The following is a 253,317-nucleotide window of genomic DNA, read 5'->3' on the forward strand; positions in this document are numbered from 1 at the left end:
GCAGGTGACCAGCGTTTCCACAAGAGACGGCTGAGTGACGCTGCCATCAGGGAAATCTGCTGCTGCCTGTCTGCCATCCCTTAATTTTCACCTTCGACTGGCTTCGCACCAGAAAGCTTGGGGAGCCTCCTGAATGGGGTTTGTATTCATTAAACAGCTTTTTGCCTTGCTGTGTGAGACTGAGCTGTGATGTGCCACTTTGGGGTGTCTGATGAAAATACGAGCTAAAGGGAGGTGAAGTTTAAGTTTAATGTTTGACACCTGAGCAGCTGAATGACCCTATAATACATCCTCATTTTGCTTAGCTGGTATTCCTTCAATAGTATAGGAAAAGCTAGGCCCTGATTTCCTTACTTTTGGAGGAAAAAACCCACTGCACCATCACGGGGGGGGGGCTGTGTAAAAGCAGTGTCGTGGATGAGGTCCCTGAGCAGGAGCAGGCTCACTCCCCCTGTGACGTATGTAACTGGTGATGGGGCTGAACTTAGATAAAATTCAACATTACTCTGTCCCACGCACTCCAAACGCTTTTAATATTCCCCACTTTTCATCTAAAGACATGTCTACACCAACAAGGGAAGAAAAGAGGATGTGTTAATTATATATTATTCTCTTAACTGTCTCCCCATTTCCTGGGAGACTTGAGCATTTATGCACAAATGCACTGATCCATACAGAAACGTGCGTACATTTCCTTTTATATCTTTTTCTGTCCCAAGAAGTATTCAAAAGCTTGTAAATAATTTGAATGATTTACAACATTAAATATCCTTTACATGATCAGCATTGCCAACCAGAGCAGAACAGCAGCACCAGGAAGCCTAATGCATAACAGGTTAACCTTCTCCTGTGAACAGCTGAAATGTGCCTGTTAGATATGGAAATACAGCAGGAGCAGCCGAGAAAGCAAAGCCAGGCAATGAACGTAGCTCGGACTCTGACCTGCTGTGATGGTGCAGCTGTGCTTCGGCCACTGAACTGACTGGACCAAAGTCCAACCACCCTTCAAAAGAGGAAAAAAAATACCCTACCAGGTTTCATTTCAGTGAACAACACTAAAAGTGGCCATCTAAAGACTCGTAGAGCAGCTCTGCAAAGGCCATGCCCATGATCTGTGACACGACTTTCCGTTTTATCATTTAACACGCGTAAGGGTCGCGCCACCACGAAGCCATCCCAGGCTGGGAAGGTCTGAGACCTGGGGAATTGTAATGACTTGGTAACCTTCACCAGGTGAACACTTCCGATCTCCCTGCAGTAATGCATTGCTGGGAACGTCCAACAGCTCATCACATACTGAACTCAGACCTCTGCTTGTGAACTTCTCTAAGATGGATCTTTGTGCTCTGAAATTCCCTTTGGAGCTTAACAGTTCCCTTTAAAATCGAATATACTTCAACAACTTTTCAGAACTGCTAGATCTCCACAGAAGCACTGTCTGAATGATCCCTAGATGGAAAACTGTGGACTTGTATTTGGGTTGAAAAGAAGACATTTTTGTGTGCTAATATAGGGCCCAGCCTCTGGCTTTAAGGCTGGTATCCCAAGCGCACAGGCACGGCAGTCAGAAACATTTCCCTGACTTGATCCTGCTTGAGCAGAGCTTTGAGGACCTACTGTTCTCCACCATAAAATGCAGCTCTTCATAAATTCGTATGTCCCTGTGTTGGTCTGCAGCAGTGGTTTGGATCCAGGATCCCAGAGCTAAACCCCATGCAGCTTTCCGGGAACCGTGCTTCCACGCGTGGCTGGCTGCTGCAGTCTGAGTGAGGGCTTAAATACCCTGAAAAACATTCCTTGACAACAGTTTGTGTTTAATTATTCAAATTTATGAGCTGTTACATCTATTGGTACATGAAGCACGTTGAGTATTTTTGTTTTCCTTTCATGTCCTCTCCATTCATTAGCACTGGCAGTCTGTGAAAAGAAATCCATGGCTGCTGTAATCAAGAGAGATTGAGCTCTTGCTTTTCTCCCGACTTTCCATCATCAAATATGATTTGTTGCATATGCCCTGGATTGTGCTTAATGTATGCTGGCTGGAGGGAATTCAGACATTTGGGGAATTATAAATAATACCAGCACAGGCAACCTTTTTGCATTATCATGTCACGCTGAAGTGTATCAGTTTTCAAAGCTATTCTCTTTTAGGCTTTTGCCATTTATTTCATTGCTACCATTAGCCAGGGCTTTCATTTTCCTGTGGATGCAGGTTTGCACTGTTCATTAGCCCGGAGATGAATGATGCAAAATGAGATCCCAGAGTTCTCTGAAGAGCAAAGGACCCAGGAAAGAAACAAGTATTTATGTCTTTCGAATCCCACTTATCTATAGCAGTGTTGGGTGCATTTATAGAGATAATCCCTGGCTCTGAAACCTGAGAAATTGTAGTGATTCACTTTCTCCTTATGCTGCAGAGGTCCCGTGGTCATGGTCACAATCATTTCAGTGGGAGGGGAATGGCTTTAGGACAGGGATGAGAGAGACACACAAATGCTCTAAAAAAAACAGGAAGGAAAAGAAGTGCGGATGCGTTGCACTGCAGCCCAGCTCTTCTAACTCATGGGGTTTAACATTGGGTATGCCTTACTGGTTCAGATAGAAGACAGCCGGGTCTGTATCCTGGTGACTCCGTAAGGTGAGCTGCAGCATCCATCGTCAATCCACAGCTTCAGCTTCTCTATTTTTCTCTGGGTAATGGAGATAGAAGGTGACCTGCAGAGGGTTTTGAACAAACTCTGGACAATTTTCTTCAGATATGGTTGCTGTAACAGCTTTGATTTTTTATATACTTTCTGGATAAATCAACATTGCTGATCACAGTTAGCCTTACTTTAGAAAAGAACGGTAAAGACATGGCTAGGCTGTTCCTGATGTACAACTCCTTGTTTCTGCGTGTGATAAATAAATATAAAAGCCCACACTCGCACTGATGGCAGTGTGCAAACAGGGACTGAGAAGCACGATATTTCAGCAAATTAATTTGGACTTCCCTTGTCTTGCAGACCAGCTTGTTTTGTGCAAAATATGGCGCAGCACTGGCATGCCTCATCCCGAACTTCCTTAGGGTCGCTCCAGGTGATACGGCTCAGCAGACCTGTATTGAGGGAAACCAGTGCTTGTCTCTGGACGCCTGCTTCACCTCTGGTCCGGATGTCGCCCGGCTTATTACAATCACACAGACAACTGCAGCACTGCTGGGCTGCATAGCAGTGGGGAACACAGCTGCTGCTGGCAGGAAGCTGGTCTGCAGAGCCAGCCCCATTTCTGCCACCGGGTACAGCACGGGGAGACGCTGCCCTTTGGGGAGCAGGCAGCTGCCTGGTGTGCAGGCAGAGCCTCTGGTGAGCGACGCCGGCAGAGTCACTGGCACGGACTGTGCCTCCCCAGCACGCAGTGTTCAGCACGGCAGGCAAAACGCGCTTCTGCTTCACTGCTCGGCATGCCTGCACCCTCCTGCACCCTTTTCAGTATTTTTATTCTGAAATAGCGGGCTGGCTGGCTGGGGAGACAGCCGACGGAGCAGAGCTCTCTGTGTAGGCTGGGGGAAGCGTAGGCACTTGATCCTATTTCTCCGTCCCCTCTGCCTCGCAGGAAGAGGCCGTGAGAAGGGCGGTGACTCACTGGCTGATGAACAGTGACTCGCACACGTCCCAGGAGTGGGACAGATTCATTTTGTCACCCCCAGCGTCTGCACTGCCTACTGCCGTGGAGCCAAGACACATGGATACTGGGCTGATGGTATTGGAGCGGCCGGCCCTTCCACCCTTCTGGGTGAGCAGAAGACTGAACTCGGGGACACAGTGGAGGCTGCCACTAGCGCTCGGAGAAATATCTTTTGGTCTGCAAAGACACACGGCACAGCGTTTAGACCGGAGCCTTGGGCAGGAGGGGAGCTGCGAATGGCTTATTGACACTAGGAGGAATTAACTGACTCTTTCAAGTGGGGTAAACCCAGTATCCCAGTCGGATACCGAGTTCTTTCCCCAGGCTTCTCACCCTCTGGCTGCTAGCAGGGCAGTTGCTGCAGGCCAGCGGGTGCCTGTGCTCCGTTTCCATCAGGAAACCTTTGCTCAGACCCAGTGGGAAATGAGTAATTGTAGTTTTGCTAAATATATATTCTGAGCAGTTTGCGGCTCATTCTTACTGCTAGAGCAATGGCCTGCTAAAGATGGCTTGTTTTACAAAGCATTTTCACAAGTAGCTGAGCTGTTAATGGTGGTGCTACTTGAGCACATTTAATTGTGCTGCTTCTTGCTTTCAGCTTAGCATGACACACAGAGAATGAAAATCACATACCTTTTCACCAGGAAAAAAAAAAAAAGCCATGTTCTGGAGCTGTTTCGAGTGTGTGCCCCCCCCAGGGATTCATCCACATATTGCTCTAAGCTGCTTTTGCTGCCAGGCTTTGCTGTGGCATTTATTAAAAGATGCCTTCAATATCATCGCCACGGGTTTAATTGAAACTATGTGTCCCTCTTTCCTACCAATATCACATTATTATGGTGTGTAGTGCACAGATGTGCTCTTGGATGGAAACAGGAAGCTTTGGAATTAAAACCACATTCTTCAAGTGAAGGCATATGTAATCTCAAATCTCATTTTCTCAAAAAATGTATGCTCTTATCTATCGACCTGTTCTTTGTAAAGGAAGACTGAAAAAAAGAAGCATTTCCCATCTTTTTGTTAGGCTTAATGAACACCTTCACACTGATCCTCTTTGTCCCTCTTGCTCCTGGTGTCCCGGTGTACATGTGCAGCTTTTTTTTTTTATTTTAAGGGATCAAAGAAGGGAGAAAAGAAGGGAGCAAAGAAGGGAGCAGAAGTGATCAAAGGCAGGATGGCGGGCGATGACCTGCAAAACTTCCCAGGCACCACGTCAAACTCAGGCATGTTCGATAGTTCCCACAGTCCCAGAGGGTTTCTGTGGCCTCTCGGACAGGAAAGGCAGCAGGAGGCCAGAGGTGCATGTCGCTAGATGTCTGTACATAGAACTCCCAGCAGTTCCCAAGCACTGGTGGTAAGAACCAGGCATCCCCCAGCCCCGGGCATGTTCCCCGTCCCTTGTGCAAACAGCAATAACTTCATGACCAGCAGATGAGGGTGAGGTGTCTCCTGTTGCTGAGAAGCCCGTAGGCGAGGACAGGCTGTGTCTGATATCATGTAAACCAGCATCAATTTCCAAATAGTATTAGATTAATTCAGAGAGGGGCTTCGAACATGCCTGAGTGAAGTGATGTACTTGCTCGAGCCTCACCAAGATCAGAGTCCGGATCACTTCAGCTTGTTCACACTCAGACTTGATTTTCTTGATGCAACACCATTTTGCAGGCAAACAAAGTCAGTTCCAGCTTGTGAGTCGGCCCTGTGCACTGAACTAGGGGGCTAGATATGGAGGAGCTTCATAAATCCTGAAAAGTGGCACATAGACGGAAATGCTGACAAATCCACAGCTGCACTGGCATCACCAGCTGCGGCCGCGGAGCTCCGAGCACTGGGTAACGCTGCTGCAACGCTTCTCTCGCTGTGATCAAAGCGCTGGGATTTCAAAGGGAAATTCTTTGAGTCAGACCGAGTCATCTTTGAATACATTAACTTTAAACCTCCCTAAAAATACTGGCAGCTGCTGTCTGGACTATCCACATCTAGTTAGAGAGATCACAAGCCCCAGCAATACCCATTTATAGAAATTGATCTCTTCGCCTCATTACCGGGCTTCCCAGCAAATCTGAGCATTATTAACCCTTTAAATCCAGACAACTGTATTTTTTTCAGTTTAAACAAATCAATTTGTGCAGCTGGATGGTCAGGGCAGACTTATCCTATCGAGGGATTCATCTACTAGCCCAGAGTGAGACACTTTAAGGGTATTAAATGTCAAAAAGCTGTCACAGCAGTTTTGAAGGTTAATATTAATCCAGTCCAGTAGAGCTGGACATCACAGAGCCAACTCGCCACTCCAATTTCTCCCATTTTGCCCATCAGCCCTTGCACGTTGCCAAAAGCGTGTGGCACCAGCAGCTGTGCCCAACCTGCCAGAGCATGCCGAGGTGGGAAGGCACCTGCTGAAGACTGAGCTCAAATCCAGATTAAGGTCTCTCTCCTCTTCATGCTTGCAGGTGGCTTCTCTTGAGTGCCCCATCAACCTGAGATATCAGCCTCAGGTCACTGGTGCCCGTTCCTACCCACCATTCCCTCTGCAGTCCGGTGCCAGCAGCGCAGGAAGAGTCATGGTCACGGAGAGCCAGAAGAAAAATCTGAGGGTGATTCAGTAAAGTGAATGGCACTGTGGCTGTGCAGGGGCTGCTCTGCCTCCTGGGAATCCTATTCCCATCAGGGCTCATCTCTACCGAATAGCATCCTTCAAGTTTTGGTGGTGAACCAAGTGGCAAGGATGTTTGATAGAGGTGAGAGCTTCCACACCAACTAGAAAATTGCTGCAGCACGTTTTTCACAGAGCTGGCCTGTTGGCCATACTGCAAATGAAGTAAAACAGGTGGGTTCAGATGGCTTCAGAGTGGGCTTTTAAGGACGTTTTTCAACCTGGGATGCAAAAAGCTCTGTTGAACACCCGAGATCAGCCCCTAGCTGAGCTCATACGGTCTCTCCTGGGTAAAATTGCTGCTGTTAAACACAAAAAAGCTGTAAGAGTTGTCGGAGAAATTGCGACTCACTTTTCTCTGCACACTTCAAACTACTGCATTTACCTTGCCAGCACAGCAGCTGAGAATTCAACCATAGCAATAAAACAGCAAAACACCTGGACTCCGAGGTGCCCTTTGGACTCCTCCAGCTCCCCTCTGCAGACGCCATGTCAGAAGCCTTGAGTAAGAACTGACCTGTGCTGCTGTCGCTGCCGCTTTTGTCTTTGTTTGGTTTGATGGTAGTGGACAAAAACAAAATGTGGAACAAAAGGTGGTTTTTTTCCTGACTTCCAAACAGCAGTAGGTGCTGAAACAGTAAAAAAATGAACCCCCAGCTGCCGCTTCTTGCATGAAAACTATTGCATACATATTTACTGTGCTGATTAAACTGCTACTCTACAGTAAAACAGGGAATTAAAGCACCGTATTTGCAATTCTGTTACCAAATTACAATTCATAAATATTTGAGAAAATAAGGGCATTTACATATATGGTTAGCGAGAGAGCACAGCTGCTGTATGGCAGCCACTTGCTATTAAAAACCAGAGTACCACAGCATAGCGCTTACTTCACAGCATCCTAAAATGAGAGCACTCTGAACCCGTTTCTTCTGTCAGGATATATTTTTATTAAGAGTCAGTACAAATTCCAAAAGAAACTTTGAATCATTTTTTTCCCTATTAACCCAAAATAGAAACAGCCCCTAAATTGAACATAGCTGAATTTTTAAACAGTCAGATTCCAGGCACAACGCAAATATCTGTCATTTATAAGGCTATCAGGTAATTTAAATTCATGACAGTAGCTATAAACATATATTGATGTTCTCAGCGGAGAAATGCAGCTCTGTACTACAGGGATAGATCCCAGAAAATACTATACACAATATTTTGGCTCTTCCTTTCATGCCAACAGTTCATTGTAAATGTAGATGTACAAAAAATGTTTAGCATCTAAAAATCCTGTAATTTAAGCTTCCAGCTAAAAAGTAAACTTTTCAGTAATTACTACAGTAGTGTTTATTTCAAACTTGACAGTAATTTTTCCAATCAGCATTACCAAGCCCATTCATAAGTGCACACTTTATAAGATAATGATAAATGGAGTAGCCATGTAGTTAGCTAAGAGTGAGTAGACAAGTAAAATGTTGAAGAAATTCCTGGACAATGGAGGTAGGAATGAGAGGTTCCAGATTACGTTTTCTAGTCCGCCTCTATCATCATCAATTCGGTTCTACTTTTATCTAACAAAATAGACTTTCAGTTAGTGTTTCATTCTTTAAACTGTGTTGTGATAGCATTACCTACTGTGTCATAACAACCTAAACAATGTATATTTCAATCCAGCATTTTAGCTGTCTTCAGACACAGCGAAAATTCCACATGCTTGAGCCAGAAATACCTATAAATGCAAACACATTTTGGAGTATGATTTCTCATGCAAAAATAATGATTTGCAGCTCCCGTAGAAAATCAATAGGATTCTTTCACTTCACAAGACATTTTGGACTGTGAGAAGAACACACACAATCTTGCTGTTCTTTCATTTTGAAAGTGACAGTCTTCTACAAGGTGCAAAATGAGACACACGTCTGTTCCAGTCAGTAAGTCTGTTACTCTGCATTGGTTAGCTGTCCCATTCTCCGTTAATCTGATCATTGTTTTCCTCTTCTTCAGAATCAGCAGACACTTTCTTAATTCTCTGGATGACTGCCTTAATGCTTCTCTCTAGCTCATTAGTGGATCCTTTACTGACATCTTTCTCAGTATCTCGATTCACTTTTCTTAGTTTAACTCCTTGCCTTATGGCAGAGAGGATGTTATCTTTTACGGAGGCATACGGATTTGGCTGTTCCACTTTGCGAAGATGAACTTCACCGCGTTTTAAAGAAGCCAAAACCTCATCCATGGAACCTGCAACAGACAATCTATTGTTACCAGAAGACAGTACAAGACAATCACACTTGGAGGTATAAGACCCTACCCAAGTCGTCGGGGCTCTTCCTTTCATCTTTGCTAGAGACAGGAAAAGGAATGGTCTGTTCTGGCACAAACTCTTTCAAGCTTCTGCAACACCAGGCTCTGGAACTGCTTTTAAAAAGCAGTTAAAAGTTTTTATATCTTGAATTGAGAATCCAATGCCTCTTCAACATTATACAAGGTTGTGCTCTAAGGAAGAAATTATACACAAAGGAGGATGCTTCTTTTTCATTACAACTTTATGGGCTTTCAAAAAAATGTCACTGAACCAAAAAATCCCTTGTATTCTGTATTAGAAACAATCTACCATTCCTCCTAGCTTGCTCAGATGCCCGCTGAGACTGTCAATTGCATTTTTGCTCAGCCAAGAGAAAAATGAAAGGATTTGAGTAGAAGGGCTTGAAACTGCACCACTGAAGTCAGTGGGAGCCAGATCAGGCCCTAAGCGGGCAGCTCTTTTCTGTACAGACTTACAAAATAATTCCCATTTCACAACATGATTTAAATCTCAGGCGTATGTTTCTGAACTTCTGACCATAAAGGACACCATACTGAGAGAGCTTCCACTAGTTCTCTTGATACACACTGTAATTTGTGTTTCACTCCTCCTGTTGGATTCTTTGTCACTAGCAGGTCCCCTGGGCAGCAGTCGGCCCCTACAGCCATGGGTTCAGACCATCTGTGCCTCACAGCCAGCAGGATTTTTGCCATGCACTGGGCACAGAGGGTTATGTGATCAACATCAAGCACTTGAAATGTAAAATTCTGCTAAATCCTGTGGTACCTTCAGAGACTGAGATGCCAGAAAAGGATCGAGCAAAGATGCACCAACTCGTCTTACAGAGCCTTCAAAAGTAAGAAAGTCTTAAGTCTATTAATGAAATGGGCTGCCTGGGAAAAGACTAGTCAGACTAACAAATTATAGAAGTTCCCCTTGGAAAGCATCTTAACACATTACAGACAATGTTTTGAACACCAGAATATGAACCCCTTCTGGCTTTTCATGTGCAAAGACATGAATAGTCCATGTGTAACTAAAATGAACCCGTTTATGAAGCTGTTTCAGTAAGTTCCTGTGGCAGCACGTTATTCATTACTGTTGCAGCAAGGAACAAGCTGGTTTTCTTCAGGAAAAGGTGTGAACAACCAATTGGATGTCTCCAATAAGCAAACAAGGATAATGAAAGGACACCAATGTTAGGCTGTGAATGGTAGTAAATACTAGCTACTAGGAAGGCTGTTCCAGTAGCAGATTAATCTGGTGCACAACTCCTGCTGCTAATCAAAGAGTATCTGTGGTAGAGTTATCCCATGGGCCTCCCTGACTGAAGTCCACACACTCATCCACTGGATGCACAGTAATTCGTCACGGTAACTCGACTGCATCTCAGCCCTTCCACTGCTTGTACTTCCCCGCATCTTGGAAGAACTGAAAATGCTGAACTTTCCTTGGTATTCCTGCCTGTGGTTTGCCTCTTAACTGAGGGGCTACGAAGGCTGCTTAGATGTATTGTGAATAGTCTGAAAAGGAAAAGGAATGTACATTTAAAGACATGCTTCATTCTAGCATAAGCTCCACCGTGAAAAATTACAATAGAAAATTGCTGCCTTCCAACTTAGATCAATCTCCCTGACATAGTCAAAATATCTGCTTGCTTTAGAGATAAAAATAAGCCTGTTAGCAGGATGCAACCAGTGCAGCCTTCGAAGGCTGCTGAGCTCTATTCTCATTCAAACTACTGTTTCAACTGCCAAGCTGAGCCTTCAATTAGACCTGCATGATCTTTCTAACAAAGCAGAGGTGTAACAGCAGAATTTTTGCCCCAGGAATGTTAGTGCACCGAAGCTATCCATCTGCCTTTCAAATCCTGGTTGAATTCTGCATGAATTCTGTTAAGAAACCTTTATTTAGAAACCAAGCAAATTGTAAGCGGACACAGGCTGTGCATACTTTAGAAATGCAAGCCACCCAACTGCTAGCTCTGTAGCACATAAAACACAAACACTAAAGTGTAGCCTTAGTACAACCACAAATTTACCCACAGCAGTCTTCTGACTGGACAGGTGATTAATCCTCAATCAAAATACCACATTCAGTTCAAAAGTTCCAAAACTGTGGCAAGAACAAACCTGGTAATAAAGATTGCTTCTCACCAAACATGAATAAACCTCCTCTCCTTGAAATTTCTTCTGACACCTTCCTATCTATTACAGCAGTGGGATTTTCAGTGTCATGAGAAATGCAGGTCCTGAATTAAGGTCTCCACAGAAGTAGTGGTGCTGTGGTTAAGACTGGTTTAAACTAACTTGTAAGGCTGTACTAGTAAAGGTAGGATTACAGAAGAGATTCAAGTTCAAACGTTCTAAAAGATTGACCTGTTCAATTTGACAGCACTTCCCCAAAAACACCGAGTCACACACTCTGAGCATCAGGACCCTGCGAAGCATATCAAACAAGACACACAAATCATTGCTACTCATTTCACACCCTGAGTTTCGGTCACTGTGGTTTCTTAGACTAAGCTTTCCAAGAGCAAGACTGCACACTATTCCTGTCCAGAACCAGAAAGAGGGAGAAAAAAAAAATACAGAAAACAAAAAAAAATACCAGTCAATGTGAGCTGCCTTACCTATGTAATTATTTATAGACCTCCTGGATGAGTCATCCCATTTGTGCAGCACCGGGCGGTCTGTGGGGCCATCGGAGCTAAGGGGAAATGGCTTATCCTCTATTGCTGATGGTGTCTTTAACTGGAGAGGTAAGGGAGGAGGTGGGGGAGGAGGGGGTAAAGGAGGAGGAGGCGGAGGAGGTGGTGGTGGTGGAGGGGAGGATGGAGGGACCATCAATCCCTCACTGTGCTTTTGTTGCTCTGAATCACCAGCAGTAACAAAAATCTGGACAGGTTTATCTGCTGCAGTATTCTGATGTGAAGCTTTTGATTCTTTGGCTTCTACTAGTAGTATACTCTTTGGCTGCTCTGGAGCAGCCCTTGCTTTCGACAAAGGTGGAGGGGACAGTACTCCAGACTGCTGAGCAATGTTTTGTGGCAACTTGGGACGGAGAGGCTGAGGACGAGAAGTTTTCAGAACAACATGAGCTGGACACTTCTGAAAAACAAAGTGTAAGGCAGGAGGTCACATCTCCATCGGACTAGCCAAAACATCAACCCCAAAGAGACAAAAAGCCAGAGAGTACATACCTGTCCCACTCACCCATTCAACCCTGAACAGATTTAAATTAATATCAAGGTATTTCTTTCAAAGCCATTTCCTCACTTGCATTCTTTGCAACAGGTTCTGTGTCTGGAAACTGTATCATTAGTGGATTTAATCCTCTTGACTCATTACACACAACCCTATTTTAGGCTATCCAAATGGTTGTCTCAGATTTGGACTGTCCTCCCATGTGAGCTATGGCTACTTTCTGACATTGTGTTTTGAAGCCATTTAGGACTACTGTGGTTCACAGTACTTGCCTCCCTGAATGTTTTCAGCCTCTCCAGTGTTTTCTGACGTTCCTGGCTTATCCAAGCTTTTTTCTTTTTCTCCTCCTCTTTTTGCTTGTCTCTCTTCTGCAATAAAACACAAGTAAGTGAGCATTAGTGTGTGAAAACAAGCAGGTGCCAGATTCTCCAAGGCTGGAATTCAGTACTCACTATCTGTATGCTGTGATGCTGCTGGAAGCGTTTTTTGCTCTCTTCTGCCTGTTGCAGTCTCTGCTGATGACTTGCTTCACACTGATCCTAGTAGGACAGCAAAATTCATGCAACCCTTGGTTAGTTCACATTTACTGTGCACCATCTGTGCTATTAACTCCTGTGCACAAGCCACTAAACAGCGACCGAGGCCGAGTGTTTAGCTGTGCCAAGAAGGACAGCTAAGCTCAATCAGTGGCAGATATGAGACCCTGAAGGTGAAATCAGTGGGACTCCTTCATGGCTAAAGCCAATGGGATCTTTTGTTCTCCTAATTAGTGATAGGGTTATTCATGCTGCAGAGGGAACGTACTCAGATCTGAATCGATCTCTCCATATTACATTAAGGTTAAAAAAACAGAGGAGAAAGTAGAAAAAAAAAAAAAAGGCAGCAACAAGCTCTGAAGAAATTTCACTCAGGTATCAGCTGGAGGGAAGGTGTACAAAGACATGAAGAAGGCAAGAGGGAAGCTAGCAGGGCATTACAAAAACATAAGGCTACTTTCCCCCTGTCCCTTATTTGCCAGAGCTCCCAAGTACAAAAGCCAGGGAAGCAAAGGCATGGGAAGCAGAGTGAACGCCTAACGGAGGGTACCTTCTGTTAGTAACAAAGTGCTGCAGAGAAGCTGCAGGCTTCAGTATTTTCTCTGGGAGTCGCTATTTGTCACTGTACAGAGGGGGGTTATCCACATGGCTGGGCGAGCACTTACAAATCATTTGGCACTTGCCTTCACTGTTATATAACCAACAGACAGCAATTAAGTGAATGAAAACAGAAGCAAAGGAAGTGTCTGCTGAGGAAGCAGTTGCAAGCAAGAGACAATGATGGCTCACAAAACATTTCCAATGTCATTCCCATTTTTTCCAGGCTACTGAGGGGGTCAAAGGCCAGACAGACTGGAGTTTAAACTCTGCTCTCTGCCCCAGCAGGCCTATGCAGGTAGAAGGTAAGCTCAGCTCACTGGGAAGGTTCATGTGAGTCAACAGTGATCTCACTGTGTCTTCCCAGTGTTCTGCTCTGAATGGGAAACAAAGGAAAAAAATGTGCTTTGCACAGAACTGAGAGGCTGGAGAGAGAATTGCAGCAGCCAAATTTTCCCCTCCCTCCCATTCAAAGGTAAGGTAAAGTATCACTGTGTGGGTTGTTCTGTCACTGCAGGTTCCTTCATTGCAGGCCAGGTTTCCTTCTGTCCTGCAGCTGCTTTGTAAAAGGCTGCCAGGGCAAAGGTCCAGCTGGCCACAGCAGGGCTCTGGTAAGGTTTAGCTGGCCAGGGAACATCTCCTGGGTCACCCAGGTAAGTTTGTGCTCTCTTAATACACTAGAGAGGCACTTGCACCATACAGTGGAGTGTAAAGCTGGCTTAAAATCACACTGTCCCTCTTTCTGTTCGGAGGCCTTGGCACTGAGTCACGTATCATCTTGTACGTTCCACCCAACACTTCCCTAGTTATTTCCTGTCCATCCCTCCTGAGTCAAGACATCAGCTAAAGAAAATGCACATCGCCAGGACTGCATTTACTTTTTTGTTCCTGAGGTAGGCTCTCCTCGCACAGACAGTCCCACGCTTTGTCTCCAACTGCTTAGTCTTCTGCCTCAGCATCGTCATTTCTGACAAGTTAGCGTAATGTTGTCCCATGTTCTGTTCAATGACCTTGAGCTCCTCAGGATTTTCACATGTATCATAGTAAACAACTTCATCCTGTTTCTCTAAAAAGGCATTTGGCATTTTTTTAAAAACCCCAAGATTGCCACAGTTGTTTAAACATTTAAAGAACTAATGACATTTTAAAAGCCATTGAAAGCAGTGAGTTAGTTATTAGAAAGTGTAATGCTCCAGAGCCAAGCTTGGTTCTTCAAAATCTTATGCAAACATGTCATGTTACTCACAGGGGTGCTTTGCAGGAGCAAATTTATGCTGTTAGCAGTTGTTGTTATTTAGCTTCCTCTTTCAAATGTCTCTCTGTGCTTTAACTCCTACCTTCACTGACTGGAGTCTTCCTGGAAAACTGAAGACTGTTCTGATCAACACTGGGTAACTTATTTTACTATTTATCAGGTTTTAATTACGCAACAAGCAGGAGCAATGTTTAGTTCATGGTGTACACAGTAATAGAGAATTCATAAGCACAAAAAAACATAAATGAGACCGGTGCCTAATTTCATTGTAAATATGTTTCGGAGACATTTAAACTGGAATATAGCAGTACTCAAGTACCATTTAGCTATAATCACCTCTTTTTGCCATTACAGGACGCATTTTGCAACTTCTACATGTTCAATTACAACAGATTTGTGATGAATTTCAGGACCCGTTTCAGTAGGTCATGATATCCAGAATTTCTATGCACAGATCCTGAAACTAGGAGACCAGTTAAATATTTTCAATATAAGTTATTCTATATGCTAATCTAGTGCATGCACATATCACAGCTGCTGTCAAGATAAGCTACCAGTGTGACTTTTTTTAAAAACTTGTGTTATCAAATTAGTGTCTAATTAGTCAGAAGACAAAACATCAGATGGTGCCACAGAATCACTGTTTTCCAGTGATCCTTTCTACTATCGAGACCTAAGCAGTGATAATAATCCTTTTTAAGTGAAAACGGAGCAGGCAATATCACTGTGTTTTAGATATGTGCTTAAATATGTTCATTCTCACCTTTAATCTGTCTCCTTAAAGTGTCCAACTGTACAATAAGCAGCATCTCTTCATGTTTCAATACTTCAAGCTGTACATTATACAATTCCAGCTGTGTTTCATAATAAAGTATTTCCAGCTCCTCCACTTCAGTTAGGTTCTCTTCTTGTTCACTGAGATTCTCCACCTGAATAGCCCAAATAGAAAATAAAAAGCATTAATAAGAAAACATACACACATGAAACATGCACGGATGCAAAAATGCCAGTACAGACCCTGGCCTAACAGGCAGGTGCTTAGGTGCTTTGGTGTGGAAACAATAGAACACTGGAAATGGCCTAGACCAGAAACTCAGAGGAGCACAAAGCCTTATTAACCTAAAGTATAATTTTACCTCAAGTCTACCAGGAAACACTTCATTATAATTTGTACAAATAATATTGCTCCTGAAAACAGTTATATATGCTGCAGCACACTACTCTTGGAAAATAAATATCTACTCCCAGCAGCAGTTAGATGGCATCAAATCAAGAAGATCAGAAGATTAAAATTAAATAAGTATCTTTCTTTTGTAGTGTCCTCTGAATATAATATCTGGTCTTTTTCTCCCTAAACCAAATAATTTTAAAGGTTAATATCACAAATGCTAACATGACCCTTGAACTGTAAAAACAGGTATCTTAACCTTTGCTAAGTGTCCTCACACATGCAGGAGCAATTTTTAAAAACTGGAGACATGCATTTTTCCACAACTTAAAACCATGCTGGAAATCTAAGCTGTTTCACAGACACACTTTGAAAGTCCATTCCCATAACCACTTTGCTAGGTTTTGATCAGTCCTTCACAGAACAGTGACAGAAAAGGAGACTTTGCAAGGTCTTACATTTTTCTGAATGCCAGCTCTCTTCTGTTTCAGGCACAACTCTCTTGCCCTCAGATGCTGAAGGGTTTCTTTAGCTAACATGCATTTTAGGTTTTCTAGTCGTGGCAAAGCTGATGTCCAGGTGGTTTTACCAAATCTTTCCTGATCATGTTCCATCTGTTTGTGCATTGCTGCAGATTAAAACATTGCAATAAGATATGAGAAATGCAGTGTACTAAATAGTGCTTGTGTGTTTCTACTATAGCTGCAGTACTAAAAATGCTGATGCTATTAAATAATTTCTGAAGCTTCTTTAGAAATTACAAGACTAAAAGGCTGAATTTATGACTTTATACATGTAAGTAAAATACTCCATTGTACCATGGACACATGCCTTAACAGTTAGACAGCAATCTCCCCAGTTAACATGCTGAAATCCTTGAGGCTTGCCTACCAAGCGTTAAAAGCGTGCATGGCTGCTGTCCAGAGTTTTGCAGCCGTAACGTTTCTGCAAGCCAAATGGAAGTTGTAAACCAGGGGGAATGGAACTAGATGATCTTTAAGGTCCCTTCCAACCCAAACCATTCTATCAAAATATTTCTTTCTTTAGCTGGACACTCATCCTAACCTCAGGGTCTGCAGAGAGAGACCAGCAAAGCTGGTAAGAAGAGCTTTGGGTCCCTTAAGGCAAGTATTTACACAACCTTTTGTGTAAATCGTTTAGATTACCTGCCAGAGCCTTTACAGTTTCTTTGAAGTAGTTCACAGTGATATCCTGAATGGAGCACACAGCATTCTCAGCTCGCTTAGTCCATTCTTCAGCATCTTTCTGCAAAGCTGCTACTCTTCTAGGCCCCAAATTATCATACTGCAAAGATTTCTGCAAGGAGACAAAATTCTCGGTTACCAACTGGCTACCACAGTGGTGCAGCCCGTGTTACACTATACTTGGAAACATTTCAAGCAAGGCAGAGCACGGTGGCAAACATGATCTTCCCCTCACCTGTCACAAAGTGAATCACTGCTCATGTCTACGTACTGCCTAGTTCCTCATTCTCTGGGCTAACTCAGAACCTTTGTTTCCCAATCATGACTTCTTGCTTAACTTTGGATTAATTTATTTCTTAAAATATTTTTAAACTATCACCTTAAAAATCATGTCCCACACAAGTGTTTTTAGTTGTTACTAAAAGCAACTCAAAACCACTCTTCTACATGCAATGTTCTCTTCTATTTTTCCCCACGTGTTGACAGCCCATTGCACTGTCAGGTTCTCCAGTTTGGCAGTTCTTTCACACAGGAAGAGAGATATAAAAAAGAAATGTAAGAAAGTGTTTTCAAGTCTACAAACTGTACCTGGGTACAAGACTAGTATTCAAGTATTTTTTTTAAAGAATTAGATTTCAAAGGAGCTTAAATATCCTTTTTTTTTTTAATACAGAAACAAACTTTCTGTTTCATCAATTCCAATTTTCACTTTTATTTTCAGTACAGCATACTGGATATTTGATCACAGATTTACACCTTCAGTATCCAAAAACCTTAGTCTAAACTTAAAACTGTTCTCCTCTTCTCCAGAACAGCTCACTTCAATTTTAACAGACTATTCAAGGAAAAATCAAAATAGTAGATAGCTGTCTTTTCCAGGGGCATCGTAACTTTCAGTATGTGCTTCCAGTTTAAGATGCACATAAAATTAAATGAATGAAGTGACAAATGACATGTTTTAATCTGTACTTCTAGCAGGTTGTGGCAGCAATAGAAAACTATGTTGTGTAGTAAGTCTTCTGCCGTCTGTTCTACCACAACTGAGTTGATAGTGCATCAGCATTGCATTCTCAATGTCACAAACTAGTCCCACAGAAGGTGGCACAATGAAGGCCACTTAGATCTCTGCAAATTGAGCCTAAATTCAGAGTAAACCACAGAAAGGTGGATCTTGAGAATGTTTTCCTTTTAATCCCTCAAAAGAGAGGGAAGTGGGACACTGATGGGAAGACAGCTGCAGTTCTATTCAAGCCAATACCATGGATTCCGAGATCCTCTGAGAGTGGTTCTGCACTAACTCTGAGTTTCTCAGTCACGTTTGGTGACTTGGCAGGGGAAAACAAAGTCAATGAAGACAGAAGTAGGGAATGTTTAGTGATCAGAGTCTAAACTGCTCCAAGAGCAGCTGATGCCCTAGTATGTAACGTGGCCTTTCACTGTGTAAAGGCAGACCTACCAGGATTTCCAGTTTATACAGTGTCGCCAGCTCTCGCATATCTCTAAAGGGCTGCAGTAAATACTGGTAGAATTGTGTTGCCATGGTGACCAAATCCTGATAAGCTTCGTCTTCTTCTTCATAAACCTTCATCAAAGCCACCATTGTGTCAGCATCTTTATGCTGCTGAAGAACCTGGTGGAATAAAACGTAAATCAGGTTTGGCTGCTTTGCATCCGTGTGTGCTGACTGCTGCCAAGCTTTGCTGGAAAGGACCTGCCCTTTGTCACTCAATGCACAGGTAAAACCTCCCACTACATGGAAGGTGTACACCAGGCACACAGCAGCCACCCCCAGCTGGAAATGTCGTTAACGCCACACTGTTAAAGCACTAATTGCTGCACATTGCATTGGGAGCCTGCAAGGAGAATCACGCTTAGGGCTTCCACCGCAGAAATTCTAATAGCGATGTGCAGATGACTTGGTCGCTGCTATTTATAATCACAAATGGGAAACAGGGGAAGTCTGTGTACTGGAACAAGTAAGGTATTCTTAAACTAGCTCTTGCGTTGCTTCCACTATTACTAAATGCCTGCTAATATGAAATGAGTTTTTGGATCCAGAATTCCTGACTTCAGGGCATGGAAAAATCTGATTGCCATTTAAAAACAAGAACTCAGAAACAGATTTCTACTCGTGATATACCCTGCAGTTAAATTCATTTAACATTTGTATGATTTACAACAGTTTATTCTAGTATCAGTTCCAGTGATATTACACTTTGTAACTCGTAATTCTTTCATGGAACAACCGCCTTTTTGATACACTAGTCCTTATTTAAGGTCTTTATTTGCTTCTGTGACAAAATACAAAGTTCGAAACTTCCCCTCAATTGCACGTTTACTGGCGCCAATCAAAGCTTCAAAGATTTTTTTTCTTTGACAGCAGCTAGCGGAGACCACGGTGCGCTCTATGTGCCAGGATAGAGTGAGCCTGCTGAGAGAACACAGCTAAGTTCCATCGAGAAACACAGACCTTCCTGGAAGGACAGTGGTTGCTCTACAGCTCTGTAAGAAGACGGATAGAGGATATTTAGTGCTACAACAATAAGAAAAAGCATTACAAACATAAGCTTGATCGTGTTGCAACTGAAAAGCACTGAAATTAGACCATCACCTTTGCTCTTGCCAGCTGAGTCTGGGTAAAACAGCAGGAGCAAAGTTCCCAGATGTGGAGGCATTTCCCCAGGGAAAAAATCTGTGGAAGTCAACTCAAGGGCATTTCCCACCCATACTTCCTCCAGGCCTGGCACAGGCAGGACAGGGGAACAAAAGGATCTGAACTGCAACATTTCTGATAATCCCAAAAGTCCTGTGGCCCCTTAGGCTTGCCCAGCAGCTTGTGGTGGCTCAGACACAGTCCAAGGGCCCACCTGCAGCAATTTAACAGCCTGCTTTCTCCCCACTATCAAAACCAAAACGAAACACAACAGTTCACTTTCTGGTTCCCATACTCAAAGCAAGTAGTGAAGGTTATACTGCTCCTGGAGGATGCTAATAGTGAGTAGAGAGGAAGCATTAATGAAATTTTAAAGTCAACACATGAGGGAATTATGCATTACAAGGGTTTGGGAGGGTTTGTTTTGGTGGTTGGTTTTGTGTTTGGGTTTTTTTGTTTGTTTTTCTTTTTAGGAAGAAATGTCTGTTTTAAATTAAAATCCTTGCTTTTTACACAATCTGATATTCTTTTCATAGAATTCTGGTTCACCATTAGCCCAACTGACTCCTCTGGTTGTCGTAACAGTACTGCTCTTTGGTTTTTTCCTTTGTCTTTGAACACACATAAAAAAATAGTAGTATTTACACAATACTACTCTTCTCCATCTTGTACCGTTATCTTCTCAAAATTGACTTCCTGGCCCAGAGGATGAAGTGTTTGAGGACACGGACATAAAAAGGGAAGAAGGACGCTCTTATACTTAAGGCTAGTTTAGTGCCAGAAGTGGCAGGTTTTATTTCTTAAATCTTGCGTAACTTGGTCTAGACTGCAACCTAATGAATTTATGTCCCTGTTAGGCCTGCAAATACAACATTCTATAGCATGTTTAGCCGTATCTAAAATACAGTTGGAAACAGAAGAATAACTGGCACTGATTTATACTTAACCACCAAACCCCAAACTGCCATATTGCTGTACACACTTGTGCTGCTTGCAGAAGAGCATGGTGGCTAGAATGTATTTCTAACTGGGCCATGAAATGTTATAGTGTGTTATGGAAACCGTAGCCTTTGTATATAACACTGTACATGACCTTCACGGAAACTACAGTTGTCTTTCTAACAACAGTGTCTTTCTGAAACGGTAGTCTTGTTACAGCTGGTAAACACTGAAATAGGAACAAAAGGCTAAAGCCAACTGTCTTAACTTGCCCCAAAGCACGATCATTTTCATAAAACACCTTTCAGCTTACTTTGCCAGGAAATAGACTGCAAACAGATACTTCAAGAAAGGCACAGCAGCAACACACTGGCCATCCTGAAGTATGTGCAACCCTTGTTTTAACATATCAATGTCCTAATTGCAACCCTGTTACTAGATACCATCATTTAAAGTCATGCTTACTACAAAAGGAAAAAAAAAAATCCAGGAACACATCTACAGCAAGAAGAAACTTATGGTACTAAAGGGAGAAAGGGCTGTCATCATCACCAGTTCATACAATTACTAGGCCAGAATTTGACACTTTAAAAAAAACATAACACAATTTCTCTGACTACAAAACACCTATTTGGAATATGTCCACGGCTTACTTAGGTTTTAATGAAAAACTTGAGAATCCCACAGTTAGAGGCATCCCTGCAAACAGACAGTCTGAGACCTTCTTAGGGAGGTTCGAAAACTAAACCATGACCGTACTCTGAGTTCACTCACCATTCCACTCATTGCACAACACTGCTGGATATTTTTAGCAATGCGTTTTTGTAGGAGTGCTTGCAGTTAAGTAAGCGCCCCGATGCCTTACACTGACTGCCCACCCAGAGCTGGCTTATTCCCCACTTCATAAGGCAGCACTTAAAAACTCCGATGACGGTACTTGAGAAAGTTGACTCAGTGGTTTCCAGATAATCACAAAAGTGTTTGTGCAAGCACTAATCTGAACACTGGACAATACTATGAACAAGATGGTGTTAGTGACTCGGTCACCCCTTCCCACATTACCCAAACGCGGGTCCGATCTGAGCGACTGAAGCTCCCGCTGCAGAGGCTGCCCGCCTCGTGTGTGCGACTGCCGGGTGACCAGCAGGTGCCAAGGCAGAGGCTCAGACAGGCGCACCTGCGAGCCGGTGTGCCGCACGGAGCAGCCACGGCGGCCCTACACCGAGGGGAACCTTCTGCCCGCAGGAGAGCAGGGGCGGCCCTGCAGCACGCCCACCGCTCGGGGCCAGCCCGGGCCTGCCGCACTCGCTCAGCACGGCCGGCCCCGGCCCCCTCGGGCCCACCGGCGCTGCAGGACGGCCCCTCCGCCCTCCCGCCCGGCCCCGAGGCCCGTACCCGCCGCAGGGCCTCCTTGGCCCGGGACAGGTGGCCGCGCAGGGCCCTCCCGCGGAGCTCGTGGAGGCTCTCGAAGTACTCGTCGTCGCGGCAGCAGTCGTCGGCGAAGAGGGCGTCCAGCACCACGCGGCCGCCGCAGAGCTCCAGGGCCCAGCCCAGGTAGCGCTCCAGCTCCCGGCACAGCTCCTGCACCTCGGCCTCCCCCGGCGCCGCGCCTGCGGGGAACAGCACGGCCCAGAGCCCGCCGGCGGCGGCGGCGCCGGGCAGCGAGGGCGGCAGCGCGGGGAAGGCGAGCTCCAGGCGCGGGCAGATGTCCGCCAGCTGCCGGTGGATGCCGCGCAGGGCCGGCACCGAGTAGAGGCCGGCCCAGCTCTGCGGGGCCTGCGCCGCCGCCTCCGCCCGGCCGTGGCAGGTCACGGCGAACGCGCCCTCCACGCCGTTCCAGCCCACGAGGAAACGGAGCCGCGGCGGCTGAGCCTCGGCGAAGGCGGTGTCGCGCACGGCCACCCACCCCTCCAGGCTGTCCGGCTGCGGCTCCATGGCGGCGGCGGCCGCACAGGCCCCGCGCCCGCGGAGCGAAACAGAAACCGGGAAGCCTTAAAGGCGCCGCGCGCTCCCGGCGCGGGGGCGGGGCCCTCGCGGCGCGTCACCGGCAGCGCGCGGATCCATTGGCGGGCGCCACCGGGGGGCGGGGAAAGGGCGTGGCCGCCGGGAGGGGGCGGGGCGGGCGAGCCTCGCGCAGCGGGCAGGAAAATAAACAAAAACCGGCCTTGAATCGGGCGGGAGGTGGGAATGGCGGCGGTGCCGGCTGCGTGCCGCCTCCGAGGGAAGCGGGGAGCAGCGGGCGCGTTACGCAGCACGTATCTGCTGCGCAGGCCCGTGCGCGAGGCGGGGTTTAATTCACGGTAAACACAATGTTGCATTCCAGTCTTTGGAAGCAAAGCCGGCGCTATTTTTTCGATAAATTAAGGCCTGCGGGATAGTGTAGCTTAACAGTAGAAGGGCAAAAATAAGTCCTCGTTTGAAAAATTAATAAAAATCTATCTGACAGCATAAATGCGAACATCTCGGCACAGGCTACACAGCGTTTACGTGAAAACATTTCTGCTCCGATCTCACAGATTATGGTAGAGGCGCTGCCAGAGGTAATGGGATCAGGACCACATGGGTAATTAACTTGCAATTCCTTACTGAAACAGCAAAAAATCGCACTGCTAGGAATGTGAGGAAATGACACCAAGTTTAATTGGAAAAGCAGGGGGAAAAAAAAGAGCTGTGTCAAAATCCAACAGAGATTTCCTCTTGCACTGCCACCTGAGCTCAAGATGTAGACAATGCAACGTTCTCAAACGTGCTCAAAAACCTCTTGCCAGCAAGGCTGGCTCGGTGGCATATTCACAAGCAGAAGATTGTGTATGCTGGACGACTGTGGGTTTGAGTGGATACACAGAGCTCAAGTGCTCCAGTAATCACAATGATCAGTGGAAATATGCAGCCCCTTTTTCATCAGGTGAACCACTACTGAGCGCAAACTAAGGGGATATGTTCCCGTGAAAACCCTTCCTTGCTGAGCCATTGGCCACTTTCTTCACTCTAATTAGCTTTCCAGCAGTCCAGCGTGCACATACAGGGTGGGGATGTATGTATATGTACAAGTGCATGCAACATCATGATTTCTGATTTGTTCTGAGTTCTGATTTTTAATATTTTTTTCTAGAATCTCATCTTGATTCCAACTCAACCTCATAGTAAAGCTTCTGCTAATCTAGTAGAGAGAAGGACTTTGCAGTTTTGCAGTGAACGGAGCAGATACATTCCATGCAGCAATGCCATAAGTACGCGTCTGGCCGTTTGAGTTGGTTTGTGCAGAGTGCACGTTTCATGAATCCCGCACACGACATTCTGCCTAACACCACAGCCTTGGAAATCACGCCTAGAGTCAATGACTACACTCTGCTTGGTTTATTAATACCAGCTCAGAAAGTGAGAGGGGGCTCTGGCATTCGCAAGTGGTCTGTCTAATTGTTCCAGGTACTTCAGATCCAGGAATCAACCTTCAGAGCCTTTTCTCTGCGTATGACATTCATCCTGGTGACAGTCAAGTAGCACGTTGCTGAAGGACAGCTGGGGCACATCTATATTTGTTCCATTGCTCATTGCTGGCACGTCCCTTGAGCAAAGAGGCGGTCTAGGGTTACAGTAATAAGTCTTCCAACTGCAGTCACAGGAAAGTGGCAGGGAATTGCTTTCGTGTGAATTAATTTTTGCTAGGGGAAATAAATGTGAAGTTTGATGCCATCTGAGCTATCAGAAGAATTTATGACGTCTTAGGACAGAAGGCAAGTTTTTAGGTAGTAACATTCTTTGTTATATATTTTCGGTAATTGATGGTCACGGACTTAAACATTCTTCACTGTAATTGTATCTGTGCCTGTAAACTGAGCAAACACTGAGCAATCATCTGAAAATCTTATTTAGGCAGCAGGGTTCCAGACGAGCTTAATTATGCTCATATTAATTTATGTAATTTAATTTCATTTTGGTAGGAAATATACTTGTTAATTCACTTTTCTAGTTAGTAGTAGCTTCTAAAGCAAGCCTTATTGATACAATTATGGGGAAAAAAGCCTTTGCAGGAGTCAGACAACATTTTCTGGTATGTGTCAAGACCTTTTCTCTGTTTAATATGTTAAAATTTGCATGATTTATTTTATCACCTTTAGCATAAATAGTATTTCTGCCTAACTTCAGTGTTTTTGTCTATAGTGAGATATTGCCAGCTGTAGAATCCATGCCCATGTCTGCAGTGCCAGAAGACAGTGAATTTCTGTGTGCGTTTTCTTGCAGATCTGGTAGGCTGGACTGTTTTCAGTCACTGATATAAAACTGGAGAGCTGGCACTTTCTTAGCATTTTTCACTGGTTCGAGAAGATGTTTTCTAGTATGTCACTGACTGTATTGACTTTGTTAGCTAAGTAATCCTCAGGAATATTAGTAAAATAGTGATTAAATAAATTTCAAGTGATAGCAAGTATTTGAAACTATGAAGACCATAAAAAGCAGTTTGAAAGCAAAGCTTTTGTGAAAGCTTCTTCAGAAGTTCTGATAACCTCGATGTCTCACTGACCTTTTGGCTTTTTTTCTGCAAGAACGTGGTTTTAAATCTTTTATATGCTTCACTGAGCTAGGACTAGATGTAACTATAGGTTCATTAATATTCAGCTGAAATCTTTCCATGAACTCTTTCAATCGTAGTAGTAAACTGCTGAGAAAATGGACCTGAGTAGTTTTGTAGCTGTGATTTTGTTAGTGCTGGTGAACAGTGGAGGGGCTGCAGGGACGCTGCAGCTCTGTCAGAGCACTGTGTGGTCTCTCTGTACTAGCATGATTTCATGTGCTGTTGTTAATAGGGGCTGGCTGGAAAGAGTGGGCTTGGGCAGGCAGCACTAAGATTGCCCTTGCACCTTTAAGGTTGTCCCACATGCATCTGCTTTATCATACAGCTTTGCGTTTCACATCCACATGTTCTTTTCACACCTCCCACATTGCACAGAATGGACAAAATATGCAAGCTCCAAGTCAGAGCAGATTTCTCTCAATTCAGGGGTCAATGACCTGCCTTGCTTCCTAGTTACTGTATGCTTTATCATGGGGATCATCATCAATCTTTTTTCTGAGATTCATTTATGTTAAAATATATATTATCACAGCACCTGAGACCCCCCAAAGGGCAGTATTTTCCCCTGTTTTATAGAAAGGACCTGAGATCTGGATGAGAATAATATTAAAAGAAACCTCAAGTTTCAGTATAAAGAATGGCAACAACAACAAAAAAACAGATCAGGATTTTTTAGCGCATTTACTAGTGTGTTATATGGCATCAGTGGTCACAAGAGAGGACATCCTACAGTATGCCTGACTGATGGTTCAGAAAGAGCACTTGACAGCTGCTGAAGGGGGAGCAGACTTCAAACCAGGCCATCTCCAATCACACAGAACAGCACAAAGTGTGCCTGAAGCACAGCTGCAGTGTTAGCAAGCTGAGGACAAGACTGCTCTACAGTTTGGAAATCAGACATCATGGTCACAGATGAGCCACTCAGAAAACATAGGATGCACACCAGAGACAGCTCTCTGCTGTGCTTTGCACAGAGGTGAGAAAAAACAAGCTTCATGTGGCTTCACTTCGGAAGCTTCACTTCCTACTGGCTTTGGTCTTTCCCGTGCCTACCTCCAGGCCCTGAGCAGTCCTCAGCCAAACCTATTCCATCTATATATTTTTAAGCAAGAAAACCTCATGCTTGATATCTAAGTATGTAGCTAAGGATCTTTCTTCTCTTCTACAGGTTTGAGATTCATCATCTCAAAAGCCTCACTGAGGATACCGATGTCATCCAGATCTGGCAGCGTAAGGGAGTATGAAACTAGTGACCCGTCACCCTATCGTTCAGCTTCCCCTCCAGTCCCAGAGTCTAGTGATACTGAGGCTGAAGGCTTGATATTTTATCACATGGATCTTTATGGATCAAAGGAGAGGTTTGATATCTTTCCCAAAGAGTCATCTGGTCAAGGAGACAGATCTCTTGGGGATACCAGAAGGGAATCTACATTAAGTAGTGAAAAATTTCAGTGCTCACAAGAAGCTGGATATGACTTGGAAAAGGAGGTTGCAGAGTTGGCTAAAATGTATGGACTTGATGAGGATAGGGAAAAAGAGCTTGAGCTTCTTGGAGGACATCTGGAGATGGTGGAGAGCAGATGGCCCCCTGCTTGCACAGAAAAGACAGGATCACAAGGCTCTGTATATAATGCATCGAAAAGCAGCTCTCCAGTGAAAGATCAAAGCAAAAGCACAAAGCAACAGGGACTTCCTGACGAGGCTTCTCAAGATGAAGATCAGACCAAAGCCAGAGCAGAGGATGAGGCTGAATGCCACACATGGTCCAGAGAGGGGCTCAGCAGTGGTGGCATGTCGGATGAGTGGAGCAGTCAGGCTGTCAGTGAGGAGGAGGAAGCAGCAGATGTTTTTTGCTGTACCTGCAAGATGCCAATCCGAGCTTTTGACAAACTGTTTGGTGAGCACAAGGATCATGAGGTGGCTCAGCTCCCCAGTGCTGTGGAAAGTGAAAAGGTAAGAGTAACACAAGTGTACTGTGGTTCCTCAAAACCAGTGTTCAGACATACTAAGAATCACACTGGGTGTTTTGATAGGAGGAGATTCACAAAAATATGTGCAAGTTGGAAGAGCAAATTGCTCAGATGGAAAACTTTGCCAGTCACTTGGAGGAGATCTTCATCACCGTAGAGGTAGGGCATTTTTTCTTGGGCTAACTTTGTGGTACTGGGGTTAGAAGAGTTTTGACAGTCATAGTGTTCAGTTGTTAATGAGGCAAGTAATTATGGTAACAGAGCACAGAGTTATCTTGGGGTTTGCCTAGATTGAGGCGTTCAGGAAAATCCATCCTAATGAATTTTTTAAGTGGGCTAGTAAAACCACGTTAAGCATTTGCACAGACAGTTGCATTCAGAAGTAAAGTGATGCCCACTCAGGTTATCTTAGTTTTAAGTGGCCAAAGACCCGTGATTTAACTAGTCCATCTGGAGCATACTCCTTGTGCTCTCTTGGTTTTATTCATGGAAATGCCAAATGCAGGCAAACCCTTGGACCAGCTGCATCGAGCTACAGCACTTCAAGGGTTGTGCTCCTGCTTGCCTGATGTCAAGTTGGCCCTGGGAGGAATGGGTCCAGCTGGCAGCAAGTCAAACTGAAGCACCAACTCAAAGCGCCTACTGCCCTTTCTCCGCTGCATGTGGCACAGAAGGACGTCACTGCCTGAGCAGTGGGCAGCTGCTGGCAATAAAGCCTTGCCTGGTCCTTAAATCTTCCTTCCTAATGCTTTCTCCAGCAGTGAACGAGGATACCAGCATGAACTGCTCAGCTCCCCCAGCATGAATCCATGGATCCTGCTGGGTTGCCATGGTTTCCCTTATGGAAAGATGTGCTTGACTGTGTTGGTGGAAACACTTGTGAGATTATGGCTAGAATGGGTCCCTAGTTGTGCTCTCTGGGCTTAGGTTGGAGACAGTTGACTTGCATCATTGTTTTTATTATAATTTCTGGTGCTCTTATTATGCCTGGAGCCGAATTCAGCACTCTTTCATGCCTCAGAGGGGGTGAATGATTGGAATAAATCCTTTAAAAACACAAATTAGTCAAATTACAGCTTCTGTGTACTGGCATTGCCTCCCTGGAAAGGAGAATTTTAGGCAGACCTGAGTAAGATTTTTCTCTGGCTGAGTTGTGGATCAGGCCTGACACCAAACAACAAACGCTCAAATGCCTTGCAGGAAAACTTTGGGAGGCAGGAGCAGAACTTCGAGGTGCATTACAACGATGCAGTGCAAGTGCTTGCTCAGAAGTATGAAGAACAGTTGGAAGCACTAGGAGAAGAGAAGAGGCAAAAGCTGGAAGCTTTATATGGGCAGCTGGTCAGTTGTGGGGAACATCTTGACACCTGCAAGGAGCTGACAGACACAACCCAGGAGCTTTACCTGGAAAATGACAAAGCCGATTTTATGAAGGTAAAGAGCTTTAACTGGCAAGGTCCCTTCTAAATGCTCTTTGCTGCTTGCAAGTAGTCCCCAGCTGTGAAGTCCCAAGTGGCTTTATTTCTAGAGAGTGTTTGGGGTGCTTGGTCCATGTTGCTGTCACTGCTCCAGGTGCTTGGCATGGTGGCATTGACTTGGGGCAACACAATGGGGCCAAAATGTGCAAGAAGCAGCAGCAGAGGTTTGTAACTTGGATGCTCAATGAGTCTTATTGGCGTTCAGAGAGAAGATATCTCTCCAAAAAGCTTATCTCAGGAAACTCTGGAAGCACTTAGTGTTCATTGCCTCATGCAGGCTCAGCTCTCTTGCTCTATTCTGGGCTCACAGCAGGCAGGCTGATGCAGACACTTTGGAAGATGTTTCTTTTTCTTGCTCATTTTGTTGGAAAGTTCAGTTGAACAGGAAGCTCCAAACTAAACACATCTGGAGCTCCTGCAAAGTGATGGATGAATCCCGAAGTTGAGGAGGTGTCAAGAAATTATTTTTCTTTAGCAGGTAGAAAAATAATGGGGAAAAAATGAGAATTTTCACTGCTGATGAGTGATTGCTCTAATCTGAGCTGTCCCGTGACTCAGGTGGGTGGGAGCATTTCTGTAGCACAGCCACAGTAACTTCTAAACTGGACAGTAAACAAATCTCCCAACACCTCCAGTCAGCTCCAATGGATGGGCTTGCCATGTCACTCCGACCTCCTGAATTATTCACAAAGCTGACTTTTCCTGTTCTTCTGCATCTCTGGAATAACCTTGTTTTCTCCTTAGCTGGTGAACAGTTTTACATCTCCCCTAGGAACCATTGTTCACCAAGAAGTGAATAGCTTCTGGTCATAAGCTCTCAGCTGCTTAGGTTTCTCCAGGGACAGTACATCTGTGTTCCAGTAACATGCACTGCTTGGACTCCCTCCAATGCAGATAATTTCACTAAGTTATTTTCTCCAGCTGTCGTTGGTTTTTGTTTGTGAACGATCTGTTGGCACTTTGGACACTTGAGGAAGGATACAGTCTCGAGTCTAGATGGGTAGACACTGGTCACTGCCTGATATTGCATGTTATATTACTGTAAATTCAGCCAAGATTTGTCCATTTGAATGGACAGTTAGGCACAGCTTTTTTCTTGGAGCTGAGTGAGAGCCAATTAGCTCACTCTCATGGTTCATTTGGGACAATTCATGTAAGAGAGGTCAACAGCATGATGTAGACTAATGCAAGAAATGTATCTTTTCTGTCTTTAACGCTCTCTCTTTTTTCCCTACAGGCAGCAGTAACCATGGTTGACAGGTAGTACCACAGTCTGGGATTTTGTGTCACGTTCCTTGCTGTTAATTGGGCCTGTTATTGGAGACAATTGCATGTTCTGGACTCTGTTCAGGCATGCAAATGTTATCTAAGCTACTAGAGCTGTTGAAATCTGTGGTATTTCTGGTCCGAACTGCAGCAGAAAAAGTTACTCTAAGAAGTTTAACGCTCAAAATGAGTTTTGACCCAATTTTAAAAAAATATTTAATCAAAGGGAGAGTCAGAGCATGAATAAGCCACTGTTTTCAGCTTAGTCATAAAGAACTAATTTCAGTGACTGAGAAACAGGATTGCTAAAGATCTTGAAAGAAATGCTCTGGATAAAAATCTGCCTAAAACTGAGCTTCCTAAATAGATTAGTAACAGGCTTATTTATGCATTAGTATAGAGAAATAGAAAGTCAAGCTGTGGGAGCTCGAAACACATACTGAAAGATCTCGGAGCAGTTGGAAGAAATCTTAAGGCACACTAAATCCATTGCAAAAAAAATACACATTTAAATTGACTGTCATCATTTATGAAAACACAGAGAAAAGATACCCCTTTGTTTCAAATTTACAACACCCAGAACCACGAGGTCCTGAATTACTAATAGTGTCATAAATTCTAAATAAAGAAAGTCATGGAGCTAATAGCTTGCTTCCCACAGAGGGGTGCTGGGGAAATGTCACTCACCTGCTCAGCGGGAGCGCAGTGTGCGGCAGCCAGCTCACTGCGTGAGTAGGGCACACAACGCGTGGTCCCTCAGTCTCACCAGCATCCAGTTCCGTTTGGCATCTGGGAGCACTGGTCTGATGTGTGGCCGTGTATCTCAAAGCAAAGGGCATGGGGAGGCTGAGCTTCGTGCCACTACGAAAACACCATTTTAAGGGAATAGCTGTTATTTTAGAGTTTGATGTTCTTTTCCTCTTAGCAATGGTATCACAGAAAGGTATGTCCAACACTGGTACTTTCAATTAGGCTTTTTTTACCTCTACAATTACAGGCTGGAAGAATTCTTAAAGAAAGAAGTGGATTTAGAACTTTCAACACTGCCAGACTTTGAAGAGCGGGTCATAGATTTTTCTGAAGTTGAACAACAAATGAACTCCATTAATACTATTCTAGGTACTCCTCCTATCTGATCATTATTTCAGACCTATTATTTATATTTAATTAAGGATATGTATTAAACAGAAGTCTATTACTTCTTTTAAAGGAGAACTGTAAAGGCAGAATTAGCTTCTCCCTAGTTTTCCCTCTAGATTTTTTTGTTTGCCTATATATACAGAGACACTGGAAGCTATTTTTGGATTTTTTTTTTTTTTTCTCAGTATAAAATTACTAGAACTGCCAATTTTGGTCTTTCCTGATTTTGCTGGGTGATTTCCTAGAAGACTCACAAAAATTACTCCTTCTGTTGAGGGGTCAGGCATGCTTAGCTGGTGATAACTTGTCTTACCTTGTAGTTGCTTGAATAAAGTAAAGAGAGACAGCAGCCTGCTTTAAACAACCTGCACAGCTTCTCTCGATAACCGGATTCCAGTGGTTTGTTCCTCTATTTATCAAATGTTTTTCCTGTTATCCACAGGAAACAGAGCAAAACCCAAACAAATTTCTAATAATTAAGAAAATAAAAATATGAAATATTTTAAATCTTTTCTGGCACAACACAAACAGTCAGAAAGAACAATACATATTTTGTGTGCCCATTCATTGTGTTTTCTTAAAGTAATACAGCATTTGCTACTTGTTTGCTTGTGCTGCTGACCCCACGTTGGACAGCTTTTCTCTCATCTTTCCTCCAGAGGCTCCTTGGGCACAGCGCATGCCAGATGTTGCTCCTGCAGGGCTGTACTAGCTCACTGCAGAAGAACAGCCTTCAGAGGCAGGAGAGGTCAAGTTTACAGAGAAGGGTTAGGCTGAGGCTTATGTATTTTATTGTTTAGATTTTGATTTGAGGCAAGACCAGTTCATGCACCAGTGACCTTATTATTATCTGCAGCCCTTTACAGGGTCAGCTCCTAACTTTTCTCCACGTGGGAGGAATATGACTCTATTCAATGCTAGGCTTTGTGCAAACACCTTTGTGAGAGGGGAGGTGTTTGCCTGCAAACAACATACCATGCTTATACATTCAAAAACTGTCCTGTTTTCCCCTCTGCAGCTCCTTGTGCCCCTGTGATCAATCCTCAGGCTCCCAATGCAGCAACTGGCACCTCACTGAGAGTTTGCTGGAGCCTCTTCTCAGATGACACTGTCGAGTGCTACCAGCTGTGCTATAAACCAGTGAGCAACGGGACGCACAGTGATGAACAAGCAGGTAAGGAGGTCTGGACCTAAGGGGACACCTTAACCCCACACTGGCAAAACCAGCTGGTTCCCAAGTGCCTCTGGACTTGCGGTGGCAACCAGCGCACCTTCTGTGCATTCTCTCTGCCACCAAAACTGTTGTATCTGCCACATTTCCTGCATCTGGCTTTGTCGCTCTTCCCCTGCCGGATCTGCCATGCTCCTGGCTGCAGCAGGACCCATCACAGGAGCAAAGACAGGTCCAGGGAGCAGCTGGGATTGCAGGAGTGGGAAGGGAACAGTGGATGGAGTCAGGTCTCAACAGCAGCATTTCATTTCCTGGGGAGCAAGGACTGTATTAGACACACATGTGCTGCATCCACTGCAAAGCACAGTATTTTTAGAGAGCAAATCATCATATTATCGGCACGCCCGCTGAAACCCCTGCAGTCCTTTTACAGTTTATCTCAGTGCTAATAATAGGCTGTAACTCCCCATCACCCACATGCACAAAAAAAGAACAGAACCATCTTAAAATGTCCCAGCCTTGTGACAAAACTGCCTTTGCTAATAATAGAATCATAGAATGATTAGGGTTGGAAGGGACTTCAAAGATCATCTAGTTCCAACTCCACTACCCTCCACTACACCAGGTTGCCCAAAGCCTCATCCAGCCTGGCCTTGAACACTTCCAGGGATGGGGCATCCACAACTTCTCTAGGCAACCTGTTCCAGTGCCTCACCACCCTCAGAGTGAAAAATTTCTTTCTTATATCCAATCTAAAGCTCCGCTCTTTCAGTTTAAAGCCATTGCCCCTTGTCCTATCACTACATGCCCTTGTAAAAAGTCCCTCTCCAGCTCTACTGTAGGCCCCCTTTAAGTACTATTAAGTAATATTATTGCAGAACCTCTCACTGAAAATACCCAGTCACTTCTCCAGCAAAAGTGGAAGCCAGAAGGGTGCCAAATAGACAATTCAGAAAGAAAAACAGAACCTGTCCAAATTTTATAAGATGAAGAATGATAAATGAGTAGTGAAATAGCTTCAGCTCTTGTCCCACTTCCCAGAGTGGAAACGTGCAGGGTCTTTTTAGAAAAAAATTCAGGGACAAGGGGGTGACCTTTCTTCCTGGTTTTTGGTGTGGGTTGTTTTTTTTTTTTTCCCTGAGTGATGTGGCTCCTTCAGAAGTTGATGCATTATCTGATTTATGCCTCCTTAGAGGAAGGCATGGTGAAGCAGCCTGACAGTTGTATGAGCTGACAGAGTATGGAGCACAAGGAGCTCTCTTGAATTCAGCACACAAAACAATGTGCCTCAGCTCCATTATTTGAGGCAGCTTTGGGGAAGAGTGGGTAACTGTGTAAAGGCACTGCAAATGCTTTGTTGTTTTCATTTCAGAGATTACGCTAAAAGTCAAAGAAACATACTGCACCATTACTAATCTGTTGCCGAATACACAGTATGAATTTTGGGTCAGTGCTTTAAATGCCTCTGGTATCAGTCCACCAAGTGAAAGAGCAGTTTATGTAACAGGTAAAAATATTTATATGACTATGTGACCTTCATAGTGAAATTCACAGTCATCTCTGAATTTTATGCCAGTAATGCTTTCTGGGCACTTTGTTTCTTCTGATGCAAGTCTACTGTCTGCGTGGGAATTTCCTACTCTTATTTGGAGAGCCTATCAGGCCAATTGTCCCTGTTTTAGAGTTGAAGAAACAGGAGCACAGAGACAACTTATTTAAATGCAAGCATGTAGAAGAGCTGGGAATAAGGCTCAAGTCTCACAGTTCTGCCAGGTGGATCCTAGCCCTCCTTTTCTTGGCTTGTATATATTTTGTGGGTTCACCTGCTATGCTGCCCTTTGTTACTGCAGTTCAGTCAAGCGTGTTTTGATTAGTGTGGCTTGTCTTCAGGAATTCTTCCTGATAGCTGAACTGCAACAAGATTAATGGCAGACCCAGGTTCTCTTCTGTGAAATCCTGACATAAGATTGAGCAAGTCAGAGTGAGACCTTCAAGTGCTCATTGCAGTGGTCTTTGACATCTTAGAGCAGAGGTGCACCTTTATGACAAAGATAAAATCAATGATAGAAAGAAAACAGTTGTGTAATCAGTATCTATGTTACTTCTCTGATTAATTCTCTTGGGACCTTTTTAGTCCAAATTAAGTCTTTGAATAGTACTGTTAATCACCCTGTCTGCTGTTTATTTTCCATTGGGGAAGCAGATTTCTTTAACTATATAGTATTAGTAAATATCTTTATTAGATTTTTTAAGTCTTCAAAGTATGTTTGTTGCAAACACCTTCAAGCAAAAGCTTAGAATTGTTATTTTGCCTACTTTTTAGCTCCTTCACCACCTACCATAAAGAGTAAAAAGATCCAAAGCTGTGAAAATGCAGCACTGGTGTGCTGGGAATCTGGAGACATTAACCCTGTTGATTCCTACATGGTTGAATTGTCCAAGCTGACGGATGAAGAAAATGGCGATACTGTTACTGAGTGAGTCACTATGCTATCAAGTCCGTGCCTGCAGAGATGAAACCATTTCAAGTCATGTGGCATCAGATAGCACTAAGAAAGGACCTATGACCTTGTGGTGAATTCACCCTTATAAACATTCCTGTTAGTAGAATTAATTGTATAAATGTTAATCAAAAATATGGGAAAAAGGCAGAAGCAAATGTAAAAATATGCATAGGCCATGGCAGACTATCTCTTACCACCACTACTGACAACTGTGCAAGGAAAAGTGTTGTTGATGGGTTACAAGAGAAGCTGATCATGTAATTTCTTCTTTGTTGTTCAGAAAAATAATCTCAAAGGCCTACCTTTGTTCTCTACCTTATCATTTTCCATGGATTTATTTTCTGTAGATCTATCGTTGGGATTCCTAACTGTGAAGTCCTAATTCACCTCCAGCCAACACAAAGCTATCGCATCTGTGTTAGAGCCCTAAACCTGGGTGGTTCCAGTGAAAGAAGTGAACCTGTCTTGATACACACCACAGGTACTGTACAGCATGGAACAACTCCAGCGGACTCTATTATCTCAACAGAAAGATTCCTGCTGGTTTCAATGGCCTCTGGATCAGGTCCTAATCTCTTACATCTAATTACACACCTGGTAACCTTTTAGGAATTAAAAAAATGCTTTTTATAACAATAAGTGCATTGCTTTAGCTCTGTAATTCCAGATTATTTCTGTCCAGTACATTTGATACTTGAAAGTGACTCATTTCTAAACATTTTAAAAGTCTAGATCAGCCCAACGCCCCCAGATGTTGCCAGCTTGCCAAGTACTGACACACCAATGAAGAAAGTTGTAGTGTGATTTTACTTTACTTTAGAGATTACCTTATAATGCTGCTGCTGCTGGAAAGCATGGCTGAGACCATCAGTCAGCACTTTCTAGAGTCGTTTGGATACGTGAAATCTTTCTGCGTCTATATTAGAACATCACCAGCTTGGCTGAAGAAGTTCTGATGGCTGGTCCCCTTCATTCATCAGGAAAAGGCAGGCCAGCTTTCAGCTAACAGCATTATCATCTCTGCTCTCAGTGCCACGCTGGGCAAGGATTAACCTTCTCCTCCAAAGGGAAGTTCGTAAACCCTTTCCCCTCCCAACCATCTAATCAAAGCTTGTTTTAATGATTTATAGGTAGACACCTGTTTTTAATCTTCACCACTGCTGTAATGATGCTGCAGCTTCACTGGGGTGTCTCAGACCTCCCACATCACTCACAGAGGCAGTCACACCATGCCTGTGTCTCCTCTGCCCTTACCTTCTGCGAGAGATTTGCAAATCCTGCTTACTGAGCAAGCTGACCACACACTCATTAATCTGTGAAAGGCTACGTTTCAGTAAGAAACCTGTCTGCTACACGTCAGTGACACCACAGAAAAGAAATGGTCATTCTTAAATCCCTGGAGAGGAAGACTGTCATTGTGTTACCATTGTTCGTGTGTATTTCAACTATTTAAATCAAACTCAGTATTTGAAATTGCCAATTCTGCTTGCACAGCGTGTGTTTGTTTTCAGCAGCACATGCCTGTAATTGCCCTGTCATTGTTTGTATTGTATTTGCATTGAAGTAACTTGCAGTTTGATGATAATGATTTCATTTGGGATTAGCATGGAGAAATTTGTCTTCTCCGAGTCTACATTATGCAAACAGCTGATGCAAATTGATCTGTCAGCTGCAAGCTCTTACCTCCAACACTGGGAATGACCTCCGATTCTTACTTACTGGGGTGGATACACAAACACCAACTACAAACAGCAGCTGTGACGCACGTGGCTGCTCATCAGAGCGCAGTGCGTCAGATCTGCTTTGTGAAGTCTCCGAAGGGAGAAAAGCAGAAGTGCTTTCATCCTGGACTGGCTTAGCTGACTTACCTCTCTGAGGGCTGGTCTCATGAGGACGTGCTGAAGCATGAAGGATGCCCATGTGGCACCTTTGTAGAGATCCCTTCTCTTCAAAGCGTTCCTGGCACTTATGTGGAAGAGTGAGGCCATGGAGAGGCCTTTACGTCCCCCTTCTCCTTTCAGTGATTAAAAATAGATCACTTCAGCTCCGAGGAAGGTGACTTGAAACCAGACAATGCATTGCAGGGAGGACCCCTCGTCTTCAAATAGCTACTTCCTGCACAATGCCTCCAGCTTTGAGCCCTGGCTGGGTTCAAAACCAGGTTAAGGTCCCTTTTCTGCTTTTCACGAGGCTGTAATTAAATAACATTAAGCTGTAAATTAATGTCCTATAATACCCATTTATTTGAAAAACTCCAAATGGACAACCTTGTCCTCTTAGTGTCAGCCACAGATTCCTTCCAGAGCACTGGTTAATCTTTTTGTGGATCCAAATACTTCACCACACCCTTGCTGCAAACCCTAATGCCGTAAGGAGTTGCTGGCGCTATCCTCAGGCAGTCTCCTCTCTTGCAGGCACTTTCTTCTGCCTTAATGAGGACACAGCCCATCCTTTACTGGCGATTCTAGATGATGGATTTACAATTGCATGCGATGAACTGGAAAACCCGGAGTGTGATCTGCCTGTCTATGATAACAGCTTTACAAGGTACGCAGAAGAATTTCAGCTGCAACTAATGCATGTGGTTTGTGGCTGTTTTGCCCATGACACACCCCTGCCTTGAATTTAAATCCACTAAAAAGGTTTACTGGTATTGCAGCTCTCCTCACCTTCCAGCCAGGCACTGACCAAGTGAAACTTCCAGACTGTATGTGTGTGTATAATGTGTGGTGTTTTTTTCCATCTTGGTTTTTGCATAAGTGACTATGGTTGTCTTCAGTCTTTGTTGGTCCTTTTAAAATATGGATTACTCACTCATCTTCAGAAGATCAGATTTATTTAAGGTATTTCAAGTTGGGCTCTTAAGATAACTGTCCAGTTTGAAATGGTAGGCTTTCCTCACAGTACCTTGGAGAGTAAAACTCCGTATCCATTTATCCAGGCGCCACAGTTTCACTGGGATTATCATTCCTAAGCACCATTACTGAACTCCCTGTGGTTTGCTGCTCTTTTCTGAGAATTTCTAGGGTGACTAGTACATGTTATCAACAACACCTCCCTTTGCATGATGTGTGCACCAACTTCTATTAAATTCCCAAGATTTCTTCCCATTTAATTATTTAAAGCCCCCAAAACCCCAGAAAAACGTCACAAAAAAACCCCAAACACAACAACAAAACAAACCCCATAGACTCAATACAGCACTAGTGGGATTTTTTTTTTTTTTAGAAAAAAGGCATAATTATTAGGTTCTCTTTTAATTACAGTGATCCAGCACTTGCATGCTTCCAAGACTTGAGGAGCTGCTCCTCTCTGCTGGCTGTTGCTCCCTCTCTCCTGCCCTTTCGTCTGCAAGCTGCCGAGGTGATACAGCCTTGTGCACAATGTGCAGGAGGCTCTGCCCATCCTTCCTGGGTCTCGTTTTCACACGTGGAGATTGGGGGGCTGTTTTTATATAGCTCCGTCCAATGGAAACCACCAAATACTCATCTTATGTAAAACTTGTTCACTATAGAAAATACTACAGAATGGGCAAATAAACTTATTGATGCCTTGGGCACCTGACCCTTGTCTTTGAGAGAGGCTTGTGCAGTTCAAATCACAGTTGGTCTGTTTGGGTTTTTTTAAATAGATGCTAGGAAGCATCTAATGGGGCTTTCAGCAGGTCTCATTGATTTGGTGAGTTTAAATCTCTCTAGCTGCGCTTTGGATCTGAAGCATCATTTGGAAGTTAATGCAAGTTTATAAAGAGGATTACAGATGCAGCCAGCCACAACTATCTACAAACCTGCTTACACATGTTGGGAACCTTGAGCTAAATTTGAACAGGCATTTACGTGCCAAAGCAAACGATAAGGAAAGGAGAGGGATCCGAATACTTACCTCTTGCTGAAAGATTTAGCTGATGCTATTTGGGCTTACAGATTTTACTTTCAAAACAGAATTAGGGCCCTTTGCCATTGAAATGAGAGACTTAGCTTGCCAAAATGCACGTTTCCAGTCAGAAACCATGAAAATAACATATAACCTGGACAGGCATCTGCAGACACAGATTAAATACAAGCCCACAACTTAGTCCTTCTATGGAAATGCAACATACTAGATGGCTTAGTAGAAAAGAGCCAGGAGATAGAAGGTTCTCTTCATTAAAGTCATCATGGTAAGCCTAAATGGGATTTCATCCCACTTCCACAGGGTGCTTTTATGTTTCACATAAACAGCCAGAGCTGGCACTCATCTCATTCTGCACTCTGAGCTGAGTTTTTAATGCCTCTGTGAACTCTCAGAAGCCTCTTTTCATGCCAAGATACTGGGGGGGGGGGGGGGGGGGGGGGGGGGGGAGGAAGCTCCCAAGCTGAAATAACTAACGCTCTACTACAAGGAAATTACATCACAAACCCTTCTTTCTGAAGTTTGTGTGATCTCTGAAAGGCTAATGTGTTTCCTAACCACAGCAGCTCCCACGGTCTGACACGTTGCCTTGGTGGCTTTGCAGCTCTTATTACTATGGTAATATTTTGTTCACAGATGTTTACCCATCCATTTTGCATCATTCCTTTTCCTTCTCAAGCTGTAGCAACACAGCCTCTCTGAGTCCCAATTTTAGCAGCCTTTAAGCTATTCCCAAGACATCTACATGCACTTGCAATGAACTGCACACTTGCCTTAAGTGATTGCTGCTGAGGTGGCACAGAGAACAGCTGCCTTGCTGTGCATGCCCATCCTTACACGTCAGGCCCTCTGAATGCTGAGCACAGCTCTTTCTCAGCATTACCTAGAGGTAGACCAGCTCAGTGTCTACCAGCAACATCCTTTGCCTTTGTAATTTACAACTTTAGATGACCCTACCACAGAAACATACAGGTTGTGTGTGACTCTCCATCCAAAACTGAAAGTGTGTTTTGAAACCTATCCTCTGTGATGCAGCAATGACAGCCAATACACCATGTACTTTTCCTGAGGAAAAGCTGGAGTATAGTCTTACAGGATTCATGTTGCCCTCTTAAATTGAGTCAGAGTGTTACAGAAGCATTTGGCATGGGTTATTTTGCCCAGATTTCTTGCCTCAAAACCTGTTTTTGCAGACTTGCACCTTCAAAGCGCCCAGCTCCTTTGACTCTGAGACTGTGCCTGTAAATCAAGCTGAAAGGTCTCTCTTACATGTCCTTTTTTTAAAAGAGTTATCTTCTACATGGTTCCACTCATTTATACAAAACTACCCACAGGTAAAAACAGGGTAGGTGTCATAAAGAAAGCTGCAGGTTCTGTGTCAGATCTTCAGCATGTGGATTTCACTGTAGTCAAAAAATCCATGCTGCGCTGCTAAGGAGATAGCAAAAGTGGCTTTTGTGTATTGGTATGTAATGCCCAAGTACTTTACATGCCTAAACATTGTAAGTAGCATCACAGAGTGATGCTCTGCCAAAGCACATATTCCTGTCTGTCTCCCACAGGTGTATTGGGATCCTGGGCAGTCTGATCCCATTTCCAGGAAAGCATTATTGGGAGGTGGAAGTTGAGGAAGATACAGAGTACAGAATCGGCGTGGCTTTTGAAAACACTCCAAGACATGGTTATCTGGGGGCAAACAAACTCATCCTGGTGCATGAGGCATATCATCACACCATCGAGGTAAGGGCTGTGGAGGCTACAGGTCTCCTATAGGAACACCTCCTACACGAACACCTGCAGGCAGAGCAGCAGACAGCTCCTACTTGCAGAGGGCAGCCAGAGCTCACTGCTCAGCCTGCGAGAGTTGCCAGGGTGCTGCTGGGCCCCCTTGGACAGGGAGCCTGGACACCACCTGAGTGTCCCCAGCATGCAGAATCAGTAAATGGTAAGGATGGCATAGCACGGGCCCAATCTGCCTGTGCTCTGCCTGCTGGTATGCAGGGAGGTTTCAGCTGCAGCTCAGTTGGCTGGAGCACACGCTCCTCCCCAGGCGCCTGCAGCTCTTGGCTCCCCAGCAGCTGGCCTGCCGCACAGCCCGAGTCCTGAGCAGCGCTGGCCGTCGCCTCCCACACAGCCAGAAATGCTGCTTAATGAGGGACACCAAACCCACTAAAGTTAATGACTCTCCCATACACTGCAGCAGGCTAATTTGATTTCCCTGCTACACTGAGCTAAGAGGTACATTGAGGTTTGTTCTCATTCCTCTGGAGCAATGAGCATGGACTTCAGAAAGAAAAGGGAATGGAGACATTGCTTAGTTTGAGTCACTGTCATACCCGTTTCTGCAGGGAAATTTTCTCAGGTTGGAGTGGTGTGGGTGGAGGAGGTGGTTAGTGAAGAAGCTGGCCCTTATGAAATGCCAGATAACCCACTTCAGCTGAATCCATCTTCTCATTTCTGCTCAGAAAGGCCCATGTTCCCATGGAAGTCTCATATTTTTGGTTGCAGCGTGCCACACAAGCGAGAGCTGTTTGAGTAACTGTTAAAGAAAGGACCTCAGCATTACTTGAACAGTGACTAGATTGGGAAGTCGAGGGCTACCCTCACAACAAAGCTGCTTACATACAGAGCACCTTCCTGGCCTCCAATGATCCACAGTCCAGGAACGACAATTAAAAGATGTCACCTTCTAGTAAAAAAGCACGAAGGCTGGAACTTCCCCATCAACACTGCCCTGGCTGAGCAGAGAGGTCTTGTAAGAAAAGCAGCCAGAAATGTCATCTACAAAGTGGGGTTTCAAAAATGATGTCCCATAGTCTGGAGGATGCCCAGCCACAGCGAGTCAGGCAGCCTCTCCTCACGGGATCATGCTCCCTTGCTGCTGCTGTGAAGGTGGGCGTCAGCAGTTCCCGTAACTTTGGCAGGAAAGAGGGCTCAGTACCACAGGCCCTCAGGGAGCAAGTGGGCAGCATGGCAGGGCCGGGAAGGATGGGACCGAGTCATCTCGCCAGCGCTCTCCTTGGCAGTGCCTATGGCCATCTAGGGGCAAGGCTGGGGGGGTGACCGGTGTTCTGGGGCAAGTCGAACTGGCTGATAGAGCACCTTCATGGAGGAAGGGCCAACTTCAGGCTAAACCTAGTGGCAAGGGTGCACCCTCCGATTTACAGGACACTCACACTGCCCTCTGAGACACAAAAAAAATGGGAAGTCCCATGTTGTGCTCTGACCTTGTCCATGTCTAAGGGTCTCCACCCATCCATTCGCGGCCAGTCTGGGACATGAAACAGGCCTGTTACAGGGGTAACAGGCAGGTCTGAGCACCGCGGGGTGGGGCTGTGCGGATGCAAGAGCACGCCGTTTCTCGGCAAACACAGCCAACGCCTCCGCAAAGTGGATGGGATGGGGCAGTAACCACAGGGCGCACAGGAGGGATGGGACCATGAAGCAGGAAGCATACCTTGGAACACACCTGTGTGCACACAGCGCTTCCCTTCGAGAGCGGCCAGGGTGCCCTCAGCTTATTCGTCTGTTCCTTGCCTACAGGCACAAGTACGAATTCCTGCACAGTGGGATGACGCCAGACATCAGAATTACTATCCCCCCCAGAAAGATTGGCATCCTGCTGGACTATGGGAACCGCAGACTCTCATTTTTCAATGCAGATATTGCCCAGCACCTTTACACATTCAACTCACACTTCCAGCATTACGTCCACCCCTGCTTTGCTTTGGAAACACCTGGTATCCTACGGATACATACTGGAATTGCAATACCCCCGTGGACTGCCCTCCCATAACCTGTGTTCTGCAGCTGCCATATCTACATGTAACCTGCACTGAGCAATGCCCTCCTCCAGCATGAACTGCTCCATCACACTCCCTATAAACCAGCTGTCTACCAAGAGAGAGAGCAAAGGAACCCTGACCCAAACCAGTTGCCAGGCCTGGATCTTGGCAGAAAACCATTATGGTCACAGGATCCATCAGCATCTCAGAATTCTCCAGTTAGAAATGGATACCATCCTTCCCAGAGGTGACAGTCACCAAGCAGCAGTGGCAGCTGGATCACTGTTTCCCCCAGTACACATTTGATGCCTAGGGAACTCCTGTTCCAGAGCAATCATCAATTCCACTCCTGTATCTGCTGAAGAGCTAAAAATTCAAAGAAAAACAAAAATAGCAAAAGACAATCATTGTACAGCTGCTAGACAGAGCTGAAAACACTCCAACCATGAAGCTGATCTCACAATCAAGTATTCTTGTCACTACGTGAAGTCTGTGACACAAGATAAACAAATACGCCTTCCTTGTGTGTGAACCGTTAGCACCTACCACACACTTTTTGAAATACCCAAGCATTCACTACAGTCTCAAATATTAAAAGACATTTTTACAGAATGCCCATGCTTCTCCTTCATTCATCGGGGGGTGGGGGGGGGGGGGGGCGGGGAAGAAGTCAGTGGCCTTTTGCAGTACTTGATTGCCTCTATAGAGAAATCTTAAGCATTTTTACCTTGTTCTTTTTGGCCATGCTCAACTCCACCTGGGTATATCCTCCACACTTACAGATTTGTTCTACCTCTCTGAGCTGAGGACTTCTCACCCCTGATGTTGTGACCTTGAAGCTTTGCATTTCCAGTGGGGGCTGTTCCGGCACTCACCTGAAATGTCCTTGTTCAGGCTTCAATTCCAGACACCAGACAATCAGACAGGTGCTGCCCGTCAACCGGGCTTCTCTAGCTCTGTGAACAGCCTCATTCATGTATGTCAAAACTACCAGAATTCAGTCAAGAGTCATTAACAGAGAAGCTTTTTCACAGATTTATTGCACATTCATTACAAAAATCATTGGTTCAAGGGATGGTCAGGAACAGGCAGCGAACTCTACAATACACAGGGTCCCTATAAATAAACAGAGGCCTGCCAAAAACTCAAGAGATTTCACATAGAACCACGTGCCAAAAGCTTGTCTGTTCTTCCCCAAATAGCTTAAAAAAAAGACTCCCCAAAACAGGCTTTGCAGAAACCGTTAAGAACAGGAGCTGAGTATGTCATTATGGTAGTGGCAAGTACCGTCTTCTCTTGGATATCTGTTTTGCAAGCCTCGAAAGAAGATGAGTTCAGAGGCTCTCAGCTGTGCAAGTACAGTGTCATTTCTTACCATTCCATGAATTCAGAGATTTCTAGGGCAGAAAGAGCTGTTATGGTCACTCTGTCAGACGTCCTGTAAGGCAAGCCAGAGACTTTCAGTTGCTCTCTTGCAAAGAGCACAAATGATGTCCACCACAAACAGGTGACTCAGCCAGCAACCACTGCCAATGCAGAGGGCAGGAGGTGGCCGTGTGAGCCCTGCTGGCACTGGCAAGGCCATACCAGTGAACAGCAGTGAAAGCGTACAGCTCCTCTGCCAGGGAATGAAGTGGTGAGATAGCACCACCCAAGCTGTTTTAACACTTTTTTTTTTTTTCCCTTTGCTTAAAAATGTGTGCCTTGGTTCAGGGTCCAACTTCCACCCATTGGAATGTGTTTTACCTTTATCTGCCAAAAATCAAGGGCCACATTCTTCTCTTCAAGTAGATATCTGACAGAGTAAAACACACAAGTATCAGAGCAGAGGTACAAGGATGTCTGAACCTCCCAACAAAGCCTTTAGTGCAGAAGGGCTGCTGGTGACCCCAACAGTTCTGATGAAAGCAGATCATAGAATCATAGAATCATCTGGTTGGAAGAGACCTTCAAGATCATCAAGTCCAACCATTCACCCTGCACTGTCAGGGTCCCTAAACCATGTTCCTCAACACCAAATCCACAGTTTTTAAACACCTCCAGGGATGGGGACTCCACCACCTCCCTGGGCAGCCTGTTCCAACACTTCACAACCCTCTCTGTAAAGAAATCTTTCCTGATATCTAACCTAAATTTCCCCTGGCATAAGTTGAGGCCATTCCCTCTCGTCCTGTCATTCATAACAGGGGAGAACAGACCGACCCCCATCTCCCTAAAACTTCCCTTCAGGTAATTGTAGAGAGCAATAAGGTCCCCCCTGAGCCTCCTCTTCTCCAGACTAAACAATCCCAGTTCCCTCAGCCGCTCCTCATAGGACAAGTTCTCTAAACCCTTCACTAGTTTTGTTGCTCTAACAGATGTTCTGTTGTGAACAGCCCCACCAACAGCTTTCACCTCAAGTCTTTAAACCATACCTGTATCCTGGTGCCAGGGTTAGCTGTTCACCTCAGATGATACAAGATCCCAATCCAAATATTTTTCAGCTGGTGAATTGCCCCAGGAGTCACTGGGACTTCACAACCCTCCTGCAGGACTGCTGCAGGGACAGATTTTCTGAGCCAAACGCAAAGTGCTTGGGCACCCTTGGAGTGGGACTCTCTGGGTACCAAGCAGCTCCGTCATTACCTTGCTGGATTCATGAATCTGTTGGAGAATGCAGGCCTGATGACTGAGTACGGAGCAGCCTGCTCTGTAGAATACGACTCAGTGGTCATCACCAGGCATGGTACAGGACAGTAAAGGCAGCAACGGAACTATCTGAAAAAAAGAACAAACAAGCAATAATTGCACTAGATTAAAAACCATACAGGAAATGAGTTTGCATATTTCTGTTTAAAAAAAGCTTACCTATCAGCAGTAAACCAAGCATTTCCTCCCTTAGGAATCCCAACCCTGTCACTTAAAATATTCATACAGCAAAGGAAAAGGCATGAACAACCTCAGTTTTTTAAAACCAGCTGTCACTGTGAATTGCCTTTATATAAATCCTTTACAGGGAGGCCACCACTTCCACTACAAAGTCTACTTATCAGACCAGTATGGCGCCCAAGCTGGAAGTTCACATCAACCTGATCTTTCTCTGTCAGTCCACCAGACAGGGGAAGTGCAGTTCATCCATAGGACTGGGACTATGGGCCAAACCCTGTACAGAACTGGAAGCTGTATTTGACAGCAAAAGAACAGTCCCCTACTGAAGCTGAAGGGCATTAACAGGTCCAGCATGGTACCCCAGAGCAAACTAGCACCAAGTGTATTCGGTTTATCTGGAATCCTGCGTATAGCACTCATCCTGGAGAACTGTGTTGAGCTGTTGATCTGAGAGCTATTTCTCTGCATTGAAAGGTGTCTCAGATGAGGCAAAACCAGTTCTAATCTCTGGCCTGTCTACAAGAACTCTGGCTCACTGCTGAACTAGATCATGTGAAAGGACAACAGTCAGTTAAAAACAAGTTGTCCTTGTCTCTGACAGTGAGTTACATGCTGCAAGATGCATTTTTCCTGGTACCCGTTGGCGGTTTTCTTCCTGTTCCTTTTCACTATGTGCATTTACTGGGCACACAGCAAAACTAATCTTCTGTGAAGGACAGGAACTCATGCCTAAAGCTCTGGTATTTTGCACCTGAACCCCACAGGCTGCCCTGACTTGCAGCAGCAATCTAAGCATCCCTGCATCCTGCTTGCAGCAGCAGGAATTGCCAAAGGATGGGATACCTCCAACCACGCCTCACCCAACAGTTAACTGAAGACTTTGGCAGGGCTGCCCAAAGGCTCTTGGGCTTTGGAGTTACCCTCAAACTCCTTTAGGCTGGGCAAAAAGGATCACTTTGTCCTATTCCCTTTTGTTCCCTCTTGATTTAAAATATCAGTACACGTTGTGGCCACTGGAGGGCATCAGACGAAGCCCTTTCACACGGCTGCACGGGTTATCGGACAGGTTTACACGAACCCTCTATAGCTAAAGGGACAGTTGGTTTCCAAACTGATTACCGTATCCTTCCACAGGTCCAGCGTCCCTCTTCACCCAGTCCTGGAGCCGGGCACAAAGAGACCCACGGGCCTGTGAGCAAAACCACACAGGTGAGACAATGTCAAAAGCATAAATACAGCAACAGGCAACGCAACAGCCCTGAAATACAGTTCAGCGTGTTTGATTCAAACCAAACACACCCACCATTTTCTACAGAAACACCTGACTTTTAACTTGCTCTCTCTAAATGCCATTAAAATCTTGTAGGTAGAGGAAGTAGGTCCTGACTTTATCTCATAGGCAGGCCTTGTTCTTCCACCATTTAATTTAGGAGGATAGTATCAGTAGAGTCAATATAATGCCACTGGCTCCACTTTCTTAGTCCTCCAGATTCATCTCTGTGAGAAACTGCTGGGAAATCTCAGGAACTGACTGTGCTCTCCTAAAGGTGACTGCAGAGCCTAACCACCCAGCCTGCCCTTCTGGCCTGGACAGCAATTCCCTATTCCTGATGTCAAACTCAGATGAATCTTTGCAACTGCCCACCTCTGTTTTCCACAGTAACCAAAGTTACTCATCAGCAACGCACAGCAAAGCAGCCAGGGACCATGCACAGGTGAGGCTCTGCTTCCTGTCGGGCTCAGCACCTGCACTCCACTGACCTGCTGCAGTCTTGGGACAGCCCAAGACACAATGCTGACTTTTTGTTTAATTTTCTCTCCGTTGCATTTATGCTGGTGCGCTCAATTATCAGTATATATTAGCATTCAGCCATCCTGACCCCAGCTTACTTAAGTTTTTTGCAAGCAGCCTTATGTTTTAAGCTTTACATATGCAAGCAATACTGAGGCTGCAAACGGCTTCATAAAATGGTGCACGGGGCTGCACTCTGCCAAAAGGGCGCTCATCCCACAGCTCGAGCTGAGTAAAAGCGTTTCTCTGCACACGCAAAGCTGTGGCTTAAACACGGCGCCAGAAAAGCTGCAGCAGCCAAGAGCAGGGGCTGAAGCTGCTTCATCAAACCGAACGCTGCCCCAGCCCCGTCCGGCGGGCACCACCGGGCGCACGGGGCCGCGCAGCGCTCCCCTGCCGCCCCGGGGAACGGGCTGCGGGCAGACGCGCCTCTTCGCCAGCCCCGGCACGGCGGGGCCCGCGGAGGCTTCCACGCGAGATGCACATCACGGCGACACACGCATCCTCGCAGCCTGCAAAGCGACACACGAATGATGGAGACGGCCGCGGCAGGAGGCACCGCGGGCGGCTCCTGCGCTGGCAGCGGGGCGGCCGGACGCCTTAAGCTCACCCTCCCCGCGCCGCCGGGTCCCTCCGCGAAGCCCTTACGTGACCTACGAGCGGAGCGACGGCGAAAACCGCCATCCCTCACCGGAGGCCGTTCCCGGGCGCCGCACGGGCACACCGCCACTCTCCCGCCGCCGGCCGGCCAGCCTTGGGCGCCTAAACCCGCCGCAGGCGGCGGAGCAGACTCACGGGCACCCCCCACCCCGCCGCCATGAAGGCTCCTCTCCCGCCTCACCTCGTGCCGCCGCCATTTCTTGCGGACGGAGGGGCAGTGCCGAGCGGAGCCCCCGCCCCGCGCCGCTTCCTGCCCGGGCGCGGCGGGCGGGCCCTTGCCGCCGGGCGGGGTCGGCTCTCTTCGCTTGAACAACCGTGACCTGGCGGCGGGCGGGGCTGCCTTCCCTTCGCTGCCGGCCCGCGTGTGCAGAGGCAGCAGCTCCGGGCGGGCACAGGCGGGTCGCGTTTCGCTGTGGGTCGGTGCTCCGCCGGGCGCTGGGCACGCGTGGCGCGGGGCAGCGCGGTGGCGGCCGCCAGGCCTCCTGCCGCCTGTCCCGGGGGAGTGGCGGCTGCGGAGGCGCCCAGCGGTCGGCGGGAGCTGCCGGCGGGAGCTGCCGGGACTGCGCCCGCGGGTTCGGGACGCTACAGAAACTCCACCGAGCCGAGCCGGCCGTAGGGCGCGCCTTAGCTCCCGTAACGCGGCGTTTTTCCGAGAAGAACCTGACCAGGCCCGAGTCCGCCACGCAGTGCACCATCCCTGACCGGCAGCCGGGCAGGGGGAGGTTTTTTTCCAGCGATGGCTTAGTCTATAGCTCATTTGTTGTCTCGAGGAGCCCTCACCCAAATGCCACCATCTTGTGCAACACCTCCTTGTCTTGAATGTCTCCTCTCCTTCCGCTAACAAGTGCTTGATCCTGCAGATTTAAGCATGGGAATAATACCCTGCTCCCACGTCAGGCAAGCGATTGCCATTCCCGCTGGGCCCTGCTCCGGGCACCACTGAACGAGAGCCACCAGCTCACAGTGGAGTCTCCACCAGTGGTGCTGGGGCCCCCAGAAAGCCGCTGAGTTACCTCAAGTGTTGGGGCAAGTGGTCCACAGCTTGCGAATCAGCCTGCATGGACACCCACCGCCCAGGCTAGGCTGGCCCAAAAGTAGCACGTAAAGTCTCTCTATTTGGAAGTATTTTGCAGCCAGTTGGATACACTCAAGTTTTCTCTCAATCTCTAAACAAAATTCCTGATGTTCCATCTACAGTGTTGGAAAGCACATGGTCAGGAAATGCCTGGGGCCACCCCAACACCTCCTGCCCTGCCTTACTCCCATGCTGACCTGACAGCTACAGCTGGGCTGCTGGAGTAAACCTGGTTATCGTGCCTGTGCAGTGAGAGAGAGATTCCACAGCCTGTGTAATAAAATGCTTGCTGAAAGGAACATCGGATAGCCTCGCCATATATGATAATAATATATAATCTGAGTCTGTAAAGCCACCTTGTAGCAAGAGTCAGTAGCAGCCCTGCTTGCCTTCACTCTCTTGGCGTGGCTTTTCCTGCCTCCAGGAAAGCACTTGCTGCATTTAGTATGGGCCTAGGCTTTGGGAGAGCTTCGGTATCCTCAGACTAAATCTTTTTATGTCTTACAGGTTGTCCCAGCACCAGTCAGGCTGGCCAGCCCAACCCGAAGCCTTATGTGCGCAGTGCACGGTTTAGGAGGGTGCAGCTATTCATGAGGCTGCAGCTTGCTCTCTCCTCTGGGCCAGCTGCACTCTTGGGTTTCACTGCACTCCTAATTCCTCAGGGCCTCCCAGGACAGCCAAAAGCAGGAAAAACAGCCATGGGAGGAAAGGCTGGGGAGTGGATGGTTGCTAAGGCTCAGCACAGAGGCAGCTGCCACAGGTAGGGACAGGCTGCTGGGCTTCATGCTTACCTTTTTATTATTGTACAAGAAAAAGAAATAGCCAGAGTTAAAAGACCAGTAGCCGTAAACCACCTCTGCAGTCTCTGGATTCTGGAGGTAACAAAGCTCTGCTTGGCCTCAGCAAAAGAAAGGCAAATTGCTCATCAGACTTCTCTTCCAAGCAAAGTAAACACTTTGCCTCCTGCCCTTGAAATGGCTTATCAAAGAGCAGTATCTCATCAAAGCCTCCTTCAAACCTGGGCTAACTACTGTGCCTATTATTAACTGGAGGCAATTTGGGAAGGGGAGGTAGGGGGCTTTGATTCCTCTGACATGAAAGCTTTAAAGAAGAGAAAGAAGTCATAGTATCGACCTGTGATGCCATGGCATACAGATAAAAGCCTACCTGCCATTTTTGCCTGCAGAGCCTCACCGTGACTTCAATGGCCTGACTTTGGGGTACCTCAAGCCTGATTTATGAGCTGCAGTTTTCTCCCTTGGGTCCCACAGAGTATGACCTTTCCTCCTCTCCAACTCCCCACAAAGGCAGGGAGAAAAAGTCACATCGCTTCCCATACATGGAAGCACATGGTCTGCAGTGATGATTTATTAAGCCCAAAATTTCTGAGCATGCCCTAAGAGATGACTTCATAGAATCACAGAATCATAGAATGGTTTGAGTTGGAAGGGACTTTAAGATCATCTAGTTCCCACCTGCCTGCCATGGGCAGGGAAACCTTCCGCTAGTAATGACATGCAGAAAAGGACACTCGGGAAGCAGTCTAACTTCCTCACAGCCCATCAGATGTAAAAGAAAACTTTTGTTCCTGGTGGAGAACCTCGAATTCAGCATCATCATTGTTATAACCTGTTCTCTTGCTTTTCATTCCTCTGTCTGTCCATTAACCCTAGAGTTAATATCTGGCTCTTAAAAGAGTTAAATAATCCAAAAGGTCAAAGGATAGGCAGACAAAAATACAAATACACATACAAAGATCTGTTTAAATTAGAAATTGATATTACTTTTTTTCTTTTGGAGCACATGGAAAAGCAACCATCAGCTTTTAGGCTGCGTGGTGCCCTGTTGGTCCCTCAGTGGCTTTCTGCATATTGCTGGTGTACCTTGGCTGGCACTGGGTCAGCTCAGTTGGGAAGCAATGAAGAGCAGGCCAGCACGGGGGCTCTGTGTGCTCACAGCACTCGTACCAAACAGAAGAAAATCTAAGCTCAGAGATCAGCTGATCAGAAGAGGTGGAAATGGGTCTGAACTTTGCTCAGCCACGGCAGCATGGCACTTCAAGTACAGACTACGGTAACCATGTATTTGCAACCAGTCTCAGGGCAGACTACCTTCAGAAAGCCAAAATCATCTAGGAGGTAGATCCATGGGTAAAAAATAACACCCAAGAGGCAGATTATGAACTGAACTAACCAATGAAAGTGAAGTATAACTTCAGCAAAATCAGTGTGTTGGGAAGGTTTTTACTTGAAAGTCCTGAGGTGGGGCTACTGGTAGGCAGATGTTTCTCTGTGGGATGCTAAGTAGGAAAAAACCTCCAAAAATCCCTTTTTTCCAGACCACCTTCTAGAAACACTATTGACTCTTGTTGCAACAAAAGCAACACAAATACCACTTTGCTAATACATACTGAGCCAGACTTAAAACATGTCACTGATATTTACTTAACAAATATTGTTAGGTATGTACTCTGATGTGGTTCAAAGAACACTTGTTTATTTAAAGCAGCTTATTTTAAAACAAGGCTTTTTGTTTTCCTTTTTTTTTTTTTTTTGTTCCTGGCATGATAGAGCAGCTAAAACTTTCTGCTTTCTGACCTTGGCTTGTCAGAGATTTGTCATAACAGGGGACAGCATATTTGCAGAGTCTGCCAGCATGGATTTTTCAGGGGCTGGGAGAAGCTGCTCACTTTCAGGGCTTGGTTGTATGGTGAGGAGAATTTCATTCTGCTCTCACGAGTCCTGAAAACTGTCTGTTCATGCAGATGGGAGTCCTTCTCCCTAACTTTGCCCAAAAGCTCTGTCTGATGTTATGCATGCCATTCCCAGCCCAGTCTCAGTGGAGTGGCTGGGCATCTTGCCTGTTTCTTAGCACTTAGATTCATGCTATATCATTGCAGTCTGTCTTACGGTAAAGAGTGTCTGAAATAGCTGGCACCACCCACTGCTGGGGACAGGCGCTGGGACTCCGTGTGCACACGCTGAAGGCATTCGGCACTCCCACCAGTCTCACTGAGGTCAGGACAAAGTGGGGAGGGAGGGTGGATTTCTGGCTTCTCAGGAGCTCTGACCAGCACCTCTGTAAAGCGGCAGTGACAAACCATTACGAAAGCACCTGCTTTCCCAATGTCTCTTCCCACTTTTTCTGCAAGTCAGCATGGTTCAACCCAGAGCCCTCAGCAGCAGCCCCCAGGTCCAGGCCAGGGTTTCCCACGGGGTGCACACCGACAAGCCACTGTGCTGCCCTGCAACTTGTTTTACCCACCTGCGAAAGGGCTCAGTTGGTCTTCTTGTAAAGCACTTAGGGATCTGTAAAGGAAAAAATTCATTTTCTGTAAAGAAACATATTACAAGCAAAGTAACATTTATTTTTTTTTTTTTTTTAGGCAAAAAGAGGCATTTCTTGCTGGAGGTGCAAAGCAATATTCCTCAACATTCCACACTGCAAATACCAAGGGAATCTCATCAACATATTCCATTTCATCTTCAGGCTGAAGACAAAGCCCTGCCTCCTCCCAAGCAGGTAGGGAGCTGCAGGATCACTAGGATGAGGTCATTCTCCTTGGTTATAAAATGTGCTGCACACAGAACTTGGCACTCAGTGTGCTCAGGTTGAGCTAAGAGCTAATGTAATGAACTCTGGGGAAGGATTTACATCAAATACCACTTTGGAATATTAAAGACAGACAGGCCAACTTCTCACTTGAATAATTACACACTGGCTAAACTCCTCCATTTCAAAACCAGACAATCACTTTTTCACTTCCTCTCTAGAAACTGTGTTCGTTGCTGTGCTATTTCACTACCTCAGGAGAAATACATGTGATTAAAGGATCAAGTAACTTCTGTTAATTACCATGGCTGAACTAAGATTAGTCTCAGCTCTAGCAATTACTCTTGCCACTCGAGGGGGGGAGCAAGCAAACCAAGAAAAGAGAAATTCAAATTTCAACAAGTGTCCACACCTGCTTGTATCTGCAAATGTAACCTCAAAGGCAGAGGTACCTGCGAATGCTCCTGAACTTCAATTTGCATGTGGAGTACAATACAAAAGACCTTGCATACATATTTACACTGCATGCAGTAGCGATGCAGTGCTCACAAGCTGTTTTCGTTAATTATGTTTGTATTCTTTTTCCTCTCTGTGGATTCTGGTGTAAGGCTTTCAGCTGTTACAGGGTATTTATCTAGGCTCACTTTAACTTGAATCAGAAAATATTTTCTTGTGGAAAAAGTTGTCGTAAGCAGCAAGAGTCAGTTTGAAAGGCAGAATTTAGTCCTAGCATTATGGATGTGTGTTTGAGGGAGATCCACAGTCAGCAGAAGTTAAGGGAAGGGCTACTAGGAAATGCAATCAGAAGAAAATGGAAGACAGAGAAGCTGAGAGGGAAAAAATGGAACATGAGAAGACTATTTCCTGGATGAGAAAGACTTACTGTTAAACTACTGTCAGGGCTTGAAGGTCCAGGACTTCAAAGGTGTCCAGAAGCTTCAACAGGAGGGCCTCTCGTGATAGGACAAGGGGTAATGGTTTTAAAATAGAGGGAGGTAGATTTAGATTGGATATTAGGAAAAATTTTTTACTATGAGAGTTGTAGAAACACTGGAACAGGTTGCCCAGAGAGGTGGTGGATGCTCCATCCCTGGAGACGTTCAAGGCCAGGTTGGACGAGGCCTGGCAAACCTGATCTAGTTGGAGATATCCCTGTTCCTTGCAGGGGGGTTGGACTAGATGACCTTTGAAGGTCCCTTCCAGCCCTAACCATTCTATGATTCTATGAAACCCATTTTGCTTAGTGGCTCTGTGTCCTCTGGCCCTTCCTAACTCAATTGCCTTGCTTGTTGAAGAGGATGCTAACACATAACTTCACAGGGTTTGCAAAGCTAATTTCACTGAGGTTAGTGTGGGAAGTGTGGGAGGAAATTCTTAAATATGTTAAACAAGGGAAAAAAGGAAAACATGAGACACTTTGCCCTAGTAACATTCAAAGCAGTCACCAAGAGAAAGCATTCGCTGGAGTTACAACACAGAAGTCCTTTGCCCGCAAAGCCATAGCTTCAGCAGAAACAAAAACAGCTGAAGCACCTGGACATCCCCTTTGTTCTGCACAGGGACATGGCAGTAATTTAAAAGCTCGTTTTCTGCATCCAAGCATCATGTCAGGATGAAATGCAATCCATCCTGCTATCGTTTAACAAGCACCCCTGGGACCACTGTTCCTTGGAGGCATGATGTCACACGTCAGCAGAGAGATTATTTGTTTTGAAGCTGTGAATAGCTCTGAGACTTCATTTCAAAGTGCTCCATGCAGAGTCATGACTCAAACCCTTCTGGTCTCACAGAAGGGCACAACTGACTACAGTTTCCCTGTGCTGTTTCTGAGCATCCTGTGAGAGATTAGTAGATATTTATTATCCTTTCTTATCTTTTATGTAGGAATGGCTTTGTCATTGCTTCTGTTCCTTCATGTTCATGACATTTTCTTAAGTGAAATATCAATGATGTCTCTACTGAGACAAGCAGAGCAAAAAGCACTGCAACAAAACCCAAGGCATTCATTCCATTTCAGGTGATTTTTAATTTATATATAGCCATTGGGAAAATCATAGTATGAAAGCCATCTTCAGAGCCGTGACAAGGGTAGCTGTGCACAATGCCTGTCTGGTTTCTCCTTTTGTAAGAATAAGCAATATTACACAGAATTTTATACCTATCCCTTGAAGGAATCAAGATATTAATCTAGGGCAATTTGCTGAGGAGCCAGCATTTTTTTTTACCAGATCATAATAGTTCATACTCTGGAAGCAACTAAAGTGATACGCAGCTTTAGCAGCAGTATTACCTGATTGCAAATATGCAGCATGGAAAATAGAACCAATCATTCCGAATGGGTCATTTAATGCTGAATTGCCTGAACCTTATTCAGTTTTAAAACACAAAGCTTTAAGATTAAAATGCCAGAGGTCCATAAAGGACCTCTCCTTCATCATGTCTACATTGAAATTTACTCTTGTATTAGCATTAAAGCAAGAACAAATGAAAAGTGTAGACACTGTATAAGACTGTCAAGCCTGTCTGAAATGGGGAAGAATCATAGAATGGTTAGGGTTGGAAGGGACCTTAAAGATCATCTAGTTCCAACCCCCCTGCCATGGGCAGGGAAACCCTCCACTACACCAGGTTGCCCAAAGTCTCATCCAACCTGGTCTTGAACACTTCCAGGGATGGGGCATCCACAGCTTCTCTTGGCAACCTGTTCCAATGCCTCACCACCCTCAATGTAAAAAATTTCTTCCTTATATCTAATCTAAATCTCCCCTCTTTCAGTTTAAAGCCATTGCCCCGTGTCCTGTCACTATAGGTCCTTGTCCAAACCCCTCTCCAGCTTTCCTGTAGGCCCTTTAGGTACTGGAAGGTGCTGGAAGGTCTCCCCAGAGCCTTCTCTTCTCCAGGCTGAACAGCCCCAACTCTCTCAGCCTGTCTTCAGGTACAGACTACGGTAACCATGTATTTGCAACCAGTCTCAGGGCAGACTTCCTTCAGAAAGCGAAAATGATCTAGGAGGTAGATCCATGAGTAAAAATAACACCTAAGAGGCAGTAATTTCACTCTTACTCTTTCAGTTTGTTTCAGTGCTTTCCCTTTCATGGTGAAGGACCATCAGTAAAGCCATGGTTTCTGTCCCAAGCAGAGCTCCATCACTGAGTGACAGTTCAAAAAGCATGGGAAGAGATACTAAACTGGAAAGGATTCAGAGCACAGGGCATGTGATGTTGCTATCTAATCTGGAGAAGAAAGGAAGGGGATCTGGAATGGCTGAAGAATTTGCAGTGGGATCCAAAGATGTTTGAATACTGGAGCGATGAATATCCCATTAGAGCCATTACTGCTCTGCATGGGCAGCAGCCTGGAATCGGCCCACTGAAGCTGCACAGCAGGCTTAAGGGCTGTTGCTTGTAGAGGGAAGCTCAGTGGGAAGAGATCTTAGGTGAGGATCAGGCATGGCGGTTCCAGACTTTAATTACAATCTGTCCCTGGCAACAGCAAAATTTAAATGGACAACAGAATCAATAGAGCTGCATTCAGTGGCTGCAAATCAGTGGTTTATGTTAAATGAAATTATTGTACACCAATATGGACATAAATCTGGCTGATGCAGTGGGTTGATTAGCACAACTCTACACTCCCAATAATGGCATTAAAGATGCGGTGTGAATTTCAGGGAATTAATCCTATCGATCACAGCTTTTCAATGATGATGCATCAGGCATTTTAATAGAAGATTAAATTAACTGCTTTTACCATTCATTAATATAACCCAGAATATTAACCATGCTTATGAAGAAATATTTTTACCCCCTTTCTGCAGACATTTTCTGGACCCATATGCTGTTACTTTTCCTCTCTTACCCTTTTTGCAGCAGGTAAGTGGAGGAGGTATTGACTGTGTGATGCAGCTTCCCTCTAACGGAACCAAAGCAGCTTTTCCTTGAACTAGGCACAGGAACCTGCATGTGATAGAAGAGATTAATGCCAGGTGGCAAATTACAGCCAATTACAATAGGTGCATGTATACAGAAACACTATGTAACATTGCAAGGAAAACAACATATCTGGCAGCCAACTCCCCCTCTCCTTGCATGTTCCCTTTGAAAATAGGATACTTGATTCTTTCAGCCTTCAATGAAAATGTATCTGCTCCTTCAGATGGATTGTAGAACCCCTGGAAGGTCAACAAGGACTTCATGCCCTCTGTCCTACTGTTATCACTGAGACAGCGGCATGGCCTGGGTGCTCCCAGGCAGGGTCTGCGCCCACTGGGTTAGGCAATATACACGCATCAATAAACTAAAGGAACTTACAAAAGGGAATTCCCTGCCCTGACAGCATATAACCCAAACTCTACGTAGAAAGGGAGAGCACACAAGCAGGGTAAGGGCAGCACTGGCAAAAGGCATGACGCAAACACGAAGCGTGGTGAGCTACAAATGGTGGGGGCCATGAGTCTCATCGGCTTGGAGACGAAGGAGGAACACAGAAAGAGGTAACAACTGGAGAGGTCACCTGCTCCTTTCTTACCTGCTTTAAGGCTCCTACTGCAGTCCCTGAACGGCTCCATCATCCACCTTTCCCCTGCTTGTGTTTCTTCAGGAATGGTTCAAAACGTCTCTAGAGACAATTGCCTCTGCATTGACAACAGTCAGCAATTCTTTCAGTGCTTTTGGAGTGCCCTTCTGCCTACCGGGAAGGCTGACAGGATACTCTTCTAGTTCTTCAGTGGAATAAGCGTGGCACTGCTTTGAGCTGTGAAGAGACTTGTCCAAGGGCACACAAGGGTTTGATGGGCTTGCCAAGGTCAGGCCACAAACACAGGGGCTTGCCAGCCATATACCAGCTTTCATCACTCTTACGCCAGTCCAGTCCCCTCAACTCTTCCCTCCCCCAGACATCAAGTATCTTAGTTATTTAAAAAAAAAATTAATGTATCTGTTAGTCTGCAAACTACAAAGTAAATCTACATTTCAAATGAAATGGCTAGGACTTTGACACTTCTTAAAATATACATTTTATTATTTTCTGGTGTTTGCTATGAAGGTTTCATTCAAATTGTGAAGGTACACAGCCTTTACAAACTTCTTCAGTTAAAGGTTTTTGTGGTGGTTTTATGTTCTGTTTCTTTCACGGCAGAGGAAAATACATAGGCTATAAAATGCTGAAATTCATTAGATGTTTAGTATTACCTCTTCATATATGCTGTGGAATGCTTTGTAGAAATACTATATAAAATAAGGCAGACTTTGACAGGGAATTCAGTCATAAAATTTCGTGGGAGAAAACAAAAAGTTCCAACATTTAATTTTTGTAGCCAAGGGAAGATCAGGTGGTTGTCACTGGTTTGTGGGAGAACTACTGCAGTTCTGGTGCTCAGACAGTATACACCTCTTGTTTATTCTACTATTCTCAAGTGAGACCTTTTCAATAAAACTTATTTTAATTAACATAAATCAGACAATATTTAAACATACACATCTATCCTTACAGTGCAATAAAAATGTATCATTGTATAGTATTTTGTATTTGCATTATGAAAATAAAAGGTCTGTACATCAATTAAATGTATATTAATGAGTATGAATCATGAAAATTTGTAATGCATCTAAAGTTGGCTTTGGCTTTTAAGTATTTATAAATTCATAGAAAATATTGAACATCTAACAAAATAAATAAAACATATCATTTTAATCATAGATGCTAACGATCAACCTCAAAAATTCTTGTGTTATTTTTTACATTTGCTACTAAATTTCTTAAAGAGAACTCACTTTCAGTAGTGCTCAGAAGTGAATGATTGCACCTTCTGTGATGTGAAAAAATAGAATACATCTATTTTTCATAGATCAAAAATTCCTTCATAGAGAGTTGCATTTTAAATGTCTGATTGTTCTACGTAACTGTCTTAAGTGCTTATAAAAAGCATTTAGCTTTCTCGTAAAAGCTGTGAGTCTCTATTAATAGATATTTCTTTTTCACTTGCAGGATTAAGGATTAAGCAAAATCTTCTAGTGAATGTCCTTTTATGAGGATTCTTCAAGGTCTTGCAGCTTCACATACTGGTATGAAGATATCGCAAAAATATGTTCACTAATAAACCCTCTTCAGTACAAGCACTCTAGCAATCCAGTGTAATTCCACTTGATAGGTTTATTTCTTTGGAGTCCACACATGGTAGTTTGTGGAAGTCAACTGCTGACCTCATGTTCTCTTGAATTTGAAAGCTCCCCAAGCGCGTGGGCTAGCCTTACTGTAATACTGAAGAGACCAAAACAAATCTGAAATCACATGAATAAAAGTGAGCTTGAATAAATATGCATCTGGTTAGTAAATTACACACCATGGTCTAATTGCTATTCTGGTGGTGGTCGAAGGCTCCGCAGCTTCCTTTCATCTAGTCCTTTCCAGTATTTAAAGTTATTATCCAGATGCTGCATCAAATTTGGCAGGTCTGCAAATGCTAGGGAAGAAATGGCAGAGAATATTTAGTTTGCAAAACTGAAACAGTCACGTGATTGTGTCTGCTTAAACATCACTTGAAATGTCTGGGCAACTGTGTTAAATAGGAAAGCTTAAACCTGTCATACTGATACTTGAAATGGTTTTGGCTGTAGAGCTCTCATCGCTCATGTATCACTCAGGTCGCTGAGAACAGTCTGTAAGTCTACTTAATAATGGTATTGCAAGTCCCAACGAAGGGACCCAGTTTTGCAGGAGGAGCATAGCTAATTATGCTTGTAATTATATCCTGCTTCATCAAATCTCACTCATATGTCATGATCCAGCATTCAGGAAAGTCACATTTCTGACCACTTTTACCAGCACTTGGAAGAAAACAGCTGCTCTCCCAAGCAGTTTCCAGACTGTAGAAATTTGTCTTGAAGAATAACTGATGTTACCATGGACAAAAGGACTGTGCCCAAAGTGCTATCAAGAAGAATACGTTCTGTTCTTCATTTACAGAAAAGCAAGTTTAAATGAAGAAAGTTAAGCATTGCCTGAATGTTAATACATTAAAGAGAAGCCATGAGAGTGACTTGTAGCAGTATCAAAATATGTCTGAGCAAAATGAAGTTATTAAGCTTACTTGAACTGCAGAAATCTTCCCAATTCTCCTTTCTTTAGGAGCCACAAGAAAGCAATTTTATATCACAGTAGTTTCAATGTTCACAAAATACTTATTGTCAGGAAATATAGCAGTTTTGCTTACCGTCCCAGGCATCAAACATATCAGTGATGAAGTAATCAATGAACGATATTTGGGATTTGGGGATGCTGCAAGTATTTCTGTCAAAAACTGGCATCACAACAGGTAAACCTTGCCTCTTTTCTTCATCAGTCTGCAAAAATAAACACTCTTGTGATTATTCATCTAAGACACATTCTGTTATGGGCTTCTTTTAGCAGCAGATTGTTTGGCACTGACTAGAGCATGCAACTGCTAAACAAACAGAGGAACCTCAATAAATCTGGAGCAGCAGCAATTTAACCTTAAGCACCTAGTCATCCAGGTTTCAGCCAAACAGCAGACGAATAGTGCCTTCCGGTGTTTCCCACAAAGTGATACACATTTACCTTCTGCATCTACACCCAAAGCTGACACTAAGTAACTTCACACGTTACTGATAAAGTTATGACTGCTTCAGAGCTAAAAGATGCTCAACCATTCTCAACCTCTGATGGAAGTGACACTGTACAACTGGGAGACGGCAAAATATCCTTTTATCCTCTTTTTTCCCCCCTTAAGGTACCAAGTCCCAATTGCAGTATTTGGTCTATTATCTATAATAATGACTCTGCTCTTTCTTTTTCCTCATCTTACTAAAACCTTTCTTCAGCACAGCGTGCTGAAGTCTTACAGCATTTCTTGAAGTGAGTGCTGTTCTCATGCTAACACTAGGACCTGATGATGCTATTCTTGAGGCATAGCCAGCATGTCGGTACACAGAAGGCACCCTTCCTCTGCCTCTTGTGATGGGAATGCATTTGCAGGCAAAACTCAGAAAGCTCAGCTCCAAATCGAACAACTTGAAAGCTTAAATTTTTCAAAAACTGCACTGTAGAAGTTGTCAACTTTCATCTGTCTGAAGGCATCTAGCCTTCTATCAGCATAAGTAATATCCCGTCATTTAAAGTAAAAAAGTTGTTACTTTTCACACCACATAATGCAGCCTTAGATGTTCTGGGACGCTGGCAGTGTGTGCACTTTTCTCTTCCCTTAAAGAGATGCTCACCTGGAATTTCAGCAGCCCATTTTAGCTGCCTTACCTGTGCAAAGTACTCCTCAGAGATGCGTCCGGCCCACTCTATACACTGCTCTATGGGTCTGCATGGATTGGAAATGTCAGCACACTTTATCAACATGCGTTTGATAAGGATGCGGTTTTCAGGAGACATGAGAACAGTTTTGATTGACTCTCCATCACCATTATTCTGTAACATTTAGGAATTAAAAACAATCCATTAGCAAGGCCTCTGTGCACTTACTCAAAAGCTTTGCACCATAAGAATGCTTTCAGCAGATCCTACAGGGATCAGTCTTTCAATTGGCTACCGTATGTGATGTCCAACCAAATTTATAGGCGGATTATGAATGTTAGCCACAGCTCTGAACTAGCACTGAACTCCATTTTCTGGATTTGGTCACTGTCTTTGTGACAGATCTCTTGGGCATCTTTGGGCAAGTTGTCTAATCCCTCTATGCCTTACCTGCCTGCTTAAAAGTGTGGAGAGGATCCATTCATCACTACACACGAGCGCTCTGTAGGCAGAAAAATGTAATTCTCTGCTCAAATCCAAGGATTAATGGACTTGCACATTAAGAGTGGAATAGCTGGTTTAAAAAACAAAGGACTGAACTGAGATGCACGGTCATCCTCTGCATGCAAACCTCATCAGCCATCAATCATTCCGACAGCACTGCTGCTATTAGGACAGTCAGATCCCACATTGCCTCCCAGGCATGCTCCTCATTCCCTTCCACTGGAGCCATGTTAGTCCATCAGTCTCTGACCTGACTGGGAATTTTGCTTTCTGAGAGTTTATTGGTATTAAAGCGATACATTAGGAACACGCTTCCGAACAGCCTCATCTTTCCTCTGCAAGTCTAGGAAAGTTTTCAGCCCACACATGGCTTATATTTGGTTCCCAGGCTGCACATATAAGCACGTCAACAGCACTCTATATTTGGAGCCAGCATACAGCCAATAGGAGTAAAGGCTCGATGATCCAGATTAGAAGCTATTTTCTGTGGAGCCGTGATGAAGTAAGTTTCCAAAGGACAGAGATTCAGGATTAAAATCTCTTTAAAAATTACCTGCAAGTACAACATTTAACAATGTTGACTTGACTCTTTAGGGGTGAGTAGGTATAGAAATTTACAACACTGTCTACTCAGACTAGAAACTCTTTGAAGCAAGAAATATACTGCAGTCTTCTGGCACCTAACAAGGTCTTGGACTACAGTCAGAGCAGTGAAGAAGTAACAGTAATAATAATGATAATGATAATAATAATAATAATGTGCCACCAGTTCCTGCAGTATGAAGAAGGAGATATAAAGCAGCAGAAAAATTATGATCTTTTATTAGGACATATTTTTTCAGAAGAAAGTTCTTGTGAGGAAGAAACTGACAGTAATAAACCCCCTATTATTTGGTAGTATACTGGCTCAGAAACACCAGCTCCACAGTTCCTTCCAAAATGAGACTCCAAACCAATTGTTTTCCCTCATTTTTAGATATGTGGAAGGGAAAATACAGAGGAAACAAAAGTGAGGTGCGTACATCTCCAAATGCATGGCAAAATTACTAAGAGAAAGCCAAATAAGTGATGGAAGCTCCAGAAACATGAGCAGTGTGTAAAAATTAAGCGTGGAGAATTACTAGAGATCATTCAGTAAGGCTAACACAGAATATCCTAGTAGGTAAACCACGAGGAATCTTGAAAGGATGTTCACTTCCGTGATCTGTTCAAACCAAGGGCACAGTTCTACTTGCTGGATGCGGATGTCTTGGGAATAAAATGTGCTAACTGTGCTTAGTCCCAGCATCCTGCTCAGAGTGCAGAGGTGTCTCTGCATGTCAGATGTTGGCTTCCTGTCATAGGCTTAGGTGACATCATGAAGGGAAATGGGAGGATAAAGGATGCTGGAGCTGGAAAGGATTTTTTTTCAGTTTATGAAACAAAAGAAGAAAGGAAACAAACAGAGCAGCTTCTCAGCATGGCTCTTTGAACAATATGTATAAAAATAATAAATAAAAAAACTAAGTGGAACTGTCCCATTTGGAACACACGGTTGCCAGCTCAGCCTGCAAACGCTACACTGAGTCACCACCATGACTGGAAACCAGGCCAGGAAACACACGCTGCCGCTGCAACCAGATATACAACCAGACTTGAAAGAGGATCTGCCAGCGTTGTTCTGCTAGTAAGGAGCACAGCAAATGACTGGGTTCACCCTCTCACACATTACAGGCCCTTTAATAGGAACCTGCTGAACTGAGAAACTCCCAACCAAAACAAGAGAAGCATTTTGCTTCTTGTTTTCAATAAAATTATATAGTCTTTGTCTTTCTTCCCATCTGTGGGCAGGATTTGCTGTGAATCACAAATGCCTTGTGGGGCAGATTATTTCCTTGCAGGCTCTGGGACTCAAGGGCAGAATTAAACTTTTGTTTAATTTCTGTATGTCACTGTATTTGTTTTTACTGTCTGACTGTACAGGTCCAAGCCCTGTTCTTCAGCAGCAACAGCTACTCAGCTCTCCATAACAGGCAAGAAGGAGAGTTTGGCTCCTTGGATGGATGCTGCCACTCAGAAAACTGCTGCATCCCAATTCTTGAGGCTGTGAGGAGGGGCTCTGCACACCGAGCCAGGCCAGTACAGAGCCCTCCAGCAGGGCCAGGTCTATCAGGCATTCAAATAAATGTAGTAGCATGTTACTTCTTAAAATTGTTCTAAGCAAAATTGGTTCTGTGGAAAATTCCACGATCATAAATTAATACATATGTAAGTTTTAAAAAAAAAAGTCTACAATGAAACAGCTTGATCATCTACAGCTATGGTTGTAGGCTAGCCTGCAGGCTGACACCTTACATTAAAACATTTTGTTTAATGCTGTTCATAACTGCCAATTTAACTTGTTTGGTTGAAGTTTCCCCACCAGGTGTCTGCCTCAGCAAAGATTTTTCTTCCCCCCTGAAAAGTGCAGTTAAAGTGTTTTGTCGGCTTCTAAATATGAGGTTGGGGGAAATCAGCTCTTCACGCTGATGTTAAAAATTATTGCTGTTTTTCTCTTTTTTAATACCCTCACATCTTTATGACTGAAGACCTGGAATTTAGTTGGAGGGATGGTTTTGGGGTAAACCAGTCACCACCCCTGTGAAAATCTTCTGGACGAGTTACAAACTTTGTCGAAAAAAGTTGTGGTTTGTGTGGACTCAATAGGAATTGCTGGAGCCTGGGACTGAACAGGACTCTCCCTGCAACCGTAGTTCTTGGCTGTGCTGGACCAGGCACTGTCCAGGCTCTGGTTTTGTAGCTAAGAACAGGGAGCCTGTCTTTCCTGTACTTGCAATAAACAAAACCTGCAAGTTTTGAAAACAGCAGCAAGGAAGAAGAGGTATGTTGCCTGATTTGAATGCAAAAGGTGAAGAGAGGAGTAGAGTGGCACAAAGTCCCGGGAACTGTGAAAGAGAGAGGAGACAAAGGTCTGGCAAGCAAACAGAACTGAAAGAGGGGAGAAAGGCTGTAAAAGGAAGGACTTGTTGAGTGAGGAAGCTAGTGCTGAAAATGGAGGTGGAAGAGAGGCAGAGCTAGTGACAAGCCAAGGAGCACTACAGTGAGTGACAAGTGAAAACAGCACAACAAGGCAGTGGGCAGTGATGGGGTTTGATATCAGAGCACAGTCAGTGAAAAACAGAATCTGATGATATAATTAAGGGCTGACTGCATCATAACACGTGCATATAAATGGAGTCATTAGCCTGTAGAGATGGTAGTAGTCCTGTTGCTTGGTAACCTTTGACAACTTTACAGTTTAAGCCTGTTTTTTCACCATCCTTCTGTTATTTGTGATAGGTAGGAGACCAACTATGCTAAGCCTTTGCTATGGCTTAGCTATTAAATGATGAATCTAAGGACACACGTGTGCACAAACTACTTCTGGTCTTCTCTAGGTTCTGGTAGCAGTGAACAGACACTTGTAACAAAGTGTAGATATGTCCTGGGCAGCAGACTTCACAATTACACAAGGTCTAATATAGCACCCACAAAAATCGACAGTATTTGTCTGTGACTTTAAGCCGTATTCTGCATCATGAGGCTGCCTGGGAAAACTACTTCACAGCCACAGACTCAGCAGCCTTTCTCCTAGTTTAGTCAGGAAAACCAGTATCCTACTGGGACTTTGGCTTCACATTCACATAGTTCTCATTAGCGTTGCTGGGTGCCAAGAACAAAGCTAACTCTAGCATATGCTCTTGTGAACAAAAGTAGTCTTCTCCAATCAGAAGCTCCAATCTGCTTCTGATGGGTGAAGGAACAAGCCTTGTTTCTCTCTCACCTTCAGAAAATAAAAAGACTTCCCATTACACACAACAGTCATAAATGCGGCCTTCTAACGAATATGATAAGAAAACACAGAACACCATTACAGCTCCTGCAGGACATTGCCACCAATGCAAACTTTACTATAACCATTTCTAAAAATCTTTTCCTTGCAAAAACCATTCCAACAAAATTATACACTGCTCCTACTGGCAACAAAACTGCTGGTTGAAGCTGTTATTGAAACTGGTGTGGTTTTTCAGAATGAGTTCTTAACAGGCAATTTCATTGTGTCCATGGGGTTCCAGATGGCTATTGATTATGTCTATATGATACATAATGCCACCATCATCTATTTTAAAGATTAAAAAAGAAAGCAGACAGAAAACCCACGAACGGTGCCAGGCAGCGCTGAAGGCTGAGGGCCCTCAGTTCGAGAATGCACCATATGGCCACCAATATCCCTGCTCTAAGCTGCACCACCAGTGGTCCCCATTGTGAGTGAGGGAGTAATTCAGCTTCTGTTCTGAGGGCAAATCATCTGCCTCTTTGCAGAAACAGCCAAAACCAATGACTTGCCACTAGCACTCTCTCTCCAAGTGAGTGATTGGGTTCATCAAACTGGCATTTTTAACAGGAAAATATACAACCCAAGCTTCAACGTCACAGCACTGCAATATTAATAGGATCCAAGTGAGTTCCACTCATCCTCAAAATGTGTGACATCCATGTTAAGCAGGAGGGCATTCAAACCCAGAGGTGAAAGATACATTTCTAGTCTCTTTCTCCACATTTGTGATGAGCTTTCTCAGAATACCTCGTGGGGATTTCCTACTGCCAAGGTTTCCCAGTCCCTGCCTAGTCATTCTAAGGAGGACTTGCAGTGTTGCTTACCCCGTTTTCTTCTAGTGCTGCCAATGGTTTATTAATGCTGTTGACAAACTTGTTGACATGCTCAAAGTGCTTTGTCATTTCTGTTGCTAAGACCATGTCGATAATGGCTTGGCGAAGGGTTCGATATTCATTCCTGTTTAAAGAAGGAAACAATTAAGAATGCTGGCTAGTACACAAAGGGCTGCTTGCTAAAACAAGTCTAACAAAAATGCTACAGACCATTTCCATTGAAGAGAGGTGCTGGGGGAAGAAAGAACAGTAATAAAGGCTTGGGCAGCTGCATCTATACTGGATGAAGTACCCATTGGTGCGCAGAAACATATGTGCTAGAGGCATGACTGGATCTCTACAAGAAACAGTGCAAGAACTGGTCAGGGCTGCCAGGACATGCCATACTGGCATGTTCCCAAGACTTTTAGCACAGACACTTGGCAGTACTCCAGACAAGTTTTCAGCAGTACTTTTCTGCCGTATCTTGAGAGGGTTAAGGCAATGGTCACACCCTCACCCTAAACACCTTTCTAGGGCTGGAAGAAGAACAACAGGTCCTTCACTATCCTTCCCATTAAAACAAGGCATTTAATCTTTGGACTGATGCTCTGTGACTCTTTCTATCCTTGTTCTATGCAGCAAACATCTACTGACTCAGCCATAGCTTATCATCTACGTCCAATGACACAAAATTATTCTTCTAGACTTGCTAACATTAAGATTTACACTAAGTTTCTTAGATAGGGTCCACCTTTTTATCCACAGGAGAAGTTAAAACCATGGGATTACTCCTAAGTTTGTGCAGGACAGGCAGAAGCACTCTATTGTTTTAGAAGCAAACCTCCACAAGGACTATAGACAGTTATCCACGAGGCACTGTCCTCCTCTAGGATGCTCGTTTGCATTATCTTATGTTACACAGCAGAAAGTGAGAGATGTTAGTGGGCGGACAAGGACCCTAGGTTCTAAGCTTACCTCTCCATGTTTTTAAATATATTGCATTTGTCATCCCGGGTGGTGAGCTGGAAAGCCAGGGCAGCATGATGGCTCTCCAGCACTGCGGTGTCATTGTAGAGAATTGCTAGCTCACTGCCAGCATTGCACAGGAAAGAATTTGTTCTTCCTGGGTGATCCACGTCATGGACTGTGGCAGCAATGAGTGCAGCAACCTCATCGATCGGATCCAAAGTTTGCTGAAAATAGAAGGATGCTTAGTTTTCCTGGCAGACTCATTAGAAACCCTACTCTGTCCATAAGATTAAGCCAAGTTGCTGAGGAATAAAAGCCAGAACTCTGCAGATCAGTAAGGGTCAGATGTTTTAGACAGAGCAATGGAAAATTCATTATAAGCTTCACTGAACACTGCATGACTTTTTTGGCCATTTTGTGACTCTTGAATTTTGCCTTAGCCACACCTTTGACAAAGCACATCAAATTAAACAAACACAAAGTAATAAATTAATTTGTGTTTTCTAACAACACAGAAACCACTGTCACTTGGAGTTAGGGTATTTGACTTGGAAAAAAGACCAATACTGCTAAAAAAATACTCTATTTCCACTAGACCCCTTCATTTCTTTTGGAAACTTAATGTGTCCTAATCACATTCCACTTACGTGCTGGATAGGTTTACAATTTGTAAGGAATGTTTCTCATAAATCTAGTTCTATAATAACAGTGTCCTGAGGCTACAGCTAGTATGAATTCTATGAAGAATACTTGATGGTTTACATCCATGGAAAAATTACATGATCCTGTTGTATACTTTCTGTATCAGATTCCGATTCGCTTAGCATGCTGCACTCCATCCTTTATGTCGACTTACATTGGTCATTGCTCTATGTCTAATTATACCTACTCTATAAAGAAATACAGAACTATTTGAGTCTTAAAGTTTTAATACTGCATTAATAACATAAAGGAGAAAAAGAACCAAGCATCGCAGAATACATTTGTAAACAAGCCTTTATGCTCTGTTTATGCTGGGCTTTTTGTGAAGGATCACAAATACAGAACAATTATGTTAAAAATTTTAATAAAATGAAAAAGACACAAGAGCAGAAATGTTCCCAGTTGAATCTAGAAGCAGGGCAGATAATTTCCATTCCAATTACCCTGAATGTAAGGTCCAAATTCTCTACTGGCTTTGACAGTACCATTCAGAATGATTAGACTTGGTAGGTGAAAAGACAATTCCTACCCTACATTACACCTCCTGAAATTAATGCAGTGACTTGGCCTTGATGGAGCTAGGATATTATTCATTGAGGACTGTCAAGAGGGCCTTGTGGGCAACAAGAAAAGGCAAAGAAGTATTTCTACTCTAGGTTCATAGTTTGCATTGTCTGAAATACTATCTGCTGTGTGTTAGCTGCTTCCTTCTTTCAGCTGCTGCTCATAGGGTTCTATTTTTGTGGTATGAAGTTAGGAGACAGAGATTTTTAGAACAGGCTCTCCTCAGAGGGACACACTGACCAGTCCTCGGTCTGGCTGAGAAAGACCTAGGCAGATGGGAAGTGGCCAAAAACTGGAGAATACTTGACCTGTAGGACCACAGCAGCGTATCTCGCACTTATTTCCTGAGCCTGACACAACAAACTTCACAGGGATTTACAGCACCTTTACCCTTGACTTCGGGTTGAGGATTTTTAACTCCTGTGGCACAGAAGTGGAAACGATTCTGAGAACACTGCTTCAATTTGGGAGCCAGAAATTTTTTCCAGGCAAGAAGCGAGTCAAATTTACTGAAAAAAATCTCCTTAGTGTGAATTTGAGTGGCAGAATCTGGCCTTCTGTGTTTAGGTTAAGTTGAACTCTGGACAACACAAAAGCAGCTGGGCTGTAACTTCGAAATGATAAAGAGAGAATTTTGAACTTTGATTCTGCTCTTGCTGCTGCTGCAACTTTTTTTTTCTCTTCCTATGCCTACAGAGGCATGGAAACAACATTCTGGAAAAGGAGGAGCCATTCATGCTTCTGTGGCATTGAAACGAGTCCAGATCTTGTCTGTTTTTCATAGATATTCTTGGGAAGACCAGCTAAACCTCTGGCAAATCAGGGGCTGAAAATATCCAGTGAAGTTCTAGTCCCACTTGGCATATAGTATTTGTAAGTTAACCTCTGGAGAGCACACTAATGAGCTGCAGCTCCAGGTTAAGGGACTTACTACAGTTTTAATGAGCTGTCAGAAGCTTGTTTACAGTCGCGAATGTCTCCAGCCAGGTTCCTATCACTAGCACTATCCTCAGGCAGGCCAATTCAGGGTAGGAATTTCTATTGAAAAATGCAACTCGGAAATGTGTACTGCTGCTCCACTGCACACACATGCAAACACTGTTTTAATTCCCCTTCTCCCGTCTGCCCTCTGGGCATGTGACAACAAAGTTGCTCTGATTTATTCTGGTGTCAGTGGCTCTAATATGCCAGTGGGTGTTATGGTACAAAGAACTTCAACAAGTAATATTTTTCAATACTCTCCTCCAAAGCAGTCTCTAAACCTCAGGGCATCTCCTCCAGTGGGTGATATAGCTTTGGAAGCACTAAACCTATTTTATGGCCTATATTGTCCTGGGAGTCTTCTGCAAAATTACCATCACAAGGCATAAGAGATGGTGATTTATTACATTAAATCTGTATGTGGCATGTACTGTCACAAAAATAACTGTGTCATTAGCTCACCTATCTGAGAAACTTTAACTATACAAATAAGTCTTGTTTTAAAAGGAGGTTTTCTTATTCTTCCATCAAGAATAACACAATTCCTGTAATATCAGTATCCTTCCACATACGCTATAAGAGAGATCCTAGAATGCATGTAAAGCAGCTCAGTTCTTTGACCTCAGATTTACTAAACTGGTTGGCACTAGGCAGACATTTGGCTCTTGGCATCTTTTTTTGAGAGAACTTCCTTTGATCGCACCTGTGCTTCCCACATGCACTGTTTCTTATAAATGTGGACTCACCTTTACTCTTTCTTTAGACAAGAAATAAGCAGTGGCATGTAGTACATCTGCTGAATGAGTAGAATTATGGTAGGAGTTGGAGGAATGGTAGTTAGCTTCAATGACTTGTAACCATGACCTCAGAGTTGATTCTGAGCAGTTTAGGAATTCACAGATTCCAAAGCGAGCAATATTTTGAGACCGAGATAAACCAAAGGCCTGAGGAGAAAATAAACACAAGTTTTGAAACAAATGAGGTTGAAAGAATACTACATAGCATATATAGTATTAATCTACACAGCATTTTTAACTAACAACATGTCAGATTAGGTATAAGGACTTGTTAGAGAATTAAAATCCAGATCTGCAGAAATGTTCTGCCTGCCCATCACACAGGCACTCTCAGAATCATGCCAGTTCCTGACGCTTCCAGGAATATTAACAAGGCTCTGTATTGCTGCTGTACTACATGTAGCAGTATTTTGGGGCTTGGGAGCCTATGTGGGGTAAATGTAGACTGCAGTAAAAATGAGGTAAATTAGCAAGTACTAAACTCTGCACATGAGAGGAGGGAGGTAACCTTGTTGCTGCCATAGATACCTAAACTAGCTTGTTTACAGTTAGATTGAGTATATCTATACTATACAACACTGCAATCACTATTCTTTCTGCAGATCTGCTCCATTTCTTTTATGCCCACCTTTGCAGGCTTCCATTGCTCAGTGACTTGGCATGCAACAGAGGATGAGAGATGGAGGTATTCTGGAAGCAAATGACCAGGACAGAGTATGCCATTTCTAGAAGACTACAAGGGCCAGATGAACCTTAGGCTAACCCAGTCAGAGACCTGTCTCCAAAAATAGCCAACATCACTGTATTCCAGTACTCTTGCTTCTCCCAGGTCAAACTGCACAATTTAAACCCAGATGACTGGCAGCCGAATGAAGATCAGAACAGCAGTACAGAATATTTCTAATCTGAAAGCTGTGAAAGTGAAATACATTTAATAGAACAAATGAAAAAATATCAAGTTTCAGTCCACTAGCCTTTTTTTGAATCCAATTAATACTGCTTTTTTCTTGTCCAATACATTTTTTGCTTAAGAACAGATATAGTGGCAAATATTTCTTAAACCCTTATTTTGACATCTCACTTTGCTGCTTGATTCCAGACGCATCAAGCACTCTGAATTCTAGCTGCACCTGATGAGTGAGGTAAGGTCATTTAGAGTTGGATGTACATCTTTTGGCAGAAACACACCACAATACTGTGCTCTATGCTATCATAATAGACTAAAGTTAAATCCCCCCTCATGTAGCACTGTCAGACAAAGGTCTCTCCAGGTTTCCGTGTCAGGGAAGTGCAATGCACTAAAGCTTAGATCTAATGAATTCTCTTTCTACTATATGTCTGCTTGGACTTGAAGACAATACTAATAAAGTATTCATAGTTGTGATTCATTGAAGATCACTTTAATTCTCTTAATAAATGAATTGCCTTTATTTAAACGCAGCAGGAAGCAATCATAATTAGAATACCTTTAATAAGAGGACAGGCAACAAAATAACTCCTTTGTCCCTCTGTTGTCTCTCCAAATCAGTAAGAACAGAGAAACTTACCTAGTGATCTCATGCATGTTGGCTGGGATAATTAATTCTTAAGTTACTGCAATGTGCATATTAAATGTTGTAAATCACACAGACCGACTACATTTTGACTTTTTTTTTTTTTAATTACTGTATCTATGGCACTTCATTAGATATTGAAATGTAGCAGAGCAAAAAAACACACCCTAAAGTAACTGGATGCAAATTCTTCACTTTAAAGAAGAATAAAAACCTAACTTTTTTTTTCCCCACTTTTTTTGGCTCATAAAACCATAGTCTAAAAATGAAGTGCATATATGTTAACTAAATGCCTGGTATCTTCTTAGACATTGTTTTTTAACAGCTTTCAAAGCTCTTACAGATCTGGGATTTTGATGAGGGCTTAAGATAGTCAATTAATTGCAGGATCTAGCTTCCAAATTAGTGTCTCAGAAGCTTTAAGCTAAGACAAAGCACGATACATGCAACTAGACCCAAAGGAGAACTTTTGATAGGCATCAGCAGATAAAAACAAGGATTTAAACAGAAAGGTCAATTTACAGGCTTAGTGGGACTGAAGTACAGTCTATCAGAACTGCTGATCTGCCTTTGAAAACTTCTGTGATGGAAATTGGTATGCCCTACTTTGTATCAGTAAATATTCCTCAGTTAATCTTATACATAAAATGTAGCCTGCCAAGATTTAGAATAATGACCTTCCTCTAATCCCAGAGAAAGGCAATGGGAATTCTGCTGAAAAGCTGTATTTGAACTGTTTAGGAATAAAATTACTCAATTACAGGGAGAGAAAATAAAACACGATCTGTATCAACTGATGAAATTAAGACCAGCATGTTGACTCTGTGTGTAGCTGGCCATAATTTGAATTTGAATTCCCAACAATTTGATTTGTAGAACTTTATTATTGAGAACAGAAAAGGAAGGCTTTTAAAATGATGTTGTTTTGTTATTATATCATATCAAAGATATATAATCTTCACTTACATCCACTGGGAATCTGCAGGAAATAGTGTATGATGAAATAGAATATATTTAATGGGTTCATACACAACTAGAAATGACAATGAGAAAATTTCAAACATTTGACTTTGAAAATAAAAGTAATTCCATTTTAAAAGCACAAGTAGAGAATTAAAGAGCTGATTACAGGATGACATTTAAGTCAGTTTTCAGAAACTTCAATTTATGAGCTCTTGAGTTTACTGACCTTTTATGGGTAGCAGCCTCAAGTTCAAAGATATCAAAATCCCAGTGTTCTTCATTTTCCATTGCCTGTGTTATCCGTGGGGGTATATCATTGAGGGAGATTGGAGAGATCAAACTGCCAGCTACCTGATGAGTTTCTGTTAAGGAATATATTTGCAGATCACTATTAATAACCCTGAGATACAATTTTACTCAACATTCATGTTTTCTTTTCTGTAGTAATGTCTGGCAACTCTCGTTTCTATAAAGCTCAGTAATGCTGCAGAACAATTCTTGTAAATAAAAATAAACCAAACCCAAACAATGCTTATGAAAAAGAACATTTGATCACATTTCCTCTTTTCTTAAATTTCTTAACATGTTTTAATATATCAGTAACTGACAAATTAAAACTTACGTTTTGCTGACAATATGTATTCATTCCCCGATAACCTTCGTAAACCATCCTGTTCAATAAAAGTTGAGAGTTAAATTCAAGGTATTGTACAAAAGGTCTATAAGGTGATTACACCAAGTAGCAGCGCAATGACTTTAGAGAAGCCTGACCACAACCTGTCACAGTCATCAAAGCTGCCTCTCCCTTTTTGGTGTGTACTCTTAAGATTTGCCTGTTTTACATATCGTTCATAATGGATGAGAAACTGCAAGAGATACAATATGAACCCAGATAGGTGGAAACTCAAATTTCTCAGGTGCAGATGAAGGTCTGGAATTACAGCCTGACAACCACCTTTGTCTAGACAACACAGACACAGGTTCTGGATGTGTGCCACAAACCAGACACAGTATGTCCACATACTTCCCATCAACAAGCAAAGGTGGGTGGAGACATGGATGGAGACATGCTTCTGCTCTCCTCCCCATGGTATGGGCAGACCAGGTCACCTCAGTAGCATAAGTATCTCATGATTTGTTGCTGGGATTGCACAGCAATGAATTACCCTGAGGCTTCCCTTCTATTAAAGAAAGTATGCTTGCTTATTGTCCAACTCAGTGCCTCCTAGGCTTTATTCTGGCATGATGCCTAGGTGTGCAAACTAAGACAAAGGATTCAAACAGAACGATATATTTAACATTGACTTATAAGCTCACAATTCTAAATGCTGTGGCCCAAAACCTGCTTGTTCTTTTGATGTATACAGCTGTTAGTCACTGCACATTAATCTTTAGCCCATGATGTAAACCAACAGTTATTAAAAAAAAATAATCTTTCTGAATGCACTTTACTAACAAAGTATAGCAAAAGTAAATGTGGACGCTATGTCTGAAGAAGCAATGTCTGCACTTAAAAGAATTGTTCCATCTCATTTTCACATTTTAAGTAAATTAGTCTGGAGTTTTGTGATTTAAAGGAAAGAGAGTACGACTCCTATAACTAGCCAGTGACTCTTCAACAGCACTGCTACGACACAAATATTTAGGACACCAGATGCTGTGTATCATTTAGTATCAAAGATTACTTTTTTAAGAATTGAAATAGCAGGTGTAATTGTATCTGGCAAATCCATCTTTGAACTCCAAATGCCCTTCCCATCACAAATTCTGCTTGAGAGTTCAAATCCAATAATCTACTACTTGTTCCCCTACTCAGACATAACTGCTGAACATGAAATGGAATAATACGATTCTGTTTTCAATAGACCCTTTGCTGGAAAAATGTTACTCCCAGATCCCTTTAAAACTCGTAATATACCATATACCATCATGCTCTGAAATGTATTTTTTCAGCTTTTCTATTGCTCCATAAAATAGCCTTTGTTCTGTTTTTAGTAAGGATTTTGTGTTTAGCAGTATTGTTACCTATATGGGACCATGGACTGAATACAGTCTGAATACAAATGTATGTAAGAATCAACAATTGACAAAAAGGAGAAAACAGCTGAGTTTATGGACAGTTCAGCAGGAGAAAAGATTCACCAATATTCTTCCTATATTTTTAAAGTTCAGGTAACAATATGTTTTGTCTACTGAGTTAGTAAATTCAACCCTGTATGAACCATTCAGGTCTCCTCCTGGAATTCTTCAAGTCTCTCGTATGTTTCTCCTGATTAGATATTTGCTGCGGTAATTTAAAAGGCAAAAATAGATGTAAACTGTTTAAACATTCTGATGGATGCTGCAAAGGTATCTCGATAGTTACAGCATGAAATGATACTAGCCCAGAAACATCTTTGAAAAGCTCACATTACATCTTGTGAGCCTTTTTGCATCCAACATACTGCCAAATTTTTTCCTGAGGTAGCCTTTTATATGTAACCTACAGACTAATGGGAACACATATCCTTAAGGCACAGGTAATATTCATCCAGGTTCATCTAGTTATTATCAGGAGAGTCAGACTCCAGGCTCTGAAAGTTTGGGTTCAATTCTTGCTTTGCTATGCGCCCTTTGTTCAACATTTGGTACAACGCTTCTTTTTCCAATGCCCCCATTCCTCTTTTGATGACATAACAACATAATACATGCCTTCTTCAGTCTTTTTCTTGCCTTATTTATTTAAATTATGAGTTCTGTGGAGTGTGATTGTGTTTTAATACATGAACGTTCATGTTTCTAGCTCAAAGCACTCTGATCTTTCTGTGAGTCTCTACGGGCACAAATATAATCCTAGAAATAGCAACAAAATACATATTTTGCATCCTTTTGAAAACACATTCTTTCTATACACTGTAAAGCTGCCAAAACATGCCATTCTAATCCTAATTAAGAAATACAAGTATCTAGCTATCTTTCTTTCTTCCTCTCCCATCTATACCTTTCTAAAATGAATGACATTGAAAGAGAGAATTGGTTTTCCCTTCCAATTTCTAGCAAAACTAATGCTTCAAAGGGACTGGTCAATTTTCTTCCCGTTTTCAGAGTGACATTATTAATGTAGGGGGAAAAAAAAGCCACCAAAAGAGGTGTGCAGTTTTTCCTGAAAATTTGGCATCGTAGAGGCAAAACACATGCCAAATGATAAACATCAGGTAACTGAGAAAATCAGGAGGTGGAACATTAATCAACAGCTGTTTGTGGCAGTATGTACTTACTGTCATTAACCCTCCAACAAGGTCACTTGTATGTGGATCCTCATCTTTTGTCCCCAGTTGTGGAGAGTACAATTCAGTGGTTCTTAAAATCTCCAAAACCCGGTCTAAAGCTTCTGCAACTGGCATGGGACTGCTTTCTTGTGCAGCATTGATGATGTTTATTACCTAGTTAAGCATTAGACATGTTTGAATTTAGAAGTGATTTAAGAAAGAACAGAGACATTCATCAATTACTATGGAACACAGCAAATAAATGAGACCTACGACTTTAATCCACATGTGGGAGAATCAAAATGAAAGGGATGTTAATAAAACACTGATGTTTGCTACTGACTCTGGGAACAAGATTGTGGCCTTAAAGACAGCAGTCGTCTTAATGACTTTCCCATTCAAGGCACAGCTTCAAAATATCTCTGAATGGATTTAATATAACCTTCTCCCATTTGCCTGTGTCAGTTTATTAAAGAGCTGATTTTTGCCAAATCCTTGAATGGTTTCAGAAAGCAGTTTACAATGCTTAAGTAAGAAGGAAGAACTCTACTCCCTCCTTCACACAGGCAAAGTCCTTTGAAAGGGTCATGCAATGGCTGACCACATGGAGGGCACTCTACTAAGCAGGCTTGGGAGAACTTTCTTCAGAACATCTGGCTTTTTTTTCCACCAGTGGTCAGGTGGAATAAGGGAAGAAGTTGCACCAGAAGCCAGTGCTGCCTTGCTCCTCAATCTGGATGCTGTACTGGAGCCTTGTGCCCCAGTATGCCAGTACAGTGCATCTGACAACAGCTAGCAACAGTGCACATTACCTTGGTGATGGGTGCTTCAATAGTCATGGAATGTATCCTAGCCATAGAAGAGTGCCGCCTTTGTGAGCTGCCTGTGTGGAAAACAAAGCAGAATTTGTATCCTGATTTCAGCGACAAAGCATGACAGGAAGATTCAGCCAAGAAATCTTGATTCATTTTCTGAACTGCTTACCCTGCTGTGCCCTTTAGAGGCAATCTATTGCAAAATGCATACACATGCTTGTTATGCTGGGGACACACAGGTGCAAAGAGATGCTTGCTGAACCACTGATATCCCTGATTAGAGATAAGAAGCTGTAACTGCCTGGCAAAATCAAGGCTCTGGGTTTTATTATTTCAACTAATTAAAATATTCAATTAAAAACTCAGTTAAAAGACTATACAGATGTGTGTGTGTATAAACTGGCAGGCACAGGTAGGTAACTATTGCACTTAGGTTATTATAGGACATACCTGCTTTTGCTGCCTGATGCAACGCAACAAGTCATAATGAGTCAGCTTCCAAGCTGAGGTAAACCAGTGAAGCTCCTCTGAAGTAAAGATAGCTATGCCAAATTAAAACAGCAGAGGTTCTGTCCTATTATTCATGGGAAATTGAAAACCAAATGTTTTATATCAGTTAGAAATTTTGGATTTGTAGAGAAAAGGCCAAGATGGGATTTTTGTGGATAATTATGTTGTGCTACCTGTAAAACGCAGACGCATCTCTGTTACTCTGCATGCTGAGCAGCACTTAAGGGGAATCAATGCTATTTTTGCTATACTGGAGTATGATTGTATTCTCACTGCCACAGACCCAACTTCCATGTTTCACTAGTGTATGCTGCCTAGACTGTAATGATGTGTGCCTTAACAAAATCATTAAGTATCAGCAAAAGTTCTGAATATGTGACTCATCTATCAAGTTTGGGGTGATCTAATGGAGCAAACACAACACAGAGAAAAGAAAACAAATTCGTAAGAAATTATCATCATATTTTTATCAAGAGGTAAGAAATGTAATAATTTGTTAGGTTCAGAGTTTGCCATTTGTACTTGAAAGTATCTGTTGAATCTCATGAGGTTTTTCTGTGCAGAGGGTAGACGATAGCCTTCCATTCTCCACTGGTTCAAAAAAGACTCAAAGTAGTTCAAGAGAAGAAAATGAGGCTATTTGACAAATGCAAAGTTGTTCATGAATTGATGACTTGATATTTTATTCATGTATTTGTATGCGTATACATACACATACATACTTACCTATATTCGTATGTGTACATATGCATGCACATAAAATCTGAATATATGTAGAAATCAGAAAAATCTACTTTTTTAACATACCATCACTCCCTCGTGATGTTGTGGATCTGACATCCAGTGATCCTTCCTCCTGTCTTTGTGTCTGCTAGTCTGAATATCTGTGGAGAAAATGGTATTTTACAATGACATTAAATTGTGCCTAAGACGTATATTAAAGGAATCGAAACGCAGAGAAAGCCTGATAGCAGCTGAGCGACATTCACCACAATGCTTCGGCAGAGGAGAGCCAAAGAAAGGTCCTTTTTAAACTCTTGCCCAATTACACTGTCATCAACCCAGTTCATGCTCTCTGGCAGGACATGTCTAAGTGTTTTTGCAGAAAGGATCTAACAGTGTGGCGGGAAAAGTTCCTCTCTTGACACAGTGACACAATTGTAGTTGTGAATACAACTTGTGCAACACACCTGAGTTCACTCAAGTAACAACTGCCACAAAGAACCGGTAGACCAAAGTAGACTTCACACTAGCAATGTATCCCAGGTTCCTTACGGACTCCAACAGATGCAACCTGTGCTACCAAGGCTACAATTAACAAGTACCTGCAGCACAGATGCCAAGGACGCTTTAATTGAAGTGTTGATATGTGGGATGAGGGTGAATGGTAGTGTTGGTCATCCTCATTTCCACCCACATGCAAATACCCCACAATACAGTTAGAAGCAATGCAAACATACATGCCACTAGCTATAGACCAGCCACAGCAACACGACAACTAGACGGCATCCTTCTTATTTCTAATTTTGTCACAGGGATCCACTACTTACAACTGAAACATGACACTGAACCCAGCAATACCAAAACACAAACTTGGGGCCCTATTACCATGTTTTCAAAGGCGGGTTGCTTTACATCACTTCTTAAACAAATAAGGCAGGTAGAGAGGGTTTATATTTATTTTTATGCCTTTTCAGCTGGATTTCCAGCTTATCCCTAGCTAAACAGTACTCTTCAGACTGGCCTGTGCAACTGTGGTTTTTAGCCAAATCACTAACAACAAGCTTTACTCTTTCCCCAGGTACATTCTCCACTTATTAGGACAGAAGAAGAGGTGTGTCATACCTGTCTGAGATTCAGCCTGAACACGTTCACATGTCTTCTCTGCCTACAAATCAGTATGAGAAATCCAGTTAATTAGAACTTTCCCATTATTTCGTAATATTTAGGGCTCAAACTAAAGCAAGCATAGCACTATTTTCACTTACCTTATTGTTGTCATTGCACAGTCTACTAATTGACACATAGTGTCTAATCTTTCTGTAGGCAAAAAACAATGTGTTAATTCCCATCCAAACCTCAGCTCTAATTCAGTGCTGATACACAAAATTAGTATAGGACAAATCCTGTTCTGGCAGGAAGGCTCAACTGGGAATGGAAAAAACCCCACAGTTCTGCACGTGATGGGAATATAAAATAGAAGCATTTTGTGGAAAGATTGTCTCCTCTTTCTCTCTGCAACCCCTCAGCTTCTTCTGGGCTACTGTAGGATGTTTCAGCTATGATATAAACGTGAAACATAGAGCAGTGCAGTCCAACAATCAAAACCTACTATAGGATTTAGGGATCGAGCAATCGAACTGTAAACTACCCCCTTGATCACCAGGAAACTTTCTAAGCCAGCTTGAAATGGACTTAGGCTGTTGAATAAGTAGCAACGTATGTAATACATACTGGTCTTAGGAGTTTGCCATCTTAGGCTGAAAATATGTTTTCACTCTATTGACGGAGGGTAAAGAACATGAATTATTTCCAGGGATGAAATCAACTCAAACCACTTTTTTTAGGAAGTAACTGCATGACGAAGCTGCATTTGGCCTTTTCTTCATGAAGAAACACCTTTCTAAATGATTGTCTCAGTCAAGTCTGGAAAATAATGTGCCATGCTTTTAATTAATGTTCGTGTTGCCTTAGAGGCTTTGAAACTACTACTGTATGCAATCTGATCCACTTTCTTTTCCAATATAGTACAGAAGGACTCCTCATAAATGTACCAATAACATATACTTGTGTGCTCCAAATGCTCTATTTGGGGACCAAGTGGAAGTTGCACAAGAATGAAGACATGCTTCAATTTTGACCAGGATCAAAACACACAGTGACCTCATCACATAAAGACACTCAGCAACACCCATTATTAGTAGATGAGCATGGAGGGACATAGTACAGGTGCACAGTGGAAAAGGACATAGGTCCTGGTGGTTCCAACACAATGCACAGAAAGAGAGGAGGGTGCACTTGCACTTCAGGGAGTGTTAGAAGAGTAAAGTCACAAGTGAGCACATCTGGATCTTTGGCTCCTTTTTGGGGAAAATTAGGATAATTTCACTTTCCCTGCACACAGCATGTAAAGTTGACTTTGCCCCAAGGAATTAAATCTAGAGGTCTAAGGCTTCCTTCCTTGCATAAATTTCCTTTATACTCAGTAACAGGATAATCCGATGTCTGATGAAAGCAACTGAACTCTAAACTGAGCCTTGATTCAGAGCTAAATCATGGTTTTAGCTTTCATACTCACCCTCCCTGTCCAATGACAGGTAGTATCTTCACATTTTGTTGTATGCTATCTCCATTTTTCTTTTTCGCATAGTACATTCCTTGCCATTCCTGAAAAAGGAATTCAAGCAGAAGGAAGTTCAGATAAAACAGGAAGAGAAGCTGTAGCTTCTATACTTTTTTTCATTGAAAGCTGTCTTAAAATACAAAACCAGTCAGGACTGGTTAAACTGTTCTTATCTTCAAATTTCTCCCCTGCAACTAACCTGTAGGTCACTGTATTGCTGCCAATGCACAGAGAACTTCCAGAGGGGCAGCCTGTGAGTGCCGCAAAGGCAACAGCTGAACTTCAGGTACTGTGGGAATCAGAACCATGTATTTCTCTTCCCAGTCCTACCTCAATGATGTTGGGGTTCACTGGAGGAGACCTGGCAAAGACCTCTGCAAGAGCAAGAGCTTAGACCAGCCCTGCCTGGAGGAGAGTCTCCCAGAGGCTCCAGGAGTGCCTGCAGGCTCTGACAGTGCAGGGCAGCCCCCTGCCCTGCCCCAGGACCAGGCACCACACAGCTGGGACTGCCACGTTGACCTGCCCGACTTTTTCCCAGACTGCACTGACTCCTTCCAGGACAGGAAGGTTGGTGAAAAAACATTATGCCAACCCGACCTGTCTGCCTTCACTTCTGGACTGCACCATCTCTCCTGCAGAGTTGGGAATTCTTACCATTGGTCAACACTGAATATCTCTGTGACTAAATGTTTTTTATTGTCTTAGCACATTTACTTTCCACACTGTCCGTTCAGTCTCGAAAAGCATCAGAGATTTATCCTGGCTTTTTAAAGCAAAAGAGAGCCTAATGGAATAGCTACTGGATTCTGCCTCCCATCTGCTGACCTCCCCTCAAAGTGCACTCTGGTTTCAGGATCACATTTAAGTAGGCAATTTTTCAAGTATCAGATTGTCACTGCCAGTATCGTTGCTTTTTGATAGAATTCATAAATGGCAAAAAAAAGACAAGGTAGAAAGAAATTTTTCATTTTGCAGTGAGAAGTCTTTTTTTTTTCCTCTAGAAATGAGACATTTCTTTCTAGCGCAGAGCCTCATTTTCTCTTCAACAACACTCAGGAAATGTCTCTTCTCCCTTATTTAAGACATGCTTTTAAATGAAATACTGTTACAACAAACACTTTTGTTATTTGGGGATTTAAATCCAGAAGCACCACCAACGGTTTAACACTCAGCCCCAAACCACCTCCCTGCAGTGGAGCCCACAGCCCCGCTGGGAAGGAGGAGAGCTCTCACGCTGACGCACGCAGACACGGCTAATCGTGGCTCCGGCAGACACTGGGGCACAGCCCTTACCTGTTCCCCCCAGTCCCCTCACCACGCTGCTGCTGCTGCTTCCCAAACTGTGCTACAGATACCACAGCAAAGACATACACCACAATGCTGACAGACCTCGGGTCTCCCCTGTGTGTGGTATCTGGACTAGAGTTGCCCTCTCCCAGGGCTATTTAGGAAAAGTCAGGGAAAGCAAAATTTGGGAACCCTGGCTCTCCCCCTTTCATTTCTGGCAGCAGCACAGAGGCCAGGAACCTTCCAACAGAGCCAGTCTTTTGTAACCTGGCAGCTGACAAGATTTACAATCTTGCCTACACATTTCCATCCCTGGAGTAGTTGTTGTTGGTCTTTTTTAAGAGATGTGTATTTTGAGCTGGGCGTTTAATAAATACCAAGTGATTAATAATTAATTGATTCCATATTGCATATTCACTTAATACAAGCTACCCATGCCAATCGCTCTCTTTCAGCTGAGTTCAACAGGCTTTAGATCAGATCTTACAAACATATGTGAAAATACCTTCATGAGGCACAATGATACATATTTATTTACGTTAGACTGACAGATCTCGCAGTCAAGCAGGCCAAAGCACAGGTACAGAGAGAAGAGTTTTGCATTTATTTTGATGGAGCCAGCAAACAAAGACTCCAGCCCACAGAGAGCTGCACGGTGACAGGCTGTGTAGAAGAAAATATGAAAGGCTTTTCCAAGGATCTGTCGGAGAAAGGAACTGTGCATAACGATTTGGGAAGCAAGCATAGTATCTTCTCCTGTAAGCTGCATGAGGAATACAAATGAAGATAAAGCAAACACCACAAAATTCAATGCTTTTATAATTAAAAGTATGCATATCAATTGTTTCCTGACAACCAGGATGAGGCAGAGATGAGTAATCGATCTCTAACCCAGGTAATAAACCTGAAATATGCACAAAGGAGTGAAGGCAGAAGGTACAGATTGATAATTCTTCCATTGAAAGTACATCCGTTTCAAGATAGGTTATTCACTAATGTGGTGTTCTTAGTCAACAGATCGATTTTTCAACTTGTGAATTTCTAAAACCTGTGAAACTGTGGCAGGAAATATGCGAGGGAAAAGGTCAGCAGAATTCTGAGAAATAGGAGGTCCAAGCCAAACTCCTGCTGGTAGGTAAAGTTCTCCCAGGAACGTTACTTAAACATATTTTAAGAACACCATATGCTCTCACAGAGCCTCTGTCAGCAATCCAACAGAGAAGAGCTACTTCACAGGATGTGCTGTCAGTCAAGCTCATGGTTATGTCTACATTACAGCCACACAAGTACAGCGATCAGTCCTTTCTGCGTGGCTGGGCGTGCTGGGATTGAATGCAGAGTAAAAACCATACGCAGTAAAAAAAACGGTTTCACCCTTTATAGAGCGAATCAATGCTGAGCTTCCAAATCTCATTACGGCAGCCATGGAATGCATCTATCCACTGAGCACTCACACATGCAGAGCAAGTAATCCCCCAGTTCAGCCTTCCTTTTAGACTGGGGCTTCTTGCACTAGACAGTAAAATTCAGCAAGCTACTTGTAGAAAACAGAGCAAACCAAAACGAACACAAGATGTCATGAAAACAATCTCACAGAAAGTGAGGCTGAGTTAGGAAGGAGTTGCCATAGATCTTTATCATAGTGCTTGATCGCTCTCCCACCCCTCTGTCAAGATAGCTGTCTTGCAAATAACTCCCAAGGAGTGAGAGGAATTGCATGTCTTGTCTGATTTATAGATAGCTATCAATCTCAATTCAGAAAAAGCAAAACTAAGACAGCGAGCTTTGTGTCAAACTGCAGAGATCAGAGGCAGCAGGAATTCTAGTCAGAATTGCACGTGTCATCTTAATGGATGTAATTTGAATTATGAAACAGAAGAAGGAAGAAACTACAACTTGTTTTTTAACTCCTCAAGTATGGTTGGGTGAAAACGTCTTTCAATAACGCTGGCTTCTTGCAAATTACAGCCAGCTGTAGTAACGAAAAAAATGAACTTCCACAGATTTTTTTTTACTAAGAGAAACAGCATCCTAACATAAGAATCCCTATGTACCATGCAACTAGCTATTTTTGTGTATAATGCCTATGAACTTTTGTTTGGACATATTGAACTTGCTCACAGCACTATGTTTCTCAGCACAAGAGAAGAAATGCTGCAAGAGTTCATCTTCCTAAATTCCATTTAAAGACTAGAGGGAGATTTTATACAGCTTACATTTTTCTAAAGACCAGAAAATCTTGCTTTCTATTACTTTTGTTATATTACCATGTTTGTTCAAAACAGAAAAGCCAAACCTGTTAACAGGAGAGTATCACAGCAGCAGATAGCTGGCTTTTTCAGCATGCTGTAACCTACAGTAGACAATATATAGCCTATTGTAATGGGAAGCAGTCTTTTAAATTTAGGCTATAAAGAAATCACAACCTGAAAACAACACACAGACCATGTCAGAATGATCCAGACACAAGTTAGGCACCTCTGAAAATGCTGTAACATCCTGACATAAATTACTTCAAACTAAAGCACCTTCAATGGGCTGCAGTATTTCAAAGGTTGTTCCACACAGTCTACCTCTACTCGCAAATACTTCCTGTAAGAATTTAATTTGCAATTCATTTTTCTATTAATATAAAAGGCTACATAGATTGCATACTATAAAATGTTCCAAAGGGAAACAGAAAAAACATGTAAACAGAACACATCTACCTAAAACAGCTTAAGTTGTTCCAGACAGACGGGTTTAAGTAAGTAGTATTTCATTAGCCCTCACAGTTGGAAGTCCTAGAGCCAGGAGTAAAGTAAGTGCAAAGAAAGAGATGCATTAGGGTTAGATTTCTATCATCCACAGATTAAAACATACTTCTGTTATTAAAGACATTTTTATCAGCGTACTAAAATACTATAAATTTGGTCATTTCATATCTTGAGAATTGATGTTGTCAATTTAAGCTTGACATGTCTAATGCATTTGAATTATAACTTAATAAATACTCCCTCATAACATCAGTTTTGTATTACACACATTTACTGAAATAATTTTCATCAGGTAATAGAGGTGTGAAGCACCATGATCCAAGCTATTGTCTACTGCTGGGATCTCTTCCAAAAGGCCAATGCACATAGAAATGAGTGACATGTTCTTGTTGAAATGCACGTGCGACCTGCACGCAGCTAGAGTGCAGCTTTTGTTGATGGATGCTTGGGTTAGTACCCCGATTTACACAGTACGACTCAGCACAGCTTTGCATCAGTGCTTTCGCATCACTGCCCAGATACACAGAGTGCCATGATTCATTTTAGCATCTCTCTGCTTCTTGTCAATAACACGGTGCTTCCCTGCTGACAGTCAGTATGACCCAACTAGCTATCCTGACTCAGGCCTGAGCATGGGCCATGACGCATCTACAAATACACCAATTCCCAAATCTCTTTGTGTTACCTCCATGATCTTCTTCCTATAAGGTACTATGACGTGTTCAATGACATCAGAAGCATTTATACCTCATTGTCAAGATGCAAATGAAAGCTCCTAGATGGATCCTCACACTACAGCCACAATAGCCCCAAAGGAACATCATGGAGCTATCAGGCAAACAGTAACATCTCTCTGTAATGACCTCCCCTCGAAGCCAGCTGCACTTCCTCATGCACTTTCTTGGTGCAACAAACATTTCTAATGGAAGTCCATTAGACAGCTCCAATGTCATTAGAGAATAAAAGATACTGGCAGCTGGCAGCTGACACTGCCTATCATTCTCAAGTGATATTGCAAATGTCTCTTTGGATATTTTTACATTCTGAACTTGCAAATTAGCTTCCACATTTTATGCTGAAATATTTCAACATGGTTCTTTTCTCATTTACATCACACTGGATAACATGTGCATCCATCCCATTTCTCTTTGGTATTCCCACACTTTTTGCTACATACAGTGTATATGATAGAGAAACACAGCACGCCACTTATTTTCAAAAAGCATGTACCTCTTTCAAGCAAGAAAAGAGAAAGAAGCCCTTAAAAATGAGCATTTTTAACTTTTTCTTCTTATTTGAGTAAGAAAGCTGCAAATGCTATGTGTCTGTGAAGCTGCAAGCTACATCATGTCTCATCCCTGGACAATAGTAACTTTTACAAGTAGAAAATTATAAGTGACACAATGCCATTACTCACCTTTCCTATCTTTATGCAGGAATTAATAGTATCTAGGAAATCAGCTTTTTTTTCATTTATAGGCACTTCTGTTAATTCCTTTCCTATTAGTTCACCTATTTGATAGCCCATCACTGTTTCAAAAGCAGGATTGACGTACTGCGAAATAAAAACAAACAAACAAAAAACATTCAACAGAACACTTAAAGCACAACAGAATCCATTTTTTTCTACTTGATAAGCAAGGGATCTCTTTCCCAGCCTGAAATAAATCTCTGTATGTACTGCTCCTGAAAGAGATGCCTACATTTTTACTTTGTGAAGCAAAACAGGAATGTCTGTGCTAGAAGAGTTGTGCAGAGTGTGTGCATGTGAGCAGAGAGGGGGAAATTATGGAAACAGCTGAATATTACCTATCCACAGACTTTAGACAGACAACATAAATTCCTGAAAAATGGTCTCTGTCAGTTCTCACACCTATAAACCTCAAACCTACCTCAGTGTTCCTAAAAATCACAAAATAGATGGCGAGATACCATAGGAATATTAACCCTATCTATTGATAAATTCATCATCTTGTGTGTAAGGGCCAACCATCACTATTCCCCTGTCCAGGCAAAGCCCAGCCAAGCAGGCTGGAAGAAGTGGAATCTAATAAAGCAACTTTCTCTCTGAACTGAGTGTTGTATTTTGCTGCAATTCTGTGGCCCTTGCCCAACAAAACTGAAGACTGGTACCCATAGCCTGCACCTTCATGACCCTTTTGCTAGCTGAGTTATGGACATAGGTCCCATAATAACAGCATCTGAATGCCTCACAACTTACAATGTTTCAATATGAGAGGAAGGAAAAGGGTGCCACTGGCTGCCCTCTGCCCCTAAAGGTTCCCCCCTAAAGGTTCCTCCCTAGAAGATCCCCTGCTATGTTGGAAAGCCCTGCCTGCTGGAGCTTCAGGACTCTTGCACATGTCGGTTCTCTCGCACTCTGGGGCTGTATGCAGAGGGACAAAATTTGAACTGAAAAAAAACCCACATTTAAAACAACTTCAGAATGTGTTTTGTTCTTTTTGCAAAAGGGATGAAGAAGGCACATCCTTCAATGAAATTGCCATTGTCAAGATTTGGGTCAAGAGGGTACAATTTATATGCATGTTATAACTCCCAGAGGCTTAGACTCAAGCTCTTTACTGATAATAAAATCACTCCTCACAGCCTTCATAGCTAGGGATGGAACTAACTCCTTTACAAAGATGACGTTTTTCAGGACTGCAAACCTAAGCACAATTTCTTTTCCCTTTTTTTAAAGGAATTTTTAAGTGAAGATTACATTCAGAAATTGTTGGGTGAAGAATCCCAATGCATCAAATAGTATCAGATTTATGCAAAAAAAAAGTGTACTATCTTTATTTAAATAGAACATCAATTAGATTTGCTTTTCAGGAGCATCAAATTAACACACAATATTTTGCAAAAGAATGCAGACAAGCAAGTGGCTGCATTCATTCATGAGAGATAAGAATCATTACGAAAAATAAAAACAGAGTAAATACTTATTCATTCAGAAACAACGATCTCTGCAAGATATTTTAAATGGAAAAAATCCTCCTGCACAGCTAAATTCACTCCAATCTTTTTAGAATCATTAAGCTAGGTTAGATTCTTGTACTATACAAGGACGAATAAATGTAATCAATGGATGAAATAAAATACAGTCAAGTCCACAGAGCGCTCTTCTGTACTTATCACTGGAACAAACCTGTATTACATGGTCTTCACTTGTGATCTCAATGGCTTCTTGACTTTTTTCCAATGCTGTAAATAATGAATTACACGCCCTGAAGACAGAAAAACAAAAAAAGCATCTGATTAAATTTAATCCCTGTAATTCTTATTATATATGACAATGAGGTATTACAACTCCATACTGAATAAAGTAGTACTTTGATGACTAACGTATTTTCTTCCTGTAACTAACATTCTATAATTAACTACAGTATAGCAAAATAAATACTCTTTTAAGGATGTGGCTGAATTGGTATTTTTTTGTTAATAATGTTTTTGGTAAAATTACCTTAGTTTGAATTGTGCCCGCACCTCTCCAAATTCCAGTTGAATTAACTCATTGTAACAGGCCATTATATTCGAATTTTCTACATATCTCTGCAAATAGAAGGTTAGAAATATTTAATTAATACACATTTCCGTACTCAAGGGTATGAAGCTCGGTTTTCTTTTGCTTGATAAAGAACTAAAGAGGTTGCTTGCTAACACAAGCAACATGAGACAATTATTTTTTGAGACTAGGAAAATTCTTCAGGTTACTGCATTTTAAAAAGGTGACAGATCAATCAATCTGTTTATTCTCTGCGACTGTCAGCATGATCAACATGTAAAATAATTTTCTTTTAATGAAGTTATATGCTTTCATGGTACTTATTGAAAATAACAGTGGAAAAAATTATGTTGCGTCTCAAGTCATAGGAATTTGAGATTATTATGAGTTTGCAATAACTAATATTCCAAATTGTATACATATAAGAAAGCAAAACTTCGTGACAAACCTCACTGCCATTGGATACAATTATTCATTTTGGGGCTGGTATAGCAATAACCTCAGCATCTTTCATGTTTTTTTAAAACCTCTCATATTTATCATGTATGACCCTGAATGTTAAATCTTTGTTCATGCTAAACTGCCACAGACATGGATAGTTTGGGAGGGCGGACTGATTATCAGAGGTGAGCCACCACGACAAGGCTGCTAAACAAAATTTTCTATGCTTTGCCATTAGTCCCATCTCCAAGGCTCTGATCCATAAATAATTCAGAATCTGTGTTAGAATACTCACGTGCCCACTGGAATGATTCTATACATATAAGTATGGTTATTTTCAGGCTCTAGAATTTCCTGTATTAGGATCTTACTACAAATAAGCAAATAGGTGCAAATGGATTGTGATGGGATAGCAAAACATCTAGTGAGCATGCAGCCAAATACTCTGAATCACACCGTCAATCATGCACGTTTTTGTTCCATTGTCAGCTTAATGTAATGAGGAATCCACTTAACTGACACACTAATAAGCACCTTTCCTGCTTAATTGGAATAGTTGCCAAGGAACAGATTCAATGTCATACTTTTCAGGTGCCTCCAAACAATGGATAACAGCACTTGACAGTGTCTGAAGCCTGTTTACAGATGTGAACTGGCATTTGAAAGAAGAGATTTCCCACAGCACATTCTGTTGTTCATTGCAAGGTGCTCTCTGGCTCTGCTACAGTCACTAGTCAATTTTGTCAATGTCAACTTTTCAAGCAGAGCATCATGTACTACTCTGAAACAAATGTATGAAGTAGAAAAGTCTCAGCACCGCTTCTTGTATTCCTGAGAATGTCCACCCACTTAGTCAGCATTATTCTAGTTCTGCTGGTGTATGGCAGTTCAGAATTGTGATATAGGTAAGACTGAGCAGCATGAACAAGATTTACAGGCTGGATTACCAACACAAAAGGTCACTGACAGCCAAATTTCTGGATAGCTTCTTGCATGACAATTTTGAAATGTCAGACCAATCTAGTGGAGTATAAAATATACCTACCCTTGTGAAGCCAGCAGAGATCAGGGGCAATATTGATGACTCTTCACGGTCAGCATGCCTTTTAAAGGAGGATGATAAAGTCAGAGATTATTTCTGTCATCAACTGAGACTCCATTTCACAAGCTATTCACATACCTGTGACCCAGATGTCACACTAAAGGCTAATACAGCTAGATTATACAGGATCTATGAAAAAAAACTACTTTTTGGGGTTCTTACAAGCTTTCATCTTTGGAATGGATAAGCTAAAATGTTATTTTCCTTTTTCCATGTAATGAGCTGCTTACATCACAAAAAACTAATGCTTCAGGAAAACAAATTAACTAACTAACTAGAATGTTGGACTATTCCTTCTTTTTTGATACTGGATTCTTTGTTGTTTATGCCGTCCTTAGCCAAAGATGCACTTGAAAGTCCACACGGCTGAAGTTTTAATAAATTACTTGTTATCTGAGTGTACCAAATCTTAAGTGGGCAACTCAAGATGCCTAAATGAGGACGGATTTTCTAGTGTTGCCTATCCAGTGCCTCCTAGTAGGTCACTTTGGGATTACATACTCCTAAAATGAGATATCTAAATAATTTTGAAAAACTTGGCTATACTAACTGTTAAAAGACATTCCAACATATGTGCATGTATGGCTGGAATTTGGAAGAAAGGCCATTATGTTAAGTTTCTGTAAATGAGCAGATGGAAGCTGGTCAAATTTAGCAGATGGCACAATAGCTTTTATTTATGTGTGAAATTTTGGATCTCATGGCAACTCTTCTTTTTATTTTCCATGGACTTGTTTCACATGCATGAAAAGAATGATGCCTAGTAAAGTACAAGGTTTGCCCAAGATTAAGAAGGGAGAGAAGGGCGGGGGGGGGGGGGGGGAACCACCCCCCAAAAAAACCCCCACACCCCAAAACCAAGGAACTGAACTGCAGGAAAATGAAGGAGAAGACCCTCCATATGTTATTGGCTAAATGTCAGGCTTTTTCACAAATATCCTTCTTGCAGCAAGAAAGGAAATGTGGGAAAGTTCTCTGTCTGTGAAATCCCAAGTGGCAACTCGAGAACTTTTGTGTTTGGCAAATGGGAACTCAACACTGTCAACTCAGTCCCAGTGGAAGGCAAACTCACTTCTGAAGTTTTCAGCAGACAGGGATAACAGACACATCTGAAAAGTCTGAGAACTCAAGCTTCTGAGATATTGTCACCACAGGGGGCTATTATCTTGTCCCAACACACTACGCGAACATTTTGAAAAGACAAAAATGAATTGCAGGGAAAAAGCCCTTTTGAGCAACTTCCTAATTGTGAGTCAGCAAGCCCAGCTTCCAAGCTCTCCTCACTTTTGAAAGGAACTGCTGGCCCACAGAACCACAGGTGTCTTTCTCTCTGATGTACATGAAGCACCTCTTCAGTTACTGTTTGCTCTCTCACTTCATTTTTTCTCTTTTCTTTTGTGTTAGTCTGATGAGAGACAATTCTGACTGTAAAAGCAATGGTTACCATAGTCAGAAGACTTCCTGACATAAAAACATTGAAGATCATATTCACAATCGAATCCCTTGAAATGTTTACTTAGGGTCTTTTGTTTGCTAGAGATGGTGGTGGAAAATAGGATTTTTAATGGGAAGTTTCCACACTTCAGAATTAGTTTTCAGAATAAATATTTTCTGAGAAATGGATATTCCCAGAACTGTACTTTGAGGAAATTATCTTCCAGTTATTTCATTTTAGATTAAATATATTGCCTTTTTGTTACTTTTACATTATTTTATGACATATAAGTTATGTTTTCAGAGGGAGGAGGAAAAAAAACATATCCATTGTCTTACTGAGATGTCATAGTGTAGTCTATTTTACTTTTAAAACTTCCATTTTCAGTTGCTACTTTGTACTATCAAATTGTTCTGTATCTTTTTTAGTAACTCAACAGCTCTCTTGTTTGTGCTGCGATTAATTAGATTGAAAAACAGATCAAGCAAGGTTCAAACTGTCATTTTTATTAATACAAAAATGCAGATCTATGACCAGTTCCACAGTTCTGTACATGATGTTGCAGAGGTGGTTTGAAACATAATCCTAAAGCCTGCAGTGATCAACAGAGGGGAAAAAACCAAACCAAAACCCAAAGTGAGACCTCTTTAGTAAAAACTAGAAATCAAAAATCCTGTTCCAACCTTGTGATCAAAGATGGTGAAAACTGTATAGTATAACACATTATCACTAGCACAGTTAGAAGTTCTAATTGAAGTTTTTTAATGTAGTGTTTACTTTTACAATTATAAGATTTACATTTTGTTGACGACGTGAAAGTAAAGATACGAGTATTTACCTTCGTACTACACCAATAATGACTGTATTTTCTGAGGGTTTTGTTGTTCTGATAGACCTTTAAATAAAAATCAAATCAGTTAACATTTTTTTAAGTTTACATTTCAGAAAATATGACTTTACAGAAACTTCACATGGCACTTTTCTTAAAATGTCTCTTAAATGGTTTAAGAGTAAACCGAAAATCAAATCTCAAGCCTGCTGAACCACTAAGAAAGGAGAATAAATTCAGCAGCGTCTGAGACTCACAAAAAAAAGACACAGAGAATGGAGATTAATCTCCCTTCTGAAACGGCACCTAATGGACTTGTTTGGAAGACTTGGCCTCACTCATTTAAGGAGCCTTTTACTTCATTCTGGGACAGAATGGTAAAAATGTAACAAGGGGAACAGCGCTGGTATCTAGTCTTTGCCTGACAAAGATCTTATCTAGTTACTTTAGTTTAGCAAGGAGAAGAGCCTTTGTTCCGGTGCCCTGAACCCACCACGCTCACCCAGGGTACTTAATCTGACCCCATCACCCCCACCCCACAGACTGGTAACTTAGTCTAGACACATTCCCAAGGGGTATTTCACTGGAAAGTCACTGAAGCAAGGCATCACTGCCTGTCGAAAGACTCAGAAAGGCAAATCCTTTCCCCCTTTTTTCATACTTCATAGCAGTTTGTGAAAGTATTTTTGGAATCTGTTTGCAACTTTGCTCTTCATAAGACATTTTAAAATGTTGTAGGTATGGAAACATGCACACAAAACATTGCCTACTTGCATCTGGAGTTACTCAACAGCAAGTGACATTTCAAAAAATTCAGAACACTAATGAAGTGAATGTATTCATCAAATTGCTTGGTAGCACATGCAATCTTTGCAGTTTACTTAATGTCCAAACAAGGAACCAGATATTTGAAAAAAAAAAAAACCAACCACAAAACAGTTCACTATGGCAAGAAATTTGTACACTGTGGCTTCAAGCCAGATCGAGATTCAGATATCCTAGCACACAACAAAAAATGCTGCTGCTGCTGCTATCAGATGTAAAGCACTGAGGTAACATTATTTGATGCTATCAGTGGACATCTGTCCAAAAAGATATCAATATTTGATAGATTTTTATAAAAGGGTCAAATAAAAGCAAAAAAAAAGTTGATGACATGTTAACTGCATACTTAACCATTAATTACACTGAAATGGTGCTTACCTGCACAATGCTTCTGCATCGAAGTATCTGGAATGTCTATGGTCAATAATGATAATGTCATGGTGTTTATCAAGAAAGCATTCTAGTGCAGACTCAGGTGTCCTGGCAATATTACATCGAAATCCAGCTTTCTCACATGCCCAACAGAACCCGTTACTCTGGTTATCTTCTTTGGCAAACACTAAAAGTACCTGGGTTAAAGACAGACAGTGAATCATGACAAACAAGTCTTACATATACAGCAGATTCTGTGATTTTTGCCTGTTGTTAACATGATTTTTAAAGCCACTTTCAAGGTTTAATCCATTATTTTTAACATAATTGCTTTCTACAGACTATTGCTTGTTATAATTGTCTGTATACAGAGGTGTTTCAAGTGGATAAAATAGTCTGCCAGAGCCATTTATATCCACATGGAATGAACAAGTTTGGGAAGCTCTTGTCATTAGCTACAAAAGAGAGATCAATCAGTTGAGACTAGATGCCTATGTTTCAGATAGCGTACATGAAATAACAGCCAGTTTATTTTTCTTTACTGAAATTGTCTCACATACAACTGTTTTCTTGGGTTTTATTTTTCTTGTCGGAATCATATTCTAGAAAAAAAGAATGACATGGTTCACCACATGTGAATTAATATTTAATGGTCCTTCAATGGCATGATGAAAAACGTGCTTTCCTTTTCATCTCGTTCTAGTTCCCCAAAGCACTGGATACAGACCTGTCTGCAGGGTTTCTGGAAACTACAGACAGGTTGGTCAAGATGAACTCATGCAAGACTGAAATTATAAGCAGTACCTCTGCATATGGAGTACGTCCCCACGTGACTCCTACGCAAAGCTTGCCAGTGGATTTATATCACAGAAGGAGATTACTGTGGTTGAAATCCAAAACTGGAAGTCAGATCTATAAGCCAGTATTTGCTCTGTCCTAACTTGCTGTTTAATTGTCAATAACATTAATCTCTCTGAGTCTTTTTAAAATCAATACAATCCTTACATACTTGAAGTATGATAAAGCCCAATTCCTTCTAAAATGTGCTGCAAATCCTAGGATTGAACACGGTACAGAAGATAAAGCCTGCTGAGGAAGACTCTCACTGATGTGATTGTGCTTTGCATCAGGATAATATTTTGTAGAAGAAAACTTTTGTCTGAAAGAATACTCAGAATGGCAGACTATAGATCTCTGTCAGTGTTGATTTTTTGGATGACTCAGTATATGCAGCTTTTTAGGAAAGATGGATAACTAAACCAGCATTTGGTCTGTTGTCCCAAGACACCAATCTTTCAGTAATTTAATCAAACCACATTTAGATATATGCTTTGGTCGGACAACAATGTGGAGCATGTGCAACTCACACCACATCCCACTGCCGTTTATCTTCTGGGTGATTTTAGGAATGCTAGTGCTGGTTACACTTTGGATCAGGTTGGTGGAATGTCTACCAGTAAATCTTAATATTTCCATGTAGTGCATATTTTTGTAAGAATTAAGGACTTTGTACCCATTTAGTCCAGATTCCTTTTATAGCAACCTCCAATACGGTCTGCAAAAACATGTCATAGTTTGGGACGTATTTAGTGAAGTTCATTTATAACACTCTTAAGAGTGGAAGAATGGTTTTCAGCAATAGCACAGAAAGTCAGCAGATCTGATCTCTTGTCTAACTTCTCCTTCCCTCCTATCTGCTAGCTATATTACCAGGATAAATTCGTAGAATTTTAGAGTGGCCCATGACTGGAGAAAAGCAATACAATTATTAATAACAATAAAGGAGGCAGAAGTGTTTGGGGAATGTTTCTGATTTACATTTGGGGAACAGCTGGATGAAGCTGGCCTAAGATCTGATGTTCAAGGATAACACTGTCTGTTCTGACAATAGCTGAGGAAGATGTTGAACTGCAGCTCTTGAAGACAGACATTCTCAAATTATAGGGTCTGGATGACTTTCACTCTGGAGTTTTCTAATTTCTGACTGAGGAACATCTTGGATTATTAATGGTTCAGTATGCCTTGGTTTACAGGAGAATTTTTAGAGGAAGTCCAAAGGCATCACATGTCTGCAAACCTCACACTCATCCCAGACAAAATAAGGGGAAAACTGACATACGACTAAAGAGATAAAGGAGGATGAACTAATACCAGTCAACAACAAGTAACAAAAAACCATACTTTTCCAAGCTCACTTCATATATTTGTGGTGATACTTGCCATTTTGTGGAAGTTTGGTTGATACTAGCAACAATGCTAGTGTAACAGACATTGACAGGACATTTCGCTTAGTATCATTTTGATGAGATTTGGATTAAGAATTGACTATTGGTAAAATACAAAACAAGGCACACAATAAATTGATTACAAGCTAACTGATAGCAGAAAGAACTACAGCCCGACTTTTATGAGCTGAGAGATGTTTGGAGAAAAGAGTTAGGAAGGATTTTTAGGATATCACATAGAATGCCGTGATAAAAATCTTACAGGTACACGTTATCACTTGACAAAAATGCTCTGTGAAGATCTCTATACTTAAAAAATTCCAGTCATAAATTTTAAGCTAACTTCTGTGATGTTTTAGAAATTAAGACTGCAGTTTGAACTGTTGTATTACCTGAAGTTGATCTTGATGAAGTCTCATAGGGCCAAACTGCACATCTGTTACTGGTGCCTAGAAGAAATAAGAAGGTAATCTTATGAATACATATACACCTAGGGAAGAAGAAAAATTAGCTCTGTTAGAGAAGACATTTCTTGTTTACCACTGACTCACAAATATATTGCTATCATATGAAGCTGCTTCTTCATGAGGGTCTTATTCTACTTTTGTAAATTTATATGCTAAGCTGCATTAACACAGTTAGAAATCAACAAGCTATTCTTCAAGTGATTTTTTTAATTGTAATTTTAAACATAGATAAATGTTGGTGACTGATTTTTATTTTTCCGTATCCTCTGTGTCACTCCAGCTGTTCCGCAAGACACGGAAATGTTTAAAAATTGCTTTTTTTCAAGTGTAAAAAAGCACTAAATCTCCAGGAGAAAGGCAAAAATACCTAACTCTCCTCTTAGAATTTCACATGTAACAGGTGCCCAAGAGTGCTACAAAACCACAGTAATTTCATTTCTCCAAGGGCGTTTTGCTGCATTCCCGCCTTCCCGTCCAGCCCCTCCAGGGCAGGTTTCAGAAGTCAGATATTTGTACTTGATGATGTATGTATTCAGTGTGCAGATTTGCTTTGGAAAACTCTGCGAAAAAGCTGTCATATGTCATGCTTTCTGTATGCCAGCGATTCCCACATTAGATTCTGTTGAAGTAACACAGGCAGACAGTTTAGGTTAGGATGCACCACCTGAGCTGGGATCCTTCCTTCTCATGTGTCACTTCAAGCAATGGAGGTCAATGACCAGAAGTGCTGTTTATCACAACTAGTTCTCTTTGATGCAATTAATCATTAATCAAGCTTCAATATGAATGACTCTTCAATTGGTATGGGATGGACTTTCTAAAGTAGTTAAACACACAAACACAGAGGGAGACTCTGATGGAATTACACAGGTTAGGTTCTTTGGGAATTCCCGCAAGGCAAGTATCTGCACTTCATGTGCTTAAATGTTTTTCACCTCTTCTCTCAGAAATTAAAACTAAAAAGCAGGAATAACAATGCTCCTGACTTAAAACGGGAAACAGAGTCCAACCAATGGTCCTTGGAGTTACACAGACTCTTCAAAGGTAACTGGACTAAAAAGGCGGAAGAAAACTATTTTTGGCAATGCAGTAAACGGAAGACGTATCTGGATTCATATGTACAAAGAAAAGATCTGTTGAGCACAAAGGTGGCATTTTTACATTGTTGTTTTTCAAAGTAAAACCACACTTGAATATCAGATTTATTGTTTTGCAGCCTAGAATTTTTCCAATAAGCAATTTTAAAGAATCATCAACACATCCTACAGAAAAATCTTTTAGAATTATATGCTCCATCCTTTCTGTTACCTTACTGCTCCATTGCTCAGCCCTCAGAGTTTCTCATGTGTGATTTCATTTATTTATCAACTTGGAAATCATTACTGCAACATTAAACAAGCAAGAAACATGAGTCAAGGAAAAATGGCAGACACAGTGCCCGCATAAACAAGCCAGGAACCAGTGCTTGCCTGTGTTATTTAAGAGGGCCTCTAAAAGCTCATGTTAAAATGCCATGAAGGGGGTTCAGATTCACTCTCAGTCATTCTGGTCAGATCGGCTTAGTTTAAATACTCTTCAGTCAATTTTTTCTAATTTCAAGACCAAAAATCTCTCTTCGGTTGGAAAAAATCAAGCTGCGTTATTCTCCCTTGTGGCCCATCATCCAATTATTCAAAATCTGCACTAGAAAATAGCAAATACTTTTGCTGATAATGCACACAGCAGGAGGGATTTCAGCTCTTTGCACCAGTGTTACTGGTTTTGCAGCACTGACAGGACTAACTACTCGTCCTGAACCAAGCTCAGTAGAAATGCCTGAAGAATACAAAGGGAGTGCATGTATTGAGCAAGAGATGCCTTTTCACAGTCACTTCTCTGACCATAACCACACATCAAATTTCATTTTGAAACATTTATTTTGTCCACTTCGGCTGCCAGCATAAAGCAAGGAGTGTTTCCAGTTTCATCAAGAGATGGGCCTAAGCTGTGAGGCTCAGACTCAGAGCTGAACTCCACTGGTGTTCGAGGGTATGTAAAACATGTAAAAACCCCATCTATCAGGCCAGCCTACCCTTAGACTATCAGTCCCAGCCCAAGGAGAATTTTAACAAATGATGTAAGCCCAGAATTGCTTAAAATTTGTGAATGAATAGTCATCCAAGCATTTAAAGGATTGAGCCCGAAAACACTTTTCTGCCACAAACCTGTGGCCATTTCTACACTGAAACACCTGTCTACGCACCATTTAAGCTTAAGTTATGAGCATTGCCAAAATGAGATAAACTTTCTGGTTACACGTTAACTTGCTGTCCCGAGTAGAAGAAAAACCCTGGCCGGCACCTCAGCTGGAAAATTTTGGTGAACTCCAGTTAATTCTTAATCCTGTTGAAACCTGTTCAAATAACTTGATTAATTATTTCAACTTTTTGTGTGCTGCTGGTAGCACCGAGAAGTAACATGCTGATTAAGTGCTGTGTCAAAAATCAAGGCTTCAGCAAAGATTAGCAGAAACTCTCAACTATCGGTGAACTAAATGAGCTTCAAAAATATTTCTAATGCTGCAAGCTTATAACAAAACCAAACCCAGCCAAAGCTCAAGTGTATAGTAACTGCACAAACACACGTTTACTTGCTCACATCTTTTGCTACTTCTTCCTTGGAGTTTCTTTCCTACTTGAAAAATGAAAACCCAAGTACATTTTCAGATTGACAGACATGACTTACGCATGTGACAGCCTTCCAGGCAGGCACAAACCTGTAAGAATGCGTATGAGAAGAGAGAGGTAGAACTAGTTGTACGTTCCTGGAATTGATCGTGATACAGCTAGGTCCCTTGCCAAAGAGCCACTGATGCAAACTTCATAAGTACAGCCTATGTGACTGTGGCAAGACCTGAACCCAGAACACTTTGAGCACCCTGACTATAAATGCAAGGCTTTTGAAAATCCCTTCTTGGCCAAACAGTCTTAGAGGCCAGCTTATAACTTGGAGCCAGGGAACAAGTCAAACAAATGGTAGGAAGGGGTCCTGCTGCAGATTTCTGACAGCATGGCCTGCTCTCACCGCAGCCCCACACTTAAACCATCCCAAGAGCACAGGCTGGCACCAGGGCTCAGGGTCTCAAAGACATCTAAAAATGCTAGAATAGTTTGCAATGGTAACTACTCAAGCTTTTGAAAATGCAAACCTTTTTGGCTCATCTGTGTGAGGGCAACTTCCACAACAGCTGCAGCTCAGTCTATGCCTGGGGAGCGAGGGATGCCCGTAATAGCAGGCTGCAGGTCAGCAACTACTAGTTAGCTTTAATTGCAGGCAGCAGCTCAGTTACTGCAGCAGCAAGTGTTTACGCTCTCTGCTTAGAGACACAGCAGATAATCAACTCCAGGCTACTTTAAATGCTTGCACACCGCAATTGCAGCCATTTTACATTCTCTGATCCACTGAACTACTGCTGGCAGTACTTATTTTCCCCAAAATTCGCTTTTCGTATTTGAATACTCTGTCTTCTGTCCTGTCAAACCAGGCCTGGCCCTGGCACAGTGAGATCCATCCAAGGCAATGGCATTAGCCACACATATGATAGCTGTCGATGGGGAGGTCTTCTACCGACCGCTGCGTGCAGCTTAACGCTCCCGAGAAATTATCTGCATGTTGCAGCAGCTAAGTTGCAAACATTGAAATTGCTGATAGGAATACTTCATGTTTCCAATGTCCAAAGAAAAGTGAATGTTTGGTAAATAAAAACAACTGAAATGAGCTTTAAAAAGACAGACCCAAACAACTGTGACTGATCTGATTAAAGTACAACAAACTCAATCCTGACCTGATATAACCTGGTAAAGTACTTCTCACTATGAGTCATTCTTCACATTTTATCAGAACAGAATCTACAGGAATGGTCTGTTCACAGTTGCTGGGTTGTTGTTTTTTTTTTTTTTTTACTTCCTACAGCTAGAAAAACTTTAAATGAATTTGCTCAATGAATAAAGGTAGAAAGGAATTAATGGTGGAAATAAATCCAGCTTGATCCACATGCTCTCTATGGAGATAAATTGCCTGGCTAGCGTGTGGGACACATCAAAGCAGCCCTCAGGTCTCCTATTTGCTAGAGGTCTCGTATCTTGGCTTTCTCCAAAATGCCTCTTTTACCATTACCAATTGGAGAGGAGTACAAACCTCCTAAAAGGGCAGAGTCAGCCCCCAAAAAACCCTTTGGCTATTAACTCCCATGCAATACTCCAGCGATGGAGGGGCAAAACCACATTCCTTCTGAAGGCTGACTTTCTTAAGTCACTCCTTTCATGAAGCTTTTGCGGGATGTATTAAAGCAGAGCGCTGCGAAGCCCAGGGTAACCCTCGTCCGAGCCGGCACCGCGGGCTGCTGCAGCACTACCCACACATAAGAAGAGCTGGCCGGGGAGCTGCAGGCATCCTGGGGAGCAGGAGTGCTCGCCCGAAATCCTCCTCCACAATCCACAACTGCACCGTCACTTCCTTTCTGCCACAGACGGGGCTGTGCGGATGACAGGAATGACTCTTTGGATGGGCACGTAAACGCCACGCACAGCCCTGGCCTCCTGCTAGTATCCCTTCCTAAAGGGCAGCTGGAAGCATTTCTGCTCCTGCTGCTCTTCTCACCTTTTCCACATTACAGTTTGTGGGAGGAGATGCAACAGCTTGTTTTTCCTGCAACTGACTTCAACTAAGAAGTGACATAAACTTTTGCTGAATGGATTGCAGACAGAAACTGCTCCTTTACAGCTAACATCCAGGTTTAGAGAGCAGACAATGAGAAGATAATTTCTGGTAGTAGTTTAACACTAAGTAACTGTCTCTTCAAATAAAGATTTCAACTTCAAGGCTCTGACTCATTATAATATACAACACAGATAACTACAATGATTAGCCATAACACTTTATCGCTGGTCCTAATGGACTACAGCCAGCAAAATTCATCATTTTACTCAGATCAATATTTTAACATATCTCAAAAATGTGTCTTATGTAGTTTTAAAACGTATACTTAAGTTTTCTACATACATTAGGTACATGATATAAATCAGCATGACTTGACTCATTACAGTAAGATTTGACAGTCTTGATCATCAAGATATGCTAGGAGCATTAGGACTGTTAACATCAACTGAATTCTGATAATTCTAAGAAAAACAAAGGGATGCATTTTACAAAGGAAAAAATATCCTTTTTCTTAATCTGCTATTTTAAGCATAGATTTATCACCCCAGAAAATGAAAGCTCAAACGAACTCATAGATTTCTATCATACCTTAAACTTTAACTGAGTCAGGATCTATTAATGGCAGAAATTTGATTTCTACATGATAATATCCTTTCTCAGAAACCTTAGCCACATCCTCTTGGATGATGAAAGCTAGGAAATAACCCATTTGGTATAAACTGGCAAGGCAAAGTCCAGGACCCAGCCCACGCCAGTGTGGTGCTGCTATCTGAACAGAGAGGGGCTTTGTGACTCAGTGTGGCTAACACATCCGGGCAAAAAAGTCTCCATGTTCAGGACTAACTCTAGGTTTTCACTATTCACATTTTTCTTTGTTTATAACAATCTTTATCACTTTCTGAAATACATGAATACTAATCCAATCCATGGTCATTTACCTATTCCTTTCTCAGTGGAAATCTACCCAAGTAGAGAATGTAAGACTTAGCTTCCTATTTTCATGCGCTTTCTGCTAAACACTTAACATCATCGTTCACATCTTCCTTGCAGACCCTGACAGCACTGTTTTGTTACAAACTTAACATCGGTGCAAGTTACATACAATGCTGGCTGAGCAGATCTTCCTAACACATACACAAATGTTGAGAGCATAAAATGAATTTTATAGTCCACAGGCGGAATTCTGCCCTGGTTAGCAACAGTGAAAACTCAGAACGATTCCACCAAATACCAAGAGAATATGCTGAATTTACTTCAGTGTAAATGAAGAGAGAGTCTGGCCTCATGCAGCTATTCCTTTTGCTGTCTGGAGGCCACAACAGCTGGAATAAAGAACAAGAGGGAACAAAGCATGCAAGGTTTCTGCCTTTACTCAACAGATTCAAGGACAAAGATAAGCCTGGCTCTCAAAGACCCTAAGCTGTATGTAGTCAGTTTATTCTTCACTGAAATAAATAGACAAGAGTTCTGAAAAGCAACTAAAATTCACCCAAACTGCTGTTCAACCTAGATGAAACCTGTTAACTCCAGCCCTCGATATTTTTTCCTACTTCTATTTCATAAAAGATGTAGACAAGTGTCACAGACTCTGTAATTTACATAATGGAGCATTCTGACTCAGTGCAATTTGCTTTGATAAAATCTAACATTTACATTAATCTAAATCAGGTTCCCACTGATGCATCTCTGTCCACAAAACAATACAGATTCAAATCTATACTTCAAAGTCTGAAGACCACCTGAGGTTCTGTTCCTGTATCTTTTTCTTTTTATCTGTTTTCTGTTTTAAATTGATTCCTAGAAGAATTATCTGCGATGCTGCCATTAAAACAGACAGTGTGACTGATGGGGCCCCGGGAGGACCCTGACGATTTTTGGCTACGTGTTCACCACACGTGCCAACCCTTATTATATATGCCTGTTTGGCCTAATTCCCCACTGCATTTCTTCAGTGTTATTCCACCACAATAAGTAAAGCTAAATTAGAACAAAACTGGAGTAATACTGTTGTGAAATCAGGCTCACTGCCTTTTAGCACACTTTAGACACAACTGAGAGCTCCCATTTTGTACCGATTATAAATTCTCCTCTTATTCGTTATAGGAAACTTCAGTTATTAAGCTGCAAGCACAACACTAGCAAAAAGTGAATTGTTCAGTTTTGTTGGGAATAATTAACGATGCTGTCCTGAAGTGACTTTTATTATATTTGTAATGCAGTAAGGTTTGGGTGGCCTCTGGCCCAGACAAGCAGCCCGCTGTGCTAACATTGTGCGATGGCAGGACAAAAGGCAGTCAGCAGTCCCTCCATTGTTAAAGGTCAGAATTTTTATGCAGAATATGCTAAAAATTCGTGGGATTTTTTAAGCTCTTGATAGGGTATTTAAGTGATAAAATAAATGTCATTATCACTTAGCGTGCCTACAGCACTATTGCACAGATCTCAAAACTTGCAGAGGGAGAAAATGGTTGCTGTTTCTATTTTACATTCAGAGGAACAGAGGCACCAGGGGAGAGAGCCGGTCCCAGTGCACCTTGTGCCAAGCCCTGGCATCCCTCGGCACGGTGTCAGGTCCCCCTGATTCCTGGTCAATCAACGGCAGGTTGGTTGGCAGGCACTGGTTATATTGGGACCATTTGATAATAGCTGATATCTGGAAAACACCTACTGATTTCTGAAGCTCAAAACTATAGTTTCCAATAATTCAAACACAATTTACGTTACGGCTCGATAACTGCAGTGTTATCGCAGGTTTCTAAGGTAAGCAGATACAACTCCAGCAAATGCAAATCTCACACTATGCACTTCCACAAAAGTCCTCACTGTCAATGAACCATACACCAAAAAGGGACGGAATAAATCACTGATAAGTAGAAAAAGAAAGCCATCTACTCATTAATCCACACTGACTTTTTCTGTCCAAAGTGAACAAAGTTGAATGGAAACTGGTTCTCACATCAAAAGCCATTCAAGTCCAGCAAGTTGTATTTCCTGCAGCATCTACTTGATTCAGAGATCCCTTACAGACCTGTATGGTATGCATAAGTACACAGGGCTTGAAACTTCATCTATTTGTCTGTTTAGAAGAGAAAAAAATATGAATCACGTGCTCCACAACAACCCTGGAGACGTGAATACCCTTAACACTGGTTTGTGCCCCATGGTCATCGTTTTAATAAATGCTTTTATGACCAGCCAGCACTGAATTTAAAATGCCGTAGGCCTTCACCATCTTAAGATTTGAGATGGCTCACTGGAGTCTTCATCAAGGCTCCCACTTTCTAACTGAAAGTTTTTCAAGAACTTCTCCATTCAGGCCACATACGCACAGATCTTTGCCTGGAGGCTGTGAGCTCTCCCCACATCAGATCCCTGGGCTGCTCACTAAACTATAGCCAAATATTTCTGTGTGGTGAGGGCACGCTGTAAAGCATTTGTAGTTATATCCTGTGCTACGAGAAAAACAGCAGCTTAAATGATATGGCTTGTACTTTAGAAGAATTTTTTAAACCCTGTAATAATGGTTTTCTATACATAGGTTGCAGAAATGGATGCCTTTATCAATGCAAAAAAAAAAAAGCAGCATGAACATTTTCAGCTGTCCAAAGTCAAATGCAGGTTTTAAGTGTTTATCTTTTTGGAGACTCCAGCTTAAGGGTAACAGGAATAGAATGTGCAACATGTAGAAACTGAATTGCTTCAGATGAAAAAAAGAGGTCATCTTTAAGGCACTAGCACCTAATTCCATGTTTTGTTTGTTTTTGACAAAATTCACGGGTCAGCTAGGATACTCTGCACTTCAGAGCAAATGTCCTCTGAAGTCAGGCATCCTTGGAATTCTGGGGTTACTTGCAAATAAGGGTTGTGATTGCCTTTGTGAGACGTTACCTTGCAGACAGCTGAACAGCACGTATGTATGGATATTACACCTCTCTGAGCTTCAGCAACTATTTCCTTGTACTCCAACAACTCTGAGCCCGCTCTGTTTTCCCCTTTGCAATCAGAACCAGCCACACTATCTCACAAAAGGCTTTAGAGGTAGCCACATAAAAACAGTGTGTCCAGCGATCCCCAGAAGGCCAAGAGACCTATTTCCTCTCTCCTTTTCCCCTTAACTGACACAAGTCTGGCTACTCCACTGGTTAAGAGAGCTTATAACTGAGCTCTGGAGACCAACTAACTCCTCATATGCCGGAGTCAATATAAAAGTTTCAGTGTGTTATCCCTTCTCTCATCTGTTGGCAGAAATAACCTCTACCCAGATGTAAAAGCTAGCCAAGAAGACAGAGAAGATATTGGTCTTTAAGTCTTGCAGGTCATCAGCCAAGACACATTTGAAAGCAGAGCATTAAGTATGTTGGGGTTTGCATTACTCCAAACAAATAAATCCAGCCTTGGCTTTACCAACCGAAAAGGAACTTTGCCTACTGCTGCCTCAGGTGTATTAATTTTGCAGGCAGGCTGTAGCTGACTTTCCGTCCCCCCACTTGAGCAGACGCTGTAGTACAAATACTACATTCTTCTGGCCCAGAGGGAAATTCTTGCTGCTTGCACTTTAACAGTTGAGCTGCACGGCACTCTGGGAGACTTAAATATGGCACAGTAGTTCTATTGTTTAATATTATTAAAACTGCTCGCTCTCTTGTGATTCTGCAAGATCCTGGAGTGTAGCAATAAGTGCTAATCTGTTTCATAGCTATTGACTCGTTCTCTTCTTTCTAGTGGATGCCACTTGCTAGTTTTATTTTAGAGATGATTACAGATGCACCAGGATACAATAGATCTCCATCACTACTGGTTTTATTTTTTCCTTTACACACATGCATTTCAGCAGCAGTTTTCCTTGAACCACCTGGATTTGAACAGAGTCAGCTGACTAAAAGGAAATTCCAGTCTATCAGGAAGATTTCCAATTACTTTCTTTATGTCAAACAAACTTTTCATGCCTTGATCTACCAACACTGCAATCGCCACAAACAGACCAAGCAAAGCAACAGAGTACAGCACAAAACCAGCATAAACCAGTCAGTGGATTTGCTAGCCATTCTAGAAGGTATCTATTTTGTCCTAACTCTTCCATTTGTCAAGGAACAAACTTGCTTTTTCTGTTGTCTTTAATAACCCATTGTTTGCACTGACACAGTTCAGGCTTTACTGACCATAGTAATTTCTTCTATCTGCTGCCATCCGTTATCATAAAAGCATACATTTCTCAAGCAGTGTGAAATGGCCTGCAGCAAACTGTTGTCAGATCACAGCTGGGCAGGTAGCAAGCTGAGATCACCCCTCCCAGCCAACGGAGAACTGCACATGGGCTCCTGGGACTGCTACTTTCTCCTACACCTCTCCAGCCTTCACATATGTGAGCATCCTGGATGCACCAGTTGATTTTAGTTCTCAGAGACTGGATGGTGACAGTATGGAGCTGCCTCCTTCTAATTCTTCTTCCCCATTCTCCCAGCCATCTGCCACACACACCACATTCACACAGCTTCCTCAGGTATCTGTGAACCTGTTGGACACTGCTGGCCAGTGGTTTTCTGTATGGTCCAACACGTGCTCTGCCCACCTTAAGTAAGCACGAACTCACTTGTGCCCTACCCAGTACCCTGCCTGGGAACTGCTCTCAAAGACAGCAAAGATGCAGTCTCTCAGATGTAATTCCATGGGCAGAATAAATGGTGTCAATGGGACAGAGGCCAGTACAGTGACAGAGAAACATTCAATACTGATAATAAACATATCAGTATTTTTGTTTATTGAATACAGGTTTACCTGGCTAGGTGCAATTGTCTACTGATACTTGAGAAAACGCAGACCTGGAATTCAAGTCTTTTCTCAACAGAGAACTTTGTCTCCAATAAATGGAGGAAGACCTGAGACTGCAGACATATTCAAGATGTCTTTTTAAAAAACATGAGGAAATTCACAGTAGTACATCCTTTTTCCACTTTAAGGTATAGCATTGATTTTGCTAGTTCACACCAATGACCAACCCAACAGGTTAACTCCAGGTTTTACCATAAGCAGGAAAATGGACAAATGGATTTAAGAGCGCTGGGGATCCCTTCTTTCTTTTGACCACTAGGAACTTCACTGGCTGAGGGGATGAGTGACTGATTTCCTCTAATACAGATGCCTCTTCATTTCTGAGGACCTACAGGGTAGTTTGAAACCTGACACTGGTTTTCTGCTTGAGTCTGGTTCAGTAACACACAGTGCTTCTGCCAGCCCACAGGGCTCGTTAAATATTGCACGCTCGGTAGATGGGATCGCTCTTTTTTTTTTCCTTAAGTACAGTAGAACCTTTTTACAGTTATTCTGATCCCCCTAAACTCTGCATCTCTTTAGTAAAGTGAAGTTTTCATTATAATTGGAATTGCATATAAGTAGAATTTGATGCAGCAAGGCAACTTTTAATTCTAGTTCTCTTGTAAAGAGAATTTGACTCTGTGGATTTGTGGTAGGCACACTCTGTTTTATTAAACGTAACTGAAAAAAAATCTGGTTTAAAAAATTAACTATACTGTTCTCTTTGATACAAAGCAATCTTTGCATGTTCTGCCTATGAATAGCATTTCCTTTACAAAAGAACTGCTGGATACACCAAAGACAACACTGCTGGTAAAAAATCAACTGTTGTGGAGCACGATTTTCTCTCTAGAAATGCACAAGCAACCAATGTTAACCACCTCCTACTAAAGTTTCACAGGACCAAAGCTGTGGCAACGGAGGTCTCAGCAGAGCAGTCTCCCACGAGGCATCTCCTTTTTAATAAACAACCATCAGCAAGGAAGCCCATAAAGCACTTGGCCACTGTAGTCGTTAATTGGGAAACAAATTCAGCCAGGTATCAAATATCCACTTAAGACAAAATCCTGCCAACAGTGAAGTTCATTGACATCAGTACTGTCTAGATATGCTCTCTCCAGGTACAATGTTTCTATTTCTCAAAGTACAAGGGCCATAATTATGCAGATAATAATCTACAGATGTTGAATAGCCTCATATAAAGTCTATCTCCATTTAACTTTGAGATTTCCAGGAGAGACATCATCTGGAGATACCTTGCATCAGACACTTTTACCAGTTACCTGACGGCAGTGAAACTTTCACAGAGAGCCTTGCTGCAGCTACAAAGTTTGAAGGCAAGATCTGTAACGTGCAAGAACAAGATCATGGGGTAGGAAAAGAAGATGCAAAAACACTGAACAAATCTATAATGTAAATGCATGTATTCACCTGCAAACTGCATAGGCAGGTAACTGCTGCATAAAATCATGAACACTTATGAGCACACAGCTAGCAGTGTTTAAAAGGTGCGTTTGGCCTAGCAGATGTGGACTTCCCATGTGTCGTTTAGATGGCCATTGTAAAACAGTGCTTGCCTTCCCTATAACACGGGTAGGGTGTCAGGAAGTTTGTTTTTAGAAGCTTCACCAGTCTTCTCAAGTTACAAGTACTCACACCTTACAGTGGACCCTTCAATACAGGCTGCTTGAACACCAGCACCATGCGCGATCTCTGAAATAAGGACTACAAAACATGAGCAGAATCAAGACTAGAGCAGCAAAACAGGTTCTCAAACATTAGAATCACCAGGTACCTATCACCTTCTGCACAATTTTGTTGACGCTGAAATCTGACTCATCTAAAAACGTCTGATGTAGTAGCTGAGTGTTGTGCAATTCTCCTACAATCAGAATCAGTGCTGGAGCTGTGCACACGTAAGGAGCCTGGGCTAGTCTGTCACATGCCACAGAGCTCCATCCTACATCATTTAGTCATTTAGACAGGTAGCGACATCCTCATTTCACTTGGATAACAATTACGAATTAGAAGAAGCAGATATATGAAAGAAAGAGGCTCCACTTAAGTCATTATATAATGAAATGGTGTCAACCTATGCAAAAAAAAACCCCAGCTCTGATTAGTTGAAAGGAAAACTGGCATCCATCCAAAATCAATCTCCCTTGAGATCCAATTTCTGGCATCTAACACCATGGAAGCTCAATCTGTTTCACAACTATTCAAAATATGTTTCCACCCTGAACATTTTTGCTTTCTCACTCTGCTGGTTTTTCTAAGAAAGGATGCAATGGGCCTAGGCCTTCTGTTGTGAGTGTGAAAGCTTTATGCCAAAGAACAAACAAGAGAAAATAGACATTAAAGTCCTGTCTGGCGACACCATTAATAAGTTCACAGTCACCATTTCCTTCTTCCTCCCCTGCACCAAGTGTTTCTTCCCAGACAGTGATCCAGACTGCTGATAGCTCTGGCAGGGAGCTTTTACCAGAAATTTTAGCAGGAAACGTTAATTTGCAAGCCTCAGTGTCCTCCCTCAGGGAAGACGGATGTTATATCTGCATGACCAAACTGTGGAGACTCAGAGCTCCTCAGACCTGCCTGCAACACGCAAAAGAGAAACTCCTCTGTATCTCTAGCAAACTGAGTAAAAAAACAACTGTACTCATTTATTTTTTTTACCTTTTCCCCCCCAGCAATGAAGTACTAGAAGAATGTCCAAAGCAAACAGAAAAATTCTATTAATGAAATATCCAATTTAGTGTAGTTTCATGGCATAACTCTGAGCTCAGCCTGATTTCTAGGACACAAAACATAGCCAGAAAGTTGTAGGACTAGAATAAAACAAAACTATCACTTTGTGTAGAAATTCTACTGCATTTCTATAAAGCAGTTTAACAGTAAAGATAGCCTATGTGAAACAGTAAATATAACACATACATTACAAATAAATTAGGTATCAGGGATAAATAGTTTTCTCGTATAAAGTCCAATGTCTCATGTAAGAGACAAAGGAAAAGTCAGACTCATTTTATGAACAGTTCTAACAAAGCTACAGTAAAACTGCAATTCATTTGGAGAATTAAGATATAAAAATAAACATATAAACTCATTGAAGAATAATGGAGATTGGATTCTTGAAAGATTTTATTACTCAGATAGATCACCTGATTTCTTTTTCTTCCTCTACGAACTTTGAACGTAAGGCTGTAATTACTACAGATGCAGAAGACAACAGTGTTCTTCATTAGAAAAGCTTTTATCAATCATGGGGAAGTTTCCTTTGAATTGGTTTATGTGTTTGCACGTTCCCTTGAGCCAGGACAAATGTTCTTACCACATTCGTGTTTGTGTGGTTAGCAGAATTTTCTGCATCTCTCTTGTCCTTATCCTCCACAGACAAAACAAACGGTGTGCTGCTAAATGTTGAACTTTGCAACTGTAGTACTACGTTATGACAGGAATGTATTTTGACTAACTGTTTGAGCCACTAACACGTACAGTTAGGCGGCTACCACAGAACACCAAAATTCTACTTTTTTTCTTCACTGCTTAATTTGAACCAATATGCCATACTCTGGATGACTTCAGAACATACTACGAGGTGCAAAATTTAATCCAGTTATATTTTGTCATCTAATTTTGCTAAAAACATTCAAAAGTATTTCAACAAAACAAACCTTCTGTGAAACAGGAGGAAAGTATTAGAGGTGGCATCAAACCACTACTCCTTTAGACATAAATTACTCACAGAGTGTTCCCCACAAAACAGAGTAACAAAATTCGCGGGCCACAATATGAGGTTGTACCAGAAATACTTTCCAGATGAAGCAAGCAAGATTTGCAGTGGTTTTGTGACACAATCGACGATTTCCTGCTATTGGAAGAGAGATTGTCCAGAGCATTGGGTGCACGGATTCTGTCTCCTTGCACACCTCCTTTTCCGAGTTCAGTGAACAACTACAGCCAAAAAGGACACTTGTACAAAGGTAAGGTCCATTGCTGCTCTATGTCCTTCCTCCTCTGTGCAGCTGGCCCTGAAGGCTCAGTAGCCGGTCACCTGTGAAGTATTTTGTCAGACAAACCTAACAAATACATCACCTACCAAGCATGTGTGCCTCTTCTTTATTCTTAAATAATACAACCCTGCCACTGCTATCCATGTACTCTCAGAGAAGTAAAGCCTAGCGTGTTTGAACCACAAACTAACACTGCTTAAAGCATTTAAGATTGATTTTACTTATTCATTTATTTTTAACAAGAGAAACATGCCTATGTTGGCAATAACATTTTGCTCATACCATAAACATGGAACTATGGGTGGCTCTATTCCTATTCCACATATTGCATTTCTACTTCAGACAGTTTTAAGACAGAATTTCATAGTGGTTATGACAACTTAATAGCTTAACTGAGGATTTTGCTTTGCAATTCTCCTTCGTATTTTTAGCTTTTTCTATTTTTTTTTTTTAAATCTGCATGGCATATAGAATTACCAGGACTGCCATTTGACCGAATTGACATTTTTTCTAGAGTAAGGAGAATCTGTTGGCTCTGACAGCCAAGAAAAAACATCACTTCCACCAAGTTAGACTTTGAGAATTTAGTTACAGCCTTCAGAAGTAGCAATATGCAAATTAATGTTTCCCACGCAAGAAGCTTTCATAGAGTCTGCAGCAAGAAACACCTTCTATTAAGTATAAACCTATTTTTTTTACATTACATGATAGTGTATTTTCTTCCTGAAATGCTCCATTATTTCCTGTATTTCTGTCACACAAGATTATTTTTATTTTCTTTTTAATCTAGCTATAATTGTTCCATCATTGCAGTGCCTACCAGTTGTTTTCTTGACACAACTCTCCCAGTCTCATCTGGAACTCTCCCAGTTTCATCTGGTTGGAAAAACTGTCTGCCTTTGACTGCAAGCCACCGGCAATGGTGAAAGCATTCATTTCACTCTCTGTTCTGTCATCGAACACAAGACTGAATAACTGGAGCCTCAAGCTGATTATATCAGCATTCCAGGAGTCAGAGGCAAACATCTGGAATTTATTTGTTAGAAATAAAATGAATGACATCTTTCCAGGAGTTTTAGCTTGCACCTGTACTTATAAAGCTCCATGACAGCAAGTTATGAAAAAGTTTAACCAGGAGCAGGAGGCAGATGGCTCTGATTTTGAGCCCTTTGGGCTCAACTCCTATCAAGGGTCCCAGGAAGAAGGTCGGTACTGAGATGCCCCAGAGGCACAATTTGTTCAGAGCTCTTCTCTTCCACTGGAGGATAAGGAATATGCTACATCAGGCCTCCTGGGGCCCACTGTGCTTTCAGTGCACACATCCAGCCAGCTCTGTACAGCAGGCTGGGTGGCAGAGGGTGCTCTCTTGGTCCCCTCTCCCTGACGATGCAGTGCTCTATCCAGCCTTACACCCCACACAGGCAACTGGGAGTTTCGTCCAGTTTTGCCATGGGGAAATGTAGCCCTGAAGGTTATTTTTGTTACCTGTAACACCATGAGTTGTTCAAACTTCAGCATAAGGTGCGAAGGGGAATGGAAAAGTGGACAGGAGGATTTGAAGTGGACAGGACAGGACTGCAAACAGAGTAGTGATGGGGAGCAGAGGTCAAAAGAATCAACCACCACTGCTGTTATCTGATGGGAGGGCACAAGGGTACAGGACGAACCTCTGAAAATACGTAGAGGAGGGAACAGGGAATACACAGAGAGGAAGAAGGACAGGGGAGAAACAAAGAGAAGCCCCTGCCAACTGTTTGGATGAAGCGTTACCTTTGCCTAGGCACTGAACTCATTGTCTGCAGCCGTCTCCTTTCCTGCTTCTTTCCTGAGCCTCCCTCAGCACAGATGGTGCTTGTTCCAAATCGGAAGGTGATTGATGTGGGTCCTGTGCTATGGGTGGGTCTACGCCAAGGACTAGATCAACTTCTTTATTCTTCCTTGTGCAGAGTGCAAAGGTTTCACTGCAAGGGCTTGAATGACTGAAGAGCAAGCTGACCACATCTTACCAAATTTGGCCTGGCAGCCTCTCAGAGAACGTTCATATTTAGTGATTGGTATGATCTTAATGAGACAATCCCATTGCAAACGAAACCAATCACTTGGAAATGCAAAGCAAATTCGCATGGGTACCCACGGCTGGGTACTGCATCCAGTTCATTTCTCTATACATTGACTATGGGCCCCATTAGGGATGCAGGATGCTGGAAGAACAGCAACTCTGTATTGGAGAGGAACAAGTTATATTCCTTTCTGACCATAAAGGAAGATAGTCTGAGGGAAACAGCGTTGTCTGCACAGACCCAAACACGAAGAAGTCAGAAGAGACTAAAAGAACTCAGCGTTGCAATGAGGTGACACAGCCCACATACTCCACACTCAGTACTGCACATGCTCAGACTATTTCCAGTTACTGAAAACATCAGTTAGTGTAGTAAAACTGAATTTAGTAGAGAAAAGCACTAGGCAAAATGTTCTGACTGTACTATAATAAAAACCTTTAAAAAATAAAGGCAAACTCAAACCCTGCAATGGCGTGCCGGTTCCCCTATACCACCTCCAGCACGCCCTGTCGGGCTGTAATCAGATGTACCCTGACTTTTTCACTGTCTGCAGGGCAACTCCAAAGGTTCTGGTGTTTTTGGTTTTTTTTTTCTGTTTTTTTTGTTGTTGTTGTTTTTTGTTTGTTTGTTTTTTCAAATAAAGCACTTCAGAAAATTTCTTACAAGAACTGCTTTCATGAAATGATCAACTGCTCTTTGCCACATACCCAAGCTCTTTGAGGAAAGGATAAATAGGATTTGGAGACAGAGTAACGCTAAGCTGGGGGGAACCATTTGAAGCACAACGGACCTACAGAAGAGATAGAGAAGCATGAGGCTCAAGTACCATAAGGCACATAGTGTCCCCTATTTTTACAGACGTTTATTTTTTGCAATAGGCGCTTCCTCTTGCTATGGATGACGGGAGGCTAATACGATGACGTTGTTAGCATTATCAACTAAAGCTGCCCCAAGCTTTGTCTGGAAGAACTGTTGAACTAAGCTCTGCTCTGCTCATCACTGGTTCTTGTCCAAGGGGAAGTTAATAACCCTGTGGCACTGGCCAAAACCCAAGCAAACCAAAAATGTGAAGGGATCAGACCCCTGGCAGCATTTCAGTACTCCTGATCTCAGCAACAGACTCTGCTGTGCTAGCTAGTACAGAGACTATCAATGAATGCATTGACGACAGTTCCTCTTGTCTACAGAACTACAGCACTAGCAGCTTCACAGTCAGCAGCTTGCAGAACGTTTTGCAATATCTGGATGGAGATGTTTTCACATATACATTTTAGAGCACCACATTATAAACTATTTCAGGCTGCTTCAGGAAGCTACTACCATAATTCTGCTAGAAAACACACTCATGGAAAAAAAAAATCCAAAAGCCATCCAAAAAACCCACAACCTGAAACAAATGTGAGTTTTTAATCACTGCTAGATATTTAAACTGTCAGCTTTATCCTCCTGGTAAGCAGGCAGCTCTAGTTCACAACTGAACACCTACTTTATTTATTTAGCTATGCTGCATTTAACCTTACATCCTGTCTGCTGGGTGCATCCGGCTCCACAGATCTCCATGCAGCAAAGCTTTAGCATAAGGTGGGGGAGCCACTTTCCACAAGCCAAAAAACAGGAAATTTGATGACATTGTTCAGTGAGCAGACGTCAGCAGAGGGTGATACAAAAGAGTAAACAACTTCCTAGCAGCAGCAGACAAATGGGCTGGAACTACTGGAATCCTGTGATGTCTGGTGTGTTTTGCATGAAAATTACTGTCTCAATGAAACAGGGAGAGATCTTGGGCTGATGCAAATTGGAGCTGCTCCCTGGAAATCTAGGAACTACATTAATTTGGTCTGTTTAAGATCTGACTCCAAGTCTTTACCTTTGTGATCCTGAAAACATCATTTTTGAGAATTCATATTGTTCATAGTCTAAATATTTTGTAAATGTTCTCATTGCTTTAAAACACACAAAAAGTCAATTTGAATAAAAAGGGTAAACTTCAGTGAATGTAGGAAAGGCAGTGTCAGAAATCCAGGTGCCATTTCATTACTACCATCAATCTTACACATTATATATATAAAATACATAACGTAATATTTTTATTTAAAATACTTTGATATAAAGGAAGCTCAGCACTCTGCTGGTGGAACCAAACAGTAGGTATGACATCTCCCTTTTGGATTTCAGTGTTTGCTTTGTGGAATCTGCTCTCATATTTTCCAGCTACGGACAAACGTCAAATATGATCTGAAAAAATAACCTCTCAGCTAGGTGTACGATGACTCAAAACTGGGCTATAGCAGGCAGAAAGGAAACGTAGGGGAAGACATTTTTTGCTCTAATTGAATGCCATTCTGCTCATCTCTGTCCAATTTAAAGATCTCTAAACCGCAAGAAGTAATATTTGACCATTGACCACAAATAAGGAGCTTCGCTATTGCATCCTAATGAACTGTATCAAGAAAAATGGTATCCTCTGGATAAACTCTCTTCCCTGTTCACCTACTTGTAAAGAGAGCATGGAGGGATATAATTTTTCAGGTCCTTTGTATTGCTTTTGAGCTACCCCTTTCAAAGGGATGTAGAGAATTAAGTCTGATTCTAAACAAGTTAGTTCTTAAGCTCTTGACAAACAGTTAGACTAGGTCCTTGCTGGGGCTTTATGACCTGGGAAAACCTGAGACTTCACAGAAAATACACTGAGATCTTCTCAGGGGGACACAATACAGTAAGTATAGCCCCAGGACTCTCTTCTCACCCAGGCACCCTCCTAGTCAAAATCTAAGCAGAACAGACTCCTAAGATGAAAGTTAGCAGCTAAATTTAGAGCTATCCATGAGATTGTCCTACTCTCAGTAACAGAGAGAGGGAACAACAGGAAAGAGCCAGATGCTTCTCAGCTACCTTTGCCAAATTCTCCTCTCCTCAGAGACAAAAAATGTAGTGTGTAATCCTGAGGAGGAAGACACACCAATAACCATGTCAACGCTGCAGTCAAATGACAAGACAAACATACTGGGCCAAATCTATCTGCAGTATTAACTCTAGTAATTTGAGCAGACTTTGTTCTTCCTAAATACTGGCAAGTAGCCGTAGGCTAACAAATGGCTAGACAAAAATAAACAAACACACACATCCAAAGAGCAAAAAATGCTGATAAAAACAGGTCTATAAAAACCAAAACTCCTTCTCATTCCTCACTCTACCTACATCAGAATTTTCCTGGTTTCAATTAATTTGTCATTTCAGCAGAGTATGAGTTTGTACCAGTTCTCTCATTCTTCCCTGACTCCTCAGTTTGAATGTAAGAAGTAAGGGCTTAGAAAACAAACTCCTCTCTGAAGCTAATAATTCTCAATCCTCCTCTATCTTTGGTTACATGATGAAATTAAAAATATATACATCCCCAGCAAAAATGTCAAAGAACAAGAAAATCAATTTGGAGGAACTCCAAAGTATTTGTCAGAGAACGACATTCACCTGGGTGTGCCAACAATGTCAAGAAGTTGATCTTGTCAGACAACAGATTTTCTGCAAAACCCACATGGCCTCAGGATGAGAACGTTATTTGACTTCAACCCCCTTTCCACATTTTAATTCCACTAAGGCTTATTGCTAATACATGGATAGGGAAAGAGACCATGCTCTGACCTGCAGCAACAGTGACGATGGTGGCGTGACACGACCTGAGTGGAGATACATGACTATACAAGTCTGTCTTGGTGCACTTATTTAGGGCCTTCCATTGTTAAGTTCTGATTTATATCAATAGAGGTGAATGTGGTGACCAAAGGCAGACAGCACGTGGTTTTAAATATAAATGAAACTATGGAATCCTATTGTGTGCGAGCACAGAAGCGGGGACAGCGTAGGAAGGGTGGGTGGCTGTGCTGAGCACTCTGCTGATAGAAGTTGCTATTTCTTCTTGATAGAGTCCAACAAAAAGGATAGTAACTTCTAAAGGATTTCCCTCCCCTTTTCAATGGCCTGAGGCCCCAGACTAGCAGGTATGACACAAAATGCAAAATGTTTCCCAGTTATCTCTACAGTGCCATACCACTGAGATTGATTTCGCAAGCCAGGTCACCATTTCCTGCTTTTTGCTGTGCAGCTAAACAGAGAACCCCTTTTAACTTTCTGTGAATGGAGTATCTGTCATTATCACCTACAATCAATTGCATTTGATTTTGAAATTTTTGATTTTTGATTTTTGAATTGATTTGCAATTAATTTTGTTTCATGGAAGTGTATTTCGAAATTTTACTTCTGCCGTGCAATGTAAAAGCACCTTCTGATCAGATTAAATAAGTAATAAAAACCTAGCCTAGTTTTATGGGGGAGTTATCCTGGAGACCACTAACTACAGTATTTTCTATATTTTACATGTATTTTGGGTCACTTTACATTACATAAGCAAATGGACTAAACTGAAATGTTTTCTGATATAAAGAGAGTGCTTGTCAGGAAAAACGAGAGTTCCAAGGGCTAGATGCACCTACCATTCGCACATCCACAAAGGGGAATGTGTTTCTTACGGGATCACTGCACAGTGGTAAGCTTTGTTTCTGTGCAGATTTTGACATATGGCTGAAGTTAGACCTTAAATTAGAATATTCCTCTTTGAATTGAGAAATGATCTTTCTGTGCAAATGAATAGTGTATTCAGTGTGAATAAAGCTTCTGCTATTGCACAGTTCATCTTATCTACTGATGTCATTTCCTCTTAGTTGCTTCTGTAATATTAATAATCACCATATAGCCAAAGAGGTCATATACTCGGAATGTATACTTTAGAATTCTTCGACATCGCAGAAGAGTTTGAACAAAAAAAAAATCTGTGTTTCTGGCTAGATGGACACACTGAATGACTCGCAAGGAGATGACATTACGTCATTTAAAGGTGGGGATAAATAAATCCATCTACTTAGGGGAAAAAAAAAAAACCTCCAGATCGCAAAGAGAAATGCAAGAGATGAACATAGAACGAAAAATCACTAATTAACAGTGAACCTAACCTTCCTAAATAAGCAAAAAAGGGTCATAAATGAAGTAATGATGCTGATATAACCAAAGGATCATACAAAAGTACAAAGCAGCTTTCTGAACAAAACATTTCAGCAGTCAATACCTAGCTGCACAGACACCTCCAGGATCCCCGATTACCCACCCAGTTGAAGAAAGAAAAAAACGAAGGTGCAGAAAAATTGATGTTTTTAAGGAGACTGGTACCTTTTAAGGTAACTGCCTGATATGAACTTCTCAGAAAATCTCAGACTAGAAAGCTGGGATATCTTTTTTATGATAAGTGCTCTGCTTGGTGGGACTGTGACTATCTCCAGGTGTTAGGAAGAAGTTCAGCTCTCTGTACATAAATGGGAAGAAAAGGGGAAAATGAACCTCCACCACTTAAATAGAGAGAAATAAAGGCCCAGGTCCACCCTGCCTTGTCTTAGTCACATAACCAAGATGCCAGCATCGAAAAGCTGAAAATCCTAGTCACCTCTCTAACTCATGGACAAATGCAGGAACCTGTGTTTCAGATATAGAGCAGCTTAGGAGACAGAAGAGCTCACAGGGCTGGTTGCCTTACAACAGACCAGAGCTGCACGCAGTGGAGTGGGATTTGGGAGGATCTGCCCCTTCTCAATGACTCAACACTCACCTCTTGAGCTTTAATAGGATACCTGCACTAATGTACTAAGGGAAATTAGTAAGTGTATTTGAAAAATGAATTTGATGTTTAAAAAAGAGAATTAAGACATTCTTTAATAACTTAGATTTATAAAAGCCCTTCATGTCACCATATATAATTATTTTTCTCCTTGGGAAAAAAAAAAAAAAAAATTACTTTCTAGTAAAGAGCAATTGTTTCTACACAGAAAATTTAAAAGTGGATAAAATGCTATGTTAAAAAATGTAAATTTAAGGAGGAGACAAGTTCCAGGGTATATTGTAGCAAAGAGACATTAAGAGCTGAAAAATTAGCTCTCAAGAAATGATGTCAGAGCACAGTAGGGGGGAGCTTTCAAGATAGGCTGATAAAGAAAAACTATGAGTAAGATCTAGTTAAAGATAGCAGTGATTCCTCAGAACATCACAGAAGAGGTAATATCTCACAAACATTCTTTTTAATTTTTTTCTTCAGGGTGAATAAACATCTACGACATAGACACTCTGCTCTTATGTATTGGAAATCATTCTTTTAAGTATTTCAGAGCATGGAAGTACTGTTAGAGACAGATCCAAATACTTACTTGACAAGGTCTTTAAACCAAACAATTTTGGATAGAATTTTCTTCCTCGTAGTACTTTGGCTTTATGTCCTCCCCAGAATGTTTTCTTTTTTCCTTCACTTGTAAGTAGCAGTATTACCAGGTCTAGAGTCACTTTAAGAGATCTCAAAAGAGTTTATCTTTCCCTCAGAGCCAGAGTTCCACTCTTGGGGTAACATGATTGCATGAGGTCCTGGGTCTTCATGGCAAAAAGGTTACTTCTGCCTCTTGCAGTTGCAGAAAAAAGCTTGAATCCTAAACATTCAAACACTAGAACGTTAACAGAGAGAACCAAAATGCGCCATGATTTTTGAGAAATTGAATTTCTCAAGCTTAGTGCATTATTTTTTTTCCTAGAATAGTGATTTGTAATGCCCTGGAGCTGGCAGTACTGCACCCGTGCAGAAGAAACGGGTCACAACTGCTGCAGGACTTTGATTTGAGCAAGAAAGGCATTAAGTGCGAAGCACAATAGGGTGAAAGGGCAAGGATCAGCCTGATTAAGTCTTGTGCCCAAAGTCAGACCCTCGATTAACATTCAGACAGCTGTCTTCAGCACCCAGTTCCCAAATACAGGACTGGCACTTTTCAAAGGAGACATGCAATAGGTAAACCAGCATTAGGATTACACACGTCTAATAGTCCTGGATGGACGAAAGTAACCTGGGCTACCACGTATCACAAATAAAGGCCAAGGGTGGAAAGAGCTGGTTCCGCTGCATGCCCTAGTAGAGCAGCAAACACAAAAACAGGTAAGCAGGAACAAAACGTAGCCAGAGACGACAGATCATCCTGCACAGGGCAAAGTAGTCAGTCAATAATTTACACTACGAGAAAAGCTTATACTTTCACAGGGCAGAATGTCAAATGAGAGCCAGAAGGCACCTGCAGAGGTTATCTAGATCATACTCTATCCCAAGGCAGGATTAATATAATTATGTTACCCTTAACACACATTTGCTGAAGCCTCTCTTAAGCTCCATGACTCTCTCAGCACCATCCTGAATTGCTTCACTGTCTTCTCTGTATGGATGTTTTTCCAACTTAGCAAACTTCAATATTCTCTATAATTAAGGCTGAATATAATATTGCTTGCCCTATTCAGCATGGTAATGAAAAATTTATTATTCTCTCCCGCCCTGTAGCTGCCTTTTCCAGATTTAAAGACTGGTTAGTTTGTAGAAATAAAGGATTTGTTATTTTCCTTTAAGTCAAAGCATTTAAAAAAACAAACAAACAACCCACAAAAAAAAAAAAAAAAGGTTGTAAACACTGTTATGGTAGCTGTGTAAGCTGCAACTCATGAGCAACAGCTCAAAATAGCCTGAACACAACTTACGGGGGAGATTGCAGAGGGATGCAGGCACACACAGCCAGCAGCTGGACACAGTTGGTGTATCTGAGCCTGATGATCCTTACCAGTTGAATCCAAATCTCTAGGAAATGCCTTGAGAGAGTACAGGCACGGACTTCCATGGAAACTATTCTGTTGAAAACCAAGGCCCTGCATCTTCACTAAGAAAAGACCGTGCCCAGGGCAACACACAAAGATATATTATTAAAATCAAAAGAATTTTAAGTTAAACTTGTGCTTAAACGCTTGCTGAATCACAGCTTGGTGGTGTACACAAGGAAGCTTATAATACACATTCATTTTCAATCAGACAACCTAGACATTATAGGAATTACATCTTGCTCTTAGGATTGCACTTGGACTGATTTTGTCAGTACCCAAAAAGAGAATTTTACTGATTATTACAAGAGCTGGGATTAACTATGTTCTCTAGTAAAGACACTAGAAATCCTAGCAGGAGGTAACTATATAATTACATTTCTTATAGATATTTCAGAATGAAATACAAGTTTCGTTACTGCTTACTGACATCAGAGCACATAAACTCATAAAAGAAGTTTTCATAGATTTATAAAATGAAAGAGAAAAGCTTACTGGAAAACAACAGACTGGCCATACTTCCTTAATTTGAATGAGGCTCTGGCAGACCAGAAAGTATAAAGGAAATAGTTGTGTACTGCCTAATGAGTGCTTAGAATGGAAAAATGTTTCTTCTTTTATCTTGGCTTGTTATAAGAGGATGAGGCAGAGTACAACACAGTCTAAATAGGAAATTATGCCTATGATCAACTGAAGTTTTTAAAAGCTGCGCGCACATGTACAGTACCAGGTTAGCTTTGAACCATGTTGAAAAAGAGTAACTTCTATTTGCTAGGAAGTTGTGGGTTTAACTTTATAGCACAAGAACAATAAATTGCCTTTCTTGCAGCTAAACCAAGGAGGACATTCTCATGAAACTACAAAATAAAGGCAGCTACAGCTATTTGATACTGATAAATCCGTATCCCATCTCTTTGTTCTCTGACTCTCCATACATTAACCAACTATTGAAAATTACCAGGAAATTGTCTTTATCATACACTTCCAAAGCTTCCCATTTTCATATATCTCAGCTTCTGAAAGATGCTAGCATTGGAGCACACCATGGAAGCAGCGAACAAGGTCTGTGTTTCACCAAGCGGCATCTAAGCAGGGAATGCTCTGCTCTTCTACAGTCACTTCAGCATCTCCTCCCAAATGAACCAGGTACTTGAGGAGGTTTCTGTTCTGAGCATTGCCTTTGGTCTCGGCCCCGCTTGGGAGATGCAGGCCATGCACCGTTCCTCAGCTCAGCTCTCCCAAGTGTTGCAGTGGATGTGTTCCAACAGATGCAACAGAAGCAAAAAGGTAAATGTAGTCCTGGTATAAGCAGGCACAGCTCTTGCAAGTCCTGTCTCTGAGCTGTCCTAGCGGGATACTATACCATATAAACAGGCTTTGAGGTTTTAGAAACAATATGTTCATTTTCCCATTGTGATATTATACCTTATATTGCATATGCCAAGCATAAAAGTCAAGCTAAGGTATATCAAGATTTTTGCAATTCCATGCCAAGAAAAACACCTCCAGTACCTTTAGTCTTGAACCTTGCATTTCTTGTTCATTTAACTTCAACTTCATGTCTTCTGAGGCAAAAGTACCTTTAGAGCACCAACAGTTTATTGCTGTTACTACCACCCAAAAAGACCTTATTAAGGGGCACTAGAATTTTACATTAACAAATATGAGTACTGGTAGCAGTCAAAATGCCCCAGGTGAAGATCTGACCCTTTTGACTATTATTTAGGAATTTGCACTCTTCACAGCTGCAGTGGTGACTGAAGTACATTTCATTGCCAACAGCTTTCTGGATGTATTCTAAAACTAAAAGCTCAAGACTCTCTTAACAGATCATATTAAAATCACAGTCCTTAAAAACAAGAAAAGCAACAACGGTAATGCACAGGCTTAGCACCAATCTCATCATCTGTTTACACTAGAAATCTATCAAGTCACTGTTCATTATTGCACTGCTTTTGCAATTATTAATCCCAATTAATCCCAGATTTTGATGCTTTAGCTCCCGCTGTGCAGCATCTTACTGCTTGAAAAGCATGGACAAGATAAAAATGTTGGTAATATGATTAAACTTAAATCAAATCTGGGAAGATTCATTTGGAGTGCACTGTAGTAAAAATCCTTCACGCATTAACGCTACACTCCCTCCAGCATATGAATGAGCAGTCAGCAAATAATCTATTTGACGGCCAGATCTTCAGGAAAGTGTGATCAGCTGTCACTGCCGTGGACTCCAGTGAGCTGCATGAATTTACACCAGCGAGAGGCCATGGTTAGAATATAATTTCCAGTAACGAATTGTGCAAATCACAGAAACGAGCTCGTTGTTTTGGTTTTTTTTTTAAAACTTTACACATGACTCAGCAATTACATTTTCTGAAGTGCCCCCAGACCAGCAGGCTGCAGTCCATTGGATTAGGAGTCTGTGCAAACCCATAGCAAAGCCCATGTGGCAAAGCATTCACTCAGCAGGGTCCCTGGGCACTTGTGAGATCTGGGAGTCCCCCGGTAGCATCCAAACTCCCCCCATCTGATTGCAATAAGTCAAGTGATGATACTGCCCTTGCTGCTGGGAGGCACGCAGCAGCTCAGGAGGAGAGCAGGGAGGAGCTGCTGAGAACTGGAATCTCTCAGGGAGGTAAAACAATGTGAGGAGTTAAGTCCAACCAACATTTTACAGATGACAATTAATTCCTACAGAAACAGAATTGTGGGCCAGAACAGCTCAAACTCCATGACAGAATAATAACAACCATGTCTGGGTCTTCATTCCAGCATTTTCTGGACATCTTTTTGGGCCCCAGGGCTTTGCTGCAGGTACCAAAGGTCTAAGGCTACCCTGAGGTTAATGCATCCCTTCCCAATTCAGAATATTCTCCACCTGGATATTGTTCCCGTCACAGATGAAATCCATCCCTTTCTTTTGTTGTTTGTCCTCAGACAACAAAGAAATCTCAACAAAGGGTCAAAATGTATCATCTCTGTTGCCAGCTAACAATTCCTTATCGCCATTACTCATTTATATTGTTTATGTTTTCCTATCGCCATAGTAACAACACAGACAAAAAGAGCTTGTATGAAATAAATCAATGGAGTCTGCAGATCTGAAAGCTGCTCAATTAAACAACAGTTCATATCAAGGGGAGAAGGTGAGGGATAAAACCTGCAACACATAAATATTGGACAGTTTTTTATCACTTGCATGCTAATAATGGGCAAACAGTGTCTGAAGAAAACTAGCTAGTATGAAATCTAACCGGGAATATAATACGAGGAGGAGGACTTGAATGAGATGGTTGTGGTTATTCATCATTGTTGTAACATATTAATTAAGTGTTGATATTACATGCAAACGTCAGGAATTTGGCATCTACCCCAATGACTTTGCAGTCTATGAGACGCAGCTCTCAATTCTTCCTTCTGCTAGCGTCCTTTCTTTCTGTGAACTGCCTCACCGCATGAGATGCAAGACTTCCACAATCAAAACTTCACGAGAGACAACACAAATTCAGAAAAAAATTATATTAAAGGTGGTGCAAAACACTTAAGGGAGAGCATGGAGGGAGACTGTTGTACAAAGGACATCCAGGTAAGTTTCATTCAGTTTCTTTTAGAGTTTTTAACTTGCTCTCCCTGGTTTTCCCCTCTTCCCGAAACAGCAAGCTTTACTACAGTTCTCAAAATATATTTACTGTTGGTCTTTGTACTTTAATTAAGTACATCAGAATGCTGATACACTAACAAAGATGCCTAGGAAAGAGAACTTCTAAGATCCACAAACGTTTTAATCTAAACATAGGTGCTTTGTGCCATTTGAGGTGCCCTGGTATCTCCCACATGGCCTTCTCTGCTGGTCCAGAAAGTTGTTTGTAGGTCGTGTGTTGCGTACACTGTGTAGCAGCTCAGGAGGGTCATCCAAGATGCTGCAGGGCATCACAGTGGGCTTGCACCAGGCACCTGTGTTCATTCAATGGAGTAAGTCCCCAGGTGCCTCCACAGTTATGTAGCATCTAAGCAAGCAGTTTAAAGATCACAGTCTTAAATGAGGAGACCTAAATCAAGTCTCACTTTGCTGGGTTTGGCTCCTTCTAGCAATCTTTACTGCTGTTACTGCAATAGGAAAGCCTCAAGTGCCATTTCAGCTTTGCTCTCCCATCAGCTCCGCTATTCATGTTTATTTGTGCCATCAGTATATCCAAGAGCCCTTTTCACAGACTGAGATGCTGTTGTGCTGTATCAACAAAACAACGATGGGCAACATCTTACAGATCAAGTATATGACATGGAGCAAACGGATGGAGTGTAACACAAGGAAACAACACTGCCATAGTGGCAGGCAGTGCTTTCAACAGACCAGAGACATAGCCATAGTTAACTGAGTCTAGCATGGCTGCTTCTGACACTGCATCTGTCAGCAACACACTTCAGAGCAGTAAAGAAGTCCAAGGAACATCCAGTGACAGAGAGACATGGATTTCTTACGTGAAATGTGTCCTTCATGCTGCCCTTTCCCTACTTTCACAGTGTAAGCCTGGGTACAAACAAATCTGCAAAATGAAGACTGAAGGATACATGACTGTTTCTCTATGAAGATGCTGGACCAGAAAAAGAACAAGCAGAGAAAACAGCTACTGAAGCTAACGGAAAACCTTGGCACAAAAAGAAGTAGGTATCAACTCACCATAAGTTTAGGCTTCAAATAAGGAGGATCAGAAACCCTCAGAAGAAGAAGGATCTGAGGCAACCTTCTAATAGGAACAGGGAAAGGCTGACAAGTAGTGAGCTTTGAGGCAGTACAGGATGCATTTATGAAAGACATTTAATGCTGTGGCTGCCCATAATAGCAGAGGACTGACCTTCATGACCCAGGTCATCCCTCCTACTCCAGGAACTCCCTATGTCCCCAGAACACAGAAAAGGCCCAAACTCTATTTGTTCAAAGCCCCTCTCCCTCTGCCTACATGCTTGTTTTGCACTTAATCCATTGCTATAGTAGCCAGTGGAATAGTGAACAAGTGGTACGGAAAAAAACCTGTTAGTCCAAGAAAATGCATTAAGCAAAAATAGAATAAGTCAGGATATCAAAATGCCAAATGTGTTATATTTGAAATTCAACTTTTTAAATCTTCCATCCCCAACTCCAAAGCAGAAAAATGCAAAAGTGATTGAGGAACTGAATCTCTGGGTTTATGTTTGGCATTAAACAGGTCATAAAAATTATTGACTTTGGCTCTTTACGCCTTTAATGCATTAAAAATAATTACAACCATGCCCCAACTGAAAAGTAATCTCAGAAGTCAGCCTTTGAATTTAGAATTTTGAAGAAAACCAACTGCTCTGCAACACACCGAGCTTATCCCAGAGAAGAGGAGAGGGCAGCCTGCACAGCCATGCAATTGCCAGTGCACCATAAGACACAGGCTTGTGCAGTCCTCTGGTCAGGGCTAAAATCTTTCATCACTACCGTTACCTCCACGGTCAGTTAATCCTAGAAACTACAAGAGAGTTGCTTAAATTCTAAAGGAAAAGGGAAGAAAGGTGTGATTGGTTTTCAGCCAGTGGGAAGAAAAGTGATCCTAGAAACATCACACGTAATGTACAGAAAAGCTGTACATTCCTGTACTACATTCAGGAAGTGCATTTACAGCATGCTGTGAATGTGCCACTCATTCCTGCTCCATATAGATTTCCCAAAAGTACTGAAGGGGAAATGGGACCAAGTCAAGCATTGAGACAAAACTTCAGAAATTACCTCCAGTTCTGGGTGTCTCCCACTTTGGAAATCTCAGGTGACACTCCTACAGCTGGTACTCAAAAGGGCTGCAATTCACTGCTTATTTTCTTACCTGGCCAGGCAGCGTGATTCTCAATTTTGCTGCGTCTCACACATGGCACTGCACATGCAGCGAGAGTCTGTTAGATCTGCTCTGGCAAAGTGAAGCAAAACTCAGAGACCTCAAGCTCCCTTTCTACATGCCCATATAGAAGAAGCTGCCTCGCTTTCTATCTGCTTGACTCGGCTAGCTCTCCTTAACATTGCAATGACTAAAGACAAAATTTATCTTAATGAAAGATTCCACAGAAACCAAAGAATTTGACATCAATGCTCAGCACAAGAAGCTTCATTTTCTTCTGTTCTGTAAAGTCCAGTTGAAAGTCTGCTTCGGAATTCATGTAAAGGCACACAAAATGACATTTCAAAGCTAAAACAGACACACAGTCAGCATGCCCAGTGAGAACAGAATAAATTCAGCACCTATATAAACCTTTAAAGTATTTCTATGTTAAAAAAAAATAAATTAATGTTTAAATCCCTCTTCAAAACCACCTCACCCACCCTGGAGTTAATGCTACATGAAAGTCTTATTTCCTCTTAATATTTCATTCAAACTGCCTAACTGCTGGTTTAGAAGCTGTTCCATCAGCACCTAGTTTTGAAAATTGTAGTAACTACTTTCAACTGAGATTGTATATAGTAATGTGCTTGTTACTTCTTTGTTACAATATCCCACTGTGAACATATCAGCTGCGTGAGGTACTGCAACTCTCCCGTTTCAGGTATATGCAATTTTACCAACTTTTGAAGGAGTTGGGCTGGGTTTTGGCAGTGAAGCAGGAGAGAAACTGCCTTTCAAGGACTCCTAGCATGAAAACATTTGCAACTTTTTGTTGGTAAAAGTCTAGTCAGAGATGTGGCTGTTTAAGGTCTTCAAAAGATGTAGTTATAAAACCTCTCTGTTCACTTTTAGGGTTCTTATGTTCAGACGTTTCAGTACCTGGACCATAAACCACATAAGATACAATCTATTTGGCAAGAAAACCCATCGATGCTATTCCTTTTTGTAAGTACATTGATACGATCATATTAACCTTATCAAACAGTGTTACCAGATCAAAGGTGTACGTACATTCACTCACGGCACAAAACCACCTATGTCTCATTTCACTATGGAACAGAGATGTCAACATACTTCTTCAATTGTCAAGTGAGGTTAAAGGGGGGATTCCCATGGCATTGCACCATGTAGACTGTGGCCAATCTGTTCCTCATCTTCAGTTTCTGGCTGCAGGCACTTTGAGGCTGAAGCCTCTGGGAGGCCGAGAAGCAGCATCCATCTCCACAGGACATGGTGTCTGCCATAGTATCTCTGTGGGCCATTTTCAGCCCTGCAGTTCAGCAGCCCCAGACCCCACTCCACTAGAGCCTTGGCACCTTCTTCTCCCGGTTCTCCTGGACAGATGAAAGTCCCAGTGACGAGCCTGCTCAGGCTCCAACTACACAGATGTGAACTCCTTCCCTTGGCTCTTTAATCCACCTCAACATCCCCCGGTTACTTGCATTGACTCATTCTTTTGTTCTTCTCTGAAAAATGATTGCCTACAGACTCCTGTAACCGGGTCACAACTTCCCATCTGGCAGAAAAGCAAAGCGGCTTTCCGGCACAGGTATAGGTAGTGCTGCTCTTTCTGTCTGCCAGAAAGTTTTGAGCAACCCGGCCTCTCCCGCATCTTTGCTCCAAACAAGCCTGCCCAGTTAGCTTCAGCCCATCCTGTCCTATTGCACAGGAGACTCTCCCCAGCCTAGAGCAGCACGTGCCATCCAAATGGCGAGTCCCTTCAGAGTAAAAAAATCAGGTTTTCAAGTTTAAGGCTGAAAACTAATTTAGAGAAGAACATACAAATTCTTTCTTGGGCAGCATAAGGAACAAACCACAGTCAAGGAAAGGGTGCAAGGAAAGCTTCACAGGGTTCACAACTCTTCTTTTTTGGCCATGAACGTGCATTCAGTTAACGGTCTCTTGCAAAATACAGCTTGAATACCATGATGCAGTTTTACAAAGATTATTATGTTATTGTTCGGCAAAGCTTTTAACTGACTGTTAGATTAGTTTTAATGAGCAGGAAGTAAGGGGGAGTTTGCTACTGAATTTTACTTTGAAAGCCGTTTTTCTTAACACATTGCTATGTTTAATTAGCACACAGCACTCAGTGCAAATGCATGCATGCAGCAACGTTCACCTTTCCCGCTAGCAACTGCAGTTATCCCAGTACATACAGTCATAAATTTCCAGAAAAAAAAGGACACAAGCAGGACAGGAAGGAGACAGTCATAAGACTGTAGGACCCAGCTCTGAGACTAGGCAGCAAGATCTGCAGCCTAGTGAGGTCTGCCAAGAACGGGAAAGCAATAAGTAATGGATCACATATTGGTGCAGAGGGGAGGGAAGAGAGAAAACGCAGAAAAGCTTTGGACTGGTTCCTTTCTAACCCAGTCATAACTGAAGCAAAGTCCACATTGTCAGGCCAGGGGAGCAATGGGAGGAGTCTGACACTATTGCAAGGCAAGTCAGGAGCTCAAACATCCACGGACCTTGGACCTACTTGCAAAGTCCTTCAGTGCTGCGAACCCTAATTACCGTACTGAGAAGCACGGTCTTTGAACCCATTCACACTTTGTCTGGCCTGACTGCAATCAGTGCCAGGACTGACTTGCCATCCTAGGTGTGCGTCCATGCTGGCGGCGTGAAACGGTCCATCTGCTTGCACAGATGTCTCTCCTCCTCCCTGTGCTTTTTCAACTCAACTTTGAATTGTTCACACTGGGAAACAACAAAGACACAAACTCAAACCTCCCCTTGAAGGAGGTGACTTTTCTCTTTCTAAGGAGACACAAGAGTATGAAACAGAAGGAGTCAGTGCTGTGCAGGATCAGTCCTTTCAGAAAGCAGGCAGGAGCAGACACACCTGGAGGGCTCCTGTCCCTGCCCCGGCAGACCTTGTCCTCCGCAGGGCAGGTGAGGGTAAGGCTCTGCTGTAGGACAGAGAAGTCAGGCACTGTGCCCCGGGGTAGGACCGTTCATGGGGAGATGACAAGGAGATGCTTTGGGAGAACTCGGTCAGCAGGGTCAGGGCAGCAGAGGAAGCCAGCGCTCCTCCTGCTCACTCTTTGCCACGCTTTTCTTTCCTCTTTTCCTCACTGCCTGCCTGTTCTCTCCTCACTGCCTCATATTTCATTTTTTCCTCCCTCTCTTTCATCATCTTTCTCCCCCTGCACTTTCAGTCCTATTTATTCATTCCCCTTCCCAAACATCCACTCATCCTCTTGCTTCCATTAAGCAGAGATGGATGGAGGTCCCAGCCAGGCCAGTAACGCCCTCAGCAGCCAGTGGCAGAGGGCTCCAAGCCCATCCCATCCACAGCCTGGTGCCATCCAGGTCCCCACCACGCAGTACAGCCAACTGTGCAGCAGGGAAGCAGCTGCTCTCCCATAAACCTCTAGCATTTCACTATTTCAACATTTTGCATGCTTTTATATCTCATCTCCATCACTAGAGCCAGGGATCACCCTCAGTCACCTCCCCTCTCCTTCCCAGGGATTTTTTGGTACTGCGGACAGGGCCTGGCTGAGCCCAGGAAGGAGGATCTACTACGCAAATCTTCCTCCATGAATGCTTCACAGATCATTATCAAGACCAAGGTTTGCTCTGTGGAAAAGACTATTTTTTACTTATTTTCAGACAACACTAAAATCCTGAAAGATTTGACTCTGAAGGAGTCTCCCTCTGGGAAACACGACCTTTGGATATGGAAGAATACAGACTTCTCCAGTTTCCTTGATATGTAGAAGGCTTCTGCCCCACTGGACATCAAAGAAAGCACCAGGACAATGGGAATCTGTACTTTGGCATAAAATGGCACATAGCATATAAACAACATGCAGACTAAGATGGGAGCCGGCCTGGCTGGGGTTACGTGCACTATTCATGACTCCCATACACAGCTGTGTGACATCTTGATTCTGATTTAGTTACCTTTGCCTCATTTGTGTGTATTTATTTAGAAAATTCTATAAAGCAGTAACTAAACATCTAGGGGACCTGAAGAAAACTGCACACAGAATGCCTCATTTACACCACATATACAGATTCCTGCTGTCTGCCATATATGATTTGTTGTTAAACCATAGAGATTCTGCAAACTTCTGCTCTGATATTTAATTCGTTCAACAGCGCCTGCTTTGCTGACCTCCGGAGCTCCCTGCAAGGCCTGTTCTCCCAGACTCTTAAAGGGGTGGACTGAGCTGGCTAGAACGAGGAGTGTCACATTTACTGTGGGCTGGGAAAAGACGAGGGCTTTGCTTATTGCTGACGTGTCAACTTTAAACCTGTAATAAGTGCGTTTTTAGAAACAGAGTTGTCTGCATGCTTTTGTCTGGAGCTGACTGCGCTGCACAGAGACTGACTCTGTGTCGCCTGGACAGAGGAGGCACAAGAGGATTGTGAAGTCACATAAAACTGGATTATGACAGTGAATCAACGGTGCATTAGGAATAAACTAATTTGAAAGGAAGAATCTGCGTATAGACACACATCTTGCTAATTGGTGATTATGGGAAAGAAAGGATCGAGAAAATACACAGCAGCTAACCAGGATTTTCACATGACAGAGATAGAAAGACACTTCCCTCAAGGACAAGCAAGCATAAAAGTGGCAGATACAGTTCATAAGAGCAGCCCTGTCCCACTCCGATGCACGTGTCCTTCACATGAACAGCACTGTTCGGCTCATCTGAAGTTCAGGAGAGATGATGGACCTCAGTCACCTCAGACCCCAAGAATAGCCACTACCGTGGCAAGAGCCATCAGAAATCTGTGTTATTTCAGATGCAGTTCCCATGAGAGGACACTGCCCCATTGAGCAGATGTGACTTCACGTTCATAAGGGATAGATAACACTTAGAGAGGGCTTGGGATCCATTAAATGCTCCAGAGAGCCACTGGCACTGTGAATTCCTGAGCAGACCACGTCGACACACTAAAGACAAAGAGGAAAAGGATTGTATCTCTGCACAAATATCCCAGCCAGGGAGCTCCACTCAGATTTCCCTATGAGTCTTCCAACATTCATGGTGTTTAAACACTGGTTTTGGCTTTTTCTACGAGGGTACCAAGTTCTCTCCTCAGGTGGACAATGTCTTTGAAGTGGAGTACAATAAACTGTGTAAAATTGTCCTCCTTTTTAATTTTTTAATGAGGGAGGACAACAGATCCTTAAAGCACAGTATTAGACCTTAAAAAAAAAATTGTTTCATGCTACAAAAGGAGGCTTCTTAGTGTGCACAGCAGCTCTAAATGTTCCTGCATAAAAGAAAGCCTGAAGCACAGGTGAAAAACAACAGAGCTAATACACAACTTAACTAAGCAACAGTAAAATTTAGCACTGGTGAAAGCAGTAAAAACTTTTAAATTGACATCTAAGACAAAGCGGCTGAAGTTACCTCCCTAAGCTAGAGTCAAAGTGTACAGTCGCAAGGCTCGTACTGCAATAACAAGAATTGTCCCAAGAGAAGATGCAGACTCCTGGCTTTGCACCATTCACAACCCACTTGTGCAGTGTTCTTATGGTTTACAGCGTCAGCAGAGACCCAGGAGTACACTCACTCCAGGGGCCATCTGTTATCCTCTGCACAGCAACCACTATTAACTTGTCACTGGGAAATCGTTTACTTAATAATACATCGAGTTGCCTGCTCTTCCTGCAGAAGAAAGCTGTTCCATAAACATAAGGACGTATTTCCAAACCTCAGCATTCAACACTTGCTTCCCTGCCTATTTCAGAGTCTTAATTTTTAAAAAATCTTCTTGTGATAAAGACTTATGAAGAAATAGTTTATTCAATAGTTTGCTTGTGGTCTTGAATAGCCCTGATTAATTAAAAGATCAAATTAGTGTTTGCCAAACTACTTCTGAAAGTGCAGGAGGAAAACAAAAACATTGCCATGCTATGCCGTTGACTGGGTAGAACTGCATTCATTTTACTGCCAGAGATATACTCCTCACTCCACTCTCTATAAGGTTACTTACTCATGACATGTTTTTTACACATCGGGACCCTTGCTCCTGCAAGCACTTGTGCACCTAGTAGTACACTTTATCTGGGTAGGACTCATTCAGAGATACCAGCCTGCAGAAACCAGGGCCATAGCTGTATTTTTGAATGCCACTGGAGTATAAAGACTGCAAAAACAAAAAGAGACAGTGTCAACAAAACCTCAAGGTAGAGCTGGCTGTTGACTGAACTGTGTATCTCTAAAGGACTATAAATGATGCAATCGTGACATTTCCATTACTTTACGGTAGCACATGTAACTGGAAGGATATAGCGGCAAAACCAGATTTAACGTAAGCTATGTTCCTCCGCATCCCTCTAAAAACCAAAACAAAGCCAAATAAACAATTTGAGACAAAATAATAATCTGAGCTGACTTTGCAGTATTTGACTTGCTTTCAAAACCATTCTGTGTTTTTAGAAAATACTGTGGGTTCTGTACTCGCTCTGGTATTTCCAGCGGACACAGCTCTTCCTGTGGTATTAGACCTGGCACTGCCACAAGAACTTTGCCCCTGATTGTCTCAATGAAAACACCACAAAAAGAACACTTTCCACAACTGGCTGAAAACATCTAAAATACACATACGTACTGGGGTACATTTACATGTATAATAAGAAGGTAAAAGAGAAGAGAAATATCTGGAAAATAGATTGAAATGCAATGAATGATTTTGCCAAAAGAAGGAAAAAAGACAACAAGGATCTGGAGAAGGATTTTTGTTTGTTTGTTTGTTTTTTGAGAGATTCCAGTGAGGCTCAAAAGCTTTGCTCATTTTCAGCTGGTGGATTTGAGCCAGAGCCTTTCCTTGGCTCTGACTCAACTCTACTCCATAGCTTTGATTCACTGAAATCTCGGCCTCAGCTGGGGGAAGGGAGACGTGTCAGTGCTGCTCCCGCAAAGGGGCAGGCAGGAATCGGAGACGCCGGTTCACCCACCTCCGTCCCTCTCCCTCCGGCACTAGCATAGGGTCCCTTGTTCCTGGAACTCACTCAACTATCCTTCTTTCCAGACAGAGTTACCAGATCATCTAGCCTCACCAGGTCTTTTTTGATGTGTGAAAGCGGAGTCAAAGGGAATGAACTAGATTATATATAGCTTATTACACGGGCTTCAAACTGGTTCCAATAATGTCACACTCCTCTGGGCGCTGGTGAGGATGCCTTGCAGCCACGAGACAGATACCTTCCATGGAAGGAGCAGGGATACCTTTCCTGCTGCCAGGGAGCAGGGTACTCGCACGCATTTCCAGACTAGAAACTGGCTTTTTCTGTCAAGTACCAAACAGTGCTTGGCAGTGCCAGGTCCCCGGCACAGCTCTGGCAAAACGCCCCAATCTTCCCTGAAAGTGGCCAGCTCCGTGGATGAGCGGGGCTTTTCTTCACCACGCGTGTTCACGTATTCAGCTGTGGCCCTCTCTGCTGAAGCTCCCAGCACACAGCCAGCAGGGCAGGGGTGGATAACCTGCCTTCTAGGAACTCCTCCGAGTCCATCGGCTTATTACACGTTACTCTTAATGAGCCAGGAGATGACTGTGACTTTGCAGCACAGTCGGATCTCGACTGATGATCTAAAGTCCTGCAGCTTTCATTCAACCATTTAGTTATCCAAGTCACACGATTCCCTCTGTGAGCTCAGAAAAATACATTACAGAGAAAGAAAAATGTAAAAGGAAGCAGGTCAGGCTTAGACAGACACGTACCCTCTGGGGCACGTGGCAGGGCGGCGAGGAGAGACACACAGCTAATTGCAAATTGCTGCCATTGCTGTATTAGTCATGCAACATAAATGCTGTCAAGTAACAAGCTTTATGGGAACAGACTCTGATTTCTCTAACAATGCCAGAAAGTGGCATTGTGGCTAAAGGCTGTAAATTCAGCCTTGTCAGGGCTAATAGAAATGTGCCAGGATCTGTCAGCCGTACCTAGTAGGGGAAACAGGCTGTATTTAAGATGACCAGGCTAGTTCTGCAAGTATGGCTGACCACCGCTTGGGATGCCATTGAGGAAAGCGAGCAGGAGGCAAAGAGACACAGCTCAGTAGTCAAAGCACACAGGTACAGCCTCAGACTGACTCCACTTGCAGGAGCCCTGGAGAGCTCTTCCTCCAGGTCACAGTAACCAACACGTAACACTGCTCGGCCAAGTATTTTCCTCATTTTGGTGCAAACAGAATCCAGAGTCTTTAACCACATGGAGACTTTTTCTCTACAATGATAGTCTTCATTAAGGAAACTTCTGTTCTTCCCTTATGCCCCAGTGTGGCATAAAAAGGGTAAGGGTACAAGCTGCGGGCAGTAGGCATGCCTTCTTTCCTTCAACGGCAATAATTCAGATATTTTTTCAGATTCATTTCTGACTGCATGAATGGTTGAACTGGCTCCATTTTGCTGTGCTCTGCAGTAGTTAGTATCATGACTCCAAAACAGCAATTTAAACCTTCTTAGTCAAAAAGTCTGGAAGAAGATGGGAGTCAGATATTCTGCTTCCTAGTATTTATCCTCATCCAAAATTAATCTGTCCTGAACACAGAGCCATGTGGTAACGGCAAAGAAATACAGACCCTTTCACCCCAAGCAAGGGATTTCATCAGAGTATTACCCCCTGAACCTACAGTGAACTTGTTTTTACGTTGCTGTAGGGTTCCTGGTGTGAGACCTTTCCCAGACCCCCCAGTCAGGCTCCTTGCTGTAGTTTTAAGCCAGCAGTACGCAGCCATCCCACTCCAGCAGATGAAAAAGTTCCAGAAGTGTCTTTGTAAAACACCAGCCAGTAAAAATAGATTCTAAAAAGCGAAAAAATGCAACTTTGATATTAGAGAGTTGCAAAACAGTGAGAGACCATCACTCCAGAGGGGTAGCTAAGCAACAACTGCTTTGTTTTGTTTTGAAATCTATATGAGGAATAAAAATACTACCAAGCATATAGTCAGCCCAGAGAAAACATTCCCTCCTCTGAAGAAGAGCTGGGGCAGTATCAACTAGCCTAGCTGCACACAATACATGGAAAAGCGTCATCTTTGTTTTAAACGTGCCATCTCAAACCTTCTTTTGACAACCTTGCAACAGACTGTTCAATGTCTCAGATAACGAAGGGATGGCTTTATGAGTTTTTATTGATGGTTTTATATGAAAACAATGTATTTAAGGTAGGCGTGCTAGTCTAGAATAACCTGATAGTAAGTCTGAAAGCCTGGTGTTCATTTGCTAACAGAAACAAAGCTTCCCTTGGAAGCGATATGAGCTATATGCACTGAGTGGCTTAATCAAAGGCAGAGGGTTAATTAACCTAATGAGCACTACATTAAAACTCTATTAAACCAGGAAGTTCCAAACACCTGTCAAAGAGAACATTGTCCTTTCCAAGGCCAAATGTACTCTTAAATTCATGAAAAGCCAAAATAAATCAGTCCCCAGGTAAATTCTGCTGGATTAACTCTAAAACTCAGGCTGAGATAGGATAAGACGCTTACAGTATCATACAACAAAGAAGCAAAAAGTGCTGTATAACTGTTTAAGATAGTACTGAAAACTTTTACCATTTCAAACGACAGACTCTTCCTCAACAGTTAGCAAGTCCAAGACAAGGCATTGGGCACCATTGGAGCAATGCTCCTTGAGCCTTGACTTCTTTAAATGCTGATTAGAATGACAAGGGACACAGGGAGAGTCTGCAGCTCTAAGCAAAAGCATACTAACTCCTCGCCAGTCCAAGTAGGGCTCATTTCTACTATTAAAACCAAACAGCAACAGCTCAAAAGGAGGATGAATCTCAAAGGATGAATATCCTTTATATATCAGAAGAAGAAACAACCAGGCAGCCTGCAAAGGCGGCTGCTGCTGCTGTGCTAGCCCTATGGGACTCCTCTGACATACACCTACTGTCAGGATCTACGGCAGTGAGCAACCTACTGCCTGGAATGGCCACATCACCAGCATATCTGCTGCCACACAGCAGCAAGAGCAAGCTCTCTTACAGAAGACAAAAAACACTCAGCAAAAGATAACACACAGGAGCAAACAGGTTTAGCCTGCCAAACTGAAATTCCCAGATACCTAGTGATGTTGAGTTAGATGACCAATACAGTTGATTTCAAGGTAGCTTCATAATCAAATAATTACTAGGCTGAAGTTTTCTTACTGAACCAATACAGAGACAATCTTTATAGGTGTTTAAGTACATAAAGACAGAGACATGGTTCATAATTTCCCACAGCGTCCAAGCAAATTGCTCCTACATAAGATGAAGATCCTTGAAAATCCTAGTTGGTGCCCAGATGCATTTTGGGAAACTGTCATAAACCTGTCCTTTAATCCTTCAAAGAGTAATGTTTGCTTTCAGGCATTTACTAGAATCCTTTTTATCACTGGAACGTTTTCAATATCCTAATGTGATATAAAGATATCCAAAAGCTCAACGAGCATACTACTTCTCCCACTTTCTTTGCCTTTTACACGAATGTAACTTTATCAGTATCACTGGAAGAAAAGAACCTGTCCCAACATTTATAAATAGTACATTCCCTTTGTCATATGACCAGAAAAATATTATGACATATTCTGTTAACATTTATAAACACATTTTATCCAAATAATGGAATTAGGTTCCAACAGACTGACAAAGAAAACTCCCTTCTATACCAATGCAGCATGCAACGTCATCCTTGTCCTACTGAAGCAGCAGTGAAAGGTCAGAGGTGGGACTCCTCCACGAGTAGGCAGAGGACATGCAGACATTGCAAAGGGTTGCCCAGTTCCTGGTAAATCCTGAGGTGTCCCTGGTGTGACTCCTCACACATCAGGAGAGGTGGAAGTAGAGGACTCTCCAGTGAACAAGCTCTAGGGGCCAGGAGGGACATGTCTCCAAGCAGGAAAATTCTGACATACCAGCTTCTGACCACACCTCTCTCCACACACAAGCCCCTGGTAGGGACGTACAGCGTGTAGTTTGGTTAAAGTAGGACAGAAACTTCTCCTATTTCTAAGGCCCAGATCTGATTCTTGCTGAGGTCAGACAGTGATCCCTCTGATTTCGAAGGGATTTGGACTGGATCCTAAGTGATTTACATCACACTATTTCCAAGTACTTCAGCCTGTCTTTAAGGAAACAGAACCTATGTTTGAGCACCTTAAGAGGTCTTGCCACAATTGTTATTTTCCAGTGAAGACAAACTTTCTGCCCCCATGGCATGACAGACAGTCAAGATGCTGCTGTTGCTAATGTTGGTTAGACTGAAAGTAGTGGAAGAAGATACAGTTAAAACGAAATTACACTTTCATTGTGATGAGTCCAAACAAGCAGCCATTGGGGCTATGCCCTTCTCGTTCCAACAGATGGAGACAGAGACCTTTGGGTTTAAGCACCAAGCCTCAATCTCAAAATCTACAAATTTGGATATTACCCTATTTTATTCATGCATATTCCCAAAAGCTTTAGACTCTCATGTAGCTTTCTACCAGAGGAACAACAACAATAAGGGAAACAGATCAGTTTACAGAACTATGTATAGAAATAAAATCTAAGAGTAAAGTAAAAAAAAAAATTTTAAATCACTTCTTTTCCTCTCCTATATTAGATTACATCCAGTCATAGTCCAAAAAAGCAGTGTTAGGATGAGATGTGATAGGTTTGCTTAAATTGTATTTAACGAACTTAAGTAATAATACTCCCTTGAGTTCTAGAAAACAGTCTGATATTGGAGGAAAAAACACAAGTCAAACACTTTCACTGCTTATTGTACTTTACAGGTTTGGATGCTCTTTGTGCTTCATGAGTGCTGATAAGCAATTGAAGCCAGCAAGGGCTCTGAGGTACTCTGTACTTCAGAAGAGCATGTCACATCCCCAGAATATGCTTGGTTCCCAAGAATAACCCTGGGAAGTTATGTCTTTGAATATCGGTAACCCATGGAAAAGTGGCAGCAGTCAACATTGCCTTCTTAAGGACTCCAAGAAGATCATCTTTCTCAGCAATGCAGAATTCAGAAGAAACTGTTTATCTGGGCTACATGAGGTTTTTGAACTCCAGATACCTTTCAAAATACATTCATCGGATAGATTTGTTTAATACAGCCCTCTCCTTTTTCTGGGAATACATGGTGAATGTACTATCATTTGAGCCATGGTATCTCCCCATCCTATCTCTACTCAAGTCATCTGTCTCAACATTTTCTGAGAAGTTGCAATTCACTGTTCTTTCAACATGTACTTTTTTCCCCCCTAGTACACTCTTCATGCCTCCAAGCCCATGACATTCACTGCAGTAGTTGGCACTCTTTCCTCCCTCCAAGCTCAAGTGCTTCACCTTCAGGAAACGTCCCAGCTTCTCTGGCCAACAGGATAAGAAACTCGAGTTGGTTTCTGTACTTGGTTTTACTGAAACAGCTGACAACACTGCCAAGTTTCTAGGTTGATCATTTGAATCTCAAACCTAGTACTGTACTTACTACATACTTCTGATCTATACAATAATCCGTACCATAAAGAAGCAAACAATAGAGACAGTTCTCCTTTGATACATGTATTACTTTACCTTCTGAACATTTGCTGGATTTCACATGAAAATGGTAGATTCAGTAAAACAAGCAAACAAAAACTTGTTTTGACTATTTAAGGCAGGAGGACTCTGCGTAAAAACTGTTTGCTTTGAAGATAAAACAAAACTTACAGGTGTTTACAGTATCAGTTTTACAAACAACCTGCAAAACTAAACAATAAACTCAGGTCTATGTATGTCCTATCTCTCTTCTCAATAGCTCCAAGCTCTGCACTTTCCTTATTGCTAAAACTCTGCATTACTGCTTCACCATCTTGACTGTCCCAGCATTTCTTTATCCAGCTTTCACACCGCTAGACTCTTCTCCTCCACTCTACCTTAAAGTGAGCTGCTAAAATCTTCTCTGAATTTCTCCAGTGGTTTCCTGTTATTACTGCAAATCTAAAAAGCTTCTTCCTCACTTACAATACTTCATATGTTTTTCACACCACCTACATTTTTGCTGCCCCTCCAGCTCCTCCCGTGCCATTGTCTCCACTATTATTTTCTCAGCCTTCTATCTTTCTCTCACACCCAGAGCAGCTGCTCACTCCTCTTCAGCCACCTTTGCCTCCTAACCTCATTGGCAGGTCAGTTTATGCAAGACCTCTTTTATTTTCTTTTTGTTCTTTACTCATTAACCACCAATACTCTAATTCTCCCCTAAAGTATTTCTTCATAGCTTGATTTTGCCTCTCTCTACGTTAACTTCTAATCTCTTCAACACAAGAATCCTATCTTGCCATTTGCTTCCCAAGCATAATTCCTGAGCATGGGAACAAATAATCCAAATGCTATAGGAGTTCTTTTTAAGACAAACATATTGAATCCAATGGGGAGTTCAAGTTTTACATTAGAACATAAAAGCAGCTCAAATTAAAAAATAGAAGCTACTCTGTAAAGGCAATCACCAACGTAGTTACACAGTTAACAAGAACAAATTGCGTGTGCGGAAGATTTTGTTTAATTGTAAGCAAACCAAAGATGTGTATCTCATATTTGTTAGTTGGCATGACTGTGCTGTGTTTTTTGCTCAGGTGGAAGTAGCACGGCTCTTGATGGGCCCACAAGACTGTTCCACCTCCTGAACAGCTGAGTGCTGCCACACCTTGAAGCTGACTATGTTACTGGGAAAAGAAAGGATATACTTTAATAGATTCAGTGTAAAAGTAGTTCCTTATTTTCCATTTCTAAGACTAAAGCATTGTTTCACTTGGCAAATTTTACCCAATTTGATGCTCCTTTTTCTGAAGTGACCACAGAAACCCAAAGCACTGGAAAACAGCCTGAGCAAGATACACCACTGTCATGAAGAAAGTTACTTAGTCTGGAAGCTCACTCTGTTGTCTTTCTCTGGCAACTGTCTAGTTGTTAACCAGACTATGATTTCACTTGCAAGTCTTGCTTACTTCTGAATGCATGGATGAAAACTGAAGCTGCAGAAGTTATTAAAAGCCAAGCTCTGTGCTTTGCTAGGGACAGCTGCAGCTGGTCTAAACCTGCCCTTGTTCTACTGCAGTCAATGGAGTGATGACAGTTCAGCAAGGCTGAGGCTTTGCCTTCAAAGATGTATACGGGCTTTTTTCTATGCTTTATTTCATCCCAGAGGAAGTGTTGATTTAGGCAAGTCACCCAAAGCACCATTGTCTGCCTTTAAAACTAACATAAACTGCTGATGGGACAGATCCAACAGGAAAACAATCAAAGGTGAGACTAAAATCGTATGGTCAATTCACTGCCGAGCAGAACCAAAGACTACGCACAGCAACACTGTAAAGCATACAAGATAATAAGCATGACGCAGCACACTGAAGAACTAGCTGCAATGCATGAATAGGATGTAACGTGCTAACTTTGAAAACTCCTCTAGAAGAATGAATCATAATCGGTTCCATGCAGACATACATGTACAGAGACTACAGCAATATTAAGCTTTCATAAACCCTTTGAAAATATCTGGAAACCAACTCAGGCAATATTTGAGCAAAGCTACAAAGTGTATAATCAGTAAGTAGTACCAAGCTGTCACACAGGCATAATGCAGATTCTGAAAATACATGCTTACAGACAACTTTCTAAAAAGGTAACAAAGATCAACGTAATCACTTTGTATTTTACTGAAGTGAAGGATAAATAGATGCCAAATTGTATACATTGGAAACACAGATGTCTGAATTTGCCTGCTTTTTTCTAGTCATAAAATACCACGCTGTTTCTGCACATGAGAGAATAGATAGAAACAGCATTACACATGTTCAGAGGCCAAACGCTCTATGTTGAGGCTGAAAAGATGAAAGAGGATCCTCCATCCCTCCATTGCTCACTCAACAGACTATCAGCCCCTGGCTTCCTGACAAACTCCAGAATGACAGCAAAATACAGACACAATCTGTCAACCCATGCTGAAACACATCCTGTCTCCCATGCAGACCACAACGTGGGCACCCTCTAACACAGAAATCATAGAATCATTTAGGTTGGAAAAGACCTTTAAGATTATCGAGTCCAACTGAAAACCTAACACTGCCAAGTCCACCACTAAACCATGTCCCCAAGTGCCACGTCTACATGTTTTCTAAATACCTCCAGGGATAGTGGCTCCATCACTTCCCTGGGCAGCCTGTTCATAGACTCCAAATGCCCCAGAGGCAGGCTAGGGCAGCCCAGACCCCAGGCAGTACCAGACCACTCAGTCCTGAGCCCCGCTGCACCTTCAGCTTCCAAACCGCTGACTGTCATACAAATGTGTCCCACAGACCCCAGGGGTACAGAATATACTCTCACATCTTTGTGTAACACACACCATGCTAATGACTAAGCAAGTAGTGGTGCGCATTTGATTTCTGCAGTAAGAAAAGTGAACTTAAAAAGTAAGAAAAAGAGTAGCTGGGGCGCTGAGGAAGCCAGGGTTCAAGTTCTTGGTCTACCACAAAGTTTCTGTGTGACCCCAGTCGAGTTGTTTATTCCCCGCACGCCTGAGCAATAGCTCCGTGGGTGGCGCAGAGGAGAAATACGTTGAAGACTGGGAGGTATTTGGATACAGGAATACCCAAGAGCTCTAGGACTGGCATATTTATACATACAGAAACTGCTCAGAGACAATAACTCAGAAAGCGGTAAGTTAGAAAATAATAAATGCATTAATCTTGACAGCAGATGTTAAAGTAAGCATAAACAGAGGAAAGTATTACGGGACACAAGAACTGTGATGATTTCCGTCAGCTGATTAGATGGTCCTAGGAACCCAAGAGAGAGTATTTTCTTATAAATGTAACTTTGGGTTTTTTTGTGCGGTATTACATCTGCCCATAAAAAACGATAAGCAGAAACACGCCTGTGTGGTGTGTTCTGTCTGACCTGTAACAACTGGAAGCGGCTGCAGAATTCCAGTGTAAATCACAGTCACTTCTGCAGATGCAGCCAGCTTTGTGCAGACTGTCAAAGCCGCTGTAAAACTACAAAGCACAACTTTAACGCACTTCTTAAAGGAAATTTGAGCTGGCTTGTATAACTTCTGCCCAGCAGTTAACAAGAAATCGTCATTAATTGGAGAGAATACAACTCCCATCCAAGAGCTCACTAGCTTTCCTTGGGACGTTTCGGCTGAAAAGCAAGACAGATATATTTTTACAAACACATACCAAGGGTTTTAACTTTCCACAGCTTTTCTTTTAAATGACAAAAATATTTGTTTGACAATTACTTTTTAAATGTGAGAGAGATTTTGAGTTTAAATGCTGTAACTTGCCATAGCACAAACAAGTCATAAATAACTTGTTTAAGAAGTAAATTCTAATTGAAAAGAGGAACGTTTGTTCTTTGAAGCGCGTTTCCTTTCACTCCTCCTATTAGGCTGACAGGGCAGTTTTATAGGAAAAATCAAAACAGAGAAAAACAGTGAGTGACTAACTTTTGCACCTTGCAAAAAAAGTTAAAAAGATTTTTCTCTGTTAAAACGCATATTGCGATGCTAAAGGAAGGGATATTTTCCTTGGTATCTTCATCTTTGCTCTTAAGTCAGAACATGATGTTAAATTCTGCGCAAACATAGCACAAACCACAGTCTTCTGTGCGTGTTCTTGAACTGTTTCAAGAAGCCCTAGAGTTATCACACATTATCCCATGATTCAAAGCTTTAACCTTGAGGGAAAATACACAAAACAGCTTCAGATTTTTTCCAACTCAACACAGCATTGTAAATACTATAACAGCTATTTGATAAACACAATAGAAGAGCCTTTAAAGTGAATACATTTCGTTTGGCATGTTAGACTGTTTTAAAATGCAAATCATAGTTAACTACTCCAATTTACTGTATCTACTTCTCTGTGTTGTCTGATTTCATCTGCTTTAAGAAAAATCCAGGCATGTCTCCATTTTGAGGAACGCAGTATCATTCTTTTTTACTAAAAAGATGATTGATAACTTCTAAAACCAAATAAACTTTGATCATCTTCACCTCATATAAAAAAATATTTTGAACAAAATACATTTGTCCCAAGTATCTGAAATAATTATAAGGGCCAATAAAGTGGAAAACGTCCTGTAGCACAAGGAAAGTGGGGTGTATGAAAATGCACTCCCTCTGTGCTCATGAGACTTTTACCAGACAGTATGGATTTACATTAGTAGCAAACATTCAGTAACACACAACCCCTTACTAATGTTTAGTTTGCATTTAGCAAAATATTTGATCTAGTAACACAGCTTCCAGTGTAAAACTATACCAACATACGGGCAAATAGAATATTAGAATATTTCATGGTGCTTCACTTTCTACAAATAAGAGTGTCTTAAAAAATTAAAAAGTTCAAATATCTCCCCTCTTACTGCTTTCCAATTCACTCTTACTGGTTAGAAAATACATCTGATTCTTCAGGAATCTTAAGGAACTTAAATTTGTCAATTTTCATTTCATCATCATCATGCACCCACATCAGAAACAGCAAAATTGCAAATTCACTTTTCCTGCCTTATTCTGCAAAGTACCTTTCAAAGAATTACAGAAGTTGTGGTAAAGACACAACCATCATGGATTTGAAAAAATAAAACAGTGGCAGTCTGATATATCATCATTGCTATCATATTTCTATGTGACTACTGACATGGAGAGACACTTTTGCAGAATATTTTTAGACATCTGATATTTCTGTAAATGCTGAAAATCAACTTAAAGTTTTAAGCTCTTTTTTGGCATGAGATATGGGAGCCAAAATATGGTACCATGACAGTAACTTTTAAGAAACTTACTTCTACATTGTTTTTTCACTACACCAAATAAACATCTGCAAGCCACATGAAGACGAGCTGGTGATCTCATAGAAAATGGAAGGCTTCTCTACCAGCCCAAAGCCTGTCACAGACAGTGTGAATTCACAGTGTTTTTAAGGCGTCAGTGCCACAAACCCTCCAGCCATGCATGGCCATGTCCAGGCTGGGACAGCAGCAAACACTTTGGTTTGTTTCCAGTCTTCACCAGGTAAGGACATCCTGCTGTATGGGATACAGACCCTCCACTGGCAAGGAAGGATGGTCGACTACAAAATTGTTTCTCATGCAGTGTGAGTCTCCCACACCAGTGACATTCCAGCAGAACAAGGAAACTGCCAACCTGCGTGTCAGTGCGCTGGTGCGTTCCAGGGGACCACACATGGAACTCAGGAGTAAAGATCTGGTACAATAACTTTGGCTCAACAGGACTAGGGAAGAAGCCTTGCATAATACACTACATTTCAGAGCAAGCCAGACATTGGCAGAACCACTACTGTATTCATTTCCTCCTAGAAGTATTAATAATTTACCATCTTTTTAAAAAACAGCAATGGAACTGCATCATTGCATTCCGAGCAAATACTAGGTATTCGTACAGTGGTGTTTTCCTTTGTCTCTTGGTTCAGTCCTGTGTTTCAGGCCCACTGGCCTTCTGTAAATCCCCAAAGATAGCTAGATGGAATGAAACCAAGATTTTATTAAGCTATAAAAGAAAATAAATTATGCTGAAGCGTATGTGAATATTTAGAAATTTTTCCAAACACGAGGATAAATGTGCAGCTCTCGTGATGAGATACAGGAAAAAACAATTCCATTAAAGGGCCACTTATGCCCAGAAAGGACATTCAGAAAGTGATAACTTAACGTCAGGGCCTTAAATACTCCTTTGCCTGTCCACCAGGGACAGGACAGAGCTTTCCTGGGAAGCGCTGTCACCTTTTGCACAAATTGAAGTATTGCTGTCTTTTGCAGATCCAAGCTATCTCCTTCTGCCTTGTACAAGCTAACACAATCTTCAGGCACAAACAGTAACCAGATGCAGTGCTGGTTTCTAAGCCCGTGAATGAGAAGCCTCACCACCTCCACTGCTGTGAGCTGAGCGTGCAGGGGGCTTCATGCCCTCAGTCTTTGGTGGGCTCTTGTGCAGGCTGCCCAGAATCATCCTCACAGTGGTCCAACTGCTACCTGGAAAGGCTCTTGGCAGCAGGAGAGGCACCTTCCCAGAGACAAGCATGCAGATGCACAGGAGGACGAGAGGCAGAACAGACCCGTCACTGCAAGGAAGCAGAGAGGCAGGCAGCTGGAGCTGGAAAACACTCCCTTCTGTCCCACTGCAACCCAGGAAATGATGATGAGGGAAGGGGAGGGAACAGAGCTTAAAGCATTTTATTGTCCAGGAGTGTTTTTAAAAAAGGTGCTGCTGGAAGAATGCAGTCATCACCTTAGTGGTTATCTAAACAACTTTCTCACATGAAGCAACTACAAAAAAAGAAGCCAGCGAAGGCTCCTCTTGCACCTCACCAAGCTCCTTCTTCATTCACCCCGAGAGGCACTAATACAGCCCTTGTGATTAAAGCCATGAGATCTGGTATGTGGCTTTACAGTCCTGATGTTTCCCCTCCGCTGCTTTAGCAGGAATCCTGACCTTACTGAAGAAAATGGGAAAGCTCCCATTAGGCTTTAATGGGGACAGAACTGGGCTTTTACAGCCTGTTGTGCGAAGGGTCGCAGCTCTGCAAACGGCAAGACGAACACACGCACCTTAGTGCTCCCCTCACTGCTAAATACTGCGATTAACTGGTGTGCACGGGGCTGAGAACATCGCATAAAGTTTCTCCTGTGCAGACAACGATTAAGTCTCAGCCGTGGAGGACAGATTCCTCCAAACAAAGTCTTTCCTGTTGTGAGATTTTTTTTTTTCCTTAGCAGACACCAGAACTATCTCATTTGCAAATACATGTACAAGTCTCCAGAGGGAAGCTTGAACTTATCCTTAAATTACTGAAAGTTTATTATTATTTTTCTCATGGAAAAAAGTCACGAATGTCTTGTAATCCCTCATGTTCCCATCTTCTAAAGTTGAATGCATCTTGACCCAGAGAAAAGCTTGGAAGCCAGCTAAAATAGGAGGTAAAAGACAATTCTGAAACAATTTACAAGATGTTCTTTCCTTCCAGACTCACAACTGGGTGCTGGAAGTCCCTTGAGAGTAGTAAGAAATCTATATATTCACTTCATGAACTTTCTAGAGCAAGAATGGGCTGTTTCTGTGTTTGTAAAGTAATATAAATATTTTGTGTCAACAGAGCTAACCCACCTCATATCTTGGTAGGGCTGCCCAGCCTGGGATACTGACCCTCACAGCACCTTCATATTTCGGGAATCAAAATGCCTCTACATTTTTAGGGGATGGAAAGGGTAGAGGTTGAAGGCTAGCAGTGTGAAAAAAAATTAAGCACGATTTTAGTCTGTTCTGTAAAGTGTCTTGCGTGTTTTCTCGGGGCCTTATCCAAAGCCCATTGAAACCAGTGGGAATCCCTCCAGGCCTAGGCTTTAGCCTTTACAGTACTGTATACATTTTTATGATTAACTGCAATTATATTATCCTAACACCAGTGATGAAAATGGCCGTGAGATGCTCTGATACATAAAATACATCCACAATAGTTCTGCTATAGGACTCTTCCAAGTTTGTTTTCCTGACTTCAACCTGATTGTGTTCAATGTCTTGGTTAAGAAAGCAAAGAAGATTCTTGCTTTCTGTCTCTTAAAATTATTTCAGAGAGAAATTAAGAAACAATGAATGATAGGATTACAGTTAATCACTAAATTTGGTCATGCTAACTATATTCTGTAGCTGGATGGCAAACCATTTCTCACTTTACCATAAAACAGTTCATTAGTCCCATCAGCTGCACTGGTGTCCTGGAGCTATTGTATTGCTCTGGAACGTAAGGGCTGAGTCGGGCATCAGACTGCAGAGAAGGTGTCTCCTGCCTACACGCTTGTGAGATGGCTGGCAGCAGGTATCACAACCAGTTCACAAGACCAGGTGGATCCCTACAGGAAACAGGCAAAGACACCTGAGAATATGGGCTGCTGTTGTACTTCTGTATTCAAAGAACATCCTCCCTCTTGGGGCAATCCACCAACCGGGGTACAAGCTGGAACTTTCACACTAAGAAAGATTACTTCATTCTGTATATTGATTTTAAGAAAATACATTATTTAATTGTTTTGGAAATGCACAGCAGACTCACGTAAGCTGTGTTTTTTGGATCTCACCTGGTACAGCCTGTAGAAAAATGAATATTGGGCTATCACTCATCAGGTTCCAGTGCAGTTCTAGCAACAGAGAGGCAAGCATTACTGCATTTGGTTTGGGTTTGCTGTGGTTAAGGGAGAAGTCTATTTAGAGGCTCAGAATTAGCATCAGAGATTATGGGTACTATGTAGGTGAGATCTTATCTTAGTGATATTACATCTTGTGGAAAATATGTAAATATACTCACGTTACATGTGCATACAAAAGCATTTCACAATTACACTAGATATTTAGACAGTTGATTCCTCATACAACAAACACAAGTGATACAAGCTCTTAAAACTGCATGAAACAAGACTGCTTTTTTTTTTTTTGCCAAATTAGCTGGTAAACTAACTCAACAAGCCTTATCTTGCTCTTATCAGCCCACCTGCCTTTGCTCCTTTAATGTCAGACTTAAAAGAGGAAATAAGTACTTAACTGATAGTGCTTCTTCAAAGGAAAATATTTGCTTCAGTTACCTTGCGTTTAATGAGATTGTTTAGTCACAGCTTGGCATCAGTTCATAGCATGCACCATGTCAAAGCTTTCAGGTTTTCAAAGCACAAAAACACATGAAGTAGTTTGAGCCGGCAAAAGTGAAATTGGTCCTAGCTGGCATAAAATCATGGAGAAGATCTTTACCTCTCTTTCTTGGACAGAGCAGAGATAGGATTAAGAGGAGAAAGTTATTCTTTTAATTGCAATCCCTGTGCCATCTTGGGGACTTGCTCACAGAAAATTCTCTGCAATTCAGATTCAGCTAAGGGAGGAAGCGCCCAACACCTGCAATTTGCTCATGTTTAAAATGAGGGTAGGAGCTGCTGAAGTGGCCTCAGCACACCGATGATGACTAATTTATTATTATGTCATGCTACTAAAAACTTAATAATACTATACCTTGGTGACTGGGTGGCCTCTTTTGTTGAAGGGGGGGATAAGAGACGCTATAGTGCGTTTTTATTGGCTCTTTGTTTTCTTATAGGCCCCAGATCAAGCATTTTAGTTTGCATGGCTGTGACTCCGCACACAGTATATGCATTTTTGACAAGCAGGGCATCTTATCATGCACAAAGACAAAAGCCCCAAGAACCTTACTGACTTAAAACAAAAGTACAGCTCCCACTACCATCTCAAACTCTCTCACAGAACACAAGGTATGCAAGTGACCTGCAGCTAAAATTTGAAGTCTTGTACTCAAACTTTAAAAAAAAAAAAAAATCACTCATGAATATTTTAGATCAATACCCATTTTCAAAATATATTTCTAATTTTTGCCTTCAGTAAACATCAGAATGGTTTTATAAGGCAAATGGCAAAAAATCAGTGGAAGCTGTATAGCATGACAGAAGCCCACCCCTGCCTTTACACCTGGCCATTCAAGGGACCAAAGCTACATCAGCAGCTGGAAGGGGACCCTCCCTAATAACGCACATTTTTGCCTTTTTTTTTGCTCTACCCCCACCTCCACTCTAATCCTTTTTTAAACCCATAGTAGCGAAAATGTTACAGGCAGCACTGAAATTGTCCACTTATAACTGATTTTTTAAAAAAATGAGTGAACCTTAGCTCTGCAGGGTATCCTGCCTTCCAATGCCGTGGCACAGAATTGGATATTTTCTCATTTATATAAACTAACTACCCTTGAGCTTCTCAGGAAGCTGGTCCAAGGCTTGTGTCTTGTGTGCTCCTTCTCAGCAGCTGAAAACATTCAAATGCTGGATGGCACCTTTATGTTTTTACTGCTCATGCAAAACCGAGAGGGGGAAAGAGAAATAGAAGAAAGAGAAAGCAACATCCACGAAGTGCCATTTCTCTTCAGCTTTGATTGATACAGATGTGATGGTGCTACTGCCTGGAAGGACAGCAAACAGGACAAAAATCAATCAAAACCAACCAACTGCAGAAGGAATGAGGAAAGTAAGTTACTGCAATGGGATGCCAGGCACCTCTTTGAGAGCAGCTGGAGGTGCAGTTACGCAGCACCCACCAGAAAGCATCCAGCCACATGCAGAATAAGGCACTTGACAAGAAGAGATTTCTCAAACTCAAAATAGATTTGACCTTAGGATTCTCTTCTGAATGTCCAGAACAAATGAAGTCACCATATATAAATTCTTCTGCCTTGTGAATACCTCTTGAACTCTATACTGGTGCAAGGCTAAGTATCTGGAGCAAAACCTTTGCCTCCCTCATATGCAGCTTTGAAATCAGACCCAAAGACTCCCATCAAAAGACTGGAGCACCATTAAACTCCGACGGCTCCTCGCCACAGGAGCAGAGCCACCCCCATGAACAGCTGGGCAGTGCCTATGCCAGAGGCTCCGTGCTCTGCCTGCTCAGGCCCCCGGCTGGCACCAGCTGCCCGGAGTTCCCGTTCTGCAGCAGGCAAGCCCGTTTATGTTGGGCTGCGCTCCCGGAGCTGCTGAGCAGCAATACTAATGTCGGGAGTGATCACTTCAGTCAGACTTCTTCAGAAAGAGGGAAAAGCTGCAACACAACGAGGCGCTACCACAGGCTTGTATCAGTGCCGTAAGGGAGTACGGTCAAGATGCGCAATGAAACACTTGTGCTATCGAGGAGAATTTATTGGGATTCTTCCAGTAGAATAAAGCATTGGCCCAAGGCTTTCTGTACCAGTGCCTGCTCCCAGGTAGTACATTCTGTCATGATTCAACAACATTGAATTCCACAAACTATCAATCAAAAGCCATAGCACCCTTCCTTTTTTTTAAATTTCTCAAACTGTGTTAATTTTCAGGTAATAAGCCAGTTGTCCTTTTTTCCTTTCCCAAATACTGAAATGTGGCTAATGAAAAAAAAAAAATGTATCTATAAACCCCATCAAAAGCTCCCCTCATATTACTGAGGGATTATTTTTCTTACGTTTTACTCAGGCACCCCATTTTGGAAAATGTGGGAGCAGATTTTGCTTTTCAAGAAAAATAAACTTGTCTAACTTTTGTATACACTTTCTATGGCAAACAAACGCACAGCTCCAAGAACCACCCCAGCCTCAATTCCTCTGGAGCAATACTTAACAATATTCTTCCTCCAGCAATTGAACAGGTTCGTTCATCTGAATGGGCTGTGGATTAAGCAATCCTTACGAGGGAACTGCCAAGGGAGGTTGCAAAGACAAAGTGAGTGTACAGGTAGAAAAGCAAACAAAACTCCTTTAGACACAGAGCTGGAGAAGGAAATTGGAGGTTCTACTGTGCCACGCAAGCTTATGGCAGCCACTGCAGATCTAGGGTGTTTCTGAGAAGCTTCATTTTTTTCACTGCCTCGAGTGCTGAGAAGAAATGTATCCTGTCTTACCCTTTCCTCATAGGGAAGACAATATTCCCAACAACTGATACATTAGAAAGGGTGCAAGAATAAATAATAAATAAACTACTTGCATCCAAATAAGTAATTTGCCTGAAAGAAGCTACATCTAAAAATTCTATATAGCAACCAAACTGCTAAAAGATGACAGAACTGCTAACAAAAATAAGATGTTTCTCAGTAAAAAGCAGCCACAATTTCAAGGGACTAGAGTATAATAATTATGGTAAACATGTATTTTTTTTAATCTATGGGCAATCCAGGAAAATCAGACCAATGAGCTGAGCCCTGCAGTTATGCCTAGCAAAGAGGCTGAAATGGTAAACCAAAATAGCATCAGGCCTGGAAAAAGATTACATTAAAAATAAGAACATGTTCTGCAAAGGACCAGCGTCCCTACCCTATTCAAGTTCTCTGAACAGGTCTGTAAATTAGTGTAAAAAACAAACAAACAACAGCAACAACAAAACAAAACACCCCACCCAAACACCACTGGATACTGTAGCTTAGATTTCCAAACTGACAAGATCCCAAACAAAAAAGATGCACTAGAAATTAACCATGGCCTAAGTGAAGGTACCACCATAGAGCAAAAGGGAAAGAACCAAAAAACAGGGTAAAAAGCACAATATTCATTATCTAAACAAGAATGTACTGCATATCATTTCAGGCCAGTATTTGGTTTCAATATTCTATTTACCAGTGGCACTGTCTGCACCAAGCTGGCTCTAACGGAAGGAGCAGTTTGCCTACATCAGCTGATAGAGCAGTTCCTCTCTCTTCCTCTGCCCACATATAACCAGGCTCATGGGAAAGAAGGATGCAGCAACCTGCAGGTATGACACAGTACAGCCGTTCCCATGTAGATCAAGACACTTTCAGTAGCCTCTCAAAGCTGCATTAGCACTAAACTCCTCAATCTCCTTCAATTTGTTTAATGGCATGCAATGGAAAAACAGGAAAAACAGCAGTCAGGGATTCTCATTAAATACGATATAACTTGACCTGCAGGTGAGTTGTGCTCAGCCATGCGGCTGTGTCTTTATCAGTGGGAACAGGATTTCAAGTTCCTACCTGTTGCATAGCCTCTTTAATTTTATTTTTAAGGCTGAAATAAAGTCAGTCTTATTTTTCACCTTACAAGTTCTGCTAAAAAGCAAAGGCAAATAGCTTTGGGACTTATTTTAGCATGTATTTTTATAATTGCATGAAATTAAAAGTAGTAATGTGTAGACAATCTTTAAGATCCCAGAGAAAAATCAAAATTAAACACAATAAGGTACAGAAGACATTTTGCACTATTTTATAAATCTAGGCTTAGATTTCTAATCAGTTTAATGGTAATCACAGCACTGTTAACTTCCAAAGCCAGCTCTTACAAACAGTCGCTTGTGTGCAGCCTCCGGAGGATCTCACCCTTACATACTGTAAGGAACTGAAGCAGAACTCCTTCAGGCAAACAGAAGTACTTCATTTTGAGGAAAAGAAATTCCAGCATATATGTCCATAAAAGAGGAGTTAAGATCTCCCAGGGCAGCCAACCAATACAACTGCCACTTACTTACTTATTATTCATTACTTGTACTGCAATAGAGCCCAAGGACTCCAATCATATGCCAGAGCTCATTCTCCTAGATGCTGTACAAACACGTAAGAAAGAGTCTTTAGCCCGAGGAGTTCGCAATCTGATCATTAGTAAAAATCACTCGGCCAGAGACACCGCTGTATAATCTTCCTTGACCATAAAGTCACCTTTCATCTCACTAACAGCACCACCCCTGTAACAACCAAAATAAGGGACTTCTGGATGGCAATTTGGAAAAATAGAATCAACAGAAAAATTAAAGCCTTGCCAAGTCACCCATAAACACAAATGTATACCTGTAAGCACTTTCATAAAGTAGTTCTTGCAAAATCCTATTCTTCAGCTGTCCTTGGGCTACTCCCTTTTTTGAAATGCAAATAAATTAGCATCAGTCAGCATGATAGAGAGCAGGAGATAGTAGGCTTTACTCAGGTCTCTAACTCTTGGTGACATTCTTAAAGAATTATCTATCAGATGGCCATAATTCTTAAGACTCTGTTCATATTAAAAAAATCACTCGGCGACTCCAATTTTGCAATGTTACTGCATTTCTAGAAACACAGATTCACGAGCACGATAAACTCACTTCAATCCACTAACCTGGTTAGACTTACCCACTACTATCTAAGCACATTTACTTGAACTTTTTTTAAAAAACCATTTCTCACCACTTATCTCTTCAGCTTAAAAGAATTGTTTTCATCCCTCATCCCTTTTAATCTCTACATTGCAGAGTTTATTCCACTGTTTTTCCATGCAAGCGGATTTAGAACTACACAAAAAAAAAAAAAGCAACCACATTTCCTACAGTTTTGATCTGTTTTGAAATGAATCTCCATAGCTGCCAGTCCACGAAGAGGAAAAAAAGGCTACCCATGGCAAATATTCAAAAAAGTGTGTGTGCTCTGCAGAATTCAAAGGAGACAGAGCTTGAGGTCTCCCCTCAACCAAAGCTGAGAAAGAAATGTTCAGATTTTTTCTTTCAGCAACTGCCAAATCCCTGGTTTGTTATTTTTCATGTGGGGTGTATTGCACAGTCAATACACTCCAGTTTTCTCCCTCCTCTCTATCCACTTTCCTTAGCATTTTTGTTTATTTTCTGGTCTCCATTTTCTCCAGCCTCACTGTCCTGTTTTTGTTTTCCTTTCCCACAGATTCCTTCCCATCTTTCAGAACACTTTGCCTATTTGGGTTTCTTTCCTTTTTATAACCACAGAGTTCTCCCTTCACTGTCCCTGCCCACATTGTCAAGCTCTTCTCTCCATTTATACCCACGTTTTTACCTGGTCAACCTGGCACAGCAGTCATGGGAGATCCAAGCATCTTCCAAAGGGAAGAGATGACAGTGTTTTGGTGGCCGATCTGCTGATGGAACGAGCTTGAGAGTGTCACTCTCCAGACATGAGCTGACTATGCTTGAAGTGCTGGCTTCCCATTTCCACAGCAGGCCAGTTTCCCCTTGCACTGGTCAGCTCCTGCAAAGCTGGAATCTGCATCTTTTAGGGTTGTATAGATTGAAAAACCTCAAACATTTACTGTGGGATAGAGGCCTAACTAAGGGCTCTATTCACCTGAAATGTGATGCCATGGGCTTCCACAAAGCAGCGTGTAGGCAGACTGCACTTGATAAATGTCTGTTTATCATAGCTGCAAAAGTCAGCTCTGCTTTTCCAACCCCTTTCTCCCTTGAGATTAAGAACATAAAGGTCACATTTTAGAAAGACAGGCCTTTGAAACTTTTTTTTTTTTCAAGTGCTAGCAACTATACTCTCTGTGTGAAAATATCTCATCCTTTTCCAGAAAATTAGGCTGTACTAAATCAACATATTCGTCTTTAAAGAGCTGGTACATTACTGACAATGGCTCAAGAACACAAAGGGTAAAAAAAAATCCTCTGCTACTGAGAAAGGAAGCCACGAAATAAAGAACTGCAAATTTCAACATGAGAACGAATTCAGATCATATTCCAACCAAAATTCTTACACTAATTAGAGACTGATTTTTACAAGGCTTCAAACCCTCTGTGCATCAGTGCTAGGTTACAGACTACTAGTTTTATCACTCTTCCTCTTCAGACAAAGATTAATTTTCTGCTCAAATCAGTATGAAGAATCTGTCTCACTTCAGCCACTGAAGTGTATCTCACTACACCCTTCAAAGACACAGTCATGCTCTCTTTCAGCTGAGACACAGAAGTCCTCACCAACACCCATGTTCTCGACAGAGACGGCACTTTGGAGCGGCACAGAGGCAAAGCCATCCTCCACTTCAAGGGATGGAGCAGAATTTGTCCTTTCCCTACTCTGTGCCTAACAGCAGGATCTAGCTTATTTTCACCATCTATGCTGCACCTTTTACTAATATGAAGTGTGTTTCTTCTTAACATTTAAAATACACTCACAGATTTCCTTTATTCTCTACTTATTCCAAAATCTTGAAAGGTAAAAATGCTACTGTTGGGCAAGAGACAAGTTTCTTAAGAGCGTATTTGCACAGTTAAAATGCCATCCTAATCTGCTATCACTGTTTCGCTGTATCTCTCCTGACTTTCCAGGCAAGGAATACACAGCCAATAACTCTATCCTCTGACTACGCCTTGGGCTCTGGCAAAGAGCAGCTGAGCAGAAAGACGTTTTACATATTTATGATTAAAAGATAACCGATAACCAGGATCCAGATGTTGGTCTCTGCTGGCCAGCACACAGTGCAATTATTATTCCATTTATAGAAGGAGATGTTGTCCTGCCTTTTCCAGCCAACCAAAAGGTCTTCCACAAAATGCTCAAATACTCTGAAGAGGGGCATTCAAAACAAGGAACGAAAAGGGAATGAATCGTATTTGCTCCACAATTATTGCATTATACAAATTTAACATGGCCTCAATCCTACAGCATCATCCATTCCCACAAGCTCCGAGGCTGAATCTGTCAGGCTGAGCCTGGAATCTCCCTCTGCGGCTCAGCACTGGCTCCCACTCGGGTGCCTGCGGACAGCGCCGCAGCACCCAAACGGAAAGCAAAACGCGGGCTAGAAGAGAGGTGAGATCAGCCTCTTCACACCCACAGCCCAGGGCGGCTTCTAATGAGGTCAATGGGAACAGGCACAAATTGTTTAAGCCAAATGAAGTCTGATAGTGTTAATAAAGCTCTCCTCTCTCTGAGCTTGATCTTGGAAAAAACTTCTGAATTTGCTTAAAGAACCAAATAGTATTCTAATTCCCTGCATTCCTGGCAAAGAGCGATCCAGCCAAATCGTAGGGTCTCTTTTGGGGTATTTGGTTGGTGAGACTTTGGGCAGGGGGAAAGGGATGGAATAAAAATAAGTAGGGCTGAAAGGCAAGAGGTTTGCAAAATACTGAATGTATAAAAACGATAGTTACCAGGTTGAGGAATAGCCCGCAGCTTTGGCAAACATATTAAGACAATTTTACGCATTCAACATCTGGCATCCAACTACAATATTTTAATGACTCATCTTAATAAATTGTCAGCTTCATAAATCCAGTTGCCATTTATACTAGTAAGTGATATATTTTGGAAAAAAGTATCCACAATCCCACAAGGAAAAATAGGTTAAAAAGGTTAGAAATACTTGGAAAAGATACGACAATCACTACAAATGAAGGTCTGTGAAATGTGTAACTTCACACTGAGTGCTCAGATTCTGCACGCCAATACATTATTAATTCTTTTTTCAGCTGTGGACAGGAAAATGTATAAGCTGTTAATCCATTATATACAGCCATTTCCTTTGGGTATTTCTAAACAATGGAAAAACAGAACTTACTGAAGTTATTTTTAAACTTTCTGTCTACCAACATTTCAGTTTACTTTTAAAATATGCTTCTTGCAGCCTTAGAACCACTATGTATGTAGTTGTCATTTGTTTACTAATTGTCATTAAAAGTAACAAAGATTATGTTACGTGTTTCATATTAACATCACATTTTTATAATTATACTTTGCATGTCATTCTCAAGCATTAGTGGAACTTGACACAAATGTGATTTTTTTTTTTGCATTTTCTCCCTTTTCTCTGAACAGCTTCTTATTTTCTGAAATCTACACTATGTGGTAATTTCTGCCTTGATTAAATAATCTGATTTTAATTTTCTCCTCCCATTGTAAACACTGCTTGTTCCTTTATAACATCAACATCATTTATACGATAGAAAAATATTTACAGTCAGATAATTAAAACAAACAAACAAAACTAATAAAGAGAGCTACCCATCAAGAAGCTGTCCCTCCTCAAAGTTTATTTCTTCCACAAAGCCTCAAATCTGATTCAGTTCTTAAGGACACCACCGATCCACCAAACCCCAGATAATTATCAAGTTCCTGGTCCCAAGCTATTACAGATTTCAAGAGGAAACATTTCCAGGGTTTTAGCATGGCCCAAATACATATTTTTAATGGTACCAAACTCAGAAACAATGGCACTATTTCAGCTGAAGATTTCACACACAATAAAACGCAAACACACATTACCCCTGAGGCAGACCCCTGAGTGACAAATTAAAGCCAATGCTTGAAGTCTGATGAAACAACAATAAAACAAAAAACCAGAGCTTGCTAGCGCACTGCGTCAGGAAACACTTACAGCAAGTGACTCTACAAACCCCACCACAAAATAAATTCCTACAAAGTTACGTCTGCTTTGGCCTCAGTTAATTTAATGCCGTTTCAATTGAACCGTACCGGTTTCAGCTCTGTAAGCTCCATCAGGCTTTCACACAGGGCCGGAAACTGGGTTGACCTGGATGAGCTGCACAGGAGCAATACTGGGAAAACGCTGCTGCTGACCCGTCACCACTTCCATTGTCCCAGCATGCTTCCCACACGCATACTGCATGAGCAAAAGTCCCTCTGTTCAGAGGAAACCCTAAGCCGAGCAGTATGTACTATACAGAAAGATTAGATGAAGAAAAGCAAGGATGTCACTCTTCCACAGTTTTAATTTTAAAAGAATAAAAGGAATAAAAAGCATAAAAGGACAAAAATCATTACCCACATCACAGTTCTCTAACAGAGCAGAAGCTTCTGGTACTGCAAAAATATCTCAGAAATTATAGTTTAAGAAACAAAGCTCACTCATTAACTCATTTCCTAAAGGCAGTATTTTCTGAATATTTCCCTCTTCCCTTTTTTACTAACACCATATTATATAACTATTTTATCACTGTTTTTATTTAAGACCTAGAAAGCAAAGTTCTGGACAGCAATGCAGGCACTGTTAGCTAATGTAATGGCAAAGTGTTCCAAGAATAGTAATTTCCTTTCAGCCGTTTTGCAAATTCACTGCTTTGTTATTGTCTGCATTTGAAGAATTACAGTTTTTAAATTATTTTTCACTTTCACAATACTCATATGGGAAAGATTATGTAATATTCCTTATTTAAAAAATTGGGATTATATTTTTTTAAGTCAGAAGACTCATTCAGATACCCAAGCCATCAAGACTATTATTTTAATCGTGTATTACTGAATCGCTCTAAAGTCTCTACAATAAACAGAATGGTTAAAAACCATCAGAAGGAGAAACTTAATAATGTAAAAATAGGTGCCATAAGCAGCACTATTATTAAAAAAATACAGCTCAGTTGTCTACACAAGACTTCTAAGGTAGTTAAAGAATATCACAAACTACTATAAATCTCACAGCACTGTATATTAAGATGTTACATTGCCACTCTCAAAAATGCTCTGTTAATATTAAAAAGAGAGAAATAAATAGTCTGGAATTTTGTTACAAAGCACCAGCAAATCTGACATTACATACACAACTGGATAGTTGCAATGTTTATAGAAAGCCAGGCATTTAACCTCCACCGAAAGTTTTTAAATCTTTGCTGCTGACAGCTCAGGACACAAGTAAGAAAAACCTTGTGCCAGAATCCACTGTTTTAAGAAAGCAAGACATTCAACAGGTCCAATTTTTGCTAAAACACTGCCTGAGTTTGTGTAGAAATATTTACAATTATACCACACACAACAAAAGAAGATGGGTAATAGAAACACTCAGAAAATTAATTCAGAAACGGCCTTCCCAGTCACCCGCGGGGCTCGGGCAGCGCAGGGGTGGCAGAGGTGCTCACCCACAGCGCGCCCAGCTCTGTCGCCCCACGCGTTGCGCCCACAGCCTCTTCCTCCCTCCCCTGACCCGCTCTGGCGGCTGGTTTTCTGAAGGTTATCTAGAGACTTTTTTTCCCCCAAAACAACCAGTATTTTTCAACTGAAAATTATCAGCAGTGCAGCATAAATCCTTGACAATTGACATGCTGCTCTTCAAAATTCCTTTTTCAGTAAGATGCATTAGCAAACAAATGTATATTCATATAAGGAAATTATGGTCATTCTTATTTTAGACATAAAACCAGTATTTTATCAAAATCAGTTTAATTTAAACCTTACTAATGCTGAATGATTGCAAAAAACCCTATTTCTTTTTTAAGCATAAGAGATTTATATCCTTAAAAAACTGTTTTGCTTTAAAGCTCAGGCCTGACAGAGAATACATTTCTACTCTGCTTGGTTAGAAAAAGTATCAGCTTACTGTTTCTTCTTCTGGGTACAATAATTTCAACACAAAATTTGGTTTATGCTAAGAGCAAGGCTTGAAGAACTTTAAAGACAAGAAAAGGGACACATTTCACAGCCTCATATAATCTTTTTTCCTGTGAGCTAACATTTTTCTTAAACCGGTTTCGTATCAAACAACACACTCTGACATTTTGCATCTCTTCTTTGTGTTTTTAAGAACCTGACCAAACTGAATACACTTGCAAACTGCATTATTTTTCTTAGCAACATTTCTTTAAAGTGATATTTTTTCATGGCATGCTCTTAAAAAGAAAGCTTATTATCTAGAAAACATGCCATATTTGCAAACTCTTTTGCTCCCCTTGCTTTGTGGAAAGGAAAAAAGCCCTATTTTCCACAAATGGCTGTGGTTTTCATGTCACTGAAGGGCACATAGCTTGGCTGCACACCCTACCCACTGAGTCATCCGAAACTGGACTTGGCTGCAGAATGCCATTTTTCGTTAGATCCACATGTGATTGACACAGACCAACAATCTTGCGTAGAGGGCTCATGCTAATCAGCCACATACACAAACAAGAGCACTCAACCCACACAAGTTTATCCAGTTTGCATGGGCCAGAAAATAGCTTTTCATGTCCAGAATGTTAATTTTTAGGACTACTAACTATTCCTTCTTTCTTTTTTTCCAAACAGCTCAAGAGCCATGTTTATGTCCCTGACTAGAAACACCAAAGAAGCTTTCATTTAACAAAACTATCTTCTTTTAATACCTAGACTCTACCAACATTTGATCAAGTGGGGTTTGCTCTCCGAGGCAGCTAAGACATCAGCTCCTTCCTCCACTCTGCTGACCCCAATTCCAACAGAAGAGCAGAAAGTCTATCGCATCTCATTAGCAGTATGTATATGCCTGAAGTTACTGAAGTCTGTACAGTAAAATTTTCAACATTTATCTGTTGTTCATATCCTTAACTGGTCTGTATTTGAAGAACAGTGAAAGCATCAGCGTCAACTGAAAGGTTAATGCTGCAGCAAAAGGAAGAGCTAAAGTGTTCATTCAGAGCATTTGTACGCTGATCTGGATCATCAAAAGTGGCACTTACTGCTGTTTTATCCAGATTTTTTCTTCTCTGAAATCAGCATTGGGTACTCATATTTTATTTTAGTAAGTAAGAAAAAATAAATATTAGGTGATCTTGAATAGAAGAGATACATATCACTATGCACATTAAAAAGTAAGAGAATTTTTCAATACATTAAGTTGTAGGAGCCTGCAGACCTTCTCCAGAAGTATTTTATAATGATTTAGGAAGTGGGGTAAAGAGGTATTCAACCTTGCAGCTACTGAAAAATCTTTCAAATGGCGTTCGTTTTCCAAAGGAAGGCTATCAGTAAATTGAGTGTCATGAAGGAACAGTTTGCACAGAAGCACAAAGTAGTCTGAGCCAGAAAGTTTCACTGAACTCTCAGCTTTAGTTAAACTATGCCAGAAATATATGGGAATAAACAAACAGATTAGGAAAAGAAGGCAGAAGAAAGTAATAATCTTCACTGGGAGGAACAGGGCAAATGTAAACTGAAAGGGCCTCTGTGTGTAACAAACAGACTATAAAAGGAAGACTGTTTAGTGCTAAATCTGTTTTGTGTAGGCTTCTTAAGGAAAAAAAAAACACCCCAAAACTCACACTACCCATCCAAAAACTTTACACCTGGCATGTGAAGACGTTCGGTCCAAGGAAGAGAAAGACAGAAAACCCCTGAACCTCCCCCGAGCTTGGAAACTCAGGCCTTTCGAGTCGGTGACTTTGCAGGAAAACCGGCAAACGCCATCCCTCTGCCAGCCGCAGCAATGGCCATGCCGAGTCTCGGGAACTCAACCTTCGCCGTGGGATAAGGGATCGCTGTGGCAGCACAGTCGCCTCCTTTCACAGCTGGAGCCCAGGAACCGCGAGGGCCCCGCAGAGGGGGAAACCTCAAACTGGCAGTGTCTAATTTGGTGGTGTTTATGTTCCTGTGTTCCCTATTGATCTGCGCAGCCCTTAGAACCGGCAGCAAAGACCAGCGACCTCCCCGGTGCAAACTGCAGAGGCAAAATCGTCTCAGAACGACGCTTCCTGCTCCAAATCAGAAGAGACAGCCGGATCCAGCAGCCGGCAGTTGGGAAGCAGTCCCAAAGCCCACTCGGTATGAGGCCCCTCGCACAGATCAGTGTCTGTTCCAGTTGATCTTGGTGCTGCAAGCTGGGCTTTCTGTTGGACACAGCAGTCTTTGCAATACAGCGGAACGAGCAGTGTCCACAGAGGTAGGACATAAACCCCATAATGAGGTAAAACAGGTTCTCAGTAGAAGAGATGTGATGGGGAGGAGAAAGCACAGAAGAAAAACAACATTGGAAGTAATCCTTTGGGAACAGTTTAACCCTCAGGTGACTATTACCAGAGTCTCTAATTAACAGATACACTGACTCCAAAACAAGACATGAGTGCCTGTCCTCTAACGAGGACAGAGACTGAACAGTTTGGTCACTCCACATGATAAATTCTTGACAGTCAGTGAAACATGTCCCACTGGAGAAGCCTTCACAAGCTTCTCAGGAGACTACAAAGTGCACACCATCTGCATAACAAAACATAGTCCTGCTCTCACCATGAGACATGTTCACCGAATGAACATCTCTTTTTTCCCCACACATCTCAGACTCTTAACTGCTCTCCATAAATTACAATACAGAAGGCACAGCACATCCAACTGTAAGAAAAAATCTCTTTGCACTTGGTTAAAGGGGAAACAAATCAGTTAAGAAAGGCAAATCAAAAGATACTGCTTGCTGATTTTTCCAGAAGATACTCATGGGACTACCCCACATCTATGACCAGGCAGCATGTCCACCAAAAGACACACTACGTTTTGGAAGTTCTTTCCTTCCTAAATAATGATACCACACATTTCAATGCTGTCAGTGTAATTTGAAGGATACAGGTGTTGGTTATTCTTTAACATAAGAGCCCCTCATACCCAGGGCACCCTCTCCATGTTTTAGCCTACAGAGAAACCAGATGAAGAAGTCTCTCTACTGGTATGGATCACAGTGCCTTTATGGGGCCCCTGGAAGGCTGTATTCCTTCTCCTGACATATATGCAGAAATGTATTCATCACTGAACAAAACACTACCATCAAATAACATGCTTTTCAAGCATGTGATATGTGCATTTCCACCTGTAGTGTAAGAAGTGCCAGCACCTACCTTTGCACCAAGGCATGACCATCATTTAACAGATGAATGTCTGGTTTTCACACGTGAACCAGGATACTTCCCACCACAGAATAACAAATGGACTTTATGACCTTCAGAAGAGAGAATAATGAAATACCAAAACAATTGAACTAGTCCATGGTTTGCTGCCTGCAGGCATCTGAGATCCATGAAAGCAGGTGAAGGGCAGCATGCCCTGTGATGGACACGCGATGTTGCAGCCTTGCTCTGGGTCAAGGCCCAGCACTAGTCTGAGTCTGTATACAAAGCTTCTGAAAGTAATTCGCCTCCCCTGGTTCCAAGTTGTGCATTCAGCAGTGCTGATGTACAATATTGTAATCTTTGCTATTTGATCTTTTTTCCATTAAAGTTTGTTCTCGATGCTAACAGCAATTTATTTTCAACAGTAGTGGTAATGTAGGATAGCTTGCACAGGGGGTGCTCTTGCGTGGGTTGGCGTGATCAGTTCCTTGGCACCACCAGGAACAAGGGCCGGGGTTAAGCAGCCAGGAGATACCTCTGTCAGTAGCTGGAAAAACCTGACATGCACAACTGCTCTCAAACAAAACATCAAGGTAACTATCACAGAGGGATCGCATCACTTTACTGCGGCAACAGCCTTTCCCACAATTGATGTTTCTTCCATACCTGCGAAAGACACTTTCTCAAAAGATGGATTTTATTTTACTATAAAATACTTGTCTTGCTCATATCTAAAAGTCTGGAGTGAAAGGAAAGAAGAGAATACGTGCTTGTTACTAGGACTGATGCACCCAAGATTTTGCAATTACATTCTTACTTCAAAGGGGCATTCGTATGTTGATAACAATCTCAGTAACAGCCAGAAAACTGGGAACAGATAATTCTGGTGACAGACTGTGAAGTAAACAAAAATTAAGCAGATATATTTTGCATTTTTCTTTAAAGCATAGATTCATCTTTTCCAGAATGAAGTTGTCATCTCTGTGAAGGATTAATCATAACAGAAATGGTATAATGTCATTGAAGTAAGGAAAAGTAGCAAAGAGAGGACATACGAGAGGAATGGAGCCCATCAGCATTTAGATAGAGCTTTAAAAATTCTATGAGAAAAAAGTTCTAGTTGGTAATATATGGTTTAACTTCAGAGATTCAAATTTTGGTACTAAGAAAGGAGAGGAAACACGTCCTATAAAATGGAATATTTTTGTTGGAATAGTCAGTAATACATAGCAAGTTGCATAAGCCTCATCAATACTTCCAAAATAAGATCTCTTCTCCTTTACCTAGGCAAGGGAATGCACAAAGGTTAATGATGGCAAAACAAGCACTTAGTTGTTTCAGTAGTGTTTGGCCCAATCTAAGTCACCAATAAAAAAAAAAAAGAACACTTTCCTATACATTTCTTGTCTGGGTGACGTTTTCTCAGAGACCTAATCTGCTACCTTTGCGGACAACACAAGCTTTTACAACTGTTAGCTCTGCAAAACCAATATTACCATGGCTGAGCGAGCTGGAATTTTTATTACTGGCAATGAAGTAAGAATCAGACAGAAAACAGCTTGATTGTCAAACCCAAATGTGAGAGTTTGAAATATTGGCTGTTAGAAAAATCACCTTTTGACTTGTAAACTAAGCAAAGTTTTATCTGAAAGTGATTGAGAGAGAACAAGTGCAGAACCTCCTGCTGTCGTTTTTACAGAATTCTGGAAACAATTCTGCTGCAGGGTAATGACCCCCTGCCCTCTTCCCGTTCTGCCAGCCCGCGTGCGCCACTCGCACGTGCAACCATGGGCGCAAACTAAAGAGTGCTACAAAGCTCCAAGTGTCACTGAGGTATGTCAAAATCATACGGGAACAATCAAAGAGGTAAGAGACATGGAAGAAAAGGTACGCAGCTTTCTGGACATCTGAAGCTCTGCTCCAATCTGGGCTCTGCCACTGCCTCACTGTGAGACAGTTTTTCCCATCTTCACAAGACCAAAAAGTGCAAGCACAGAAAAACCCCGTATTGACTTGCTGACCTCCCTACAGGATTCCTGCACACTGGACTCCCCAGTCCTTGGGATTTAGTCTGCTCCTGGCACGAACTGTGCAGGCAGTCCCTATTGCACTGCCAGGGACCTGCTGTCCCACTATGTCCAGAATCCCATGCTCTGCCATGGCCACAGAGCCCTTGGCCAGGCTGTGTTGAACAAAAAGAGCGACTCTGGGCTCCTTTCCCCATCTTGTTAAAGGCTTGATCTCCTCAGCTGTTTGTGAGGGGATCTACATAGCAGGATGCTGGGCAGTGAGTATCAAAGCTACCTCTGACGTAGTTTGTGCAGGGACTGGAACCACTACAGCTGTGTCCCCACAGTGCTCTGCACACATCAGTCCTGACAGTCACGCAGCTCTCCCGCTGATGCTGCCCAGGCTGGCCTGGTCATTCGGAACTAATTCACCTTCCTCTACGTGTTATTACTCTACCTCTGCCCTTTAGATACACCGAGAGATTTCTTTACTGGTTCAGATGAGGAAGCATAAAATTGGAAGAAGCAGATCCCACAAACGAGATCCTCTACACCTGGATGTGAGACACAAGTCTCTCCTGCTTCCCTGCAAACAGAAGAATACTGACACTTGTCCCTTATTAATACTTCTTTCTACATCCCAGGAAACAGGTTATTTAATGCCTGTGCAGCATCAGATTGAGTCAAGAACATGAATTACATGACAGTCTTCTATATATCTGACTTAATCTCAGTTTAATAACTTAAAAACCTAAAAAAAAAATAACATTTTTCCCAGAGCATTAGGCCATTCTAAGGTCAGCTCACCATTCCAGAAGGAGCTGCCAGCCACCATACCCATCCTTTGGGGATCAATTTCTCAGAACATATGTCGACATTGCCCGTTCAGATAGGAGGGGAAAAAATGTGACAAGACACTGAAGTCCCAACTTCAACCATATTGCTCAAGACCATATTTTTGGCTACTTACTATCAAGACCTATTTCCAGCAATTCCGGCACCTCACTTAGGGCCCAAGATCTTATCAAAGAAACCCTAAGTACTTCAATTCTTTTCCAACTATTGTTTATTTTCTAACTACTAGAGCTACCGTGGCAAGTACTGAGGCTGCCCTGGGAAGCAGCCATGCCTGGGCTCCTGTCGCCCATGCACTGGCCAGCAGAGCACCAAGGAGAAGGGCAAAGGCAGAGACGAAGGACGGACAGTGGATTGCTCCTGCCAGCATCAGGCAGGAGCACTGGCAATGCTGTGGTTAACTGGTCCCCTGGTTTTCTTTCTGAAGGAATATTAGCCAGTGAATTTTATCCAGTTCTGGTTTAGTATATTCTCAAGAGACACCCAGTTCAGCAATTACCAAAGAAATGCTTTGGTTTAAAATGTCAGAATACATTTTATTCTGACATATAGACCTGTTAATCTCCCTCAGGCTTAATGTAAAAGTTTAAGAAAATAACCTTCTATGAAGAAATAAATCCATCTGTCTCTTTTCCTTCCAGGGGAGGGCTCCACCTCTGTCCTCCCCATCTGCAACTGGACATCAGCCAAGGCAACCACAGACAGAACACCACCACTTACCAAAGACTGCGGTTGCAAAATCTGACGCAGAATACAACTCAACATAGCAACCTTGGTTTGTCTTGACACTTTCATCTCTTCTTTTACTTTAAGACATCAGGGATTAAAATTCATTCCAAATATATTTAATTATAAAAACATAGCCAGGTAAATATATGGAAATGTGCAATATAGTCTTTTGATATATAAGATTGGTTTTTTCACTTCCGTTGATAAATTCAGCCAGATAGCTTTAGTGTTAATTTTTTTTTTTTTTACTGTAAGTAATTGGGACACTGGATACCAGTGCTATCATTAATTGTGCCAGCAGATGAACAAGTCATCTATTACTGAACCACATCATTTCTAATGGCACATGCAACCCTTGCGCTCTCCTTATGCATAAATAAGAACGAGTTTATGTCTTTTAAAAAAGCTTATGTCATTATAGAGAGTGAATTAACAGACAACTCGGTTCCTCACATCAGCACTGTTCTTATTTTATTTTTACATTTGTACGATGTAAGCACTAACATGTGCAAGTGCCCTATAAACATACAGGAAAATAGGATGCCTGTCCCAGTGAGTTTACATTCTAAGCTGGGATTTCTTGTTAGCCCTAATTCTTTCCACTTTTTCAGACTGATTACCAAAAACAATTACAAAGACCTGTACAAACTATGCAGGCTACTCCTGCCAACACAAATCAGATGGCACTTAGGTGGTATCATTACTTATTTTTTTCCTAAACCCATTTTCAAAGCAGCATGATCCTCTCCTCTCTGCCCTCCCCAGCAACACGCTCACAAGAACCCAAGTTACCCAAGTGAGCCAAATATACAGCCAGTCATTCCTGAACATTAGCAATGAGACCTGAAATCCTCAAGCTATTGGCATGAAAAACAGTTTTCGGATATATATATAATTTCCACCTTTTTTTTTTTTTTTTTTTTTCAAATATCACATCCATTAAGTCTTTGATTAACATGTTGCTTCAGCAGAATTGGGTATTATTTGTATCCAGAAAAAAAAAACCAAACAAAAACACCACAGAAAAATAAATAATCACAGCTCCAGTCACAGAAAAAAAGCTCCTACAATTTAGACAAAGCTAAATGAGAATTTTTAAACTAACAACCACGTGTAGCCCTTGCACCGCAGTTGCTTATCTGTCACAAAGCAGACAAGCTACACAATGGCCTTGACTGACCATTATACATCATTCAAAGTTAACATTTTTCTATTTGACCATCTTATCTTCCTGCCTGAGCAATGAAACCCACCAGTCACTAAGTAAAATATCATTCCAGATCCCAAAAGTCTTTGCCAAGGCACAATGTGATCAATCTCAAGGATTTTTAAGAGGAATCTGGTGGTTGTAAACCAATCACTAAAAATGCTGAAAGCCTTTCCCGGGCATTGGTGCTACATTTGCTGTTGCTCTCTAAGTTTCTTTTGGGTAATTTCTAATTCTATGATGCTAGCCTTTGCTTGGAAAGGAGTTGAAAAGTTTAGAAATACCTACTTATTAGCCCTAAAAAGCTGCTAGTTTACTAAAAGCAATTAGAATCAAACAATCGTGTTCTCTATAAAGAGAAGTATTTTCAAAAAGTGAGGAAATGCTGATCCAAAGATGTACTCCCAAGTGTGAAACAACATCATGTGAGTGACATGAAAATAGGCTGGGGACTCCTGATCCCAGGGCACATGAGGACTGAGCGTCCCAGAGAGACTGAGCTTGCTTAGTTTCTGGTTGGAGGGTGTTTACCCCGCAAATGCCAGCGAACGCACAGTCTATGGAACAACACTGTCATGAGCTTCAAAAATTTAATAGCCTAACGTTTATAGAGGGTCATGCATTTTGGAAAGATGCTATAAAAAAGGCAAAGAAAAATTAAAGAACAAAAAATAAAATATGCACGATAATTAGATTTTAGGTTTACTTTCCATGTACTGAACTGGAGCATCATAAAGTGTAAAAGAAATGACTGCTGAGATTCAATAAATAGATTCCCCACAACATGCAAACCTCTCTCCAGCCTACATAGAAGGTACTGTACCAATACATGCCAGCATGTTTTTATGCTAAGCCTAACTTTACAGACTTTTTAATGGTGACATCATACATTTTTACGCTACTTCATTTTATTATGTATTTTCTGTCATTTCTGCACTCAGCTGTTTGTTGTATTAATGATGACCATTACCATTCTAGCCACCAGCACACAGTTGACTTCAAATAGGCTAGAAAGTTTTGCTCGGCACAGAGTTCTCCAAGTCTGCAGAGTTCACTCACTGGTGCTCTACCATGCTGGAGCTCTAACATGGCACCAAGACTACCCTCCAGTTTTTGATAGTGATGTATCAGACAGGAAAACAGTAGCTAAAACCAGCTAAAAACACAATGTGTTCCACAATGTGGAACAATGTTTTCTTCCACAATGTGGAAGAAAACCAGCCTTTCTGTTAAGTCTATGGGCATCAAGCATCAGCTTGGCTCCAGAATGTGGGTACAAAGACAGAGCAAGAGGCTTTGTCTCCGAGTCCAGCACATTGCTCTTGTTTACTTGAATGATACCCCTTAAATGAAATTTCACCTCAGCCTCAACGCAATCAACATGAGAGTCAGGCTTCTCTCAGTCTATTCACACTACTCTCGAGAAACTAAAGAGGTACAGCTGGTAGCCCAAAACCAGACTGCAGAGCCAGGTGCAGCTCCATAAGCAAGGCAGCACTCATGGACCACTTTTCAGTCACCTCTGTAACAGTCACCAACTCTGCAAGTGCAAAAGAGAATAGGAAGCTCTGGAGGTTATTGAGACATGTGTAATAGCAGTAAATTACATTAGAGACACAATGAACATGACCCTTCAAAAAAAATATTGAAATTATGGCAGTTGTTGGGAGTGTATCTGGAGGAAAAGTAGCCATTTGTTCCACTCTCTCCTCATCAAAAAGAAAGCTGTCTATGAAACTAGCTTGAGCTTCAATACTTTGGAATGTCACTTCAAGACCTCTAGTATGGGGGAGGGCGGAGGGAATCAATTTCCATTTCAGATCAAAGTTCAGTTCAGTCACAACTATTCATGCAGATATTCCCTTTTTACAGCAAGTATCTGAACTGACATGGTTACAAAAATAGATGGAAAATGTCTAATGTTTATTATAAAATTGTGTCAGCACCAGCTGAATCATACAAGACTAGGAGTCCATGCTTAATGTAATTTATGAGTTTCTATTCATATTTAAATAACTCAACTTCATATCCAGAAACTATAATTAAGTAATTTACACATCAACTAATTATTTGTGCTTTGTGCTATGAAAAATAAAACTACTTTTTTCCCCACAATGTAACTTCTTTCCGTTAAGCCACACATGAACATACGTACAATTTTAAATGTCAGTGAGCGAAACATTTCAAGCATAGAACAGCATTGCGATTTTGAAAGCTGACAAAAAATATTTTTCTAGTATGGCAGATCAGAAATAAGTTTACTGCATTTTAGCTGAAGTTAGAGAAAAAATGATTTTTTTTGTATATTTGAGTTTGTGTACACATCTATGAAAATACTCCTCTAATATCAAATTGATTTATAATAATGGCATTTTAAGGGCTATTGACCTTGGTGCGAATGATTAAGAGTTCACTGTGTGTACTAAGTAAAGATTTTCAGGGAGAGATCTGTTTACTAGCTATGCTTCTTTGTAAACAAAAAGACTCTTATCATTTGTAGGAAAGTATTGTATGCCAGTGGGTGGGAAGAAGCCAGACCTTCTTCAGAGACCTTCACCCAACAAAAGCACTTCATTTAAAAAAAAGTACTAAGTGAGAGGAGCTGATGCGAGTTCCATCTGCGAGAGGACATAATGCTATTTGTGACCCCAAAAAACGACAGATACATGCATATATGAGCATTAGAAACATGAAAATGGCAGTTGAAGGTAGAATCCAATGGCAAAAGGAAGAAAAGGGGCTGCAGGAAGGAAACTCCGCTATGTACAACTGAACAAGTTAAAGAAAAACTACAGACCACCATGGATGCCAAAGCAACAAGGTCAAGCAGGAAAGGGCAGTAAAATGGTGGTTCTGGGCAGAAGCAGCTGTGGCGTGACAACACTTGTATCACAAGTCGCCGTTCTGCATTACCATCGTCACCAAATCACACCTGGTAATTCAGTATCTTCCGTACAATAATCACTTGTCCCATACTCAAGCATAAATCTAGAATAATTTCATGAGATAATTATTAACATTAAATCCCTTCTCAACAATGCCATTAGTTAACTGAGAGTTCAACTTTTCCTTAATAACCTTAAGTTGCAGAGCGCAGAGCCACACACAGCCTCTTCTGAAGAGCAGTGTCCTACAGTAAAAGGCACACAAACAGCAAGAGGACAAAGGCCATTAACAATCACTTATTTGTCCTAATTCAAGGACTGTTCCTCTCTGTTTGTTCTACTGCCTGGTCTAGCCTACAAAGCCTTGCTGACAAAAAAAAAAAAAAAAAGCCTTTTCTTACCAAAGGTTTGCAAATATCTACATTATAATTTCATACTTCAGTCAAACTATTTCCTGTTAAATCTACCTGTTTAAAAAAAAAAAAAAAATTTAAAAAGTGCCAGTGGCATGGCAGCATTCAGAGTGCTCGTGGAGTTCCCTGGAGCTCTTCCTGCTACAAATTCTTCCTGCAAAGGCATTATAAAAGCAGGCAAGTGGCTCCTAGACATCAGCTGCCAGAAACTATCACAGTCCAAAGGCTCAACAAGGAGGAAAAGGGCTCCATGTGCTGACTCTGTACCAGGTTCTCACTTCACTTCTATTTCACTTCCACAGTCCTTAAATCCTGGCATAGGTATAACATAAGTGTCCTGGGAAACTTTCTTACTGCAAATGGAGCTAACATTAGCAAAACTGGTTTTGCTGGTGTACTTTATACCAGTTCCTCAAATGAAACAAGCTGTTCTAACAAAATCATCTTCCCCCTCCCCCAATCCACTATCACTACATCCATAACAGAGATTTTTCAAGTATAAAATATTATTAAAAATCCAAATCCCTCACTGACACTTCTAGGCTCAGTAACATTTCTCATACAGTCCTGACTGTATTAAGACTTTGCCTAAATTAGAAATGTGTCCTAAGTATAATCCCACAAATCGAGAAATCCAGGAAAACTTTCTAGTATGGAAGAAGTGATGATATCATTGTATTTGTACGCTGAAATGGCATAAACTATGCTCTCACAAGCACAGCAGTATCAGTATTGCTGCGATTAGAGCAGGGCTTTACCCTAGCCACGTCAGGAAGAGATCACCAATGTAAAGAACAGACCATCACAATATTAACATTCGAGGTGAGAGGAAGATGCCTCATCACCTAAGACCCTAAATGCTTGTTTCTGTAACATATGATGGGATCTTTCAGGGTCATGGGCAGCAGAGGTTTGCAAACTTCTTTGAAACAGTATTTACTCTTTCTGCAAAGCCAAGTAGAAGAAACCCAGCTAGCTAAACTGCAGTCAGCAAGCTCAGTCTCCATGGCCTTCAGCAGGTGTTTTAAGAGCTCTCAGAGGGACTCAATTTTCTATACCATCAGGGGAGAAAGGGGGGAAGGACAAAGCACAAAAATAAACCAGATCAATTAATTTATAAAGAAACAGATAACAATGAACTATTCTCCACTTTTAAGTGAGCCGAGTAACAAAAAACTGCATACGTATGATTGTTTTTTAAAAAGTGAAAAAATTACTGTAGATCTTCAATCAGTATCATACAGGAGCTGCAATCCATGCAACTCAGCCACAGCCACTTGTCCGCACCCCCCCACCACTACCATCTTGGCAGCATATGTAAAACAGCATTGGCTTTGACATGCCAAGTGGCATCTGCAGCCCTACGTAGGGCTATACTACAGACTAAAGTATTTTCAGTATCTGTTAAAGCAGGCCTTAACCGGTTTTAAAAGGAGCAAGACTGCAGTAATAAATCTGATTTCTTGAAGCATGAGTTGGAAGTTGCATCCTCCTGTCAGCAGGTTCACTGTATGATGTATTGTGGTGCTCTGGCTGCAAAGCTGCAGCCTGCAGTTAATAAGCTGTTCAAAATAGCTGTGAAATTGTCAACTTAATTAAACCAAGTTTAGTTAACAGTCATTCTTCAAAATTTGTGTGAAGCAGGCTCTGGAAGCGCCCAGCTATGCACTATGTGAAAGTGCTGTGTGCTTTTCTGAGCTAAGAAATTAAGAGCTCATGTGATAAGAAACAGTGCTATTCTACAAAGTGTTTAAAGAAAGCCCCCCCCGGCTGTCCCAGCATGTCAGGGAGCTTCATAATTTTCTTCTATTTGTAGAGAGTTAAGAAGCATAAGCACTTGAAAACAGTCAGTGATGGTTTCTTAAGATAGCCTGACCTCGAGAAAGACATGTATGACTTGGAAAGAGGAAGGAGAGCCTCCTGAGGAAACCTTCTTGTGAAGGTCCAAGCTCTCGGCACACAGTCCTGAGTTCTGCAGATGGGTGCATTCACACGACAGCCACAATCTGAGAGGTTTGTCCTATTCAGATGAAGTCAGACAACTTCAGAGAGCATCAGGAAGACCAAGCTGCTCTATACTCCCTAAATGTATTTCCATCCTTGTTGTTCATGGCTTTCAATAAACCACTTCAACATGTACCACTGTCTTTCCTGTACCTCAACAAGGTTAGCCACATGTTAAAGACCCTGCCCAAACTAGGCTAAAAACTAAGACCTTAGGGTATACCAAGTCAGGTTAAATTCTATTTAAATAAAACGCAAGCTAAACCCTGTTCGTAACGTATTCCTCTGGACAGCCTGTTCATGTCTGTTCTAGGACAAAAATATCTGTAGCAACCAAACTGAGTTATAGCAATCAAATAATCTGGGTTTAAGCACTTGTGTTTAAACAAACCATTACCACTGCCCTCAGTTCATTGGTCAGTACAGAGGTCGAGGTTCCCCAAACCTAACTTCAGACTCTTAGGTATACAAAGACCTCTTGTAGCACCCAGCAACAGCAGAGGTGCAGTGCTGTTGGCCATAATCCCTCCACCCTGGCCATTCTGTCATGCTTTTCCCTTTACCTGAAACGTTGTGTTGTTTTACCTTAAAAATCATAAAGCTATTTTAGAACAGGTTGGGGAGACCCCTTCTTTAGGGGAATCTCCTGGAAATTCTACCTGCTGGCTTAGGACCTCTCGATGTTGGGAAAGATGATGAAAAAAATTCCAAGCCCTTCACCCACACCCACCTCTCTGCGTAACAGAGAGGGGAAAAACAGAAAGAAACCCAATAATGAGGTACTTTACAGGTCCTTGTAACTCCTACAAAGCAGCATGAAGCTAATAGTAGTGAAGCATTTAAAGATTCCCAGGTAATATTCCATATGTGTATTTACTGTTACTGAGTGTACTGTTACAAGGGAAAGAGGAAACTAGATCCTAAAGTAGTCGAAGTGACCAGTCACAGCCAGGGAAGCACCGCTCCGCCTTCAGACACGCTCAACAAAACACAATTCCTTGGTACCTTTATCCTGAAACAGAATAGCACTGGCACAACAAATCCTAACAAGTGGATGCAACTGGGTACTTCTCTGATCAGTCAGCTGGAATGCCAGTCAGCTGGGAAAAAAAATGTATGGGGCCATTGATCAAAAGTATCAGGTTTCACAAGGAGGGGGTGATAGTTCTTCTTTGCAGGTCATCCGTGGAGAAAGGGCAAGAGACCACATGGCCTCACTGCTAAACACACACTTTAGGAAACAGACTGAGGGAGACAGTTGTCCTTGCTCCAACTGATGTTGGAAAAATTTGGGTTTCCTAACCTTTTAGGACAAATAACCCTTCCATAACTAAGCGAAGATCCCTGTGGAGACAACTGAGACTTCTGCAACCTACAAGCAAGACCATTCTCTACGCACTGGACCCCACCACTTACACTGTACGCCGGCCTCTGGTCTTGACCTCATGGTTAAATTTAGGAGGCAGTGACACAGCAGTCAACATATCAGGGAGGCACCTCCTAACCAACGTAACTCCTGTCCATAGAATAAAGGGTTGAACATCACAGCTGCCTCTTAACACCCACAGCCTACGCTTCCTAGCACAGTTCAAAGGCTCACAGAAGAAATGAAGGAATAGATTTCCATTCCCTGAATCTGCACTAGGTGTATTTCACTTCCGCAGTCCCTAAAATTCTCTAGTTTGCTTAGACTTTGCCTACCAACAAAGCAAGGTTACCTCGCAACGCAAAATTTACCCCACCATGTCCCACAGCCTTAGCAGAGCACAGCAGAAGAGTCTACATTGCCCAAAGAGCACAAGAGAGCCTTGTGAGAGCTCTTCGCAATCAGAACAGCCAAGATAAAATTAGGAGAAAACTTCAGAGCTATGTAGCCTCCAAAAATAAGTCCTTTTAGTTTAACTCACAAAATAAGAGATGGTAATTTCATCTCACTTTTTTGACAGTCCAGCTATGAATTTCACTGTAAGCAATTCATAAGAGAGCTTAGCTTTTTAGAAAATGTGAATGTCAATCATGCTCCTCTGAAAATTTGGTAGCTGGTAATTTTCCCATGGTCACACTGTGACTAGGGGCTAAGTCTGAGGATGAGACAAGCCATTAGACTTCCCATACCTCCTGCCAACCTCTAGCAGGGCTTGCTCCCTCTGCCCCACTCCCACTCGAACTTTGAGGCTTTGCACTCACACAAAAAAAAAAATCCAAACGTTATAACGTATAAACAGTGACAGCAGAATTGTGTTTTTCAGTAAAATATCATAAGCTGATACATCAATATTTAGCTCTAGGAACAAACAGTAAAGAATGCCCACCACAATTCTATCTTTTAATATTTGCTACCAAGATAGCAGGCTAACACTACTGCCTGTCCTTCAGGGACAAATACTGTCTTTGCCCTTTTCACCAAAACCAGGGGTGAGAAGGATAGAACAGATTCCTCACTGAGCAGTTTCATGAATTTTTATTATTATTAAGAAGGATCATAAAAGCTAAATCTCTCTTATCCCCAAGAAGCTGGTTCTAGCTACTCGGTACCACTGCCAGAGGCAGGGCACCGTGAAAAGGCTACGCAAGTTGCTTTTAGAGAAAACTTGGTTCCCAACAAGCCACTGCTCCAATACATTGATTTTAAAGAGCTGTAACTTGCAATAATTTTTCAGAAAACATAAACCTCTCCTAAAAGTAAGCAGCTGCCCCAAAGTGACAGATTCTGTACTTTAGTAAAGGTAAAACATTAGATTATTCACTGAAGGAAAAAGTATTATTGCTAGGCTTAGGGGCTGTGACCGGCAGCACCGCCGCTGAATTTGACCTGACTGCTCCACGGCATTAAATAGCAAGGAACAAGATGCATCATTTCCAGAACTGAGGACATACGATAACATGACTAATTGATGGTATAAGCAGAACAGCCCCTTCATCTGAAATTCTGCAGAAAGCAGACCACTTTCACAGCAAAAGATAAAAAGAAAACAAACACTACATAAATTAAAAGTTACAGCAGAATCAATGGAAGCAAGAAGCAGTGTCTGTGTTCACAGGACTTACTCTTCCTCGCAGCTGTCAACAAAACAAAAGCTGTTTGGGTTTGCAAAACTCTTTGCCTCACTTTGAAATGTTTTGTTCCTCTAAAATACCAATGTCACCCTCAGCTTTTTTTCATTTGCAGAGTACTCTGCCTTATGCATGAAAAAAAGCACTAGCTTCTCTGGTCATGAAGTCCTCTTCAAAATGCAGACCTATATTTAGTTAAATTCATCCCCCTTGCTTTCTTTTTAACACTTTCATCAGTTGTTCTTGGTCCCTGCAATAGTATTTGCACAAACAAACACATTAACCATCCACATGGATGGTGTTTCAGTGCTAAGTATGTCCTAACACTGGTTTGGAAATTAATCCTCCATTCACAAATTCCACTCAAGTACAGTTTTTTTATTGCATTTGTCAACTTAGCAACAAGTTTTAAGGAGCTACAACTAAAATACCATTATTATATTACATGCCAAAATTGCAAAAAAATGAGAAGTAAATCAGTATGTCCAGACTAAAGCCAGAAGAGGAACATGAAAAACTCTTCTCATTTTTGTACCTTTAAATAGATTCTTTGCATCTTTCTCCAAAGCACACTGCTGACTGCTGCTAGAGACAAAGCACTGCGTTCCACGGACACAGTCGGATCTGAGCGCGACTCTTACGGGCATATGATGGCCCTGATCCTGCATGACACGTAATTAGGATCAAGCGTTCAAGTAGAAACACACCATGAGTCGGTCGAAGAGCCACGCACTAACCAGTGGCAGTCTGCTGCTTCTGATTTCAGTGCAGTGTCTCTAGCCTTGGCCACGCCGCGTCATTGCCTACAGCTGCAACCACAAAGCACCACGCAACATAACATCCCAACACACTTTGGATGCAAGTGGAGAACTCCACAGGTACAAACATGTAGAAACAAAAGTCCTCTTTGAATGCCTAGAAATTCAAAGTTTGGAAAGTCACCACTCTCAAGAACAGCAACAGACACGCACAGTGCGTTTATGACTTGAAGCCACAGCAATTTATAACCTCCGTGCAGCTACTGCTTGAGAACAGCCCCTACTGCTATATGAAGATAAGGGGAAGAAAAAAAAAAAAAATTAAATTTCTATCCCATTACTCCCGTCATTAGACAGTTAATAATATCAGTTATTGGTAGTATTTTGCACTAGTTATGGATTAAGCAATTATAAAACATGAGATCCAGCCGTTAGGGCTGATACTCTAGCTGCACTTCAGAGAATCCACATAAATTTTGCTTACAGACCAGAGATGAAATTCTGGCTGTTCTGAAAATTGAAACAACTTTGCCACCAGCTTCAGTACAGCCAGGAACTTGCTCACTGGAGATACACTGATGTCTGCCTGGAATCACAGAAAATAACTTAGCCCGTAATAAAAATATTATTGCCACCGTTTTTATTTTCAAATCATATATTTACCACAATGAGAGGTAAACACAGCAGTCCAAGTTCTGCCCAAGTACACCCCTCAAGCCCACAGATTTTAATGAGGTTGAAGGACTGTCATTTTAGTCAGGATCTGGCCCGCCAATAAACCTCTTCGATATTTGAAAATAATTCTTTGCTTTGTTTTCAGAAATAAAACGCAGATATCTTGCCAGCCATCCCACTGCCACCCACACTTCAGTGTGTGGCAGAGTTCTGGATTTCAGTGCTTGTAGACTTACATCCTGATATTCATCCTGTGCTGAGATATTTATCACTGAGCTACAGCTCATGGAAAAGTGCAATTTTTACCAGGCAGTTAAACTGCAGCAGTGTGCAGGGCAAGCCACTTCTGCTTCCAGTTACCAAAGTAGTAGGTGTGGTTGTCCTCAACCATTTGTGGAATTTCTCACCAAACTTTTATGAAAAAAAAAAAAAAAACCAAACCACCCTTAAAAATTCAAAGAAACAGCAGACAGTATTCCAAAAAGAAGAAACGCGTATCTGCCAACTCAGCCATCTCAGCTGGATGCTGATCTTGTCCTGTCTACCTATCACACAGTATGTTTGTACACTAAAAACTTGGAATTAAAACCACTGTTGTAAAATAGAGTTTTACTCTTCAGTGTCAGAAGTGACACAATCCTGATAATTCAGTATGAATGAGGAATATCAGCCATCTGACAGTGCAGAAGTGTAGACACTCTTAAATACAGGAAGGTTGTATTCAATGCGAGTCGAGGTTCTTTTGTTGTGCTTTAACTAAAACATTAGTATAGTGTCTTCAAATAGGATCCTTACAAAGAAGGTTTACTTTGCTGAGCACTTACTGAGGTTATTTGATTAAATTTTGTTAGAGATAACAGAATCTCAAACTGAAAGACAGAAAACAATGGTAAATGTGTAACTTTAAAACATGTTGTCTTTTACTGGCAAGTAAGATGGGGCCTCATAAAGTTTCCTCCACATGTCAGTAGGGAGCTAAAGGTCATTTCTAACTCCAAGTTAAGAACAATGGGAAGCAGAGGATGTCATTCTTTCATATTTGCCCAGTGATTCTGTGTTTTCTTTGTATGGATTTACTTAGGAAACTGGGAAATCTAAAAAACAATGAAAATATTTCAAGTTTACCATTTTTCCCTTAATATTAGAAATCTGTTCATGTTGGTATGTTAAATGTTTGATTTATAAAGGAAAATACCTTTTACTTAAAAAGGTATGATCTTTCCAAGCATATAAAGTATTTGAAGTTTCCTGTACAACTTTCAAATTAATGGGCAAAACAATTCAGCTTTTGCAAAAAGAGTGAATTCTGATTCCCAATAAAGAAATAGGCACGACTTAAATCTGTTAAAAATATCATTTAACAAACAGATTCATTTCTATCCTGATTTAAAATATATATATATTTTTTCCTTGAAATAGAACCTATTTAGTTCACTCAAGAATGAAAGACCTATCTGGCCAACAAGGAGATTGCCTTTACACCAACCAAAATATGTCATTCTAATTGGTTGGGATCTAATGCTGAAAAATTGTTTATCATTTAATAAAGCAGCAGAACAAAAAGCAGTATTTCCTCCTTCTCCAAGCAAAGACGGGAATTCTAATTTGAGTCCCTCACGCCGGAACCAGAGCCTTTTTCATTAGCAATAGTATTTTATTCCCAAAACTGCTTTTAAATCTTGAATATTCCTGGTTTTATTTCAAGTTCTTTCACTTTGCAAAGACATTAACTCTCTACACACATATGCAGACTACCTTTAAATATTTAAAACACTATCAAAAACCATCTCAAATTATCTTGTCAACCACATTCAAACCTAATATAACTTAATTCATGTCAACACATTTCCATGTCAAAAAGTGGGTTCTAGCCCTCCTCCTTTCTCCTAAAACAAAGCCATACATGTGGGAGCTGGTTTACAGAATGCTAAGCTTTTTACTTTGTGTAGCATGACAGACTTACAGATTTTATTATTTGAGACCAACAGTTCAACCCGTAGTAAAAGAGGATGGTCTGGAAGAACACACAAATTAGAGACTCCACTAGTAAATTTCACAGTGTGTGTACCAACATCATTTATTACATTGGGCCTTAACAAGGATTTTAAGTAAGAACCCAAAAGGGGCTGGATGCCGAAATCTTTTTGAAAAGCAGAGGGCTTTAACAACATCGCTTCCTTGATGCCTTTGAAAACTTGAAAATCTGACTCTGGGCAATAAAGCTATTTAGTATGTCATGCACACTAAAGTTATTCAGTTCATATCTTGTCATCCTGTGCCAATTTAAATTATGGTTAAATGAAGATACCTAATTATTTTACCCAATGGATGGATAGCAATGCACAGAATGTCACACCACCAAGCAAATTCCAAGTGAATCTCCACTGGATGAATGGGTCTGACATACAAAACACTGCAATTCACGTGGAAAACCACTCTTTGGACTTGAGGTCACGCTGTGTGCAATCTCGGAAACATTGCTAACTTTTAATCCCATCCAGGGCTGGTAAAGCCGTTTGCAACGTGGGTATATTATATCCATACACACCACTAAAACAGAACACAATGCTAAATTGTTCTCCTATGTGTGCAGGTGCTTCTGTGGTCCCCTGACAAAAAGACAATTTACATAAAGCTTGTCTTGAAACAATTTCACCTTGTTTCTGAAGTCTGCTTATTACCATATTTGCTTTAGGTTTCCTTCACTTTTTGCTGAGAGCTAATAAGAGCTTTAGCTGTCCATATCTCTAGATATTTATTTCCTCTTTGAGGACTCATTTGAAAGTTGGTTGGCATTCCAAGTGCTCAAAAAGTGGAATATTCTCAGTGTATTGTTACTATTGCTTAAGAAACCAAATTCTGGAGTCCCCTGTCAAGGTGATAGCCAAGAGAGGTGAACAAAAGTTCATATAATAACTAAAGTAAAACAGCAATTTATCATTGTTAGTAGCAGCAACTGTTAGATATAACAATTGCAATGGATGTTAAAAATAATTCTCATTGAAATACCTCTTATTTTCTTGACATGGACATTTACTTGAACATGAGGAACAGATTAAATCATACAATATGGGAAGTAAAACAATTTCTAAACTGTATTTTCTCTAACTTTCAAATGAACTATAAGCAACTTTCTTAATGAGACATTCTTCATATTCACATAGATTGTAAGCATCTTCTAATCCAAAATTCATTGAACGTGAAGTATCTGCAAGCGGTGTAACCACACCTTTAATTTATATTGAGACTTAGCATTTTGGATGTAAAATCAGAATTGTTAGCACCTTAAATAGCAAGGAACCTTGCACTGGAACGTCACACCACATGTACTACTGGGAATGGTAGAACAGGAGGGAGAACTAGTAAGAGTATCACCTCCTGTTCTGTCTTCTAAGTACAACTAGAAAATTTCTACACCAGAAATTTCTACAACTAGAAAATTTCTCACTGTAAATGTACTTAGACTTCAACCTGAGCCATACAATTAAGAATACAAAGGGTACAACACAGTAAGATAAATACTTAGAACTACAGAAATAAAGGCTTGTTTTTAATACTTCCTCTATTGACACATTTAGGTGGCAGAAAAGGAAAAGCTTGGAAATTAACTACCTAAAACAGCCATGGAAGTGATAAAAAGCAAGCTCAGACCAGGGGCAGCAAAGAACAATGCAAAGGGCAGAGAGAACTCAGTGTTTCGTGTCTGGCAGATGAATTCACAGCCGAAAGGAGTTCTGGTGAAGTTTTACCAACAGTAAGTACTCTACAAATTCAAGGTCTAACCTTGCTCAACTCAGTCACACAAAGAGCCCTCAGATGCAGTGACACATTCTGCATGAGCTGGTTACCAGGACCAGGAGAGGTACCAATAATAATGCTTTAAAAATTGAAAACAGCTTATGCTACTTAGTAGCATAGCGATGTATATCACAGAATCACAGAATGTTAGGGATTGGAAGGGACCTCAAAGGATCATCTAGTCCAATCCCCCTGCCGGAGCAGGACCACCTAGATCAGATCACACAAGAACGCATCCACGCGGGTTTTGAACATCTCCAGAGAAGGAGACTCCACAACCTCTCTGGGCAGCCTGTTCCGGTGTTCTGTTACCCTTACTGGGAAGAAGTTCTTCCTCATGTCTAAGCGGAACCTCCTATGTTCCAGCTTATATCCATTTCCCCTTGTCCTATCACTGTATGCCACTGAGAAAAGCCTGGCTCCATCCTCATGACAGTTACCCTTTACATATTTGTGAGTGATTTACAGTTTGTTTGTTTGGGTTTTTTTTCTGGTTTACCTTACAAACAACCGGAAATTAAAAGGTAAAGCTAAAAAATAGACCTAAATATGAACCCAGGTCATGTGTTACTACACCAGTTCACTTCACACCATTTAAAAATTAGACTCCCATCCCCTGGAGAGAAAGGTTCATGCCTTGCAACAACGGCATAAAACGCATCAGTCTGAAAGTCTGGAGCCTTAAAAACTGAGAAAAATTCACATATCTCAGCGTGGGAAGGATCCTCTCAGCGGGAGCAGGGATCTCTGTGCAGGAGGGCTGACGTCAGTGGGAGTGGGAGGGAAACGGTGATGGGAGGTTTGTCAGGAAAACGATTGAGGACAGTTTCAGTGGGAACAGGGAGGAATCAAGAGAGGGTGGATGGCCTCAGTGGAAGCATGGATAGTACGTGTGGGAGTTTCAAAGGGAGGGAGAGCTCGTGTGTTCCCAGGGGAAGGAATTACCAGACAGACAGGAAAAGAGCAGGCGGCTTAACGGACTAAATAACGTGCTGTTAAATGCTGAAATGAGACCCACTTCAGGTACAACATAGCATACAGCCTCCGACATGCAGAATTATGCAACCATTGGTTTGCAGCGACTGCAAAACTCTCACGCAATTTCACAGGGTTTGAATGAAGAAAACTTCCTGGCTGTAGGGCCATGGATTTAAACTGGCTGTCCTGTATCAGCTGATAAATCAAAAGGCTATTTCACATTTAACCCTGCTGACTTAGGACTACTTTTAATTTAAAACAAAGGAAGCCTGGATTTACTCTCTGATCCCCTTGCACCCAAACGCACATATTTCTGTGTTAAATGTACATGACAGGGAGAGTTACACAAGAGGAAGGAAATCTCAAATACGTAAAAGAATGACAGAGCAAAATAAATGTGCAATGTATGTGCTACAGAGTATCTTAATGCACTATAGAAGAGTGACTGACACACACACGTTGTGTTGGGACAGTATATGCTTATGAACAGCCAAGCCAATTTTAAATAAATGCCCATGAAGTGCTTATTCCAGCATTTATTCCACTTATGCTATAGATTAAACATAGGTATTATTCTAAAGGTGTTTAAGCAGGTTTCTATAAAGGCAAGTACCTTTACCACAAATTCAGCAATACAAATGCCTGAAGAAGAAAATCATAACTAATATACATGAAAAAGACAGACTAGCATAATTTTGAATCCACTTTCTTGAGATTTTTAGAGTTTAAAAAAAAAAAAAAACAGTACCGGGTGAGTATCACTTGATATTCTTACTGTAGCACTGGATAATCGAACCCCAGTCACTGTTACTGCATCTAAGTCTTGCTCATCTTTCACTGGGAAAAGTACAGAGTTTAAACTGCACAGTCGATAATTGAAAATTCAGAGAAGCGTTTTCATGGTCGGTCCACTTTTTAGATACAGCACGTACTCCAAGATGTTCATAAATTTTCAAATTAAAGCCAAGTCTGAAATTAGTAATTAAGGCAGGAGATACAGGTGCCATGACCAAATAGAATTTATTAAAAGGGCTCCTCTATTTCTCACATACTATCACCATGCTCATATATACCAGAAATAAGTATTATGGCATTTATCTCTGCACACACACACACTTACTTTCAGGACTGTTCTGCAAATTTGCTATGGATAAACTTTGGGTTTTCCATATTAGGAAAGAACAGGTAACTTCTTTAGCTACACTTTGCAAATTGATGTAAATCACAAAATAGAGTATGCCCACACCACACATGCAGAAAGTTATCCTCTGCTATTTGACCAGAAGAATGATATAATCAGACATAAACATAAAGCCAGAATAAGCCTGGGAGCTAATTAACTATATACATAATGCCGTTTTACAGTTTGCATGGGTTATTTCTTTTTATGACACTTTCCAACTTGAAAAATGTGCACTATAGCTAACAAACTGATGCAATAAAAGTTATTGAACTACCTCTTATACATATTTTAATAAACTTAATGACAGCCAAAGTGAAAATATGAGATTTACACACGGGCCAAGTTTTGTTCTTAGCTCTCACATTGGACTCTCTTGGCTTTAATCTGTGCATATACAACAAAAGAATGTGAATGAATTTCAATTACAGCGTCTCTGAAGTCAAGTGAAAATGCCATTCAGACAGGTTTCTGGCTATTCACACAAATTCTGATGACACCACGATTGGCCAATGCACAGAAGGTTTGTAGTTTCTTGTGTTCCTGTAAGGGTGTCCCAGGGCCCACGAAAGGGGTACTACACACTCTGAAGAACAGCAATAGTTCCTAGTAGCACCCTAATTCTTAACAGTTCTTCCTCAAATCAAAAATCCTTTTAACTCCAAAACAGCACAACGTCCTGCCCGATGCTCCTTTTGGCTTCAGAAACGTCAGGCTCCTGACCATTATCTTCAACGTTCTCACACTTCGTTTCTTTCCAAACAACTTCACTATACTGTGAAAACTGCCCTCCATTGATAGCACAGCCCTCTCCAGCACAAGGCGGTTATCTAGCACACGCAGAACTGTAAATCTGATCATACTACACGCACTAACGATAAAAGCAGAGAATGAAATACCATGCTGCTTTATAGCTCTGAAGAGCATTATAGGATTTTGCAACATGAAAATCATGCTCAAGTGATGTGTCCAACAGATTTTGTATTCAGCTGATGACAAACAGAATTCCATTCTCATTTCTCAAAATCCATCGTTTCACAGCAATGAGCTTAGAGTGATGACAAGGGCAGAAAATATGACTGAGTGATAAAAATCAGAACGACTGCCAATGAGATTACAGTATGCATATGAACCAACATCAACCGCATAGCATCTGGCTGAATTATCCAAACCTAGTAACAGGAATTTTGACAAAGTTCTTGAAATGAAACAAAAAAATTCAACAAAACTAAGACTGCTTTCCATTCATGCTTCTGGAAATAGATTTTGGAGCTGGTTTTTTTCCTCATAAGCAAGCATACAGAAGACAAATTCACAGAATTTAAATTTTAAGAATTTTTTTTTGTTTAGATTTTGTAATGTGCAGTTATAAGCACAATTAAAAATTCAGCTAGCAAAACAATTGTCAGGATTCTGATGACAACTTCAGTTTCCTCTTCTGTGGTTACTGTGTTAAATATGCCATAAGCACGTGTATCGTGTGTGAACAGGGCCGTAAAGTTCAGTTTCCTGTAAAGTGTTATTAACACAAAAATTTGGTTTAGTATAACACCATTCAGCTTCATGTTCTGCCTTAGGTATTGTTAATTCCTCCTCTGACTCACTACTTACAAAGTGTCTTCTCATTTTCTAGACTTCTTTTAAACTCCCGTGAACTGAGATTACTGTATCTGGAGGAAAACAATTGAACAAAATCACGCACAGTACTGAAGAGAATTATTCCAGGTCAATTATTCCAGCCGTCTTAACGAGCACGCAAAAATCCTGAGAAAACTATGAATCATTAGAGTTTGTGCGAGTCTGCAAAATGCTGGACATTCGACTAGTTCTTGCCTGCATCTCAAGCTTGTATCTTATATTTACAGCATGTGTATTGCAGTTCTTATCACGGTAACCCAGAGCACATCAGCCATGTTATATAATATCCCCTGGGCTGCTACAATTTCTTTTTTTTTAATATTTGCAATTACTTATTTTTTTACAAAATATAGTTCCCCCCAAAAAAGCAAAGATACGAAATAATCAAAACCTAGAGCATTAGGAACTAAAGTACAACCCAAAAACAAATGGGCCATCAACAGAAAGCAAACAGACAAGCAAGCACTCCGCACCACTAACTCTCCCACTGTAAAAAAAAATAAATCACAAATTACAATTTTTTTTCAGTACGTGTCTGTCAACTGCATACAGCCTTGTGTTGCATCTCTACACAAAAGTACCCACGCTAACACACATGCAAAAAAACCTCCAAATAATACCGTATTTGCTGCAACAGACAAGGTCAACAAGTTGTTAATGTAAATCAGTACCCAGAGCAAAAACCGCTGTCGCTCTCCTTTCAACTTTCTGAATGGAAGAGGTATGCAAATTGATCAGCCCGGCCAGCAGATCGCTTCAGACTGCGATTTGCCTCTGCGTCCCAACAAGACAAGCACAAACAGAAACACTGGATGACCCGGCACAAACAAACATGTAAAACACAGAGTCGGTGGCAGCGCAGCTCCCATGCACACACGGTCCCACCACAGACGACGGGCCCTCCGCGTCCAGAAGCAAGACCCGTGCCCCTGGCTCTAACGACTGACCACTCTCCTTCCCGGCATTAGGAAAACTCATTTTGTGGAAGGAAGAAAGAAGCTTGGGTACACCCATAAAGTCGTTTCAGGAGACTGATTAGTTTATAGACGAAAGCAATAGCTCAAGCCAGGAAAAGCTCCTCCGCAACGTATCGCTTCGGCAGGGAGACTCCTTGGGTTAAACCGCTACAGCCAACTCCTGTTCTGAGAGAAACAGTGCTCACGTTTAGCACCCTTTTTACCTTAACACTGGATCTGCTGGTCTGGGTCTCTGCCTCCATGCTCTGGCTGTTCTCCCTCTTGTCTTTCTTAGAGGAATTAGTCCTCACCTTATAAGTGGATGTGTTGGAGGATTTAATGAATAATCCTGGGACGGGGTTGCCTTGCTGCTGTTGAGACATGGTTGTGTTGGTCTGGTGAGGGGAATTGCACTCCTCAGACTCTTTGCTACTGTGATAGACCACTCTGCTGTCAGAGATGTGGATGCTTGGAGCACAGCCCATGCTTTGTGGCCACCTGGGGAATACTTCTAAATCGTATATATATATATATATGTGTATATATATATCTCTTTCCTTCCCGTTGGTATTTTCCCCCTGCTTAATTTTTTTGTTAACAGGTTGAATCTCTTTCCTGGGTCTCCGCTACACTCTGAAGCATTGCCATCAGTCCCTTCTACACCACCAGAAACGTGTCTGTTCTCCTCGTCCTCCAGGAAACGGATCCTTTTATCTCAATCTCTGCAGTGGGCTGGGGAGCTGGTGGGAAGGGAAGGGGGGAATCAAGAACCAGTCGACTTCATATTTTCACAGATTATTATTAATTTTTCTAAGCCATCTGAGAATCTTGGTAGGGTTTGCTTTCCTTTCGGGCAAAATTTAAGAAGAAAAAAAAAAGAAAAAGAAAAAGGAGGGGGAGCAAAAGCAAAAATAATAAACCCCCAAGCCCCCCAAGCACACGCACACACACCCCAGCGTCTTCTCGGCTATGCGCTCAGAGCGGCCGGGGGCACTGCACCACCGCCTCCCTCCTAGTCCGGAGTACGGCGCATTTTCCACCTGGCTTTGCACAGCGTTACCGATTAACCCGGGAACGGGCCGGGGCTGGGGGGGCCGCTCCCCACCTCGTCTTCCGCGCTCCCCGCCAAGCAGCGCTTACTCCTCGCGGTCCCGCTCGGCGCTGCGCTGTGCCGTGCCGGGGATGTGCTTTGGGGTGTGCTTTGGGGCCGAGAGAAATAAATTTAAAAATTATAATAATAATCGAAAAGCGCCCCGCCGCCCCGGCTGCGCCCCTCACGCCGCCCTGGGCATGTCCCGCGCCGCCTCCGTCGCGGGCGGCCGCCGCGGGGGTGACATTCAGGTTCCCGTCGTCGGAAGGAAGAGCCCCCCGTCAGGCGGCAGCGGAGCTTTCTGGCCGCCGCAGCGGCATCCCGCCCGGCGGGGCGCGGGCTCCCGGCTCAGCGCCGCGGGACCGGAGCGGGCCGGGCCGCGGGGAGCCCCCCCCTCAGCGCCCGGGCCGGCCCTCGGAAAATCAGGGCACGGCCCGGAGGGCTTCCCAGAGCCGCGGGAGAGCCGGAGGCATCAAAGGGCGTCCATGTTGGGGGGGATTTTTTTTGTCAGAGAAATGATGCGAAACGGCGAGAGGAAAAAAAAATATTAAAAAAAAAAAAAAAAGGAAAAATTAAAAAGAGCGAGAAGTAGCAGGAAAACGATCCTAGCGTCCCATCCCGGCGGAAAGGGTTGCAGCGGCGAGAGCTCTAATTCCCAGGGCCGTGGTGTCCGCGTCCCTTGCAGCAGGGGAAATGCCTCTCTCCTCGCAGCCGCCTTCCCTCGCTCTGCGCCCGCCTTGTTATTATTGATGTTCCTCGGCGGCGGCGGCAGCCCGCCCGCCCCCTCCCTGCCTCCCCCCCTCCCTCCCCGCCCGCCCTGCCCCCGCCGGCGCTGCCCCGGCGCTTGACAGCGGCGGAGCCAATAAAAGCACCCGCCGGCGCTGACCTCCGGCCCGCGCTGGCGTCAATGCAAATGAGCCGCCGAGGGCCAATGGCGCGCCGCGCCGCGGCTCCGCCCGAGCGAGCGAACTTTAAACCGCCGCTCCGCGTGCGCCCGGCGCGGTGGGTGTCGCGCGCGGCTGCCGGTGGTGGCGTCATCTCCTGCGGGAGCGGGCGGGGCCGAGGCGGAGGCTCCTCCCGGGGAGCCCCCGCTCCCCTCGGCGCCCCCCCTCCACCCCCGGCACCCACCTCCCCTTTCCGACCCGCGGCCGCCTGCCCGGGCAGCGGGCGGGGCGGCGTTTCGGCTGCGGCACGCGGAGCCGGAGGCACCTGGACGCGGCTACAACACCCGCGCGGTAGCACGGCTCCGACCGTTTCGGGTCCAGCCAGCTTCTCTCACTCGGTTAGATAAATAAACGCGTACATACAACAAACCAACACCAAAACGCACCAGCTGAATTCTTAACCCAGCACGGCTTGTCAGAATCGAAAGCTCGGCCACCCCGCGGGTGTTGGGCGCAAGGGGTCACCCCAGTAGCCCGTCTAGGAAAGCCGGCGAGCTGCCTTCCTGCGAGGACGCTGGGATCTGTTCTTCAGGAACCAGGGAACGGCCAGAGCCCGGGCTCTTGTCGTTTCACATCGTCTTCCTTTTCAACTCTGGCCATGCCAATTTCTTCAAAAATACTTTTGGAAGCAAAGAGTGAAGAGGAAAGACGGTGCAATATGGGTAGAGTCAGACCCTAGGGCTTGGAAAAGAAACTGCAGGCAGACTTTTTCCTGCAATATGTAAGTAAAATAAAGTTTTTCTGTTTCTATATCATATGGAAGTAACTATACTTCCATATCATATAGATGTGTTGCAAGACTAGAAGTCTGTACATAGAGAAAGAGTGTTTAAAGCCCTTTAAAATGCCATGTCCCGCACAAGACGAGTTACTGCCACAGACAACAGGTGTTCCAGAAGTACCAGCCCAAGTGCAGCTCAGGTTCGACAACAGAAGTGCAGCACCTTAGTCTACTGCAGACCACACACAACCCAATGGGCTCCTAAGAGCCCTGTTGGTGTTCCACATGTGCCTTTCACTTTCCTCACTTGTAGCTCTGCCAACTTTTACCCTCAATGACTCGCAGAGGTGCTTCTCCAAGCTCCTGCCTGTTTTCACTAGCTGAGGAACAACTCAGAGGCAACAGCAGCAGTTTAGAGACGGCCAGATCAAACTCTAGATATAGGAGCACGGAGAAAACGAAGTATCAGAGACATGACTTTTGTCAAAAAGCGCTAGCGTCTGAGGAGACAAAATGATGTACCACAGGAGGAAACTACTTAAATCAGTCCAAATTTGGATCATGAATGCTTTTGTGCTCCCTTGTCAGAATCACACTGTTTCAGAAGAAGGCAATTCAGCATCAGCACTTCTGTGCGTTCAGAGCAGTCAGCCTTTGAGCGGTACCTTAACTACATGACAAATGCCATCAGGTCATAATTAAAAGCAAAATATGCAGAAAAGTTATGACTATGACAGCCAGAATGGCAAAAAGCAGCTCTTCATTCATATATGAAACAGCATCACTTGATGCAGATGAAAGCGCCTTATAAGGTTAGGAAATGCAAAGTCAAAAGTCAGTGCTTTTGAGAAATATGGGTTTTCAGGATAACCACAGTACTTGCACTGTCAAAATGCTTTTATTTACTTCTCATAATTTCTAGTGTTAAAGGCTGAGAAATCAAGTCTTTCCTTCTCCAATCTCTCTGCTACTGTGCAGTTTCAAGTATAAGCAATGTCAAATAAACTTCATCCACTCCATTAATTTAGCTGATCTATATAGCCTGTTAGAACCTGAAGACGACTCTGGCCTCCTGTGCGCTCTCACCACTTTGATACTCACTTAAAATAAGCACTTAACAATAAATGAAGGGAAAGGCTTAACATATCAGCTTTAAACAATGGACGCTGTTCAGAGAGTGATCTTGTCCTCATTCTTTCCTTTATGTTAAACATTATTTATTAGATCCCATTACTAAGAATACATTTCAGTGCAGCTAGAAAGAAGATGCATAAGAAGAGGATGCTGCAATTCCTACTTGTGCCATTAACCACAAGTCATCTGTGCTCTCCTCTTCTTCAGCCTTAATGGATCTGTAAGCAAAACTGCTATTGCTCTTTATTTCTGGTGGCACTGGAGGAGTCAGAGACAGCAAAACTTCGCTTTCAGAGCTCCACATTCGGTTTGCAGTGCTGACACCTAGAGTTAAGCTTTCTACTTTGTAAAATAAATGGGTTTGATTTGCAGCTACGCAAAGATAAAACTTACATTTCATGGTGTCATTTCAAAAAATATCAATATTAAACATATCTCTGCTATCCGTTTTAGAGGCAAACAAGTTCTCATTCAACCAATGCTCTGGTTTATCCAACTGACAGACAAACAAATACTAGGTGAGGAGAAATGCTTAGATCAACCTTATATAACAATAGCATGACAAAACAACAAAGTTTACATGCAGATATGATATGCATGACCTCTTTGGCCTTTTTCAAAAGTTTTTCCACACTAACCATAGGCAGATTATTTCAATCTACAGCATAACTTCGAACAAAAACAAAAAAAAGTTTCCATTTGCAAGTTTTTCAGATGAGAATTCACAGTGCTGTGAATGGGAATGAGGTGAGCATAAAATGCCTGAATAATCCCTTAGTAGTTTAATAAAAGTCATTGAGAAACCACTAGAGTTGTTGCTACACTGATGAAAATCCAACTAAAGACAAAAATTTCTATTTGAACAAGACACTGGCACAGGCATTGACTTGTTTCTCTTCAATTTGAAAACATTAATACTGGTTTTTATTGCCAACAGAAAAATACAGTTGAAAGTATAGATCTACCCATAGCCTAGAATCAGAGAGAAGGGGTGAAAACATCAAAATCATTGCCAATGGTAGTCATTTGTCACTGCACTACACCAACCCTGAGGATAAAGGGGCTTGTTCAAACTTATTTGCTGAAGTGCAACTCAGGAAATGGTGGGCCCTATTATTCAAAAAAATGAAATAGTGCAAAAGAGCAGAGGAAGAATAGGAGTGTAGACACTGGCAGATTCGGGCTGTAGGGGAAGTGCAAGGTCAGTAGAGAGTCAATAAGTGAGAGGTCAGAAGAGAACTAGCTCTAGGAGACAGCTGAGGAATGAGAAAGGTTATTTATGGAGAATAAGGTTGAATTTCATTCAGGACCGCAGAATAAGAAAAGAGGCTAGGAAAGCGCTCGGAATGATTATCGGCTTGATCTGCAGACAAGTGGGTGCTGTAGAAGATCAAAGTATTTAGAGAACCAACAGATAAGCTTAGAATCTTAAAAGGATTGAAAATTACAGTATTCAGCCACTTCCCCACAGATCTCATAGATAAATTATATCGGAGCCTGCATTTTTTGACAAAAGACTGAACAACATACTAACTCCCAGATCTCCCCCACTGCTCCCTGCGACTGCTGTTTCCCTCCAAACTGCCATAAGGAAAAGCACTTCCCCTTGATGTATCAGCACTGCGCATCCATTTCACACAGCCCTTCACCATCTCCCACTGTGCACGAGCACTGGGGCAACACACTCCTGTCCAGTTACACAAAAATGTGTATGAAGGCCTGGAGAAAAAGTTTGGTGCCAAAATCCAATTCTGATAATATTTCAGTGCCCAAGACCCTGACAGACAGGTTCATGCAGAAGAAAAGATGGAACTAGCACCTGCACAAACAACAAATATCAGTGTGCTTTCAAAAACAGTTTGTTCAGCAATGGCAGAGCAAGCGCGCCTACACTCCTGAGAGCACAAGGAAGCAACATTGATATGAGATTACTCTATGTGGTTTGAATTGCTTCTCCCCCCACATCAGCTGTACGTTCCAACTGTGTCTTCTGTCCCTCTCAAAAGTTAGGCAATCCTGCTAGTCTCTAGGCCAGCAAAGGAGGCAGTGGGGAGGAGGAGGTGGTGGAGAAACTGTGGAAAACGTGCCAGGACACAAACAGCTGAATGGACTCTACACTGCTAACTACGGACACACGCGAGCTGTGACAAAGCTTGTCTCTCCAGCCCCAAGGTATTCTAGAAGAGAAAACAGAGGCTATATTCTGCCTTAGCCACAAGTTATCATCAGTGTTACGCTCCACGAGCAGGCCAGGGTACATCTGCTTGTTTGTGTATAAGCAACAGATATCCTGGAACGGGGCATTTTCAGGTGATGCAAGAAAAGCGTAACATTTGTCCTGGGACAGATCATCCCCAGCTCCTAGAACATACAGTGGGTTTGTTTTCTGCATCACTTTCCTGGTGTCCTGAAAAACCCCAAAGCAACGGGCAGAAGCGCTGCTCTGAAGGCCTGGCCGGCCGTCTGGCTTGCTGGTGTTGCATAATTGCGATTGCAGAACTCAGACAGCTGTCTGTACCACTTGGAAATCAGGGCCTTCAAGGCAGTCCTAAGTCAGCAACTTTTTCAACTCTAGCACCAAAGACATTTGAATCTAAAGCTCAGATACTTTATGTATGTACAAGCTTCATCGTCTCAACTGGTGTAAAAATGGGTTTTGCAGCTGTAGCTTACACATCACACTGCTGCGCAGTGATCAGCAGGATAGACACACTATTTCTGGGAGAAAAATGTACCTCCCTTCTCCACTGTACCTCCTTTACACTTTGATTATCCTCTTTTCTGTCCCACGATGTAGAAGTCTCTTTCCTAGCCCCATCCTATCCTCTATTTCTTAGCCTCTCCTGCTTCTTCCTGCCTTTTCCTCAGATCCTTTCATCTCCTCTTCTAAACACCCCTTTTGTCATCTGCTTTCTCTTGCCATTTGCTCCATCAGATCAAAATCCTTCACCCAGACCCAAAGCAATTCTCACCTCTATGATCTCCCAAAAGCTCAGTCAGCCCCCTTAGATGTCCCACAAAAGCCCCTCATTTTTTCTGCTTTCACAATTGTCCATCTGTCCAACATTTCTCAAGTATCCTCTAACATTACCCCTTCTGTACTTTGTTTTTTTTGCCTCTCCCCAAATCACTCAAAAGCAGCACTTGCCTGCATAGGAGATGCAGAGTGAAGGTGACCACATCTATCCATTGCCCAGCGTTAACGACTGGGCACGGGGCTTCTGATGCTGCTGGCTTACAGCAGGCTTAGCTGAAGCCTGACTTCAGTGGAACAAGGCACATGCAGGGAAAAGGGGCAAGAGCACGGTTTCCCTGAATCTCCTCTGCCCCAAAGGAAGCTGACTCTGGATCTGGGGACAGCTGAGACCAACGCCCCCAGCATTGCTGATCTGTCTAGGCACCGTGGGTATAGATCTTTGGACTGATCTGAGGCCAGAGCAGATTACAAAGTCCTTACCACTATTGTAAACTCTCACTGGTCTTCCTCTCCCTCCCAGTCCTCTCTTCCCCAGTGTCTAAGTCCTCATCACCTAGATGAGACCACGACCTAAGCCTGGTCTTCTCAGTCCCTGAGCCTGGGAGCCCTACACAGCCTGAGGAACGCAGCACCCATGGGATGCAGGAGACCGCACTGTGACACCCAGCTGCTCCAGCGGTGCCAGCTCCAGAGCTCCGCGGGAAGGAGTGCTCCGTGAGCTGCTGCCGCTGCCAGAGCAGCCTCCACCAGCTCCCACCGCTCAGCCTTGCCTCCACTCAGCCCAAAGTTTGTGGGGAAGGGAGGAACAAAGCACTGCCATCCCCACCCACTCCCCTATAATTATCCTGTGGTTCACAAGCAGGATTATCTATCTGGATACACAGTACCATGCAGCCAGCTGTGACCATAGCGAATTAGCTGTTCCCCTCTTGGAGAATTTTCCCTTCTCTCTCCCTAAGTATTTTTGAGCTAATTACATTCATTTAGTATGCAACCCTTTCAGTCTGTGATTTACTAAACCCAGGATGAGAACTGGTCTTTCTGCTAGAAAGCTGATCCCACATAGGTGGAGGGGCATACCCAATTCTTACACCCTACGGGCCTTGCTGCCTGTTGTCCCTCTGCTTCCCAAGGGAAAGATCCCATCAGATCCTCCTGCTTTGCTAGCCAGACTCTGGCCCAGCCCAAGAGTGACTCCAGACTCTTCAGACTCATAAAGTGGTTCCTGATGCTGTAACACCCTATATCACATTGTGTCCTGCCTGGATCCAGCAAGAGAAAGCAAAAGAAAATCGGTTAAAGAAACAAACAACTTGGCTCCTCCATCATTAGGCACGTTTTTTTAGTCATCAAAGCTAGAAGGACGAGCTCTTCAGTCCTTGTCATACTGCCCTAGAAGCTAAAAGATCAGTTCAGGCTAATGAGAGAAGCCTCACTCAAGACAGGCTTTTGAAACCACAGACTGCCTCTGCCTGACCCTCTCTCCATTTCCCCCTCGCAGCTCCCCACTGCCTCCTGCCCAGCAGCTACTTTCTCACTTGCTCCTGGTTAAACAGCAGTGCTAGTGGCCAGCAGCCTTCCTTCCTGGGCCAGCATCCTTAACCCTGCCCAGGGACAGGCAGAGAAAGAGTAGCAAAGAGAACAACAAAATACAGAGCTAGAAACTCATCCCTGCAGTATAGCAGCAGCAGTAGCTGAAAAACTCTCTAAAATTACTCTTTAAGACAGGCTGTACACCTGCAAAACAGATGGCTTTCATCGTTGCTGAATTTATTATGTAAGGAACAGATCCATCATCCGTGGTCGTACTGAGAAGTAATTTATTATATATTCACAATAGCAAAAAATCTCGTGTACTGGCTGCAAGATTTATGTTCCTACATCACTCAAACATCTGAAAAAATTCATCCTACAAACACGTCTGATTATAAGACAGAGAATGGACTTCATCTGAATATTTAACAACTGTTAACTGTATTCTCAAGTACATTTCCTTTCTTTGGGCCAAACCAATACCTTTAAATACGCTCAGTGGTACCCAGCTATGTACAATCCTTCACTGATGTTAGGTCTTTCTGTGGAGCAAGGCAATAGCCTTACATATGCAAGAAGCTGAACCCTTAATTAACCAAGGGAAGCACACCCTGTCATCAAACAGACAACCCAGAGATGGTTGTGCAACTTATTACTCTCTCCAAATGCACCCCTTTTTCCAGGAATGCTTCACATCCTGTTCCTACATTGCAATCAGGCTCTGTGAGTAATGTTTTATTCATGATTCACACTATTTTCCCAACTGTATTCTTGTTTCTGTAAGCTCCCATCAGAGAAGTCGCGTTCCCTGCCGCTCGCCTGCACGCACCTCTGCGTGCAGACGGCTGTAAGGAGGAACGCACGAAAACCCGACCTCTGCGGTGCCATGGCACAGCACTCGTAGATCATCAGTCTTGTAAGCTCCATTTCACAGCTGTCTGCACATGCAGCTGAGCAGCAGGAAGAGCAACACCACAAGAATTGCAAGAGGAGGTGACAACTTGAGGGAGGGATAAGGAGAAACCACACAGAATGCAGGTGGAGAAACCAGATCATGTAAGTTTTCTAGGGATAGCTATTTCAAAAAGAGAGAGAGAGAGAGAGAGATTCTCTCAGGATGTGTCAGAGATAAATCTGCCGAGTTTTTGAAAAGGGGAAGGCAGCGCTTGCAGGCTCACTCACCACAGCCCTAACAAACATAAATCTTACCCACATGGGCACCATCCTTCCCAACGTGCTCACGAGGACTGGCCATAGCACAGCTATCACAGAAGGATCTGTCGTATTAAGCAGAACAGCTCTTGGCAGTTTCTGTGAATTATGGTAACGGCCAGCACAGCTGGGTGCTGCAGGGGTTGACAGGCTCCATAACACAGTCACAATACCAAGCACTAAAAAAAAAAAAAACATTCACCAAAATGGTTTGGGACCGGAGCTGAAAAATAGTTTTAAAACATGTCCTTTAAACTCGTGAAAGACTTCCAGACAGATGGGGCAGGGGATGATCTGATGAGCTCGGGGAGGTGGATCTCTTAGTTTATATCCACCTTGGCGAGACCTCCTGGGTCTGTGCTTGCTGTGCCCAAGTGAGTGGGTTCCTCCTGCTCTGTCCAGAGGCTTTTAAACCTCCTCTCACTTGAAATAAGCTGTGATGCCATCTCTTCATCTCCCTGCTATACCTTCAGGGCACAGTTCTCTACTTCCTATCCGCTTGCAGGATGGCCTCACACTTGGGTGGCCACAGGTAACCAGGCACAATGCCGCTCCTTCTCCTACCTCTCACATGGTGAGAGTGCTGACACACCTTTCCCCACAGCCCTAATCTGGCTTACACTTCTGGTTTCAGGGAGTTTCAGAGGAAACCAGTGCACACATCAGCTTTACAAAGAATTAAAATAACCATGTCAGAACAATCACTCTTAAATTCACAACCACAACAAGTATACCAATCTGGACAAAACAATTGAAGATTAGTTCATCTCCTTGCAGTCTTGGAAGTTCGTTAGGCAAGCGTCAGCGTCATTTGAGGAGATCAGGATCATCTCATGCACATGGCATGTCTGCAGACTCCCATACAGACTGCTTCCCTCCTGCTTAGCCGGTATGAACACATCTTCCTTTCGACAGTCTTGAGCACCAAAAGAAATAACCATTTTTTCAAAAACAAAGCCCTGAGTCCTGAGGATCTAAATCTGATCTAAAGTGATTATCCTTTTGAAAAGAAACTAAGTTAGTAACTGTCCATTTCACAGATTCACATGGGAAAAGCTATATGGCCTTTTGAGAGAGAGGGGTGAAGCGAGAAGAAAAAAGAAAGGATGCCTGCTCTGTAAGACACTAAAATGCTTGAAATAACCTCACTACAAAAGCTTTTTCCAAATACAGCCATGCTTATTTTCAGCAGGAACAGCAAATCCCAGCAAAATCAGTTTTCCAATGGGGAGAAATACAGGTATTCAAGAAGAGTACAACAAGAGGTAAGAGTCCAAACGCAGCTTACCCACGGCAGGTCGAGCGTGCGTGCAGCCTGGTGCTCCCAGAGGCAGCGTGGTACTCGGCTGCTGCTCTTTATCCAGAGACTCGTTCATGATTAGCGAGGGGTGTTACTCCCCACTTAACTGCGCCCAGAGTTGCCATCCTACTTGCCCACTTTTCCCTTGGTGCCCTGACTAGCCCAGACATGGCACACAGGTGGGCAAACATTGTTGGGGCCTCTGCCCCAGCTCGCTCTCCCCTATTCAGGGGGGAGAGGGACATCAGGAAATGTTTGCCTTCTCTTGCAGGTTTCCCCCCCCCCCCGAAAAGCAGCAGATTACCCTGAACTCATACCTGCCACTGACCAAGCAAGGCACCGTTCAGCTCTCTACCAAACACCCCATAGAGAGAGGCGAGATGTAACAGGTCTCTTACACCCTCAATTAATTTAGTATCTGGACAGAAGCCCAGTCCAAATTTTCCCCCTACCTTGGATCAGCAGAAATGAGAGAACACAGGACCAGGCCCTATTCCCAAGCAGTATTTCACTTTTGATTTTTGAACTGCTTGCTCATTTACAAAATAAAAAAAAGCTGGAGGCATCTCACAGCTGAAACTGTGTGTCCAGCTGCGAGGTATATCACTGATTACATAACAGCAGATCAAAATCAAAACAAATTAAAGAAGAAAAAGCAATATATCAAATTCCATCCCTCATAGCATTTCCGTTCAACTTTTTATTAATATTATAATATTGTAAGCTAAAGAACAGGAGAAAGTTAGTATAAAAGGGCTGTGTGGAAGTGCTGTGCTTGGAGAGAGACTGTAGGTGTACATGTGAAGCATAATGCATCAACTTCTTTCATGCAGATGCTGTTTTTACAAAACAAACCGGAGAAATGCAAACTTTTCCCACCTGCAGTGCAAGTTGTTGCACATTTGAGAATGGAAAAAAGGCACTAACTTATAGTAATAGTTAGAGATATCCATCACTGTATGAATTACCTGCAACATTAGACAGGCAGAAATCACTGTCACACAGGTTCAGAGAAGAGGGAGCAGATCCTTTAATTGCATGTGCCTTGTAAAACACATCGTTGTTCATTCTGTCGCTGGCCAGCTGTGTTGGCTGTTCTTTAAAGTGCGGAAGAGAGAAATGGAGTATCACAGTATCACCAAAAGGTGACTTTCTGGGACACAAAGGACCCTGTGATACGGCCAGGGCTGTCAGAGCATCCTGGGCAGGGTGGGCAGCTATGCCAGGAGGAGCTCGCAGCTCCTTGTGATCACGGCACGATGGCATCACCTCACTGCAGCCCTTAATAGCTTGTTGATTCAAGCCTTGATCTCCAGCTTTTAGGGCTGGTCAAACAGAAGGAGACATTTTTTCACCACAAGATTGTTTTCCAAGAAGAATTCAGACTTCTTCCTACCTGCCGATTTTGTATCTCCAATGTGGTGAGGTTAGTACCCAGAATCCCTCTTAAAGGTCTCCTTTGTGGTCATGGCGTGGCAATTAGGCAAACTGAGATAATTTTAAATCAGATTTGCTTTTCTTTATTTGGCCGTTTAGTGTAGTTTTGCATTTTCATTAGTACAAAGAACTCCATTAGATAAGCCACCTTCACTTTTGCTCACTGCCTTTAGCTTCAGTTTCTTGTACATTAGTACTATGCTGCGACACTCATTTTAACACAGCATTAGCCACGTTTTCAAAAGCTTCCCGTTAGTCCTAAAAATTTTGCCCATTAGAGGAAGAGATAGACGTGCTAAATGTCCCAGAACTGTTTAGGACAATCTGCTAGGGATATAGTCTTGGAAATTATACTTCAATGTCATGGCAGATGATAGTGTTGTTTAGCTATTTGAAAGCAATCAGGCTGCCTTTAGATGTTGCTCTTTAGGTGTGTGGACATCATTACCATCTCTAGCCCACAGCAGAAGCATTCTTTGAATTCCCCTTCCTCTCTGTCAAACACTAATAATTTCTGCTTTATATTAGCCTTTTTTTGGGTGCTACTAATTCTAATTCAACAGCTGACTACAGCAAGACCCAGTTGGGCTGTAGGGCTGTACCTCTCTGGTACTCAGCAGAATAGTTTGTATGCTGCCAGAGCAACTCGGAGGGTGATGTCTGATCACACCAAACCATCCCAAAGTGTGCTGAGTAACTCCTCACCTCGTGTCTCAGAAGTATTAGGCTATTTATCAAACATATTTTGTAAGTGCTTTCACATATGTACCTAAATACTGGTGTATATGAGAAATATAGGAACACTCAAACGATGAGAGCTGCCGGTTTTCTCCCTTTTGAGGATTTCTGCTTTTATCTAATTTTTTTAAACTTTCCTCACCATTTTGCCACATGACAACATTTTTTATTATCTTACTACGGTGACCTATAGACAACATCAACACATGAAGAATTACAATTATACTTACCCATCTGAGGCATTTATCTGACGCTGCTATTTGAGCTGCCCTAATTAGTGCAGACTGATCCCACATTTATCCCAGCACAGCATTTTGTGTTAGATCCTTGTGTTTGCACAGGGTTGCACTGGCAGCACCTGGGCTCCCCAGGGGCTCTGGGGACAAAGTGTATCAGCCTCACTCACCTTTCCAATTGGATTTTCTGAATTTGCTGTGGCTGCTCCCATGCAATGAACTTAACAGACAAAAAACTGAAGCAGAGATGAAGACTGTGAAAATTATAGGAGGAAAAGAAAGTAAATTAAGAAGGGACCTTGCTAGACAAAGGTTGAAGCAAGAATAAAAATTCTTTGTCGTGCTGTGGATTTGAGACAAAACCTAAATACCCAGACCAGCTTCCTGTCAGAGTGTGAACTGCATGTACTTTGGCCATTTGCTCATCAGTTTAAAGCCAGCATCATATTTGTTACAATGACAGTATATTTACTAATGAAAGCACTCTGAAAGACATTTTGGGAAAAGAAGCAGAATTTTATCCAAATAAATTCACATTGCACAAACACTGGTCTTTAAATACTGTTGTGCCCCCTGCATTATCGAAATACATCTGAGGTAGCTCCCATATTACAACTTTCTTGAAAAAAAAAAAAAAGTCAGGAATTACCCAGCTCATCCTCCACTTGAAGAGAATGTGAACTTCTGATAAAAAGTTTACTTTTGTTGCTCTGCCAAGTGCTAGGCCCAGCACTTGGGAGGATTAATAACAGGAACAGGCTGGAGACACGTGATTCAGTTAGCCTTGTTTGCAGTTCGGCTCTTTAGCGAGGTACAGCCTGACCTTAGGTGACTGTGGCTAAAAGGAACAATTATAAAGCTCAGCAGTGGAAAAAAAAAATAAAACAAAAACAGACAGACGGGAGCCATATAACTAAAAGAATTTAAAGTGTTCAGCTAAATTATGCACATTAGAATACACAGCACCCAAGCTTTGTTAACTGCTTCAGTGAAAAAAGAACTTCAGAAGAGATTACAGAAGCTTTGGATTTCTTCTAGAACTGTTGCTACGCTGCTTTCTTTTATCTCTGAAGCAGCAAATAAAAGTAAACTTTCATTTATCTAAAGTTATATGGCCCTATCACAGACATACTGGAACACATCATAAATATTAGTTGATTTATGATTCTAATTCCTTACAGATGGGAAAATATAAATAAAGTGACTTGCCCTAAGTCACCTAGGAAGTATTTGTCATTGCCTGGAAGTAAGGCTGTAATATGACCCCCTTCGCCACCTTTTGAAAGTTCAGTGGTTTCTGAGAAATCGTATATTTAAGATAGTTAACATAGCCAAGTAAAATTCCACATTTTTAAAGTACTTCCAACATAACCTACAATTCTGCAGTAAAGCTCTGCCTCTTCTAGACTTAGCACACCTGGGACATCACCAATGAAAACTGCTTGGTGTCAGCAATGCATAATGATCATCTTAATGTCTTTAAACACAACTTTCTCATACTTATTTAAGAGTGCGCTTCTCTGAAGGTCAATTTATCATGAAGAGGCTAGTAGCAGTCAAGCGAGATGGCATTTAGTGTAGCAGGTTGGCCCCTGGAAAGGAATATCTCCCAGCTTTGTTACAAACAGGAACCACTGCAGAAAAAGAAGGGGGTGCACTGGGGAGGTGTGTGCAGTGGGTTTACTCAGTATCTGACTTGTGTATGGGGAATAACGTGACACTTTTGAGGAAGCTCAGAAACCCGCAGAGAACCTCCCCGCAAGCTGTACAGGGAAACAGTTCTCATCTCCATTTATTTTCTTAATTCCGCTGGTTTAAAAGACTTCCTAATTCTTGTTTGAGCATGGAACTGTTGGCATTTTCTGCAAAACAGTTGGATTCCTGTTCAAGAAGGACTTCGAGAGCATCACTTCTGGTGAGATGAGCAGCAGGCACAGCGGGGTGCTGGCTTGCTCCCTCCCAGCCCGCTTATGGCTCTGCAGCCAAATCGCCCAGAGAGCTTGGGTGTTGGTACCCAGGCAAGGAGCTCTAGGATCAGAAGCAACTCCACTGAAGCCATTGGAGATGATTTTGGTCCTCTATGTGATGTCTTTCATATGTTGTTTGTGGGCACAGAAAAACACCAGAGGCATGTCTTTGGGATATAGTCACCAAAACGCAGGCGTCTTGGGACGCTCACAAATGCCCGCTGCAAGCCACAGAACACAGGGCTGCCGCCTGCTGATCTGCTTTGGAGAAAATTGCTAGGGTTGAGGGAATTTATTTTGTTCTGTACTTCAAGGGCCTCCAGCGGCCAGACAGATGGGCCAGATGCAGCTGGAGCCCTCCCTCCCCTTCCCGGTGCAGAGCAGAGCTGGGAGGACCAAGCGTGGCTCTCCGACATCCCGGGATGGCTCACTGCACTGCCCTGAACACGGCGTTCAGGGGGACAATCCTCAACCCTTCCACACCCCAGCCAGCCGGTCAGGGAACAGTTGGGTGGCATCCACAGCCATCAGCCCCGCCCTAACTCTTCCCACTTAGAGCAGCTATTTAGTCCTCTTTTAAAGTGTGTTTCATGAGTATAGAGTTATATATGGGTTTAAAATTGGGCTTAGCTAGCCAGGGTGGATGGACCCTGACAAAGAGCTTTTAAGTCTTCCCCGTGTAAGCACCTGGTATTTTAGGGGAGCATGTTAGAACACGACGATAGCTCCTTGCACTGGTACAACAGGTTACTGACTGTAATTCTCAACAAAGACAACAGATTCATGTAACCACAAAATTTAACACATTTATGCAAAGATTCAGTGTTAACTACAAAGACAAGACAACGCTGTGCATTATCTGGGGCTGGGAACCCCATTTCACCGGCGCATGGCTCCCTCCTCACATAACCGCTGCGGTGGAGGTCAGCCCATCCTCTCGGCCACCTGTGCCGTCTCAGTCAGACAAGCGAGTACTGTGACCTGATCCAGCCCATCAAGCACTGATGCCAAACAGGAGATACAAGGCAAAGGGCTTCCATATAAGGGCAGACAGGAGTCAGGAGAGCTTAGAAGAAAAAGGAGGATCAAAAGGAAAATTTCATAGCACAATTCAACACTCATCAACACGGCCTGCACGGTGCCACCTTTGGCCCGTTATCTCATAGTATAAGAACAAAGCTCGATCCAAAAAGACAATTAAAAGGAAACCGTACTATCTGAAAGGACATCTCTTTTGCAGAGCACTTACGATTAACCTTTGGAAACCACAACAATTTATCATTGAACTAAAAAGTACAGTGAAACCCCAAAGAGCATTCACACGAACCAGAAGTAGCCTTCGGCAGACGTACTGGCTACAGGAAAGCATTTGAGCTATGTACAGTAGATGATCAGTGTCTGGATATGTTATTGTTTTTTGAAAGATATGTTGTACCTTAAACAGAAAGTAAAATCCTATGAGATGATGCTTGGATGCCCATTGGAGTATGCCCTGAGACAGCTCTGTGAACCGTGCAATAAAGGAATCACTACAGTTAGTCCGATTTTAGGGAGTCCATTAGTAAATTGGAAAAAGCAAGGTTATGGTGCAGAACAGTCTACAAGCTTGGGATGCCTTTGCAGAAAACACGAGCTCTTTTTTACTGTAAATAGTGTGATTGTTGTCTGAGCAGTGGCTTACTGCAGAGCACTGTCTCGGTAGCTCACCTCTGGGCATAACAGGTAGTTGTCACTTGCATGGAAATGAAAACAGAATTTAATGATCTAATTAATTCACTCAGTGTTTAAAAATCCCTCCTTCCTATGCCCCCCTGCCCATGACTCTTAAGTAAACTGTGTAGAAAGGGGTCTGATTCCCCTGTGTCTCCGACTTCGAGTATATACACAGTGCTCCCTCTTCACATGGTTATCTTTGATGTAAAGCCACTATGTGCTGGCTACTAAGTCAATCTAAATCCATTATAGGCACCCCTTGTATAATATGCACCTTGCTTTAGCGTGCAAGACATTTGGTTCCCAAAAACACGATAGGATGGCTAGAGTAACCACTAACCAGACATGCTGGAATGCCTGAAAGTGTCCAAGATTAGTCATTTGGCAGCATTCCTGGGGAAATGTAGCTTTATGTATCCCACTCCGGACAGAAAGGTTTAGTGCTCGGGGCCTTCTGGCAGGCCTGAACCCGACTCTTTCCCTCGCAGAGCGCAGCGTAGCTCAGATCAGCCGTGACTACGACAGCTAGAGCTGAGATGCAATTGCCACAAAAACCTGGATCATTCACTTTGTCAAATCTGCCTCCAGCATATTCTTTTCTTCACCAAAAAGAAGAAACCCAAAAGAAAACAAACCCTTTCCTATGCTTGCCCTTGATATTTGTTTTTTTCTGGATAATTTCAGCTTCTGTGTTTGTCAACTGAGAGGAAAACGCATATGTCGCATACACATCGATCAGAATCTGGTGGGTGTTTGTATATTATACATGAGATCAAAGGTTGGAGCAAGTTCATTCTCATTTGCGGGCAACAAAACAAGGTTACTGAAGAGCAGCACACGTGCTCGCCAGCTAAACAGACCAAGGCAAATGCAAGATTGCGTTTAGGTGCTACAGAGCTGGCGGGACTGAGAGGCAGCAACACGTCTTTGGTCCCTGAAGCTCGATGCAGGACTTGCATGGATGCATCTTATAAGAAGGGCTGGCACCTGCACCTCACTGCACGTTTTACAAGGGATCCAGTCACCTCCACATAATGTAATGTAGCCTGTTCCCTGTGCCACATCCACAGCAGGCAGGAGAGCACAGTGCAGAGCCTGCACAGTCGCTTTGAGCCAGCCAGCACATCCAAACCTGCAGCCGAGCGGTGCACAAGGACAGCTCAGGAATAACTCACCAGCAGCACAGCTGGAGCAGCATTGGCTCCTGGGCTCGGTATGCCTGACTCTCAAAAGGACCAGTTTGCTCGAGCTTGGTACTGAGCTGAGACAGAATTAGTTCCACCAGTTCAGGAGCTGGCATGCTGACTATGAGACCAGGGATCCGGGCATCACGCTGTTGCGTGGGGCTGCCACGGCCTCAGCAGTTCTGCTCAGAGCTGCAGAAAATAAACCAGTTAAAACATGCAGAAACTGGCAGCCGTCTTCATGTTTTTCACATATTAAGCTGTAGAACTGGTGCCAAGTACTCCCGCACTCAGGACTGCATAGATGATATTGCTCCTTCAATGTATGACATTCATGTAGCATTCCGAGGGGGAAAGAAACCAGCACAACCAAATAGATGAATGGAAAAACGAATTGCTTCAAGTTGATTTAAAGAAGATAATTAGTCATGCATGGGAAGGAAAAAAAAGAGAATAGGTGACCAAAATAGAACGCAGCAATTGGAAACAGCTGATGTTTGATGAAAAGAAAGATATTTTCTGGGGTGAGAAATTTAAAAGCCTTGAGTATTTTGAAAGGGCAAATTATGCATGACTTTTTAATCCTTTAAATGGTGCCAGGTTACCTGGAATCCACTCCAGAAAGGTTTCCGAAACAGTTTATTCTAGAACTAAGCCAAAACCTTCAGCCAACTCTGGAAAATCTGATTTAGAGTCAGACTAACATTTTGTGAGCTCATGTCAATGTTGGAAAATTGCTCCAGCTGAAAGCATGAGGGAATAGTTTTGCAAAGGAACCCCTGAGTTTTAGCCTGGTTTTAGGATTTGCAATAAGAAAAGGCAGAAAAGGAAACTAAAATCCTTGATAGAAGAAAAAAAAAAATAGAAGGGCTGAGTTGCATTTTTTGAAAGAGCCATTATTGTCTTTCCATTTCACAGAGAGTGGACAAGTTTCATGCTGTACTGGAAGCAAGAGTAGGGGTTTCCTTTACATTAGCACACTTAGCATACAGACGTGGAAGACGGTTCCTCAGTCCTGCCCACAGCACATCATGAATACAAATGTGACAAAACCAATTTTATTGCTCCAGCTAGCATCCAAATCACACCAATTAACATTAAATATCTCTGCCAAAATGGCAGCTAAGACTGTGCAGTCACCTCCAACTAGTAGGAATTCAGGTGCCAAACCTCACAGGGCACATGTGTGACACTGTCGGCACCAACAAATTACTTTCCCAATGCAACCTCTTTTTTAGGCTTTGTGTAAACTTTTGGGCACATCCAAGTCTGAGGCATCCTAGTCATTCACGTTTCTGGGTCACCAGCTGGTGACCTTTCTCTTTTTCTTTCAAACCTGGCCAAAAAATTTAGTGGATAAATGATAGGTATTACTTTATCCTTTTATTAAATAATTGGCAGACATGGATCAGCATTTTGAGATGTATGGACATAGGTAGGAAGTCAACCAGACAGTATATTACTACTTTTCATAACAAGTACTGATGTTTTGCTTCCATGAGTATCCACATCTTTTTAAGTCACAAGTAAGAAGTGTGCTGTAATAAGCAAATATAAAGTCAGATGCTCTTGGCTATATAAAGCCATATGGAAGAAGGAAAGAGGAGCTATGTGAAATCCATGACATCTAGGAAACACTTTGTACGTGGAGTCCGAAGACAGGATACATTGCCAGCCTGGCAGAAAGGACACAGATGTTCCAAACAGAAGCCTGAGAAAATAGCAAATCAGTACGTACTAAGTTAACCCGCAAAATACCTTTTGTGGGAACCAGATCCATTTGGAAATTCAAGCCAAATTTGGGAAATGATTGTGAACACAGGCGAAAATTCAAAATAGAAATGTATAGCATATTCAAATATGCTTTGACCAGAGAGGTTGGACTAGATGATCTCCAGAGGTCCCTTCCAACCTCAACTATTCTATGATTCTGTGAAATGTTTTGCTTTGGTATTTTCTAAATGAAATGGTTTGGGTTTGATTTTTTCTTTTCCAAAATGAAAGGGGACAAAAATAAACCGCTTATAAAGCAACACCAGGCATTCTGTTTGGGACTGAATAAAAACATTGTGCAAAATTTAAGAATTTTCTTCCTAAACCCCCTCAATTTTCTCCAACGGAACCTCTGCTTTTAGTTTCATTAGACCTATGTTTATTTTTCATATTGGGGTGGGAGGAGTCAGAGAGCAAACCAAAAAACTCACCATTCTGCTCTGCTCTCAACCTCTATTTTCTAATTCACAGGTGAAAAACTGCAAAGATGATAAACTCTTTCAGATGTACCCATTTCTTCAGGGCTGAAGGTGCAGAGCAGGCGTCTCTGCAGCCAACAATAACAAACACTAACGCCCACCTTGTGCATTTCCACGGCCATGGCGCCCCAGAGACCTCCTCTTTCATTCACATGCTCCTCCCATCCAAAGCCACCTCCATCACCATCTCTCGGAGGTTGGGGAAGGAGACACAGTTCAGACGCACCCATTTCCCAACAGATTTTGTTCCAAGGGGGAAGAAGGAAAAAAAAAAAAAAAGTTTCTGCTCTTTCAGTCTTTTCCTTGGTCTCATCCCCTGTGGTTACTGGTGGAAGAGAAACTCTTTAGGTAAAAAGTGGAGAGAGGTAGCACAGGGAGCACCGTTGCACAACCAGCAGCCACCACGATCAAGCTCATGTGCCCAGGGCTATACGGACAAAGCAGAGCAATATTTTCCTGTAAACACTAAAACCACTTGCGCTTAAGCCTTGCGCTCGGGCTGACGCAGGAGTACATGACACTGGCAGATCACCTACACCAGAGACTGACTCAAGTCCAGTTGGGGTCGATGACAGCTTCAGCCGACCACATCCTCATGGTCAGCACTGCAAAAGGTGCTGCAGAGGTTGGTGAGACTGACAGGAGGTTGGAGAGGCACCCCGGGAACACCCCGGGGGCAGAGGGAAACAGAGTCTGAGTGCCTGCAGGCTGCATGGCAGCCGGGCACGCACCCTTTCCATCCCATGGTGCCCATCTATGTCCCAGGCACGTTCTCTAGTACACAGCCCCTAATTGTGCCTGGGACCCCAGCGGGGGGACCCTGCAACACGCAGTAGACCTGTTTTGCTATAAAACAGCTCTTGCCAAAGTAGGCAGGGCCCAGGGGACCATTTACCAGTTTTAATACTAAGGGTCTCGGAGTCATCAGCTAAACCTCTGGCTTCTCATAGTATTTCAGCCTCTGATAGAGCTGGTCAAAATGTTTCCATCCAGCAAACTCTTTCTGAAGAAAAATTATTATTATGAAGGCTTTTATTACTCTTATTAAGAAAATGCCCAACCTGTCAATTTAAAAAAAAAAAAAAAAGTAACTTTCAAAATCCTGAATTCTTTTCTAATTTTGATTGGTTAGTTGGTTGGTTGAGAGTTTTTATCTTCTCTTAACTCCATGATCTCCTCACCTGTCCTTTCCTACTGCCAGGAACAAAAAGGAAAAGGGAGTGTGCAGAAGGGAAAACAGAGCCCACGAAGTCACCTCTGTACCTAAAACAAGCTGTCCCTGGCACTGCAGCATGCGTGGCCACTAGAGCAAAGCTGTTTTGCTGTGCATTCTGCCAAAGGTCCTTATCGTAGTCGTGTAGGCATTAGCCCATTCAGCTCTAAGGCTACAATCACTAGTTTCCTTCTGACCCATCTAGTCCACAAAGAAAAGCAAGCCAGGGTTTGGCTGTGTGCCCTGAGAAGAGCTACCGGGAGCACTGGTACCACGTGGTCAACTCAAATCCTCCATGTGTCCTATTTATTTTAAGGAATAAACGGTTAGGCCTGTTATCAGTACCTGCTACAAGCTATGGGAGTTGATCTGCTGCCTGATTCTCAGGACAGGGCTTGTGCACGTGTCAGGGGAGAACGTCAAACCCCCATCACACTCAGATAACTGCTGCTGGTAAAATACCGCTGCCATGCATTTGCGCAATACCACTGTTTCACCTCTTTTCTGAAAAAAAAAAAAAAAAATCTCAGATTTCTGCTGCAAACACAAAGGAGCTTCACCACACCTAGGAGGGAGGTCGGGATTGGTACAGCTGGAGGAACAGGCAAGGAGTGAAAAAAATGCCAGCCTTAGGGAGGGGAGGCAGTGAGGCTCAGCTCATCATATTAGCACTTGTTTGCTCACACAGCAACACTTCAGTACAAAGAAAACCAAATCTCCATTATAATCTCACAGTTTTGGACTAGGCTCCTGCGTATTAATTCCTATTGATTGACACGTAGAACAGCACACTTTGATCATCTTGTTAATCAGGTATTCTTGCAGCAATACGTGACGCAGTTTAAATAAGCCGGGTTAAGTCCTTGTGTACATAAGGAAGCTATTACAAGAAAAGGCAACGATGAAACTACTTTTTGCAAGAAGTAACCAGAGATCGGGTGCCTTATACACTTTGGAAATTTTCACTTCATTTATATAATTTTTCATGACCTTCTACTTAGCATGACACGGTGTTGTCCCCTCCAGCCATGACTGGTTTGGCTTGAAAGTCAAGATTTTGCAAACCAGACTAGTGAAACCTCCTGAGGCTCTAAGCTTACAGAGAACTCGGTACCTTCTTTTCAAGAAGGCATCTCCTTTACATACCATGTTTTGGTCCTTCAAAACACTGACCACTCTTGAGGCTATTGCTTAGATGCACAGCAGTCCTTGGCAGACAGGAGTGCTGAGTTCCTGTGGCCCTGTAGGAGGCACCAAAGGAGGTGACCCCAGCACTGCCACGGAGGAAGAGCATCGGTACCATACAAGGCTGCCCAGCCACAGATAGGCACCTCTCTGCACAGCTGGCCCCACTGCCCAACCTCCAGACAGAATTACATTTGCAGAAGCATCTGATTTGCAGAAATAATGATCAGTCCCAGCTCCTACTGGTATCAGCTGGGACTACAAGCACTGGGATACTGAAAAATTGGAGCAGTATCACCAGCCCATGCCACTCTGTCCCCCATTTACAAGCATGGCTCAGCCTCTTAGGGACCATAACTGAGTCTTTATAAAGCCCTTGGATGGGTTTTACTGCAAAACAAAACTAAGAATGAACATGCACGATTACATCAGGACAATAGCCTAAACTTAACAATCGCTTCCTGTAATTGTCCGAGGCAGCCTGTAGAACGCAGAATCATCCCATGATAAATCCTTGTTGGTCATTTACCATTGTTAATCTATACTGTCAGGATGAATTAGGTACAGAGAAGCATGTTAATTACAATGCAGATGACACTCTAGCTTTAATTATCATGACTTCAAAGTAAACAGTGCCAGTTAATTGACCTCAATCACCATAGCTGGTTGTTGGAGGAAAGGGCTATTCAACTGACGGGTACCGATGTCCAGCTTGCAGGGTCTGCAGTTACAAGGCTGGCATTATATCATTACTTTTCCAAATTGCTCTCTATTTCTATCCACGTTAGTCAGGTCTATGGGACACTTTTTCCACTGCCTATGACATGCCTTAAATTAGGGGTGACCGATTTTGTCAATATGTAGAAACCTAGCTTTATTTATAGAACACTTCAGATTAAACAGCAAAAGCTCCCACTGTCCTTTCATGCCTTTTCATTTTGCATTTAACAGCTACTTATTCGTTTGACTTACCAACTAGGGCTATGTTTTTATAGCTTGTGGTTCTCATTTCAATATTATTTTATGCCATTTTCTGGAGGGCTCGGATTATGGAATAAACCTAAACACCTGAACAGTTTGTAAGGCACTGGGACAGCAGCTAGCAGTGTTGCAAAGGCCCCCAAATCCCACCAGACAAATGCAGCCCTTTTGTGGTTGCAGGACCTGAGATAAACACTCTCAAACGCTACCAAATTCCTTCTGAGATTCTCCATGTGAATCCCAGCAGGTAGGTTGACCGCTTAGACTCCTTCGTAGGAGAACAGATAGAGTTGTTCTCCTTATCTCTTGCAGGCAGGACAAGAGGAGGTGGGCTCACACAGCATGGAGACGGCACGGTAGGAAGAAACACTCTAATGCTGAAGCTATCAAAGTGCTGGAGCGGGCTGCCCAGCCAGGCTGCAGGGTCTCCAGTAGCAGAGGCTTTAAGAATCCAGGGTATCCACTGCAGAGCCCAGGGCTGACAGCCTCTGGGGTGCTGGGTGTCGCCCCGGTGTATATCCTGCTGCTTGATGCACCTTGTGAAAAAACACCCTCAATTCTCACCGACACTGGTGTACAAAATGCAAAAGCCTGAGAAGATACAAGTAGCCTGTGAAACGTCCTGCTTTGCTCTCTCAAGGAGAGCAAACCAAGGAAATAAGGAGTTACAGAAATAAACCAATAAAGTAAAATTAAGGTGGGGAATTTAATCACTCAGGAGACGAAAAATTCAAGGCTACGGTACCCATGGCAACTACTATTTGTCCACAGTGTATGGAACATTAACCTTAACTCCATATGCGGAAACAAAAAAATTATGGGACATATCACGTATGAATGCATACTTCATGCAGAGGGTACTTTGCAAGGGCTACTGTGGAAGCAATAATTAAATTTGCTGACTGCAAGGCAGGTGGTTTCATGCACAAGCAGCTCTTCTGAGACACGAGCTAATGTCACCAGACAGAGCTCTCCGCTCATCCCCACAGTTTAGGCAGGGAAGAGTCAAGGTCTCGGTTTGGCCAAAGTATCACGTCCTGCCTTGTAAGCTTCTGGCTGCTGTTCAGATTTTGTTTAGAAAATTGCCATGTGTTGTTTTAGGGAACGTTGTGATGCTTCTTTCTGGTGTTTGGGCCAACAAGAATTCTGCATTTCTCCTATGTTTTCCTTTTAAGCAACTAAAGCAACGCTCATTGTTCAACAAGGCAGAAGTCCAGTTCCTGCTGGGTGATCAGTTTATTTGAATGTGAGAACCGGATTATTGCTGAATTAGACAGCAAACAAGTTATCCCAACCTGAGTTTTGCTGAGTTTTAACCCCAGGCTGGGTGCTGAGGAGTCAGATTACTCACAGAAAGAGCCAAAACCAAAGCCAGATAGACAGTAACCCTGTGGATGGAAAAGTTTTCCTTAAAGTTTCAATTCTTACATGATCTTGGACAATTGCCGACTGGTATATCTATTTTTGCTAGAATCTGGCAGACAGAATTTATGAATACAAAAACCAACAGCAGTAACATAACAGCTGAGTAGACTAATTGCAGTCGGGGTGGAGGGCTATTTAAAGAAGAATCGGTTTAATAAAAATCACTTCTCTCCTTTGTCACCGCCATGAGACATGGAAGCTGGTTATAACCTGCTCAGTTATGACCTCCCCCCAGCCTGACTTTTGGAGGTGCCTCGTGCTGTGTGCTCCCAGGGCCAGAGGCAGAGATCCCTCCTTCCACAGCCCGCCGGGGAAGAAGGTGCCTCTCTGCCGGGCACAGCGCAGCCCTGCCACACACCTTCCCTGGGAGAAAATGCTTGGCTTTAGGCAGAAACGGGCCCAAGCAGGGATCTTGGGCCCTGGTCCTTGGGAAGAACTTGTGCTAGAGGCAGCATGCCGGGTACTCGTGCCTGCAGGCAGCCAGACCCGGCACCCAGCGTCTCCCGCATCAAAGCTTTCAACAGAGACGGGGCCAGACTCTAACCCCGCGCTTCGTAAAGCCATGTCACACCCCACAGCAGTGGCCAGCGTCGCTCTGGTCCAGCCTCTGCCACCATTTCACGGACTGGGAGGACGAGGCCAAAATCCAGCCCCTGCACACGTTGGGGCTGATGGAGCCAACGGAGCAGCAGGATGCTCCCAGGCAGGCTCGGACGCCCACGTGCTGCGGGCGCCTTTGCGGGTCCCTTGCCGCACAGTGGGCTTAGGCATATCCGCGCCGCCACAGCGGCAGCCGTTGGCTCAGACAGGCTCCCTCGGAGGCGGGGAGGGAGTAGCGTGACACGCCATGAAACTCTCCTCCTGAGCAGCAGCGTCCTCGTGCAGGACTGTGCCAGAGGGCTTCCATCCAGTAGTTCTGGACGTATTTTACCGAGTCAAGGCTGCGTTTATCTAGCAGCAACTCAAAGCCAGGTGGTCTCCCGCTGCAGAGAAGATCGGAGTTTTTCTCACCTGCACTTCAAAATAAGAGTGCTGACATGGACTCGTCTTGCCAGAACACCGTCCCAGGGCTGTCCCAGACCACAGCCCAGTGGCAAAGCCGAGGAGGGCTACCAGCCACTCAAACACACACTACTCCACCTCCTGCCCACGCTGCTCCTCCTCACTGAAGTCTCTGAAAACCTCCAAGTCAGCTCCGAAACGGAGGCTGACGGCCTCACACCAGCCAGCTCACAGGCTTGAAACTCCCCATAGGACTGTAAAGGCCAAAAAGATACCGTTTTACATGAAGGAAAACAAGTATAAAGGTAGACTTCTTGCAAATACCCGCTGAGGGTCACACAAGAGGGGTGCCAGGGTCAGACCAGCTGAGTAAGGACCATATTGTGACACCAGCATCCTTCTCACGTTGCCCCACCGCAGGGAGGGGGAGGACTCCCGACTGTGGTGCTGCCCCTTGCCCCTGGAGACACAGGCACGGGCACTCTCCTTCAGCAGGGTTTGCCGTCGCTAGTGCAAACCCCGGACCAAGCTCACGAGGGCTGGGTTGAAACTACCGACCTCGTTTCCAGAGAGCTGTTAGTGACCTTGGACTCTTCTCACTGTAAGCATCTTAAATATGAGCTGTTCCTCACCAGGGAGAAATCAGGATTTGATACTGCACAGCGATGAACGGCTGAACAAGCCAAATCTCGAAAAATGGCTGCATATGTTTTCACAGAAATCATGGCAAGTTCAGGAATTTATCTGGCCAGACACCACTGCAACACCTATATGTTAACCTGAGTTAAGGCAGGTTTGAACACTGCTGAAAAATCCCACCCTCCAAATGATTTCCATTTCTGAGTCTCCAACCTGTTATGGAAAAGGAAAGAAGTGCAGTGATTAGGTAAATGTGTTTATGAATGCATTACTGTTACCTTCCTACTCTAACCGCTTACGGTAATGACTTTACCACCCATATTTATTGCTAATCAAGATCAGCACTGGGGGAGGAGGAGGAATCATTCCTGCCACAAAGTTTGTTCTAAGGCAGAATATTGTTTGTACCTCATCGCATGAAAGCCGTAGCCCAGGCAGACTTATCTGCAGCCCGTTAATGGCTGTAAGTATCCCTTTTTTTCTAGGAGTTTGCTCTCATTTCCTACGAGTGCTCGCATTTTACCTGGCGCCTCTTCTGCAGAGCAGCAAGTGCAACCTGAGCTGCAACAGGGCAGCGAAGCCGAAGGGTCCGACAAGCTTCGCTGAACGCCTGTCCAAAGAGTTTCCTCAAAAGCAGCATGAGCTACTTTGCCAGCTAATCCTTCCAGCCTGCAGCTACGGAGCAAAGCCTGGCTGCGGACCTGTGTCAAAGGTACATTTGTTAACACATTTCCCCCGGAGTGCTAATTAACATTTACATCAAGTACTACGAGAGTGAAAAAGCTTCAAACAAACACAGGGAAACGCAAGGAGCAAATTCTCTCTCCCCCCAGACACAATGTACTGTTTGCCCTTCAGGAGCTGGTGAAAATCCAGTTTGTTTTGTAATCTTCTGTTCTCTAAAATCAGATATTTCTGCAAGTTAATAACTAACCAGCTTCTTTTTATTTAAAAACCTACAAGTGCATTTAAAATCCTGTGAAAGCAAGGCCCTGCTGGCGCTGGTGCGAGCCAGCCCGCGTGCATGTCTCTGCGCTGAGTCACAGCACCAGCGTCCCCACTCTAATTACAGAAAATGACAAGATTTTATGATTTTATAATAAACGGAAATAAAAGAACATCAACACACTTTCGCTCGCATCTTGAAACAGAACTCAACCCTCTTAAACAAAACACTGAGATAGGGAACACAAACACAAACGTTTGTAACTGGATCTTCAGTTTCCACGTTTTGGGACACCTACAAAGAGGCTGTAATGAGTAACATTTGTACCCACTATAAGATGCAGGCAAAGTTATTTGCAAACAAATCTGAGCTTCAAAAAATTTGAAGGCAGTTGCTGAACAGCTGCTTAATGAGCTATTCTTAATATTATTTCTCAATACTTATTGAGAAAAATGTGTTATGGCATTGAAGTAAAATTCCCAAGACTGCAATGTAACTTAAATATGGTTAAAAAAATCCCCTAGGTTTTTACCAGGGGAGGGGGGAGGGAGTTTTTTCCATTTTTTAAAGGAAAAACTATAAAATCCCAGGTTTCCAGAAGGAAAATCATACTCTATAAGCCATGAAACAGTAGTATGTAAAATTTCACCTATTCTGTGAACTTTTAGGGCATGAGAGAGTTTATATTATTATTCAATATATTATCTCCTGCCACAACCATGCATCCTGCCCAGGCTCCCATGAACTCAAATCTCAATGCCTAAAGAAGTGCCAATATTCTTTAAACAAGGCATAGTTGCACATGTAGAAAAATTTGACTGAACAAGGGGTACAGCTGCACGCTACTTCCAGAAATCAACTTCTAACTCTCTGCCTCCACAGAAATCAAGATCCAAGATGAATAATATATAGTATGAAAACACAGACGTTTTGATTACAAACTGGTCTAGAGTTCTGTGAACGTATTTTGTTATTGTTGCCCACGTGCCAAATATTTAGGGTGAATAATTTTCAGCCTCAGTGTTTACAAACTGCTGTTACTGTTTTGTGCCTTTTTTCCTTTTTTTTTTGAGTGTTGCTCGCTTCTGCCTTTTAATTGGACATCCAATTTGTAAACAAGAAAATAAAAATAAAAAACTTAAATGCAAAAGCAAAGCATATTTTGTTGGAAGTACTCAAGTGAAGGACCCTATGCACTAACAAGAACAACGGTCTGGCAGTACCACAGGAGATGAACCGAGTAATCAACACCCAGCAGATGTTCCAAGAGGACAAGGTGATTGTCTTTGTTTCGCTTGACCAGCTCTTGAAAGCAAACATATTTTCATTAGATACACATATTTCTGCATTCACAAAGAACATTTTTTAACGAGTAGCAAGCACTTAGATATTTTGCAGATTGCCAGTTTCCTAAATTCTCGGTCTTAATTTCCAGTAATTCCTATCAAGAAAAGGCAATTTTGAGCTAAAATCTAAACTGGCACATTCCTGACATGATCTCCCAGAGACTCCTTCTCCAAAGCACGAATGCCTGGACTGAAATCCTGGCCTCAGCACAGGCAACAGCAAAACTTCCACCAGTCCCCTCCAAACTTTGTAAAGACAAAAAAATCCAGCATTTTGGGGGAGGCCAAAATGGAGGTAGAATGCCCAGCTCCAAAAACACTAATAATTTAATCTCATGTAACAGGATGAGATTAATATAAACATGCTAACCTGTCCAAATTGGAAATCTTTCAAATTTCAAGCACAGGAAACACAGGCTTTTTTCAGACAGGATGTCAGAGTTACCCCATGGTTATATGTGAGCTGAGGACAATGTTGTTACATGAGATCAAATTACAAACACAAGCAAACAGAAAACAATCTGTGAACGTCACTGTTCAAGATTTGACAAGAAGCACAGCTGACCCATTAGTAAGGTTAAATGCTCTCAAGCGAGCTCTGGGAGAATATGAGGAGTTTGCTGCTGGACAGCAAGTTCCACGCAGTTAAATCGTCAATTTGTTTGCCCAAGTTAATGCTTATCTTACCCTACGCTTGCTGTGGTTTTACTAAACACATTTAACCTGCAAATCTTAAAGCAGTGGCTTTGCTAAAATGGTAAGAAGTTTGTGGATTTTTCAAGCACCTAAGAAAACTATTTTGGTAGTTTCCACAGCACAGAACCCTGTAGTTACTCAGATATTTGAAACTTCCAGTGAGGTGGAAGACAGTCACTTAACCACACACATTACCATTTCATTTCTATTTCTACTGTTTAGCATAACCTTGCTCTAAGGAATTTCTGAAGTTCTTTACAAAGGCTGATGCAGAGGCAGAGGTTGTGTCCAGTTTGGTCCAAGGGCAATGGTTTACTGAAGTCACTTGTAAGCAGCAGAGAGATATTTCCTGTAATCAGGAAAAAGAAAAAAAAAACACTTTCTCACCTTGCACCAAGGACCATTAGAGGCAGGGCTGGTTTCCAAAATATTGGCTCTTTCTTTTTCTTCCATGTCTGATTTGTTGAAAAAGTTTGGTTTCCAATGAAAATCATTAAATCACCTTCTGGGCAAAACCAAACCAAACCATGCAGGCTCTAGTATCCCAGTTTGCGAAAGCCGGGCAGTAAGCCACACGCCAGTTTCATGGTCACTGGTCTAATCCAAGGGCAGATCCTGGTTCCTTGCTGTATTTCACAGATCTGGGCCTTTCTTTTAAGCCTTGGTAGCTGCTCTTGTCAGGCATTTATCTCCCTCCGACCGTCCTTGTGGATCCAGGTTTTCGCATAACAAATGGCAAATGTTTACGGCTTCCCAGGCTCTACAGGAGAACTGACACTGAACCTCTGACCATCTCAGGAGAAGCCTGACAACGGAGCACAATACGTGGCCACACCTCTCTGCTGCCAGAGCTGGCCTAGACCATAAAACCAGAAGCAAGGTCACCCAGCAACCAAGCATTCCACGTCACTACAGTAATAAAGCCAACTTACATTCGACTTATTGCTTGGGCAGATAAATGTTTTTATTAGATGAAAGAAATCCAGAGAAGATGGTGGGGGCTGACTGTTCTGAGCCGAGATACATGCATTTTGATCCATGCAAAGCTCTCAGCATACATTTGTGGGCCACGTACAAAACCACAAAGCTCAGTTGGGGTCAAACCCCTAAGGCTGTCTCCCTAAGGATGGGCAGACCCGTATGCCCCAGCAGGCTGAGTAGGCAATCCCTGCAGGGCTCCCTGCAGCACACACCAGGAGCTTCCATCCAGATGCCGGCAAGACTTCCATCCGCCACATGCTCAGCTTAAAAAAGTTCCACTCTCAACAGCCTACATAAAATAGGGATGAATTTACAAAATAACCCGCAGTTCCCTGCCAGAGCCCATAAAAATCAGGCTGTACCATCAGGCTGCCTAAGGGAGATTTCTTAAGCAAGTGGATTGTTTTTCTTAGGGTGCGGAGCAACGAAGTACCTACAGGAGCACGCTCCATTTAGAAAGTGACATTTCTTTCCAAACACACCGTGTGTGTTATAGAGAAGAGCTACAATAAACATAAATAAAAGCACCTAACAAAAGATCGATCCTCTTTGTTCTGTTTACATTGCGTTATCAGGCAGTGCCATTGCAGATAGCTGGTGCCTTAAAATTTCGAAACCGACGGTGATCTCTGGCGCCTGTTTAAAGACACACATGGCTTCATGTTCAGTGCAGCCACTTGGCCCACTCAGAAAACGACTCTCTTTAAGAATCCCCAAAACACAGCAGTCCAGGGTCACTGGCTACTCTGAAAAAGTAAGACCACTTTTTCTTCTCTCTAATATGCAACAATTCTTGATGAACAATTCTTTATAAATATCTATATGGCAGGAGATAACTTTTTTCTTTTTTTTTTTTTTGTGGCAACTGTGCAGAAAGATTGAAGTTAATTCTGTCAAAATATAAAATATTTTAATCGAATGTTCATATTGGCAGCATCATTAAAAGTTAGCAGTACAGAGATCTGATTTTTAGACCGCTTTCTGGCATTGAAGCACAAAGTGCATAAGTGATTTGTTCAAGATCAGATACTCAATTATATACTCATCTTTTCATTAATCAAATTGGATTTCGTGAGCTATTTCTCAGCAGTTTAATTAAAATTGGTCTTTTAATTAGATTGTTTGAGATTGTATTTTTTTGAGATTTTTGAGATTGTATTTTACAAAACCGTCAGTAACTAGAAGTGTCTATCTAGGCTGTGACATGCACAGTTACAGGCCCTCAAACACTGTGAGTAGCGTATGTGAGCCACGTGTACACATTGTTGATTACATATTTATTTCAAAGAAGTAAAGTCAAATGTGACAAACCAAATAGGCAAGAGGTGTAAGAGCACAGATGTCTTTATGGAGAGACAGCAAAACAAAGGCTAAGAGTGTGGATTTGGAAACCAGCAACCTAGTCTGTCTTTGCCATTGAGTCAGTGATTTTGAGAGGTAAATCAAAAGATCTGTGCCTCAGTTTCCCCACCTGTGCTGCAAGAGTAGCAATACTAGTGCTACTATCTCACAACAACAGCTAGCTGTGCACTGAAGATATTCAATGTCTTGACGAAACTTGCATCTGCATCTACTGACATGTAAACTCCTTCCTCTGTCATTTGCCCACACAAGCCCAAGGATAAGCAAAGCTGACTTATCCACATACAGTGTCAGCACAAGCGTGACACCAGACCAGCCTTCTCACAGTGGCCAACACAAGCCCACGGTTCTCGAGGTCCCCAGCACACGCTCACTCCACTGTTTCAGTGTAGTTGAGCAACTTTTGCCTAGTTTGAAATAATTTGAGGCTCATGTGAACTCACTGTCCAAACCAGCGGATAACCAGCCGAGGTACTCCCATCCCAGCTGGAAGATTCTGCTGCACACAGTCTGCTGCTACAAATACTCACCAGGTTTAAATCTCACTTTCTGTGATTTCATATGCTGCAGGTCATTTTCTGAGAGCCAAAGAGCTTTCACATTGCAGAACCCAACAGTGTCTCAAGAGCCGATCCTGGCTCAGTGTTGCTGCAGGGAGGCTCCATCGGGCACCTTCGGCCAGTCCCCCTGCCCAACTAGGGATAAGCCTAACCTCAGGAGGGGACAGGGAACGGAGGGGGGGGTGGAATTAGGCCAATCTTTGCCTGGTTATTCACAAGGGCTGTTTATTATAGCAGCTTCAAGGACTCAGTTTTCCACCATTCCTTTTATTCTTGAGCAAAAATCTCTGATCGCTAATTGTCTGCTGAATTTTAAGAGAGCAGGCAAGGGGCCTGCCTGAAATATCAAATTGCTTTGCATTTTGTTTTTTAGCTGGTTTCTTTTAACAGGTCATCCATTTAGTGACATATTAGCTATGTCCTAGAGCAGGCAAGACTAGCCTTCCGATGTTTGCTAGCATTAAATAGCAAGCAATAGTGCTGTATCTCATTATCCACGTAGGTGTCCGTGCTACATGTTCTGCTTTGATGACATTCTGTGGCAGTCATTTTCACGCTTTTTCTGGTTTCGTATTGGCCATTTCCTAATGTAAAACAGAGCAATCAAAGGAAACACTTTCCCCATACACAGCATAATAGAAGATAAACCTTCCTATGGTTGCTGTGGAGAAGCAAACTCACAAGGTTTTCAGCTTCAAACTTTGGTGTAAGCCAGACGTCTGTTCCGAGTTGTGTCAGATCACAGGAAGGATAGCCCACAGCTTGGTTTACTCCAGACTAATTTAGGAAATCAGGACTCTCCCCATGGATTAGTCACTAACATCTTGGGCAATGACAGGCCAGACACATTCGTCTCTGCAGCTCAGCGGTTTCTCCCTGTAAGACAAGGGTGACGGCTCTTCCCCACATCAGAAGGTGACTTGTGGCTGGAGGCTCTAGCCCTGAGACCAAGCCAGAATCTAAACTTTTCAGCCCATTTGTACACCTGCAGTCTCAATGTCAAAATCCACCAGGAAAGGAAAGAAGAGGAAAAGGAAAAGGGAAAGTGCAGATGGGTCTAAAGATGGCTTTGAAGTTCAACCCAGGAGTGGAGATGAGGAAGCGAGAGCTGTAATTGAAGCTGGATATCAGCTTCCTTTTTTATTTCAGGAGAGTCCACAGCATGGTGCAGTTTGTCCCTCTCCCTCAGAAAGCAGACAGGAAAAACACCTCTTCAGGAGAACAGAAGGAGCTGTTAAAAGGAAGAGGCCATAGAGACAAAACAACTCTTGGCATTTCTAATGTAGAGGTGAGTAGAAAGGAACGTGAACATGTCTGAAATGATTTTTATTTCTTCTTGACCAGCAGGGAAAGCTAAAAACTATTTCTCATTTCATTTCCTAAGGAAATCGCCCTGTATTAATCGTGATCTCCACCCAAGTTCCTTGCAATATGGCCAGCTTCAAGCAAACTCATTAGAGAAGAGATGTCGGGTTCATGAAAATAGGTGGTCTGGCACAGGGAAGAGGTCCTGCAAATGCCCCCCAGAGCGAAAGGCTCCCAGATGAGCTCACACCATCGAGACTATCCACGTGAGAAGGCGCACCGGAGGAAAGCTGCCAGTGCTACAGAGATGGTGCATTTGCCTTCAGGCTGGGGTTGGGTTCATCCCAAGCTGCCCCAAACCTGGCAAGGCTGGGCCATTAGTGACATCCCGAAGTGTTCGTACCCCACCGAGCCAGATGTTCAGCTGAACACATGGTGGGCACGCGCATAAAACTTGGACCTCAGGTCCTACAGGCCTTTGACCTGAGCCCTGATAAGGCTGCCCGTTACGGAGGCTGCCCTGGCTGGTCCGTAATAAGCTGCTGCCACAAGCAAACGTGCCAGAACAGGTTAATCGACATCCCGCTGTAACTTTAAAGCTATTAGTCAACACTAAACAAAGGTTTAAATTTTTTTCCTTCCTGAGATAAGCTACAAGGCAGGAATCAGGGCTGCTGTGAGAAAACAGAGACTCTTGGTATAGCGAAATAAACCTGTTTGTTCCAGTTAGAAAAGGTTCGTGAGCTGAACTCGGGGACCACGTTATCACAGAAATGACTACAACTTGAAACCCATTGCAAAGGGTTTAGGTTTTGGTATTTGCTAGGCACACCTTGAGTGTTTGGCCATTATAAATCTCTCCTTGTTTAGGAAAGAAATTTCATTTTGCATCATACTATGCTTATCTTTTAGCAAAAGCGGGGGCAGGATCTGAACATGCTGGTGTTTGCAGACAGCAGTGGTGCAGTACAGCCCGTCTCTTAGCTTCACAATGAAGAAAATGAGCTAGAATTGTGAAATCATTGCCTAACAAGTGATAAGGACAACCACTGCAATCCTCTTCCCTGCCTCTTCTTGGCCAGTGTCCCATTTACCACACATTACTGGATATATAGAAAAGAGAACAGCAGTGTGGTTCAAGTACAAGCCACGCACATAGAAGACACACATTATTTATCTCCACGTCTTGTCTGATTTCCCCTTTCACCATGGCCAAGTAACAAACAAACAGCAAATACGTTGAACAAGGCACTGCAGGAGGCTGTTTTAGCAGAAGAACGAGATTTGTCCTTGCCTTGTTTCAAATCCAGACAGCCACTCCCATTTCATCCTTCTTTTCCGGAACCCCATATGGCACCAGAAACACCTTGCAACATGAGATGCCAGCTCCTGATGTCAGCCATCCCAAGGAAAGTCCAGCCCACTGCAAGACCAGGGAAATTTGGTTTAGAATTTCTTGCCCAGAAAGGAAGGGCAGATGTATACAATTCCTCAGTCTTCAAAATTCGTGACTCTGGGGAACAGCAAGCCTACACACCTAGAAAAAGTCACTCTTGCCACTACCATGCTGAAGGATGCAATGAGCATTTTTTCCCCATGAAAGAAAAAGCCTGTAGTAAACCAAATACTTTTATATATTAAGTATTAGATAAATATTGACATAATAGTGTTAAGTAATGGAACTTTCAACAATACTTAAAAAAAAAAACGTTATTACTTCCTATTCTATGTGGATGTCACACACTCAGTGGCAATCACATTGCTCACTAGTCAACTGCAGAAAAAAAACAACAGTTCAGGCATAATTTTTACATGAGCTGTGTAACAGAGCCTGACCCACTGAACTGTAGCTCCCTTGAACATGATTCAGCATTACAGCTAGCTAGGGCCAAACCCTGCCCAACATCCCTATAAACATCAAGCAGGTCTTAACACAGTTATTTCAGTGCCTTGCTGACTCAGAAGTAATACAGAGAAAAAAGTAAAGAGGATAGATTGTGTTTGAATTTGAATTTACTGTTCAAAAGTGCATCACTGATGCACTGCCAAGAGGAGATTTCAATTTGCAGAAGAAATAACATGCAATTCACAAGCAATTGCTGCCTCTGTAGAAACTTCAATTGTATTTTGTCCTAATGACCTGGAATTTCTTAAGAGTAATGTAAATAGCTTCCAGTTCATCTTAACTCCTGCTTTTTCCAAATACATTTTATATTTCTAAGAGCAACCAGTATATTTTCATTAACAAAAGGAAATATTCTGAACAGTAATCTGAGGGAACAGGAACTGCTGAGATAAACCACATCACCCACAGAAATCTCACCTGTCTTACAGCTCAATGAAATCATTGATTTAGATTGATTAAGACCAATACTTGGTCTTAATTTCCTGTAGAGAGGGAGGCAGAACTGAACCCCAGTGAGGGACCTAAAAAAATGGGGAATGACTCCATAAATACATGGCATTGAGGGCATAGTTTTTAAATTAATGGCTATGTCAGTACGTTTTTTGCGGTGTTCGGCACATGTTAAGGAGGTTTCAAAAGGCAGAGATCAATCCTCCTTTGGCCCTAAGGTCATTTCTGACACCCTAAGCAAGAATAAACAATACAACTGGCCCTTAAGGAAACGTCTGACTGTGTCTTTGCGCTTCACAGCACGTGCTTTCACACATATAGATACATACTTGTTGATGCTGAGAAACAGTACTTTACATGTGATCAAACAAATGATACCTACGGGTGAAAAGCGTTTTGAAGTGTTTTCACTGACTTTGATCAAAATGTCAACAGGAACAAGATGAATAAACAAAAATTGCTCTTAAACATGCCTTAGGGTAGATTGGGGGAAAGCTACTGGCGTCACAGCAGCACCCTCTAGTGCTTCTGTCACCGGGGTTGCCAGCACTTCCTAGATTCAATTCAACATTTGGTGTCAGGATGCAACTTCTCTTGTTCTAGAGTGGACAGTCCCTGAGGCTTCCACACTGACCAAAATCTGGCATGCAGGGCTTTGACTGTTGAGAACCTTGTGCTCATCACATTCCACGAGCCGAAGGGTGCCAAGCCCTGGCATGGGTGGAAGCCACCGTGGACCAATGAGTGGGCATTAGTCCCGTTACTCTGTGCAAGCCGCCAAATATGTTTTCAAGCTCATTGCAGGACTGTGGTTTTGGGAAGGGGTTTCCACGAGGTATTCTTTTTCCTACACCTCCCTTACTTCATGGAGATAAGGTTTACTCTGTAAATGCTTGCCTGGCCTTTGAGGGTCTCACACAGGCAGTGCTAAAGGTTATCTGATGGTGACTTCTTTGTAGAGTACATGCCTCAGTGAAGGTTTCATTGACACAGAGCTCACAGTAAGGGCAGAATATCATCACCATCTCGTGGACAAAACGAGACATAGATGACTGAGGAGACAAGTCTGTCAGTACTAATAAATGCTTGAATAAAGAGCTGCAATTACTTAGGATCCTTGTGCTGCGTTAACAGCACCTACAGCACAGCACAATACCTCTCAAATGATGGGAATAAAGAACAGCGCAAAGGCAGAGATTATTTTTTTCATGTTCAGTGGAAAATAAATGAGACTACTCTCACAGTTTTCCAGTAACATAGAGATGCAACCCCAAAAGTAACTACTGTCAATCACAACAAAATAGGTGCACAAGTCCAGGTCCGTAAACCAGTTAAAAATTCATCTGCCACAATGGTGAACACAAAGTAAAAACATGGAGACAAGATGGAGTACGTGAAACAGGATGGGTGAGATACCATACTTTAGAAGGGGAAGGTTAGGTATGACTTAAAACACTTCTTGCTCTCCTGCAGGGCCACCAAGCCACAATGACAACCCTTTCTCCACCTCAGTCTCTGCAGCTGTAGGGAAAGCCTAGGAGGAATTAATGTTGCCTCTAGTTATCCACAGACACACCCATCCAAAGCCATTAACTCAGCCTTCATCTCCTCACACTGCTATGTGTTATCCTTTGTGCCTGGGAAGCATGGACATGAGATCCTACTAAATCAGACAATGGTGAAACGTTTGCATACGAGCCCAGCCATCCTCAGAACCAGCTGGATCTTATGATCAGAGCTGTAGCAGGAGTAGGGCAAGAGATCATCATGCCCATCATGCTGTTTCTGCCATGTTCCCTAGGATGTGGATGTCCTACAAGGACAAGTCCTACAAGGTGCTTCTGTCTATCTTTAAGTGCAGACGTCTCTCTTATTATTTGGCTCAAATAATTCTGAGTGCCTCATATGCAGTTCTCAGAATCTGCTTTTCTCCAAGTGCCTCAAATGTGTCAAGGCCACAGTTATAGTCACATTGGGTTTGTCACTTCAGCATCTGACACCTCAGTCAGATGAGGCAAAGATCCAAAACTCCCTAAAGGTAAGCCCTGGAACTTAAAAAAAAAAAAACAAAACCAAACATAAAAAATTCCTACTTCACCGTAGCCCTGCTCTAAGGCAGTAGGACAGGTATATTACACTTCAAGAAACAACATCAATGAGATGTCAACACAGAAAGACAAAATAGTATTTATACACTTTTTTCTACATGGGAACCCGTGGAAGCATAGTTAAGTCTATCAGGTCCCTAAACTGTCATCCATGTAGATAACAGATAGACCAACGTACCTGAGAGAGTTACCTTAGTCTCTTCCAGTTCCTCCTCCTGCTTATCCCTGCCAGCTGGAATCACCTTCATGTTATCGTATCTTGGGCCTCAGCCAAATAGCTTCTCTCCCATTCTTGTCCTTGAAGATACAGAGGGAGCAGGGAGATGGTATAAACTGTTGCAGAGTATGCATTGGAGTTGCTAGTCTACTTTTTTGTGGGGCTGCCCAATTCATCACACTACCAGGCTTATGAAAATAAGACAGCAGTAAGAAACTGGAAGGTTCTGCTTCTCATTCATACATCTGACTTCATTAACTCATAAATAGTGACAATTTGCTATAAACTAATGAATGAACTGCTAACTTGGGACATCATTCATTATCATAAAGCTATTTCCTGCTTGCTTAATTAAACCCTGAGAATGCTCTAGCAGAAAGAAAGCAGAAGCAGACCCTCTTGGGAAGTGATAAATGCCAGAGGCTGAGGAGCATCGTGGCAGTTTCAGCACAGCTAAGCACACTGGGTTCTCTCTCTAGCAGGAATAAAGAGCCTTGGCCAGTGTGGAAGGCTAGAACAGGAGGCTATCCCTGCCTCAAAGGCTTTACCTTCCTTCCCCATCCTCTCTGGTTTGGTGCTGGTACTTTGAGAATTGTATCTTACCTCAAAAACAGATATGAAGAATCTTCTTACAGGCACCCATGCAAATACACACACCTTCTCGTAACCAGTGAGTTTACTACAGCCCAGTTTCAGCAGCAAAATGGAAGGAAGATCCTAGTTCCCCAGGGCCCCTGCCCAGGGAGTGGTTGGCTAATTCACTGCAGCTGAGCTGAGCCTGCCCTGAAAAACTCTCTGTATGTTACGCAGCTGATTTGGCACCTTTCCTTACGGCTCTAACTGGTGCAGAGTTTTAGGCCTCCCAGTCAGGTCTGTGTTTCTGCTGCTTCTTTCGACGGTGTTGTCTATTTTGAAAGCTGAAGCTGATCTTGTGCCAAGCGATAGCAAGTATTTAAGGCTTTCTCAGCCAGTGAAAAAAAAATTATGGAGAATTCGAGTTCAGCCCACATTTAATTTGCTTTATTTACATATAAACTGCAGCCTGGAACAGAGGCGGTCAAACACCATCATGCCTGCTTCCTCCAGCCAGTAGTATCCTGTTGCCCACATGTACTTTGGCCTCAAAAAATTGCTTGTAATTAGATATCAAAGCAGAAACCAAGCCCTTCTGTATCTCACTGTTGAGTCCTATTTCCAGGGTCTTGTCTAACCAAAACCAACTGTGGCACAGGCTGACCTCCCTCTCAGGAAGAATAAAAATAACTTGGAAGATTATACGTGTCAGTATTATGCGGTGGCATCCACCATAACAATATTATATATCATGTTCCCTTCATCATTCCTCTGAAGGTTTTGCTGTCTCTGTATCACTCCTCTTGAATGGATTACTGGGGAAAATGTTGCTTCTCATCAGCATTTTTCGAGTTCTTCCACTATAAAGAAAGCCCACTAGAGCTTTAAAATTTACCTTTGAACTTTTTTATCATTGCATTGTCCACTTTGTAAATTCTTTTCTGTAGCGGCACAATTGTATCTCCAAATAACACTGATAAGACAGAAATTGTGAGACTGTGGGTAAATTCTCATACTCCCTGCACTGGTGGGAGAATACTGCAGTTCCAGGAGAGATACAAACTTTGTCCTTCCTGGTCTTGTGCTGCAGGAGACTTACACAGGATCCCACAGGGTTCCCAAATAGTCTTCGGCACTTTTGTAGGCTGGAGCAGTTTCCAGGCACTTATTATTTAACCATTGCTATACTTCGAGCACCTAAGTGTGGTTTTCTTTTAACTTACATGGAAATGAATTAGCTAATGGATCAATTTAAGATCAGTGAAGGAGTCAGGTCTGAGAAGGTCTCAAAAACATTTACACCACCAGATGCTCTGTCCCAAAGTAATGGCAGTAATGCTTCCTCATGTCAGTGCATTTCTGTGTGTCTCTCCAGTCTATATTCTGACACTACTACTGAAATTGAACAGAAAGCTTCTGCTCATATGGAACAGCTCCCCTGCCTTCCTTGTTGAAGGAAAGATGACTTAAGAGACAAGTCTATTCCCAAAACGGTTGAAACCTTCAAGGATTAGGTAAAAGAACTCGTATTACTGGCAGAAAAAAACAACTTCAGAAGCATAGTGGTGGTTTCCAGGCTGAAAGACTTGGTAGTGAGTGTGCAGTTTAAGATTAAAAAAAGGAGCATTTGATAGAGGATAAGCAAAAAAGTTGGGAAAAGGCTGAAATGTTTATAAAGTCAGAGTTTTGGCACCTAAATTTGGTGCTGAGTAATGTCCTTTTCTACATGGAATTTCTTTTATCAATGGAAAGGAAAAATTCTGGTCCTTTGAGACTATACCTAGATATTTTTAATCACAATTCAATTTGCCTAAAAGGGTACAGAAAGGGAAGAATTCCAGCTAATCTGTGTATCAACTTCACCTAAGCAAAACAATAGAATTCCTGGTTACGAAAGAAAAGTGATATTAATTCTTGAAGCTGTTCTTCAAGTGAGTATTACAAATAAGAAGGCTAAAGTTAAACTATGGCATTAGAATTTTGAAATCTATTTTTCGCCATGGTCTAAATAGGAAAGCATAGTAAAAACATTGCTTTTCTGTTAAACTAGAAGCCTAAACTTCCTAGTCAGTACTTATGTTTTGGTTGGGTTGGTTCTTTCAGCTTCCTAAAATGAACTGAAGAAAAAAATCGGAGACACATTCACAGGCCTGCTGTAAAGACAGCTTTGTGCCAGCATTAGAACTTATGTATTTGTCATCACAGTAATAATAATAATTGCACTTTCTTTAAAACCCTAGGAAAACACCTAAGTGTTGTGTAGGTTCAGAGAGGAGTCCATGGTTCCATGGAAATGCACCACATGACTAAAAAGAAACAGCTTACAAGCAATAGAGCCTGAGAATCACAGTGGTGAGCATCTATACAAAACAGAAAGGGCTAAAAAAGAATCCGAGCATTTACCTCTCAACCTGAAAAAAAAAAGAATTCAACATACAGGGTAATTTACAGCCCTTGTTGGATTTTTCGCCATTTGCATTTCTCCCAGACGGGTATAAACAACTACCCAAGGTTCCTCATAATTCTTCAGTCATGTTCACCATTGGATACCTATGCCTTAATTCAACACAAGAAATAAGAATAGCACATGAATGGTGGTAACTGAAAAACATCAGAGTTCAAGCATTTGTTGGGAACTGAATTTAAGCTATTAATCTATGCTGAAGCTAAACATGTCTTGAGTGCTTCCCTGTGATGTTAAAATCTCCAGTCTGTGCTATTTTTGAAGGAACTACACCTTTGTTATCAGAATAAACAGGCAGACATCCTCACCAATCCTTCCTTTCCTCTTGCTCTGAAGAACGAGAAACAAATGACTGATGACATCAGAGCAGACAACAGCATGTTCTCCAGAGAAAGGGAACATTAAGGTCATGGCAAATGCAGCACTTTCATGACTGGGGGGATCAATCGTGTTCATTTAGGGGGAAAAAAAGAAATTGTGGTGGTCTTACACCACAATTGCTTCAGAAGAGTACACTGAGATGAAGTCAGAGCATTTGTAATGCTCATATAAAGCACCACTTCCCTGTCAGGTAGGGATCATGTATAACATGATACGAAAATACCATCTCCTTAATCCTGAAGGCATCAGCAGTGCACGTGTCCTGCCACTAATCGCATTTGGTCAGAGTTTTTAATGGTTTCAGCTGTATTGTGTGATATCTTAAGCCAAGCACAAACACAGACATCATTTCAACACTACAGCATGCAGAACAACAGGAGATGACCAGCTGTGCATGCTCCTCTACACAGCTGTCCAGCTCCATTGTCCATATTGGAAAGTAAAGCCTGGCTACAGGAAGACTCAAATGAATTTCCATCATCTAAATAGACTTGATTTTTAAAGGGAAAAGAAGGACCATGGCTACATGGTCAAGCACTGGCAGCTGCCTCATTAGCTCTTCCAGTCTGGCCTATCATAAAGCACTCTAGATTGTTGACGTAGAGCTTGTTTAGTCCTACCCCATTCTAGGTAAAATATGGCCATATGGCTAGTTTATATGTCAGCATGTTATGCCTGACATCTGATGGGGCAAGACCTTTTCATCAAGGTGCTCTGCATTGTATGAATTAGCAGAATCCTCCACAATTTGGTAAGAAACATCTATTAGCATTACTTCCCCCCCACCAGTCACACTTCTGTGCAAAGTAGAAGCAGAATCATACTATATGAACAATATAGTACAAGGGTTTTCTGCATTATACAAGGGCCTAAGATGTTACACGTTTAACAGAAAAAACATTCATGTATTTTTTATTTCCACCTGTATTCCATAAACATCTACCCATCCAGACATTTTCAGAGGGCAACAAATTAAGAATGCAAAAACTTTATTAGCATAAAAAGTACATATTCATTAATCAATAATCAAATTCCTTCACAGCATGTGGCATGTTTGATATATCTTTCTGTACCTGCTACAGTCGGAGGAAGAACACGTTGTAAGATGTCAGAGCTTTAGGGTTAGAGGGGGGTTGTTGGTGGCTTTTGTTTGTCTTGTGCCTTTTTTTTCTTTAAAGTTATGTAAACAACTCAGTGAAATCTGTACAAGCAGAATACTAGCTATCATTTGTACACTTTAAAAAGTTAAATAAAACCAATTTCAGCAATAAAAAAAGCAATATAAAAAAAGTATTCAGATGCATGACAGCGTATGGCGAGTAAGTGAACATGTTTTAAAAGTCAGATCATACTTGAAATTCTCTGTAAATACCTGTATGGCTCAACATGAAAAACATTATAAAATTACTTGGTTCCATAAGAGATCTGTACAGTTGCATCTATTTTAATTTCATTAAACACAAATATATTAGAACAATAGAGTGATTAAGAGGAATAAGAAATGTTTACTCAAGTTTAATATTTCAAGCTGCCTATTTGATAGAGTAACTAGACAGAGGTAGATGTACAATATCAGTGGCCAAGCTATTCTAGCAAGACCCTTTAGCTATCTTGTCAAGTTTTTACATTCGAAGCCAATGTGACAAGGCTTCATAGATGAAGGATGTCTTTGGAAAAGCCAGCCAGAAAACCTGTATTGCTGATGGAAGTCATTTCAATTATACTGCTGAAAATGAAGAGTATATAAGAATAAATCATTCACCAGACCACTGTAAGGACACCACTGATCAAGCACTAGAGCTCATGCAGCCTTTTAAACAAAATTGAAATTAATTTGTTAATTTCTTATGCTTATTTTAGAAGCTGAACAATTGCTGCTTATATGACTCATAACTAGTCAAAATAAGATTGCAGGGTACCACGGCGGCGGATATCACATGTCCAGCAATGGAAACCACCTCCCAGTGAATTGGCATGGCGAATGTTCACTTTAATTGTAGAAATGCCTGCAAGAAACGTACATTGCATACTTTAAAAATTAAAATCTCAAATTCGCGTGGTAAGCTTTGATCAGAACATTAGATAATGCTTTATCAGATCATATGGCTAGATGCAAGTACGGAAAGTATTTCCTACTCCTTTGTTAAGAATTTCTTTACCCAAATTCTAGGCAGAGAACAATCTAGGAACATAGCTGGCTTGTTTATTCCAGCAATATCCTGAGGAATATACAGTGCCTGGAGCATAGCTGGTGTTTGATGTGTTGTGATGTGCCAGTAATAAAAAGAAAAATTCAGTTTTTGCAGTATGTGAAGAATTAGCTGAAATTCTGCTATAATATACGACCAGGGCACATTTACATAGATCTGTGTGAGCATTTATGGTTCAGACACTGAATGTGCTCTTTCAAGTGCCTTTCAAGTAAAGCAGCATTCAAAGTACGGAGTTCCAAGTCCCTCTTTCTCTGAAAGGGGAAAGAGGCTGTTACACTTACTACCTAGGTTAAACTTCCTACCACTTCTTTTCAGCTCTGATGTTACAGCTGTGGCTCAGCTTTATACAAAGACCCGACAGATGGACCAGGATCAGAAGATGCTTCGGTTATGAAGTTTGCCTTTTTGCTTCTTGGTACTTTCAGGAGCAGCTCAGTAGAATCCATCATCTAGGTCAGCAATAGTTTTGTTCCCAGTAGACCCATCTCAGCCCTAGAAACTTACTGACTACAGTTTATTTAGAACACACGGACTGTGATGGAAGCAGTTGGATTAACTGCATGAGTTTAGATTTTTAAGTATCATTTGTCTTTGCAGTTAGCTGTGCATAACAAGATTTTCAGATTTTATATTCAATTACAGTTCTCTTGCCACTGCATACCTAAAGGAATTTCACCCTATCATGAGGTTACATCTCACAGGACTGAGATTCTCCCTAAATGAGCAGAAATGCCTAGGTTAAGTGGTCTTAATTTGACAGTTTAAAGTACAATGAGCTTGAAACCAAAAAAATCTGAAAGCATTTTGGCAACGAGGGATAGCCAGCTCTACATCACTCAGCAATATGCACACTCAACCTCTCCAGTACAAATTTTGACCTCCAAACTGAACAGACAGGTTTTGTTTTTTTTTTACAAAAAGCTCATTCAAAATCATGCTAGCAGTAATTTTAATTGCTACTCATACCTTCCTTCGTTGCAAGCTGTAGCGGGCACAAGATGTAAGCCACCCATATTCATATGACTGAAATATTCAGGAGAGAAATCACTGAATAATTCTTACTTGCTAATCCAATTGAGTACCTTTTCCAGTGCCAGTTTCTTTGACTACTTTAAAGTGAAACCTCCATTCATCCTGATGTGCATAGCTGGTGTCAAGATAATTTTGTTAGGACATACCCAGATTTTCAAACATCTTCTGAATTGATGTCTCATTGGCATCCACCATTACACGTTTCTCATCCAGCATTAGGACATTCATGGAGAGCCATTTAGAAGACATCCACAGTGGGTGATCTAAAGAGATGAGAATGAACCTTCTACAATAATTGTAGATTTTGTACCAATGTTGTCCCATATTAATACTTTTAGTAATACTCTTCAAATTCTTAGAAAAGAAAGAGTGAATATACCATCTGGGATGAGTGGCACTGGAGGGCGAATCACAGTCCAGCCTGCTTTCTTGAAGAGCTCAATCTGAAAGAGCAATTTAATTAAATTCTAAACAGGGTTCTAAAAGCATCACATTATGTCTTTCACCTTATGCCACATTTTCTAAGGCTATTTCAATATACGTGACACCCTTTTCCCGCTGTTCACTATTCTTGCCCTCATTCAAGTTCCATCAACAAATCCAGTTTTCATACAAGCACTTTTTTTAAAGCCTTTTCAAACTTTGCATACCATTAGCATTTGTTTCTACTGCTTTTATATACGCTAGGTATACTAGGATACATTAAAGACAAAAGGTAACACATGCAGCTTAGAGCCTGTGAAGTAAAGATATTAGTAACAGCATAAAAGTATTAAATTCTTTATTTTTTGTATTATTTCTTCCCATATGACTGTAAAAGCCATTCATATGAATTACACTGCCATTTATAGGAACAAAACCACCAAAAATACATTTGCATCATGCTTCATAAGAAACTTAATATGCAGTTTATTTAACAAAGGAAACAATGGCATCCTATGGAATAATTTCTGTCTCTAAAAATTGCACAATTAAGTTAAAAATAAGAGGATAACTTGGATAAAGCAAACCGATTTTTCAACTTCATTGCCTGAATACTTGGAAGAGCTCTTTACCATAAAGTGTTACCACGAGGTGGAGCTCCGATTCTGAAAACTCAATAAACCAGCCTAGCCTGCCAGGATTTTAAAGAAAAGCCCCCTTCACGCACACCTCCAACCTTATTTCCTGGTCATCCAGAACTACCAAACCAGTTTTTATGAAAGAAAGCCGTTTTTTCTATCTACACAGACAAAAGTTTTCCATTAAAAAAGTCCCAGCGCATGGGTTTAACACAAGGAGACTAAGAGCCTTCTCTCACAAATAAGATTATGAAAAACAGGGGAAGAGAAAAGGGGAAGAAAAGACTGATTGTATCTTTTAAAAACATTCTCATAATGGATATTACAGGTGGCAGTAATTCAATGGGAACATTTGCATTGAAGCCACTTGCTGAGAATAGACTAATATTGCTTCTAAGAGCTATACCTGCACATGGTTCCAACATTTCTGCTGCTAACAGCTCTATCCCACTAACTCAGTATTTGCTCAGCTATTCCTATGTGGTTGTACAGCTCCTGAAATCACAGGGATCCTCACAAAAATCCTCAAGCACTGACAGTACAGGTAACGAGTCCTTAACAGGGATAAGCTCTTACTCTCTGGAAAGCTTTTTGATCAGATTGCACTGTTTAGTAATATTAGCGTTTTCCTCAGAGTGAAGTAGTGGGTTTTACACACTGAGCTGTGTCTCTCCTCTTTGCTACTCTTCAAAAAGTGTTTCTCACTCGGTTATTCAAAGCTGAATGCCTGAGCAATTACCAGCCTCCTGCTATTGGTACAGTTAACAATACCAATGGAGAGGCTGCCAAAAAAAGGAATAAAAAGGGAGATTAGTCATCTGAGCAGCAGAAAACCCTCGATTCCTCCTTGGATACAATTAATATACTTAAGTAGTGGAAGTGTTCAGAGAAGTAGTATATCCTATGTACCTCCTTTGATACTACATTATTACAAAATAGATTGCTTCCGTCATATTTAAACCATGTGCACAGGAAGAAACACACGACACATCCCCCTAGCCTCACAATAAGGAAGCACAAAGAGCAGCAGCAGAAAACCAGGGGAAAACAATGGTCATTGCACTACTGAGAAAGTTCTAGAGTCAAGATGCAAATACATCTGTAAGTTCCCAAACAACTGAGTGCTATTTAATTAATTTCAGTAATTTAATATTATTCAAGTGTATATAAAATAAACTTGTGGATTAGCGATTACTCAGCAGAGACTTATTCCAGCTGAGCCATTTTTAAACATAAAACACTTTCCTCTCTGCTACACTCTTACCTGATGGCAGGGACGGTCTGGGTTAGAGAGCACAAGACCAGGTCCAATGATATTAAAAGTGGCATCAATGTGCATAGGGTTAGGATCCTTAAAGGATACTATATGCACTTTATAGTCTGGTGCAAGATGCCGCCTCATCCATTCAATGCCCATGTAATTTGTAACCTGAGAACACGACAAAGTAATTTTCACTAGGCTGGAATATAAACTGCATCCAAGGTTTTGTTTAAATAAATATTTAAAGCCAAAAATAATAGAAGTTTGTGCCTTTAGCTAACCTCTTAGCTGTAAGACAGTCTCATCCTGTGTATCAGACATTCTACGAATATCAGCTTCTTTTGTCAACACTATTATTTTAATGCTGTTGAGGAATTTAAAAAGACAAATACAAGTATCAATCATTAAGACAGATATCAAAACTGTTGGAAGAAACACTTGTTTACCTGGCTCCTTTGTACAAAGATATCTCTTCCAGCTCTAATGAAGTCAGCAGCATCAAAGCATGGCTCAAATTCAGTAGTTACAAATTCTCCCTGAGCAGCCAGTTTATGCCTGTCTTCAACAGAGCGGATTGGATAATCCTAGTTATAAAAAATGGAATGACAACTTTAGGTTGGAGATGGTAAGGGAAAGTTTTCAAACTATTTGCTACTGAGGAGTATTTTGAAATTAAGAAAATACGTTTAGATTGATAGCTAGTACGTTCATTGGAGGTGGTTTGGCTCATCTGTCACTGGAATAAAAAAAAAAGAAAGCATAAATGTGGAAGTTTTAAGTAAAATGTTTTAAGTACATTCAAGAATAGGTGATGAGAAAAGAGACAACAGTTATAACAAGAAGATAATTGCTCTTCAGAGCCACTGTCTCTATAATATTCTGGCTTCTGGATGAAAAGTACTCATTACCAGTAGAGTTTAACTATCAGTCCATCAAATCACTGCACAATGACAGAAATACTGGTATGCAAGCTACTTCCTAAAAAAGGCGGACTCCCTACTTTCTCCACATTTTAGAATGAAGCAGTACTTCAAACTAGAAGGTAGATCTTCAGAAATTTAAATAGATTTTAGAATGAAACAATGCAATTAAGAACAAACGAGATGGAAAAAACAGCACAAAAAAAGCCTACTGGATAAGTAAGCGTGCTTTAGAACAGGCTCTGGAAGATGTTTAATGCTGACAGATTACTCTAAGGTAATTTTGTTTCACAAAGACTTCTTTGCATCATTGCTAAGATGTCACTGTTCCCAGAAAGTTATAATCATTCCACAATCAATTTTACTGCACTTATTGTAGATGCTCTTACTGAGGTCCTAATGCATTTAGGGGTCTATAGGAAACTACCAGCATTGTTCAAGTCAAAATTATTACAAGAGAAAAAGATTAAGAAAATAGTCACTTAAATATTTGGAAGGTAAATACTCACAGTTTAGATCCTCCACTATTTCTTTTATGTAACTTTCAAAATAGTAATCATCATTCAAAACAAGGATTATCAGTTTTTTGGTGACAAAATACATATTATTTCCCACTTTCCTGATACACTCAGAACATATGGATGTTCTCAGAGAATCTCAATGCTTTAAAGTAATCTTTGTGATGTCTTTATAGCATTCCTTCCTCTTTAGTAATGCTAAGTTACAGCCAGTCATCAAAACAATTCAAAGCAGACTCAAATTCAATAAGCACAGCTTCCTGCTTCTCATTCCCCAATTGCATACACTCAGTTTCACCTGGAAAGGCTACAGAATATTTACACACATTAGAAAAAACACAGATTTCCAGAGTCGTTTTGTCCCATCTCCCTCCCCAGTTTCGGGAAGCCTTGATATCAGGTTAAAACTATCAACAAAATTCTGTATAACTGGAACGGAAGTCCTGAAGCAAAATGAGAACAACACCTGATCATAGAGTTCATCTGCCATTGTGGGTTTGGGGGCAGTTGTCCACTTAGCACCACAGTTGAAATAATCTTTGATTATTCGTCTGTACGCTCTGTACTCAAAGAAGCGAGCACGCCAAGCCATAGGCGCTTCAATAATTTCATTTCCCACCACCAACAGGATGTCTCTTGGCATGGCAGCGTACATACCTGAAAGGAAAAAGGCCATTAACCTACGAGACAAAGACACTTTTCTAAGCTCTTTCAACTGTCATCAAGACAGTCAAGGGAGCCTTACAGCACATGACCTGAGAGGAGAAGTAGAGGGACCTCAGCTTATTTCAAGTGGCAAGTAGGGTTCAAAGTAGTAACAGCCTACAGCTATTTTCAGGGCCATTAAACATGACAAATGAACACTTCTTGGTAGTGGCAGTGACAAAATAGCAAGGAAATCTGGCAACAGATGCCAGTGTGGGAAGTTCACATTAGGTATTAGGAAAACATCTTTCATTTAGAAGTCCATGCAGCACTGAAATAGGTCAGAAAACCAGGTGGCAAAATTGCCATCCCTGGAGATTCTCCAAATCAGAGCTACACAAAGTCATCACTGACCTCATCTAGTGCTGGCAATAATCCTGCTCGGAGTGAGAAGATAGACTACATGACATCCAAAATGTCTCAGACTAGCTAAACAGATAAGGCCTTCAACAATGAAAGAACATTTACCTGTAGACTCAAAATCAGGTGTTTTATACTTCACAGACCAGTCAATCGGATCAGGCCTCTTGACAATTACACCTTCTCTTTTCAAAATATTGCACATCTCTTCAATTTCAGCAATAGCTTTTTTTAAATGGTCTTTGGGGAAGCTCTGGCCTCCAAATTTCTGATAAAATCCCCAATATTTTTCATATGTGTTTGCCTGAAACAAAAGAACAGGTAAGTGACAAAGAATAAGCATCAGTTATTTTGGTAGAGTGAAATAAGACATAAGTCTATGTTCAAATTTTCTTGTTCTTCTTTCACTGACTTCCCATTGCTTTGTAAATGTCATGACCCTAACACGCCTTATATTTGATTCCTGCAATATTTTGTAGAGTTGCTAAGAATTGTTAATGTCCTGCTGATTCTTCTAAAATAAAGGGGCAGGAGAAGAGAGGGGAAAATAAAAAAAGAGAGAAGCTTCAATGTTCCAGATAAACACTCAGTTATTGAGAACCCTATCCTGGTAGCACCCTGTTGTGTTTATTTTTTGTCTTTACTGCTTCTATTTATACACACCATTAGCAAGGTTTCACTCAGATGTTTTATGATGTGTCTGTGTCCAGTCATTAAACTTACGTAAGTGCAGGTGTTAGACTACTAGTGAATGGCTGATGTCTTCACAAACACTTACGGACAGGAACAAAGTTAAGCTTCAGCTGTGTGTGCTAAGCAGGCTCGTTGAACTAGCAGATAGTTTCAGTACTGTACATATGGCATGATGCTCAAAAAAAAAAAAAAGGCCTCTGAGGAGCATCAGGAAAAAAAGAAGGGAAAACCATTCTGCAACATGGAGAAACAAGTACACATTTCGTTTCCACTTCCAAATTTAGTTTGACTTTTAGATGGGATTTTCAGATATTTAATTTCCTGGGTTTTTTAGGTATAGATGGATCAGTAGCTTACATTACTTATTTCTACTGATGGAAATATTATTGTAAATAATGTAATAAATAATTCTAGGAGTCTCTTTCCCTCTTTAGCCACAGCCCTACAGAAAGTCTCATTATTTATCAAATCACAGATAAAAACTAAGAGACTACATTACACTTCAGTGAGTATTTAGTGGTTAGTATTGCCAAGCGGTCATGAAAGATATGGTCCTCATTACAATACAACAAATCCTACAGCCTCTGCTATTTAATAAGGTTAGCAGACATGTTTTTAAATGAAAAAAACCTTGAGCTCATCTCCAAAATGAGATGCATCAGCAGTCACCTTGTTAAAATCTCACTTCAGTACTGTCACAGTGGTGACATCAGGAACTCTAAAACCATCCCAAGTACAGGTAACATGCCTTGTTGGCTAGAAGGGGCCATATTTCAGGTACAGCAGGTCTAGAAAATGCAAGATACTAAACTCACCTGTCAGGGTTGGATTAAAACAAGTGCAACATTTACAGGCCTAAATCCTCTGCTCACGAAAACCTGTGACAGTTTTCTTAAATCAATTTAAAATAATGTGCTATTTCTCATGGTTAAGAAAATCCAGACACATAATCAAAACGAATGATGCTCCTTCAGTTCAGTGTATCTTTTAAAGTACTTCATTCAGATTTATAAGCTATGAAACCAGCAGGTTCGATGAGTCTCTGCTAACACTAACATGACAGAAGAATAAGCACATGTGGAGCTCTTCTGGAACAAGAGCAGAGGGGGTCAGGGACACGTGAGCAAGTGGTCAGGTCTTCCTTAGACCAAACAGAGTCCTGCTCATTCAGGCAGCAAGAGTGATGGGATGCAGGAGAACCTGCCCTCCCAAACATCAGGTTATCTCCTCACACTGCCGTTCTGACCACCTTCCAGAAAGCAACATTCTGGACAAAAACAATGCAATGATGTCCCTTTTACACGAGTACTGCTAGTGAGCCCCAAGCAGGCAAGGCCATTCATCTGAAGGCATGCCTGATCTCCTTTAACAATCCAGGCTACCTATCCTCTCTATTCTCTACTATTTCTGGATATTTGCCCTCATGCTAGAGAGGTAAGACAAAAAGAAGAGAAAATTCAACCTTTTAGACATCCTTAACACTTATGTAGAGAGCCCAGGCAAAGGTCACAGCATGGCCTTTCTGCTCTCCGAGTACTGAAGCTTCTTCCCATCCTTCCTGAAGTTTATTCTTTTTCTCTAAGTGAGGTCTTGGGTAATTTGATCACCTCACACTTGCCAGCTGTTCAGAAGTCACATGCAGATCATATGAAGTGCCTAGCATTCCTACAGATGCTCCGCTAATGAGACAAATTTGTCCTAAGGAGTAGTTATTTTCAGAGTCACCCATAATGTATTTGAATATCGTTAATTCCTAAGAGGTGCAGCTCCCCTCTGTTCACCAGGTGCCCTCTAGTACTGCTCTTTTTCAAATCTGAGAAGTTACAGTTGTCTTGCACCAATATGATGGCATAATCTTAAAGTTATGACAGAGTAAAGGTTAACACCATAACGCCACTCATATTCCCTACCTTCTGAATAACTGGGAAAAGGGTATATGACTGGGACATTTATTTCATACCAATTCAGGGCTGAGATTTCAGGCTGCTTCGATCATGTACATACAACTTATTTCAGACTGTTCAAAAAGTACCACGGCCAGGACACAGTAAAGAGCTTTAAATAATACTCCTCAATGCATCTTATATCCTACTGTCTGAGAATACCTGAGAAACTGTAGCAGCATTCAAGAAAAATTTCTTTCTGAAAAGAAAGGATTTAAGAGCGTGCTGCAAGGAAAATATCGTCTTTAAGAAACACCAGAATTACTCCTTATAGTTGTCGTATATTTTAAACATTTGCTGTGAAAAATAAATAAGTTATCATCTCAAGATGTACCTCAAAGCTAGTAATGACAGTTATTAAATTTAGTACATTGAAACAGAAATTCAGATCAAAATGGTTTTTGCCTAATTCAGTAGTAAACACCCCACCCACCCCCCTCAGCTTCTCACTCAAGATATAATGATCTGTGGTAATAATATCTCTTCACCAAAAATGCATTATTCTTCACAAAATATACTGAAAAAATTGAAGAGTACAAAGCTATAAAGCTTAACTGACTAAGTGTCAACTGCTTCAGAAGAATATATCTGAACGGTGAGATTTCTGACCAAAGTGCTAACTCAAAAAAGGGCATCTTCCTAATTAATGTAGTTAACTTCCTAGTTGAGATTTCCCATGTTTCCCAATAGTGTATTTACCTCTACATAACTTGCACAGCCCATCTCAAGCTCCCAAAAGGATATGAAATAAAGTGTCAGTTCATTAGTATTCATCAGATGTGTAGGGTTCCCTATTAAAATCATTCCTTCGTCTTTTTTATGCCAAGCACATCATTCCTACATGACAGTAAAAAGACATGTATACTAAAATCATGTCTCAAAGTACAGGAGTGCTGAATGCAGGCATACTTCTGCACTTAAATATTTTGTAAATAAACATAGGTATAATCCTAAAACACAACTCAGAAGTACCTTAAAGCATGTATTTACCAAAACTGTTGTAATTTGAGATGTGTTTTTTAAAGCCTCTCTGGTCCAACACTTCAATTTTTCCTTATACAACTCAAATTTGCTACTTTTAAACTGCAGTTTTTATAACCAATGACCCTCATTCATGTTTGGCAGAAGGCATGTGATACACATCAACCCTAGTATTGCAATTTACAGGGACAGTAACAGGGATTTCTGGCTATTGCATTATACTGGAACAACGCACATACACTCGCCTTACCTTTCAGCCACACAGAGATTGGAACAATAACTGAATCTATTAATATCTTTTAGTGTTAGCGAGGTAGGATTTGGACTACTGCTTGGATTATGCGGCAACACCTCCAGGTGAAGTTACTGTTGCATTTCTACAGCACAATTTAAGACAAAAGCAGAGAAAGCTAGAGGAAATCACATCTCAGCTGACACACTCTATTACTATTACCTGTTGTGGCCTATGTATTCTTTAGACTTGACAGTTTACACAAAGCAAAGCTAAAGCTTGCTTTAACCTCAGGTTGTAGGTAGTTGAATTGCAGAGGTAATCCTACACTTTGACACTCCCCATTGAGCTTTTGGTATTGCATGTAACAGAAAGTCAAGTTTTGACCTCATTTCATTAGTTATGGCTTAATAGGCAGTAGAACTAGGCTAGCTATATACAGGCATGTATATATATAGGCATGTCACACTTCAGCAAGTTAGACATGTGAAAGAGTATTTTTTCTGACATGAAAGCAAGCCCTTGGTCACTACCTGAGAACAGAATTTTGTCTCATTTAATGTTATGATGTAACAAATTTAGACCTTTTTTTCTTTACTCTTTCTGTACATTCTTTATGGCAGTTTTACATACATATAGCTGTATATTAGAAACACCAGTCCTCATCAGCTTCTTTTTCTGAAGCTGCTAGAATATATTTGGAGTGTCTGAAACAGGATTCCAGAGGTTGGTAACTGAGCTTCAGCTTTCAAGGAGTAAATACCACACCAACATGGCTATGCTGTAAAATTTCACAGATCTAAACAACTGGCTCACAAGAAGTATCCTCAGGAGTAAACACCATACCTTGTGCACTGTAACGCTTAAACAAATTGTATATATAAAAATCACATATTGCCTATTAAAGGTTGTTTGGGGTTTTTTTTTTACCTTAACCTCCACAGAAAAAGGTGGAACACAAGCATTTTCAGCTCTTCCCACAATGACCTCTTCCAGTGGGTCCCATTCATTGTATGAACAAACAGGACAGTCCTTAGGCACAGGGCTAGTAGCCTTGTTGTCATCAGCAGCACAGGCGTTCTGGGAGGCTGTAGCTGCCTGGGTGCTCTGGAAAGTTCGCTGCACCCATCCTGTAAAGACTCTTCCAAGCTTAAAATAAAAATAAGAATGAAAATTATGTTTCCCTTACAAAAAGTGATGATTCAGTCTCACACTGTAATCTCAAAGCAACGTACGTTATTTGGAGCATTAACAGAAACACGCAGTTTGGCACAGCCGTTCTAATTTATTCACAGCCTACGAGGTGGTTAAAGGACAATTTGCCTTTTAAAATACCCTCGAGTTGTGCTCGCAGGAGCTCGGCATTGACAGTGGCGACTGGAGTCATTGAACTCCGTGCTGCTGAACTGGAAGGATGCACGGGCGAGCCTCGGTCAAGGCAGGTAGCCATCCTACGCCCGCTCACCACCGCACGCCTGCACCCGCCGGCGCGGAGGGGCCGCGAACCCACCGCTCCGGCGGAGCGTCCTCAATCCCAGCCCCTCGGAGCGCGGCGGCGGATCTGCCTGGCACCAACCCGCAAGCCGATGTAATGCGCCGCTTCGGCTCCCCGGCTCCCCCCGCGCAAGCACCGCACTCGCAGCATCTCCGCTGGCAGCACCGGCCGCGGCAGCTCCGCACCGCTCCGCGCTCTGCGCCCCGCGCCCGGCCCGCCGCCTTTATGGCGGCCCGCCCCGCCCCCGGCACCGCCCCTGGGCCGAGGGGGCGCGGAGGGGCGCGGAGCGGCGCGGAGCCCGGAGCGGGCCGGCAGCCGCCCGGCGCCGTGCGGAGCTGCTGCTGGGCGGCGGGGCGGCCCCGGCGGAACCGGGCACCTCCCGCGGAACCGGGCACCCCCGCGGCCGAGGGCTGGCTCGGCTCTGCCCGCGAGTCGCGATGAAAGCGGCCGGCGCGATCGGGCCCCGGAGCCGGGCCCTGGCAGGCGCGGTGCGGCCGGGTTCTTCTCTAGCAAGTTTATTGAAGTGCATCACTCAGTTATTTTTAGTCATCAGATATGCACGTGCTTCATTAAACCTGTAGTAGACAAAAAAAACCCAAACAACAATTTTCCAAAAATTCCAATTCATATGTTCAGAATTCAGAGTTTTAGACTACAACCTAAAGATTTTGTGACTTGCTTAAAAATATTTTAATTCTTTAGTTGTTGAAGGGGTGTTTCAAAAAAAATCGAAATTTGAAAAATTTGGGGTTTTGTAGGTCAAAAAATTTCAAATTCTGGCTTCTTAAAAATGCATACTGTAATATGATGATGTCACCTTAAAATGAAAATCTAAACTGGTTAGCTTCAAAAATACTATTCTCAACAGAGCAGTTTACAATGAGAAACATGGTTTGCTACCAGCAAAATGAGAAACTTGGTTTGCTACCAGCTCTGCTTGTATTTCATATATCCCCCTTAGCCTGTCAGATTATTCTGCATGTTCTCAACTTTGCGTAGAAGTTCACTTTTAAATCATTTGATTTTGCCTTACAAAAGTAAAAAGCAGACAGAGTAAAAACTAGTTTCACCTGAGTTACTCTGTTTAAAGTTGTGAACATCTGCATCTTTCTTTCAACCTTATTATTTTTGGCCCTGCCTTTATCACCCATGCAGTGCCTCGTGTTTCTCAGCTTTGTTCAATAATCCTTCACCTACGCTTCGTTATCCAGAGCCTGTACAGTGGGGAATAAACACAATATTTAACATTACTTCTATAGGTAAGATTGCAGGTAGTGCTGGTGACCTCAGCAGATATATCTATAGCAGGAAAAAGGTAAACATCACTAGTATGAATGTATATTAAAACATAAGCTATCAACCTAGAATGCAGCAAATCAGCTCCAGTTTTAACACGCCTTAGATAGAGGAGTAAGCAAGTTTTATTCTGCTAGGTAATTAATCATTCAGCAGTTTGCCTTTTTGGGAGAGGCAAACACTACGTCTTTCCAGGAGAAACAGGACAGCGTGAGTTCTCTCTTCATGAATTTACATATTCTCAGAGCAAAGTTAATTATTTCGGTTGGTATGATATCAAGCATGCTTTACCCTGTTTGGTAGGACTGCAGAACTTTTTAATAACTCACTCAGTTAGGACTCAGTTGCAACATAATTGCCTCAAACACTATTCTTGTATCAAAAAGGATACAAGGATATTCTTTTTAGTTTCAAAAATGGATTTTCTTGATGCTACTTAATTCCTAGTTACCAATTTTGTCATCTGTTTAATTTAAAAAAAAAAATACCCTGAGTTTATGCTAGTTCTGCTCAAATGCTTGTTATTTGATTCAGTTTATTTTGCTAAGGTCACCCTACTCACATTGACCTTCTGAAAAAATTAATGATTGGCTTGTGGCTAAATCCAAAGGTCTTGCTTCTTTCTCTGTCCTTGACTTATCAGCTAGTTCTGGACCTTTGGATCATTCTTTATCAACTCAGTTTACATAGTTTTTCTGACTCTGCACAATACTTCTTTTCCTACTTACTACATATGTTTGATGCTTTATGAGTCCCTAAAATTATCCTCGCCATCATTACAATGAGCTTTGTGCTGAATGCTCTACCATTTTTTAAATTTTTCTGCTGGACTGCATTTTTTCTGCTTACATTTTTTGTCAGTGAAAACATTCTTTCCCATATCTCAAAGGTTTGTTTCTTCCTTTCTTAGGGATAGTTCCTCCTGGACATAAGCTAATCTTCATTTAAGTACAATCAAAGCAGAAATTCTTTCCTTTTCCTAACTGGCACGTTTATGGTCTGACCTTGAAACCTTTACTCATGGTAAATACCATTTTTCTTCCAGGCTTCGTTGAGTACTGGTCATTTGACCCCCAGTTTGCCTTCACGTGGGCCTTGATACCTGCAACGCTGTCAATGCACTAGCCATCCAAAACGCACTCTGGTGGTATTTCTACACTTCTTTCATCACTTGACCACCTTCTGGGTCACTTGAAAAAAAATCTCATTTGTCTCCTTAAAGCAGTCACTTACTTATATTTCTCTGCTTACATCCTTTTATTCTGTAACACCCAATACAGACTTTGTACAGTTTGCATTTATGATGTATGGAAGTGTCATTCCTCACAGCTCCCTCTGGCATCAAACTGAGAGTTCTCTTGCTTTTTGTATACTCAGTAGCTCTTTATATATTCATCTTCTACACAAAGGTCTTGATCTACCAATGTACGTTTTAACAGTGACATAAATCATGGAGCACAACACCAGTAATGATTATTCAAATGTAAATAAAGCCAAGTTCACTCATTCAAATACAAGAAAATTACCTAAACGTGGTGGACTATGCAGGTGCTGAGCGCTTTGGATCAAAAAATCTTATTATAAAGATCACATTATTAATGTTATTACACACAATCGCTAGAATTATTATAACCCCTTGAAAGCTCAGCTCACTACCCAAAAGCTTGCCAACTATTTTCAAAATCATGTGCTGATTTAGTAAAGATATTTTCTTTCACTGCAAACCTCACCTCAGTACAGAATTTTAACTTGAAGCAGGGAGAGGAGCTTCACATTGCTAGTGCTAAGATCTGCCCTATAAAGAATAACTAGCAAGTTCTGTTGTTTTGGGTTTTGGTGTTGGTTTTGGTTTGTTTTTTTTTTTTAATGGGCCCTATGGATTTTTTGTAATATTCTATTCACCATTTTTGAGTGACATAAGATGCCTTGCAGGCTTATATAAAGCCAGCTTATTCTGATAACTAGGTAACCCATTTAAAGCAATGTAGTTACAGTTAACAAAGAACAGCATTCTGACCCAGCAGCATTAGAGAATAAGATATTAAGTGTAAAATTCTAGTATAAAACCACAGAATTAGAAAAAGCAACAAGAGACATGCAGTAGAGAGAAGTTATCCTTGGCAACGAGACCAATGTTAGTGAAGATCAAAGCATAAACTCAGCTATGTTTTAGGAAACTATCTGGTCTCAGTCCCACAGAACTTTTTTTCTCTAATACACATCTATTAGAGAAACAGAAGTCTGGAAGGATTATTCTACTGTTTAAACATTAATTTTTATCTGTCCATGACTTGAAGTCCTGCCTTTCAGAGCAGACATTGTTGTTTTGCTTTGCAATGTAGTATAGCATCATGCCTGAAGTACTTGAGGGACATGATGTTTAAGGTTAAGGAACAGCTTACTCTTTCTTACCAGTATTTCCGCCATATTACTGATTAAAGTGATTTAGAATAATATAACTGGTATGAACTGGTCTTAACATTTACATGTATTCAACAGTTTTTACATATCCTTACTTACTCTGTTCAACAATACAACTGTGAGAGACTTCAGTTACTTCTAGTGCCTTGTCAAAGGTACTGCTTGCTAAATTCCAACAGTCTACACCCACAAGAAGGGCATTTGGCACACCAAATCTCATCTGTTAGCTATCAGGAACAACATAGAAGAATCCAGTACGCTTCTTAGAAAGCAAGTTTCAAAATTCCTGAAATTCAGAAGTCTGGACTGTTCCAGTTGGGGAGAATAAACGCACTTCAAAATATTAAATGGACTTTTTTTTTTTCTCCTTTACACTCATAATTTTGTTGTCAACTCTGAACTCTAAAAACAGTCAAAATATTCTGTTGCATACAATTAAAACAATTTCTTTATTTTAACATATTTCACTTTAACTTATGACCTATAATAAAAGCTGAAAATCAATGTACTATTTTCAAAGTCCTTTGAAAGATTTTTCAATTTTAATTAAATAATATAACATCTTGCTTTATCTTTCTTGGCACTCAAAAGAAAGCTATACTTACATTTAATCCCTTATCCAACCAAACAAGCTACATATGTAAAATGGCAGGAAATTCTTTCTCCCTAATCCCAGCTGCACTGAACCCAATTTAAACTTTAAACTTGCCAACAAACTCTACATGGCTTCTGAGTATTTTATCTGTTATAGTTATTGAAGGACAAATCCTGTAGTTTTCCCCAAATACCAATTCTGGGTACTTCTTGGAAGATTTTCTGTTGTCCCTTATCAGGGCGTCTTCACTGTGTGGCATGCCGAAGTGCCAAATTCTCCATCAGACTGAATGCAATCTGCTACCATGGAGTTTTGACTACAGAATGAAACACTTACTCCTATGATTACAAGGACTAAGTAAAACTTCTTTCCTCTCTTTTTGTGCAATTCATATGGCAAACAATAAATCATAATGATAAACTAGATGGTATTTACCATAATCAGAGATCAGAATTTATAAGGAATATCCATTATGTGGATACACTGGTATTTAACATCTCTGCAACTTGTCTGCTAGCTGAAGCATTTTAGGGGTCTTTTTATTCCTATCCAGCTAGCTATTATCACGAAACTTGTAGGAACTTAATACCGTTGAGACCTATGACCCTTTCTCAAATTTGTTTGAAAGTAGCCAACAGGTTCAAGTTACAGGGAGGGGAAAGAGAGAACAGACACAGACATACACGCACATACAAAACCCACGGTCATATAAGCTTATGTTCTCAGGAAGCAAGACTAAAACCCTCCTTGTCTTCAAGAAATCAACAGATGAAAAATTTCTCCTGTTTGAAGGCAGATGAATTCTGTAGATGTTTTCTATATGAAACTTAGGTAGCAATAGATCAAAATTTTTTGAGATTGTTGGCACGCTGGTATGATTAAATTCTTAGTGTATTATTTTATTTATGCAAACATTGCTTTTCATATCTTCCTGTTAAAATGTCTTTAAAATTTCATTGCAAAATGCATTCTCATCACATATACAATCATAATGCATTTCAACATACGTAATTCAAAACAACATACGAATACAAATATATATTGCACTAAATTTCAAGCATGTCTGATAATTTAGAAAATAATTTAACTCCTTTTTTTTTGGGAACCAGGTAGCTGGAATACTAGAAAGATGCAGAGAAACACAGTCATGTATCCCAACCCAAACCAAAGCTCAGTAGCTGAGCAAAGGAAAGAGTAGAAGTAGTAGAGGTACATATATGTGAAGAGCAGGACGGTGGCCAGCAAGAAGACAGAAGTAGCAATTGCTGTTTGACAGAGGTCTGTCAAAAAATGGCAGAGTTCTGGTGAGATGATCGTTAGATTAAACTTTTGGGTTAAAAGTAGTCAAAAAAAAATGTTTAGAACTTTGAGCAAATAAAATAGCCTTTGTTGACTAAATCCACCTGATTACAGGAAGATAAGACTCTCCACTGTCCTTCTGGCTACTCACAAATCATGTTACATCATAGAAATGACTGATTTAATAATTAATTTCTTTTCCCAACAGAGCTTACAGAAATCCATATTCTGAGTAGCTACACTGTATATGCACATAAACACGAGTACCAACATACATATCAATATCTGTTCTAATTTTAGATGTCATGTTTCTATTATAGAAAGGTGACAGAGCTGAAGAAAGTTCTATGAAGGCAAGGGATTCGGTGATCATAATCCATGACATTTTACACTCTGTCATTTCCAGAGGCAGGGCAGTGCTGACTACTGAAAAATGCAGGAGGTTCATGCAGCAAAAGGCACATCACTTGGTGGGATAGATTTCATTCAGACCACTATTTCCGTGTATACAGTAACATGATCTGCCAACGTTTTCTAGGGTCAGTACTGCGACAATACTTTCTCTCAGGGCTGCCAAGTGAACTTCATGGTTCTAGGACATTTGAAATCTCTTGAATCTCAAATATATGGTCTTGCAACATAGCCTGTTGTACATTAGCATTTAAAATTTGAAAACTGCTTCACATCTTTCTTGAAGAATGTTTAGAGAAATTATTAATGTAACTTTGCTGTGCTCTTGAAATAACAACTGCATTCAGTTTTCTTCTCACTCCCACTGGAGTTAAAATTGCAGCCATATCACATTATAAACCCAAAAACCAGTTTCAAATACTCTGTTTCCTTTAGCCATCATCTGAGTGGCAACTGCAAGTAAGCTACTGGCCTCCTAATGTGAAGGGGTTTTGCATGATTTTTGTGGCAATGCTTAGCATTTGTTCCACTTGTTTTCTTTCTTGGAAGAGACAGGAAGCCTTGGCTCTCCAATAACCTCTTATCCATCCCAAGCTTCCAGGACAGTCGAATGCACCAAAGTTATTAGACCTCTGTTCACTTTAGGGAGAATGCTACGAAAAACAGCTTTCCTCTGCTTCTCCTTTCTACACGGAACCACAGAATGCCTTGAAGAGACTCCCTGACGAGAGGAATAAGCCACAGAATCTCAGTCTCTCTGTGCAGTTTCTTGAACTTTTGAATATTCCCTTTGGCAGACAAGCAATTACTGAGTTACTATTTTCTAGCACATGCATGCAGTTTATTCCTGTGAAAGAGGATGGAGTACCCTTAGACTAAACTAGATGGCAGATCTTGTCTGCTCAGTTTGCTACTGCTCAGTAAATAAGTCTGTGAGAATAAAGCCTCTATTTTCCTCCCTCCCTTTTCTAAGAAAACACAGTTCTTCACAAGCACATTCCATCACTTGATGTTCTTGTTGGCAGCATCTATGAATGTTGCTCATACTGTAATGCCTCTGAAAAGTTTGCTGAGTATAAGCTTGCCTGGACGGTAAGGTAGTAACAAATTCTACAGGTAGGGTTTGATTCGAGTGTCTCCTTCAGAGGATTTCCTAAATTCATTGCGAGTTTTATGCTGAATCTGATTCAAGCCTAAAGTTAGTGGTCCAAAAACAATGCTGGATTTGGACACATGGATGTCATTTACTCTTCCACGACAAATGAAAAAAAAAATGGCTAAGTCAAAATTTGGTGGAAAAGAGTAATTTTAAGTTTTCCTGAGGTCAAGACTTAGCTAAGCTTTCTGCTTAATCCTTACTCTTTCATCTCCCCTTGGCCATTTCAGTTCTTGATGGATAACAAGCCCTCGGCAGAGAGGAGGGAGCAAGTAGGTTGCTTGCAATGACTGGGATACCTGTACTAACCTGACTATCTGAACTCTGAGCTAACTTCTGCTGGCATAGCTCTGGAATGAGTTTGGCTGTGTATCTGTAACGAACTAACAGAATTCAAAATCTATTTATGGGATGGAAACATTTTCTCAACTCCATGAAAGAATTGAGTAAGGCTCCCTTTGGAGTTTCTGTATTAGGAGATGAGATCATTCCTGAGCTTTGACAGCTCCCTTCCCTGATCTTGAAGAGCACATCTGTTCTGATGAATCCCAACCATGTCCATCCAAGGAAGATGAGGATGGGCTCAGTGCCAAGAATCTAGTTAGCATTCAATACCAGGAATCTCTCACATGTCACTGTAAAATATTACAATTTTGTTCCTAGAATTTCATACCAGTTGTTTCTAACATCTCTGCAACAGAAAGATGAGTCTCACTATGATTCAGACAGCTTCTCCTAGAATTTCTTTATCCAGTCATAAATGAGCAGAGAGCTAAGTCTAAGCTCACCTCTCAATACAAAATAGTTCAAGATTTTTAACTTCAATAACCTAGAAAAAAAATCATGGTATTGGAGATATGGTGGGCAATTTTCTAGCAAAACAGGTTCTTAGTTGCAAAATGCCAATTTCTTGAAAAGGAAAGGTTTCCTTAAGAGGTTTTAGATCCAATGAATTTAGGCAGAACAGAGGAAAGGTTCCCTTTCCTTCTTCCACTTTCTCCTCCAGTATTCCATGCAGGCTGCTGGGAAGACAGACACCCACAGCCTGCTGTGAGAGCTTCATGTATGCTCCAAGCCTTCTGGCTTTGCAGCAAAATGGTTAGATCTCCAACTAGAGCTACTAGAGGGTTTTGAAGACCAGGTCCCCTCACAAGATACCATATATGCTTCTAAACAGTGGGCTAAACTACTAAGTTTAAACAGGATGGAGTAGCTAAGATCCATAGTTATTAATTGCATATATAGTAATAGTATTGTCATTTCATGTTATCCTGCTAGCACATCTCTCATCTTCTGTGGAGTGTAGCAGATGTCTTGTATGTCTACACTATTAGACATCTATACATGCCACATACAGACCTGGACTATCTGTATGGTTTTTTCTAACAAGTCATGGCATGTTTATTCACTGCCAGGTTGTACCTTTTTATCTTTTAAAAGCAACATCATTAACAAAAAGGAATGTAAAAAAGCTTATGACAGAGGGCAGCAAAGTAAAGGGGCACCATGTAACATCTAGATTCCTTGCTTTTTGAAGGGACCTGGGCAAACCCTTAGACAAAACTTGGAAATTCCAGGGTCACAGGAGCAGTTCTCTCACTTTAAAGGAGACCTTTCTGGAGGTTGGTGATTGCAAAGTATTTCAGTGAACAGAGGTGTCAGATAAGGTGCAGATTGGACCAGCAAGTCAGCTTACCTACCTGACCTACTGGAAATCCTGATGCATTACAAATTTGTAAGCATCATCCCTCAGAAGTGAGGAAAGATCTGGAAAAATACCAATAAACTGCTGATGTTAGCACAGTTTAAGTGGTGCCAAAGCATGTACTTCACTGACCTTCATCTCCTGAACCTCTGCCAGACAGGGAGGACAAAAATGGAATGGCTTGAACTCTGCCATGAGTAGGTTCAGTGATTTATCTCTCCATAGACTATGAACTCGGTTCTTACATTTGCAAAAATTATTTTACCTGGTTAATATACACCACGCAACCCATGTAGAAGTGAGAAGGGAACAGAAGGAGAATTTGAGATGTAGCATGTAGGGAAGGGAGATGAAGCTCTTGTTTAATATCTCCTCATTCCCTCGTTTGTATCAGTCCTAATATTGGTACTTATATGGCCCCTTGACGAGCCAGTTCTACTCAGTGAGTCAGCAGAGAACTCCTCCAGCAAAATACAGTTTTCTACTGGCTTAGTGAGCTGAATTCATCACTGAAGTGTCAGAAGAGCACCAGAGCTGGAGCAAGGGAGACAGTGGAGCGAGGAGGCCATGCAAGGAGGAGAGGGAAACAGAACCATCCATTTTGAACAGCACCAATGAATCAGACCAGGTCGGCCTGTCTCATCCGGTTGCAACCTTACAGAAACACTGTGGTAACACTGCAAATAAACTTTTAATGGCAACTGCAGGAGCCGTGAATTTGAAAACGGGACAGAAAGGCATTTGAAACTAGAAAGTGAAGAACAAAGACTTCAGTTTAGCAATCCTGAAAAACACCCAGTTGGGGCTTTCAGTGGGAAGGGTCAGGTGAAACAGGTAAGAAAAGAACAAACCCAGCTGACAGGTATTACACAGGTTCACTGAAGCCGCAAGTCATCCACTCTGAATCCCAGCTCTCTGCCATTCATCAGTAATCAGCTAAGTGTTGTTCAATGATAAGATTATTGTCACTTGAGCTAGCTAGAACAGCCTTGTACCATTACAGTGAGGCCTCCCATCAAACCATAAAAAAATTGAAAATGGAAAAGAGAGGAGGCTGTTTGCACAGAAAATGCTGCAGTCTGGCACATCCTATGGTTAGCCAGCATAAGGAGTGCCCGGATTTCCCACACTCCCTGTTCGTGTACTTTCCCCTTAATTAACAGTACGGTGAGCTTGAATCCCAATTTAACACAAATTCCAGTTACTCGCTACCCTCTGGCGACATCGCGTGGATCACAGCAGGATATCCCTGCCTGCTGGCGAGCCCTGTGGAGCCCGACTGTCTCATCCTGCGGAGTGGAAGCCGCTTTCCCAAGTCTACGGAGCAACATAACATTCAACATGGAACAAGGTTTAGCTTTTCTTCATTTTTTCCTTCCTTTCCTGCTCTGTGGATAGTGCAAATGAGCACTGTAGCAACAAGCCCCCTACAAAGAAACAAAAATAGGAGCAAGCAGGAAAAAAAAACAAATGCAAGAGTAGAGCACGGAAACTGAAAAAAGAGGAGACAAGTGAATAAATTTCATGAACTATATTTTCTATTAATAAAACAGATTCTAACGTCTGAAGCTGAGTATAAGCAAGTGCTGAGCAACTAGGCTTTCATGGCTGAAGTCAAGGGGAACCTACGCACTGCTTGCCACAGTGGCAGAAGCAAGCAAATAATCAGAACCACATCATCACAGCTTATTGTACCCTGCAAATATTAAGCAACTAACCCTCCCAGTATGCCTGTGCATCACTCACAGGGGCTGGAACTAAAGACTCGGCTCAGGTTCAAATCGTGACAGTAAGAAATGGAAAAGTTAGTAATACTTTGCTAAAAATATTAATTGGTTTTGGATAGTTAATTTTGGAGACTTCATTTCAAAATATTTAGGCATTCATTATATAAGGTAAATTTAGATAAGTTTATTATATAAGTTAATTTTATATGTTTAAATTATATAGCCTCATAATGTAGGGAAAAAATCACTTCTACATAACAAGAAATACATTCCCTTGTGATGTCTGCAGGCACCTTGAAATTTGATCCATCCCCAGGAAGCGTATTGATGCAAATAAAAGAAAGAGTTCCATGAATGTCAGCTATCATGGAGCTACAGTAGAAATGTGTCCGGTTTCAAAGCATTAGGAGACTGAAAGTTTGAAATGGGGAGTCTATGGAAATGAAGCATATATGTGAAGTTAGAAACTCATTAACTGAGCACCCACTGAAACCACAGTGAGCAGCTGTGAACAGCATCTTTTTGCCATACAGCCTATGACTGCACAGGCTCTGAAGACACCAAACAAGTGTCAACCTGTCATAGGAAGCTCCATCAGCTCTCTCCAAAAAATCCACATTTAGAGTAGCTAGTTGGAAAAAAAAAAGGAAGATAAGGTATTAAATACGGTTTACTGAACTATAAAACCCAGCAAACAACTAAGTCAATAAAAAAGCACTCCTTGTCCGCAGGCTGACAACATTTAAATTGATATTTGGTTCAGCAAAAATACTGATGCTTACCTACTACAATTTATAGCCAAAGTGACAGCTGTTCAAGAAAAAATATCAACATACACCATGCCTGGATTAGTAATTCTCTCACAAAACTAATTTAAAAAAACAGAAAAGCACCAGCCACTTCAAAGTCGCACCACAACATCTGTGACACATTTCATGATACATTAACCTCAAACAACATATGAATTAGCAGTTAATTACCTATTAAAACTGCTATGGTAATGAGAAATACTTGAACAAACAAACCTGTATCTAGCAGTGGACTAACACATCCTCACCCCTTGGGATTAGTGAAGAAAAACAGATTGTCCCAGTGTGCAGCACAGGCTAATTCCTAACAGAGCTTTGCTTTGCTTGGTATGGTTTTAGAGAACAAAATAAAACTTAAATCAAAAGTATGAGAAGGAACACTATACACACAGGTAGCTAGGGCCTGGCAAATGTTAGAGAAAACAACAGGAACTGAAGAAGTGTAGTTTGTTCCAAATTTGGAGGCTATCCAAATGCCTAGTAGTGCTGACATAATTACTGTTTAAACTGTTGAATTCTAGTTGCCATTGCTAGGTTAAGCATCGGTAAATATTGCCTCTGAAATTTAACTGTCTCAGCAAGCTAACTAGCTCATGACTGAAATCTTTGTAGAGTTGAAAACCTTTATGAGGCGACTGTAATCGGAGGACAGTAGAAAAGGTTTATCTCAAGAAAGAGCTTAGAAGTATAATGTATTGTAAAAAAGCTGGCCAGCAAACCAAGTATTTGTTGTGCAAAAATTTACAAGTTTTAAAAAAATTAGTCCTGAATAATAAGGCAGCCAAAGGTCCTTCAAAATGTCACTGGGGTCCATTCATGACCAATTAACCTGAGGCTGTTAGCTCTCCAGGCTGCTGAGCACAATTCCCTACTAAAGATACAGAACTAATGCCACCGCCCACATGAAAAAGAGACCTAACTGAAGAATAAAAGGTTACATAGGAAAATTCTTCCTCAGAAAGCCCATTGCAGGACCACAGCACAATATTGCTACACACTCCTCTGAGCAAGAGGCTGGAATTAGTTGTGGTAGTTCAGCAATGCTTTGGAAAGTCTGGCTGCGAACGTAGCCAATAGGGTGTACTAATTTCTCATGCTTCTCCCAGACAGTTACCATCAGATAAAGAAGCTTTCAAAAATATTGTGTAGCTTTTACAGCTGTGAAGTAACTCTTAAAAAAATACCTGAGGCACCCGTTTGAAACAGTAGCAGTTCTGTTACAGAACTGTAAAACCCTCTAATTTACCCAAATGCTAAAGCCTAACGATAGTCAAAATTTACCCAAGGCATAAACCAGTTAATTTTCACCTGTGCTAACTCCCTGAACCAGCTCCTTACTCAGTCCATGAGTTCTAACACTGGCTTATGGGGAGGAGCAAGTGAGCAGGAAAGGCAACACTGGCAGCAGGCCACTTGCAATCCACTGGGTCCAGTTTCAGCTGCAGAAGCTGCCTGGGAGGTCTGACCACAACTAACCTAACCGGACAGCTCTGCTCCTTCCCACCCCACTGGAACATCCAGCACTTGTGTTGCGTTAGAGCTAGCCGCAGCTCACCTAGCAGCACAGTTTCCTGGCAGATCAATGACCTGCATCCACCCACCTTGAGGTGAGAGTATCAGATTTGATAACAAAAGCAGAGCAGAAAATTGTGAACAAGAGGGCAGGAAACTGTCCCCTTGGTGGCACTTAGCAAAATATAAAATTAAATTTATTAAAAAAAAAAAAAAAGAAAAAGCAGTCTTTATTCACACTAATAGCTGTGTGAACTTCACCAAGAAAAGCACTGGGTGGCTCAGTACAGTCAGAACGGTGAAATTCCTGGAGTTTGCTTCAAGGTTGTCCGAGCAACTAATGTGTCTCTCAGTCTTGGACAAGAGCAAGACAGAGCGAGTCAGACTGTAAATTCCTTTTGTGCATCCAGAATGCTAATAAATGTGGGGGTTTTTAATTAAAAGAAAATTAAGTCACACCTCAAATTTTCAGTTGGCTCTGCTAGTATTTACCTGTTAGACTATTTACCACCCGGTGAGGAATAGCACCAGGGTTGGTACAAGAGGGTCGGAACCTGTTTCCCAGGGTAGCTCATCACTTCATCCATCAGGAAGCCTCACTCTAAGTTTCTCCCGGTGTGAGCCTTGACGAGGCTTGG

General features: G+C 42.1%; 4 protein-coding genes and 1 non-coding gene across 5 annotated transcripts; 1 reads left to right on the forward strand and 4 right to left on the reverse strand.

The window, feature by feature from the left end:
• Positions 1-7,266: 7,266 nt before the first annotated feature.
• Positions 7,267-22,115, reverse strand: WHAMM (WASP homolog associated with actin, golgi membranes and microtubules). Its single transcript, XM_086620422.1, has 10 exons — positions 21,576-22,115; positions 18,045-18,218; positions 16,550-16,700; positions 15,842-16,011; positions 14,979-15,144; positions 13,839-14,026; positions 12,280-12,366; positions 12,100-12,195; positions 11,254-11,731; positions 7,267-8,557 (listed from the first exon to the last, which is right to left on the reverse strand). Exons 1-10 carry the CDS (start codon positions 22,113-22,115, stop codon positions 8,271-8,273), a joined length of 2,337 nt encoding a protein of 778 aa, XP_086476548.1. The 3' UTR covers positions 7,267-8,270.
• A 3,767-nt stretch (positions 22,116-25,882) lies between these two features.
• Positions 25,883-41,969, forward strand: FSD2 (fibronectin type III and SPRY domain containing 2). The gene is given in 13 exon segments (XM_009977843.2): positions 25,883-26,706; positions 26,787-26,882; positions 27,924-28,157; positions 29,439-29,461; positions 30,465-30,586; positions 31,626-31,781; positions 33,151-33,285; positions 34,102-34,255; positions 34,630-34,763; positions 36,697-36,829; positions 39,736-39,871; positions 39,873-39,913; positions 41,717-41,969. Coding segments are annotated over 13 exon segments (2,361 nt in total). The 5' UTR covers positions 25,883-25,962.
• Positions 41,970-46,184: 4,215 nt separating this feature from the next.
• On the reverse strand, positions 46,185-46,315 carry LOC147527847 (small Cajal body-specific RNA 15). The gene has a single exon (XR_015222555.1).
• Positions 46,316-58,258: 11,943 nt separating this feature from the next.
• Positions 58,259-184,641, reverse strand: LOC104378686 (high affinity cAMP-specific and IBMX-insensitive 3',5'-cyclic phosphodiesterase 8A). Its single transcript, XM_009985756.2, is given in 24 exon segments — positions 58,259-58,365; positions 59,116-59,245; positions 60,174-60,338; positions 65,349-65,481; positions 66,315-66,532; positions 69,302-69,471; positions 69,474-69,499; positions 72,095-72,230; positions 72,491-72,539; positions 75,126-75,290; positions 75,929-75,999; positions 77,249-77,293; positions 77,296-77,325; positions 78,287-78,329; positions 78,430-78,481; positions 79,740-79,828; positions 85,245-85,382; positions 86,979-87,057; positions 87,294-87,382; positions 88,822-88,879; positions 91,152-91,208; positions 92,346-92,536; positions 94,957-95,013; positions 184,381-184,641. Coding segments are annotated over 24 exon segments (2,559 nt in total).
• A 43,586-nt stretch (positions 184,642-228,227) lies between these two features.
• GATM (glycine amidinotransferase) lies at positions 228,228-239,898 on the reverse strand. The gene is made up of 9 exons (XM_086620390.1): positions 239,830-239,898; positions 239,184-239,402; positions 234,513-234,708; positions 233,806-233,996; positions 232,348-232,485; positions 231,905-232,069; positions 229,959-230,022; positions 229,726-229,842; positions 228,228-228,340 (listed from the first exon to the last, which is right to left on the reverse strand). Exons 1-9 carry the CDS (start codon positions 239,896-239,898, stop codon positions 228,228-228,230), a joined length of 1,272 nt encoding a protein of 423 aa, XP_086476516.1.
• Positions 239,899-253,317: the final 13,419 nt, after the last annotated feature.

The sequence above is a fragment of the Tauraco erythrolophus genome, chromosome 14 (genome assembly GCF_009769465.1).
Source record: "Tauraco erythrolophus isolate bTauEry1 chromosome 14, bTauEry1.pri, whole genome shotgun sequence".
Taxonomy (NCBI): Eukaryota; Metazoa; Chordata; class Aves; order Musophagiformes; family Musophagidae; genus Tauraco; species Tauraco erythrolophus.

What these genes read in the sequence shown, in the direction of transcription:
- WHAMM (XM_086620422.1), bottom strand. Translation starts at nt 22,115, where the DNA reads ATGGAGCCGCAGCCGGACAGCCTGGAGGGGTGGGTGGCCGTGCGCGAC. An exon ending in TTTAAGGAGACAGATTAAAG is followed by an intron (nt 14,027 to 14,978) that starts GTGAGAATGAAC and finishes ATGCCTTTTTAG; the next exon opens with AGAAACAGGATGAAGTTGTT. An exon ending in CCTACCTCAGGAACAAAAAA is followed by an intron (nt 12,367 to 13,838) that starts GTAAATGCAGTC and finishes CTGTCCTACTAG; the next exon opens with GATCAGTGTGAAGCAAGTCA.
- GATM (XM_086620390.1), bottom strand. Translation starts at nt 239,898, where the DNA reads ATGCTGCGAGTGCGGTGCTTGCGCGGGGGGAGCCGGGGAGCCGAAGCG. An exon ending in ACCTGATTTTGAGTCTACAG is followed by an intron (nt 233,997 to 234,512) that starts GTAAATGTTCTT and finishes TTTTCCTTTCAG; the next exon opens with GTATGTACGCTGCCATGCCA. An exon ending in TCTTTGTACAAAGGAGCCAG is followed by an intron (nt 232,070 to 232,347) that starts GTAAACAAGTGT and finishes TCGTGTTCTCAG; the next exon opens with GTTACAAATTACATGGGCAT.